Raw genomic sequence first — 288,358 nt, 5'->3', positions numbered from 1 at the left:
TATACCTGAAGGAGCGTCTCCACCTCCATCATTCTGCCCGGACACTGAGGTCCAGCCCTGAGGGCCTTCTGGCAGTTCCCTCACTGCGAGAAGCCAAGTTACAGGGAACCAGGCAGAGGGTCTTCTTGGTAGTGCCTTCTGCCCTGTGGAACGCCCTCCCACCAGATGTCAAAGAGAAAAATAACTACCAAACTGTTAGAAGACATCTGAAGGCAACCCTGTTTAGGGAAGCTGTTTAGGTTATTGGATTTTAGTGTTTTGTTGGAAGCTGCTCAGAGTGGCCGGGGAAACCCAGCCAGATGGGTGGGGTATAAATATGTTGTTGTTGTTGTTGTTGTTGTTACTATTATTATTACAAGACTAATCCCTGCACTGCAGGAATCTCAGCTAAAGCATCCAGGACAGCTGTCCATCCAACCTCTGCTTAAAATCCTCTAAGGAAGGAGACTCCACAACCACCCATTCCGCTTTCAAATAGCTCTTACCTCCAGAAAGTTCTTTCTGATGTTTAGTCGGAATCTCCTTTCTTGTAACTATGAAGGCATTGGTTCGAGTCCTTACTTCCAGAGCAGGAGAAAACAAGTTTGTTCCCTCTTCCATATGACAGCACTTGAGATCTTTGAAGGTGGCTATCATCTCCTCTCAGTCTCCTCTTTTCCAGCTAAATATATCCAACTACCTCAACCATTCTCCATGAGCCTTAGTTTCCAGGCCCTTGATCATCCTAGCTTCCCTCCTCGGCACACATTCCAGCATGTCAATATCCTTCTTAAACTGTGGTGCCCAGAATTGGAATAGAATTAGTTGGCATTGTCTCCACCTGCCATCGGTTCTGGATCTGTGTACTCTTGGGGTCCCTGACATCCACCACACCAGTCCAAATGGGCAGCAGCCACCACTGCCTTAGTATTCCCACTCTTGGCATTCCAACCATATGAACTAACAGCAAGCGTCAGTCCCACTGGCCTCAGATTTATATTAATCAGCTGTCTTTCCTATTGGACATTTTAAGTGTAAGGCACTTGCTGCAGTACATACTGTAGTGGCATTGGACAAGTTTATTTTTACAGCAAGGAGGTCAAAGGAGGAGTGGTCCTGGTGGGATAAATGTTCATCGGAGGAAAAGTGCTTCTGTGAGAGTTCAGTTGAGATGTCAAGGGCTGTCTGGATTCACCCATGTAGTTGCCATTAGAACATTGTGTTAGATAAGAGTCCTTTCAGAATTGGCCTGATTAGGCCCATTGTATTCTAAATTGTTTGCTCTCAAGGATGCTGATAACCACTGTGATCAAGATTTCTCTGCAAACTTGCTAGCTGCGACCTAGTTCTCTCTTGACATTTCTTGTATGAGAAGGCTGCTTCTTATTATTAATTTAGAAAGGTGATGGGGTTTTGCTCCACAGAAAGCTGGGCAGGGTGAGCAGAGAGTTCATATGTTTGCTGCTGTTCAGGAGCCCCCTGCATCTGTCCCTTTGACAGCAGTTTGATCCACAAGTGTAACAACTGGTGATGTTGCTGAACTTTGCTACTCAATGGCCTGAAATTCAAATAATCACTACACATAGGCCAAATCCACATGCATGCATATACCACTTCAACAGTTATTGTGTCATGAGGACTGGCAGGGAAGTGCCAGACCCCCTCAGGTCAAGAAGAGGCTGGAGGCTTGGAATGCAATCAACTTTTTTATTCAAAGAAAGTAACACTGAGAGGTCTCCCCGGTTTGACTCCTTCAGCTCGGAAAGTTGCAGGAATCTAAAAGGTAAAGGTAAAAGGACCCCTGACCATTAGGTCCAGTCGTGGCTGACTCTGGGGTTGCGGTGCTCATCTCACTTTATTGGCCGAGGAAGCCGGTGTACAGCTTCTGGGTCATGTGGCCAGCATGACTAAGCCGCTTCTGGTGAACCAGAGCAGCAGACGGAAACGCCGTTTACCTTCCTGCTGGTGCGGTACCTATTTATCTACTTGCACTTTTACGTGCTTTCAAACTGCTAGGTTGGCAGGATCAGGGACCGAGTAATGGGAACTCACCCCGTCGCGGGGATTCAAACCGCCAACCTTCTGATCAGCAAGTCCTAGGCTCTGTGGCTTAACCCACAGTGCCACCTAAGCTCTCCCCAAAAGATGGAGACTGCAACATGTGTGGGGTGGGCGAGCTCCTACTCTATATCTGTCTGGCTCATTGCTCAGTGATGTGTAGGGCTCTCCTAGCTTGGAGTGTGAGAGGAGAGAGCCAGCAGGTCTAAGACTGCCCTGTTGTGGGATGGCAGATGTAGCCTCTGATTCCTCCCTGTCTCTGTCTGCGCTCACCCTGAGATGCTCAACCTCCAGTCCTGTCCTGGAAGGCCCTTCTTCCTCTGAACACCCTTGATCGTTCCACCCTCCTGCTTCCAGCACCTCACAGCTCAACCCTTCCTCATTGCACCACCACCAGGACCCGGGGTCTAAGTCTTCATCTTCTCTGACTTCCCTGGGGGACTCCTGGATGGGAGGTTCCCACCGCTCCTCCTCATCCAGCCAGTGCAAAAGACAAACTGGGAAACTCTGGAAATTCATTAACTTCTATAGAAAACACACAGGGAAGATAACTGTTTTGCATATATCTGTTGGTGGCTGAGATTTGCGTGTCTGTCATGCACTATGATAAATGTAACAACAACATAACATGTTTTTTCCACACTAGTGGACTATAAAATGGAAGAAAGACTTGTATAGATGCAACAGAGCAGGAAATATCTGACCGACGTGCCAACTAATAGTGGAACAGATGACACATCCCTCTGTATGTAGCCATGTATTCATTGTAGAGTTGTGCATAGGAAATATTCTGCAGCCATATGCCAATGCACAATCATTTCCTAAATATTTATATAGGTACATATGTTGTGCGTATACAAAGCAGGAACGTATAATAACGATCAAGATCTGCACAGAGAAGCAAACCATTGCACGTATATCAATGCAGGAAAATTAAACTATCTGATGAAATCATTGTTATGCTTCCTCTATTTAAAAACCCCAACAGATGACTTCAATATACCATCCACACCTAACAAGATGAATGTTAAAATACTGGTATCGTAATGGATTTTATTAATTTCCTAAGCCTATCTTAAAGACATTGGTGTGTCCTTTTATGCTCAAAATCAATATATCATTATTTTTTTCCTGTGTTTTTTGTTTGTAAAATTCACATCAAAACACAACTTTAACACTGTGTAACAAAATAGATATAGTTTTGCTTGGTTTTCTTCCCAGCACACTGGGTGAGAACATAAGGAGCTGGCATGCATTTGTTTGTTAGTAACAGCCAGATACCCACATGGGAACAAGTGAACAGTCATTTCATAGTCACAAATATGCTTTATGTTTAAAGCTGCACCTGCTTATATCTCAGCCAAATTGTTGTATGTGGGTCACTTTCCATTCTTCGTTTTTTCTTTATGAATTATAAGTAAAATGAATGTGCATTTAAGCCCAGACAGCAGATGGTGCGCAATAGGTACAAACATATTGTAGCATATGTTGCCAAAAACCTTTCAAAAAAAGTTCCAGGCAGTGTTCATAGGGCTTTTCGCCTTCCAGTGAATTCAGCAAATAAGGAATTGGTGATGGAGAGCATTGTAGGATTTGCATGTTCCTGAAGACTTTTTAATTCAGATCTCATTTACATGGCTATTGTGTGGTAGATGTAAGGCACACACACACTCCTTGGGCTAGGGCTGTGTATGGAAGAATCTACAAATTCAAAGAAGCAAGTTAGCAGAAAGGAGTTTCACACATCCTGTTCCCTCTCAGTAGCTCCTCAACCCTCATAAAGCTTCTTCTAAGGGTCAGGGAACTCTCCTGAATGGTGTGCGCTTCATTGGGGGATTACTAAATATCAGAATGAGGCACCTTCTCTGCAGAAGAAAACCCCACCAAACATCAGAGACACGTGACAACATTGTTTTGAAGTTAGTGAATTCTGCAAGATTCCACTTACGGAAAGTGCATCCCACCAATATTCTGCAGTTAGCAGCATCCTTCACACAAGGTGTGACGGGAAAGTTTGGTGAATGGTCCCAGGAATCGGACAGTGATAAATATTCAAACATACAACTGGCATCGGAAACCCACGAAATGCTCACAATTGTGTATGGAGATGAAGCTGTAACTCAAATGACGATGTATGAGTGGTTTAAGTGTTTTCGTGAAGGGCGGCAAACCATCAAGTCTGGCAGACCATCAACGAGCACAACAGCGGCAAATGTCGACAGAGTTCATGAGTTATTGATGCGGGATTGGCGTTTGTCCATCCGAATGATGGCAGAAGAATTGTACATTCCATGTGAAATCGTTACTGAGGTTACTGAGTTGTCCCACCCGCCATATTCTCCTGATCTGGCCCCACCAAATTTCTTTCTTTTTCCAAAACTGAAATCTTCAATGAAACGGCACAGATTTCCCAACATTTCACATGTCCAAGCTGCTGTGATGAGGGAATTGAAAGCAGTATGAAAAGAGGACTTCTCCAGAAGTTTGCAACAGTTTTACAAATGTTGTCAGAAGTGCATTGTATCGGGGGGGGGGGCGACTTTGAAGGCCTGTAAGGTATGCAAGTTCAAATATTTCTCACTGTCCAATTTCTGTGACCATTCACCAAACTTTCTGGTCACACTTTGTATATCAGGAGAGGCTTTTCAGAGAGGATACGGGGGGGGGATGCTTGGGAAGGAGGTGGGCAGGGAAGTAATCTTCCATAGGAACTTACTACAGTTTCTATCCCTCTCCTGAGATTTCCTTCTTTGTCCTTTCATGCTCCTGAGCATAATGTCCAATTGCACATCTCATTACATGGTGCTTTCCCACATGATATGTTCCAGGCCACAGGTAAACAAGAGCAGAAACAGTCCACTTGTTAACGTGCACAGCCGACACTCTGGCGATGTAAACTTTCCAATCACCGTTTTGTTTTGCAAAATGCCTTGGATGTAAATGCCTTTGCACTTTATAGATCTAGTACGGCTTTCCTGTTCAGATTCCTCGGTGTCAGATAAAATCTAATGCACTCAGATGAAATCACTTCCTAAGCAGAAGCTGAAGAAAGGCTGAGCAATTTTCTCCAAACAATTATTATTGACTACCCTGATGGTAGCATGCTGCTGAAAAGAAATTTACAGCTTTGCTTTATGTTCTCGAATTTCCAGTTTACAACTCAACAACATCGCTATATCTGATTTCTATTAAGCTGGGAGATGAAGGAGATTGCAGGTTTTCAGAGTTCATTAAATAGGCGGTTTGGTTTTGTTGTTAATTCAGGCATGACATATTGCAGTATGTATTGGAATGGATTCCAAATTGGTCCGAGTATTGCTCTTTTCAGTAACAGATCATTCTCGGCAATTGCGGAGGTTATAGAGGTTCACACTTATGTTTTTGTTACGATGATCATACATAAAAATGCTGCTGGGTTGGCTTCCAAATGCAATTTCAATGCAATCCTTATGGTAATTTCAAGAGCCATCCATATCTATCACCATTACCAACAGCTGGAACAGCCTCACACTGAAGCTGCTAGCACAGGGAAAGGACAGCTTTCTGGTGTCAGCATTGACAAAGGTGGCGTGTTATTTATTTATTTATTTAGAGCATTTTGCACCCTTCCCTTTAACTGACTCTGCAACAGACCAATTAAAAGAGGCGAAAGGTGACTCTGACCTTTGTACAATAGGATACATTCAAGCTATGCAAAAGGCAGATTTCTAGACAGGGATACAGTAGAGCTGGGCGATTCCAGCTTTTCAACATCACAGTGTTTCACCGGCTAAATATCACAATATAGTGATACACTGCGATGTTGAAAAAGGAAGGGGCATCATTTGGTCCCTGCCCCACAAGGGGTCGTGTGAAACCGCTCCCTCTCCTGCCACCACCAGCACTTGACACAGGGAGGAAGGAGGCAGTCTGAGAAGTAAGGTAATGTGATGGACAGCAGGCAAGCTCCACCTGCTATATACTGCCAGGTGGTATCGATACATCACCCAGGCCTAGCACACCACCCTGTTCATCATCCATTCAGGCAAGCAATGAAACATTATGAAAGTGCAAAGGCAGATTCCAGCCAGGAAAAAACCTGCAAAGGGGGCACAGAGCGTGGTTGATGAGGGGGATGGCCTGGGGAGAAGAAGCATGGGCTGGGAATGGGCCAGTTAGTAGAGGGCCACATTTGGTCCCTGGGTCTGAAATGTCTCATCCTTGCCCTAGAGTGGGGTTAGAAAGCATAAAGAACAAAGGAGGGAGTGCAGAATATCTGGATGAGAAACCAAGATGCTTTGCTGGGGTCCAGAACAATAGACTGGGCGTAGATCAAAAACAAAACAAACAAAAAATCCACTGTGAAGTTTGAATAAGATCCAGGTGCTTGCTTCATTCTGGAACCACATTTTCAGATAAAATAAAATAAAATCTGGGGTATGTCCTAGGGGTGGGAGACCAACCTGTGTCCCTCTGAATATTGTTGGACTCCAACTCCCATTAGGCAGCATGCCCAATGGTCACTGTCAGAGCCACCCGTCTGGTCCCAGCTCACAAGAGACCCAATTCCAATCCGGTTTATTTACAGAAAGTCTTTATTGAAGATCATGGTTGCGTTTACATTCCATCTTTGTGACTCTACGTCTGTACCGTTAGATCGCTGAAGTACCCTCTGAATCTGTCCCGCCTCGGCACCAATTTAAGAGCCTAGTGCTGGACCACCTCTTCCTCTCCTTCCTTTTCCGCAGGGTCTTTCTGCCCCCCTGGGTTCCCCCTCGCCGGGACTCGCCCGAGGCTGAATCCTCTGACGCCTCCGCCCCCCTCCTTCTCGCTTTGGGGCCGGGCTCCTCCCCAGGGCTCTCCTCACTTCCGCGCGCCTCTACATTTGAACTTGGCGCGCGTACGTTGCTTCTGACCTTTCTCTCGACCGCTACACTCCACCCCTTCCGGCTGAGCGTCCTGCTCCGATCTTCTCCCCCTGTCTCCTTCACGCTCTGCTCCCTCTGACACCCTGGTAACTCCACCCCCTTCACTCCGTTCCGGCTGAGAAGCTGGCTCCTGTGTCCTACTCCTACTGAGGCTTCTCCCTTCGCCCCCCTGTTCCTCCCTGCTTCCCCCTTGGCCCCCCTTTGGTCTGACCAGGGGGGCTCCCTTCTGGGAGTCTTCTGACTCACTGGACAAACTCATGGACGACCTTTGGTCATCGTCATCCTCCTCCTCATCTCTCTGGGATTCTTCCCCCTCGCTCTCTGTCTCCTCCCCCATCTGCTCTTCTCTCCCTGAAACCCTGACATCCATCCCCCCCTCGAAGCCCCCCCTTCCCCCCTCCCGCTCGTCGGGTGCAGGTCGTGGAAGCTGCGGCTCTTCGGGGGTAGATTCGGGATACAGGTCGTCTACTTCAATGTCCTCTGCTGGCAGTTCTGTGTATGTGTATTCGAACCCGGGTTCTTCACCCAACGCGGTCTCAGTCTCTTCACCCATTGCTACTTCGTCTGGTGCCGCCCTCCAAGGCCACTTCACCCACCTCTTACGCCAGTCCTCCTTTGGTTGCTCCTCCCACCAATCCGAAGGTAGTGTGTCCACTCCCGAACACGATCCCTTGGGCGGGCTCGATTCGGGCGTTCCCTCCTCGGCGGAAGAAAAGCCCCTGAACATGGTATCTGACAATGTGGGCGTGAAAAGCCAGTCATCAAAGTACTCAGCTGGCATGGGTCTATGTGGGAAAAGTGCATGGAATTCATCTTTCAAAAGGGGTTCATCTAACGCGTAGCCTGGCACCCAACTATTGGCAGTGGCTGGGGTGCCCTCTCTGGCGAGAAAGTATTCAACTCCCTCTTCCCCCCATCTCGAGTCCAGTATCTCTGTGACCTCGTTGAGTGGTTCGGCCCTAGGCGACCCCCCCCCTCTTGGGTGACTCTTTGCGTGGGTCTGGTACTGTTCCTGACTCTTGAAACCTGTGTGGGGCTTTGTAGGGAGTGAGCACCGACCTATGAAAGACCGGGTGCACTCTGGAGCCTTCTGGAAGGGCCAGGCGAAATGCTACAGGATTGATCCTAGCCTCAACCTGGTATGGTCCTAGCTGCCTGTGTTCTAGCTTCTTCTTGGCTAACGATCTGGCTGGCATCGCTTGGGCCGCTAACCATACCCAATCCCCCACCTGGATGTCCTCTCCCTCCCTTCTGTGCTTGTCCGCCTGCACCTTATAGGCCTGTTTGGCCAGCTCCAAATGTCTCCGCAGCTCCTCGTGCACCTCTTGCAACTCTGCTGCGAACTGGTCGGCCTCTTGAGGCACCTCCCCTCCCGGTGCCATAAGCCTCGGAAAGGTTCTGGGATGACGGCCATTGTTCGCGAAGAACGGTGTCACCCCGGTCGATGCGTGCTTCGTGTTGTTGTAGGCAAACTCAGCCATCGGCAGGTAGTCCACCCACGCTGCGGGTCGCTGATTGGCGTAACACCTCAGGTACTGCTGCATGATCGCGTTGACCCTCTCTGCTTGGCCGTTGGTCTGTGGATGTCTCGCCGACGCTAGGTTGATCTTGACATGCAGGATACCCAGAAGCTTCTGCCAGAAGTTGGAAACAAATTGGCGCCCCCTGTCGGACAGGACAGACTGCGGTAGTCCATGCACTCTGAACACGTGGTCGATGAAGAGTTTGGCGGTCTGTTCTGCCGTCGCCACCTTGGCACAAGGAATGAAGTGCGCCATCTTGGTGAACAAGTCCACAACCACCAGTACCGCCGTCTTGCCCCTGGAGCTGGGTAGGTCAGTAACAAAGTCCAGTGCTACCCTCTCCCACGGCTGCTGTGGCGTTTCCAGCGGTTCCAACAATCCCGCCGGCTTCTGGTGTACTGGTTTGGACCTCTGACAGGTGTCACACCTGGCGACGTAATCCGCCACCTCTCCCCGCATCTGGGGCCACCAAAAGTCCCTGGCCACTAATTCCAGTGTCTTCTCCTTGCCGAAGTGGCCCGCACTGGGAGCGTCGTGCAATTGCTGCAGAACCTTTGCGCGCAGTTCGTCGTTAGGCACGTAAAGGGCACCCTTGCGAGTTAAGAGTCCGTCCCGCAACTGGAACTCATCGCCGCTTTGTGATCCGTTGCGTAGCTCCTCCATCTTGGACTGTGCAAATTGATCCGCTTGCAACGCGCGTCGCACTGCGTCCAGGTCGACTGTGATGGCAGCGCACGCCCACGCCTGCGGTGCGAAAATGTGCTTCGCTGCAATTGGTGTCGTCTCCTCCAGGTATTGCGGTTTCCTGGATAGTGCGTCTGCTATAACATTTGAGTCCCCCGGGATGTATTCTATTTTGAAGTCGAAATCCGCAAAGAATTCTGCCCAGCGCATGTGTCTTTGGGTCTGCAGCTTTGCCGTTCGCCAATACTCTAAGTTCTTGTGATCCGTGCGGACCTGCACTGTGTGCTTGGCTCCTATGAGGAAGTGCCGCCACGCTTTGAAAGCTGCATGAATGGCCAACAGCTCCCTGTCCCATATGGTGTAGTTCCGCTCCGTCTTGCTGAGCTTCCGGGAGTAGAAGGCACCCGGTCTCCAATTGCCGTGCGGATCCTCCTGCAGAAGGACGGCTCCCACCGCTCTGTCTGACGCGTCGGTTTCTACCCGCATGGGCCTGCCGGGATTCACGTGTAGTAGCTGCTCCTCGGAGGCGAAGAGGCTTTTAAGCTTCCGAAATGAGCGCTCTGCCTGTTCCGTCCAAGCGAACTTCTTCTTCTTGGAACTGAGGGTGTCCGTGATTGCTGCCGTCTCCTTTGCAAAACCTCTGATGAATTTGCAATAAAAATTGGCAAATCCGATGAATCTCTGGACCTCCTTCCGATTGCGTGGGCTTTTCCAGTCCAACACCGCTTGGACCTTGACTCTGTCCATAGCCAGCCCTTCGTCGGACAGCTTGTAGCCAAGGAAGTCCACCTCCGTCACATCAAACTGGCATTTCTCCAACTTGGCGTACAGCCTGTGCTCCTTCAACCTCTGTAGGACTTCCTTTACATCCTTCTCGTGAGCTTCCGGTGATTCCGAGAAGATCAGGATGTCGTCGAGAAAACATACACACTTCTTGTAGAGGAGTCCCGCCAACACGTGATGCATAAATGCTTGGAAAACGTGGCTGCCATTTTGGAGACCGAACGGCATAACTCTGTATTCATACGTGCCTAGAGGCGTGAACATGGCAGTCTTCCACTCATCGCCCTTCCGGATGCGGATGAGATTGTACGCTCCACGCAAATCCAACTTGGTGAAGATCTTACCCTTCCTAACGGTCGCTAGGAGGTCGTCAATCCTGGGCATGGGGAAGGCCTTGGGCTTAGTCAGCCTGTTGATGAACCGGTAGTCCACAACCAGTCTTTTTTGGGGCGTGTCCTTCTTCTTCACAAAGAAAACAGGACTGCCTCCCACTGCTTTGGATTCCCGGATGAAACCACGCTGCAGATTATGCTCTATGAAGTCCCGGAGCTCTTGCATCTCGTCCTCAGACATGGAATACAGCTTTGCAGTTGGCAGCTGCGCCCCCGGCACCAGGTCAATCGCACAGTCGTAAGGCCTGTGAGGCGGCAACTGGTCAGCTTCTTTCTCGCAGAAAACCTCCAAGAATCCTTCGTACTTGTGAGGCACTGCCTGCACCATGCCCAGTTGCAGCTGCTGCTCGGCCCCCTCCTCCTGATTGGTTTGGATGCAATGCTGAGCACAATACGATGAGCAGAAGGTGATTTGCCGCTGGTACCACGCTACAGCGGGACTATGCCTCTCCAGCCAACTCATGCCCAACACAATGGGCGTGTCTGACAGGTGGGTGACATTGAAGCTAATGACTTCTCGATGATTTCCAATTTGCATCACCATGGGAGGCGTCTGCTGCACAACTTGCCCTCCCAGCAATTTTCTGCCGTCCACTGTGACCACATTCAGAGGCGTCGTTGCAGGCAGGAGTGCTATGCTATGCTGCTTGACAAATTGTATCCCCACAAAATCCGCATTGCTTCCCGAATCGATCGTGATGGGAACCTCCAGGGATTGTCCATTTGGCAGCTGAAGGGTTGCAGTGAGTTGCACTGCTGGCTTGGGTGGTAAAGGGTCTGTGCGTTGCAAGGATGCTGGGGACTGTTCTACATATCCGCCTGGCTGAGCCCCAGTAGCTCCGCTTCCAGCCAGGCACTGTCGTTTCCCTGAGGCTGCTCTCTTTGCACCACTTCCGCTGCCACTGTTGCTAGAGCTGCAGTGTGCTTTTGGAGCCTCTGGGGGCACTCTTTGGCCATATGCTGTGCACTGTCACAGATGTAACATTTCCTGGTCCCTCTAGGAGGCTTCGCCTTCACTGCACCGGAAACAGGGGTTCTGGATGGTGTCTGAGCCCTAGCACCACCAATTTCCATCGGCTCTTCTCCTTGCCTCCCCAAGGGCGAAGGGTGCGTCCGGCTGAAGTCCCTGGGGACAAAAGGGGGGGTTCTCGCTGGTGCACGCGCCTGGGGTCCCTCCCCCTCGTGCCACGGGTGCCCCTCATGTCGTATTCCAATAGCCAAAGCTCGCTGCACTAGGTCTTCTAGGGTTTGGGGTCTATCTCCCCTGGCGATCTCATCCTTGACGGGGGGGCTAAGACCTTCCCAGAAAAGATCTCTGGCGGGTTTACTATCCTTCTCCCAGCCCAATGCAGTCAGTAATGCAAAGAATTTAGAATGATATTGACGTACAGTGGCTTTGCCTTGCCGCAGTCCGTGCATCTGCTTGCGAGCAATATCCACATCCACAGAGGACTGGAAACAAGCATCCATCGCTTTAATAAACTCATCAGAATCGCGGCGGGCAGGGCCATCTTCGCACCACAAATTGCGCAGCCAAGTCCTGGCCTCCCCATGCAGATGCGAAATTATGAACCCCACTCTCTCCTCCTCATCCTTAAAATCATGACGGAGCAAATGCAGTGCATACACGACGTCTGCCCTGAAGTTAGGGTAGTCTTCTAGGTTGCCATTAAAGTGCGTAACTAGGGCGCCCCCCCGCCGTCCAAGTGCAACGCCCTCCAATCTGGACCCCGGAACCCCTGCCCTGCTTGCCTGCTCCCACCTTGTTCGCAGGTCCTGGCAAGTCTTGTCCAGTTCGTCATTCTTCTTCTGCGATGCAATGACTGCAGCTGTGAGTTCGGTAACCTGATTCCTCAGCGTAAGCAGCTGTTCCTCCGCGCTCATGGCTGCTCCCGTTGGTGAGCTTTGCAAAAAAAAAAATTTTGCGTTCTGTGGAGGGTACTTACTGTCAGAGCCACCCGTCTGGTCCCAGCTCACAAGAGACCCAATTCCAATCCGGTTTATTTACAGAAAGTCTTTATTGAAGATCATGGTTGCGTTTACATTCCATCTTTGTGACTCTACGTCTGTACCGTTAGATCGCTGAAGTACCCTCTGAATCTGTCCCGCCTCGGCACCAATTTAAGAGCCTAGTGCTGGACCACCTCTTCCTCTCCTTCCTTTTCCGCAGGGTCTTTCTGCCCCCCTGGGTTCCCCCTCGCCGGGACTCGCCCGAGGCTGAATCCTCTGACGCCTCCGCCCCCCTCCTTCTCGCTTTGGGGCCGGGCTCCTCCCCAGGGCTCTCCTCACTTCCGCGCGCCTCTACATTTGAACTTGGCGCGCGTACGTTGCTTCTGACCTTTCTCTCGACCGCTACACTGCTCCCGGTGCTACTCTCCACCCCTTCCGGCTGAGCGTCCTGCTCCGATCTTCTCCCCCTGTCTCCTTCACGCTCTGCTCCCTCTGACACCCTGGTAACTCCACCCCCTTCACTCCGTTCCGGCTGAGAAGCTGGCTCCTGTGTCCTACTCCTACTGAGGCTTCTCCCTTCGCCCCCCTGTTCCTCCCTGCTTCCCCCTTGGCCCCCATTTGGTCTGACCAGGGGGGCTCCCTTCTGGGAGTCTTCTGACTCACTGGACAAACTCATGGACGACCTTTGGTCATCGTCATCCTCCTCCTCATCTCTCTGGGATTCTTCCCCCTCGCTCTCTGTCTCCTCCCCCATCTGCTCTTCTCTCCCTGAAACCCTGACAGTCACGGACACAGGTTCCCCAGCTATGTGTTAAATGGGTATTGATTTATTATACTTGGATTTAAAACAGGATGTACACATGCACAAAAGATGACTAAGCTATTTTTGCATTTGTTCAGATTACTATTTTTGCAATTCAATAAGAAAGAGATACCTGCACAATTCATCCCTTAATGATTGCTGGGTGGAAGGTGGAGACAGTAAACACTGTTGCATTCCTTTGGTTATATCAATAAGTAAGTTGCATATCTAATCTGTGTCACTTCCCACCATCAAACACATTTGGATTAGAGAAATGTAGCTATGCTGTTTCCTAAGCAAACAGCAGCAAAAATTTCAGCAGAGGTTTGCCTTAAGAAGATTGGAGACTGCCTTATGCAGAGTCAGACCATTGGTTCACCTAACTCAGTACTGCACCGTTCCATGCTTTAAGACTGTGCTTTCTCACAAGAGATGCTGGAGAGACCTTTTTCTGTGCAACTTCCACTGAGCTATGGTCTACATTTGAAGCCTCATTGCTACAGTTTGTGCTGAAATTGTGTCCTTTTTATCAGCAAAGCAACCATTCAGCATCCTTCTTCCCCTCTGAAGTTAAGCAGGAGTTTGCGTTCCTGATTATGCATGCTGCTTGAAATGAGAACTGTGAAGCACATCGAAGACAATCTGTGGCGGTACATAAAGCAACAGAAATAGTTTGGCAGACTTAAGGAGCAATCTTCTATATCCACCAAGATGAGCGGGTTAGAATCCAGAGGATCTCAGGCTGAGCAGAAGATGAGAGAGTTAAGCTAGCATAGCCCGGCTGCACTGGGAACCTCCCAGTTCAGTCAGGGATCTGCTAGAATCAAACCTCACTCATCCCAGCAGATCTTGAGACAGGATTTCTCCCTTACTTTTTGTTGCAGCACAGAACAAAATGGTGTTTGTGTGCAAGAATCCTTTTGTTTGGCAAGTCCTAGATTTAGTGAAGTCGATTTTAAATTCAACTTAGGTGGACTACTTAGGATGAAAGCATTTTCTTAATCCCCCAAAACAGTGTGTGGGAGTTAGGTAGGCCTTATCATAATATAAAGTTCTCTTTTGTGTGTATATGGGTGACAGATCAAGGCTGCACGATGAACAAAGAAGGTGGTTGTGATTCCCACACAACCCTTGGAAAGTGACTGTTTGTTCTTTCAAAACACCTACAACCGCGGAGCTGCTTGAATCATAAAAGTACAACTTAATTGTGATGACGACAAATATAGCCCCACAATTGCCCCTTAAACATGGGGTTGGGAGATGAAAAGCCACTAATTAGACAGAGGAACGGCTATAAATAATGCTACCCTGCAACAAATTGTATTATTAAGCAGCATAATAATAATAGTTGGAATAATACTTAGCATCTGTAAATTACACGGCTTTTCACAAAAGCCCAGCTATAGATATCATTATCGCTTTATTGTGCTCAGCTCTAGTCTATGACATTATTCAATCTATGGGGAAAAGTCAAGCACATCACCGGGGATTTTCATTGGGGCAAAGTATCGCCGTGACCAATTAACTACTGGGCCAAGTTTGAGGTGCTGAACCCGCTGCACAAAGCCATGAACAGCTCGGGACCAGGATATGTAACAGATAAACTCACCCCTGATATATCCAGCTGATCACTGCACTCTTCAGAAGACATCCTACAGATACCATCTGCTCAGCAGGTCAGTTCCATTTGGAGAAGCAATCCGGCCTTTAGAAGCCTGTGCTGTTTCATATTGGACCGGCATCTCCTTTACTATATTCTTGGCTGTATTAAAGACTTTCCTTTTTGAACAAGCCTTTTAAGTACATGGTTGTTTTTTTATTCCATCTCTAAGGGCTCGTCCACAGTTCCTCTTGTGCCATACCAAGAAAGCATGGCTCTGAGCAGTTTTCCACTCGTCCCACGGGTGTGGATATGAGCAATTTTCCATTTGCCCTCCCACTTTCTCCAGGAAAACCCACTCTTTACTGCCAAATCGGAGCAAACGTCAAACTTCAAAGCTAGACAGGGAAAGCAGCATGAGTCAGAAGGCTCCTTGGAGCCCAGGCTCCCTTCCCTGACTACAGGCCATTCAGGAGAAGGAGTGTACTTTATGGACAATTTAAGGTAATTTGGTTAGATCATGGCGCTGATAAGACCACATCAGGAGAGCTATGACGCCAAGACTAGTCAGAAGTGCAAGATGGTAAGAACTTAATCCAGTTGCAGGTGGTTCCAAAGGTGGAACGGGTGATACAGGGGTATACTCTGTGTATGACATCTGTATGTTTGTTGCAGTTACGCTGATGACTGCAACACAGTTCATAAATCGGGGGAGAATGTTGGAGATTCATTCCCCGTGTCTGCAGTCATGGGATTGTTGTCTATCACATGACGGTGTATGTTTTCGTTCCACAGTGTGGGAAGTGACAGAGACAGGATGTTTTGGTATTACTGTGTTTCGTGGAGTGGGACTATTGTCCTTTGTCCTTTCTCTCTTTGCTGTCTGATGAGAAAGAGGAAGGAGCTAAGTCACAATGCTCCGAGTGTATTATATGTAAATAAAGTAGATTAGCCAAAATGCTGTGCTATTGGTTCTGTTACGCAAACAGTGAATACTCTGTGGATCCCTGAGTGTGCTGATGACTCTTGGTGTCAGTCGCTGTGATGTTCAGGCTGAAGAAAGCTTTTGAAGCTCCCAAATGATCGACCAGGAGAGAGAGAACATGCCAGTCGGGCATGTGTCTCTACCAGGGTCCTACATTAGAGTAGGACGCTCCTAACAGTTCGATACTTGTATGGGGCAGCTGCCTCTTCCTGCATTGCAGGGAGTTGGCACAGATGAGCCTCAGAGTCCCTTCCATGAGTCTATGACTATATGTAACTTTTGCCTTATGTCCTGACTTTTGTACCTAACCCCTGCCTAAGATGCAATATATGATTGGAGCAGCTCTGTTCCTTCTTACACTCACTTTAATATAACCTTGAAGCTGGAGAGCATAGCTATGAGGGAAGAGCGAACTGATTCTCAGTGATTTCTGTGGATATCAGTGATTTATATGGGGGAGGAGATTCATATGATTCTGGAGTCATAAAGAGATGGAGCATAAATTTGTTCATTCTGCCATTTGAAGTGTACTGACCTAATTTGCCAGTGCTGGACATATCTGGATCAAAACACAGCTATCGGTTGGATTATGCACTTCTGCTAATGCAGTTTATAATGCAGTTTTGGTTTGTTTGTTTTTATTAAAAAAACAAATCCATGCACACTAACAAATTGGAAAGCATGCGGGGAGAGGGGAAATTGGGGGAAGAATGCATAAAATATGTGCACAATATGTGTACAGTGGTACCTCGGGTTACAGACGCTTCAGGTTACAGATGCTTCAGGTTACAGACTCTGCTAAGCCAGAAATAGTACCTCGGGTTAAGAACTTTGCTTAAGGATGAGAACAGAAATTGCACGGCGGCGGCAGCGGAGGCCCCATTAGCTAAAGTGGTACCTCAGGTTAAGAACAGTTTCAGGTTAAGAACGGACCTCCAGAATGAATTAAGTTCTTAACCCGAGGTACCACTGTATAACTTAAATGCATTTTATTTTATTTTTAAGTTTGAAAGAAACAATCACCACCTGCTTGCCTCCTTACTTATAGTTGATGCAGGTGATGGTAGGAGCTGTCAACCTCCTCCTTAATCTCAATATTGTATTTGTTGAAATCAGCAGGGAGGAGGATGGGGACAAAACCATAAATAGTTTCCATAAATCATTGGCTCTGACTCCATTTGCCCTTGGCTCTGGTTCTACCTACTCTTGGCTTTCTTGTCTTCCACTCCACCAGTCTGAGACTCAAGACACCAATGGTAGACTATGTGGCTATGATTAAAAATGCCGACATGGAATGGGGGAGTGATGCACCATTCTAGTTTTCTCTCTAGAGTTTTGGGCAACAGATGCTCTCTCCTTTCTGTGCAATAAAGTCCGTCTATTTCTTTTACTGTGTGCCACAAGGAGCCTTGCTGACTGCCTTTTATATTTACAGGGAGTCTTTATGAAGACAGGCCCTTTCTCTTCTTAATAGGTTTTTAACTGGATAATGATGTTCTTTGGTGATAAGTGTGGCTGAAACTTCAAGCGCTGCTTTTTCGCAAAGTTGGCTTTGCTGCCCTCTGTCAAGCTGTGCATTCACAGATGTCCCACCTAAGTGCATTTTAATGGGCATGCAATCTCTGGCTGTAAATATCATCTGTCGCTTGCAGTCCTGAATGAAGCACTGTCCTCTTCAGTGTATTGCCAAGCCACTCTTGAATATTGCTTACTCTTCACTTTCCATAGGATACACAGCTGTAACCCTCCACCATGTCTTCCACAAAGGAATGATAGTGGTGGAACTTGATGCTGCCTAGTTTTTGCCTTCTAGTCAAGCCTGTGATGCCCTGAGACCCTTTTCTGTTAGGGAGCCTACCTTTGTTTGGCAAGGCTGCTCCATAACTACATCACCTATACAATCCCCACCAACGTAGAGCCTATTCCCTTGCAATATTTGAGTTTATGCCTCCGGCAAATCTGCAGGGTTCTGCATTATATCCAAGTAGACGTATATAGAATTACACCACTTGTGTATCCATCTTGCATTGCCCTTTATTAGCTTTGCAAATAAGTCCGCAAGAGTTGCAAGCTAACAACAATTTTCCTAGCCTGCTTGCCCGTCACACCCTCCAATATTCCTGAGATGAAAATAGGAACATTCAATTCCATATCAGTAACACTGCTTGAACATTTCCTCCTGATCAAGTACAAAACTTATTAGAGGAAACACACAACACTGCAGAATAATTTAAGCACAGGTTTGTCAGAGAGTCAAAAGCATGTGTAAACAACAACAAAAAACCAGTTATTCTAGGATTATACACATTATTCCTGTAAAATAGGCACTTTGGGCGGCTTCCAGAAAATATAAAAACACAGTAAAACATTAAACCTCAAAAAGATTCACTATGCAGGGACAAATATGGATAGCTCAGTTAGTAGAGCAATAGACTCTCCAAATTGTGGGTTCAAGCCCCACATTGGGTGACAGATTCCTACATTGCAAGGGGTTGGACTCAATGACCCTTGCATTCCTTTCCAACTCTACAGTTCTATTATTCTATGTACATTCGGGGTGAGGTGGGGGTATGCACTGGCCTGTAACCCCATATCTATGTCCCTATTCCCCACTCAGGCACAATGCCTTAACTGTGGTTAAATAAATGAGCACCTCTCCTCTTAAAACACTTCTGTGTCACCATGGCACATCTCATGATGAATCCACTGAGCGGTTTTATCTCACCCCAGTTTTTATTTAGAAGCCGAATCCTACTTGTCTATGCCGACAGTTCCTAAGATGTCAGCGGAAACAAATGCTTACCCACACAAGGCTCTCAGACAATTTCCAATGATTTGCTGATTAATTAGGTCTTTGTTTACTGAGGGACTTGTAGCAGGAGCGTAGCAATTTAGAGAATGGCTGTTCTGATGGAAATATGTTGCCCCTGCTGTGGTGGCTGGTTTTGCTATCACATTCCAAATGGCAAAAAGCAGGAAGGATACGGCCGAGTACGGATAAGTGGTCGGCAGATGGGTAAATGTCGTACATATTGGGCCTGAGGCAATTTGGCAATTAGAAAGCTACAGCCACTTTAAGCGGGGCTACTGAATCAACATTGTCACGGTTTCAGATACATGCTTTCATCTCAATCAAAAAATTATTCCATACATAAATTAGTGACTAAACGAGAACAGAAAAACTCAGAGGATACTCTAATAATGCTTTTGGCTTTGTAATGTTCAGAGATGGGTACACTCCACCAATGTTATAAACGCTACAGGTAATTGATTGGTAAGATCATCTGGCCACCTACAAATTGCAAATTGCAACAGAGGGACAAAGGAAGCAACAAATCCCTAATGAGAATTTTAACTGTAATTACAGGGACAAACTACCATATTTTTCGCTCCATAAGGCACACCTGACCATAAGGCGCACCTAGTTTTTAGAGGTGGAAATTAAGGGAAAAAAATTCCTCACCCCAGCCCAGCCCCAAAGAGCAGCGGACTGGCTGGGAGAGGCTACGCATGGCTACTGGCTGCATCAGTCCCATCTCCCTCCTGGGGAAAAGCCCGCAAGAGCCGTGCAGAGCTTGTGTGTGGCTCTTGGGGGCTTTTCCTGCCTGCCTCCCCCCTGCATTCGCTCCATAAGACGCACACACATTTCCCCTTACTTTTTAGGAGAGAAAAAAGTGTGTCTTATGGAGCGAAAAATATGGTATAAGAACATAGGAAACTGCCTTTTACCAAATCAGACCAAATTAACCCATCACATTCCAAATGGCAAAAAGCAGGAAGGATACGGCCGAGTACGGATAAGTGGTCGGCAGATGGGTAAATGTCGTACATATTGGGCCTGAGGCAATTTGGCAATTAGAAAGCTACAGCCACTTTAAGCGGGGCTACTGAATCAACATTGTCACGGTTTCAGATACATGCTTTCATCTCAATCAAAAAATTATTCCATACATAAATTAGTGACTAAACGAGAACAGAAAAACCATGTGTTACTCAGAGGATACTCTAATAATGCTTTTGGCTTTGTAATGTTCAGAGATGGGTACACTCCACCAATGTTATAAACGCTACAGGTAATTGATTGGTAAGATCATCTGGCCACCTACAAATTGCAAATTGCAACAGAGGGACAAAGGAAGCAACAAATCCCTAATGAGAATTTTAACTGTAATTACAGGGACAAACTACCATATTTTTCGCTCCATAAGGCACACCTGACCATAAGGCGCACCTAGTTTTTAGAGGTGGAAATTAAGGGAAAAAAATTCCTCACCCCAGCCCAGCCCCAAAGAGCAGCGGACTGGCTGGGAGAGGCTACGCATGGCTACTGGCCGCATCAGTCCCATCTCCCTCCTGGGGAAAAGCCCGCAAGAGCCGTGCAGAGCTTGTGTGTGGCTCTTGGGGGCTTTTCCTGCCTGCCTCCCCCCTGCATTCGCTCCATAAGACGCACACACATTTCCCCTTACTTTTTAGGAGAGAAAAAAGTGTGTCTTATGGAGCGAAAAATATGGTATAAGAACATAGGAAACTGCCTTTTACCAAATCAGACCAAATTAACCCATCTAGTTCAGGATTCATTGACTCACAGCGGCTGTCTAGGGTTTCAGACATTGGTCTCTCCCACCTGGAAGTGTTGAGGTTTGAACATGGGACATTCTGCTTGTAAAACAGATGCTCTGCCACTGAACTGTGATCTGATCTGGTATCTGCTGAAAATTATCAACTAATAATTTGAGAACCAGACATCAGTCATGAAATCAAAAGACTCCTTCTTCTTGGGAGTAAAGCAATGATAAACCTAGACAGCATCTTAAAAAGCAGAGACATCACCTTGCCAACAATGATCCATGTAGTTAAGGCTATGGTTTTCCCAGTAGTGATGTATGGAAGTGAGAGCTGGACCATAAAGAAGGCTGATCGCCAAAGAATTGATGCTTTTGAATTATGGTGCTCGAGGAGACTCTTGAGAGTCCCACGCACTGCAAGAAGATCAAACCTCTCCATTCTTAAGTAAATCAGCCCTGAATGCTCACTGGAAGGACAGATCCTGAAGCTGAGGGTCCAATACTTTGGCCACCTCATGAGAAGAGAAGACTCCCTGGAAAAGACCCTGATGTTGGGAAAGATGGAGGGCACAAGGAGAAGGAGATATGACACAGGACGAGAAGGTTGGATAGTGTTTTTGAAGCTACCATCATGAGTTTGACCAAACTGCGGGAGGCAGTGGAAGACAGGAGTGCCTGGCGTGCTCTTGTCAATGGGGTCACGAAGAGTCGGACATGACTAAATGACTAAACAACAAAAAATGTGGGTTTACACTGCACTGTTTTCTCCTTCAGCTTTCACAAGGCCAAGCACAACAAATCTTTCCCCCACCACCCCACCCTCACCTGGCAGGTAACTAACCCAGGTTAAAACAGGGACAAACACTTCACCACCAACTTAAAATTTAACTGGAATCTATCAGATGTTTTATTTGGGACGGTGGCAAAAAATAAAAGTATGCACGGTGCCGCACAGACCAGAATCTGTGCTATTGTTTTTGCCCATTTGATCCTAGCTTGGATCAGGTATGGTTCGCCTGATTTATACCTAAAAAAGGTAATGGTACCCCTGACATTTGTCTTTGTCCATCGAGTTTTCTTGGCAGGGATACTGGAGTGGCTTGCCGGTTCCTGCTCCAGGTGGATCACGTTTGGTCAAAACTCTCCACTATGACCTGTCCATCTTGGGTGGCCCTGCACGGCATAGCTCATAGCTTCTCTGAGTTATTCAAGCCCCTTCGCCACGGCAAGGCAGTGATCCATGATGATATGGTCCACGATGTATGGAAGTGAGAGCTGGACCATAAAGAAGGCTGATCGCCAAAGAATTGATGCTTTTGAATTATGGTGCTGGAGGAGACTGCAAGAAGATCACACCTCTCCATTCTTAAGTAAATCAGCTCTGAGTGCTCACTGGAAGGACAGATTGTGAAGCTGAGGCTCCAATACTTTGGCCACATCATGAGAAGAGAAGACTCCCTGGAAAAGACCCTGATGATGGGAAAGATGGAGGGCACAAGGAGAAGGGGATGACAGAGGATGAGATGGTTGGATAGTGTTCTTGAAGCTACAAACATGAGTCTGACCAAACTGCGGGAGGCAGTGGAAGACAGGAGTGCCTGGCGTGCTCTGGTCCATGGGGTCACAAAGAGTCGGACACGACTAAACGACTAAACAACAACCCCTGACCATTAGGTCCAGTAGTAGATGTCTCTGTGGTTGCGGTGCTCCTCTTGCTTTATTGGCCGAGGGAGCCGGCGTATAACTTCCGGGTCATGTGGCCAGCATGAATAAGCCGCTTCTGGTGAACCAGAACAGCACACAGAAATGTCATTTACGTTCCTGCCAGAGCAGTACCTATTTATCTACTTGCACTTTTATGTGCTTTCGAACTGCTAGGTTAGCAGGAGCTGGGACAGAGCAACAGGAGCTCACCCTGTTGCGGGGATTCAAACCGCCGACCTTCTGATTGGCAAGCCCTAGGCTCTGTGCTTTAACCCACAGCACCACCCACATTCTGTTTTCTGCCTACAAAGGTGCAAATCACATGGAACTCATGGCTGGGCTTCCTGAAACTGGGGGAAGAGGAGGCAACAGAAGAACCATGAAGACAGACCATCAGCTTTGCATGCAGATGATTTCAGGTTCAATGCTTGGCATGCTTAGGTAGGGCTGGGAATGTTGGCAGAGTTTGCTAAATTGCAGCTAGTAACCAAATTGGTTAAGCAAAGTCTCAAAAAGGGGGAAAAAAGAAAAAGAAAAAAGAGCCAAAGTCTACACTCCAACATGGGCTGCCATACAACCAGTTTTCCAGGACATTTAAGTGATTCCCTGCCAGACGCTGTTCACAAAGGCCAAATACGAACTATGTCCCGGAGATTCTGGATGTATGGGAACCCTGCGATGAAAAGCATCAGTTTCTAAATGCTACATAACTGCATTTGAGGAGGAAGGATGCATAATTTTCCAAATGTCAGCTAATCAGCATATTGTGGAACTGCCTGTTGTAAACTAGAATATTTAGTATGCAGAGCATTAGGTATGCATGAAAAAGAATATGGTGAGCACATGTTCACAGTCTATGAGTCCTCTTTTTATGTATGCTGTACGTTGTTCAGACACTAAGCACACCATGTCACACTCCTTACTGGGATGAACAAAAATGTAAATTTTCGTCTGAAATGGAGAAGCCTCACAAAGCGTGTTCTCCCTAACAGAGAGCACGTGTTTCGGTTGGGGGAACAGGCCACTGTGTCATGACTAGGCAAATTTGGTGGAACCCAAGCCTTTAAGGGGTTAATTGGGTTGCTGGGGATTTTTGATTGTTGCCAATTTGGAGGAGGGGTCAGAGGCTATAAATATAGGGGCCAGACGATGGGACGTCCTCTTGGCCGTTTTGCACCGGATCACCCTCCCTCCCTCCCTTTTATAGGGTGGTTTTTTGTTCACTTGTCCTTGCTATGCCTGTCATGGGGTCGTCCGCCTTTGAGCGGGGGCCTGGTAGCAATTTTGCCATTTGGTTGATTGGCTGGTGCCATTTGGTTTTTGCCTACTGCGTAGCAAATCGTCACAACTTGTAAGGTTGGCGGTTAGGCATTGGTTAATTGGTGCTTGGAGGGGTAAGTGCCTATCCCTCCAAATGATGCGGAAAGGGAATTCCGTTAAAGGAATCCAGGGGCTTGCCATTCTTTTCGTCCTTGTCCGTGGAGTCGGACTTGGGCCGTGCAAGCCCCACAGGAACATGAGGGTGAGAAGTGTGGGTCTGATTCCCAGCTTCATTTCTCACCCAATACTTGTTTCCCACGCTGGCTTCCGTTGGTGTCCGGAAGTGCCTGCTCTGTCCTTGGGGGGCAAGGACAGATAGTCATAACCAATGCCTAAGCAACCACTCACATTTTTTGTATTTGAATAAAGTTGTGGCCAAAATTATGCCAAAAACCTTAAACAAAAATTGAAGTGTGAAGTGTGAATTGTGAATTTATTGGGGGGTGGCACTGTGGGACTCAACACGCAACTTGGTGAACTGTATCCCAAACCCTCATTTCAGTTAATCACAGAACAATCCTATGGATGTAAAAAGTGAGTTTTATTGAATTAAATTGGTCCAACGTCCAGGAAAGTGTGAATAAGATAGCAGCCTCTCTCTGTCCCATCAATTTCTGGATACATCTCTTTCTTTCCCAAAACAACAATAACCACAGGTAATAGGTACAACGTTAAATGGTGCCAGAACACCTATACAGAACTAAAAATTCTAAATGGCACCTCAGTTTTGCCAAGCTCAGCTGCGTTTAAAACTTATACCTTAACATATTAAAAAGTGAGCCCTCTGTAAAAACCTATCATTAAGTTCATGCACTTTACAATACATTATTGTGTAGAGGTTTGCTTAATAACTTGAATTTTGCTCCCCTTCAGCTAGTAACTTTGACAAGTTTCATCATATCCAAAATCTGCAAGAGCCACTCTTTGCTGAAAGGATCTTGTGATGATTTATTGTGACTTTCCATAAATAAATCTGGCACTAGATATATTTGGATTATTTCATTCCCATTTAAATAAATGGGTCTAATTTTGTTACAATTGAATACTTCGGTTTTTATAAGCTTGCCAGGCTAGAGACCATACAATGCTAAAATTAAAATCCAGCATCTTTGTGTATAATCTTCTTTCCATTTATTGAGCAAACACTGAATATTTATTGTTCAGCTTCTGAATCGGAATGTCTGAGAAGCCCACAATTCTAAATATGGGAAACAAAGCATCTGCCATGTAAATATTGTATAGCAAAGTGATCCTTGGAAAGCCAGCTATTTTGTTTTCACTTGCAATATACAGCTATTCTCCCACCATACCCACATACATTTCTTCTGTACTGAATATTTATTATTCCGTTTCAGAATCAGAATGTCTAATGTTATTGTACCCTCAAAAAATGTGCATAAGGTATGTTGGTATTCACAGTTCTTTGCAACTTGCAGATCTAATGTGTTTTCAGCTCTTAATATATTCTTACAGATTATTCTTCTAGGCTACCTAGTTTGTTCCTAGGAGTACGCATGATTGAAGACACTACTGGTTTCTAATTTAATGGAAACAGACGATATGACACATAATGTAAATGAATGAATGTACTTATATAATTTGCTTTAACTTTATTTGGGAAGGGTGGGAATGCTCATCACATACACATACAAAAAGACTTCTAGTACATTATAGTACATAATTTTATTTGCTTTACTGCAGCACAGATTTACAAGTCCATTTGATTTAAGAATATATATATTTTTCAGACCTCATTAAATTGTTTGAGATAACCTAGGCAAACTAAATATTGATTATATCAGCACGTCATGCTGTTGTTGTTTTAAACTGGCATTATGATGTTATGAGCAGGCCTCTTGTCAAGGATAAGGAAAATTACAGACCTGTAGAAAATGCCAAGTGTATATTTAGTGATTCTGTCCCATTAAACTTTAATTAGTTTAGTGTAAATGCCCAGTGCACTTCCTTCTTTAAAAGTCTCACCACGGCAGAGGATTTCGCGCAGCAGCTAAGAAGGGCAGGAGAGGCAGCATCTTCCCAAAAAGGAGTCCTGGAGCATGCGGTTTGTAAATCAAAAATAAGGTTTATTTACAAAACACCAAAAAACAATCCTGGCGACGAACCACACATCTCAGCAAAACACACACCCAAAAGGGAGAAGGGGAAGAACAAACAAACAGGGGGACTATTTATACAGACTCATGTTCCTGGAAGCCTAATGACCTCCAGCTGCTCAGTGATTAGAGCGTTTCTGCTACTCTTTTAACCCTTTGATAGCAACACCCCCTCTCGCTCGTAACACTGAGCTGTACCAACCTTAATACAAATTTAAACCTGAACAGAAACATTTATGAGATTGCGGACTCAAAGCTTTTGTAAAACCGTCTGCGAGATTTTCTTGGCTTGGACAATACTTTAGTTCAATTAAACCTTGTTTTACACTTTGGCATACATTTTGATAACGGATATCCAAGTGTTTTGTGTGCGCCTTGAATTGACCTGATTTAGCTAGTTTAATACAAGGTTGATTGTCTTCCCACACTCTGATAGGTAGGGAACATTCTCCAAACAATTCTTGTACCAGTTGCTTATAAAATTCCAGTTCTCTACATATATCTGATAACGCATTGAACTCAGATTCAGTTGAACTTAAAGCTATAAGTGATTGTTTTCTTGATCTCCAACCAATTAGTGCATTTCCAAATTTTATCGCCATTCCTGACACTGATTTTCTATCTGGTCCAGCATCTGCCCAACTGCTGTCGGCCCAACATTCAAGTTGTGTGCTGCCCTCTGCTGATAGTTTTAAGCGAAAGCTTTTGGTAGTTTGGAGATACCTTAAAACTCTTTTTACTCCTTGCCAAGCATGCATTGATGGTTTTTCAGCTTGTCTACACAGCATGTTGACAGCATATGTTATATCGGGCCGAGTCCACTGTGCAATGTGGAGTAGACTGCCTATCGCTGACTGGTAAACCCCGGGATTACAGAACTCTGCCTTTTGCTCAGTTTGAGCATCCTTTGTGTAACTTAACTCCATTGGGGTTTTAACACCAGCACAGTTGTTCATTTTAAACCTTTCCAGCAACTGCTGGATTTTAGCTTCTTGGCTAAGCCAATAGTTACCATTTTCATCTTGCTGAATTTTAACTCCTAGATAAACAGATACATTGCCTAGTGATTTTATCTGAAACCTTTCTCCAAGCTTTGTGGCAAATTGTTGTGCAAGTTTATCATCCTTTCCACTGTATAATAAATCGTCAACAAATATCAAAACTGCTTCTTGTTCACATCCCGAGCCTTTTAGATAAAGACACGCATCTGCTGCGCTCTTTCTGAACCCCATGCTCTCTAGAGCATCATTTAAGCAGGAATTCCAATTACGGGCGGACTGTTTCAACCCATAAATGGATTTGTGTAGGCGCCAGACCTGGTTTGGCTTGTCTCCTTCAAAACCTGGTGGTGGTGTCATATAGACTTCCTCCTGTAAGTCTGCATTTAAATAAGCCACATTGACATCAAAATGAAACAGCTTATTACCCTTCTTAGCTGAAGAGGCTAGAAGCATTCTTAATGACTCCGATCTTGAAGTAGGGGCATAGATTTGAGAATAGTGAACACCTTTGCGCTGCGAAAACCCTTTTGCAACTAGCCGGGCTTTATATTGCAACTCTTCAGTAGTTGTGGGCTTTAAACGATATACCCATCGACAACCTACAGCTTGTTGCCCTTTCGGAAGCTCTGTACTTGTAAACACACCGAGAGACTTCATTGAAGCCATCTCTTTTTCCATTGCTTCCTGCCACTTTACGGCTTCTGAGCTTGGAAGCTGTTGTACTTCCATATAGCTTTCTGGCTCACACTGTGCCATATTTACGTATACACTTGTCACCTTAAACCGCTCTGGCGGCTTGCCCTTCGTTGCACGACTTGACCTGCGCAATTGCTCCTCTTGTGCCCCCTCTGACCGTTGGCTGTCAGAATCTGTCTCAGACTTTATATCTGGACGCGCCCCTAGGGATAAAGACCTCCGTTTAGATACCTCCCTTGGGCTTGGTGTTGCAGGTGACCTGCTTTGCTTTTGCTGTCTGCTAGGCCTACTGACTGGCGAAGTTGGAGCACTCCTAGATTCTGGCTTTTCTACCTTAGGAGAAGAACCTCGTGCCTGATCAGAATCTGCATCTGAACCATGTGCACCATCCCCTTCTGGCTCATCACTCTCTGGACTTTCTTTCTCAGCATGAATGCCTAAATCATCTCTCAAAATGTCAGGGTTAGCGTGTAAGTGAGTCCATCCGGACTGCTCACAAAAATCAGCGCTCCTACTGAGGACCACTCTTGTAGTATCCCCACCTGGGTCCACAAACCTCCAAGATTTGGCATGTGGTTCGTACCCGCAAAAGATGAGTTTCCTAGCCCTTGGACTTCCCTTTTTCCTTAACGCTTTTGGGATAAGTACATAGGCTTGAGATCCAAACACCCGAAAGTAATTAACTTTGGGCTTCTTCCCATATAAAGCAAAATAAGGCGTAGTATCAATTACCGAATTATATACTCGGTTCAGAATATGAGTAGCCGCCTGCCAGGCTTCCGCCCAGTAACTTTGAGGAAGTTTAGCATCAAACAACATAGAGTTTGCCAACTCTTGCAGAACCCTATTTTTACGTTCGGCCACGCCTCCTTCTTGGGGGGAATAAGGTGTAGACAGACGATGCTTAATTCCCTTTTTCTTAAAGAAATTCTGCAACACAGACCCGGTAAATTCTGACCCTCTGTCTGTCTGAAAAGCAAGTACTCTAGTACCGAATTCAAGTTCTACCGCATGAACCCAATTTTTAACTGTTTCTGCAGTATCTGCTTTTGTTTTGAGAGGAAAAAACCATGTAACCTTTGTTTTGTCATCCGAGAGACACAGTGCATACTTCGAACCTCCCATGCTAGCAACAGGCATTGGGCCACATAGGTCCATATGCACAAGTTGGAATACTTTGTCAGATTTCCTATCTGAACTGGGATAGCTGCATCTATGAACCTTCGCACTTTTGCATGCAGTACAATCCAAATACTTAGTACATTTGTTCAATTTGCACCCTTCTGATAATTCAGGTTGCCTTTTAACATACTGAAAATTAATATGCCCTAAACGGCGGTGCCATAAATGAACACAAGAATTATGGGTAGGCGTGTTCACACAACCAGCATGAACCTGTTCAACTTCATCTGGACTTGTCTCAAAATAATATAACCCATTTCTGCATTCCACCTGCAAAAGAGATACGTTATTCTTTGAAATAGTGCAAACCCCATTTTCAAACACAGTTTTAAACCCATTTCTATCAAGTTCTGACACAGACAAAATACACCCCTTCAGTCCCTTTAGCACGTAGGCATCAATTTCTGTTTGCAAACAATTTAAGAACACTGTGCCTACAGTCTCTAAGGAACGTTTAGTTGAATCTGCCATTGTCACAACTTTAGGGGTTAGCAAATGTCTGCAATTCTGCAAACGTACACTAGATGGCGCCACCAGGTGGTGAGATGCACCACTGTCGATCAACCAGCGTAGATTGCTGCCTTGGCCACGCCCTTGCATCAACGCCATTGCTGAAGCCATGTGCTGTGTGCTGTGGGAGTAGCCACGACCTCCTCCTCTTCTTCGACGTCCCCTGGAACTCCTTGTCTGGTAACTAGGGGTAACGGCCTTGTTGCTGTCTTGACCAGGTTCACGTGTGCAATTCCTGATTAGATGGGAAGGGGAACCACAGCGAAAACAGTGTCTAGCTGCAAAAGCATTTACTGTGTGCTGAAACTCAGCATCAACACTCTTAGGCACAGCATAACTCCCCTTTAAAGACAAACCTCTTTCTCTTTGCCTTTTATCCTGTTCATCCGCAAGCCGAGAAGAAATGTATTCAAGGGTTAATTCAGTTGAAGGCATAGCTTCCAAAGTTAGAGCTAGAGTCTCATAGCTTTTATCAAGAGAAGACAACAATATGTATGACTGCTGCTCCATAGAGAAAGGAATGCCCAGCTGCCTTAGTTGATTAAAGGCAGACACCATTTTGGCAATATGTTCTTTCACACACGCTCCCGGTTGGAGACGTAAATCAAACAAACATCTTGTAGCATGGATCTTGGCCCCCGCAGTGTTTCTGGAATTTAACCGCTGCAGAACCGTCCAGACCTCATGCGTGTTCTTTAACTCAGAAACATAAGGCATTTGCTCTGGTCCCACTGCCAAAACTAGTAGACCTTGGGCTTTCCTGTCGCGTTTCTGTGAAGCTGCTGCTGCTGCTTTGGCTTCTGCAGACGCGTCTGCAGCTGCCTGTAAAGGCGGTGCTTCAGTACAGCTCCACAACTCTTTTGCTTGCAACCAAACCCTTACTCTAGCCTTCCAATCTTGCCAATTTTTCCCATTGAGTCGCGTAAACGGGACAGTAAAACTTTCCTGGGACTCTGCCATCCTCCCTGGGGCTTAGGAACGATACTCACACACCTGTAGACCGTCTCCCAGCTGCTGAGGTGGCTCCTTGAGGAATCAGACGTCTTCCAGCGAGTACAAACTGCGCAGTGCCTCTTTAAAACTTTTCTAGGCACGTTGCAGGACTCAAGCTGCTTTGGAGGCTTTCGTTGTCGGCAACCGCTTCTGTCTTCACTCCAGTCCTTGCATAAATCACTCTGAACTGCTCTCCTTATCTCCTTCTTGACGTACAAACGCCATAACCTGTCCCATTAAACTTTAATTAGTTTAGTGTAAATGCCCAGTGCACTTCCTTCTTTAAAAGTCTCACCACGGCAGAGGATTTCGCGCAGCAGCTAAGAAGGGCAGGAGAGGCAGCATCTTCCCAAAAAGGAGTCCTGGAGCATGCGGTTTGTAAATCAAAAATAAGGTTTATTTACAAAACACCAAAAAACAATCCTGGCGACGAACCACACATCTCAGCAAAACACACACCCAAAAGGGAGAAGGGGAAGAACAAACAAACAGGGGGACTATTTATACAGACTCATGTTCCTGGAAGCCTAATGACCTCCAGCTGCTCAGTGATTAGAGCGTTTCTGCTACTCTTTTAACCCTTTGATAGCAACAGATTCAGAACCAGACAAAGAAATTATGCTGTCTGGTAGGAAAGTGAAGCAAGGTCATCTTAAAAAACCGAAAAATATCAATCGGGGCAAGGCAAGGGGCGGAGAGCCTCACATAAAAGAAACCAAATGCTGTTAACCAAAACAATATGCATTCACCCCAACTCACCTAGAGGTGTGTCTTGAGGTTGATGAGCTATTTATAAACAAATAGGTTCTATATGCCCAATTCCCCAGCCCATTGATCCAGGCAAGGTCAAGCAAGCATAGCCTAGCAAGACATTCACAGTAGTGTCAGGCAACTATTCAAAATGAGGATTTTATGGCTAGATTCATTATTTATCTGTTGATTGATTGTTTGATTGATCAATCAATCAATCGATGGATCTCCAGGAGCTAACCAGACCCAGGCTTCCATAGCTTCATGAGTCTTCAGACCAAACCCTCTGATTCAGTCCTGTTAGTATTTCATGCCTCCGATGCTGCAGATGAGATTGGTGTACAGTAAATCACATGCCTGTCTGGGAAGAGTGTGGGAACAGAAGGCAGTCTTAACTCTTCCTCTGTATGTACTTATTGTACTGTACTTTTGCTTTTAGTTCTGCCTGGTTCTTCTCTTGGAGGGGGACAGAGAGGACACCATGACTCCTTTGTCTGTACATAGTGTGTAAATAAATACGTAGATTAGCTCTACGATGTCTCACGCTTCTTGCTGTGTTATGCTAGAAGATTCGTGTGCACATATCATTTGATATATGTCACTGAAGCACACTGGAGAAGAAGGGAAATGCCTTTTCCAGAGCTGTGCATACTGGAGGATGCTCGGAGTTCGGGGGCTGCAGGGGTACCCCAGGGAGTTTTCCTCTCCTATTTTATGAATAGCGCTTTGGTACTATTATGACTATCTGATTTGCTGCACAGCCAGACACTGTGTGATTATAGTTGCACAGCCCCAGAACAGACTACTGTCTATCTACAACACCATCTTACTGCCTGTATCAAACAGATGGGCCTTACTTTAACGCTCGGTACTCATTCGTTTTACATTGTTTCTGATGGTAGCTGATGCTTCCCTAGGAGTGCAATGGTGGTGACAAATGTGAGATGGCTTTGGTTCTTCCAAGAAGCCACATTTCCAACACATTGCAATAAATGGATACACGTTGCATAGTTGTAGGTGGGAATAATCCATCAAAGCTCTGAAAAACCTCTGTACCTACCAAGAACTAATAAACACAGCTATAATACATGGCTCCAAGGTGTCCTAAGTAATCAAAATCAAACTACCCATGGGGCTTGATGGGGCTAAAACAGTGAAGTTTTGAAGCCTCGTGACTCTTTCTGAGTAATGTGTGGTCTATTCGGTGATGAAGGGGTATGTGTGAATTAACCTAAAGGACTTTATATAGTTGGGACTTTGTGAAACAGTTTCCAAGCCAGGAAGGAGTAACCAAGACCGTTTCTGTCTGGACTTAAAAGCTCCAGAAATATTTTTGAATGGCTCAGTCCAAGGAAAACATTCTACAAGATATGTGGGGTATATCCTCATTGATGTTGCTTTTGTTAGATGTGTTTGCAAGACATGTATCTGAGCTGTGCGCAAGCAGGTGAAGACTATCCCTGTGTGTAACCTGCTCCTCCTGCTTCAATCATCTTCTGGTCCTGGGAGCCAGTGGAAAAGGAGAAATGGGAGCAGGAGAAGGATAATGTGTGGAAGTCCATGACTCTCCACCAGCCTGAATTATCTTTCCCTCCTCCTGCACCTGTTATTGTCAGGCTTTGGTGAACAGATCCCTCCCCCGTGGAAGTAATTAAGCAGATCAAATGAAAGGAGCATTCTTACTGGATAAGTTTTTTTAAATAATCACAGCAAGAGACAAAGGAAGGCATATCACGCTAAAAAATGGTGTTGCTCCCAGTAAAGGTTCACGCCCTTTGTCCCCATTCATCTACGTCACTCCTACGTTGGGTAATCTGATCTTATTGCCATTGCTTTCTGTTCCATCACTTTCCAAGCCCATCTAGTCTTAGGGGAAGGGAGGAGCTTCAGGAATGCTGTCCAAGGACACTGATTCAGCCATTGGTCTCTCTCCTAGTATATGCTCTTCTAGCTGCTCCTCACCCAGTATTTCCCAGCTTTTCCCTCTGAACTATGCCCTTCTGCAAACCACTCTTCAAAATCAATACTGTCTTGCACTTGGGAAGGTTCAAAATAAATGGGGGGGGGGCTCCAATGTTGCCTCCTAAATCCAGTCCCTGACAGTTATTCACTCTCCAGTTCTGCAATTTCTCCTACCTCCGACTCCCTGTTACAATTTCCCCCAGTTCACTGATCCTTTCTTCAATGTCAATCTCGAACTCTACATCTCCTGGTGCCCACTCAGCAGAATCCAGCCACCACTCTTCAGTGTCCAGCCAGTCCCTGACAGGTAGCTTTCTGTTATCATAATGGAAAAGGCAAGAAGCCTTCTAGTTATGGTTGAATATTGGGGCTTTTAATATATAGCAGCTTTTAGCAGGGAAGCTGCCTCCCATACTCCACTTATTTACAAATTAATTTTAACATGCATGCACACAGGTTTTCTACACTGACAATCTCAAAACATTAAATGAACACTGTTTGATTTTTGCAAAACAGCTACATTTGCATTTTTATCCCAAAGTGGAAATTGGACTGTACTGTTCTACATATTTAAGGTTTGCTGTCCCTAGAAGATGTCTGAGTGTCATAAGCACTATACACATACCAAACGCAGATGTGAAGCATGATCTGTTTGCAGCAGACCTTGGAATTGTGTCCAGAAATATGAAAGCATGCCAAAGTACAATACTTTTTTTATATCTTAATTTCATTTCATCTTTTAAAATATCACTTGCAGCCAGCAGGTTCATGACACAACTGCAGACACCCTCTAGCCTCACGTTCACTGCTTCAGCTACTATGCAAGACACATTCTTTGCACAAACTTACCAACAATTTGGTGCATGGGAGAGTGTTAATTAACTGTCGCCCTGGAAAGCAGGGCCAGCTGGACCTCAGTAGGATGCAGAGAGCTAAAACTGGTGTCAGAGAAGCACCTTGGCAGAAACAATGGAGGTGTTGGCAGTCAGATTATTAAGAGAAGGGAGATGAGCTTCAAAGCTCTGACTCCCTGTCCTTTGCAGCTGAGGCTACAAGGCTCACAAAGACAGTATTTCACCAGCAATTTGGAGCACAGGACAGTGTTAATTAGCTGCTACTGTGCAGAGAACTGGGAGAGTCTGTCATAGTCTAAGTGTAGAAGGTAGGATTAAGGGCTCGATTTGTTTGAAGAGAACTATATGCATTTGATGAACAATTTTGGAAGATTTCTAGATAGATAGATGGATAGATAGATAGCTAAAGGTAAAGGACCACTGACAGTTAAGTCCAGTTGTGAACAACTTTGGGGTTGCGGCACTCATCTCTTTTTACTGGCCGAGGGAGCCGATGTTTGTCCGCAGACAGTTTTTCCAGGTCATGTGGCCAACATGACTAAGCCGCTTCTGGCAAAACCAGAGCAGCGCACGGAAACGCTGTTTACCTTCCTGCCAGATTGATACCTATTTATCTACTTGCACTTTGACATGCTTTCGAACTGCTAGGTTGGCAGGAGCTGGGACCGAGCAACAGGAGCTCACACTGTCGCAGGGATTCGAACCGCTGACCTTCTGATCAGCAAGCCCTAGGCTCAGTGGTTTAGACCACAGCACCACCCGCATGCCAGATAAAATAGATGATCAATAGATAGATATAGCTAGATGATAGTTGATAGATAGATAGATAGATAGATAGATAGATAGATAGATAGATAGATATAGATAGATGATAGATAGATAGATGATAGATAGATAGATGATAGATAGATAGATAGATAGATAGATAGATAGATAGATGATAGATAGATAGATGATAGATAGATAGATAGATAGATAGATAGATAGATGATAGATGATTGATAGATAGATAGATAGATGATAGATAGATAGATATTGATAGATGATGGATGGGTGGGTGGATGGATGGATGGACGGATGATAGAATTGGTATTATCTACTCAATAAGTTTTGCTTTTGAACTGCTGGGTTGACAATTTGTATCTATAATTATATAAATTATCTAGAATATTGATCCTGGGCCAAGGTGCACACCCATCAGCTGATGGGTGGAAGAGTGCCTTGCTCCAGCAAAGCAACAACCTTTGAAGCCACACTGATGTCAGGTGTGGACCAGGTTAGTATAGTATATCAGGAAAGACCTGGTGGGCAAAATTGGGACCCTTGCAGGGCCAAATTTAGTCTGCAGGAGCATGGTCCCACCACTCAGCTAGGGGAAAGTGAGATGATATGTCAAACTAAAGAACATGTATGACCTTAGAGTGAGAATGAGAAAACCCTGAATGGGAAGACTAAGCATTTGGCCAAAAATAGCTGCACAGATGGGATAAGCTTTGCATCTGTCAAATGCTACACAGCCTGTAAATAGATAGACATCATAAGCTTTTAATTGTGATAGTTATTCTGACCAACAGCCCACTTAACTCAGCATATTGTCTCTCTCATGCTCACCAGGGCTAAATGGACACCGGCCAGTAACTGGCATAAAAATAAAAATAAAAGTTTTCAGAAGAGTATAATTACAGAGTAATCATACGTGTGTGTGTATTCATCTAACACAGAATTAAAATATGCTGCAAATATATAGTGCTGTGAGTTTGAAGAGTTAGTCTGCATGATGCCCAAGACCCTTCTATTCCTGAGGTCCTGGATCTAGCAGAGGTTAACATCTAATGGAGAAGTCCATTGTTGAACTAGTCAGGCAAGTTTCTTTGTGAGATAATGATCACACCTAAGCACCATCATTAGTATAACAAAAGGAAGTTGTTCTGTGCCAGAGGGCAAATGAGTGAGCCTTTGCCCCCTCACCTGGCAGGCAGTAAGAAGACAGAAACCAGGGCAGTTGTACAAGAGCTGAGCTGGAAGCAGGCTGCAAGCAGAAGCCAGAGAGTGAGAGCCAAGCTTGATTTCTGTTTGATTCCAAGGTTATCACAACGGGGGAACTGCACTGCTTGGAACTACAGTGTTACCTTGGGTTATGAACTTAATTCGTTCCGGAGATCCGTTCTTAACCCAAAACCATTCTTAACCTGAGGCACGCTTTCGCTAATGGGGCCTCCCATTGCTGCTGCGCCACCGCCACACGATTTCCGTTCCCATCCTGGGGCAAAGTTCTCAACCCAAGGTATTACTTCCAGGTTAGCGGAGTTTATAACCCAAAGTGTTTGTAACCTGAGGTACCACTGTACACTGACAGTTCACTGGGCATGCCTCTAACATGTGATACAAATTCACGGTAGTATTCAGTGACAAACCTGCAATGATTTTATTATTTAGCTTACCGCATGTAAAAGTTCGTCTTTATCTATCCTTATCTTTACATTGTATTGGTATCTGAAGAAGTGTGCATGCACACGAAAGCTCATACCAATAGCAAACTTAGTTGGTCTCTAAAGTGTTACTGGAAGGAATCTTTTTATTTTGTTTTGTTTACATTGTATTGTTTGCTGCCATTTCTGTCAATGGCAGGAAAGGAACTCTTTTCAGAAGCTGCTATCCCATGTCAAGCTTGAAACCCATGCCATGCCATAGCATCATTGCATAGGCTTGCAGGAAAAAGGAGGGGAGCGATTGTGGCTGGCAGCTGGTGCTCACCAAGAAGAGTTCTGTTGCTGTCAATGCCACCAGATGGTGGCAAAAATGCTATTTAAACCAGTAGAAGTTCTGAGTGTGAGACAATGTTTCCCAACAATAACTCACTTTTACTAATTAAGCCATGCTACAAAATTTGGACAAGGTTCTCAGCAACTCTTTTACTCTTAGCAACTCTTTTCTTACACCCCTTTATGTCTTTTGACCAGTTTTATAACCAGCTAGACACCATTCTTCACTGTTTAAAAAAAGGTAAAGGACCCCTGACAGTTAAGTCCAGTCACACATGCCTCTGGGGTTGAGGTGCTCATCACGCTTTACAGGCCGAGGGAGCTGGCGTTTTTCTGCAGACAGTTTTTCCAGGTCATGTGGCCAGCATGACTATGCCGCTTCTGGCGCAATGGAACACCAAAACCAGAGCAGCGCATGGAAACATTGTTTAACTTCCCTATTTACTTGCACTTTTGGGTGTGCTTTCGAACTGCTAGGTTGGCAAGAGCTGGGACCAAGCAATGGGAGCTCACCCCATCATGGGGATTCGAACCACCGACCTTCTGATCAGCAAGCCCAAGAGTCTCAGTAACCCCAGCGTCCCTATCCTACACTGTTAGGAGCAAATAATTTCCAGAATAGATGGCGACATTCTCTCAAAGGACCAACTCAGTGGCACTGAACAGCGTGTTCTCCATCACGGAGAGCACGTGTTGGGGATTCCAAGACACCTTGCGGTTTCTGGGCAGATGGTTTGGCCAACTCGTAAGCAGGGGTGGGCTGTTACTGGGGAAATTTAGATGCTGCCACTTAGTGATTGACAGCCCTATTTGTTAAATACAAGGCACGCAGCAACGGACGTCCTCTTTCGCTGCGTGCTTCGGATCACCCGCCCTCCCTTCCCTAATGTTAGGCTGTTTGCTTGACCTTGCTATTACCTGTCATGGGGTTGTCTGCTTTGGGGCAGGGGCCCGGTAGGAATTTTGCCATTTGGCTGATTAGTGTGTGCCACTTGGTTTTCGCCTACCGCGTAGCAAATCATCACAACTTGTAAGGTTTGCGGTTAGGCATTGGTCTGGAATTGGTTGCTGGAGGGGTATGGATTCGGCTGTGCCTGCCCCCCAAAATGCTGCTGCTGGTGGAGGGGTATGGATTTGGCTGTGTCTTTTTTTTTATAATATTTTTATTGGTTTTTACACATATTAAAGACAATACAAAACAAAACACAAACATCAAAGACGTACAACAAAAATTTGACTTCCCCATGCCTTCCCTTCGCCACATCCTTATTTTGCCATTTTTTCGAGCAACTCATCAGTCAGTATTTAATCTAATCCCTTTTACATTTTCTTAAAGTTTAAGGTTTACAGCTGTAATTCTTTGTTTCTTACCGCTTGTCATCTTATCAGTCCGTAATTTTACAATAATTTTTTAAATATATTTTAAATTTCCCCCAGTCCTCTTCCACTGTCTCTTTCCTCTGGTCACGGATTCTGCCGGTCATCTCTGCCAGTCCCATATATTCCATCACCTTCGATTGCCATTCTTCCAGAGTAGGTAATTCTTGCATCTTCCAATACTTTGCCAACAAGATTCTTGCTGCTGTGGTTGCATACATAAAAAATGTCTTGTCCTTCTTTGGTACCAATTGGCCGACCATGCCCAAGAGAAAAGCCTCCGGTTTCTTTACAAATGTCCACTTAAGGACTTTCTTAATTTCATTATAGATCATTTCCCAGTAGGCTTTAATCTTTGGGCAAGTCCACCAAAGGTGATAGAAGGTACCTTCAGCCTCATTACATTTCCAGCATTTGTTATTGGGCAGATGGTAGATCTTTGCAAGTTTGACTGGGGTCATGTACCACCTATAGATCATTTTCATTATATTCTCTTTCAGGGCATTACATGCCGTAAATTTAACACCGGTGGTCCATAACTGTTCCCAGTCATCAAACATAATGTCATGACCAATATCCTGTGCCCATTTAATCATAGCTGATTTCACTGTTTCATCCTGTGTGTTCCATTTCAGCAGCAAATTATACATTTTAGATAGATTTTTAGTATTGGATTCTAACAATTCTGTTTCTAACTTTGACCTCTCCTTCTGAAAACCAAGTTTCCTGTCCTGCTTAAACATCTCATTTATCTGACGGTAGTGTAACCAATCTCGAACTTTATGCTTTAGCTTCTCAAAACTTTGTAGCTTCAGTTTCTCGCCATCATATTCTAAAATTTCATAATACTTAGGCCAATTAGAGTCCATGTTAATTTTTTTCACTGCTTTCGCTTCCATTGGTGACAACCACCTAGGGGTTTTACTTTCCAATAAATCCTTATATCTATTCCAAACATTGTACAATGCTTTCCTGACAATATGGTTTTTAAAACTTTTATAAACCTTTACCTTGTCATACCACAGATATGCATGCCAACCAAAACTATTGTCATATCCTTCCAGATCAAGAATGTCTGTGTCTTCAAGAAGTAGCCATTGCTTCAACCAGCAAAAGGCTGCTGATTCATAATAAAGTCTTAAGTCTGGCAGGGCGAAGCCCCCTCTATCTTTTGCATCAGTTAAAATCTTAAATTTAATTCTGGGCTTTTTGCCTTGCCAGACAAATTTAGATATGTCTTTCTGCCACTTCTTGAAACAGTCCATTTTGTCTAGAATCTGCAGCGTCTGAAATAAAAACAACATTCTTGGCAATACATTCATCTTGATAACAGCAATTCGGCCTAACAAGGAAAGTTTCAGCCTGGACCATATGTCTAGATCTTTCTTAACTTCTGTCCAACATTTTTCATAATTATCTTTAAATAGATTTACATTTTTTGATGTCAGATTCACCCCCAGGTATTTGACCTTTTTTTCTATTTCCAACCCAGTTTCACTTTGAAACCCATCTTTCTCCTCTTTTGTTAGATTTTTTTCCAGCACCTTTGTTTTCTGTTTGTTCAATTTAAATCCTGCGACCTGGCCGAATATCTCCATTAATTCTAAAACTCTTTTGGTACTAGCTTCTGGCTGTTGCAAAGTTAGCACTAAATCATCTGCAAATGCCCTTAACTTATATTGTTTAGATCCGACCTGTATTCCTTTTACCAGCTGGTCCCTCCTGATCATATTTAACAAAACCTCCAGGACCGATATAAACAGTAAAGGGGATATAGGGCATCCCTGTCGTGTACCTTTCTCTATTGGTATTTCATCCATTACCACATTGTTCACAATTAGTTTCGCTCTTTGTTCAAAATATATTGCACCTATACCGTTTTCAAACCCTTGACCTACCCCCATCCCATGGAGATTCTTCTTCATAAATTTCCAAGAAATGTTGTCAAAGGCTTTCTCCGCATCCACAAAGATCAGCACTGCCTTCCTATTGATGTCCACCTCTAGCATCTCCAAAATGTCTATAATGTTCCTCACATTCTCTGCCATATGTCTCCCTGGGAGAAAGCCTGTTTGGTTCTTATGAATCTCCTCCATCAAAACTCTCTTAAATCTTTTTGCTAAAACGTCTGCAAAAATTTTGTAATCCACATTCAAGAGTGATATAGGGCGGTAGTTTTTAACTTGATGTTTCTCAGTTTCTGTCTTCGGTATAAGTGAGATGAATGCGTCTTTCCACGATTCGGGAGCCTTTTTCCCCTCTAATATCTGGTTGCATACTTCCTTCAATGGCTGTGTTAGCCATTCTTTGAGATCTTTATAGTATTTTGCAGTCAAACCATCTGGTCCTGGTGATTTCCCCAGTTTTGTGTTCTGAATGGCACCCTCTATTTCTTGTTCTGTAATTTTTTCATTCAAGATCCTTTTATTTTGTTCTGAAATCTTTGGTAATCCATATTTTTTAACAAATTTTTCTATTTCTTGTTCATTTGTAGGCCCTTGTGCATAAAGTTTTTTGAAGAAACTTTGAAAACAATTACTTATTTCATTTGGTTTGTTGATAATTTTCCCATCTATTTCCAGGGATGTCACCGTGTTTAATTTTTGCCTCTTTTTCAGTTGCCATGACAGCAGTTTCCCGCATTTATCTGCCGATTCAAATGTCCTTTGTCTCATTTGCTTTATCTTCCATTCTATTTCCTGATTCATCAACTCCATGTATTGCATTTGATGGTACTTTATTTCTCTTAAGATCTCTTGAGACTTCGGCTTAGATCTCAGTTTCTTTTCTCCTTCCTTTATCTGGTTCAAAATCTTTTCCTTCCTCTCATTTTGTTTCTTCCTTTTTATAGAATTTTGCTGAATTAGGAATCCACGCATCACGGCCTTGCTTGCGTCCCATACTATTCTTTTTTCCACCTCCGTTCTCAAATTTATCTCAAAGTAATCCTTCAATATTTTTTGGGCCTTCTGATAAATTTCTTCGTCTCTAAATAGGGTGTCATTCATTCTCCATCTGAAGGTTCCAGCCGTTGTTAATTTCATTTCCATCTTTACTGCGTTATGGTCGGAGCAGGTTTTTGTGCAGATTTCTGTTTTTTTCACTCTTGGTGCCAGACTGCTAGAAATCCAAATTTGATCAATTCTAGTCCAGGTCATTTTTGCTTCCGAGAAAAAGGTTCCCTCTCTTTCCAGAGGGTTCCTAGTTCTCCAAATGTCAATCAAGTCCATGGTGTCAGTGAGTTCAAAAAAAGTCTTTGGTAGTCTCCCATCCTTGGATATTACTTGCCTTTGTGCCTTGTCCATGTTTGTGGAGACAACTCCGTTGAAATCTCCCATCATTATAATTTTAAGGTCCATAAAGTCCATTAAAGTCTCATGCAACTTCTTGAAGAACTCTGCCTTCCCCTCGTTAGGTGCATAAACTCCAACAATTAAAATCTTTTCTCCTTGAATTTGGATTTCTACTGCCAGGTATCTTCCTTCATCATCTTTAAAGATCATTTTTGGTTCCCATTTTTCCTTGGCATAAATCACCACCCCTCTTTTCTTAACTTTGTCCGAGGAAACAAATTCCAATCCTAATCTCTTATTTATCAGAAGTTTCCTGTGTATCCTGGCAATATGGGTTTCTTGCAAGCAAATTATATCTAACTGTTCTTTCTTTAGTATATGAAAAACTTGATCTCTTTTTCGGGGATGGTTTAGACCATTACAGTTCCAACTCAGAAGTTGCAGAGACATTTTTGTTATTGGGTACTTTTCCCACCCACTGCTCCAAGTTCTTGTTCCTCGTCAGTCGGTGCTTGGTTCAATCCAAACGATAGGTTGGTAATGTCCAGTGTTCCCCCCTCTACAGTTCCTTTCTGAAAGTCCTCAAAGTTTCTCTCCAAAAAGTGTTCTTTATCTTGAATTGTTTTTATTTTAGTTTTCTTCCCTTTGAAGTTGAAGGACAGTCCTTGTGGGAATTCCCACCTGAATTGAATGTTGTTTTGTTTTAATATGTCGACTAGGTCTTTAAATTGTGTTCTCACCTCCAAAAAGTATCTAGGAATATCTTTGAAGATCTGTATTTGGGAATTTTTGATAACCAATGCCCTCTGGAAATGTAGGTTCAATATTTTATCTCTCTCTTCCTTGGATCTAAAAGTTATTAAACAATCCCTTGGCTTCTTGCCTTGCTTTCTTCCAATCCGGAAGGCTGTAGTTATTGTAAAATCCTCTTCCTCTTCTCCCAACTCTTCACTCCAAAATTCTTGGAACTTGTCTGTAAGAAATTCCCCGAGCTTGTCCTCCTCCTCCTCAGGTACCAGTCTCAGTTTCAAGTTCTTGCCTTTCCTCTCGAGTTCCATAAGGGCCAGGGCTTCATCATGCTCATGTACCTTCTTTGCAATAGGAACAAATTTCCCTTTGGTTTCCTCGGCCGTGGTCCTCGCGCTTTCGGCTATTTTCCTCGTCTCTGCGCTTTCCTGAATTAAACGATTTATAGAGTCTGTATTAGTCGATATTATTGTCGTGTTCAAATCCAATCTTGTTGTCAGTTCAGTCAGTTTCTTGGAGTTCTCTGTAGATTGCCTAGTAAGCGATTCTAAAGATTCATTTATCCTGAGTAGAGCCTGTGTCATGGAATCCATTGATACCGTTGTTGTTCTTTCCTGTGTTGCTGTTGCTCCTGTCAAGGAGCCTCTTTTCTTTTGAGCCTGAGCCTGTTTTGCCTTGGATCTTGTTGATATTTCATCCAGTGGGCCGCTCATATCTCAAGGTCGTTCCCACAGGAACAGTTGCAGTTGGAAAATCCCACTGTTTATATCTCAATGCAGCAGTCTCTCTTTTAAGCCTCTAGAGGGAGTACATTGTATCCAATGCAGAGACAAAGAAACAGGGAAAGAAATAGCCATGCAAAGTTCCAAAAGCGAAAGTCCAAATAAAAACCCTACTTTTTTGCAGTTTAAAATGTTACAGTTTTTGTCCGCTAAAGTCCCGTTATTTTGTATCAGACAAATCTTACTTTGTATCCTCAATCAAGTTTGACAGCTCACTTCAGGCACTCACTGCCCCGGCAGCCTGGCCAGAGGTATCGGCAGTGGAAGGTTTCCCATTCAAGTCTCCTTTCTTGAGCAGATAAAATTAAGTCAAATTTCTCCCCCCCCTCTCCTGCTCGTTGGGGGGGGAGGTCCTCTTCCGATGTCAAGTTTAACCAATTTAAAAAGCATAAAAACGTCCCCTTTAAGCACAGCTTACTCTTTTCGTTGCTCAGTCAATCATGTAGTTCCGGGGGGCAGACTTCCTTAATTTTTGCCTCTCCCGTTTTCAGCCAAATCTTCTTAAATTTTAAAGTCCCGTTCCCTTTATTTACTGTTCTTACTCACGGGTGTTGTTTCCAATCGGTAGTTTCAGGAAGGAATCGGCGCTCTCCGTCAATGGCGACGCGGCTTCGCTCCGTGAGCTGGGTTGCGATCCTCAGCACCGCGCTCACACCCGATGCCGCTCCGGAGCCTTTAAAAAGGCTCTTTCGCGATACCGGGGGGCGCAAAGGTGCCCACCGAATCTCCTTGCTCACAGGCTTCGGCGCCTGTGATTTTAGGGGTCCCCCGCTCGCCGTAGCGGGTCAGACCCGAACTCGCGGAGCAGTCCTGCTTCGGAGCTCGAAGCAAGGACCGCCATTAACGCTGGCGCCGACCGGAAGTCTGGATTTGGCTGTGTCTGCCCCTTCAAAATGCTGCTGCTGCTGAAGGGTTTTACCGTTAAAGGAACCCAGGGGCTCCCCCATGCTTTTGTCCGAAACCACCTGGCAAGGGGCTAGGGCCACACAAGCCCCTGGGAGCATGCCGGGGAGAGGTGAGGCATGGTTCCCAGTCCCGTCTCTCTCCCCGGGTGACTTACCCTTCCTGACTTCGCGGGGGGTGCGAATGTCAGAGCTGTCCCCGTGTGGGGGCAGTTAGTGCTACCAATGCCTAAGCAACCACTCACATTGCTGTATTTGAATAAAGTTGTGGCCAAAATTACGCCAAAAAATAAATAAACAAAAATTAAGTGTCAATTGTGTTTTCCTTTGGGGTGTATTGGGGACCTCGACACGCAACCCTTTTACATACTTTTAAGCTTCGAACATTGTGAATCTTTTGCACCAATAATAGTGGCATGGCTCAGTTTTGAGGCGCTTCAGTTGCCTTATCTTTCATTGACTTGCATGCAGATTGGGTTGCACTGTTAAAAGAAAATTGTTTTAAAAAAATACACCCAAGTTGGCAAGAGCATCAACTTCCCTCTTTGGTGTTGCCTTTTCCTTGCAAGGTGGACATACAGCTGCCCTAACATAACTAACAACTGCCCAGAAAACATAGAAAAAGAAGTACGGCCGAAAGAGCAGTGTGATTTTTTTAAGTATATCACTCTCTTGGGGTTGAAAGCACCCATGAGCCAATTAACATCTCTGTTTGTTGACTTTTTTAGTTGACAACAACGGTGGGGAATCATTGGCCCTCCAAATGTTACCAGGCCACAACCGCCTTTAATGTTTGAATTTCTCCTTCGTTTTTGTTTGCTTTCACAGGAAATCAATGAAGTGGTCCATTTGGGAGCAATGTTAACAAGGCTGTCCAACGACCTGCAGCCAGTTGTCAGCCGGAGTGCAAGACAGGCAGAACACAGCGTGGGACGCTTTGTTAAAAAGCAAAAGGGTAAGTGATGACACTTCTTAAATCTGCGTAGCCAAAACAGCGGAGAGGATCACATTACTTCATTTCCAGCAGTTCCAGAAACAGATCCTGAAGATTTTAGCTTCAATATTGTTGTTTCCACTCCACTTCACCCCCACCCCCACCCAAAAATCATACTCCGTGAGTCTTTATATTGTGGAGAAAACCATCACAACATAGGACTCTGCATTTGCTAAATATACAAACAGGCAGAGTAGAGACTCCCACCATGAGAACATTTGAAGTGATTGCTCCACTAGCTCTAGTCTGAGGTCTTTCCTTTTGCCTGCAGTAGTCCAATTCACCTCTCACAATCCTTCAATCGACATCTCCTTTTTCCTTATCATTCTTCACATTCCTGCAACAAACTTTTGATAGCAAATGTGCACCTGAACTAGCTTTTGCAAACGTGGATAACATCATATTGCTTTTGAAATATCATACGCCTTGAGAGTTCTACTATCAGGTGTTAGACAAATATAATAAGCAAGCACATAAATTGTTCTGAGGTCTTGGGCATGGAGGTTGCTAGACAATTTTTAGGGATATTACTGTCTATCAGTCTGTCAGGCATACCTGGTTCCTTCAGCCCAACTTTGTATAAAGACAGGTTTAGGTATCTGTGTTTCTTTAGTTTTTCTGCTGCCATCAGTTACGTCAGAATGCTTACGAAACCTCCTGGTATCTGATATATTAGGTTTAGGTGAACATGGACAGCAACACTGGACAAGATGAATTTTAAACTAAGGTGGTTGTTTAATTAAATGAATACTATATATGTTAGGGAATACAGTGGTACCTCGGGTTATATATGCTTAAGGTTACATAAGCTTCTGATTACAGACTCCACTAACCCAGAAATATTACCTCGGGTTAAGAACTTTGCTTCAGGATGAGAACAGAAATCGTGCAGCGGCAGCGCGGTGGCAGCAGGAGGCCCCATTAGCTAAAGTGGTGCTTCAGGTTAAGAACAGTTTCAGGTTAAGAACAGACCTCCGGAACTAATTAAGTTCTTAACCCGAGGTACCACTGTACAGATGCACATATGTTGTTGTTGTTTAGTTGTTTAGTTGTGTCCGACTCTTTGTGACCACATGGACCAGAGCACGCCAGGCACTGCCTCCCGCAGTTTGGTCAGACTCATGTTTGTAGCTTTGAGATGCACATATACTGGGGTCTTAAAGGAGCTTGGTGACAGTTTATGTTGGCTCAAGAGACAAGTGCTGACAGCAGCCTCCAAAGTCCCAATCCAAGAACATTCTCATTAAACACACACTCACACATTCAAAGAAAACATATTCACAAAGAGACAATAAAGAGAGGGAAATTGAGAAATAATTATCTAATCCACTGGAGCCCTTGAGATGTGGGGAAAGCATCTTAAAACTGTAGGAATGTTAAGGATAGTAGGAAAGGATATATTGATTACCGTATTTTTCGCTCTGTAAGACGCACATTTTCCCCTCTGTGCTTCTTATGGAGTGAATGCTGGCTCCTTGGCTTCAGCGATAGCAACACGAAGCCTCAGAAGCGCAGTGGGAGCGCTCCCGCCATGCTCCGGAGGCTTCGGGTTGCCTTCACTGAAGCCTGGAGAGTGAGAGGGGTCGGTGCAGCATGGCAGCAAGAGAGAGAGAATGGCTTCATGACTCCGCTCTTTTATGGAGTCAGCCAGAGCCATGCCCATCTCCCAGATCACATGCAGGGGGAGGAAGCTCCAGACCAGTGGAGCAGGAAGTTACACTGACTGGATGTCACCCTGCCTGTGCCCACTCTAGGGAAATAAGGAATGTTGCACTTGACTGTTCCAATGGATTACATCCCACAAAAACATGAACATGGGGCTACGCAGAATTTTCTGAATTGGAGGAAGGTTGAAGGTAATCCAGTCAAACAACTTTCTGCCTGGCTCCAGAAGTGCTTCCTCTTCTGGAGCCCAGGGAACATGGAGGTCAGAGCTCAAACACAATCAAAAATTCTGAAGAAATCTCTTTCCTGATCCAGCTTTGCCACCTGACCAGGAGTACACAACACTTCATTTTCTTCCACGCTTAACAAACTTGATTTTAATATGAATCAAAAGATTAGCAACTCTATATACTTTGAAATATCATTATCATTTGGGGAAATTTCATCTGGCTTACAAATGTTTTATTATTCTATTAGGCTCCATTAGGAAGATATTCAGCAACGTCAACCAGCCTTGCTCTTCTGGAAAGACTGCAAGTCTCTCAATATATATTAACCCACCACTGTGTTCAATTGATTATCTAGAACACTGGTCCAAATTTTAAAATCTTTAATGGATTTTAATGCCTACTGAAGCTTTATTTTATTCCAACAGACAATTTAACAACAACAATGGTAATAAAATAAATGTCCTTAATGTATCTGTTTTGAGATGTCTTCCCCTGGTTTGGCAACTGCTATCATCTTAGCTATGCTCCTGGGAAGTTATACTTTTACATAATTTCATTAACAGTTTTTAAATAAATGTCCTGCCAATAAACTGAAAAACGAAACAAAAATACTTCTTCCAAAATTCACTGGTGAACCCAACTGCCCCAGGTGCTGTAAAACCTTTTAGATTTTGAACTTGTTGCCTTTAATTTTTCCACTGTTGTCTTTTCTTATAATAAGGTCATATCCTTGTCAGCAAATCTAGGAATATTAGTACTTGCATGAATTTTTTGCTCCCCTCTCCATCTCTTTCTCCTTCATCTTCTCCCATATCTCTCTCTCCCCCCCCCTCCAAGTTCTGCTTTGATTTTCCAAACAATGCAGCAAGGAAGGTGAATGAAAGGACGATAATACAGATCATATATTTTTGCTCCCCATCACAATATCAGAGTTTGACTGAAATTTGTCTTTTCAGTTATAGGAAGGGTACAGTATTTATTTTTTATTTTTTACAGTGGTTAGATTTTCTGAGACGTGCAAATTCATTTGCTATGACACTGGTCATTATGTTCATTCTTTTTCTTCCTTTGTTTTATTTTTATTTAAGATGTTGTTCTTGTTTCAAACATTGCAAATTGTGGACAAAACAGAGTGTTTCCGGAGGTGGCAGAGAGATATTTCGAAATTTGTCTGGCAGGGCAAAAAGCCCAGAATCAAGTTTAAGATATTAACAGATGCAAAGGAAAGAGGGGGCTTTGCCCTGCCAGACTTAAGGTTGTATTATGAAGCCGCAGCTTTCTGCTGGCTAAAAGATTGGCTACTTCTTGAGGACACCGATGTGCTAGATCTGGAAGGTTATAACAATGCTTTTGGTTGGCATGCATATTTGTGGTATGATAAAGTTAAGATTAATAAGGCCTTTAAGAACCATATTGTCAGAAAAGCAGTGTTTAATGTCTGGACAAAATATAAAGACTTATTGGAAAACAAAACACCAAGGTGGCTTTCACCTTTGGAAGCTAAGGCCCGAAAAGGAACCAATATGGAAGCCTACTGGCCAAAATATTGGGAACTGCTAGAAAAAGACGGAGATAATTGGAAATTGCAGAGTATGGAGAAAATGAAGGATAAAGTGCGAGACTGGTTACATTACGCTCAGATTAAGGAAATCTTTAAAAGTGACAAAAAGTTAGGATTCCAGGTGGAGAAATCGAAGTTGGAAACAGAACTGTTAGAACCTAAGACTAAGGTACTTTCAAGAATGTATAACTTGCTGTTGAAATGGAATACACAAGACGAAATGGTTAAGTCGGCTATGATAAAATGGGCACAGGATATTGGGCATAACATCATGTTTGAGGACTGGGAAAGGTTGTGGACCACTGGGTTGAATTTTACTGCATGCAATGCTTTGAAAGAAAATGTAATGAAAATGATATACAGATGGTACATGACCCCAGTTAAACTTGCCAAAATATACCATTCGTCAGATAACAAATGCTGGAAATGCAAGGAAAATGAAGGAACATTCTACCACCTCTGGTGGACTTGTCCTAAGGTGAAGGCCTTCTGGGAAATGATATATAATGAGTTGAAAAAGGTATTTAAGTATACCTTCACCAAGAAACCAGAGGCCTTTCTTCTGGGCATTGTCAACCAGAAGGTGTTAAAGAAAGATAGAACATTTTTCATGTATGTGACAACAGCAGCAAGGATATTACTTGCTAAGAATTGGAAAACTCAAGATCTACCCACACTGGAAGAATGGCAGATGCAACTGATGGACTATATGCAATTGGCGGAGATGACCGGCAGAATCCGAGACCTGGGAGAAGAAAGGATGGAAGAAGATTGGAAGAAATTCAAGATTTACTTACAAAAATATTGTGACTTAATGGAATGTTAAGAAGGATGCTTGGTTATAAATAAATTGGCCATCACTAAAATAGATTAGGAATTGATGACAAGAGAAATTAAGAGAAACAAATTTGTAGGAGAACCATTTTATTGTAATTAATTAAGCGGTCACAAAATTTGGAAATAAGATGATAATTTGCTTGACAAAAACGTATTAACGATGTAAATGGGAGCGGGAGGCGTGAGGAAGTTCAAGGATGATATGAAACTTTGTTAAAACAAAGCAATATTGTTTATTATTATTGTATTTTTCCTTTTCAAAAAAACCTAATAAATATTTATAAAAAAAAAAAGATTTTCCAAACAATGCAACAAGGAAGGTGAATGAAAGGACAATAATACAGATCATATATTTTTGCTCCCCATCACAATATCAGAGTTTGACTGAAATTTGTCTTTTCAGTTATAGGAAGGGTACAGTATTTATTTTTTATTTTTTACAGTGGTTAGATTTTCTGAGACGTGCAAATTCATTTGCTATGACACTGGTCATTATGTTCATTCTTTTTCTTCCTTTGTTTTATTTTTATTTTTGTTTAAATATGCATTGATACAAAGAAAGAAAATATGAAGAAAATAATGATTGAGGATATCTACAATAAAACAGAAGCAATCAATAAAGAGAACAAGAAAGGGGGGGCACACCAAAACAAAAACCCTTAAATCTTTAACTGCAATACTGTAAAGGCATTGTATGCTATATATGTAATCTGATATTTCTCTCTGGAGGGCAGCCCATTGGATACATGATGATACTGCCACCTATCATCCAAAGAAAGCAAAATCGATGTTGAGGAAGTAGCAAGGCTTGCAAGATATCCTCCAATCCATTTTCCTGCTTCTCATCCAGGTTATTCCCCCCCCCCCCCGAGTTTATTTCTAGCTTCACCATTTTTCTGGGCTTTCTTTTTCTCCTGTTCCTTGTTCCATGCATTTTGGGTCAGTCTTTCTGAGTGACTGAACGTGTTCATTAGTCGTCGTCCCCCCTACTTAGCTTTTTATCCCCCAACTTGTGTTCTTTCTCTGTGGTTGGTTGGCTGTGTGGTGTTTTAATCTTGCACATATTCGCCGTTAAAATCCTGTGGTTTTGTTGCTGTTGTTTTAGTGCCTTAGCTCCATCTTCTCCATCCCTATGCCTTGCTGCCATGGCTTTCTTCCAATGTTTGTTGCCTTTTCCCTGTCGGTTTCTCCCTGATGTCCCTTAGCCTTTCTCCCGGATATTCTTTCTCCTTGTCTTTGGTCCCTTTTCTCATTGAGTTTAAAAAATGTTCTTTTCTATCTGTTGCTTTTCCCACCATTTTTCTCTGTTGCTTTGCAGTCAGGTTTTGGTGTATGGGGGGCAAAATTATTGCCCAATGACTTACTGGGGTTGCTGTCCCTCTATAGGGACTTTTGGGGTGACCATTTCTATATATTTCCTGTCCTCTGTGCCCTGCTACTGCGTTGATTCAAAATGGCTTCTGTCTCTGATGATGGACAACTCCATATGACGATGCACGCTTCCTCTGAGGGAGGTGGCAGATTACAGGAACCTACAAATGGTACCAGACAGGAGTGCCTGGCTTGCTCTGGTCCATGGGGTCACGAAGAGTTGGACACGACTAAACGACTACCAGTGTTTCCCAACCTTGTGCCTCCAGATGTTTTTGGCCTACAACTCCCATCATCCCTAGCTAGCAAGACCAGTGGTCAGGGATGATGGGAATTGTAGTTCAAAAACATCTGGAGGCACAAGGTTGGGAAACACTGGACTAAACAACAACAATAAATGGTACTAGTTGAACAGCAACCTTTGATGTTCAACTACTACACCTCTGCATGGACACTGGAACTGTTCAACTTAATGGTGTAATACAACTTAATCTTGTAATGTTGGAAAATGTCAATCACTTTTCCTACCTGGGCAGTTATCTTTCCACAAAGGCCAATATTGATGCCAAAATCCAGCATCACCTGAGCTCTGCGAGAACAGCTTTCTCCCAGCTGAATCACAAAGAGTTTGAGGACCAGGAAATTTGCTGGGAAACCAAAATACTTGTTTACAAAGCTATCGTACTACCCACTTTACTGTATGCTTGTGAAACATGGACCACTTATAAACACCATTTTCACCTCCACAACAGATTCCTCCAATGGTGTCTCCGAATTTTTTTACACATCACTTGGGAAGACAAGCGAACTAATGTCAGTGTACTAAAAGAAGCAAAGCTCACCGGTGTCAAAGCAATGATTCTTCAACATCAACTTCATTAGACTGGTCATGTTCAGATGCCTGATTATCATCTTCCAAAGCAACTACTCTATTCCCAACTTAAGAATGGAAAGCAAAATACCAGTTTAAAGATGCTCTCAGTGCAAATCTTTAAAAATGTAGTATAAGTGGTGATAACTGGGAAACACTGGCCTGTGAGCACTCCAATTAGAGTACAAGCTTTACAAAAGGTGTCATTGACTTTGAAGAAGCACAAACTCAGGGCAAAAAGGAGAAATGAGCTAAGAGGAAGGCACGTTTGGCAAACCCTAACCATGATCAACTCCCATCTGGAAACCTATGTTCCCACCGTGGAAGGACATGTGGATCCAGAATTGGCCTTCACAGCCATTTACGGTCTCACTGTGAGGACCGTGCTCATGGTAAAGTGGTACCTTGGGTTAAGAACTTAATTCGTTCTGAAGGTCCGTTCTTAACCTGAAACTGTTCTTAACCTGAGATACCACTTTAGCTAATGGGGCCTCCCGCTGCCACTGCGTGATTTCTGTTCTCATCCTGAAGTAAAGTTCTTAACCTGAGGTAGTATTTCTGGGTTAGCGGAGTCTGTAACCTGAAGCGTCTGTAACCTGACATGTCTATTACCCAAGGTACCACTGTAACTGGCTACAAGTGATCCCCAAAGAAGAAGAAAGAAGTGTTCGATTCCCACCTCTCTACTGCAGTTCAGTGCAGCTTGCTAATACAGCATTTGAATCCTCACAAGGAGATGCAGCTGGATTCAAAAGCAGGGTGGTGGGGGTGGATCCCATGTAGTCAATTGTAGGTACGTCAGTGGGAATCTTTAGAGCCAAGATGATGATGACAATCTATATGGGAGGTATTCAGTGCACTTGTTCCAACAGCTCAATAACTTTTAGATGTGCAACATAAATGCTCCTCTTGCTTCTCTCCCTGTAGCCCACCATACCTTCTGAAGTTGTTCTGGGTGTTCTCCCAACCCTCTGAAGCAGATCTGGGGAGGGTGCAAAGGGAGGAAATGGCGGACATTCCATTGTGCAAATGGAAATTTGTGCACTAATGGAACAAGTGCACTGGTTACCACTCTTAGTCCCCACCCTGAAATCTTTCATCCTGTATTTCTCTATTTGCTTGGTCTTCTCCTTCTCCCCCACCTCAACATTCTCAAGAGGCATGTGTGATTATGTGCTTCCCCCTCCTGCAGTCATAGAAAATGCAACCGTGACATAAGGGGAAGATTATCATTTGCTTTAAAATGGGACAATTATTCCATTATCGTTCACCTCAAAGCCTTCCAGTACACTAATTTAAAGCCATCTAGGACAGTCTGCAATCTGCCGAGTTAACAAAAGGTGCAGAGAAAATGGAATTTGTACTTTTCCCCCTCCCTTTGGAAGGTTGATCGAGGCTGAGTCAATACACTGAAATAATTAAATACATACTTTACAAAGAAATAAAAGTTTCTAGTACAAATAGCCTTCTCTACACAATTTCACCAAATCTCAAACAATATGCCCGTGCATTATTTCAAGCTGAATACAAGATAAGTGATGTGTATAAAGATTTTGTGCTCGTTTTACTGACCGAGCAAAGGTAACTGGCTTTTACCTTCTAAGACAAGGCTGTTGCTTGCAAAAAATGGTTCATCTCAAAATTAATCTCTGTTTTTTAATGTAAATTCATTGGTAGAGATACAATAAGAAAGCAAAGACTCCAACGCCTTCATTCAGTAGTCATGCAAGTTCAAATGGTGTACAGATTGCTCTGTCTTCTCCGCATCCTGATGTCCTGTTCGGCGTAAGGGCAGAGGGCCAAACGAGATGCAATGTCAATTGTGCAGATGCAAGAAATGTGGACGTTAATTGCGTTCACACAATTAAGATCAAGTCTAATTTGGTTTTAAGAAAATTGGATAATGGAGCTTGGCAGCCACTGTTTTATCTCATGGAATCCAAATTAGGAATGTATGATGTGAAACCTGTTTTGGTTTGATATATCAAAAATAGACCTTGTGTTTCCAGAGCACTTCTCCTTTGGAGAAGATATACATATATATATAAAACGGAAGTAGGATTTTCCAGATTGTAAATCTGGATCCTGTAATAAGTTTATATAGTTTCTCCTTCGTGTAATTACAGGGTTTGTTTTCCACACATGCTTTGTTCTATGTACATGCCTACTCTTGTTAGTACTAATTTAGATTAGGTCTCATCCACTATGCAGATGTGGAAATTCAGTGACGGACAGTGCCCCCTGCTTTTAGTGCTGTTGCTATGATGTCATGAGGGCATAGACATTGAGAAGTTTAGGGGAGGAGCCAGATTGTTCCTCTCCATCCCCTCCAACCTCCCCTCCAACTCTTTCCCTTCCAACATTTTTCTGATGGAAATAGGGATGTCCTAAGGAAAAGCAAGGCATCCTGGGATCAACTCAGAAACTGGACAGCTTCTGCAAATCCAGGACTGTCCCTGGAAAATAGGGACACTTGGAGGGTCTGTATTCCCCACTCTCAAAAGTCAGAGAACAGTTTATTTCAGGTGGTTTTTCACAATATCTACCCCCGTCTCTTGTTTTTACAATATTCTGCAAATATTGAGGTGCTCCTGGGCCTGGCAATACCTCCATTTTGTGAATGGGTGGTGCCCATTCTCTATGTATAAATCCACACTAAAGAACACAGGTTCCGTATTAATATGTGATATGTGAGAGATTTTTGCCCTCTGATCAAACTTCTGAATAACTATTGCTACTCTCTCTCTCTCTTACGGATCTCCCTTAAGAATTGCTTTCACTTCCCAATCAACATTTATTGATGGATTACTTCTGGCTTATTCTCAGCTGAGCACAAACATTATGATACAGTAAAGGCATTATTGGCAGAAATGTTATGTCTGTAAGCACACTGTGTTAAATACCTTTCGACCATCTGCTTCAGGTTTATAACCAGAATATGATATGGACATGTTTGGCAGCAGCTAAAATGGTTCAGTCAGAAGTGAGGCATAAATAACTAAACATGCATTTACTGCTTTCACACCATGAAGTGAGGGGGGGCATTGTTCCTATCAGGAAGTATTGCTTTCGGGCTGCGGGGGGGGGGAGTTGAAATTCTTTTAGCATTCAGAGAAGGGTTCTGTTAGATCATAGAGGGTTTCAGCCTTGCCCTGCACTGAGGTTTCTACATTGCAGACCAGGATGACTCTGGATAAAACATTTACAGCCCCTAATCTGTGCACTCTACCTGTAAAACATACCAAATAAAAAAAAGGATGCATTGTGCTTTTTGAGTGGTGAAAACACTTCACACGCATTATCTCAGTAATGCTTAGAAAACTCTGTAAAGTAGACCAGTGATAGGATTCCCATGTTGTAAACGGAGAGCGTCTTTCTTAAGGCTGCAGTCCCTCAAATAAGTGTTGGAAATGTAAAGAGAAAGAAGGTTCTTTTTATCATATGTGGTGGTAAGGTTACTGGGAAATGATATATATACTGGTAATGAATTGGAAAAGATGTTTAAAATAACATTTGTATAAAAATAAAAAAACCAGAAGAGGCAAGAATGTTACTTGCCCAAAAATTGAAAGAAGAAGAAGTCCTAGCGAAAGAAGAATGGATACAAAAACTTATGGAATATGCAGAAATGGCATATCACTCACTTAAGAACACTTCTCTAGTCAAAATAGAAATGTTCCCCTGCCACCATTTTTGAAATATGTCCTGTTCCCTGTCTTTGATGTTTAATCTTCTCCCAGAAATATGGAGGTCCCTGGTAGGTCCCTTCTTTTCATCAGCTTTTCCTCTTTCTCGCCTACACCTGCCTCTCCTTACTGCTTTATTTCTTGCTTCTGGACAGCTTTGGGTGGCTGTGGGCCACTCAGCCCAGACTCCTCCAACTACACAGGCACAATTTGGCTCAGGATCTGAGCCTCTGTTGAATCTAGTGCATAGCCCTAATACTCAGACCCTCTCTTCCAGGGATGGTCCCGGATTTACAGATGCCCTCCCGGTTCCTGATTTGATCCCAAAATGTCTCCTTTTCCCTTAAAGGTAAAGGGTAAAGGGACCCCTGACCATTAGGTCCAGTCGTGACGGACTCTGGGGTTGCGGCGCTTATCTCGCTTTATTGTCTGAGGGAGCCGGCGTACAGCTTCCGGGTCATGTGGCCAGCATGACTAAGCCGCTTCTGGCGAAACCAGAGCAGCGCACGGAAATGCCGTTTACCTTCCCCCCGGAGCAGTACCTATTTATCCACTTGCACTTTGATGTGCTTTTGAACTGCTAGGTTGGCAGGAGCTGGGACCGAGCAACGGGAGCTCACCCCATCGCAGGGATTCGAACCGCTGACCTTCTGGTCGGCAAGCCCTAGGCTCTGTGGCTTAGAGCACAGCGCCACCCGCGTCCTCCCAAAGATGGTGTAGAGCAGGGCTAATGAAGGCCAAGGCCTGGAAAGAGTGCCACGGGCCACATTTGGCCCTCAAGGCTGAGGTTCTCTACTCCTGCTGCAAGCCACAGGCTGTTTCCCAAGGTTGTCACGCTCTCCCGCTGCCTGTGCCATTTCTGGCACTCATGGCATAGACGGGCCACCAACAAATTGTGTGATCCCATTCTGCCAACATCCACCTGCCATGTAGAAAGCTTGTACAGTCAATCACTTGAGAAAAGTCAGAGACCTTCTTCATATGCTTCAAAAATCCCCCAATATAGTACTAAGAAAGCTTGGAGAGGAGCTTCGAGACACTCATCAGTGTGCAGCTGACGCAGCAGTTTCTTTTGTATCGCATCTGTTGTTAGGCATTTTTGTCTAAATAATTCACTTTTTTAAAAACAACAACAACAGATGGTACCTAAGTGTTCTTCTCATAGTTCTCTCCAGTAAGTCCCTTGTCCCCATACTATGGCATAATAAATTGGTTTATGTCTGATGCTAATATAAAATACAGTGTGTTGCAGGATCCCTCTGGATTCAAGGCAATGGAAGGGTCAGAGCGTAATAAAGGTATTATATCAGTTCTTATGAGGGTGGTCAGTTTATGAGGCTGGGCTGAGCTTTCAACTTCCAATGGGGATAGACCTCGTTAGACCACTGGGGTTCAACAACACTGTAAGATATTAACAACAAAGGAAGTCCACAGGTTCCTCTGGACAAAGGGGTGAGCAAAGGCCCTGCTATTTCCAAATAATAATTTATTATTTACACCCCGCCCATCTGGCTAGGTTTCCCCAGCCACTGGGCGCCTCCCAACAGAATATTAAAAACACGATAAAACATAAAACATTTTAAACTTCCCTAAACAGGGCTGCCTTCAAATGTCTGCTAAAAGTCAGATAGTTGTTTATTTCCTTGATGGGGAAGGGCGCTACACAGGGTGAGCGCCACTACCAAGAAGGCCTTCTGCTTGGTTCCCTGTAGCCTCACTTCTTGCAGTGAGGGAACTGCCTGAAGGTGCTCAGACCTGGACCTCAGCGGCTGGGCTGAATGATGGCGGTGGAGACGCTTCTTCAGGTATACTGGGCCAAGGCCATTTAGGACTTTAAAGGTTAGAACCAACACTTTGAATTGTACTCAGAAACGTACTGGGAGCCAATGTAGGTCTTTCAGGACCAGTGTTATATGGTCTTGGTGGCCACTCCCAGTCTAGCTGCCGCATTCTACCAGTGACTACCAGTCTAGCTGCTGCATTCTAAATTAGTTGTGGTTTCTGGTAGCCCCATATAGAGCGTATTGCAGTAGTCCAAGCAGGAGATAACTAGAGCATGCACCACTCTGGTGAGACAGTCTGGGGGCAAGTAAGGTCTCAGCCTGCGTACCAGATGGAGCTGGTAGACAGCTGCCCTGGACACAGAATTGACCTGCACCTCCATGGACAGCTGTGAGTCCAAAATGACTCCCAGGCTGCACACCTCGTCCTTCAGGGGCACAGTTACTCCATTCAGGACAAGGGAGTCCTCCACATCTGCCTGCCCCCTGTCCTCTCAAAACAGTACTTCTGTCTTGTCAGGATTCAACTTCAATCTGTTAGCCGCCATCCATCTTCCAACCGCCTCCAGACATTCACACAGTCCTTGAGATACCTGAAACTAAATCTTGGGTCATGTACTCTACCATTGATCTGTCTCCTCTAAAACCCCCAAACTAGTATCATTTTTTAAAACCAGTTTTGCATTGTATTTTTAAAGCCCCCCATGAATGGAATATAAATCAAGTTAGACATGTGGAACATCTATTCTAAATCAAAAGAATACAAGTTATGATGCTACACCCCAGTGGAACGTAACACCTTATAAATTTGTTTAGGGCCTTAGTTGGTAGTTTTATACAACTGGGAATGGAGAGTGAAAAATGTAACACAGTGGATTGACATGGGAGTGGCCACAAGTGACTTTTATAGATAAGGAGGAGCATCATGTGCCTTTCAACATAATGTATGACTTTGGAAACTGGCAAGGTGATAGTGAGGATAATGGGTTTTTTTCCCCCAAGTTATTTTTCAAAGAGAAAGCAACCTTTGAAGATCTCACTAGAACTATATTTATCTTAGGTAAGAAGAATTCAGATATGACATGTGACATTAATAACATTAATTTGCAGACTCAGAACGGAGGGAGTGATAACCTTGGAGTCAGTCCTGTTGGCAAGGTACTGAAACTGAATGAGGTCTTCAGATGTCAGATTCATTGATGTATTTTGCTGCTTTGAGATTTGTTGAATGAAGGCACCAGAGGGGTTCAACCACTGGAACAAGAGATAGGGATATAAATATTTGTAATGTTAATGTTCTAATCAGGTTTACACCATTCTAAACCTACAAGGACAAAATCAATTTATTCTAAATATACAACTTTGAGTGTTAGGACGGGTTTTTAAATTATGGGTGCCAGGAGAAAACAAAAGTTTATTTATAACAAAGCTGCCGTTCTAGAACAATCACATTTTTATTAGATTTTTAACAGCAATTCTGTATCTTGCCTTACAAAGCTTACATGCATCTTTTTAAAAGTCACCTTGTTTTCTAAAGTGAAAAAGTGTCATCTTTGGTACTATTAGTCAGCGTGTTGCGTTAAGCAAGCTGATTTTATGAGCTGCAGAAAACCCATGGCTCATAAACTAGCTGAGGTGAGTGAATTATGACAGTCTTTCAACTACGTTAATGAAATTCCTAAAACATCAGCATGGTACATTAGTCTCCCTAACATTTAGCTTTATTAAACACACAGATCAATGAGAGGCTGTCTTGTATGTCAACTGTTTGACTCCTTTCAAACAGAATTAATGCTTTTATGACAGAAGGTTCGGTAAACATGTGACAATAAGGCCAACGGCATGAGAGGTTGCTGGCATGGGGAAAAGCCAGCATTTGAACCGGGAACCTCTTAACCAGCAGCCAGAAACCTGTGTCCTTCCAAATGTTACTGAATCACAGCTGTCATAATCCTTTACTATTAGCCATGCTGCATAGGAGCAATGGGAGTAGAGAGTCCAACATCTGGAATGCCATTGCAGATTATCTAGTTTTAACACTACAGGAGCCAGAGTCTAGTACAAAAAGAGCTTTAGAATTAATTTATGAGTTTGGTCGGGTGGCGGGATTCAGGCTGAATAAACAAAAAACAAAGGTTTTGGCGAAAAACCTGACTTCTTTAGAAATAGATGGGTTTCAGAAGGAAACGGAGTTAATGGTGGCTAAAAAAGTGAAATACCTGGGGGTTAATTTGTCTGGGAAAAATTTGAATTTATTTAAAGACAATTATGAAAAATGTTGGACTGAAATTAAAAAGGATTTAGAAATTTGGTCAAGATTAAAACTTTCCTTGTTGGGAAGAATTGCAGCTGTAAAGATGAATGTATTGCCAAAGATGTTATTTTTGTTTCAAGCCCTGCAGGTCGTGGACAGACTGGAGTGTTTTGGAAAGTGGCAGAAGGATATCACGAAATTTGTCTGGCAGGGCAAAAGGCCCCGGATAAAACTTAAAATACTAACAGATGCTAAAGAAAGAGGGGGATTTGCCCTGCCGGACTTAAGGTTATATTATGAGGCAGCATCCTTCTGCTGGCTGAAGGATTGGTTTCTACTAGAAAACACTGATGTCCTAGATCTGGAAGGGTTTAACAACGCTTTTGGATGGCATGCATACTTGTGGTACGACAAGGCAAAGGTCCATAAATTGTTTAAGAGCCATATTGTCAGGAAAGCTTTGTTTAATGTCTGGACTAAATATAAGGACTTACTTGAAAATAAGACGCCGAGTGGTTATCACCAACGGAGGCTAAGGCCACCAAATTACTTAATATGGAGAGTGGTTGGGCAAAATATTGTGAGATAATAGAAAAAGTTGGAGACAATTGGAGGCTGCAGAGCTTAGAAAAAATAAAGGACAAGGTGCGAGATTGGTTTCACTATGCCCAAATTCAAGAGATCTTTAAAAAAGATAAAAAGATTGGTTTCCAGGTGGAAAAATCAAAATTAGAGACAGAACTACTTGAACCTAAGACGAAAGTGCTTTCAAGAATGTATAACCTGCTGCTTAAATGGAATACACAAGACGAGTTAGTTAAATCAGCTATGATAAAATGGGCTCAAGACATTGGATACAACATCATGTTTGAAGACTGGGAAAGGTTATGGAACACCGGTATGAAATTCACGGCATGTAATGCCTTGAAAGAAAACATTATGAAAATGATATATAGGTGGTACATGACCCCAGTCAAACTTGCAAAGATTTATCATTTGTCTGATAAAAGGTGTTGGAAATGTAAGGAAGCTGAAGGAACATTCTTTCACCTCTGGTGGACATGCCCGAAGGTGAAGGCATTCTGGGAAATGGTTTATAATGAGCTGAAAAAGGTATTTAAGTATACCTTTCACAAGAAACCAGAGGCCTTCCTCCTGGGCATTGTGGGCCAGAGAGTGATAAAGAAGGATAGAACTTTCTTTTTATATGCAACTACAGCAGCAAGAATTCTCTTAGCTAAATACTGGAAGGCACAGGAGCTACCCACGCTGGAAGAGTGGCATACGCAACTGATGGACTATATGGAACTGGCCGAAATGACTGGCAGAATCCGAGACCTGGGAGAAGAGGCAGTGGAAGAGGACTGGAAAAAATTTAAGGACTATTTACAAAAACATTATAAGTTATATGAATGTTGAGAATTTGTTAAGTTTTTAGACAACAAGCTTCAGATATCAAACTTTGATTTTGCTGGAACTTAAGTTATGATTGTGAAATGACTAAAGTCTAGGGTAAAGTTTTTATTTTTAGGACTGTTGGAAATGTGAACTAATAATATTTACCCTAAATCCAAAATACAATTGATGAAAGTATAAAAACACAGGAAACAAGGTATTAATTTGCTGTTAACTTTTTTTATTGAAAAAGATGCAGGGGAGGGAGGATGTGGGGAAGTCCAGTGGAATATGAAAAATTGTTTATAAAGCATGATTTCTTTCTTGTCTAATAACCTTTCTTTTCTCTTCTGTAAAATCGCTTTTGTTGGATTATTGACGATGTATTTGACCTTGGAAAAAAGCAATAAAAATATTATTAAAAAAAAAACAACAACATCTGGAATGCCAAAAGTTCTCTAAACTCTATGATACTCCAAAGTCAGTGTTACTGAGGAAAGCTCGTATAAATGTTTTCCCCTCCTTTTAACCAAGGGTGTTTCCATACTAGGTGTTTATGTGATGAGGGTGGGAGGATAAATCCACAATATTGAGGACTCACCTGCTCTAAAACAGGTGGGTCATGACCCGAATCGGGTCAATGGTCCACTTCAGAATATGCAGAATTGCTGTACGTTGAAAGAAAATTATATGGAAATGATGTACCGTTGGTATTTAACTTCTAGTAAGTTAGCAAAAGTGTATTAGACGGGTACAAATATCTGTTGGAAATGTGAAGAAAAAGAAAGCACCTTTTACTGTATGTGGTGGACGTGTAAGGTAACAAAAGGATTCTGGGAAATGATTTAAAATGATATAAAAACATAAAACCTCAGAAGGGAAAAGTGAATCCATAAAGTTTTCAAAGTGGCAGCGAGAACATCCATGACTGGATATGTTTTCTGATGTTATGATATCCCATGTCTGCAAAGAATTTGCCTGGGCGGAGGACACAAATTTTGTGAATGCAGCACATTATATAAGTATGAAACTGTTTATATGCTAATATTTATATTCTGCATATATACAGTTTTATACATTTGTTAAATGTGCCATTTTTGTGATGTGGAAGGAAGTGGGTGATATCCAACCAAGAGGAGTTAGTGAATAAAAGTCCCAGGAAATGCAATCAGTGACCATTATCAGTTATCCTGGCAGACAGGATTTCTGCTGTAGATCTGCCTCCTATAATGTATGTATGATGATTTTGGGATGGTCTTTGGCTAAGGGGGTTTGGCAATGTTAAAAGTCTATAAAGTTTCCTGCACACTTTTCTTCAGGGTCTCTCCCTCCTTGGAATGAGGGGAGGTAACTCTGGTGCAACAGAAAAAATAAAATAAATAATAATAATAATAATAATAATAATAATAATAATAATAATATAAATATCTGCCTTGCTTTCCACTGGATCCAGTCTCCAGCCATTTTTCTCTGACCAGTGCTGGACTTAGGGGTGTATGTGCACATTTAAACAACTGCCAATGGATCTCTGTTTTTCCTGGCTTGGAGAAACACACAAAAACACAAATGTCTGCAGTTTTGTGCAAATCAGTTTGGAGAGAAGGAAGGCAAGGTGGGACTCGCTAGCTTGGGGAGGAATTGTCTGGTTCCTCAGCTGGAGTAGGCTAAGGGCAGGTGAAGAAGACGCCTGAGGTAAGTGAAAACTCATCAGAGACAGAGTTGCAAATGGCAGCAAAAGGAGCCGGTTCACTTAGGTGTGTTGCAAGTAGAAAAACTGTATTGAAGTGAGAGATGTAGTTTACTTGCCCGAATTAACAGTTGGCTAAGTGTGCTGGTCCAGGGGGGAGGTTACCGTGGGGTGAGGTCCAGGACCTGAGTTGAGGGTCGGCAGACAGTCCTCCACGGGCGAAGCGGGGTCCACAGCGAGGAGCCGGGCAAGGACAGAAACTCTGGGGGAACATGACTGGATGCTGGCCGAAACAGCTCTTCAATGACGTTGCTCCCGCAACCTGGGACTGGGCTGACTGGTCTTTATCTTCTCTGAGGCCAGGGGCGGTCCCGGCCCCCAGGTGACCCGCCTCTCCTGGCCTTAAGGTGAGCATTCCTCCTGAGAGAACTTAGTTCCCTCCGCCTCTCTGCCCTGAGCCTCTGCAGCTCAGGAGAGGCCGGAGGGTTACTGGACCCAGGGGGAGACTCACTTTCCCCTGACAGGGCTGGGAGAGGCGCACCTGTAGGCAATACATCCTCAATCGCCTCCGGAGCCAGAGTGGAATCACCTGGTGCCTGCTCCTTAGGATCCGGCACAGGTGCAGGCGCTTCAGGATCAAGGCCCTGCCCCAGCTCAGCCGGCCCTGGAGGCGGGGACTCCTGTGCAGGCTGGGATTCTTCCGGTTCAGCCTCTGAATCGGATTCCCAGGCCATCACACTAAGTGTGGCAACCCTGACCAACTGTGGTTTTAATGTAAATTTGAACCACAACAAATGTTCAGTTGCCAAAGATGATGTTTTGTATGGACAAAATTTTGAAAGTGATGGATCAGGCGGCGGCGGGGGTGTGTGCTTTGCTCCAGAATCAGGATTATAGCAGACCTGCCAAAAATGGGTTTGGTGAGAGGAATGGAAATGAAGCTTATAAAGTTGACCTAAATAGTGAAGTAGCCCAGGTGGGGCTTGGTAGCTTGGGAAGCAGGTGTGTGGTAGCTTGGGAAGCAGGTAAAGGTAAAGGGACCCCTGACCATTAGGTCCAGTCGTGGCCGACTCTGGGGTTGCCGTGCTCATCTCGCTTTATTGGCCGAGGGAGCCGGCGTACAGCTTCTGGGTCATGTGGCCAGCATGACAAAGCCGCTTCTGGTGAACCAGAGCAGCGCACGGAAACACTGTTTACCTTCCTGCTGGAGCGGTACCTATTTATCTACTTGCACTTTGATGTGCTTTCGAACTGCTAGGTTGGCAGGAGCAGGGACTGAGCAACGGGAGCTCACCCCATCACGGGGATTCGAACCACCGACCTTCTGATCAGCAAGTCCTAGACTCTGTGGTTTAACCCACAGCGCCACCTGCGTCCCATGAGGGTTAGATGTCAAACATGTCCTGAGCTTCTGTTTTTAGTGTTGCGCTTCTGCTTTTACAGAGATCGTGCTGATTAGGCCATTGAGGTGAGGCTCCCTGGCAGTGCTCTGAAGCCCAGCTGCTCTGACATATGAGAGAGGGGGGGGGGGAGGGAGAGATTCCGAAAGATCATGCTGATTGGGGAGATGGGGAGAAGTGTTTTAGGGGTAGTTTTTCAACAGCTTGGAACGGATTAATCCGCTTTGCATTACTTTCTATGGGGAAGCACGCCTTGGTTTTAGAATGTTTTGGTTTTGAAATGGACTTCCAGAACAGATTAAGTTTGAGAACCAAGGTACCACAGTATGTGAAAGCATCTTTAAAATCAAATATGCGTAGGATTATTTGCATAATAGGTGTAAATGGGTGAATAAACCATATTTCGTAAAATTAAAACAGTCTCTGCCGTGTCTCAATTCTCCGAAGGACCACAGACCCCAGGTGTGTTCCTGGAACCCCTTGGCTTCTTGCTGGGTAGGGGTGGGCACCTAAGTTTTAAACATTATTATTATTATTATTATTATTATTATTATTATTATTATTATTATTGTCACATTTTGGCCATGGCAACTCAAAGTGACTTACAGTATTTTAAGCAAAAAAACAAAAAAACTAACATAAACATAAAACCAGCATAAAAAGCCCTACATTAAAAAATATCACTCACACAAAAGCCCATACATAGTTAAAAGCCAAAGTCCTGCTTAAGAATAGAGTTAAAGTAAGATACAGCTTTTAGAAAAGCATACTTGGCTTCAAGTCTGGATCTACTCCAAAATGCTGACTTCCACAAACAGATGTGATTACAGTCTGCTGGCGACAGCAATTTTGCAGTAGCTTGGCTGAGCACAGCTGGTCCACTGAAAATATGTCCAAATGGATTGTTGATTGGCGTGTATTCCTTCATCTGATCACTGCCCCATGTAATCAACATGCTTGGAACATGACCCCTTTAATGTGCTGAACCCCACAGATTATTCTTTGAAATGTGGCATTCTATAGCTATGGGATTACAATTTCTGAAAATGAAGTACCGGAGAGTATCAGCTGTTGCAGAGTATTTTATTATGGCTTTGAAGGAAAACATGTTTAATTGCAACATCTGTTCTCTTATGAACCCTGCAACTCTATAATAATCATTCCCAGTTAGTGCAGTTCTCTTTTTTCCCCACATCATCGTCTTCTGTCCTATTTACTAAAATCATGTAATAAAGTGAGAATTTGTTTGGACACTAACTCCATTAAGAAAATGGGGCAGAAGTGTGAGAATTCTCAGACAGACAGACAGAGAAAAAAGTAGACATGAGTCATCATTTTCAAATTCCTGTTTGAGCCATTTTCAAATTTCTGTTTGAAATGCTGTTTTCCCTACACACTTGAGGGCATCAAACACCCTCACCCTGCTGCTTCTCATTTATATGTTGCTGGATTCACAAGTCACTTTAAATATTTTATGGATAAATTCTGAACAGTACAATTCACAGATCCATTTGGGCATCACTGATGAAACAGCATTCTAAATAACCTCGAAAAGAATTGCCTGCAAAATAGTGCAGGCTACAGATCTTGACTTGAGCCCTGCAGAGAAAACCTGCAGGTTCACTTACCGCCTTTAAAATGAAATTGTTCTGGAAAATACGGCTTTATCACAATGTCATTCGTGGTTCTGAGCAGCTGGTGCCTCCCTCCCCAAAACAGACGAAGACAATGACTATGTGCCTTTTGGAAGACATCTGAAGACAGTCTTGCTCAGCTTGCTCTTTATGTGTGGAGACCTGACCCCACCCCAAGTTTCAGGAATGGGCAGGGCTCAACCCTGATAATGATGGTGAAAGTTGGATTTAGAGCAGAGTGCCATGTCTCCTTTCTTCAGGGATTAAGAATGGAATGCCTCTTTCATTCATTCCGAAAGCAACTCCTGGAGGAGGGGAGGGAGATAGTATTGAAATTTTGTTTCTGATGTTTTAGATCTGTTTTAGATTTGTTTTATGGTTCTCTGTTGTAGGCTATCTTGGAAATCTAGTTTAATAACATTGTTTTGTTTTTAAAGGAAGAGTTTGGCATCTTGGCTCTGAGCCCAGTTTTGACCCTTGATCAGGAGAAGGGAGAGGGGGGAGGAGGGGAGAAGGGGAGGGGGAGGAGGTCAGCGGTTCAAATCCCCATGACAGGGTGAGCTCCCGTTGTTCAGTCCCTGCTCCTGCCCACCTAGCAGTTCGAAAGCACATCAAAGTGCAAGTAGATAAATAGGTACCACTCTGGCGGGAACGTAAACGGCATTTCTGTGTGCTGCTCTGGTTCGCGAGTAGTGGCTTAGTCATGCTGGCCACATGACCCAGAAGCTGTACACCGGCTCCCTTGGCCAATAAGGCGACATGAGCACTGCAACCCCAGAGTCGTCCACAACAGGACCTAACGGTCAGGGGTACCTTTATCTTTAAGGAGGCTCAAAGCGGCTAACAATCTCCTTTCCCTTCTTCCTTCACAACAAACACTCTTTGAGGTGAGTGAGGCTGAGAGACTTCAGAGAAGTGTGACTAGCCCAAGGTCACCCAACAGCTGCATGTGGAGGAGCAGGGAAGCAAACCCAGTTCACCAGATTATGAGTCTACCACTCTTTACCACTATACCACACTGGCTGTACTTGGAGGAAAATTTCCCTGTGCCCAGCTCCTCTGCAGAACAATAATCTGACTTGCACATGATATGGAGCATGTGTTCATGACTGAAGCTATTATCTCACTCAAAAACAGCCATGTTTCTCGTACCTAAGCCTAAGGGAGAGAACTGTGTCATTTCTCCTTGCAGAATTACGTCTCCCTCTACAGAGAGCTGAGCTGCTCTGCCAATGAGGCAGAGGGGAAGTTTTAACATTACCTAGGAAAGCCCCCTGCCCACATATTTAATGGGTTTGTTCTGGGAAACACTGGCCTGCGAGCGCTCCAGTTGGAGAACAGCCTTTACCAAAGGTGTCATGGGTTTTGAAGATGCTCCAACTTGGGACAAAAGGGAGAAACGTGCTAAGAGGAAGGCATGCTTGGCAAACCCTCACCATGATCAACTCCAACCCAGAAACCTATGACCCCACTGTGGAAGGATGTGTGGATCCAGAACTGGCCTCCACAGTCACATACGGACTCACTGTTAAAACCGCTTTTATGGAAGACAATCTTACTCAGCCACGAGGAAGAAGAAGAAGAAGAAGAAGAAGAAGAAGAAGAAGAAGAAGAAGAAGAAGAAGAAGAAGAAGAAGAAGAAGCAGCTGTTTAGCAGTAAAGAGAAAACCCTCCTTATGTTTTGACTCTGGCAAAGGCCATTACTGGAGTCTAATTTTTTGTGTGGTCAATGGCAACCAGAACCAATAGCCAATGATAGCTTCCTTCTACCAACCAAATCTTGGTAAGGCGGGGGGAGGACCCATGAATGATTAAGTCTAGTCAAAGGCGACCATGGGGTGTGGCGCTCATCTCGCTTTCAGGCTGAGGGAGCCGGCGTTTGTCCACGGGTCATGTGGCCAGCTTGACTAAACCACCTCAGATGCAATGGGATGCCATAACAGAAGCCAGAGCACACAGAATCGCTGACCGAGAGGGCAAATATACCTAGTGATCATACAAATATGCAAGGCAGTCTTCAGTAAAGCCAAACTGGGGGTGGGGGGAGAGAGATATTTGTCTTTCATTTGGTTTAGAGCAAAACCACTTTGTTCTTCACTTAAATTGACAAATTGCCTCTTAAAGGGTAAATGTTTAGGAGAGTAAATACACCAAGTGTATGGATATTCCGTGCGAATGCGAAAGCAATAAATCACAAGCGGCTTTCAGAAGTACTGCACTAGCTCCTTGACTTGCTGAGTAACTCCCAATGTATATTTTCTATCCAAATGGCTGTGTCTTATCAAAGAAGTAATAAATCAAGCGGGTGGCTGTAGAATTTTTAGAACACAATTCCTTGTTTTGCAGTTACTGTATATAGCTCAGAAGCTTCCCGAGGTATTAGATTATTGCTGAATTATCCATTTTAAGCAACTTTTATGAAAGCTCATAAGACTGTGGACACCTGACCTTTAGCCCCTTATATTTCTTACTGTTAAATACCTGTCCAAAAACCGCTACACCATGGAGATAAATAGTCTGTGGAGGACCTTCATTTGACTTCAAAAACTATTGCTTGAATAAGAGTTGTGAAGCTGAAAAGTGCTCAAGAACGGCTGAAATGACTTTCCTTACGAAATTAGACAGACATGGGCTAAGACAGGCTTCCTCAACCTCGGCCCTCCAGATGTTTTGAGACTACAATTCCCATCATCCCTGACCACTGGTCCTGCTAGCTAGGGATCATGGGAGTTGTAGGCCAAAAAACATCTGGAGGGCCGAATCTTCACATGCAAGCTTCACAGGGAGGTGTACAGTATAAAAACACAAAAATACATACCATAGTAGCAAATGGAAACAATATCCCCCACCCTGAGTTTAAAAGGCCATAATTTGTTTAATCAGCCAAAGGCCTGGGAGAAGGTGAATTTTTTTGCCTGAAGATATGTTACAAAGGTGTCTGACGAGCCTCGCTGGTGAGAACATTCTACACATGTGGAGCCGCTGCAGAAAAAGCCTGTTCTCATGTTGCCACCTCCGGAACTCTTGTGGAAGAGCAAACAAAGGAGGGTCTCAGATGATGCTCAGAGGTTCTGGGTCAGTTCATAGAATCAGAGAATTGTGGAATTGGACAGGACCCTGAACACCATCTAGTTCAACCACCTGCAATGCAGGAATATGCAGCTGTCCCGTAAGGGCATCGAACCTGCAACCTTGGCATTATCAACACCATGCTGTAACCATCATAGAATCATAGAGTTGGAAGAGACCACAAGGGCCATCGAGTCCAACCCCCTGCCAAGCAGGAAACACCATCAGAGCACTCCTGACATATGGTTGTCAAGCCTCTGCTTAAAGACCTCCAAAGAAGGAGACTCCACCACACTCCTTGGCAGCAAATTCCACTGTTGAACAGCTCTTACTGTCAGGAAGTTCTTCCTAATGTTTAGGTGGAATCTTCTTTCTTGTAGTTTGAGCTATCCAGTTCATATGGGGTGGGGTGGACCCTAGAATTTCCTTTTGTAAAAAATTACTGGTAGCTGGTTAAGAAAATCTATTAAAGCTATCTGTTTGGTCAGAGCTACCTAGGAAAGGCTGGTAATTGGGAAAGGAAAGGAAGGAAATGACATCTCAGTAGCAATCTCTTCCATCTTTCTTTTCCAATCAACATGTGCACATAACAGTTATTTATTTGACTTTTCCTTTATGAATAAAAGTGTTTCTATGCTCCCAAATCGTATCACAGAGGTTTGCTATGTTGAAACACAACAACACCATTAAATAAGATACAAATACAGAACAGGCGATAGTAAAGAGGACCTGCTAATCAAGATTGAAATGAAACAGCTAAGAAGAAGAAGAAGACATGTTTTATTGTGTAAGTGCTTAATCTGCAATCCTGTTCAAAGTTTCTACGGCATGATTTGTTTCCTTCTCTATCCCCTGATATCTCCATTTTTTTTTCCTTATCTGTGACATAGCTTGCTCACTCCTTTCTGATCACGTCAAACATGACTTTGTTTTCTTTCCACCTAGCCATTTCTCTTCAAGACAACTTAACTAAATGATTTAACTACTTCGGCCTCTTCAGGGCTACCTCTCTCATATTAGGATATGCATTTTATATTGTGTATGTACCCCAGAATCCAATAAATAATAACAAAAGCAACATTAATATTATTGTTATTATCATCAGTGCTTTGAGGGCGGAAATCTTTAAATCAAAACTTTTAAAAACATTTCAATGTGTCAAAAAGAAGAAGAAGAAGATCAGAGAGGTCATAAGTCTTTCCCATGCATTTCAAAATGATCCAATTTACACAGCATTCTGCAAGGGAAACTTCAAAGCAATGCACACAAAACAAATTTTACAAAGAAGCTTCTGTTAGCAGTGTTTGTGTCTTCTGAAAGGTGCCCAGTATATGCTTATGTCATTATTTTGTACTGTAAAATCTTACTTGCTTAACTCCTACAAATTAGCCACTGGAGGGAGCTCTAACCCTACAAAAGAATAAATCATTTTCTTTTTAAACAGAAAACATTCATGTGAACTGCCTAAATGTGATGCTGTTCCATAGTCTGTAACAATTATGCCACCTTTTGCTAGCCAAGTGTCTCTCAAGTGTTGCTTGAAACACTCTGATGTTTCAATTCCATTAATGTACACAAAAAATTACATTACATTACATTACATTACATCATTACATTACATTACATTACAAAATAGTGGTTACATCCAGCTAAACCATAGTCAGAGGAATAATAATAACAATTTATTATTTATATGCCACCCATCTGACTGGGTTTCCCCAGCCACTCTGGGCAACTTCCAACAAATTAAAAACATTAATTGTAGCAAAACACCAAACATTAAAAGCTTCCCTATACAGGGCTGCCTTCAGATGTCTTCTAAAAGTCCCTTTGTTGTTGATCTCTTTAAAATCTGACGGGAGGTCTATCCACAGGGTTGGCGTCACTACCAAGAAGGCCCTGTGCCTGGCTCCCTGTAACCTCACTTCTTGCAGGGAACCGCCAAAAGGACCTTTGAGCTGGAACTCAGTGTGCAGGCTGAATGAAAGGAATGGAGTATACCTTCAAGTATACAGGGCCAAACCGCTTTAAAGGTCAGCACCAACCCTTTGAATTGTGCTTGGAAATGTGCTGGAAGCCAGTGTTATATGGTCCCGGCAGCCGCGCCCAGTCACCAGTCTGGCAGCCACATTCCAGAATAGTTGCAGTTTCTAAGTCACCTTTAAAGGTAGCCCCATGCAGAGTGCAATGCAGTAGTCTAAGCAGGAAATAACCAGACAACGTTTAAGATCTGCAAGAGAGGCATATAATCCAACTAGTATAGTTTTTTTCTTATAGTGGAAATGCCACAAGAGGGAAGCTTTGCCTGTTAGATTTGTTTTCCATGCAGCCCTTAAAGCCACAAAAAGCTTGTGAGAAAAACAAGCAACTTGCCAGGACACAGCACGTCTTGTTGCAAACAGGTCTGTTTATTATCTTTTTATCTTGTTTTTCTTCTAAGAAGCTTAAGGCAGTGCATAAGGTCAGTCTTGAGAAAGAGAGACTGGATCAAGGTCACCCAGACAGCTTCAAGATTAAGCCTGGAGTCCTAACCCCAATTACCTGGAGGGTAAGTACCCCCACACGGAATTCAATCGGCTTTCATTCCGAGTAGCCATGGTTAGGATTGTGCTGTAACATTTAACCCTGGCATTTTTCACCTCTTAAGTACAACAAGGCTTCTTGGAAAGAAGATAAAGAAGGAAGGGGAGATCCTTTGTGCCAACCTTCCTTCTTGCATTTTGATTGCATGCTGCAGATCAGCTTGTCAGCAACAGCTGCAACTCGCTGTGAACCAATGCAAGGAAACAGTCATTGCAATACAGTCATACCTTGGTTCTTGAATGCCTTGGTATGCGTACGTTTTGGCTCCCAAATGTCGCAAACCCGGAAGTAAGTGTTCCAGTTTGCAAACGTTCTTTGGAAGCCAAAGGTCCGACATGGCTATTTTAAACATTTTTTTTTCATTTCATTGTATATCATCTCCCCAAAGTTTTTTATTACCTTGCATGACCACCACATATGGTAAAAGGTGCCTTCTTTTTCTTTACATTTCCATGAGGTATTTGTACTTGTTCTATACATTTGCATGTGAAGACCCCCAAAACCACCCCCAAATGAAGACACAATAGACTCAGATTTTAGTTTAAGGTTTTTGGCATTAAATTTTTAGCCACAACTTTATTGATTACAGCATGTGAGTGATTGCTTAGGCATTGGTTCCAGACTACCTGAACTTGCACGGTGGCAGGAACAGGACTGACACTGGGCTCCACCATATGTCAGTAAGGGAAAGCAGAAGAAGAAGAGAAGAAGAGTTTGGATTTGATATCCCGCCTTTCACTCCCTTTTTAAGGAGTCTCAAAGCAGCTAACATTCTCCTTTCCCTTCCTCCCCCACAACAAACACTCTGTGAGGTGAGTGGGGCTGAGAGACTTCAGAGAAGTGTGACCGGCCCAAGGTCACCCAGCATCTGCATGTGGAAGAGCGGAGACGCGAACCCGGTTCCCCAGATTACGAGACTACCGCTCTTAACCACTACACCACACTGGCATCCTGGGGGAGCAAGAATTCCTTTGATCTTACAGCTCACCCCAGATGCTCCAGGGGCTCTGGCATGGCCCTAGTCCCTTGACAGGGTTCGGACAAAAGCAATATGAGCCCCTGGATTCCTTTAACAGAATTCCCTAACAGCAGCAATGGAGGGGCAGGCACAGCCAACCACATCCCCTCCCCAAAACATTGAACCAAATGCCTAACTGCCCATCTTACAAAGTTGTGACGATTTGCTACACGGTAGGCAAAAACCAAGTGGCACCAGCCAATGAGCCAAATGGCAGAATTCCTACCGGGCCCCTGCTCCAAAACAGATGACCCCAAAACAGGCATTGCAAGGCCATAAGAACCACCCTAAATATAGGGTGGGAGGGCGGGTGATCCGCTGCACGTTGCAAGAAAGTGAAACTCTCCAGCGACATGCAGCAGCCTAAGTAGCCCCTCAGCAGCCAATAGCCAACCCAACTGACCAAATTTCTGCCCCAGCAACAGAGGGGCGACCAATGGGGTGCTGTGGCCACCCAAACGGTCCCGCCCCACAACAGGGAAGCAGTTTCTGGTGATCTCACTGCAACACATGCCCTCCATGATGGAGGACCTGACTTTTGCTAACATACTAGGAGTCAAATGCCACCAGTACATCATTTTCATATATTTTCTTTTAATGTACTTGCCATAAATTTCAAATCTATTTCCCATAACCTTTTCCAATCTGCCATCTGTATATTATGCCCCAGACATGTTGTTGTTGTTCCCAAGGTGAAGGGCACAGCACTCCCTGATCAGCAGACCTGTAAAGTATAATGATCCTATTTTCCTATTGCAGGTGTGTGTAATGTGAGAGTGGCTTACTAAAGACCACCTGGCAAGTCCGTGGCAGATGAATTTGATCCAGGGATTTCCTGATCTGTCACTTGCAACACAAATCCTACATTTATCTTCTCAGAAATTTATCACATTGATTTTGAGAAGACTTCCTCCCATGTGTTTATACGGCCGCAGCCTTAATCTATTCATTACCATGTTGCACTATCTCAGTAACAACACTGGGACTTTTTGCTGGGTTTGGATGGTACGTCCAATGCATTTTGATCACCAGAAGCTGCAGCAATTGTGAAAGTTGATGATTCCTGTCTAGGAGCAAAGGAACCTATTACGTCCTTATATTCACTTTGGATTCATTGTTTTTCTGTAGCATGTTGTCCACATTTGTGAACATCCTCTGTATTTCCAGTTTGGTGCTAAAATAATAAAACACAAGCAGGTCAACTTTCCTGTGCAGAATAAAGAAAGCCATTCTGTCTGGATACTGTGAAATCGACCAGCAGAAGGCAACAAAGAAATGTGTGCAATTTTTCTACCACCGAATTCTGCATCCTTTAAATTTGACTTTCGTCTTTGAAAAAAGGATATGTTTCTAGTCCCTAAGGATTCATTGATAAACTCGACTATGGGCAGGGAACTACAGAGAGACTGCAAAAAAATGTATCTGTGTGATTGAGACCACAGGACCATGATTTATTGTTAATTTTCCATAAATTCACTATCCGCCATATGTGTCTACATAGAACTGATTTCAATAGCAGTTGAATGTGCACAAATGTTTGTCAGATTATGGCTTTAGGGAATAATCCAGTGTAGGAATTTAATAATGACAAGGATTTAATAGAAGTTAAGTCAGCTTAACATATTCAAGGTTATAGGACTAGGATCCAAATAAGGTTTTCCGGATGCTGTTCTTACTGATGAAACTAGTTCTGGCCTATGGTTTGAAAGAAATAAGATGAATTGAACTGAACAAAGAAGCTGCTGTTTTAAAACTGAGCAATAGTTTGCCTTTCAGCAGTGCAAAGTGCTAAAGGAGAAGGCAGGGAAGGGAAGGGAATAGCAGCAGCAAATGAAATCCTAGCTAAGCACAGTTATTCTCTGCCCTGGCATAATTCTGGGAATATGAAAATAAATTCCCCGTCCGGAATATTGGGTCCAGCAAGCTTCCCAGTTCATTCCCAGTTCAGCTCCGTATCCCTGGAAGCTCTGAGCTGGCCCAGCAGAGTAATGCAGCAGCAGTCCTGAGTCCATGTGAGAAAGGGATAAATCAAGTCCAAAGACAGATCGTTTCTTATCTCTAGAAGCGTTTATTTACAAGTCAATCAGTCTTTTTCCCGTCAGAAGACTCCGCCATTCTGGCATTCTTTCCGTGCTTCCAAAAGCACACAGACAGCCTGTCTGTTTAGCTGCGTCTCTCAGCGTCTCTCGGTGAGAACTGAAAGTAACTCACAGACAAAGCCTGTGACGCCTGGCCCTGCTTCCGGCCCCTCCCAGATGCAGGGCACCACGGAGTTTTAACCCTGTTTGTTCCAAACTCCACAATAATTTGCCTGTGCCTTTCTTAAATTATGGGAAGAATATTAGAAACACTTTTACTTGCTCATATACTTTGGATGGCTTTCAAATAAATTGGTCCTCCATCAATAGATGGTTTAAGTGTAATGCCTCTCCTACAGGAAGGATCACCTCTGAATGTATACATGGGATAAAAATTACATTGGAGCAATCTCCATCTTGGTTTTTCAGGAAATGTTTCCTTCACATTGGCAATAACTAACCTAACCCCAGTTACCTGTGAGGAGGCTCCACAGAATTCATTAGAACTTCTCAGTAGACATCGGAAGGAATGTAACACAGTGGGGGGGGTGATTTCTGGGTCTGCCCCTTCTGTTGATTCATCAACAACAACATGATCTCCATGCATGTTGAACTTCTGAGGGGAAAAGCTTCTCTTCTAGGGATTTTGGAGAATTCTGACAAAATAGAAACAGGAGTGCAAATTGCCAATATTTGCTTGTTCACTCATGTCCAGAACAAAATTCAAATAATTGTTATTTTCAGTCTGCAAACAACACAAAACTGATTACATCTCACCAGTGCTTTTTTCCTAAAAAAATGTTTAGGGGTACTCTCATTTTCCTACGCATACTGAAATACTGCCCCTCAACGAGGCCAAACTTAGATTCACAAAATGTTTAGTGGTATGTGTACCCCTGCACCAGAAAAAGCACTGCATTTCATCTTTATTTGTATGGTGTTTTCTTTGCACTTAAATGAATGCCCTTACACAATTTTAATTACATAAAATTCTGCCAAAGTGAACAAGCCAAATTATACCATTTTTCTCTCAAAGCTGAACTGCAGTGGAACAGAAGCAGTGCTGTGTGTGACAGCCATGGGTTGGAACATAAATCAATGCCTTTTTATATCCCTGCTCTGTACTCATGTAGGCACCTGGTACAAGTCAGAAGCCTGGAATATCAGTTTCTAAGTTGCATGGGAAGCCTACATGAGTTGAGAAAGTTCCTCTCTATAGAGATTCGACCACTGATGCATAGAGGGCAATGAAAACAGAAATGCTGAATAGCTTTAGAAAGCTTTAGTTGTATCTGGGTGGATTTGTGATTTTGCAGCTCACATGGTTTAATTTTCTTGTTTGGCTTGACTGATTTATCCTGTAAACTTTCCATGACAAGAAGATCTCATGAACATCAGAGCATGGAGTAAAAGGTTTCATGTACAACCCTGCCATACTGAGTTCAATGGGAGAGGTAGGCATGCTGACATGTCTCTTGCACGGAACTCTATGGACTTAAAAGAGTTTTGCCTTGGCTGGGTTGTAACCTCAACCCCCTCCCACCCACGCACCCCCCAAAAAATCTTCCCAATCAGCATTGTTTCCTTGCATAGACTCTCTTGTTGCCTTAGATTTTTTAAAAGTTAGCATTCCATTTCCTGACTATTTTATTTCAAAGCAGGCAGCTCCACTCCAACAGAGCTTTGCAAATTTCCTACTCATTAAAGCTGTCAGTGATTCAGCTTCCTTGGCTTGGAGCAATAATGATGGGAGACCAAGCTCCCCTCTGAGCACGAAGCATGACACAGAAATCTAAGCAAAGTGTATGGCTGGACCGATCTGATGACATATCTCCTTTTGCGCTGTGGAAAGTCGCCCCTTTGCACAGGCTTTTGTCCCTTTCAGTGTTTTGAAAAAGAAAATCACCTGGAGTTAATACCCAGCTCTTCGCTTACCTTTGCTTTCCAGGCCAGCTTTGTTTAAGAGAGGCTTCGGAGCTCTCATGTTTCTGCCGTGGATGTTTAACATGGCTTCTTGATTTAAATAATCTCTCAGTACAGATGTGGCTTTGTTTGGAGGTCACAAAAGACACACTGATGGCTGCTGACATGAGTAAGTTGATGAGCTGCATGGCCATTTATATCTTTTCCAGTATTTGATCTCATTGATCAGAGAGCTCTTTGACTAGGCTGAGTTTATATGTGGGGTTCTCCAGAGCAGCAGTATTGAATTCTTGTTACTATTATCCCTGTGAAATTTTACCTCCAGCTTCATATGCGGAAAGTCTGCTTTCCCTCAGTACAGGAGATTTCTATTTTTAGACAATTGTCATTTGTGGTGAGAATGGTCTTCCCACAAAGCACAGAATCGCGGAGCAGCTGGAGAAGTTTCATAAATGGCTTCATGTAGCGGGGGAAGTTGTGCAAATGTGGAGTGCTATCCTGTGCACAGTTAACAAGAAGCAAATACCATTTTGCGTGTCGAGGTCCCCAGGTCCACCCCAATAACTCACACATCACACAGAATTTTTGTTTAAGGTTTTTGGCATAATTTTGGCCACAACTTTATTAAAATACAAATTTGTGAGTGGTTGCTTAGGCATTGGTTGTGACTATCTGCCCCCACCATGGGGGACAGACTGACATTCCGCACGATGCGAAAGTCAGAATGGGGGAATACACTTGGGGGTTACGCGGAGCAGGGAACCTGCCCTCACCCCAAATGCAACCAGGAGCTCATTGCTATGGCCCGAGCCCCCTTGACAGAGTGGACAAGCAATAGTTAGCCCCCAATTCCTTTAACGGAATCCCTTGCAGCAGCAGCATTAGAGGGGCAGGCACAGCCAATCCATGCCCCTCAACCAACCAAACCATAAACCAATGCCTAACCGCAACCTTACAAGTTGTGACGATTTGCTACGCAGTAGGCAAAAACCAAATGGCCCCAGCCAGTCAGCCAGATGGACAAAATTCCTACCAGGCCCCCGCTCCAAAGCAGACGACCCCATGACAGGCATAGCAAGGTCAAAGTGAACAACCCTATTCTAGGGAGGGAGGGACGGGCAATCCGCTGCATGGGCGAAAAGAGGAAGCCCTAGCCTCATGCAAGGAGTTTTAGCATTTCTGGCTGTCAATCAATAAATGGCAACATTAATTTCTTCCCAACGACAAGGGAAGCCCCAATCGCATCAGTGGCCAACGATCAGTTAGCCCGCCCCCAACTTTGGAGTGTCCTGGCGGCCCCCACCGCAACATGTGCTCTCCATGAAGGAGAACATGCTTTACCAAAAAGATTGTCTCATCCTTTAAATTCCCAACTAATCCCTGTGTTTGGCTATTTCAGGTATCATCTCATTTGAAAGTCTCTTTGGTACAATATAGTCGTACCTTGGAAGTTGAACAGAATCTGTTCCGGAAGTCCGTTCGACTTCCAAAACATTCAGAAACCAAAGTGCAGCTTCTGAGTGGCTGCAGGAAGCTGCTACAGCCAATCAGAAGCCGCAGAAGCCCTGTCAGACTTTTGGGTTCAAAAGAACGTTTGCAAACCTGAACACTCACTTCCGGGTTTGTGACATTCGGGAGGCAAAACATCTGAGTACCAAGGCGTTCGGGATCCAAGGTACAATTGTATAGGAATCATGCCTTAAGCACTGTGGCACCTTGGAACTGCTGCAGATATTAATATTGTGCAGTTTGAAGCAGCTGAATGCATAAAAGCTGGATCCATTTGGAAATGAAGCATTATCCAGACCCATAAAAATATTATTTAAAATTTACTAGCAGAACTCAAAGTGGCTCGCCAAAGTTTCAGACATAGATTGTTTCCATACTTGCTCCTTTGAGAGAGAGCAGCAATTGAGTCTGCTATCTTGTGCATTGAGCGTTGGGTCCTACCTGGAAAGGAAATGCTATTTTTTCAGGGTTTAAAAAGCTGAAATTCGCCTATTTATTGTAGTGGCATGGGAAGTGATAAAACAACAACAACAAAACAAAAAAACAACAACCACAAAACACCAGCCCCAAAAGCCAAGCTTAGCTGCAGATGCTGTTATAATCTGATATGATCAAACACCACATTTTAGGAAGTGAATGTGAAAGATGGCCATAGAAAAGAGGATTATCAGCAGTACCATAGCCTATGGTAAAAAGGTAAAGGTAAAGGACCCCTGGATGGTAAAGTCCAGTCAAAGGCGATTATGAGGTTGCAGCACTCATCTCACTTTCAGGCCAAGGGAGCCGGTGTTTGTCCACAGACAGCTTTCCAAGTCATGTGGCTAGCATGACTAAAATGCTTCTGGTGCAATGGAACACTGTGACGAAGTCAGAGCACACGAAAAAGCTGTTTACCTTCCCGTCGCAGTGGTATCTATTTATCTACTTGCACTAGTATGCTTTCCATGTTTTAATGTATTTTTAATCTTTGCTGGAAGCCGCCCAGAGTGGCTGGGGAAACCCAGCCAGATGGGTGGGGTACAAATAATAATAAATTATTATTATTATTATTATTATTATTATTATTATTATTATTATTATTCCAACTGCTAGGAGCTGGGGCAGAGCAACAGGAGGTCACCCCATCATGAGGATTCGAACTGCCGACCTTCTGATCGGCAAGTCCAAGAGACTCAGTGGTTTAGACCACAGTGCCACCGATAGCCCATGATGTGGGGCTAGAGCAGGAGCAAAGAACTTTAGGTCAGACATGCAGCCCAGACCATGCCCTGACCTGCATGGACTGTGCCCTTTAATTGTGACACTGTGTCTTGATGATGGACTGAGAGTTGTGTGTGTGAGGGTAAGTATAGCAACCTATGGCTTTTGTGTGGCCTGCTGTACAAAGAGTCACACCTCTGTTCCACCCTTTTTTGCTTCTGGCCCAACCCAAAACTGGCATGTGGACCCTGGAACGCTGCCTATGAGATAACGTTCAAATGTTCTCAACCCTTGGACTGCTGTTTGTTGTTGTTTAGTTGTTTAGTCGTGTCTGACTCTTCGTGACCCCATGGACCAGAGCACGCCAGGCACACCTGTCTTCCACTGCCTCCCGCAGTTTGGTCAAACTCATGCTGGTAGCTTAGAGAACACTGTCCAACCATCTTGTCCTCTGTTGTCCCCTTCTCCTTGTGCCCTCCATCTTTCCCAACATCAGAGTCTTTTCCAAGGAGTCTTCTTTTCTCATGAGGTGGCCAAAGTATTGGAGTATCAGCTTCAGGATCTGTCCTTCCAGTGAGCACTCAGGGCTGATTTCCTTAAGAATGGAGAGATTTGATCTTCTTGCAGTCCATGGGACTCTCAAGCGTCTCCTGCAGCACCATAATCTTCGGCAATCAGCCTTCCTTATGGTCCAGCTCTCACTTCCATGCATCACTACTGGGAAAACCATGCTGTTAAATGGTGATTACTTGTGATTGTAGGATAAAAGCCTACACCAGTGAATGAAGTCACTGGGAAACAGTTGTGAGAAAAAGTTGTTGTATTCATATCCTGCTGTTAGGCTTTTCCAGTGGTGTAGCATGGGTTGTCAGCACCCGGGGCAAGGCAAGTAATTTGCACCCCCTAACCCATGGATTTTCGCCCCCTAACCCTAACCCCCAGATGTTGCACCCGGTGTGGCTGGCCCCCCTTGCACCCCCCCACGCTACGCCACTGGTCTTTTCAGAGGTACCTGGTTGGCCTAGCAGGATGCTGGCCTAGCAAAGCCTTTGCTCTAACCCAGCAGGGCTCATTTTAGGTGATCTCTGAAGGTCATCCATGCTCATGTTCAGCACTGAAAGAAATGTCACGAAAGACACCGGCACAAACTTTGATGAAGTCTCATTCGCCTCAGTTGCACTTATAGTACAGAACAAGGCATTGGCTTATTGCAAAGAACCATATGCTGTACCAGTACATGATTTACAGTTCCTGTCAGTCTGGGACTATGATGGGAAAACACCGAAAGGCAAATCTTTCTAGCAGTCAGGTCCATTTACCACATACCATTGGATCAGTTATCAGGGCTTGGAAATCACAATAAGACATCTAAAGGAACACCTTGGTTTAACATCTGGTTTTCTATATTCTATCAAAGCACACTCATTAAAAACAACAACATTTTTTTCAAGAAAGTTATTGGTCCAACTTATCACAAAAAGAATGAAGGAATCAACCACAAATAAGAAATTTAGTACTCTGCAAAGAGGGCTAGGATATGCACTCTTTTAAAGTGAACTACTTTATTCCCGGGATGTGGGTGGTGTTGTGGTCTAAACCACAGAGCCTAGGACTCGCCTATCAGAAGGTCAGCAGTTCGAATCCCCACGACAGGGTGAGCTCCCATTGCTCTGTCCCAGCTCCTGCCAAATTAGCAGTTCGAAAGCATGTCAAAGAGCAAGTAGATAAATAGGTACTGCTCTGGCAGGAAGGTAAACGGCGTTTCCGTGCACTGCTCTGGTTTTGCCAGAAGTGACTCAGTCATGCTGGCCACATGACCCAGAAAATGTCTGCGGACAAATGTTGGCTCCCTCGGCAGGTAAAGCAAGATGAGTGCCACAACCCCAGAGCAACCACTGATTTCAACAGGAACCAAGCACAGCTAGCTTACCCTAAAACGTGAAGTGTGGCAAATTCATTCTGATTATGTAAATCATTATTTGCTGTGGAGTGAGATTCTCCTGGACTGCCTGTACACTGGAGCGATTGATCTGTGTCACTCCTAGGTGAAAGGCAAGGACGAAACCAGCCTTCTCCTCAATCAACAAGGAACTCAAACTGTCAGCCATGGCAGATGCACCTGCTAGTGCAGAAGAAATATTTGGTTTCACAATGATAAATAGCAAAACACAGAGCTTCCAGGAACGCTCGTTTCTTTTTCTTTCCTTCACATTTTCTTGCAGGGGCATTCCTATGATAAGGTCTGCTGGGATGTGTGCCCACGCTGGTGCTTTGAAGTGCACCAGATTTCTAATGATAGGTGATGTTTTTAAGCAAAGGTTGTATAGCCATCTATCCTGGATGCTTTAGTTGAGATTCCCGCATTTCAGGGGTTGGACTGACTGATTCCTTCGATCCCTTCCAAATCTACAGTTCTATGATTCTATGAAGTTTCCAAATACTTACTGTATTTTTCGCTCTATAGGACACACTTTTTCCCCTCCAAAAATTAAGGCAAAATGTGTGTGCGTCCTATGGAGCGATAGCAGGCTCCTTGGCTTCAGCGATAGCGACGCGAAGCCTCTGAAGCGCAGAGGGAGCACTCCCTCCACGCTCCTTTGCTTTGCGTTGCTTTCACTGAAGCCTGGAGAGTGAGAGGGGTCGGTGTGCACTGACCCCTCTCACTCTCCAGGCTTCAGGGATAGCCGCCTGAAGCCTCCGGAGCGCTCCGGAGGCTTCGGGTTCCTTTTGCTGAAGCCAGGAGAGCAAGACTCTCCTGGCTTCAGCAGAGAGGGAGAGCTGCGCAGAGCCCCTTCAGCGAAGCGAGAGGAGAAATGGAAGGGGCTCTGTTTCTCCTGCCGCATCACTGAAGGGGCGCTGAGCAGAGAGGGGGAGATTTTTTTTCTTGTTCTCCCCCTCTAAAACAAGTTGCGTCTTATGGTCGGGTGCGTCCTATAGAGCAAAAAAATACGGTAAAAATACGGTATATACACCAATGAATAACTTTTATATAGAAGATTTAAATATATGAAAACATTCCAATGAAGGTACAGGTGCTCTCAATTCTTAGAGCTACACTAAGGCACATAATTATGTCACTACCATGTGATGAAGAAATGTTCATTAGTTTCCTTTCAGCTATAATAATTGCCCCATGAGATCACTAGCATTTCTATTGGAAGTTTCAGTTTAATTGTTAGTTACCATTTACAATTCTCTGTAATAATGCTAATTAGTTTCTTAGAGACTTCTTAACTGTATCAGAGCTGTCATCTTAAGGGTTTTGGGGTTTTTTAATAAAAAAAAATCTATGATCTGAGATGCTTCTGTTTAGCAGCAAGCAATATGTCATGGAAGTTTGTTAAATGTCAAGTGAGAAAACTATCTAGATAGACCGATATATTCTGATGTATTATTGCAACAAAGAACAGTGGGATTTTGTTTCTCAAAAGGCATAGTCCTCATTGCTGATTTTCCTTGTAGGACACAGATGCCAAGGCAATGCATTCAATACCCTCCCCCTGCATTATGATCCAGAGGCTATGCAAATGAGATATAACTTATGAACCACAACAGTGTGTCAGGCAAAGGAAGTGAGACCTGAATAGAAGCATAGCCTGAAATGACATAGTCCTAGATGCCCGTATATAAATAGCATCTTACTAAAGAATCAGTTTGGGCACTGGAGGAGAAATAAAGAACAGAAGAGTAATCTGTATCCATCCCAAAGTTTTCTGATGACCCATAGGAGTGGATGGTGTGAGAATATCTTTGTTGTAGACCTATACATGTAGAGCAGGCATAGACAAACTCTGGCCCTTCAGATGTTTGGGACTACAACTCCCATCATCCCTAGCTAACAGGAGCAGTGGCCAGGGATGGTGGGAATTTTAGTCCCACACATCTAGAGGGCCAGGGTTTGCCTATGCCTGATGTAGAGTATATGAAGGACCAGAAAGCAGACCCCAGACCCATCTACTCTAGACTTGCCATAACTCAAGATGGATGGATACAGACACAAACATAACCCAAAGCCTGAGGATAGGACAGAAGATATAGAAATAACGGGTTCAGGGACCAACCCAAAGAAGAATTTCTGAAACAACACTTGTGCTTCAAGAACCAATGAGTCCTCAGCTCTCCCTGAGGTGGTAGCCCCAACCCCTCTTCTAATTTTGAGGGCTCATCTCCAGAATTATTTCCAATGTGTCCCAGTCACTATCAATTGCCATGTCCAGGGGCAACAAGCACCCCAGGTCCCGTGGAGCCAGTCTGTGGATTTGATCACAGATCCCCCAAGTCCAAGCAGCTTTCTTCTGAGGAGACAAAGCATGAGGATCTTACTGAAGATCCAGCCTGACTTTCTCCAACCTGACTTTTAAGCTGTCAGTAATTGTGGCCACTGACAATCTAGCTTTTGCCGTGCTTGGAAAGCACACTTATCTATTCATTACATTCTGCCTGATACTGAATCTTCCTCTAGAAGTGGCCAGTCACATATTGTCTTATATTATTAACAGACAATTAATCTGTATCCTCCAGTAGAAAAGCTAGGTAATCTGTGAGGCATCTTAGAAAGGAAAGGCTAATGAAATGTTCTTCATCGTGTTATGGTCTGATTTTATATTACTTTACACGTAAAATTGGGTTAGATGGGACTTTCATCTGATCCATCAAGGCATGTTCTTGTGCTTGTATCATTGCAAAATGAACCCAAATTATAGCTTGGATGAACTTTCAAGCCACTGGACAGAATTAGAGGTTGGGGATGAAGCTGGGACCAGCAGCCTTCCACCTTTCATATTTTACATAAGGTCTCCTTCAGGTACTGAAATACACCAGAGCATCAACAGACTGGCAGCTCCAATTTTAGATGTTCCCAAATATGCCATTATGAAGGGGGGAATGGTGATGCAACTTTTAAAAATAAATATATACAGGAGTGGCTACCACTAGGAGATACTGGGTTTTTTTGTTTTTGTTTTTCCGAAACTGACATTTTGAATGGGGAATCCAAAATGGTGGCCAGAAGACTGATGGAGTTTCAAGGATTCTGCCACATTTTACCAAATACATTCCAAAAATTTACTAAATATCAAAAATGGTCCCTTCCTCCCCCTTAACACGATATATAATCATCCTCCAGGCCAAGACTTTCCTGTGGTCCCAGATCCCTGAGACACAGAAAAGAAGGTCCAGACATATCCTGGTCAACTTTTTAGTACACTAAGAATTACCGTATTTTTTGCTCTATAAGACTCACTTTTTCCCTTCTAAAAAGTAAGGGGAAATGTGTGTGTGTCTTATGGAGTGAATGCAGGCTGCGCAGATATCCCAGAAGCCAGAACAGCAAGAGGGATTGCTGCTTTCATTGCGCAGTGATCCCTCTTGCTGTTCTGGCTTCTGAGATTCAGAATATTTTTTTTCTTGTTTTCCTCCTCCAAAAACTAGGTGCGTCTTGTGGACTGGTGCGTCTTATAGAGTGAAAAATACAGTACTCTTATATGGAGGAAAAGAGAAATATTTATGTACTGCTTATACATTTTTGGGTGATACTGGCTATGATACTGCAAGATAGGAGGCCCAGGTAATGTTACATTCATTATAGTAGGAGTATTACAAAAAGCCTCTTCTCTCTTTTAGCTTTTCCAGTGACACACCTTTTGAGAATTAGCTTTCAGCTAAGCAAATCCATTTCCCTTTCTCGACTCTTTCCAGCTGGGGCTTTAGGCGGGATTTCCTTGTTGCCACGCATGTCTTATATGCTTATTAAGTTGAATGGAGAAACTCTGAGTTGTGACCTGACCACTCAGTGACACAGAACGTGATTGCCAAAAGATTAACAATGGGAAAAGCAGCTGAGAAAACTATCCTAGCCGGCAGGTACTGACAAAACACATTTCCACTCTGTTGGTCCAGCAGTCATCAAATTGGATCTTCACAGATGTTCCTGGCCCATGGTAAAATATTAAAACACTCCTTTAATTCTCTCCTAGGGGTTTCCAAATGAAGGAAACAGCTTCACCTGATTGCACTTTTTTCCTGCAGACAGAAATAGTCCAAACTCACACAAACACACACACACACAGGCTATGCTGTCTGCCTGGCTCCTTGCCAGTACACGCTAGCAAGTCACTTTCTCTTATTGTAATGCAGATGACAGAGTGCAAGGCCTGCACGGCAACTGAATTAATTGAAAGAAACGAGCCACAGACGCCCAAGCAGGATTGCAACTTTAAAACAAACCTTGGCACAATGATCTGAATCTCAGGCCTCGGAGAGAATGGAGTGATTAATTAAACTGCAGCAAACAGGGCACAACAGATCCCATCAATCTGCTTAGAGATTTTATAATGGTCAAGGTTGTGTAAATAAGTGCATGCAGGAAACTCTCAAGCATCGCTGTCCGTCAGTTCAGGATAGGGCGCAGTTTCCAAGGGCATTTCTAGGTGAAACGGGGTTAAGAAATACTAGGCTACGATTCATTTAAAATTAGCATTTTAAATAATTATAATAATTAATATATATATTCATCATTGATCAAGGAGATAGGACTTGACGTTAAAGCCAAGCGGAAAAGCACAGCGTAGTGTGTAAAATAAAAGCCTGATGGAATTAAAATTAAAATAAGCAATGGGGAGGGGGACCAGTAAGGGGAGAGGGGAAACCATTCATTCATGAGGCAAAGGGTTCACACGTCTAAAAGGGAATTGAGAAGGCCTGTTCCACTGTCCTGAGAGCTATGTGCCATTTTGAGATGTATGAAAATAACCATGTTACGTGTAAATTATATTTGTTTTTGTTACTTCATCTAAGACACATCATTCTACTATAGAAAAACAAATAAAGAATCCAAACCCCGAGGGGATTCCAGTTTAGATTTCCACACTGCAGGAGATAGCAGAAACAGGAGAGAAAAGGAGAAGACAAATGTAACAGGCTATATAATAAATTTCCCCCATAAATAATCCATTTTGTACTAAAATAAAACACACGGGGAAACTTCTGTGGAAAGTGGTGGTTTTTTGTGGGGGGTTTTTGTGGGGAAAGATGCACATGAACACACACACAGAGTAGTATGACACAATTCATGCCATCCTACCATCTAATTTACCTCAATAAAGTCAGCGTAGTCCAGCCTTTGTCCATGGCGTTTTCTTGGCAGGGACACTGGAGTGGCTTGCCGGTTCCTGAGGCTCCAATATTTTGGCCACCTCATGAGAAGAGAAGACTCCCTGGAAAAGACCCTGATGTTGGGAAAGTTTGAGGGCACAAGGAGAAGGGGACGACAGAGGACGAGATGGTTGGACAGTGTTCACTAACATGAGTTTGACCAAACTGCGAGAGGCAGTGGAAGACAGGAGTGCCTGGCGTGCTCTGGTCCATGGGGTCACAAAGACATGACTAAACGATTAAATGACAACAAGGCCAGCCTTTTACTGAGCAACAACTATTCAGCAGAACCTAGCAGGTAGAAGCCTCTAGCAATGTGTAATAAGGGGAGCGGTGAGTGCGATAATAATGTGCATCTTTGTTTCCTTCAATGAAATATTTGAGTTTTCAGTTTTAAATACCCCTCTTCCTGCATTGGGGACGCGGGTGACGCTGTGGGTAAAACCTCAGTGCCTAGGACTTGCCGATCGTACGGTCGGCGGTTCGAATCCCCACGGCGGGGTGAGCTCCCGTCATTCGGTCCCAGCTCCTGCCCACCTAGCAGTTCGGAAGCACCCCTAAGTGCAAGTAGATAAATAGGTACCGCTTTATAGCGGGAAGGTAAACGGCGTTTCTGTGCGCTGTGCTGGTGCTGGCTCGACAGAGCAGCTTCGTCACGCTGGCCACGTGACCCGGAAGTGTCTTCGGACAGCGCTGGCTCCCGGCCTCTGGCACGCAACGCCAGAGTCGGTCACGACTGGCCCGTACGGGCAGGGGTACCTTTACCTTTACTTCCTGCACTGTTTGAAAGTAGTGCTAAAGTTTCTCCTCCATTGCCTCTCACTCGCTCACTTCCTGACATTTGCAGTGGTACCTCTAGTTAAGAACTTAATTCGTTCTGGAGGTTCGTTCTTAACCTGAAACCATACTGAATCTGAGGTACCACTATAGCTATTGGGGCCTCCCGCTGCTGCCGCTTCGCCGGTGCACGATTTCTGTTCTCATCCTGAGGTAAAGTTCTTACCTGAGGTACTACTTCTGGGTTAGTGGAGTCTGTAACCTGAAGTGTTTGTAACCCAAGGTGTTTGTAACCCGAGGTGCCACTGCATAGGAACCTCTGGGACCCATGCTTCAGTTGCAACTAAGGACTGGTTTATACGATGGAGAATCAAATGCTGAAGATTTCTAAACAGTGCCAATTCAAATTAAATTGAAAATGAAGTTGTTCTAAAACGCTTCTGATATACAGCTCACATTTTTTCCTTTACTTTTAATGTTTGGAAAGTATTCCCCAAGTTTACCAGAAGATGTCAGCCAGTATTCAGTAATGTGCATTTATAGTTTTGAAATGAGAGGGGAACCCTTTGATTCTTTCTCATAGAGCCGGAGTGAGATCAAATTTAATGCTGCAACACAAACCTTATATGTAAAGCCCAGATATAATCATGTGATTGAAATTCCCTGCATATTTTCTCAGAAGCGAGCCTGATCCTATTCAGTGTGGCTTACTCATAAGCAAGAATGCAGCCTTGTGGGGCTAATGCATCTGCCACTTGTGGGACTTTTTAAGGGGAAATTTAGAACTCCCCACATTACAACATACCTGTACATTTCCCTCACGTATGCATGCATGCTGTCTTGCTTGTAGCAAAATACTGTTAGACGAGTGGGGGGGGGAATCTGGGGATCTGACAGTGCTAATGCAAGAAGAGTACAATAACCAAGCTTCACTCAAGAGGGACCATGAACTCTGTCAGAGCTTTATTATTATTATTATTATTATTATTATTATTATTATTATTATTATTTCTACCCCGCAGAAGGTGATGTAAAGAACAGAATACTCGTGTTGGAACTGCTCTCAACAGCACTGAATGCAGACAATCATTGTCCAATGAGTTGGTTGCGGTATGAGACCCAGATCATTAACTCAGGTGTACACAAGGGATAATGTCCAATTGGAGGTGATGAGAGTGGGCACTCTCCTCAAATAATTCCCATTCACTTCAATTAAAATAAGCTAACGAGTGTGCATTTTCTCTTGTAGACAGTGTCATGCTACGATTTTCTTGATACCATTAATCTCAGGTTGGCACATCAGACAAAAGACAGGTCAAAATTGTCGGTTGACACTAGTTAATTAACCTTCCTCCTATTTGACCCCCACAAATATTGTCAGATATTCCATGAAGTCATGATGTACTGCATAGCTGTCAAGTGTCCCTTATTTGAAGGGACAGTCCCTTATTCCAGTGCCATGTCCCACTGCTGCCCCTTATTGATGGATGTCCCTTAAATGATGTCCCTTAAATTTCAAAGGAAGCAGCTCCTCTCCCTCCCTCCCTGCCGGCCAGGGAGGAGGGAGGCTCCAACTGTGTTGCTTGGCTGTGTTGCTCACCCAATAAGAAGTCTAAGAATGACTGGGGGGTGGAGCTTGCATGCCTTGTGCGTGACTAGTTAATGCAAGCTGAGGGGGTTTTTGAATGCTGGATGCCATTTTGTTGCAAGTGCTGCTGCAAACTTTGCAGTGCAAAGCCAGGCCAGGGAGCCATCTTAAGTTGAGGCTGCATAAGCCTTGTGGTGCATGTGATTCAGATTCTATTCAGTTGAACCTCTGGTTACAAAGTTGGTTGGACAGTGTTCTCGAAGCTGCCAGCATGAGTTTGACCAGACTGCAGGAGGACAGGAAGACTGGAGTGCCTGGAACAGGCGAGGCTGCAGGTCCCTTATTTTGGCTGCTGGTCCCTTATTTTCAAGGCTGCTGGTCCCTTATTTTCAAATCTGTAAGTTGACAGCTATGGTACTGTAGCTGGTGCATGATGAATTGCTGGGCTGCCTTGAGTAAACTCATGGGGAGGAAAACATTTAGAGCTCCCCATTACTACACAACAGATTCGAAACTTCATGAAAAGCAGCTTAATTAACTACCATTCCACCCCACCCTCAAAAAATCCTGACTTCATTTGCTATAGAACGTTTCAAAGAACTACAGTTCCCAAGGTACCTTGGGCAGAGAATGACAACAGCTAAACCTACTGTGACGTAGACAGGCCCAGGTGACTCAATAGGAAATGATGACACATCTCTCAGAAAACCCCAGAAGTCCTAAGTTGTTAATAATTGCATGCCTGGTAAATAATGTCCTCCCTCTGGTAGCTCACCAAAGTTCAAAACAGGTCATTTTCTAAATATGATGCACAATTCTCTCTCGCACACAATCTGCCATGATCATAGGAGAGCCAGGAACTGGCCGAAATTTAATTAAGAATACTAAATAAGTATCAAATCATAACAGATTTGCTAATTGTGCTATTTTAATTGTTCATTTTATAGTTGACTTCCTTTCGGGTGCTTTTTGGAAATGTTTAAGGGTTTTTTTGTTAACTTTGCTGCGTTAATGCTGTAGTTGACCACCTTCATAATGTTTTGTTTTGAAATCTTTAAGACAATGCTTTAGTTTCCTGTTAACTACAGTGGTACCTCAGGTTACAAAAATCTCGGGTTACAAACACTTCAGGTTATAAACTCCACTAACCTGGAACTAGTACCTCAGGTTAAGAAATTTACCTCAGGATGAGAACAGAAATCGCATGGCAGCAGCACAGCAGCAGTGGGAGGCCCCTTTAGCTAAAGTGGTACCTCAGGTTAAGAATGGTTTCAGGTTAAGAACAGACCTTTGGAACGAATTAAGTTTGTAGCCCGAGGTACCACTGTACATTGCTTTGAATGTATACTTTCTTCAATAATGTTTTATTCTGGGTTGTTTTATTTGATGTTTAAATGTGTTGTAAACGGCTTTGAGGTTTTTTTCTTGAAAACGTAAAGCAGTATAGAAATGAAATAAATAATATTAATAATTACAGGTGGCGGCCATTGCAGTTTATAAGGGACATGGAACTCTACGTTTGAGTTTCATCCAGATAATTATGGAAAAACTAGAGAATTAGGGAGGACAATTCTATACAGATATAGAATCATTTTTAGCTAGCTGCATAATATTGGTCTTAGAGAGAGTCACAGGATTCCCTTTTTTTACATAATTGCAGGGTACGGAGGCAGGCGTAAGTGCTCCTCTTATGACTTGGATAACTACAGACCGCACTGAACAGCAGAAGTGTTTCAGCTAATGAAATGTGTGTCAAGGTGGTGGATTCCCTGTTCTCTCCTGAGCTTGCGTCAAAGAAGGTACAATCTGCATTATCATGATGCACTAAGGGGAAATAGTGCTTATTTTGGGGTACATTTCCTATCAAGTGCATGGACCACTGCAGTGGAAATGAGTCACTCGCATGGTTCAAGAACTCATTGATCATTGCTACGTGCCCCTGAGGAAGAACTACCTTGCCCTCGGCGGTGGTGAATGGTCGGTATGGCAAAGTACAGTACAAGGAGAGACTTTGCCTGTGCGGGCAACCCCGAGTAGAGGACCTGTACCACTATTTATTGCAATGCCCGCTATATATAGAACCAAGAGACCGATTTATAAAAAAAACTCTGCTTACAAACGGAACGCACTCGAACAGGGCAAAAAGGGTGAAATGGCTGCTGAGTGATACTAATGACTTCGCAACTTACAAGTAGCACTATATGCGTTGGCAGCTAAGAAGATCCGGAGAAAAGAACTAGATAAAATAGCGGCTAATTGCAAAGGTGATTCGGACATTTAAGCTGGCACATTCTATCTGAGAACCCCCTGCTATTCTATCGTACATAACAAATAATTTCTAGGAGACGTGACCGTGGTTTAGTGTATTTGCAGTGCCTCGTGTTTTTATGGTTATTGTTGTTTTTCTTTTTGTTTCCTTTGTGAATGATGCCATGGCGTTTGGCTAGTGCAATAAAGTTTATGATGATGACAGTGGTATCTTGGCTCTTGAACTTAATCCGTTCCGGGAGTCTATTCGACTCCTGAAACTATTTGAAAACCAAGGCGCACCTTCCAATTGGCTGCAGGAGCTTCCTGCACTCAAGCGGAAACCACGTCGGACGTTTGGCTTCCAAAAAAAGCTTGCAAACCGGAACACTTACTTCCAGGTTTGCTGCATTCGGGAGGCGATTTGTTTGGCAACTAAACCATTCAGGAACCAAGGTTTGACCGTACTCTGAAATGTGTCAGGCCTGAATGAAATCTTTCCTCAAGCAGCTAGCATCTTTTCCTGTTAGTGCTGTCTCCTTGGTTTTCTGGTAGCTTGGGACCATAGTTTCCATCATCCCTGTCTGTTGGCCACGCTGGCTGGGACTGATGCTAGTTGTAAGCTGGCAACATCTGGAGGAGACCCCCATCTCCATGGTAAATCTTTGAACTTTAATTGTGTTTGAAATTAACTGTAAGACCCCCTCTCTCAGGGAGAAGCACAAACAGCCAAAGAGGGAGATTTGTAGCTTAGAAGCTGTTTCGATGGACCTAGTGAAGGCAGACATCCTGGGGAATTACAGGTTTATTGTACTTCTGGCTGCATTGGCCGCCAAAAGCCAGTTTGGATATACCAAATGTTGCATTTGGCTTCCATGGCAACATAAACTTTAGGAGTCCAAACTGCTTGGCTGACATATTTACTGTGATGTTTTTCTTTACTTCTGTTCCCTGCCTTACAAGGTGTCTGTGAGTCCTGATTACTGCCAGAGACAGGTTCAGATGACTGCTCTATTCTATTCTATTCTATTCTATTCTATTCTATTCTATTCTATTCTAATGTACTATATTATATTATATTAACCATTGTTTCTATTGCCCATCATGGCTGTATATGGCCTGAATTTTGCATGAGACTGAAATTGGGAGATATAATTAAAGTGTTCATACCACCTTATCATGGAGGGAGAACTCAACTTTGGTTGCATTTGAATGAGAAAGTGCCTAATATGTACTTCTCACCAAAGTGCAAGCTCCAAAGCAGCTATACTTCATAATTTGCTCGTCTTCAGGTTTTTCAGTGCAGTTTTCCAAGTAAAATGTGCCTAGTGTTGTATTGGTTAGTGAAAATAGCATACAAAAGTATTTGGGGAAATTGCTTCAGATGTTTTCTAAAAGTCAGACAGTTGTTTATTTCCTTGACATCTGATGGGAGGGCGTTCCACAGGGTGGGTGCCACTACCGAGAAGGCCCTCTGTCTGGTTCCCTGTAACCAGGGAACCCTTCTTGCTGTGAGGAAACTGCCAAAAGGCCCTCGGAGCTGGACCTCAGTGGGTGGGGATGGAGCTGAACGATGGGGGTAGAGACACTCCTTCAGGTATACTGGGCTGTTCATGGGGCAGTGCTGGATTAAACCCTGTGGAGGCCCCTTGGCAGCCAAAATCTGGGCAGGGGGGCAGGCCTCGTGCGCACACTGGAATAACCTTGAATTAAGAAAGCTTGATTGTTGTTTTCTTTCAAGATCAAATCAATCTTATTTTGATCCATTGTCATGGGACCCCTAAAAAGTGTGGGGTCCATAGGCCAGTGCCTACTCTGACTATTTGGTAATCCAGCCTGGCCCCTTTGGCTGCAGGAGAGAGAAGAAACGGAAGTTGAGGGACACCTCCTGAAGCACTGCAGCTGTTCCCCAAATTGAAATGGAAGGCTCAACATTTGTTAGGCACTTTCAGATGCTCAGCAGCCTTGTGTGGTTACAACAACCCTGTAAAGTAGGCAAGTGCCATGCGCTCCCCAAATTGCAGCTGAATCCCTCGCAGATTGGCATCCAGCCTCTGCTTAAAAGCCTCCAAGGAAGGAGAGTCCACCACCGTCCCAGATAGTCTTACCGTCAGAAAGTTCTTGCTAATATTTAGTCCGAATGTCCTCTCCTGCCCTCCCCTCTAGAGCAGCAGAAAACAAGCTTGCTCCCTCTTGCAGCCCTCAGATATTGGAAGATGGCTTTCCTCTCTCCTCTTCTCCAGGCTAAACATACCCAGCTGCCTTAACTGTTCCTCATCAGGCTTGGTTTCCAGACCCTTCACCATCCTGGTCGCCCTCCTCTGCTCACCTTCCAGCTGCTCAAAATCCTTCTTCAACTAGCCTGCGCTGACTGGCAGCAGCTATCCAGGGTTTCGAATGGGGGGGACGACATTGCCAGGACAGAAGGCCTGCATGCAAAGCAGATGGTCTAGTGCTGCGCTATGGAGACCCCTAGCCTGCCTTGAAGGATGTGGGGGTGGTCTCCCTTTGGAAATGGGGCTGCAGCAAGAAGGACGTGAAATGCTGATGAGAATCTGTGAATCTGTGGATAGAAGATACAGCCCAGCTGCAGGCGCAACAGAAGGTGCCTCCAAGTTCTGACAGAGAAGCATCACCTCTCAGGAGGGGCCAGGTCCAAGTGGAGGGGTTGCCATGGTGACAAGGACCTGCCCTCCTTTGTGACATCTCTTGCTCTTCCCTTAAAAGCCTCTGACTTGCAGGCGGCCATTGTGGGTTAGTGAGGAGAGTCAGGAGAGAGAGGTAGTGGTGGTGGTGGTGGTAGTTGTAGAAGAGGAGAGGTTTGCTTGCTATTTTTCTTTTTCTTTTATTTATTACTTTTATTTGATTCATTTTATTTTATTTATTTTTATTTTATTTTTTATTTTAACTTTTTTATTTTAACACTTTTATTTTACTTTTCACTTTTCACTTTTTATTTATTTTTTATTTTTTATTTTTTATTTTTTTATTTTTTATTTTTTATTTTTTATTTTTTATTTTTTATTTTTTTATTTGTTTTTATTTGTTTTTTATTTTATTTGTTTTTTATTTTTTGCATATTTGTGCACATTTGTGCGTATTTGCGTGCATTTGTGCGTTTTTGCGCATATTTGTGCGTATTTGTGCGTATTTGCGCATATCTGCGCGCATTTGCACGTATTTGCGTGCATTTGTGCGTATTTGCACATACTTGCACACATTTGCGCACATTTGCGTGCATTTGCACGTATTTGCGTGCATTTGTGCACATTTGCACATATTTGTGCGTATTTGCGTGCATTTGCACGTATTTGTGCACATTTTTTAATATATTTCTTTTGTTTACAGAAGAATAGTTAGGGGTAAGTGTAGGCTTAGGGTGGGGGTTAGGTTTAGTGTTAGGGCTGGGTTTGGGATCAGAGTTTGGGATCAGGCTTGGGTGGGAATTTTAGATAGGTAGTTAGCTTAGATAGGGGGTGGGATTTTTCATCAAGAAGATGTGCCGGCTGTAAGTACCATTCCTTTGCTTTCTCTTGGTCTCCTGGGGGCGGGGTGTGAGTCCTGGGGTCCCCTCCACAGGTTTAGCTCTCTGGTCCACCAGGGACCAGAGTCTCCTCCCTCACCAGGAAGGGCAGGGATTGGATTGGATTGATCTTTATTACGGCCATTGGCCCGTCACACGACAGTTTCCCAACGGGCAAAGGACAGGGCTGTCCTGTTAAAGGAAAAATCTGGGGCTCCCTTGGACAAAAACAAAGACACCAACCAATAATACAGAAATATTATCAAAACTGCACAGATTACTACTGGACTGAAAAAATGGGAAAACAATGGGGGAAAGCTTAAAATTCACCTTGTGCTATCTGATAAAAAGGTAAACAAATACCATTCCACAAACAATGTTTGTTTGTGCTTCGATTAATTTCATAGAAATCATGGAAAAACTGATTTAATAAATGAAAACAGATTATTTGTAACTTAAAAGGTGTCAAAGCCATAAAGAAATAGAGGAAAGTCAACTAATATAGCAGGGATTCAGACTTGTTTCGCAGAACAGAAAGAAAGTGACTGTTTGGCTGAAAGGGAAGAAAGACGAAAAGAAATACAAATGCAATGACTTTTCTGAGAATCTTGGGTACAGAATATTTAAATTACTGTTTGTATCCCCCCCAGTTTTTTTGTTTGTTTGTTTTTGTGGGAGAAAAGAAGGGACAAACACTTTGTTAGAGGTTCCCATATCCTGTTAAAAGGGAAAATCATTTTCATGTGAGAAGTCTGTCAGGAAATGCCGTTCCTAAAATGCACACAAACAAAACCTGTTATAAAATTTAAATCCCATGGGGGGGGGAACTACTCAAGAGAGGAACTCACAGTGGGAGTGCTTTGATATTTACCTGCGAAAAAGATTTGGCATGTTAAGATTTGAAACTTGGCAACCTCTTGACTTTTGGTGGTCCAGTACTTAACCCTTTTGTCTTACGTAGCCCCTGGAGCAAAGGAGACATTAAGGGTGATTTCCCTCAATGGTTCCAAGTTTACATAAGGAAATTTGGATAAGTTTCTCCCTGCAGCCCACACTCTCCAAACCTCCTTTCCCCTCCTTTTTTTGTTTTTGTTTTTTAAGCTGATCTAGCCTCTGTGCATGTGCAGAGTTCATATTTCAGCAAACCTTTTATACCATTGAAAGTGTTGCATCTTTTGGCTAAATTAGAATAAAGGAAGGGAAGGTTAACTCAGTTCTAAGGGATCATGTTTCCTGCAGCCCAAGCAAAGGGAGTGCTTTCTTTATGTACAGGAAAGGGCTATCATTATTTTGTGCTGCCCCTCTGGTCATTCATGGAAGAATCAACCGTTCTCTTATTTATGAGTAAAAATGGCCAGAGAGACAGAATTCATAGGATCTTTAACATTCTCAGTCATTTCAGCCTTACCATTTGCAGACAAAATTTTCTGCCCTTTATTTACAGGATGGTCAAGGCTCATTCTACTTGATTATGAATTTGTATGTGGTTAAACTTTGAATAGACTTTTAAGTCTGATTTTTGTAAATAATAGACAAAATGATAAACACTGTAATCACTCAAATGCTTGATATTACCAGTTCTGCTTCAAAACATCACGGCTTTCACCTCTCACCTTTTAAAAAACGAAGAGCAAAGCTGGGCTGAATTTCAACTCATCACCACATCAGAATTTAGGAATTACCCTCCAATGCTTGCAGACACATGACCTTCCACACAGCCACAAATTGGGAGAGGTGAAAGGGACCCTGGGGTCATCTAGTCCAACCCTCCAAAATATAGGGCTCACAGCAAGATTTCACAGCAAGATTTGTACTACCAAAAAGACACACATTTAAGTATAGGTGCGCAACTGGGAAAGAAAACACAGCAAGCACACACATGTACTAAGGAAGAGGAAAATAAAAGTACCCAACTTTATACAGAACCAGGGACGCGGACTTATAAAAAATATTGGGGGGGGGGCCGGGAAAGCTCATGAATAATAAATAAGCTCATGAATATGCAAATAAAGTGGCGCCGCCTCCTCGTGAGCGAATAGGGGAGAGCGTGCTGCGCCTATTAATCAGCTCCAAAGGAAATTGGGTGGAGCTTTTGCTCGGGAGGGAGGGCAGGAGGCATGCAGCCCGCCCCTCCCTGTGCATTTTGGGCTGGGGGAGGGGCGGCGATGGCGCTCTGCTGGAGGGGCGCCGGAGATTATTGGGGGGGCAGAGCCCCCCCAAACGAATTTTTGAGGGGGCTCGGGCCCCCTCAAGCCCCATGGAGTCGGCGCCTATGTACAGAACCCTTTTAGCAGATCTTGAAGCTAATTTGAGTGAGAGTTTACTTCCTTAGACTAAAGAGTGCAAGTTCCTAGAAAAATGATCTTTAATGAAAGAACAGTTTTCCTAAGATAAGATAGGAAGAGAATCAGGGAGAGAATATTTTATAACCATAGGGTTAATTCAATTGATATAAAGGTAAAGGTAAAGGTATCCCTGCCCATACGGGCCAGTCTTGACAGACTCTAGGGTTGTGCGTCCATCTCACTCAAGAGGCCGGGGGCCAGCGCTGTCTGGAGACACTTCCGGGTCACGTGGCCAGTGTGACAAAGCTGCTCTGATAAGCCAGCGCAGCACACAGAAATGCCGTTTACCTTCCCGCTAGTAAGTGGTCCCTATTTATCTACTTGCACCCGGGGGTGCTTTCGAACTGCTAGGTTGGCAGGCGCTGGGACCGAGCAACGGGAACTCACCCCGCCGCGGGGATTCGAACCGCCGACCTTTCGATCGGCAAGCCCTAGGCGCTGAGGCTTTTACCCACAGCGCCACTCACAAATAATAAAACAGCCATAGATTTGATTTAAAAGGAATACAAAAGTGAACAATTTTTCTGAACTTGCATAGGAATAGTAAGCCTAATAAGGATTTTAAAATTACCGCACATAGGAAATTGAGATGCAGGGTACCTTTAGCAAAGATTGCCCCCCTCCCCACAGTTTCCTTTTAAATGAAGCTTACTCGGGAGTAAATTTACCTGGCACAGAAGTAAGAAGGGGGGGAAAACTGAAAAAGAGAGGCCAGGAAGTCTTATAGAGACTGATATCAGGACTCAGATAGACAATCGCTGACTATGGGAGCTTCTACCTTTTAATAACAAATTTTCTTAGAAGAAACACATTTTAAAAAAATTTTTTTTAGGCATATGCTTAATGAAATACAGACACTGCATTTTAGCTTGAGAGAGCAGTTGTGCTCAACTAGGCTTTTGCAGCAGAAACATTAGTTTCTTCACAGCACATTCCAAAATACTGGAACAAAAAAACTGGAACACGGATGTAGACTCACAAACTCAAAAGTTGCAACAAAACATCATTTACCGTCAACTTAAAATCATCCTCCTCACTTAAGCTATAGAGGGAAGAGGTGGGGTAATTCTCCTTTCAGAACACAAGTAAGCACATGTACAGGATTTTTTTCTTTTTACCACTCGGAGGAAGACTCTCTTTGGAGCCTCTTTCAAATACCAAACATTTGCACACTTCATTCTCATTTTTGTCCTGTTTAAGATTGATAAGGCCCACCATGGCTTCCATAGATTTAAAATTTTTGAAGCAAGCTTGCAATTTAAAAACTCTGTGCACTTAAGAACAGTCTGTGGATGCCGAAGCCAATGTAAACACAAACCCTTTAAATATTTCTAAACCTCTGAGTACATCTCTTATTCATTTTTAGAGAAACTAAGATCTCTAATGCGTGGGCTCTCAGGCTGGGTTATTATTATATCTACTGCCTTCTGAGCACCATTAAGTTTACGGTTTCATGTCCTAGCTTTAGGTTATAGTTTAACAACACAAATTTGATGTGCTCAGTTCTCCTTAAGGGTTCACACCCTGATTTTGTTGAAGGATCCCTGAGGTGGCCGCTGTGCCCTGGGTTCCAGGTGGTGGGCCTAAGCCACCCACTAAAAGTTCCAACGGTCTCGCAATTTGTACTTGGAAAGACCATTTTGTCCCTTTATTTTATTTTATTTGCCCAGTTGGAGATGACAAACTGGAGGGGCGTATCAGAATCCTCTCTGGGGCAAAAAGGCTTCACGGAAGCTTTGTTGCCAGGAGGAGTCCAGCTAGGGTGTTTAGAAGAGTGAGCTCCCATTTCCCTAATACCGGGGGGGGGGGGGTTGCTCGATAACAAGCTACACAAGGAGATACATAAACAGAGATACAAGAGAGGGACAAAGAGGGAGGGGAAGAGAAAAGAATATCCTATCAGTATTATTCAGTCTAACACTCAAGCGCCCCTCTCGGCCCTTTCTGGGCAAAACTCCAACGGATCAGACCAGAGAAGGCTAGTAGAAATCCAAAGGCAATCCCTGCCTACAGCTAAAACCACAGGCAACTAGCCTGGAAACCACGGGTCTCTTAACCCAGAAAAACCATGGATCCGGAATTCACTCAGCGCTGCTCACAAAACTAATCCTAGTGCGGGGCCCCGTCTTCTTCCTGAACCTCCCACTCTACCATCCACGACAGCCTCCTGCCTGACCTTAGAACTATGTCCGAATTCCCTACTGGACGCTTGCACTCCGAGAGAAGGCGTCAAGGAGAGAAAAAAGAGATTTTCCACGATCCCTTTGGCCACACTCCGAAGAAGGGAATCAGGAGAGGGAGAGAGAAGGACTTCCAGGACGCTTCCGGCCATGCTCCAAGAGAAGATGTCAAGGAGAGAAAAAAAGAAAAGTTCAGCTGCCGTGGAGACATTATTCTTCCACCCCCCTCCCAATGTACTAACTTCAAACCATACTCACGTCCTTGAATGTCCCTCGTGGATCCCGGGATCCTTTTCTTTGGCCAGCTTGACCTTGCCTTTACAGCTTTCTGGTGACGATTGATTACCGCCCGCAAAGAGGAGGCAGGGAGAGGAAAAAGGATCCCTGGGCTAAGGTTGCCCAGTGGCGCCCGTTCCCCTCTATCTCCCCCCTCACCTTCACAGGAGAACCAAGAGTCCCTGAGCATGGTCGCCAAACTGTTAACGGAAAAATCTGAGGGCTCCCTTGGACAAAAACAAAGACACCAACCAGGATAACTTGGAGCAAAACAGCAGCCTGTAGGCTTGGCTTTATTGATCTGTTGCAACAGGGTGCTCCCCTCGCCTTCGGGAGAGAGGAGGGACCCAGAAAAATGGTGTGCAAGGTCTTATAAAGACTTTTGGAATTGCCACCCTGTAGATCAAGATCACCCCCAGAAACATCATGCATACATCACAGAAGGGGTGTAACCTAAGACCACCCCTCAGATACATCACACCTACATCACAGAAAGGAGGGATTGAGGGAGGAGTTGTGGTGGTAACCTGAGTGTCCTGTCACCTGGCTGGTTCCCCCTTTCCCCCTCCCCATGAGTACTTTCCAGGTAGCAGAGGGGAGTTTGCAGTTTCCTGCCCCCAGAGGGAAGAGCTGATCATTGTCCTTTGTTCCAGTCCATGTTGAATCCACTCCCATATGCAGGTTCTTTGTGATCTTGATGGTCTTCTGTCTAGGACCATCAGGGATGGCATAGCAACTGAGCAGAGCTCCTGTGTATGTGCTGGTATGCTTGAGGGATTATGACTGCCCTGTATCAAACCTTCCCCATTTTGTAGTCCTTCCTTCATGGAGTAAAATAAAAGTGGAACAGTGCAAATCTGATGTATGGTTGATTTTTGATGGATTTATAACAGAAGCGTAGTGTATGTAGTATGTAGTATGTGAGTGTGAAGTTTATACAAACTGAATGATTGGGGGGGGGGTTCCTGCGACAGTCCTAAGAAGACGAGGCAGAGCAGCCCTTTAACAGCTGGCAATGCTTGTCTTTCCTTTGGGTTGGAGCTCTTGAACTGCACAGAACTGCAGAGAGATGGCAGGAATTGGGCCAGACGCCCCTCCTCTCTCTCTCACACACACAAATTGGGGCTGCCAGCTTCTGAGTTGCTCTCTCTGCTCATCTCTTCTAGGTTCAGGCGCTTAAGGCGGCTGATCAGCTGCAAGAAGGTGGCCCCCTTGGAAGTCCTGGAGCAGCCCGCGGTGTCGGGTGAGCAAGTGGCCCTCCTTTTGGGGATGCAGGAGGGCAGGAATGGGCTAGGGGGGCATCTAGTAAAAAGATGCACAGAGCCAGACGGCTGGATCCAACCCGCCTATCTGCGACAGCATCTGGAAACCCAACCGCCGCCCCCCAGCAACCACCCCATTTTGTGTAGTCTGTTGGAGGAAGCAGGGGGGTGGGCTGTGGGGCAAGGCAGGGGGACAGTTGTCAGTGGGAGGGGCATCTTCCCTGGGGAGCCATGTCCTGGGGGCAGGAGGTCATGATTGTCCCCCAAGGCCTGGGCTATCCTTCTCCTGTAGTAGGACTTGGAATCCAGGAGAAAACTCTTGGAAAAGCCTTGCAAGGGGCTCAGGGAGGAACTCATGTCCTTCTCTTTGCAGATGTGCTGGGAATCCACATCCCTTCCGTTGCGGTGAGTATTGGATAAAACGAGAACAGGGAGGGGATCTCTCAGACCTGCCCCCCTCTTGCACTGCACTCTCAGATGTGGAGGAGCCCTCCCCCCACAAGGAACTGACAGCCTGACTTTTGCCTTTCAGCTGCTGGACAAAGATCAGCTCCAGCTTCTGGGCATCATCCAGGACTGCCAGGCAGCTCGGCTCAGGGGGCTCCGAATCCTGAAGTACTCCAAGGAGGAGACTGCCAAAGCCATTCTGGTGAGTGATGGGTGGTGTGAGGGACCCCATGGGGAGGGAGGGGCAGAGAGGGGCTGGCATTTGGGGTTGGAACCATCCTCTGGAGACTCCTGGAAGGAGCTGACTTTCCTCCTCTGCTCTCTTCTAGAACATCCTCGGGCACTTGGAGTACTTCAGGGATCGCCCCCTGAGCCTGGCCCTGGCCTTCGAGGCCCTCCAGCAGTTGAGGTGAGTGGGATCTTTGGGGAGGGCAGGGTTGCAGGGGGACAGAACTCCAGGGGGAGCTTTGGGTGGGCAAGTCAGGCAGGAGGGAGAAGGGGACAAGGGAGACTTGGAGGAGGCAGTGTCTAACCCCTTCCCTCTCTCTCTCCAGTTTTATGAGACCCCACTTCAGTCCGGCTATGGTGAGTGCAATCCTCCATAAAACAATAGAGGCAGTTCTGGGGAGCGCAGAGGAGGACAAAGAGGTATGTCCTCGGCTTTAACTTCTCTTTGCACAGCTCTTTCTTCTTTTTACACTCTTACAAAATTTAACCCAGCAGCACTCAACCTCTCTTCTCTCTTTTCCCACAGGAACTGAAGAGGCCATTCCAAAGCCTGCTGGGGGGTCTCCTCCTAGAAGCCCCCAATACTAGCACCCTTCTCCAGTTGCTTACCGTAAGTATCCTGACAGCATCAGGAGTGGTTTTAGGGTTGCCCCCCTGTCCCTTAACCAACTGACTGTCCCATTTCTTTCGTCCCCCAGGACCTCCGATATTATGCCCTTTTGGGGAGTGAAGACCAAAGGAAATTAGGGGCCAGCAGTATATCCCTGCTGCTGGCCCTTTCACAAAGATTCCCGAACCTAAGAGTAAGTATTTTGCTTTCCTGTATTCAGTTCTTTGGTTGTTTCCATCCTTCCTGGGTGGGGCTGCTTCTCTTACACCCATCCAGGGTGGGGTTCATAGTGTCAACTGACTCATATTTGTCTTTCCTCTGCAGAACACAGTAATTCGGCCGGAGCTGGCGTGCTTCAGGAATAATCTGAAAAAAGGTAAGCCCCACACCTTGGGGACAGTGAACTCCCTGCCCCTTGTTTGCCCAAGACACACCTCCCAGGTCTTCTTGCTGGGAGTCCTGCAGGACCTGCTCCCTGCCTGGCAGGCCTTCCCCACCTGGCCTGGGAGGACATCACCCAGACTGACTCCAGCTACAAGCAGCCTGAGAGGACTGAACAGATTTTCTCTCTTTTTCATTCTTTTCTATCCAGATGATATCATCATTGAGGAGCTGTGATTTTCCTCCTTGAAGAAATTGAGACTCCATTTGGACGTCTCAACTGGCCAAAGACTGGCAGAAGAAGAGGCACTCACTGAGAATCAGGAGGGGGACAGATGATTTAAGCAGCCATGAAATATGGACTGAGATTGGACAGAGAAAGAAAGAAAGAAAGAAAGAAAGAAAGAAAGAAAGAAAGAAAGAAAGAAAGAAAGAAAGAAAGAAAGAAAATGGCTCTCTCTGGTGTCACTGGATCAAGCTGATCAGTTTTTTTGCATTATTTAAACTAAATAGTTCTTAATGGATTGGGAATAAACATGCAATAAATTGTCACTGTTTTGAATTTCATTGTGTTATTGTCTTCCATTGATCTGGGCAATTTTCTGTTGTTAAGGGGGCTGGAACTGTAGTTCTTTGAATGGTAAACTGCAGTTCCAAAAATCCTTGGGGAGAAGCAATGCGCAGAACAGGCACCTTTGGTTGTGGAAACCTCAGGATCCAACTGGAGCTCCAGAACGGATCCCGTCCGCAACCAGAAGTACCTCTGTAGTTCCTGGATCACGGGGATGTATTTGATACTTCATATATAGCTGAGTTGGAGGAGAAAGCCAGTGTGAGCCCAGATGCCGTGGACCAAGGACTCCCATTTAAATTTGCACGTCTCTGACTCATACATCACAGTTGAAATTTGCACTGAAAGGTTCATGAATTTTCATGTGGACTTCATTTTTTTAAAAAAATGCAAAAATGCTGTGGAAATGCAGAAAATGGATAATTGGGGGCAGTGCTTTTTTCTGGGGGGTACGCAGGGGTACACATACCCCTAAATATTTTCTTAATCTAAGTTTGGCCTCATTGAGGGGCAGTATTTCAGTATGAGTAGGAAAATTAAAGGTAAAGGTACCCCTGCCCGTACGGGCCAGTCTTGACAGACTCTAGGGTTGTGCGCTCATCTCACTCTATAGGCCGGGAGCCAGCGCTGTCCGCAGACACTTCCGGGTCACGTGGCCAGCGTGACAAGCTGCATCTGGCGAGCCAGCGCAGCACACGGAACGCCGTTTACCTTTCCGCTGGTAAGCGGTCCCTATTTATCTACTTGCGCCTGGGGGTGCTTTCGAACTGCTAGGTTGGCAGGCTCTGGAAAATTAGAGTACCCCTAAATATTTTATTTATTTTTAGGAAAAAAGCACTGATTGTGGGTGGGTAAATGGATAGAGAAACTGGAATTCACAGATTTGCCCATACCTAACTTTAAGTAGGCTGATCGCCGAAGAATTGATGCTTTTGAATTATGGTGCTGGAGGAGACTCTTGAGAGTCCCATGGACTGCAAGAAGATCAAACTTATCCATTCTTAAGGAAATCAGCCCTGAGTGCTCACTGGAAGGACAGATCGTGAAGCTGAGGCTCCAATACTTTTGGCCACCTGATGAGAAGAGAAGGCTCCCTGGAAAAGACCCTGATGTTGGGAAAGATGGAGGGCACAAGGAGAAGAGGACGACAGAGGACGAGATGGTTGGATAGTGTTCTCACAGCTACCAGCATGAGTTTGACCAAACTGCAGGAGGCAGTGAAAGACAGAAGTGCCTGGCGTGCTCTGGTCCATGGGGTCACGAAGAGTCGGACACGACTAAATGACTAAACCACAACAACTTTAAGTAAAATTTGGTTGATATATATAAAGAAATGGTGGTCCTGAACACCAGATGCTAAGATCAATGTGTCCTGCTTGCGCGCATCCCAGCAATTTCTAGCTAGACACTGTGGGATACTGGGCTTTATGCAGCATTGATCCATACAGATGGACTCTTATGTACCTACTAAATATTATCTAAACTTAGATAAATCTGTTCCTGTTTTGAGTTTACCTGAAGTGCAGCTTTTAATTTTATTTTAAAGGTGAACATTGTTTGAATACATAGTCATAAATGACTACTTTTATTAATCAAACTAATCTTTGCACATGAACAAACTTTACATAAATAAGACACAAAATACCAAATTTTTGCTCCTCCCTCTTATCTCTCACCCGATCTCCCTTTATTAAGGAGAGAAATAAATTGGAGTGGGTTGTCAAGATAATTAAGCACACGCAGATGATTTCATAGAGGCTTGGTGCGCAAATCAGCATATCGCGCAATTAAATTAAAACACAAAACCGCTTCTCCTTTTTGAGACCTTGGGGTGTGCCTGGCCACACCCAGCACACCTGGAATGCATGTCTATTCCTAACCCCTGCCCACCTGCTGATTCAGAGCAGTTGACTGAGGGCCTTGCACAACAGTTCCACACAGGCTAATGGTACTGAGAAGCCTGGCTTTGGGCTACGACCTCATGCTTTCACCTGAGTTACCAGAAAAGATGTGAAAGGGAGGGGAAGGATAGCACCCACAAACAATATATAGCATAAGGAAGCAAATTGCTGCAAATTGTGTCTGGCTTGGTGGCTGGTCAAGAGGAGGCATGGCTTGTTGGAAATACTGGGATCTTAAAAAGATCAAAAGATGACCCAGGAGGATGTGTGGTTGAGGGCAGGAGCTGCAAAGAGGGGGGGAGGCAGGAAGAGAGACTGTTTGTAATATTGTAATTCAAATACAGAAAATATTAGGCTTTAAAGACATCTATTTATGTTACTGGTGCTATCTGTAAATTTATACAATTATATATATTTTTAAGTGTACAACAACTGTTTCTGCGGGTACTGGAAGCATTGATATTCCCCACCTGGCCTTGAGGAGATCTCAGTAGTAATAATAATAATAATAATAATAATAATAATAATAATAATAATAAATGAGTAGGATTTCATTTACGGGTGGGGGCAGAGGGAGAGGCTGAGAGAGTGGCATTATGCGCCACATATAGTGGTACCTTGGGTGACAGACACTTCAGGTTACAGACTCCACTAACCCAGAAATAGTACCTCGGGTTAAGAACTTTGCTTCAGGATGAGAACAGAAATCGTGCAGCGGTGGCACAACGGCAGTGGGAGGCCTCATTAGCTAAAGTGGTACCTCAGGTTCTAGGTTAAGAACGGACCTCCAGAACGAATTAAGTTCTTAACCCGAGGTGACACTGTACTGTGTGGCTGATAATTCTCAGTAAAGTTAGGCTGATGTAGAAGCTCTTTAGTGCCTTTAGTTTCTGGCTGACAAAGGAGCAAGGTTGTAGAGCAGGCATCCCCAAATTTGGCCCTCCAGCTGTTTTGGGACTACAACTTCCATCATCCCTAGCTAACAGGACCAGTGGTCAGGGATGATGGGAATTGTAGTCCCAAAACAGCTGGAGGGACTGTTGTAGAGCAACGGTGCATCCAAAGACCTTGCTTGCGCCTCGGAGAACTAGCCTTAAAAGGCCTGGACTTATTTGGCGAGGACTGTTATTGGTCTCTCTTAAAACCTGAACAATTCTGAATAGGCTAAATCATTAACCTCTTTAACACAGTCTTCAGCCTCTAACTCTGGACCAACAGGAGCAAGATTGTGGTGCATTGAGGCATTCAAAGTCCTTGACCATGCCTCAAGAGGTTTGAGTTGGGCATCGAGGAGCTTGCATATGTCTTTTAGCAGGTGTGCAACATAACAAGAAGCAGTGTCAAGAGGCAGGATGATTTAAGGAACACCTTCCAGTTTCTGGAAAACCATTTGAGCCTCTTTTTGTGGAAACACATTCCCACCCACTTTAATATTTTTTTAAAAAAAGAGGGAAAGAGGAGGCGAAGAGCCCCAGTTATTTGAGCATGGTAGCCCTGTATCAGTTTCCTAAAGCAGTGTGGTCTTACCCAGCAGGCCTGAGGCCCAGATGAAAAAAAATGGTGGCATATTGTTGTGTTGTGAGGCCTGAATTTTTCAGAAATATGATCATAGCTGCCAACTTTTCCCTTGTGAGGAATAAGGGAATTTCCCTTTAAAAATGGAAACATTGACAGCTATGAATATGATAAACAGTAAATGATGGCAAAAATGTTGGATCTTGATATACCCCTTCTCCACTCAAAAAAACAACAACCTAATATTAAAAATGTAGTGCAGTTGAATTATTTTCTTGCCTATAAAGAGCATGAGGTAAACCAAATTATGAAACTAAATTGCAAGAGTAAATGTGCATGATTTGCTGGAACTAACTAGAGGGTTTCTGTACCATAAAACCAAGTTGCTTTTTGTACTTCAAATGTACGGTAGTTTTTAAATGCCTTGACTGTTGTTGGACTTCTGTTGAAACCAGGGTGATATTAAATGAACTAAATCTAATTTGGCTGAATTAAAAATGTATGAGCTTAATGAGTCCTATGAACTACTTTTGGGACACTGTGAACAATGTTATGAACTTTTTGAAGTGATTGAAACTTTTCATTTTATTGCAATTATAAGGCACTGGAAGCTAACTTGAGAAAATATTTTAGATGTTTAGGGAAAAAAATAGATATATGACAGCTAAGTTGTTGAGTTAACAGTTATTAGATGACTAAAGTAAACTGAAACTTGAACTGGTTAAACAAGGATAACAATAAATATATATTGTTTTGAGTATAATGAATTGCTAAGCCATATTGAACATATGTGAAAAGGCATACACAAGCATTTAAATATCTGCTAGAGTTTCTAAGAACCTTGCTAAACTTTTGTAGTATGGCTTTATTAGTAAAAGTGATTTATTGTTAGGAAATATTGTCTCACACTCAGAACTTCTCCAGCCAATATTTTGAAGTGTTCTTCTTCATGTCATTTAGGAACAATTTTATTAAGGTGGCTACCACACTGTCATCAACACTGGTAGTTGATCTTGTAACTCCCGGTGGGATTTTAACGATTCTCATATGTTATTTTGAAGGCATCTGTGCAAGATTAGAAAATAAGTTAGATTGCAAATGAAATAAACAATTGCTTGCTGTGTGCACCCAATGTCACTGCTTCCTAAAATAGCCAATATGAGGGGTTTTTAAAAAAATAAAACAAAACAAAAGTGACCCCCTGGGACAGTGACATATACTCCAAAACCACAATGTGCTAGAATATTAAATCAAAGTGATTTTGAGACACGATTCAGCCAGACTATTTGAAGTGTCCTGCTGATATGGCTGCCCATCTTTCCTTCTGGTAAGACCTCACCTTTCTTAACAATCCATTTCCCTTCTTAGACCACTGTAACCTTAACTTAGGCCTTCCCCCTCACCAAGTACTTTGCTGTGATAGTGATTGCCTATGTTTTACATAAAGTATGGAGTTTTTGAAAAAGAAAAAAAACTCGGTGTGGCCCACTTTTTAAGGTTACCAGATTTTTTTTTCCAGTGAACCCAAGGACACTTTTCAACTTCCTACTAAATAGATGGATTTTGTCAGGGGACTGATTTGTAAATCCGGGGACTGTCCCTGGGAAACAGGGACATCTGGTAACCTTACACTATGTTAAGAGAAAACATCATTTGGGATGAAAAGTTTGAAAACAGTTGTACCTCACAGAAATTCTGCAGGTAACTGCAAGCTGCTTTCAGGACAAGTGGAGCTAAAGGGGGGGGACCCCCTTCACTTAAAAATAATAATAATAGCAAAATGCTTCTCTCATCCCGCCATCCAATTTTGCTGCCTACAAATAGGGGAATGAATTTTGGGAGGCCATTTTGGGTCAGACCAGTTAAAGTCTCCCCTCTGTTATTTATACAGAGTGGTCATTCAGCTGTTTTCATCCCTGACCTGAGGGAAAATGAGCATCACCACCCTCTCCTATCATCTTCCACAAGACAAGAGATAACGTCACATGTTTTTAGAACCCTGATCTTCCGGGGCTTATAAATCCCATCATGATATTGCAGAAGTAAATAAAGTGCCCCGTTACAAACATTTTCCTCTGACTTGTGAAGAGTGACAAGTAATGTAATTGGAGGATGGGGTGGGCAGGATTGCTCTCCCCCAACTGATTTTCTGTAGGGGGTTAGAAAACCTGAAAAGAACTTGATTATATCTGAAGAAGATCATTTCTGGTTATAGGCATGGCAGGATGCGCTGTCTTCTATCATTCATAATAAAGACCTTTGTGCCTTTGTGATTTAATGTCTACATGGGTTGATTAATGTTGCGTTCATATTGGAAGGCACTGGGTACATTACAAAGCTCTGTCTATGCAAGGGCTTCCAATCACTTCCAATATATAGCGTTAGATCGATTTGTGAAGTAAGAACTCCTTTCTACCAGAAAAAAAATCTACCTCTGCTTCATTGACTACGCCTTTGACTGTGTTGACCACAACAAACTATGGCAAGTTCTTAAAGAAATTGGAGTGCCTGATCACCTCATCTGTCTCCTGAGAAATCTCTATGTGGGACAAAAAGCTACAGTTAGAACTGGATGTGGAACAACTAATTGGTTCAAAATTGGGAAAAGGAATAAGACAAGGCTGTATATTGTCCCCCTGCTTATTGAACTTATATGCAGATTCGTCATGCGAAAGGCTGGACTGCATGAATCCCAAGCCAGAATTAAGATAGCCAGAGGATACATCAACATTCTTAGATATGCAGATGACACAACCTTGATGGCAGCAAGTGAGGAGGAATTAAAGAACCTTTTAATGAGGGTGAAAGAGGAGAGCGCAAAATATGCTCTGAAGCTCAACATCAAAAAAACTAAGATCATGGCCACTGGTCCCATCACTTCCTGGCAAATAGAAGGGGAAGAAATGGAGGCAGTGAGAGATTTTACTTTCTTGGATTCCATGATCACTGCAGATGGTGACAGCAGTCACGAAATTAATAGGCACCTGCTTCTTGGGAGAAAAGCAATGACAAACCTAGACAAAATCTTAAAAAGCAGAGACATCACCTTGCTGCCAAAGGTCCGTATAGTTAAAGGCATGGTTTTCCCAGTAGTGATATTTGGAAGTGAGAGCTGGACCATAAAGAAGGCTGATCACCGAAGAATTGATGCTTTTGAATTATGGTGCTGGAGGAGACTCTTGAGAGTCCCATGGACTGCAAGAAGATCAAACGTATCCATTCTTAAGGAAATTAGCCCTGAGTGCTCACTGGAAGGACAGATGCTGAAGCTGAGGCTCCAATACTTTGGCCACCTGATGAGAAGAGAAGACTCCCTGGAAAAGACCCTGATGCTGGGAAAGATTGAGGGCACAAGGAGAAGGGGGTGACAGAGGATGAGATGGTTGGACAGTGTTCTCGAAGCTACTAACATGAGTTTGACCAAACTGCAGGAGGCAGTAGAAGACAGGAGTGCCTGGCATGCTCTGGTCCATGGGGTCACAAAGAGTTGGACGTGACTATACGACTAAACAACAACATCTCTTTTTTGCTGAATTCAGCTCTATGAGATTGGTGCTTAGCCATCCCTGTTGCCATTTTCATGCACTTTTCCTGCTCGAACGCTAGTCTGCTGCTGAGGATAGTGGGGTGATAGATTGGAAATGAAATTAAGCAGGCTGCTAATATTGCTGACTGACAAGGGTGATGACTAATCTTGTTTCAAGCTGCCATGGCTTCTTCGGCTACTTGCAACAACTCTTGCAAGTCTTTTCGCACACCTGTCTTAACATGTAAGGGTCAAGCTGTGAGCTATGTACAATAATATGCAGCTCTGTCTGAGGTTTTAATGTGAAGTGTGTGGGGTCCTTGACTGCAATGGTTAAATCATTTCATTTCCTGTCACAGCTTTGAGCAACCTCTCCCCTTGCCCCATTCTTCACAGAACAATTAGTTTGTGAAGAAACTAAAACCACTACTGACTGAGAAATGGACACAATTCTCTCTTCATGCTGAGCTGATGTGCACATTCTTGAGGTGTGCATATTTGGTTACACACGTTAGCCATCAGTTACATGAACATAAACAACTCACTGAACTGCTCTAAAGTGATTTCAAAATCTCTCCCATCCTATATTCCTTTCAGACATACCACATCTGACCAAGATGGCTGTTTGGCTGATATTTGTTTATCTACGGCAGGCATTTCTGGATGAAACAGAAATACTGGTGGTTGTTCCATGTGTAATGATTGTACACATGAATAACCTGCTCAGCAGGATGAAACAGAAATATTGGTGGTTGTTTCATATATAATGATTGTTCACATGAATAACCTGCTCAGCATTGCTTCTGAACAGCAGGGCAGGAAAACGAATAGGCCATTGTCTTGAAACTACTACCTGAAATGCTTATCCGTCCTGTCTCTTTGCAGATGATAACTGGTAGCCATTAATTAAACCACGGATTCCCACCATGAAAAGAATTGAATTTCAGAATTCTTAGTTGCCATGAACAATTGCCTTTTGTTTCCTGACGCAGTTAGCCTCTGGATTTCTTTGCAATCATTTCCCCCCTCCCCCCCCCCTTCACTCTATCTCAGTTTAAATTGCAGTAACTATTGCTTATTCTTTAAAAATAGAAAGATCTCTCTAGGAGCCTTTGATGAGGTAACATTAATAATGCATGTCAAGGGTGTTTTTTTTTAAACACACACACACTGCAGTGCAAAAGCATGTTGAAGTTAATTGAATGAAAAACACACACACAATAAGATATGAAATATCACTAGAGGAAAGAGGATTCCAAGCCAGGGTTATGAGAATGCTAAGGGAAGGGGAAATATAGGAGAATGAGTGAGCCAATTCTTGCGAAAACAAAATATTGAAGAAAAATTAAGCACAGTATGAAACTGCCTTTGGCTTTTCCCCCCTTTTTTTAAAGGCCTATCCACAGTTGTTACATTGTAGAAAAATGTTCCCCATTTCCATAAAGCGATTCTCCTTTTGCACTAGGCATGGAGGCACCAGTTGTTTTCTGCTTATTGTTACATCCGAAAAAATGCATTTAAATATGTAATTAAATATACAGAGTAGAACTCACTGAGTGCAATATCGAAATCAACAGAACCAGTGTTAGTCATCCCTCTGACTGTGGCTTAATGAGGGACCCCATCCATGAGGCCTTTGGCGGGTTTGGAGGGTGGTAGCTGCATTGAGGCTTGTGAGATGCAAGTTCTGCTCCTTGCAAGAATCCCACAAACCAAAATATCAGAGAGGCCTTGGTTGATAAGGGGCACCCAGGAAAAAAAAATATTTCTGAAACCCTGGAGAGCTGCTGTCAGTCACAGCAAGCAATGCAAAACTCATTGGGCCAATATATAAAGCACCTCATGTCATGTTTCTCCAGCATGTAGATGGAATCTGCTTCCCCTGAAATCTCCTGCCCTCAGAGAGCAAAGTCTGATCCCTCTCCAAACACGAGCGAGAGGGCAGCAAATTGAGGCCAGCTTTCACACGTGCCCTTCTGCATCCTTACAGACAGAAAGGGATTTACAGTCAAACCTCGGTTCCCTAATGCCTCCGTTTTGGAACGTTTCGGCTCCCAAATGCCAAAACCCCAGAAGTAAATGCTCCGGTTTTTGAAAGTTTTTCGGAAGCTGAATGTCTGACGTCTTGAGTGCAGGAAGGCCCTGCAACCAATCAGAAGCCACGCCTCAATTGTCGAACATTTCGGAAGCCCAACAGATTGCATTCAATAACCGAGTTTTGACTGTGTCTACATTAATCGGATCCTCCCTTAAAGAGGGTGTGTGTTGTGGTGAAACCTGGCAACCAAACGCAGTGTTGTGGGTGGGTATGATTAGATAGCCACAGCACCCATTTGGTGGGTCCCTTGATGCAGGGTTTAATCAGGCCAATAGGACGTAGGCTAAACGGACCAAGGGACCTATACAGTGGTACCTCGGGTTAAGAACTTAATTTGTTCTGGAGATCCGTTCTTAACCTGAAACTGTTCTTAACCTGAAGCACCACTTTAGCTAATGGGGACTCCTGCTGCTGCCACGCTGCCGGAGCACAATTTCTGTTCTCATCCTGAAGCAAAGTTCTTAACCCGAGGTACTATTTCTGGGTTAGTGGAGTCTGTAACCTGAAGCATATGTAACCTGAAGCATATGTAACCCGAGGTACCACTGTATATACCTATGCACATGACCCAGAGCTTCCTCTTTCGGTGCCTGCATCGGAATACCCACCCACCCACCTTTCTCTATATTTAGGGCTATGCGCCCTTGCTATGCCGTCGTGTGTCATCTGTCATTGGGACAGGGGCATGGAAGGAATTTTCCCCACTTGGCTGATTGGCTGGTGCCATTTGGGTTTCGCCTGCCGCGTGGCAAATCATCACAACTTGTAAGGTTGCAGATAGGCTGTGGTTCAGGTGATAGGGATGGGAGAACGCTCTCACCATCCCTATGTGAAGGGTATTCCATTAAAGGAATCCAGGGACTCAATGGTTTGGTCAACCCTATGAGGGGGTTGTGCCCATGCCTGAGTCCAGGGGGACATCTGGGTGGTGGACATAGCCTGTTCCTGGCTTTCCGCCTATCCGGATGTTCACCCTAGGCTGACCTATGCTGGTGCCCTGGGTCAGCGCTACCAGCGATGGTGCAGGGAGCTAGTCGAACTAGAGCCTATGCAACCACTCACTTGCTGTAATCAATAAAGTTATGGCCTAAATTCTGCCAAAAACCAGAGCAAAATTTGAGTCTTGTCTGAATTTATTTAAGGGGGAGGTTTAAAGGTCTGAACACGCAGAAAGGTTCCCCTCCTGCAAGGAGCATTTCCGATTCCTCCAGCAGGTAGGAATGTTGTCTCAATTTTTTAAAATACCTCTTTAAAAGCCCTAATCTATATCTTAGGGTGGGAGGAAGAACTGAAAGCTTTCCACAAGCATCACAATGTTTCTTTTGAAAGGAAAATCTTCGGTTACATGTTTTAAACAAGAATGGAGACACTTCTGAGTCTGGAGCGTCATCCCAAGCAAATGGACACAGAATGGGTAACAGATCTTTAGTAAATGTTTTCCGTTGACATTTATAGTCTGTAGGTTAAGTGGGTACAATCTATATTATAGCATGCTTGAGAGAACGCTTCTGGCAGTGTAGGCATCAGGATTACCTTTGAAAGCTGCTTGAAAATGAATCTAAACACACGTTTTGCAAGTCTACCACACACTAATGTTTAATGCATTTGTTGTAGAGCTGGCTTTTGAGTCTTCTGGATTAGTTTAATAGGTTAATCAAACCTCTCGGCCTGCTTTGCATTTAATTTTTTTTAAAAAGCATTCCATTTCCTCAAGGAAAATCAGCAAATATTTATTCTGCTTCAATAATTGTGGAAATTCATGTGTAATTAGTTATATATTTAAAACAATCTTAGGAGTCCTGCGTGCTGAATGCTTTTAGCTCAGTGCTTTGTTTCTTCTGGATAATACAGAAAAGGTCTGCAGGGTTCAGCTGATTCAATTTATTTAAGTACCTTTCATGTAGCTCCTTGAGAATGCTTTTCATATACAGTAAATTAAAAACCATCAGGCAGCTGTGATCTGTTGCAATGTCATAGAATATTCACAAACAGTCTGAGTGCTCAGGGAGTATGAATGTGTGCCAAAGTTATAGATGTAGAAGAAAAGTGGGGATCTGAACTTTTGGATGTCAACAATGGCCTTGTTTTGCGTGGCAAGTTTCCTCCCCCAGATGAAATGAAGACACGGACACATTGCTTTAAGGTTAATGGGCGTGAAAGGCCACAACTTTATTGATTACGGAATTGAAGGTATTGGCCTTAGGCATTGGCTTCTATCGACTACCCGGCATGGTGACCGGGAGGGGTTGAACACAAACCGCAGGAGTCCTGTTGAAGTACGCCAACTAGGATCCCACGGGTGTCACCGCTCGGGGGCGTGCCGGAGGCCCTACCTCTCCAGGCTTCGGACAAGGCCACGCCCCCCCTGGGAGTCCTTTACCAGACTACCCCTTCTCATTGGGGGGAAGGTGATGGTGCTCCCTTCCCCCCTCCTTTTTCCTATAATTTGCCCCATGCCAATGCCTAACCGCCAATACCGAGAAAGTTGTGACGATTGCTACGAGGTAGGCGAAAAAACCAAAAGGCAGGAAGTGCACCAACTTGGAAAAATTCCTACCAGGCCCCTTGCGGCGACCAACCAAAGTCCATAGCAAGGCCAATTCTAGCTAAGCCTAAGGGTGGGTGGGATGGGAAAACCGCTCAGCTGCTGGGGCGAGGGGAAAAGAGGGCGGTCCCTGGGCGTGCCTGGCCTTAAGTAGCCCAGGCCGCGCCTCCCCTCGCCCGCCGATTGGCGAGCGGGGTTGCAGGCACGCCCAGGGATTCCCCAATTCTCACGGGGGCAAGGGAAGCCCCCGCGAGTGTGGGAGGGTCCTGCCCACAACACCCTCTCCACTCCAGCCTCGGAAAGGGCTTTGTTGCATTATTCCCAATGCTCTCTTCTTCGAAGCTAGCTCTTCATCATCCCAAGTTTAATTGGGGGTTTTTTTGTCACTACAGCTTCCTCAAAATGAATTAGTGTGGATGCTGAAGAATTTCAATATTAATAAAAAAAATTATAAAAGATTTCAATGAAATTGATGCTGTTTTCACCAAAGGTCTGGTGCAAAAGTCAATTCAGCAAATATGATCAGTATTTGCTCATGACATTGTTGGGTTTGTTCCTTTTTTGAAGCCCCCATGCAATACTTAATTAATGACTTTTTAACATGGATATTTCCTTCACATTGAAATTAATCGTGTGGAAATAATGACATCATTGATTGTGTCAAAGTTACCATTCAGATAAATTATGTAAATAATTACATAAATTGTGTTGAATAGCAGACAGCGAGATGAATAACCTAGTATTTGGCAGAAACCAAACTGCAGCAGAATGGAAACAACTCAATATTTAGCTTACCCACACAGTCAACAACATAGTAACATAAATGCCAACTGAGTCCTATTCCACAATGAAACAATTTCTGTGATTTTGGCCCTCTACTTAATAATTACTGGGATGTGGTGGGAAACAGGGCCGGATAAGCAGAGATTTACACCTATTCCAAACCCTTTTCAGTTCTGTCACATGACCTAGCAACCCAACAGAACTTAACTGGCAAGAAGAATGCTGTATGTCACAGTCTTCCTGAGGGGCATAGGAGTAACTTATGTCAACTTTTAATAGTTGCTTAGTAAGTTATGGGGTTCTTCCCCTTCCAGTAGGTTATTCAGCTGCGGGGGAGCCATTCGTCGTGCAACCACATCCACCTTCTCTCTTTGTGAAAAAAGAAAAAAAAGAACAGGTTATCCTTGCTTTCTTCCTTGCACTAATTATTTTGTCCTACAAAATCCCAGGTTTAATGATCTGTAGAAATCTGATGGGAAACATAATTGCTAACCACTCTCAAGTATTTCTCATGCTCTCAAGCAAGAAGTACAAGAAAAGGCATGGCCATCCCTCTGCTTATTCCTTGAGGTGCAGTATTCAAGAAGTCATAAACCAGGCAATTATATTGAAATTAGTATAAGAGGTGATGAAGAAGCGGATATGGAATTCTTATGAAGAATGTTCCTCGTAAGGTTACCAAGACTTTTAGTCATGTCTGATGCGGGGGGGGGGCCTTTGTGAGGGACCTTTTCCAGCATTTCTTCCTGGGACACATCCTGGGGACCACGTGCAGTTGCTGTGTGGGGTCAGAGGCAAAAGTGGGATGGAAGAATGAAAGCACCTTTCTACAATGGGCTAGTTTCTACACACCCACCCACACCCCTTGATCCTCTATTCAAGCAAGCAAAAGGCATTATCAGAGCTTAAGGATTTATTTCAGACACTTAAAGAAGGCGCAGAGCAAGGCCAGTGAGGCACGTGGTCTGGGGAAAGTAGGGTGGCTCAGGGTGGCCATCTTGGTGGGGCCAAGGATCCCCAAAAAAATTCAAGGAGGATGGTGGCCCCCTTGGTGAGCCAGTGTGGTGTAGTGGTTAAGAGTGGTAGTCTCGTAATCTGGGGAACCAGGTTCGAGTCTCCGCTCCTCCACATGCAACTGCTGGGTGACCTTGGGCCAGTCACACTTCTCTGAAGTCTCTCAGCCCCACTCACCTCACAGAGTGTTTGTTGTGGGGGAGGAAGGGAAAGGAGATTTTTAGCCGCTCTGAGACCCCTTAAAAGGAGTGAAAGGCGGGATATCAAATCCAAACTCCTCCTCCTCTTCTTCTTCTTCTTCTCCTCAATATTCCAAAGTCTATGGTTAGGCCTTCCTGTGGCTGTAGTGGGCCCTGCTGGACCTACGTGCAGAAGTGGCTGGCCCCGCCAGACCTTCCCACAGCTAAAGGAAGGCTGCACCAGCCTGTGGGGTGTTGGAAGATGCTGTGGGGACTGGCGTGCCTTGCACAAGATTGCATTGGCCTGTGCGGTGTCTCCCAACACTGCAGGGACTGACATGGCCTGGTGGAAGGCTGCACCAGCCTGCATAATGTCAGGAGATGTGCATGACATTACACGTCACATATGTGGGCCAGACACCTTCAATCTGAGGGGCAACTCAGTGTCTGTGGGCTGGTTTGTTGTGGGAAGAATCCCGAGGCAACATACTAGCCAGGATGGAAGAAAACTCACCCAAGGCACTTTTGCTAGTTCAGTGAGATTTCCCTCTCCCAACTCATTGAACAGCCGATTCCTGTGTTATATGTGTTTCTTTTGAACTCCTTTGTCTCAATAACAGCTTGCCACATGTCACGAGGGCCTGACAAATCAACAGAGTATGTTTAAATATTGGATAGCCTTGGTAATTATTCTAGGTGAACCTCAACCTCAGATCTTATCACTGCGCCCCTCTGCCATTCTTATTTGCTTGGACCAGAGCATACAATGCATTTGTCCTTCAGCGGTGTTGGTTTCTCTGTGGGCAGCCGACATCCTATCCTGCAGTGAGATGGATCCTTTGTTATCAAACATGCGGGATAAGAAAACAAGGCTCCTGTTTAGCTTTGCTCAGCTTTCTTTGAAGGGAACACCATCAGACACGATTAAAGGACCTAGCGGCTAAGCCGCCATATGGAGTTCTGTGACAAACGTCAGCAAGGCTTTCTGCATTTTGGCCACCTTACAATTGTATCATAGATAAAGGCTGAGTGATGGGCCATTACATTTGCAAAGAACAAAGCACTGATGAAACAGAGGTGTCTTGCATTGTGCATATGGCGAAAAGGGCAAGACAAAACAGCAAATATGAGCCAAGTATATACAACTTCATATTGTCCCCTTGCACCAATTTTATTGAGAAATTAATGGCTCATCAATACCATTGATATTTCTGGTAGGTGGGTGGGAACTAACAGTGCTAAGAAGTATTTTTCTTTCCACATAGCTTAAGAAGTACATTACAAGCATGAGCAACTACAGTAAATGCTTTGGGCTTCAAAAAAAAAGAGTAATGTTTCAGTGTTGCAATTATCCTGTTTTGAAAACCGACTGAGCACGAAGTTACAGTCACTGTCAAAATAGATAATTATAAATACGAGGCGGGGAGCCAGGAAATCTGGTTCGTATTGCCACTTCTACTGATTGGTCACATGAGAAGAAAATTGTCATCCCATCTTGGATCGTGCTTGGACATAGCAATAGAGACTCCAAGTTAAGCAATTGAGAATGAAAGGGATAAAACCCGAGTGATGCTTGTTTTTAGGAGAGATTTTGAAGTCTATTCATTTGCTTATAGGAGTGGTGAGGACCTTGTGGCCTTCCATCAGCATCAGCCCCAACTAGCATGGTCAATGGACAGGGATGATCTGAGCTGTAGTTCAGCCACATCTGGAAGGCTATAAGTTCTCCATCCCTCATCTAGAGTATTTTATTGTGAACTGCCCTGGGAGCTATTTAGCTGAAGGGAGTTTTTTACACACACACATACACACACACACACACACCACACTTATTTACTTATTTATTGCAGTTGTAGTCCATCCTTCTTCCAAGGAGCTCAGGAAAGCAAACATGCTCCCTCTACCATTATGTCCATACATCAACCACCTGGGATGTAGGTTAGACTGAGAGAGTGAATTACTGGCCTACAGTCATCCATGTGTGTTTCATGGCTGGATGGGGACAGTGTTAGCATTTACTGTATTTTTTGCTCTATAAGACTCACTTTTTCCCTCCTAAAAATTAAGGGGGAATGTGTGTGTGTTTTATGGAGCGAATGCAGGCTGCACAGCTATCCCAGAAGCCAGAACAGCAAGAGGGATTGCTGCTTTCACTGCTTTCCCTCTTGCTGTTCTGGCTTCTGAGATTCAGAATATTTTTTTTCTTGTTTTCCTTCTCCAAAAACTAGGTGCATCTTGTGGTCTGGTGTGTCTTATAGAGCGAAAAATATGGCAGTTATTTGCTGCATATAAAGATCTATTACCTCTATGTCAGAAAAATTATTTCGCCCAAAGTATTTTCAAATGAATTTATGAGTAAGAGAGACATATTATCCTATCGCCAGAAAGTTCTGTAATCTTACTGTAATTCTTTGGGCTGTTCTCCCAAAATTGTTTTGTGGGTTTTTTTCTCCCCCCTGACAAGGAAGCTCCTAATTTGCCTTAAGTTTTGCTCTGGATAAAACCTGACGACAGCACGGGGATGTGTGTATGAAACCCCCTGAGTAATTTATCGAGACTCCTTGTTAATTCTTTTATCTTTCCTTGAAAAGTCTTTGTGTTGAAATTTGCTTTAGGAAAGGTGTCTGTGAGATTTCTGCTGATATGGCCTAGATCCCAATTCTGTGTCTGCTTGTGGGACATCCTGTGAATGGAGTTTATGTTTATGTTACACTCTCACTGATGGAAGGGGGACACACAACTTTCACCTTTTCTCCTAATAAGGCTGCTCCACTTCCAGGTTGGGCGGTGTTGCGGTCAGGCCACTTGGCCTCCGCACACAGCTGGGGCGGGGCTAAGCCCCCATGTCATCAGGGAGTCCCTGGCCACGTCATGGCCCTGACCAGCCAATCCAGTTGGCCGGGGGCATGGCTTACCCTTTTTAAACAGCTGCATGGCTGGGGGGGGGGATCTCTTTTATTGTTCCGGCTTCCATGGATCTCCCGCCCTCTTTTTCATGCATTTGCCATATTGCCCATGCTATGGACCTCACCGTTGTGGGGCCTGGTAGGAATTTTTCCACTTGGCAAACTGGCACTGGCCATTTGGTTTTCACCAACCTCGTTGCTATCGTCACAACTTTTGTAAGGTTTGGTGGTTAGGCACTGGTAAAACCTGGTTTCAGCGAGGGGAGGTGTGGCCATCACCTGCCTCTCCATGTTAAAGGCTATTCTGTTAAAGGAATCCGGGGGTCGTGGTTCCTGTCCGAAGCCCAGGTGGTGGCTAGGGCCATGGCACGACCTTCCGGTGACCCTGGAGGAGGTCCGACTTGATGTACATCAGCAGGGCTCCCCCTAAAGGTGATTAACCCTTGTGAGACTTCCTGCAGGCAAGCAGGAGTCAGATATAGTCGGTTCAATTCCAATGCCTAAGCCAATACCGCTCACATTCTGTAACCAATAAAGTTGTGACCTAAATTTTGCCCATTAACCTAATATTTGGTGTCCACATGTGATTATTCAGCATAAGGGGGAGGCCTCGGGGTCTTGACATGCAAGAAAGCTTATGCCGTGCATCTTAAAAATGGGATGGAAAAGAACTTACGCATAACTTGTCGTCATCTACTTATTGGTTATTGCATCTTTCTTTATTAAACAAAACAAAGCAAAAATAAACCTGACTGGTGAAAAATGCTTTATTAGTTGGAACTTATCTGCAGTTTATTTTGAGATGTTCGTTTTGTGAGATATATTCACAATCCTCATTCTCTGAGGAATGACAGCTTTGTGAATGCCAGAAATTCCTTGCCAAAAAAGAAGAAGTATTGATTGCTTTATTTTTAGACAGAGGACAAAAGTGAGTTTAAGCAGAGTTTCAGAGACCATATTATAGTCACAGAGTTGTTTCACATGAATGCTGGTTTTGCAAACTCCCCTTCAGGTGTGTGTGTAGGTTATGTGTCACAAAACATGCTTGTTCTCATGCTACATCAAGGCAAAGTTGCTGTCTGGAATACCTCTGTCAATAGTCCACTCATTTAGGGGTGGTGAAGCTGTGGTCCTCTAGGTACTACTCATCATGTTGTCTGGGGCTGATGGGAGTCCAACACCATCAGGAGGACCAGTGCCACCTGGCGCTGAAACCTACTTTAGTTTATTTAGTCCCCAGTAGGCTGCCGTACTGAACCAGGTTTAACTTAGTGGGCTACAAGTTGTGCTGGCTTGCACATTACAAAATAGAGGACAATTCATCAAAAGTCACAACCAGTTCCCATTAAAAGCTATGGTGACTAACATAGGCACCATGCAAATCTATAAACCAGCCTTCCAAAAACTGGTGCCTTCCTGGATGACAGTCCCAGACATCATGGGCATGTTGCAGATATTAATATTGCACAGTTTGAAGAGGAAGAGGAGGAGGAGTAGGAGTTTGGATTTGATATAGCGTGTTCTCACTAGCAGAGAGCACGTGTTGCGGTTGGGGAACAGACCACCATCATGACTAGGCAAATTTGTTGGGAACCCAAGCCTGTAAAGGGTTAAATGGGTTGCTGGGGATTTTTGAGTGTTGCCAATTCGGAGGAGGGGTCAGAGTCTATAAGTAGAGGAGATAGACGAAAGGACATCCTCTTGGCCGTTTTGCATCGGATCACATGGAGCACTGGGACAATCTTCTCATTGTCTGGTTACATTTCTTTATTTCTTATTTCCCCCTTTCTTTTTAATCCTCTCTAGTCCCTTAAATAATTTAATTCCCCCTTTTTCCTGTCCGATTTCCCACCCCATCCCTTACCCTGCCCTGTGGGAAGATTCTCCCTGTATCCGTGGCTTGCCTTTCCCAATAGGGAGAGAACCCCCGTTAGGGGCTTTCTTTTGCAAAAGGTTTCCCCCATTTCTCTCGTTGAAATTGTGGGGCTAGTCAGGGCTGTTCCCAGCTTAGCTGGAATCACTTTCGTTTATAGTATCCCCGTAGGTTGGCTTTAATTTGAGTGTGTGCAGCGCTGTTGGCCAAATTTTAAGCTAGCCTTGGGTGGGAGCACTAATTTGGTTTCCTTTAATATTGCTATGAGACTAAGATTCTCAAGAGCAGATACAGGGAGGCCTATTCGGCCTGCACATTAACTTCTAAGCCTAAGTGCTACAGGTAGCAGTTAATTGTTAAGTCTCTGTCACGTGACTCATTCTTGCTATAGGAATGTATCTGCTTGCAGGCCCAGTTGCTCCTAATGTATATCTGAGGCAGACAGAGGGCCCCAGAGGCTCTCTGTGCCTCCAAGGACTATGAGTACTCTGCATATGCTCTTGAACTATGCCATTTCTGAACAAGTTTATTTTCTTTAAGTTTGTTTTGCCCTGATAGTGGCAACTGCCATTTTAGAGACGAGCCATTGTGGCTTAGTGGCAAAAGTGTAAGACTAGGACCTGGGAGACAGGGTTCATATCCCCCTCTTAGCCATTGTTATAACAAAACAAAACTAACTGCTCCTTTTAGGTTATTCTGTTGCTGGGTAGTTCTGCCCATTTGTGATAAAAGAACTTTGGGTTTCTTGAAGGGGTGCTTCCCTGTAAAAGGGCAAGCAGGGGTACCTGGACAAGCGGTGGGCTACCTCAACTCTCCTATTTCACTGGAAACATTTATGCCTGGCCTAGCAGGTGTTCCTAGGGCTTTGCCCCAGAATTCGATGGCCTGGAAGCATCTCCAGCCTGAATAGTGTCCCCATGTGGTCTATAAGCAATGGTTTCCCTGGGTCAGTCATAGTGCCGGTAATGCCTAGGTTGCAGGATTGGTCCCTGTATGGGACAGCTGCATGCTCCCATACTGGTCTACCTGGACACTTAGGTCCTTTCGGTGGTTACCTCACTGCCAGGGATGTAATGGGCGCCACACTTGCAATATGCAAGTGGGAGAAAGCCCCTTTGCGTGCCCGCATTGCAGTTTGCTCTGTGCGTTGCAGGACACGGTGCTGCACGGGCTGCAATTGCATTGCATTGCATGAGAGATTTGCAGTTGCATTGCACAAAGGGTGTGTTTGCATTTGCACGGAGTGTATTGTTGCATTGCACGGAATGTGTTGTTGCATTGCACGGAGTGTGTTGTTGCATTGTACAGAAGGTGGGGTTGCATTGCACGGAGTGTGTGCGCGTGTGTGCATTGCACGGAGTGTGTAGTTGCATTGCACGGAATGTGTGTGCTTTGCATGGAGGGTATAGTTGCATTGCACAGAGTCTGTTTTTGCATTGCAAGGAGTGTGTGTGCATTGCACAGAGTGTGTAGTTTCATTGCATGGAGTGTAGTTTCATTGAACGGAGTGCGTAGTTGCATTGCACGGAGGGTTTGTGTGTGCATTGCACGGAGTGTGCATTTGCATTGCACAGAGCGTGTTTTTTGCATTGCACAGAGTGTGTAGTTGCATTGAACGGAGTCTGTAGTTGCATTGCACGGAGGGTTTGGGTGTGCATTGCACAGAGTGTATAGTTGCATTGCACAGAGCGTGTTTTTTGCATTGCACAGAGTGTGTAGTTGCATTGCACAGAGTGCGTGTTGGAAAAGGAAGCTGGCTCGGCAGTAACTTTGTCAGGACTTCTTTAGGGGTTCTGGCCAGCGTCGGCCCTGTAAATTTACATATCATGATGGCAGCACTAGATGCCCCTGCCCAAGTGGGGGGCTGGAAGCTGGCAAGCAATAGCTCAATACCTTTTGCCCATATTCCCATTTTATTTAGGGATCCAGTGGGATATCGTTGCTAAAACAAACCACTTGCCTATGGAGAAGCTGTCTGCCTTGAAGGAAGTTATTTTGTAATACTTCCTCTGTAGCAAGTGATGGTTCATCAGATCCGTTCTTGCTGGGTCACTTAATTAATCTTCCCACTAGGCCACGCTGCCTGCGGCCTGAGGTCCCCTTACCTTTGTGTATGCCTACCAAGTGTGGTGAAGGCAGATATCAGGCGATGGTAGCAATTCCTGAATGTATGAAATAGTAGTTCGCCATGGCAGGATACCTTGAACCCGCACAAGGATTTTCAGGTTTATGCTGGTGCTGCTGGATCTTTGCCCTTTGGTTTTATTTCAAGGGCTGCTGGTGTGCAAAGCTATGGCCTCAAGCCCGGTGTGATGAGGCAATCATGTGACATAACTTTTCTTGAGTTTTTCCCCATTGTAGTAGCAATTCACATGTGGCCCAAGGAGTTCAGTGGCCATCGGATCTGCTTTTGGTCTGATAACCAGGTAGTGGTGAGCGTTTTGGCAAAACAGTCCTCATGCTCCAGCAGATTCTCCGCCCCTCCGCTCACGCTTTCGAGCTGCGCCGCTTAAGGTTTAATATTGTGCTTTCTACTCTCCAAATTACGGGATCCTCTAATGGTGTTGCTGGCACTCTATCCCATTTTCAGAGGAAGCGCTTCAGATCCTGGGCTCCAGACTCAGCTGTTGCCAGACTTTTCCAGACCACCTGTGGCATTGTGACAACAATTAGCATTTATAGAGAGCAGCAGCTTCCATTTCCTCTTCTGCTTTTAGCTCTTATGGGATGGCCTGGATGGATTTCTTAGCCTTAAGCTGGCAGTCCTTGGCCATTCAGATGAATTGGCCCCCATCCTCTGAGCAGATCCTGCAGTATTTGGTCCACCTGCTGCAGATTGGGCGTGCTGTTATAACTATCAGAATTCAGTCCGCTGCAATGTCTGTTACACTGAAGCTTTAATTTTCAGAGACCCTTATAAAATTTGTAGTGCGTAGGGCCTTGGAAGGTTGGAATAGGCTCCAACCTCATAGGACAGCGGGCAGGAAGTTGGTCAATTTCACCTATGCAGTATCTGCAACAAGTTAAAACTTGTCTGCTGGTTAAAGATCAAGGCGAGATTCCTTTCAGTAGTCCATTGCATTTTCGCACTGAGGGTTGGAGAAATGGTTGTTGGTGCCAGCACGGGGATGAGAGTCTGGAGGCTTATTGCTTCAGGACTTTTCCTTATCCTTTGGAGCTTGTCATTAGAGTCGGGAACTCAAAAACAGACTTAGTGGGCAGGAGTGCCACAATCAGGGTTCCCGCCACAGGTGAGGAAGGCCCTTGCCCGGTTATGGATAACAGAATATTTGGCTTTCATTCCCTGGGGGCTGGCCCGCTCCTAGTGCATGAAAATGGGTTCCCATTAGCCAGGCATCAATGTGCTTACGTCGTGCACCAGTTATTACGGCCTGCGGCTTGCTTACCGCTGAACACACCTCATTCCTTCCGAATAGGACTGCTGCAAAGGCTGCACACTGGGGGCCTTGTCAGTAGACAGGATTGTGAATACGGGTCTTTGGAAGTCTGACGCTGACAAGGGTTATATCAGGAAGTGTCACAATGATGTCTGTGCTGATGCTTGTCTGTTATCTCCTTTTTTTTTTTTTTCTTTTCCTTCATAGGAGCAGCTGTGCACATTTGGGTCACAGCATCGTACACTAGGCTGGCAAGCATGTTGACGAGTTTGGACTGGGGCGCCATCTCAGTCTTCCTGCCCATGTGAACATTTACTGGATGTCCTGATGGAGAATGCTTTGGCAGGAGATCCTTCCTTTGGTGTGGTCGAGTGTGACCTGTGCAGGTCCTTCCGCAGTGCTGGTGGTACAGCTGGGCGAGAATGTTTGCTGTCTTCCTCCAGCATAAGTTTGCATTCCTGCATGCAAGAGGACTTGGATTGAGTTGATGGCAGCTCTCCCTGGACTCAAAATAATTTAAGGCATTGGTTCAAGGTGGTCTGGAGGGGGGGGTTGGAGCACCTGTCCCCTCCAATGCGCAAAGATATTCCATTAAGGGAATCCAAGGATTCACTATGTTTTTGTCAACCCCTTTCGAGGGGTAGGGCTACGCAAGAGTCCCTGGGAGCATTTGGGGGTGAGCTTGAGTCTGATCCTGTTTCATTGCTCCCCCACGCTGTTTATTTGTACTGGCGACATGGTGGGGCCCAGTCCTCAGTGCTGCCCTGTTAAGGTCAGGTGCAGCTAGTCGGGAACCAATGCTTAGACAAACTACCACTGAGCAGGCCAGGAAGCATGTTAATAAGGCGATGGACAATAGAATAAAATAAATAAAGTAAATAAAATATCAAATAAATAAAATAGGTCCTTGCTTTAGGTGGTTCTGTAATATTGCACCCTGCTATTTTTCTTCAAGACTGTTCCCCTCTTTAGGGCAGATGGGGTGCATCTTTCCCCTAAGGGGAACGACACCTGGCGGGATGCAATTGCCTTGGGATTCTTTGCTCCCCCACAATGTTGCTGGTACTGTCGATATGGTGGGGCCCAGTCGTCAGTGCTGCTCTGCTGAGGTCAGGTGCAGCTAGTCGTGAACCAATGCCTAGATAAACTACCACCGAGAAGGCCGGAAAGTGTGTTACTAAGGCAGTGGATATAAAATACAGGTTGTTGGAAATCGAATGCATTCAAAGGTTATGTTCATTAACATTATTGGTGTCTTACAATTTTGCTTGTTTTATCTTATCCCTGCTACGGGGGAAGCAGGCCCTTGCCCTGTAAAAGATCTTAATAAATACCTGGCGGTATGCGCCCCAGGGGATGGGCCTCTGCTATGGCATAAGAATGGTTTGCCCCTGTCAAGACACCAGTTTGCAAAGGTGATGCGTAAGGCGATTCTGGCTTGTGGCGGCACAGCCCAAGATTTCGCCCCCCATTCTTTTAGGATAGGGGCTGCCACGACAGCAGCCCACTGGGGCTTGTCAGCTGCCAGAATAAAGGATTTGGGTCGCTGGAAATCAAATGCGTTCAAAGGTTATGTTCGCTGACAATTGGTGTCTTACACTGCTTTTATTTTATACTTTTATTAGGTTTAGCGGTTGTCCGCATTTGGATGGTGGGACACAGTATCGTCCATTGGGTTGGCGTCGCAGCACGGCAATCTGGATGGGGTCCAGATCTCGGCCTTCCTCCACACATTCGGCTGTCTTGGCTGTCCAGACGAGGAATGCGCTGGTCAGAGTTCCTGCCAAGTATCCAGAGGCAGTTGCTCCTGGAGGGGCCGCCAGCTGCTATGGTGGTGCAGCTGAGCGAGAATGACCTGGTGACCATGGACTGTTTGTCACTACGTGCTGCAATTCTGGGTGACCTGGAGACGCTGCGGGCAATGGTGCCAACAGCGAGAATCTTTTGGTCAAAGCTTTTGCAACGCTGCGTTTGGAGGGGCAGTCGTTGCTCGGCCGCCACTGAAAGGGCCAGAAGATGCGTCAATGCTGCAGTGGTCAAAAAGGCTTTGGAGCTGGGTGGTGATGTGATTTCCCACCCCGAGATTTCTTTTCAGAGGCCATCCTTTTCAGAGCTGATGGCGTGCACCTTTCTGCTTCAGGGAATGAGGCTTGGATTGGTGCGGTGGTGACCAAGCTGAGGTCTTGGTTGGGGCTGTGAGTGGTTTGGCGGTGAGCTGAGGCTCCATGGCGGTTAGGCATTGGTTAAATTGGTGCTTGGAGGGGTAAGGTGCCTATCCCTCCAAATGATGCGAAAGGGAATTCCGTTAAAGGAATCCAGGGGCTTGCCATTCTTTCGTCCTTGTCCGTGGTGCCGGGCTTGGGCCGTGCAAGCCCCACCGGAACATGAGGGTGAGAGGTGATGGTCTGTGTCCCAGCCTCATTTTCTCACCCAATACTTGTTTCCCACGCTGGCTTCCGAGGTGCCCGGAAGGGACCAGCTCTGTCCTCTGGCTTCCGGTGGTGTCCGGAAGGGACCAGCTCTGCCCTTGGGGGCAAGGACAGATAGTCATAACCAATGCCTAAGCAACCACTCACATTTTCTGTATTTTAATAAAGTTGTGGCCAAAAAATATGCCAAAAACCTTAAACAAAAATTAACGTGTGATGTGTGAATTTTTGGGGGGTGGTACTGTGGAACTCAACACGCAAAGCGTGTTCTCACTAGCAGAGAGCACGTGTTGCGGTTGGGGAACAGACCACCATCATGACTAGGCAAATTTGTTGGGAACCCAAGCCTGTAAAGGGTTAAATGGGTTGCTGGGGATTTTTGAGTGTTGCCAATTCGGAGGAGGGGTCAGAGTCTATAAGTAGAGGAGATAGACGAAAGGACATCCTCTTGGCCGTTTTGCATCGGATCACCCGCCCCCCCTCCCTTCTATAGGGTGGTTCTTGGGTTCAATTGACCTTGCTATGCCTGTCATGGGGTCGTTCGCCTTTGAGCGGGGGCCTGGTAGGAATTTTGCCATTTGGCTGATTGGCTGTTGCCATTTGGTTTTTGCCTACTGCGTAGCAAATCGTCACAACTTGTAAGGTTGGCGGTTAGGCATTGGTTAAATTGGTGCTTGGAGGGGTAAGGTGCCTATCCCTCCAAATGATGCGAAAGGGAATTCCGTTAAAGGAATCCAGGGGCTTGCCATTCTTTCGTCCTTGTCCGTGGTGCCGGGCTTGGGCCGTGCAAGCCCCACCGGAACATGAGGGTGAGAGGTGATGGTCTGTGTCCCAGCCTCATTTTCTCACCCAATACTTGTTTCCCACGCTGGCTTCCGAGGTGCCCGGAAGGGACCAGCTCTGTCCTCTGGCTTCCGGTGGTGTCCGGAAGGGACCAGCTCTGCCCTTGGGGGCAAGGACAGATAGTCATAACCAATGCCTAAGCAACCACTCACATTTTCTGTATTTTAATAAAGTTGTGGCCAAAAAATATGCCAAAAACCTTAAACAAAAATTAACGTGTGATGTGTGAATTTTTGGGGGGTGGTACTGTGGAACTCAACACGCAAAGCGTGTTCTCACTAGCAGAGAGCACGTGTTGCGGTTGGGGAACAGACCACCATCATGACTAGGCAAATTTGTTGGGAACCCAAGCCTGTAAAGGGTTAAATGGGTTGCTGGGGATTTTTGAGTGTTGCCAATTCGGAGGAGGGGTCAGAGTCTATAAGTAGAGGAGATAGACGAAAGGACATCCTCTTGGCCGTTTTGCATCGGATCACCCGCCCCCCCTCCCTTCTATAGGGTGGTTCTTGGGTTCAATTGACCTTGCTATGCCTGTCATGGGGTCGTTCGCCTTTGAGCGGGGGCCTGGTAGGAATTTTGCCATTTGGCTGATTGGCTGTTGCCATTTGGTTTTTGCCTACTGCGTAGCAAATCGTCACAACTTGTAAGGTTGGCGGTTAGGCATTGGTTAAATTGGTGCTTGGAGGGGTAAGGTGCCTATCCCTCCAAATGATGCGAAAGGGAATTCCGTTAAAGGAATCCAGGGGCTTGCCATTCTTTCGTCCTTGTCCGTGGTGCCGGGCTTGGGCCGTGCAAGCCCCACCGGAACATGAGGGTGAGAGGTGATGGTCTGTGTCCCAGCCTCATTTTCTCACCCAATACTTGTTTCCCACGCTGGCTTCCGAGGTGCCCGGAAGGGACCAGCTCTGTCCTCTGGCTTCCGGTGGTGTCCGGAAGGGACCAGCTCTGCCCTTGGGGGCAAGGACAGATAGTCATAACCAATGCCTAAGCAACCACTCACATTTTCTGTATTTTAATAAAGTTGTGGCCAAAAAATATGCCAAAAACCTTAAACAAAAATTAACGTGTGATGTGTGAATTTTTGGGGGGTGGTACTGTGGAACTCAACACGCAACCTGCTTTATCACTATCTGAAGGAGTTTTAAAGCAGCTAGACTCTCTCTCTGTTGTATCTACAACAGATATAAATCTTCTGGAGCTGAAACTCTCCCCCCAGAGTACTTGCAGGCCAAAATTGCTTACAAACAGGCACAGAAGTCAGCCAAGCACGAGTGGCAGCTAAGACGTTGGCAAGCGCTGATTGCTGCCTCTAAGCCTCGCAGCTCTCGCGGTTTTTGGAATTTAATCAACAAAAGATCGAGGAAATACCCATTGACTAACAGCTAACATTCTCCTTTCCCTTCCTCCCCCACAACACTCTGTGAGGTGAGTGGAGTTGAGAAACTTCAAAGAAGTGTGACTAGCCCAAGGTTGCATGTGGAGGAGCGGAGACGCGAACCCGGTTCCCCAGATTACGAGTCTACCGCTCTTAACCACTACACCACACTGGCTCTCTTGAAGTGTCAGGAAGCATAGGAACTGACTGCTTTTGGAAGAAATCATTGTCCAGGCCCATTAAAATATTATTCAAACTATTACTGGCAGAACTCTTTAAAATGAAACAGAAGCATTAAAGATACACCCAAAATATCCATACAAGGTCTTGTGCTGTCCAGCACAGGCTCAGCTTCTTAGAAAATATGAAAGAATCCAAACAGACCTAGAAGCAAAGGTCTGTCTCTCCCCATAGCCTGCTTTCCAGCCTCCATTGGCATTAGGCTGTTGACTCTCCCTTCAGGAGAGCTTCATTTACATCATCACTCCATAGATAGAATTTGGGAGACAAAAGGCTAAAGGCAACTCCCTTTCAAAATGGAGATTTGCAACTCAATACCTTCACCACATGATCAAAGGTTCACTCTCAGCACAGAGAAGAAAACAATCAACAGTTAGAACCCATTAAGGAGATTAGAGTCATTTAGAAAACAACATTGGAAAAACCCCAACAACATTGGAAAACCCCCAATTTAGCTATTTTTCCATTTTTAACCTTCATTAATATACAGGCATTTTCATTTCAGAGTTAATTAGATCAATTATATGTTAAAGGATGATGGGGACTGTAGTCCAAAATGCCAAACAGGCAATAGTTTGGGTGATGTTGTTATGCACACTTACTTGGGAGTATGTCCCTGAACTCAATGGGACTTGCGTAGCCTAACATAAGATGCTGTTGTTGAATCCCTTTCATTTCAATGAGACCTAGTTGTGAGCAGGATTTTTTTTTTCTGGACTGTAATTATTGCAATCTCACAAACTTTTGAAGACTCTTAATCTTTAAAGCAGAATGTTTCTTTCTATTTCTGTACACCAAAGAGTTTCACTAGATGGCAGTCTGGCTTAAATATCCTACCATACGATCTCCTGTATTTTACTAAGTCTCCTTAATTTTGGCCATTCCTTTTAATATTGCCAGTTCACTGCGTCTGTTGCCATAAAGTGAGGTGCAGAAATGGCATACGCTTTATTATTTTTACCACTTTTACATACACTGTGTATATGTACCCATAATTGTCTCCAATGATGAGAAGATTAAATAGAGAATCCCAGAAGCTGTCATCCTAACATGATTGTTGCTGCTACTTAATGGGCCATGCAAATGCATCTAATTTGTCATTGCTCACATTTTGCTCTAATTGTCCTATAATATTTCTGCTTTAGTGGCTCATTGAGAGATAATTCATAAAGTCCATAAAATGCTGTTCTTAAAAATAAAAAAGTGATGGAATTATTGATTTACCCAAAGAGTGCGTAAAAGGTGATCTGATGTGCTATAAAAACGTTGTGGCACTCAAATTCAAATTAAATTTCTGACGTAAGCTCCGGCATATAAAAACAAGCAAAGTTGTTCAGCGTTTGGCAGGCAGAATTCAGTGGGAAACTTCTAGAGTCTCTCAGAAAGGGAGGTAGGAAAGGGATTCCGGTAAAGTTGTTTGAATGACAAGTGAATTACATTGGTATCTCCCATGTCTCTATTCAGAAGTACTGTATTATTCAAAAATAAGTCTCATTTTGAGGTTGTTCAGAAGTAGGTTCCATATTTAGTCTGTGGACACGAACACCAGCCTTCTCCAACCTGAATACCTTCACATATTTTGGACGACAGGTTCTATCATACATTTGTTCCCCATTTTTTAAAACGGGAAAAACTCATATCACTCTTCAACAATATTCCCCTTTGTTGCTCTGCACTCTATCATTAAGTCACAATGATTTCCAACTGCTGTCCAGTTTTTAAACGGGAGAGAGAGATTGCAAGAGAGGCGCTAGATCACGGAATCACAAAACATGCCTAAACACCAGAGGAATCACAGATTGAACAACAGCTGCTTATTTCCAAAGTGTAATTATGTGCAATTTGCTCTCCCTAACCACAAAACCCACGATGTGGGTTAGAGGCTGCTTTCGTGCAGACTGGTGGCAGAGTTCCCAAACGTCTTGGCGATGATATAAGGGAACAAATAATCTCAAGAGTTATCTGTACTGACAGGGCTTTTTCATAGGCTTTTGAGCTACGAAGGTCTTTAATGTGGAATTAAATACTGCAATGTACAGAACGGAAAATCCACCAGATTCGGCACAGAGTACACACAGAAAGAGAAAAGGCGAGGCATGATAGCAGATGTTTAATTATATGTATTAAAATGAACTATAGTATGTCATGGTTCAAACGTGCCACCAATCTGCTTTGCTAATACCTGCAGTTCCAGTGCTTATCCTCACACAAACCCATCTGAACTCTGCAATCATCATCTGAGGCCCCTTATCAATGTACCCGCTTTTATCTATTTTTAGGCGAATATTTTCCTCTTTGGCCAGGGTTTTGGGCCTGAAGTTGCAGGATTTCCGGCCTCTTTTGATGGCACGGGATCTGTAAGAGCCAACTTTGTATCTGTATAGATGTGGTTTTCGACTTTTATCGGTTGCGCTTATTTTAAATTGGCTGTAATGTAAGTTGCTTTGGGTCTCTTTTGCGAGGAAAACAGCTAACAAATCAAACTAATCGTCACCACCATCTGGGGTCCAGATGAAGCCTATTAGACTCTGGTGCGCAATGATGACATCATAGCTCAGGGGCGTAACCTAGAGTTCTAAATCTCTGCTGTGGTCTTCTCCACTTTGAGGGTGGAGTAGGTAATAAAGAAATGAGGCACAGAAATATGCACGGGTTAAATCTAACTGGACTGTCTTGGGCGAGCCTCTCTGCTGGGAGTCTTAGCCTGAGCCACACCTTGAAGGTGAATAGAGAGGTTTCCCTGTCAATGCCCTCACTGCTATGTCATATAGTTCTAGGTTGGTGAAACCAGAGTGCCTTAAATACATTTCATATCCAGCCAGCCAGCAAAATAGCAGAGCCCTAGTTACTGGCTTCTAGACATGCCCATTACCCTCCAAAGAGACCTATGGATCTCACTGAATCAACACTCCTCGATTCCATCCTTGCAGCTATCTGACACAGGAGAATGAACTTCTGTTTATTCTTCCCCCTACCTGCTGAGAATAAAACCCCACAGCCCCTCTGCATATTTGTCAGAAAAAATAACATTAAATGAAAGAGCTTATGATGATATATGCATTACTCTCTGGTTCATACTCCGAATATGTTGCCATGTGTTTTGGACAAATCCCTGTTCGCCACTGGTTGACTCCATATGCAGGATTAATAACTATTCCATATTAGCTTCATTACTTTCACCCTCCTCACTTTTTTTTCCATCCTGACAGGCTGTAGAGAGTATTTTTTGTCAATCTTCCTTGGCAGCGAGCGGTTAGAATGACAGGTGTAACTTTAATGGGCAAGACTCCTCTAGCAAACCATGTCGTTTTGACAAAAATAGAAATCCACTTGAACATTTTGAGTATAATTACCTACAGCAAGAAGCAGAAACACCTTGGTTAGTCAAGCTTGCATTAAAAAAAGTGCACTTTAATAAATTTGAGGACCTGGCTTAGGATACTAGTACATGCGGGACCTGCAAAAAAGAAAAATGTTGTGGTATGGAATGTTCCTTTACATGATTCCTTTTCCAGCCTGCCAACATTTCATACACACAGCCTAGCAACCAGAAGAGCAGGTTCATTCCTTGGTGAACTGTTTTTTTGGGGGGTCCCACCCTCCAATATATGCCTGTTGTCTTTCTCCATGGAGTTTTCTTGGCAGGGATACTGGAGTGGCTTGCCGGTTCCTGCTCCAGGTGGATCACGTTTACTTAAAACTCTCCAATATGATCTGTCCATTTGGGTGGCCCTGCATGGCATAGCTCATAGCTTCTCTCAGTTGTTCAAGCCCCATCACCATGACAAGGCAGTGATCCATGAAGGATCTCAAAAAAACTAAGATCATGGCCATTGGTCCCATCACCTCCTGGCAAATAGAAGGGGGAGAAATGGAGGCAGTGAGAGATTTGCCGATGGTGACAGCAGTCACGAAACTAAAAGACACCTGCTTCTTGGGGGGAAAGCAATGACAAACCTAGACAGCTTCTTAAAAAGCAGAGACATCACCTTGCCAACAAAGGTCAGTATAGTTAAAGCTATGGTTTTCCCAGTAGTGATGTGTGGAAGTGAGAGCTGGACCATAAAGAAGGCTGATCGCCAAAGAATTGATTCTTTTGAATTATGGTGCTGGAGAAGACACCTGAGGGTCCCATGGACTGCAAGAAGACCAAACCTATCCGTTCTTAAGGAAATCAGCCCTGAGTGCTCACTGGAAGGACAGATCCTGAAGCTGAGGCTCCAATACTTTGGCCACCTCATGAGAAGAGAAGAGAAGACTCCCTGGAAAAGACCCTGATGCTGGGAAAGATTGAGGGCACAAGGAGAAGGGGACGACAGAGGACGAGATGGTTGGACAGTGTTCTCGAAGCTACCAGCATGAGTTTGACCAAACTGCGGGAGGCAGTTGAAGATAGGAGTGCCTGGCGTGCTCTGGTCCATGGGGTCACGAAGAGTTGGACATGAATAAACAACTAAACAACAGCAACCCCCCAATATGAACATTTGTAGTTTTGCAAATCTTGGGTAGAAATATACATATGTGTCCTATCTGAAAAAATAGTATGGAAAGCAATATGTGATGGCGAATTGAGCCTGGATTTCAAGTGAGCAGCTAATGGTGGTTATTTTATCAATGCAGGACAATAAATAAAGTGCCTTAGGCTGGGATCCCTATACACCGGGGCTGGGGGACCTCCAGGGCTGAGGAACAACAACTCCCATCAGCCATTACAAGCATAACTAATGGTCAGGGATGATGAGAGTGCCCTACATCTTGCCTGGATGCAAGTCCCATTGAAGTCAATGGATAATACTTAAGTCAGGCATGACCAAACATGGCCCTCCAGCTGTTTTGGGACTACAGTTCTCATTATCCCTGACCACTGGTCCTGTTAACTAGGGATGATAGGAATTGTAGTCCCACAACAGCTAGAGGGCCAAGTTTGGCCTTGGCTGACTTAAGTGAAAACATCTATAGGACTGCACTGTTATATAACACTCTGAGGACCAGAATGAAGGACGTAAATTGGGGAGGGATGTGTGTTTTGTTGTGCTGATTGTTTGATATGTTTGTTTGTGTATTAAATTTTAAAGTCATTTTAACATTTTTATTGCAAGTTTAGGTCTCTTATCACAGAAAAAGTGATATACAACATTCAATATTTCTAATAATAGATTTAAAAAAAAATAGAGCCAGAATTGTTCTGAGGTTAATTAAAGTCCAAAGACTGTGTTTAGATATTACCTATTTAACTGTTATCTACCATCTTAAACTTCAAAATACTTTAATTTGTGTAACTCCAAAGGAAACTAGCTTTATTTTAGTGGAGTCCCAGGATCTCATTAAAGTTATTGGAGAGTGCAGTAATTCAAATATATGTCACAGAACTTGAATGTTATTACTATGCATAAAAAGTGATGTCCGTTATGCGATGGAAAAGAGTTCTATCTGATTTTTTAAACTAGTCTAGTAATCACTTTGCTTTCATTTGAATACATATGCTTCGTTACATTCATTACATTTTTTTGCGGGGGGGGGGGGGGAGGGCCGAATTTCTGCCTATCAAAACAAAATGTAAACACTAAAAAGAGGAACACATTTAAAGAATGTCAAACATGCTTATCTCAGATACACAGAACAAATTAATAATGATGAAATGATGTTATTGGATATGAAAGCTGACACTCTAATATGGATGAGCTAATGTAGCTGCTGCATAATTTAAAAAAGAGATTAGACCTTTTAAAGACTCATTTTGTTGGCTGGTTAATGCAAACATGTTCATCACTTCCCAAGCTGAACTGGTAAGAGTTTCTCATTGCTTCCATTTCTTCAGGGTATTTGTACTTTCTTTGATCGTATATGTTATTTTATGCTCTTGCATCTTTTGTATTCTATATATTTTCAAGTAGCAAGATTTATATACTGTTTCATTTCTTAAAAAAAAAAAAACCACTAAGTAGTTTACATAAACAAGTATACAATAAAATTCGAGGAAACAACCCTGGCTAAGAGCTAGGTCCCCCGGGATCTCTCACCAGTAAGAAATTGTGGTGGTTTGCAATATGGATAAAATCAACAGTTTCTGGAGCAAAATTAGGATAACACTTAACTCTCTATTCTTTTACATTTATAAGTAGGCGTTGGACTTTTAAAAAAATTAGTGGATTCAATTGCATGTTTGTGTAGGTTTGTCAAAGCCAAAATAAAATAAAAAAGGAGGTGTCACAGTGTTTTTTGTTTTTGTTTTTTGTTTTAATCAAGTGTTATACAATTATCTTACAGTAGTGTCTCTGGCCCCTGAAATTTCTTCCCAGACCATGCCTCTTCTCCCAGTGTGCATGGGTCACTGGTCCTGCACCCCACGTTCCTCAAGGGTTTTTTGCTCTGCTGGGGTATGTCAGGTAATAATTCTCTTTACCTGTCCTGATGGAAGAGACCCCTGACCATTAAGTCCAATCATGACCAACTCTGGGGTTGCGGCGCTCATCTTGCTTTATTGGCCGAGGGAGCTGGCGTACAGCTTCCGGGTCATATGGCCAGCATGACTAAGCCGCTTCTGGCAAACCAGAGCAGCACACGGAAATGCTGTTTACTTTCCCGCTGGAGCAGTACCTATTTATCTACTTGCACTTTGATGTGCTTTCAAACTGCTAGGTGGGCAGGAGCAGGGACCGAGCAACGGGAGCTCACCCCGTTGCAGGGATTCGAACCGCTGACCTTCTGATCAGCAAGTCCTAGGCTCTGTGGTTTAACCCACAGCGCCACCCGCGTCCCTATGATGGAAGAAATACATATGCACATAAAAATCTCTGACCTTTTGTGTGGCTAGAATGTAGTCTATTGTATGAAGGTAAGAGTCGCCTCTCAGCACTCTGCACTCACCAATTCTCCCCTGATGTCAGGGACTGGGCAGAGGAAGAATGGTGGAGACCACCTCCCCAGCCTGACCCTTCCAGAGAAGAAGACAGTTCAGAATTACAACAGGGATTTGAGGGAGGTCACAGCTCATAGGAAGATGAGGGGGAAAGTTGGGAAATAATGGGAGAGGAGGAGCAGGCAGAGCCAGAGCAGTTGGCTGACATGTTATTACTAGAAAGCATTCCAGACCCACCATCTCCCAGAACCTGGCAAGCCTTAAAAGCAGGAGAGCAAAGGACTCAGAGACAGATGGTCCTAAGCAGCAACCGTAAGGTGGGTGGTGCTGTTGAAGAATAAGGAAGAGGGAGAAAAGGGGGGTGGAGATTTACTCGGAGCAATGCCATTATTCCAAGAAGCTGCATATCTAAACCTTCCTCTGTGAATATTAAATGGTAATTATTTTTATTTTTATTTTATTTTACCCCACCCATCTGGCTGGGTTTCCCCAGCTACTCTGGGCGACTCCCGAAAGAATATTAAAAACACGATAAAACATCAAACATGAAAAGCTTCCATAAACATAAATAACTGTTGGTAATAACTTTCCTTGTCTTATCCATTCCTGGCAACTACCGTGGGGTTTGGATCCTTTGATGCCTGACACCTACAAATGCTCCTTCTGTTCCTTTATTTACGCTGTTAGTAAGGTTGCTGGTGCTGGTTAGTTATGGTGCTGGAGGAGACTCTTGAGAGTCCCATGGACTGCAAGAAGATCAAACCTATCCATTCTGAAGTAAATCAGCCCTGAGTGCTTACTGGAAGGACAGATCCTGAAGCTGAGGCTCAAATACTTTGGCCGCCTCTTGAGAAGAGAAGACTCCCTGGAAAAGACCCTGATGTTGGGAAAGATGGAGGGCACAAGGAGAAGGGGACGACAGAGGACGAGATGGTTGGACAGTGTTCTCGAAGCTACCAGCATGAGTTTGACCAAATTGCGGGAGGCAGTGGAAGACAGAAGTGCCTGGTGTGCTCTGGTTCATGGGGTCACAAAGAGTCGGACACAGCTAAATGACTAAACAACACAGTAAGGTTGGACATAAGAAGAGCCCTGCTGGATAAACCCAAAGACCCATTTAGTTCAGCATCTTGTTCTCACACTGACCAGTCAGATGCCTATGGGGAGACGAGCAGGATTTGAGTGCAACCAGCACTACCTCCATTTGTGATTCCCAATAGCTAGAATTCCTCTGAACAGTGGAAGTAGAAACCAGCCATCGTGACTACACTGGTGGGAATTACTACACCTTGTGGAAGTGAATTCCATAGTTTAGGTATGAGCTGTGCAAAGAATTACTTTCTTTTGTCTGTTGTTGAGTTTCAGAACACATATTTTTCAAAGTAATACATAGTTCCACCTTCGCTGAGAATAGCTTTTGGCAATATTCATCCAGAATAATTTATCCTAATGGAAAAATACCATTCCAGGAAGGAAAGAAGGAAGGAAGGAAGGAATGAAGGAATGAAGGAAGGAAGGAAGGAAGGAAGGAGAAAGAAAGAAAGAAAGAAAGAAAGAAAGAAAGAAAGAAAGAAAGAAAGAAAGAAAGAAAGAAAGAAAGAAAGAACAGTTGCCAGAAAAAGTAGCTGGTAAGTATAAATACCATATTTCACTATCTAAGAATTTTTCTGCAGAGGCTTCCTGTAAGTGGGCTATCATAAGTTAGGGTTAAGCATCGTGCAGTGCAATTAAACTGTCGGAACTCATAAAAATGAATATCCATTTGTTAAAGTTAAGTATGGCGAGTTTTGTAATCAGTTTTCATCAAAGCGATAAATTTAGACCTGATAAGGAAGGGATTTGGGGAGACCTACTGCCTTAAACCTTTAATCCTGTAATCCTCACTCCTAAATAAAAAGGTCAGGAGCTACCTATGCTATAACACAATGAAATTGTTTTGTTTTGTCTTTTCTTTTATCAGCAGGCTTACGGTAAGCTCTTTGTGCTTATTACTGAAACCAGCATTTGACCTCAGAAGCACCAAGCTTAACTACCCAAATGGCATCAATATAGCCTCATTGACAGACACTTATTTGAAGAACACAATGGAATACTTAGATCCCCTTCCAAAATGGCAGGCTTTGGTTGGGTACAGTGAATCCTTATCCAACCTGAGTTTATCCAACCTTGGTTCATTGTGTTGGTGGGAAGAGAAGGTAGGTAAAGGTAAACGACCCCTGGACTGCTGAGTCCAATCAAATTCGACTATTGGGTACGGCGCTCATTTCCTCTTTCAGGCCAAGGGAGCCAGTGTTTGTCTGCAGACAGCTTTCCAGGTCATGTGGCCAGCATGACTAAACCACATCTGGCACAACGGAACACCATGACGGAAGCCAGAGCACACAAAAATGCCGTTTACTTTACCACTACAGCGGTACCTATTTATCTACTCGCGCTGGTATACTTTCAAACTGCTAGGTAGGCAGCAGCTGGGACAGAGCAATGGGAGCTCACCCCGTCATGGGGATTTGAACTGCTGACAATCAGCAAGCCCAAGAGGCTCAGTGGTTTAGACCACAGTGCCACCCACGTCCTGGGGAGAAGGACAACCTGTTTCTCTGGATCCTAATATTTTATTTGAATTATCATATTTTTTCAGTCTATAAGACCCCCCATGTATTAGATGCTGCCTATTTTTGCAGCAAAACCAATTGCCAGTCCACGCTCGGCACTATCCATGTATAAGACGCCCCCTAATTTTTTACATTATTTTTTCGGGGAAAAAACCCTAGTCTTATACATAGAAAAATACGGTAATTGTTTTAAAAATACTGGCCTGAGTGAGAGTGAACCTAGGGGTTCAAAATGGATTCTATCCCCAGCAGAATTATGCGGTGGCAGCTATAATAGTGGAAACTTGATTTGTTCACATGCCTGCTGAATAATCAACTGTTTAGTATTGAAAACCATAAACCCTAAAGCAATTTCAGGCCCTGCCTCTTTTTCCTTAATTGAGACCACATCCCAACCTTTATTCCTGATTGGCTCTCTGACACAAAGGTCGGAACCGAAGGCAAAACGTGTTCTCCTTCATGGAGAACACGTGTTGTGGTGGGGGCTGCCAGGACACTCCAAAGTTGTGGGGCAGGTTAATTGATCATTGGCCACTGATGCGATTGGGGCTTCCCTTGTAGTTCGGAAGAAGTTAATGTTGCCATTTGTTGATTGACAGCCAGAAATGCTAAAACTCCTTGCACGATGCTAGGGCTTCCTCTTTTCGCCCGTGCATCGGATTGCCCGTCCCCCCTTCCCTAGAATTAGGGTTGTTCGCTTTGACCTTGCTATGCCTGTCATGGGGTCATCTGCTCTTGGGGCAGGGGCCCGGTAGGAATTTTGTCCATCTGGCTGATTGGCTGGGGCCATTTGGTTTTTGCCTACTGCGTAGCAAATCATCACAACTTGTAAGGTTGAAGTTAGGCATTGGTTTGGTTGGTTGAGGGGCATGGATTGGCTGTGCCTGCCCCTCTAATGCTGCTGCTGCAAGGGATTCCGTTAAAGGAATCGGGGACTAACTATTGCTTGTCCACTCTGTCAAGGGGGCTCGGGCCATAGCAATGAGCTCCTGGTTGCATTTGGGGAGGGCTGAGGGCACGCTCCCTGCTCCGTCACTCCCCCCAAGTGTATTCCCCTTTTCTGACTTTCGCATCGTGCGGAATGTCAGTCTGTCCCCCATGTTGGGGGCAGATAGTCGCAACCAATGACTAAGCAACCACTCACATTTTTGTATTTTAATAAATTTGTGGCCAAAATTATGCCAAAAACCTTAAACAAAAAATTCTGTGTGATGTGTGAGTTATTGGGGTGGCCCTGGGGACCTCGACACACAATTCTACACTGAGCGTGCATTCAAACATGGGGATTGTTGCATTAGTTTTCCTAGTTATAATGCTAGAACTTCTGTCCTGGTTTCTAATCTTCATTTTACTTTGCATTATGGAACAGTGGCTTTTTGATCAGCATACCACCATATCATGTTTAATTTCATTCACACCAGTGGGCATGACATGACACAGCAGCGAACTCAATTGGACATGTCGCCACTCATGTGTGCTTCTTTTCCCCCAAGAAAACAGTGGGAAAGAACTGTATGCTGGAATGCCACCCCAAATTTCATCACATGGTGTCTTCCATGAAAACTACAGGGAAATTAACTGCACAAAACTGCTGCAATTTTTGGAATTAAATGTGTTGCAACCAGATATTCTTCTGGAAGCAATGAGCACTGAGCTTCTGCTAGATTCTGCTAAATCTCCAGAAGTAGCTTTCACATAGTGTGAAAGATTGCATAAAATGTGTAAAGAAATGTCCATAAAACAAAACAAAGTGTTGTCGGAACATAGCAATTGTGAGCTACTTTGAATGCATTGTTGTACATAGCTCCATTTCTCCTCCATGGGTCAATATTTCCTGTTCAGGCATAACACCTGAAAGTTTTAAGAAACTTCAGGCAAGTAAAAATTACCTGAAGAAACACCTCCTTCCTTCTGTTCCTTTCCTTCCTGCATCCAAGGAACCGCTGCTCAAACCATTTCTATGATTTGAAGTCCCCACCTCTTCCATTCCACCTGCATTTTGGGGAGCTGTGTAGAAACAGCTCGTTTCTGAAGGTTTTTGCTTTCAAAATGTTACATATTTGCTCCTCGTGTCTGTCAGTTATGACTAGTTTATACACGTCATTTTGAAATGTTTGCTTGTGATTTTATTGCATTTAAGCCGTGTCATTATTAAACCCCTTGGCAGCATTTTGCTGAGAGACATTTATAACCTTCAGAAATAAATGAATGCTCTCATTTCTTTGAATTTGGATTTTTAATACATTATTAAGCCTCAGAGACATAGTTCACACACACGCAGCACAAAGAAAGAGAATCCATTTTTCCTCAAGTGAACTGACTCCCTCCCATACCCCCCCAATCCATTGAAAACTGTAGTTCAAGGCCTTTTTCTTATTATTCTGCTTTTAATCAGGCAAACCTCTTGTTCTTTTCGGTAGAAGCTTTGATGGATTAAGAGCTTCATGATGAAGGACATCCTGATTTTTCCTCGTTTTGTTGTTTTGTTGTTACTTATATTGGTCAAACTCTATCAAAGTGAGCAATGTTGCTATACAGTGGTATTTTTTTTCTTTCTAGACCACCACTAATGAATTTGAACTAAGCCTAGTGTGTGAAGGACTGGTTGGAATGCAAGTATACTCCTAATTATTAGTTCTAGCCAACTGGAAATGGTTAACAATGAAGTCATATGTTTGGCTTTTACACATATGTGTACAGTCAAACAGATAATTTATTAACTATTGCAGCCATAGTCCGTAATGGCATTAGAATCATAACACTTAAATATTCCAAAGTCATAATAATAATAGCACGATACTTACTTGGCAGTTTGCTGCGTTAATCTCTTTACAATTGTGTTTGACTTCATTTTCCATTAAAGCAAACATGACTGCTTTAAAGAATAACAACACTCTCCCTGTAACAGTTATTCCCATACTGGCATGCCAACCAATGGGAAATATTTGCTTATGCAAAAGTCACATCACCACATTTCAAGTATAAAGTGGATTCAGTGGCCAAGACTTTCCATTGTGACTACTCCAAGCATATAGATTCTGATTTCTAAATCTATTTCCCAAAGAAGACTGTATTCCTCCTTTTTTTGTTTGTGTACAGCTGCTCATCCTCAGAATCCTCTATCTGCACTGAAGCAGAAATTGCCTCTTCAGAACATCTATATTCTGATGTAGTACCACCTAAAGCACCTGAGATCTTTTGCCCCTCTGGCATTAACCTCCAGCAGACAACAATCCACTCTATTGTCTCCAAATACACACTCTCCAGTTAAGCCTTTCTGGGAAATGGCTTGACAGGTCTGAACCACCCAGGCCTTTTGCTATGTAAGTTCAGAGTCATTAGTGAGGTGAAACTAGCTTCTTGTTCATTTTCTGTTTGAACAGAATGACCACTGACATCAGAGTTGGAGTAGATTAATTGATTTGGCAAAACAACAATCCATTTTAGTAAGAGGGCTGGCTGTTACTGGTCTCGGATGCACGTAATACATGACGCTTTGCCCTCAGGTTTTGATTTCTTGGGAACATATAATTAGGATTGATAAGATTCTCTCTCTCTGAAAGGAACTCTGCACATGCTCCGAAAACCAAGACTTTGCTGAAGCAGGTAAAATGCAACTAGCTAAGTTGGGCTGACTTTATTGATTTTATCTGCATGTGTGCAATTGTTAACTTCCCTGTTCTTTCATTTTCCCAAATAAAATCCTTTATATTTTTACACTTGGCTTCATGGTTTAAAAGGCAAGTCTCTTGAATTTCCCCACATGCAAGACCACATGGTTGTTAAATTCTATTCCTTGTATTGGAAGCATGTCACACAAGGTGTTGTTAAGTTCTTCACCCACTGGACTTTGTAAATTTTATTCCAAAGTTCCTCTATTTTTTCCTCTTGCTAGGCTAATGGGAAGATTACTGGGCAACAAGGCAAAGAAACTCAGAGTAGCTGGACAGATCTGGGTGTGGCAAGAGGCAGTAGCGGCTGGTGGTGATGGATCTAGCTTCACAGTGGCAGGGCTGCTGCCATATTCCATGACAGTAATGGGACAGCCGTGGTGGCAAGGCCAATTCAGCACTCACATTGTGGTGTCCCAACCTCTCTGGCAGGAGCAAGCCAGCAGTAAATCACACTGTGCAAGTTGGAGTTAACTCTTTATTAGCAAAAACATGACCTGCACAAGAGTGTCAGACCTAATGAGCACAGCAACTCATCTCCGGTAGGTCTCATCCCCATGAAGCATTCTCTACCTCTTGGCCTCTCTCCTCCCACCCTCCTGCTCCAGCTTCTGCCTGTGATTCTAGATTTCTCTCTGCCGCAGGCTGCCTAAGCCCTGTTACCTCCTAAGCTTCTGACACCTCCTTTTCCCAGTCTTCTCCCTCTGACCACTCATTGTTGTCCCACCACCACTTGCCAGGCCCTGAGCCTTCTTCCCTTGGTGGTTCACCAGCTGGTTCCTCCCACCATTTCCTCTGTGTCCAACCAGTCCATGACACTGGCCTCACTACTGCCCTGCCTCTCTCCCTTACCATTCCAGGATCCTGCAGGCACACCAAAGCAGGGGGATCAGTTCCACAGCACTATTTCTTCCCATCAGTCACTCCTGGCAAGAGGTTCATCCTAACTAGTGGCATCCTATTGTGTTGTTGTTGTTGTTGTTGTTGTTGTTGTTGTTGTTGTTAGAACCCTTCTACAAAAAGCTCTCTGCAATCCACCACATGTATTGTCAGGCTGCTACCAGAGACTCCTGGCTGGTTGCCCAGGAGCATACAAAACCAAGGAAATGTTTTTTACCATACATTTCTTATTCAGTGCAGTGGTACCTCAGGTTGCATATGCTTCAGGTTACATACGCTTCAGGTTACAGACTCCGCTAACCCAGAAATAGTACCTCGGGTTAAGAACTTTGCTTCAGGATGAGAACAGAAATTGTGCAGTGGCGGTGTGGCAGCAGCGGGAGGCCCCATTAGCTAAAGTGGTGCTTCAGGTTAAGAACAGTTTCAGGTTAAGAACGGACCTCTGGAACGAATTAAGTTCTTTACCTGATGTAATGGTTATATGGGGGTTGCTCGTGCATAAGTTGCCGCCACTCCTGGCTAGGTAGCCTGGTTAAACCTTTCCTGGCTGGACAGCCCTTCACTTCGTGGCTGTTCAGTCACTAGCAGAATCCATCAGTGGGCGTTTCTTGAACTTCTTCCAGCAAAGAAGTTCTTTGACGCCAAGTCTCCGCCTACTTTCCCTGCACGGAAGTCTTCTGCGCAGGGTGGGTGTGGGTAGCTGAGGACCTGTGCTCTCCCCGCTGGTCTCCAGCGAAGAGTCCTGGAGCCCTCTCTCCGATTCCCCCATCCGCCCCCCTTTATCCCTGGTGTTACGCTGATTTCCTTCCCCAGCTGCTGAGTCCCCCCTCTCCCTGCTTGGCCCTTCTCCGGCATCGCTTGGGAGCCCTGCCTCCACTTCTGGCTCCGATGTCAGTTCCCTGACACCTGAGGTACCACTGTATTTACAGAGAGGGGCTATAAAACCCAGCCTCTTGGATAATGGCGTTGTCCCGAGTGAATCTCCACCCCTCTTCTCTCCCACTTCCTCATTTGCCACCATCATCAATTCCTCTAACGGTGCCGCTAAGTACCCTCTGTCTTTGAGCTCTTTGCTCTCCTACTTTCAAGGCTCGCCGGGTTCTGGGAGATGGTGGGTTTGGAATGCTTTCTAAAGAGGCTGTGTCCATCAGCTGTCACCCCTCTGGTTCTTCCTCTTCCTCCTCCTCCTCTCCCATTATTTCCCAACTTTTCCCCCCATTTGCCTCTGAGCTGTGACCTCCTTCAAACGCCTGTTGTAAATCTAAACTGTCTTCCTCTTACACCATTCCCCCTCTGCCCGGTCCCTGACAGGTATGTGATAGGAGGGCCATGTCATCAGCAAAGCAAGGCTGAGAGTGACATTTCAGTCCATTGGACTAGGATATATAAGATACATGCCAAGCTGTGGCAAATTTCTTTTCATGACTGAAAAATGTGAATGCAGAGTTCCCAGACTTAGAAAATGTAGCAGAAGGATCAAAGCAACTACCTATTGTCAGTGTACTCTATACAGAAGTATAATATCCAGATCAAGGGAAGTAATCGTTCCACTCTATTCTGCCTTGGTCAGACCATATCTGAAATACTGCGTTGAATTCTGGGCACCACAATTTACGAAGGATGTTGACAAGCTTGAATGTGTGCAGAGGAGAGCAACTAAGATAATCAAGGGTCTAGAAGCCAAACATTATGAGGAGCTGGGTATGTTTAGCCTGGAAAAGAGGAGACTGAGAGGAGATATGACAGCCACCTTCAACTATCTCAAGGACTGTCACATGAAAGATGGAGTAAGCTTGTTTTCTCCTGCTCTGGAGGGTAGGACTCGAACAATGGCTTCAAGTTACAAGAAAGGAGATTCTGACTAAACATGAGAGTCTGACAGTAAGAACTGTTCAACAGTGGAATGGTCTCCCTCATGAGGCTGTGGACTCTTCTTCCTTGGAGGTTTTTAAACAGAGGTTGGATGGCCATCTGTCATGGATGCTATAGCTGAGTTTTCTGCATTGCAGGGGGTCGGACTAGATGACCCTTGGGGTACCTTCCAACTCTACAGTTCCATAATTCTATAATCATTCAAACCCCAGGAATAAGTGGCGGTATTCCTTAATCTTGGGTAGGACTTACCACTTCACCTAAAAAGTATCAGTTCTAAATCCTAAAAAGCTATCTGTCAGAAGCTGCTGGCACCTATCAAATCTTATGCAGGCCCTTTGGAGAGCTTCAGGTCAAAGAGGTGTATAAATCAAATTTCCTAGGCGTAACAGGTTCTATCGGGAACTATATTTCCTGTTTAATATGGATTGCTCTTCCAAAGCTATTCCAAAAAGTCAGAGTATCTGTGCCAACTGCAAGGAAGGCTAGAGTGGCCCACTAATTATTTACAATGGCTCTCCTACACAAACTATGATTTGCACTAATTTCAACTCATTTAAGTACCGTATATTTATAGTTAAATGCCTAGGCTCCAATCTAAAGTAGGAATAGAATTTGGTTGGGGGCAGACTCAACATATACTATCATACTATTATATTGTGTGTAAATAGGAATGATGAAATCATTATTTTAACCATCACCACTGCTGTCTATTTTAACCTGAAGCATAACAGAAGATCAATATTTTCCTTGAGAGTATGCAGCAGTCAAGCCTAATGATGTATAAGTGAAATCAAATTTATTCAGCATTGGTATTTGAAAAAGGAAGCTTCTGAAGGCAGATGAGAAAAATGACTAAACATTGGATCGAAGATTTAAACACAGTCAGCAGTTCCGGAACTACATTGCCTGTGAATTTACAGTACAATCTTATATATGTTTAACAATGAATCTTAAGCATGCTTAGGATTTGAGCCTAAAGCTGCAATTCTTTCCAGGGGCTAATCCCATGGAGTTTGGCAGGTTTTGCTTCTGAGGAGATGACATATCCAACAAACTTCCTAGCTCAGTAAATAACACCTCAAAAATCCAGTACAGCCGTACATCGAAAGTCAGACGGAATCCATTCTGGAAGTCTGCTCGCCTTCCAAAACCAAGGTGCGGCTTCCGATTGGCTGCAGGAAGCTTCTGCAGCCAATCGGAAGCCGTGGAAGCCATGTCAGATGTTCAGGTTCCAAAGAACGTTTGCAAACCAGAACACTCACTTCTGGGTTTGCGGCATTTGGGAGCCAAAGCATTCAAGTCGCAATGTGTTCGACTTCCGAGGTACGACTTGTATACCTGAGATGTAATTTGCTTTTTCTGTTTGCAGTGGCTCAGCTTTGTCTATATTGAACACACCCCTTTAAACATGGCCATATTCCATTGGAATCTGGGATTGAATGCCCGAGCGTCCATCTGTTCTAAACCCAAGAGTGGTGCAAATAGTTTTTTCTGCTAGCAAATGTGGTGGTGTCTGCTATATGTACCTTGACAGAGTGGCTGATAGGGACATGACTGCACAATTTTAACCCTGCCTGCTTTTTCAAATATGACAGCCATTTTGCCACACTACACTGCAACCACTGTATGCTGCGCCATGCTCCCTGTGGCAGCCATTTTGTGATTAGCACCCATGGCATTTCCTAAAATTTCCAGATGTTGCCCATTGGGTTCAAAATGCTTGCAACTTTTGCTTTGCTGTAATTAAAATTACCCGGATCAAAGAATTTTGAACGCCTGCAGGGCTTCAGCATACACAGTGAATAATGTTATAAACACATTGAATAATGTTTGAATAATGTGCCATGCCTGTGGTCCCATGAGCAGAACATTCCTTGAAATAGAGGGGGAGGGGAACCCTTTTTTAAACAGATCTCCTTATGAGCACCAGAGCATTTTACAGACCCCAAATCTATGAGATTAGGGTTAGAATTGCCACCTAGAGTGATATTCAAAACTAATTTTGGAATTCTTCCCCAGGTAAAACATTTGGGTAATTTTAAAAGAAACCAAAAAGAGTGCAAGGAATCTAACAGTATTTCATAGGAAGGTTCCACAAATGCACCCCAAATTTCTCCAAGTTATTTGTGGGCAGTAAAACGGAGGCAGTGTTTTTTGTTTTCCTATACCAACATTTTGGGGGGATGGAGTGGATTAAATTCTCCAATAGTTTTTGCTCAAAAATAAACCCTCAGTGGCTAAATTTGTTACTTTCTTCAAGGCTTCAACAGCTAGACATGAAAAGGGATTTGCAAGTGTGAAATAAATTTGGAAGTTTGAACCTCACATTACCTGAGACACTGGTGGATCCGAAGACTTTCCATTTCCCTCTTGCTGCTGGCTGCAGCCAATGGTAGGGACCATAACTGGGAGACAGGCCATACGATGTTGTTACACAAGGTACTAAATGTTATGGGGTGGGGGAAGGAAGATGGCGAGACACACATTTGCCATTTCCAGAGGCTGCCCTATGACACAAGGAGCCATCTATGTCTTATTTTGCCATGTTGAAGCCACTGTGAGGCACAAAATTCCATCGAACTGAAAGCCACAAGGCCTAAGTCAGCTCAAGCGGTTTAGAGATCAGATTAGGGGTCAGGAAATTGTCCTGAAAGAACGTGATATGCTCAAGGAAAAGAGAGGCATGTCTATTGTTTTCTTACCCCCGCAGACGCATGTGGGAAGCACATTTTCCCACACACTATTTCTTTCCCCTGTCTCTCATGTGAAGTGCAGGCTTGATTTGGGCAGCAAAGCTCTATCGGTCTGACAGCTCGTAAATTTCGCCATTTCACGTGGCAACGTGATGGAGCACAGTGCTGTCTACAGGCTTATAAACAGTGACATCCTATTACATTCTCCTCTCCTCAACAGGCTTTGTTCCTAGGGCTTTAGCGCATCCTGCAACATTGGCTACTTTGTAAAAAAATCAGAAGAAGAGCAACATCTACTTTTGTGCAGCTATTATTACACTTCAGCCCTGCAATGCATGCTGATTACTATTTTGAGGCGGAGGAGAGACGATTGGCTTTTGTTCCGAAGAGCCTCCTTGACAAACTAATGGAGAGGCTGTTGGTGATTTGGGGCTGCGCTCTTCAATTATTTGCCTTCTAAGCTGCTCGCATGAACCTAAAATTCGGCTAGAGTTGGAAGCCAAGGTAAATGAAACATGTTAAAAATGAGGTTAGCTGATGGGCTGTAATGGCGGGCCCCACAAAGAGTAACAAAAGCTTTTAGTGCTTAATCTGACAAGCTTCAGAGATACTGTATTCTCAAGTACTTATTATGCAGATAACTGTAATTTGTGTGAAATTTAGTTTAAGGAAATTGAAAACCAATGGCATTTAGTTTATTTATTTCCCCCCGCCCATGAGCATTTTACAGTTTTTCAAATCCTCTTCCACATTACAATAAAATAACCTTTTTTCCCATATATGTTTTTTTTTTTAAAGAAAAGAATTAGTCAGAAAACTGAATAAAACACAGGAATTGTGTGCAATCCTGAGTGGTTTTTAATACTTATTTCCAGGAATTGCCATATCGAAATTAAGAAATGAAAATGTTCTGAGGTTCAGTACTGTTACACACCTCCACAACCTGTACAAAATTGCAGGGGTTCTAGGCACTTACCTGTGGTTGTGTTTCTGTTGGGGGGATCAAAGCACAGTGGAGGCCAGAGTCTTTAAGAAATATGGTTTACAGTGGTACCTTGGTTCTCAAACTTAATCCGTTCTGGAAGTCTGTTCCATAACCAAAGCATTCCAAAACCAAGGCTTGCTTTCCTATAGAAAGTAATGCAAAACGGATTAATCTGTTCCAGACAATTAAAAACAATCCCTAAAACAGCAATTTAGCATGAATTTTACTACCTAATGAGACCATCCATCCATCAAATGAAAGCAATAATCAATGTACTGTACTATAAAATAAATAAGACAGTATTGTAGATGATAATTTTTTTAAAAAAAATTAAAAAATTCTTACCTCCACTGATGATAGACATTGTTTGGATGAGGGGAAGGGCCTTTATCCATTTCTGCAGTCACACAATCAATAGCTGAACCCAGTAGCTGAACTGGGTTCCACACAGTCACAAAAACAAATTAACCGAAAAAGCCTCAAAAACAAAAATGCAAAATAAATGGCAAAAACAAAAGTGCCAAACTTAATCCATTCTGGAAGTCCGTTTGACTTCTGAAATGTTCGAAAACCAAGGCGCAGCTTCTGATTGGTGCAGGTGTCCCAGAAACAATAGCCGACAGCCACATCGGAAGTTTGGCTTCCGAAAAACATTCAGAAACAGTTACTTCCGGGTTTCTGGCATTTAGGAACCAAGGCCTTTGGGAACCAAGGTACCAATGTATTTTCTTTCCTATATCTAGGATTGAACTTCGGCATACAAAAAAAGCAATGTCAGGTCAGCCAATGTGGCAACACAAAAGGAGTGAGATAGATGAAGACCGGTATTGATGCTCAGAGGGATAACAAGAGCTTTTGCGATGTTGACCCCATTGTGTGTGTGAATGCAGGTTCATGCACTCACACTTAGAGTGGGTATTATCTGGGTTCAGATTCAGGCAGCAAAATTGATTCTTTGCTTCCTGATGTCAAGGCGGAGCTTCAATGAGGCATTGCATAAATTACCGTATTTTTTGCTCTATAAGACTCACTTTTTCCCTCCTAAAAAGTAAGGGGAAATGTGTGTGTGTCTTATGGAGCGAATGCAGGCTGCACAGCTATCACAGAAGCCAGAACAGCAAGAGGGATTGCTGCTTTCACTGCACAGCGATTCCTCTTGCTGTTCTGGCTTCTGAGATTCAGAATATATTTTTTCTTGTTTTCCTCCTCCAAAAACTATGTGCGTCTTGTGGTCTGGTGCGTCTTATAGAGCGAAAAATACGGTAAGCCTTGTCTTTCATACCAATTCCAGTTTCATAGAATGTCCAAAACATTTCCTTAGATTATCAACAATGATATTCTTGTGGTTGTGATTGTCGTAATGACCACTGATTCTAGCTCTTCTGTTCACTTTGTTCAGCTGAAAGTTACAGATTTAGCTGTTAACCATTTTACAAGTTGGATCCTTGGCTTCAACAGGCCAATGGCTAAAATGAAAAATAAAACTGAACTGAGCTGAAATATCTCCAGCAGTAGCTAGAGTTACAGATCTCTGAAGTTTATACTCTTAAAAGATATATGCAGTCGGTGGGAAAAACAACACCACTGGTGCCATTCCTATACGACTTGCAGCATTTAATCATCCATATTGTGTATATGGTTGTGGCCAGGCCCATGATACCAAGGGATGGGAAGAAATAGTCTAGACTAGAGGCAAACTCACAGAGATGTCACATTTCAATGCAGTGTAAAAGGAAACTTTTACAAGCTCTGAGCATGCAATTTATGAAATGACGTAAATCCCACTACAGTTCCTAGCCGAACATGGCTTTGCAAAACTGGCCAGGCACTTTACAGTCTTTCAAGCTTACTGTTAAGTTTTGATTAAGAGGACAATAAATGTAGTTTCTCCGTGATGTTGACAGTCACAATCAATAGCTCAAGCTATCCTAAGAATGCCCTCAAAGTACTGTTTTTCACCAAGTTGGTAACTATACAACGAGAAAGAGAACAATCAGCACTGTATGAGAATGCTATAGAAACCATTGTGCGCTGTTATCTGTCTCCTTCAAATTAGACTCTCATGTACAAAAATGGCTTTGTGTGTGTTTTTCTCCTGTTGCACAGCCTTACCTTTGGGGCTGTTTTGTTGTTTTTTGGTAAACCAACCAAAAACTTTTTGTGCCCCCTCACTACAGTAGAATATAGACCTTTAAAAAAATTATAAGGAAGAAATCTGAGTCATATCATATTTTATTCTTTCAAAAAGCAAGTGGGTAGCAAGGTTTGGGTCAACCAATGTGGTGTTTTATATATATATATATATATATATATATATATATATATATATATATATATTCAGAAGAATGTTCTGAAACTCACAAAGCAGCTCACTGTGCGCTGATCTAGGAATCCAAAAAAAGAAACCAGCTGCTTTGAAAATTGGCACAGCCTGGAGAGATAAGCTATTCTCTCCCTTTTGCTATAAATCCTATATTTCTCTCCATTGTATCATATTCAGCTAACATCGTTCAACTCTGTGGATAACCCCTTTTTTTAGGTCTGTCATTGAAGTTATTGAACTATAAGATGGGCACATTTTGGTTGATGTTACACAAAAAGGAACCACATCAGCTTTGGAAACGTTCAAGTGGGGAAAAATAAATAAATAGCAAAAACTCAAAAGAAAGATGTGATCCCACCCAGAGGTTCTTTGGATGCATGGGAGCACCGATGAAGGATTGAAGGATCACAGCTCACTGGGAGAGCATTGGATTTTCATGCAAAGGTCCCAGGTTCAATCTGAAATCCTGGAGAGCCATTGCCAGTCTGCATAGTCTAGAAGTCGCCATCCTTTTTTCTTTTCTTTTTTGAACCAGTGGGCAAAAATGTGACATGGGTGCCAGTCACAAATGGTGGGGAGAAATGGCATGAAACAAAATGGCTGCCACATCTAAAAGAGCAGAAAAAGACATTGTGGCAAAATGGTGCAGGGCTTTTCCCCATCCCATCTGCCCCCAGCAATGAAAAGAAAGGTGCCCATATCAGCTGCCACCAAAGAGAAGTTCTTTGCACCTCTACTCTGTTCACAATGGGAGGATGTGTCCAATCCTGGCCATGTTTTCAGGGACTTTTCCAAAGTAGGGGAGGCCGAGCAATAATGTTTTATAAGCACAATTCAAAGCGTTGGTGCTGACCTTTAAAAGCCCTAAATGGCCTCGGCCCAGTACCCCTGAAGGAGCGTCTCCACACCCATCATTCAGCCCAGACATCGAGGTCCAGCTCCGAGGGCCTTTGGCGGTTTCCTCTCTGCGAGAAGCGAAGTTACACGGAACCATGCAGAGGGTCTTCTTGGTAGTGGCACCCACCCTACCGGATGTCAAATAAATAAACAACTATATAACATTTAGCAGACATCTGAAGGCAGCCCTGGGAAGCTTTTACTGACTGATGTTTTAATGTATTTTTAATCTTTTTGGAAGCTGGGGAAACCCAGCCAGATGGGTGGGATAGAAATAAGAAATTATATTATTATTATTATTATTATTATTATTATTATTATTATTATTATTATTATGGCACCCACCCTGTGGAACGCCCTCCCATCAGATGTCCAATAAATAAAAAAACTACTGTATATAACATTTAGAAGACATCTGAAGGCAGCCCTGTTTAGGGAAGTTTTTAATGTTTGACGTTTTATCATGTTTTTAATATTCTGTTGGGAGCCGCCCAGAGTAGCTAGGGAAACCCAGCCAGATGGGCAGGATACAAATAATAAATTAGAATAATTATTATTATGGTCACCATGCTGGTGACCTCTGAGGTAGAGGGACAATGAGAGAAGGGATATGCTGAAGTATATAGGTAAGAAAGTAACAACAGCTGATAGGAAAGTTAGGATTTTAAGAGCTGTAGATTTATTGCTTATCTGCACTGGTCAGTCTGCTGCTTAATTAAATAAATATGTGTGCTTCAAAACCTGATTTCTGATCTGGGTAAATTCATATCTATATCTATGTCCACATCTATATGGCACAAAGGTTACATGAGTGCAGGAGAGTTCTGCACTCTCCAGGTCAGGTGGTGGCAGCAGCAAATACCTTAAAGCAGGGGTCGGCAACGTTTTTGTGGCTTGGGCCTGTTCACAGTCCTGCAGACACCGCGTTGGGCCGGAGTGTGTGTGCTCACACACGCATGCACAAACACTATTTCTGGCACTCCTTCTGGTGTGGAGGCGGCATGCACAGCTTCCCATTGGCTGCAGGAGTTTCCTGCAGCCAATGGGAAGCCAGCCAGCGTCGTGGAAGGTGGTCCCCACTCTCCTCGGCGCCGGTTTAAAGAGAAGTCAGGCTTTGGTGGAGTATCTATACATTTTAGGTAGTTCTGTCCCTATAATTCTCAAAAGAAAAGCTTCTGTTTTTTTTTTTTTTTACAAAGGTTATTTTAAACTTCCTTTTCATTTCATTACATATCATTTTCCAGTAAGCGTTTTTTTTTAAAAAAAATATTGATTTTGATTCATTGTACCACATCATACATTAAAACAAACAAAAGAAACATACAGAACACAGACACACAAAAAAGAAATACATAAAAAAGGAAATAATAATAAAGAAAACAAAAAAGGCATCACCTGACATAAGACATCAACAAATTAATTTACATTAACTAAATAACTAAACCACACAACACTAATTGACTTCCCTTCATCTCGGTTTTGGAATGTGTTATAAAATTTTTCTATCTGCAGTTTCTTTTCCTCAGAAAACTCTTTACGTCACAAGCGTTTTATTGCGCCTACTGTGATTTTGTGATTTTTTACCTCTGTTTCCATGTATGCCATAAATTTATTCCATTCGTTATTAAACTTTATGCCTTTTTGGTTTCTTATTTTCTGTGTCATTTTTGCCAATTCTAAATAATCAAATAGTTTGGATTGCCACTCGTTTATAGTTGGGATTTTTGATGTCTTCCAATTCTGCGCTATTAGAGTTCTGGCAGCCACTGTTGCATACTGAAAAAGTGTTTGATCTTCCTTTTTGATTTCCTCTCCAATTATCCCCAGCAGAAAGCCTCGGCTTTTCTGCTACACATATAATTACTACACATATGATAAAAAATAACCTTCTTTTTATAAAACTTATTTATGCGTGTTACTACAGTGGCAAGAATATTTGCCCCAAAATGGAAAGAAGCAGAAGTCCCAGCAAAGGAAGAATGGATATAAAAACTTATGGAATATACAGAAATGGCGAAACTTACCGGAAGAATAAGAAATCAAGATAACACACACACACACACACACGAATGGAAATGGTTTATCGAATATTTACAGATAAATTATAAACAGATAAAAGCATTGGCAGGATTATTGTAACAACCTGCAGTTTCATAAGAGTATATATTTAAAGAAGATGAATAAATGAGCAAATGAAGTCAATTTAGATAGGCAGAAAATATTAAAAACAAATTTAATTTGCAAACTCTGATCTCCTGGAGACCTAGATATGTAATGTTAGACTGCTTTGCCTCTTTCATTTGACAAATGTTTTGTGTCACTGGGAAGGCAGGAATTCTGTATTGATTTGCTATGGATGATTGTATGTGATGCCAATAAAAGATTTGATGATGATGATGATGATGACAAGACCTTATGAAGGATACATGGAACATCAAAGTTTCTTAGCAGTAATGTTGGGATACAAATGTGTGGTATTGATGACAGGAAGGTCTTGCATCACCAAGAGGTCTGATGATCAAAGTGTAAAGGCATAGCCATGAGTATGAAAAGAATGTGTAGGGAATAGAGGAAGTTCCCATTTTGGATGTCTGTTACAAGAAGATTTTCACTTTTTAAAGATGTCCTTGTTGATTTTCTCTTCAATAATTATACATGCTGGCATCAGTTTGGATGTTGTGGATACAATTTGTTTGAGCCTCTCTGATAGTTCCAATCAACCTCACTGAAGGGATCCATCCGTCCTTAGTTGTAACCTTCAAACTCTCTCTGTAAAAAAATAAATAAATGTTTATCTTCTTTCACTTTTGACAACTTTCTCCTTTTGAAATTAAGCACAACCGTGCTGGACATCCTAGGTCCTTTTTTGTTTTCACCCGCTTGCTACTAAAATAGTATGTGATTGCCAATCTTGCATGACCTTTGGTTTAAGCTATCATTAAGATTTACCGTTTGCATCCATCATGCCCTAAGATGTCCAGTAGACATGCCTCCAGTATTTATATTTAAATGGATTTGCATGTGCCATGGATTTTCATGTGCCAAGCATAAACAGATCTTAAAAACACTTGTGCTGGTGAATCCTACGGCGATATCTTTTAAATAGGGTACGCTGAGATAATGTCAATACACAACACAAAGACTTAAAATATTAGCCTTTTACATTGTCAAGCCATCTCTTGTTGCCCGAAGATGCAGAGTCACTCAACTGATTTTCTGTTCTGCCTCTTTGTTGGGTCACAAATCAAGGAATACTGAAATGTATGTTTGTATTCATGCTTCAGTCAAACTAAAGGCACATATACTTAAAGGTGGGTAGGGATTCTGGGCCCCTCCCGCAAGACTCCCAAGTAACGTCTCCTCCCTGGCTGCAACTCCTTCTCTCCTGTCCACATTCCTTCCTACCTTTGCTTTGCATCCTCCTTGAACTTATTTTGCCTGGCTGGAATGTGATCCTTGAATTTGGATCGTGCTTCTCGCTTGCCTTAATAGGGGATAGAGAGGGTGTGTGAGAGAGTGTGTGTTTGGACACTAGCCTACTATACATTAATTGATCCACACATTTTTGCTCTGGCGCTGCCCGCCAGTACTGTGTGGCCCCCAGATGGTTGCTGGAAAGCAAATGTGGACCTCGGACTGGAGAAAGCTCACTGCCACTGGCTTAGAACAACAAAACTGTTATTTCATGTTACAAGTCATTATATCATGAGGAGGAGGAGGGTGCCAAGGAAAGAGTTGGGCCAAAGCAAGTGTTTATTTCTTATGAACCTTATGCCCCCCTTCACAAATATTTATTCCACGGCCATTTAGAATACAAATTGGAAGAAGAAGAAGAAGAAGAAGAAGAAGAAGAAGAAGAAGAAGAAGAAGAAGAAGAAGAAGAAGAAGAAGAAGAAGAAGAGAGCAATTTGATGGAATTAACACCCTCCCTCCTACATAAGGAAGATTCTGAAATTTGCCCCATCCTTGGGATTGGGTCACTCCAGCTGTATGGAATCCATTCCCAGAGAAGCAACAGTCAAATGTCTGGGACAAACTTTGAAGGGCATCAGAATTTCATGGGTGTCTGTGTATGGTCATTCTTTCTTTTTTAAGCTAGATTCCTTATTTACCACCCCCTATTGCTTCATAATCCTCTCCTACACTTAATAGCAATATGCAAAAACCGAGAAGTTTCACTCATCTAATTGAAGTGCTCCCCACCTAAGTTTCTCAAAAAGTTCAGCTATTAAGATGCATCCAGGTTCATTACACATTTCATGGTACATTAAATACTGAGGACAAAACCTTCTTGTGGTGGTGCCCTGACCGTGAAACACTGTGTTGTTTACTTTGGTGGGGCAGTTGTTGACACACCTTCTTCGTCCAGATTATTATTGGTGCTGGGATTAGTTTGGCCCACTGCAGAATAATGGATCATGTCTACTCTGTAAATATGTTTTGTATTTTTTGTATTGTATTGTATTTTTAGTTTAACAGATGGTTAAGCTGCTTGCTTTGTTGGTAGTTATGTTTTTATAGATGCCATATTTTTGATGTCTTATTTTAACGTTGCCTGAATTGATGAAGGGTTGGGTGCAAATAGAAAGAGTAAATAAAAAATAACAATTGTATCTTTCCCTTGTTTTGAGCATTTGACTGGGGAAAACAGCTGGTTATCTGGGTTTATGGGTGCCACAGACCTCCTATCTCTCTTTCAATATGCACTGGAAATGCCATGAGCCTCATGGATACTTAAATAACTAAGATGAATAAGCTCCTTGAGTTTTGCAACCAAGTGTTGGTGCTTTGCTGTACCAAGAACTGTCTTCCTTCAGCAAGATAAGACCCCCATATTCAGTACTTCACAAACGCATTAAACAATGCTTCTCAAAAAAGGCAGTTCTGCAGCATAGACAAAACAGATAAACATGAAGCGACTAACTCACACCAGGCAAACAAAGGAGACTGAAGAATTGTTCCAGATAAGGGAGAGGGGTTTAGAAGACCCTCTAATTTGGAACCAAGCCAATGCACCAGGTGGTATAAATATCTGGGGATCTCATTGCAAGACAGTAATGATTTATTACATTCTCTCTCTTTCTCTTTCCTCTCTTGCTGTCCAAAAAGAAGAGAAAGCAAAAGGTCTCCTTTGGAATTAATTGATAATACATTTTTATCTGTTTCCAGTCCCTGACAGAAGAGTCAACAGACAAACAGTCAATAGACAATTCACCCAACCCAAAGTGACTGACATTTCCTGAGAGGTATATTAGAAGCAAGTGGTGCATCTGTTAGTATCTTACCCAACGGGACTGCATCTTCAGAGTGTGGGGAACATCACATGGTTACTCCTGTAAGTGTAGCCGGGGAAGACCACAGCTGGTGATCACAAACATGGTCCAGACATTGATACACATCCTTATTATGGGGCTTCGGTGCCAACATTTTTAATTCAAAGCCGTGGACCTGATGAAAGGAGATCATAGCTTTAACCTTTCAAAGATCACATCCACACCATATGTTTAAAGTGCTATTATATCACTATAACCACTGCCCCTAAAGAATCCTTGCAGTTCATTATGGGTGCTGAGAGTTGTTAGAAGGCCCCAGTTTACACCACAGAGCTACAGTTCCTGAGTGATTTAACAATCAATCCTTCTTCCCAGGGAACTCTGGGAATTGTAGCTTTGTGTGGGGGACAGAGGGCTCCAAACAACTCCCAGCTCCCTTAACCAACTACATTTTCCCAGCCTGACTGTTGAAGTGGCATAAGAGGGCTTTAAATGCTTTGGCTGTGGCAAATGTGGCAGATCGGTTCATCACACAAGGAAAAGTAAATATATGGAAGCCTTGACATATCTGCACTGAAAACTTAGACACTGAATGCCGCGGTGAGACTACTTACAGGGTCTTCGCCACGGGACCACATCCAACCAGTGCTATATCAGCTGTACTGGCTCCCAGTGGAGTACAGGGTCAGGTTTAATGTGCTGGTTCTAACTTTTTAAAGCCTTATATGACCTGGGACCCTCGTACCTATGGGACCACCTCTCCTGGTATGCCCTGCGGAGGATCCTACAGTCCACAAACAATAACATCTTGGAGGTTCCGGGCCTCAAGGAGGTTAGATTAGCCTTGACCAGAGCCAGGGCCTTTTCAGCCCTGGCCCCAGCCTGGTGGAATGCCCTGCTTCAAGAGACCAGGGCCCTGCAGGACTTGGCATCTTTCTGCAGGGCCTGCAAGACAGAGCTGTTCCACCAGGCCTTTGGGCGGGGCCCAGTCTGACCCCTCTCCTCCTACAAGACCCTATATATAAGAGGCCTCTCTAACTCCTCTCATTGGCTCATATAAATAGCTGAGCCTGGTGAGTACCTAAGGTTCCCAACCCCTATAATCATAATTTGCCAGTTGCCTTCTGATCTTACTTGATTTTAAACCGATTTTAAGCTGTATTTCAGTCGATTGCTGAATTTTATGTTTTAATGTATTTATATTTTGATGTTAGCCACCCTGAGCCCGGTTATGGCTGGGGTGGGTGGGATATAAATACTACTACTACTACTAATAATAATAATAATTTAGATAGCAGGAGTTGGAGAGGTATATTTAGCTTATAAATCCACTTAACCTTCACAACAATAGGATTAAAATGCTCTGAACGGAATAAACAGCTTTATACTTTATGAATACTAATGGCTCATGCTATTTACACACACCCTTTAAAAGCTGCACTCTAACCTTGTGCATCAGTATGGATAAGTAGAGCTTCTCTTCAGTTCTGTAAATCAGAAAATACCTACTATGGTGAGCAGGATGTGTTTGAGGGGAGTCCTATACATCACAAGGATTTCTAGCGTGTCCAATGTGCCCCTGTACACTCTGCACATTTTTTTCACCATCCTGTGAGATCTCTCTCAGGAACTGCTAGGCCAACCTGTGATGGGGGAGGGGAGTTTTATCCACATTTCAGTGGTTCTCCTGAGTGCAGCATTTGATTTTATCTCTAGGAATGAATGGCAGTATTCGCATGTATTGAAGAAACAGAGGAATAGACTCAAGGACAGAATGAGCAGGACATCTGCCCTTGCTCCCTATCCCTGGACCTATCTATATAGTGCCAATCCTTTTTCTGCACCATTCAGTACTGAATTGTGTCTTGGCCATTGCACAACAGAAATGGGAAACCTCAGGCCAGAGGGTGGACTGCAGCCTCCAGGACTCCCTGTTGAGTTTTTGAGACTTACCCGAGGCACTCACACACCACACTCAAGCACTTCCGTGTGGATCCACATCCTACTCATGTGTTTTTTCCTGGTTGGATGTGTCCTTGAACTGTGATAATGCCTCTTGCTTCATCAGACGTAGAATGCAGAGATATATGTGTGTAGAAACATCTGGCTTTGGTGTGGCTGAAGTATATCCTATCAAACAAAGGTAAGACTTGCATCTACTTTCTGTAGGATATTAGTGCAGTCAAATCAACAAGTCAGGTTTTGCTAGATAGGCACAGAGCTTTCCTATAAAATTTGCTAGAGGGAACTTTGTGAGGTCACTTCCTTTGTCTGCCTTGGGAGGAAGCTGTAATGCTATGCACTTACTGCCTGGGCAGTCTCCTCTTCCTTCATCATGCTTCCAAGCTGACCACAAGTGTGTGTGCAGCTCAGACCCCATTTTTGAACTTACATTTTGCACTTTCGTAACTTAGTTATAAACCTACCTTCATTTTGTTGCTGTAACTGCTATTTCAAGACCTAGATTATGTGAGTGAATACCACTTTTATTTCTTCAGAAAGCAATGTACGTGTGATTGTTGTTTTTAAGTGAGAGAAAGGAGGTGTGCCTTAAAGCATCTTGGATTATTCTTTCTAGAACAGGCACCCCCAACCTTCGGCCCTCCAGATGTTTTGGATTACAATTCCTATAATCCCTGACCACTGGCCCTGTTAGCTAGGGATCATGGGAGTTGTAGGCCAAAACATCTGAAGAGCCGCAGGTTGGTGATGCCTGTTCTAGAAGGTTAAATCAACCTTGTCTTAGCTTCCAAGTTTAAGCTGCAAAGGATGATACTCTACTAATATCACGTGAGCAAGGAAGAATAACAACTAAATAATATTTCATCGCCTAGTGTCTAAATCCACTTCTATACTACCTTGCCCACTTTTGCATTTATCCCTATGGAGACTGACATGCACATCTCAGCAGGTTACTCATAAGGGAATGCAGCCCTCGGGCTGAAAAAGTTTTCCCACAGTACATCATCAAGCCAGTTCCTGAAGCTATGTGAAGCCTGCAAGACTTGCCAGTGTGTATAAGGCTTCTGTTGGCTTTAGCGACCTGCTGAGACATCATCTTACTATAACCGAATGCCATTGGAGCAGAATGCTCCAGTCTGCAAGGTTGCTGTCCATGGTCCTGGTCCTGTCTGCCCTCTGCTTTGACCTGCCTTTGCCAGCTTCCTCTGCAAGCCTCAAGCTCTCACAGTACTGGACTTAACGGGGCTTTCAGTTTTTCTCTACTAAAATCTATTCTCTGCCCTGCAAATTGTGACATAGCATTGCTGGTTCTAGGTCTTCACACGCAGGAGAAAAGCAAAATTAGACAGAGTAACAAACAGAATTATGAACATTGGGAAGAATGATATATATATAAAGAGGTGATAAGGATATTGTAGAGAAAGTTTTTAAAGCAAAAGTCATGTGGTCAGCATGACTAAGCCGCTTCTGGCGAACCAGAGCAGCCCATGGAAACACCGCTTACCTTCCCGCTGGAGCGGTACCTACTTGCACTTTGACATGCTTTCGAACTGCTAGGTTGGCAGGAGCAGGGACCAAGCAACGGGAGCTCACCCTGTTACGGGGATTCGAACCGACAACCTTCTGATCGGCAAACCCTTAGATTGGTGGTTTAACCCACAGCGCCACCCACGTCCCATTTCCCTGTGAATGAGGCACAAAAAGTGTGGGGGGGTATTTGTTTGGCCTGAGATGTTCCATTGTATAGATTACCAGTTTGCTAGTCTTCAAGGTGACTAACAAGCTTTAGATGAAACAATGAAGTCAATGATGATACAGGGAAAACAGCTGTGTAGTGTTTTTGTGGTGATTCTAAAGTGAGTTAAAAAAGCACACACCCAAAAGACTGTACAGTATACCAAAATGTATATACATGGCTTTTGACATTTTGGAAGACTTCTTTCGAAAACCAACATTCATAATTCAGTGACATATGATGGAGGACTGCACAAACAGATGTGAGGAAAATATGACTCAGTCTGATGGAACTGCCCAGCCAGAATATACTCATTTCCTGAAAGCCAACACAGTAAGGAAAACATCTAAACACACTGGAGAATCCTGGGAAAAAGAGGAAATAAAAATGCCTCATCTTCAGGATATGAGAGATCAAAAATCTGCATATGGCTATACTACAAGAGACAGAAGTGTTTACTGTGAAGATGGACCAGAAGTGAGTTGACGACTTGACCTATTCCTGTGCCTTTGAAAGAAGCTGACATGCAGGAACTGACAGATTTTCAGAGGGTAAAGACAAGTATTGTCCCATGCTATTGTCTGCAGATCGACCCAGTATTAGGAGCGCAGGATCAGCGGGAGTAAGAATGTTGGCAAATCTACTCACTATTTTGATTTTTTAAAACTATAAGAATTGCTCCCATGTCTCCATAATAAAGTTGCACCGTGAATGGTGCTTATTCATCAGTAGTAATTGCTTAGGTAATACTACACTAGGGAAAATAATAAAAGCTATATGATCTGCATGAGAGACATGGGTACAGAGCTAGCACATCACCTACTCTGTTCCACTGAACTTGTGTCCCGTTATCACATGCCCCTATGGCTTCATACAGTGGTACCTCGGGTGACAGAAGCTTCAGGTTACAGACGCTTCAGGTTACAGACTCCGCTAACCCAGAAATAGTACTTCGGGTTAAGAACTTTGCTTCAGGATGAGAACAGATATCGCACAGCGGTGGCATGGCAGCAGTGGGAGGCCCCGTTAGCTAAAGTGGTACCTCAGGTTAAGAACAGTTTCAGTTTAAGAACGGACCTCCGGAACGGATCAAGTTTTTAACCTGAGGTACCACTGTACTCTCAATGCCTAACTATTCAGGTGGAGTCTGTAAAGGGCCGCCTTCCTAGATTCAGGTGAAAGTGACTAGGGCTGCCAATTTCTGTTGTGTTGTATTGCATGGGCATAACTGGGATTTTTGTTAGGGGGCAGGCCTTTTGTTGGGGGAGCAGAAGCTCAGTTAACTATTTGTTTTTATTGATTTTTATTTATTTATGATGGCAGCTGCCCCTTCCTGCCCCACCCCCCTTGGCTACACCCCTGTTGTGTTGCGTTTTCAGCCTGGATGTGGCGCTAAACTTGTATATCCAGGGAAATGCACATTAAAATACAGAAAAATTTCCGTAAGGGTGCAAACTTGATTTGGAAATGTGGCGATCTGGATTTGAAATGGGAAAAACGAGAAGTTAAAATGGACAGATTATCCCATCCTGAGCGGCACACATCGCTGGGAATTTCCATGCAGTTTCCTTGCTTTTATTTTCTACATCTGCTCTGGCAAGCTGCTGTTCAGGTTTAGAAGCAGGTAGCTGTGTCACAGTGAGAGATGCAGTGCTGAAAGCTACAAAGAGAATCCAGCTATGCATGTAAAGAGCTGCCCTGGATTGCAGAATTTCCCATTGAGGCTGTAGAACTACAGTAATAAATGCTATCTTCTGTACATTTATGGGAAGGGGGTGGGAGATTTCATCTCCCAGATCCTTATGAATGTTGCCCTGATATGGAGACGCTCCTGTGTTGCAGGGCTTTGCATATGTATTTGTCAAACATGATTGAAAAACACACACACAATTCCCCCAATTTTCAAGTACCCTTTGTGCCCTTTTTGCTATGAGGATAAAGCATGTTCTCCCTAAAATGAGAGCACGGGTTGCGGTGTGGGCCGCCAGGCCAGCCCTCTGTTGCCAGGCAGGATAATGGCTATTGCCTGGTGCAACGATTGGCTGACCGGGTTGCTGGGGCAAATTGCATGTAGCAAATTGGTGGGTGGGGACCATAGTCTTTAAATATTGGGGCACTCTGCCTTTTGGTTTCTCTTTAGCAGAGTGCATCGGATCACCCGCCCACCCGCCCTGTGTTCCGGTTGACCTTGCTTTGCAAATATTGGGGTCGTCTGCCCTGGGGCAGGGGCCTAGTAGGAATTTTGCCATTTGGCTGATTGGCTGGTGCCACTTGGTTTTTGCCTACTACTTAGCAATTCGTCACAACTTGTAAGGTTGTGGTTAGGCATTAGTTATAAAAAGCTGGTGGTGGAGGGGTCAGGATAGGCTGTGCCTGCCCCTCCAATGGTGCTGGAAGGGAATTCTGTTAAAGGAATCCTGGGGCTTGCCACGATTTTGTCCAATCCCTGAAATGGGACCAGGGACGGTAAGCCTTGGGGAGCTGGTTGGGTGAGCGGTGAGGGAGTGACACTCAGCTCAACTGATCCCCAACATTGTCTTTCCCTTCACTGGCTTCCGATGGAGTTTGGAATGTCAGTTCTGTCCCAGGTGGGGGGACAGATAGTTATAACCAATGTCTAAGCAACCACTCAAGGTGGCGCTGTGGGTTAAAGCCTCAGCACCTAGGGCTTGCCGATCGAAAGGCCGGCGGTTCGAATCCCTGCGGCGGGGTGCGCTCCCGCTGCTCGGTCCCAGCGCCTGCCAACCTAGCAGTTCGAAAGCACCTCCGGGTGCAAGTAGATAAATAGGGACCGCTTACCAGCGGGAAGGTAAACGGCGTTTCCGTGTGCGGCTCTGGCTCGCCAGAGCAGCGATGTCACGCTGGCCACGTGACCCGGAAGTGTCTCCGGACAGCGCTGGCCCCTGGCCTCTTAAGTGAGATGGGCGCACAACCCCAGAGTCTGTCAAGACTGGCCCGTACGGGCAGGGGTACCTTTACCTTTACCTTTAAGCAACCACTCACAGATTTTGTATTTTAATAAAGTTGTGGCCAAAATAGTGCCCAAAAACCTTAAACTTAAATTACGTGTGATGTGTGAATTATTTTGAGGGGTGGCTTGGGGACCTACACACACAAAGACTCTGGATCGTGCAACATCAGTGCTCCCCGTGGCGTGCATGTACTATGCATACATATCCCAGGGTGTGCTGACGTCTCTTGTGCATTCTGCAAATATGTCATGCAGACACCTGTGGTTTGCTTGTGTTGCGCAAGCACACCCAGTATGCCAATCCACCTCATAATTAGCACATAGGCAAAGCTTTAAAATATTCATGTTCCCCCAGGTACTTGATGGCTAAAATATATTGTTTGTGGCAAACTTGAGATTATTTAGCTGTGAGGATAACATTTCCCAAAGTAGCCTGCCAATGTTTGATTTGTTATAACTTACCACTCTAATCATGCCCATCTATTATCTCTGAGTAGTGAATTTGCAGCCCAGACATCCCCTTCAAAGGCAACTTTCTCTGTAATTCTATGTAAATACAGTGCTTAACTATATATTCCCTGCTTTGAATTTATTCCTACTACTGGGAAAAGAAGGTGTTGCCAACTTCATAACTTACATTATTGACAATTCATGAATTGACTTTTGTTTCCTATCTTCCTATTTATGCTTTATTAGGTTCTATTTATAACCTTCTTCATTGATGCTGCGCAGAACAGACCATCCCTACTGACTATTTTATTTCCCTGCAGGTTTTCTGCTTGAAGACATGGATTTTTAAAAGGATAGAGAGAGAGAGAAAATACCATTAGTTTGAGGTTTTCTTTTGTCTGATGCTCATAAATTTTAATATGTTTACTTCCTAAATAATGAGTCTACAGGTATGCTTCTAAATCTGAGCTCTCCCCAAAGTAAGGTTGCTCATTCCAAGTTTACATTTTGAGCACATTTTCCCCTCATTACTGAGTGAACTATTTCATTTTAATTGACTCGTGTCCAATAAGCTCCTCCCTGGTATATTTTCCATAATTAATGTAACAAGGTACAGTGGTACCTCGGGTTACCACTTCAGGTTACAGATTCCGCTTCAGGTTACAGATTCCGCTAACCCAGAAATAGTACCTCGGGTTAAGAACTTTGCTTCAGTATGAGAACAGAAATCATGCGGTGGCGGCGCCAGCGGGAGGCTCCATTAGCTAAAGTGGTACCTCAGGTTAAGAACAGTTTCAGGTTAAGAATGAACCTCCAGTATGAATTAAGTTCTTAACCCAAAATACCACTGCATCAGATTTTGTATAACATCTTATCAATCATGTGCACCTATACATGATAATGTATAAAACATTGGGGGAATTTTTCTTTATACCAGTAGGAATAGCTGTGAGCAAAGTGTACGAAAAAAGGCTAAATAAAAAATAAATTAGATACACCATCTCACAAACATAAACTGCAGAGTTTGAAAGTACTATGGAAGCTGTAATTGTAATACCTACATTTTGAAGACTTAACACAGAGCTATATAAATGGCTGAGAGTTAGTATAACAAATAGCACAAACACATACCCAAAATGCAGAACCTTGCAGGAGAAGAATATGCCATGCTCTTTCCATGTCTCCTTATGATACTTGGCTTCACACCTAGGAAGAAACTGGTCTCTTGCTACTGTTTATTTCATCTGGAGTCAGATCAGACACTATTTTCCATCGGTATAGAAAGTGACATTCAGACTTAGATAATGCTAGGCTGAGTTTCATGAATGCAAGCCGAGTTGAAGCACCAGTCTCAGCAAAAGAACCAACCAACTCAATGAATGGTCCATTCATTGAGTTGGTTGGTTCTTTCATTGAGACTAGTGTTTCAACTCGGCTTGCATCCATGAAATGCTTATATATATTGGACCACATATATATGGTCCAATATATATATGAAATATTTGGCACCACTAGATCTTCAACAAGAGGGTTAGTCAAGTCAACAGGGGCCTCAGTAATCCATCAGCCTAAAAGGACCAACCATCCTAATCAGGCACGAAGGCATGATGCTGCTAGGTAAAGGTAAAGGGACCCCTGACCATTAGGTACTGACTCTGGGGTTGCGGCGCTCAGCTCGCTCTATTGGCCGAAAGAGTCGGCATACAGCTTCTGGGTCATGTGGCCAACATGACTAAGCCATTTCTGGCGAACCAGAGCAGCGCACGGAAACACCGTTCACCTTCCCGCTGAAGCGGTACCTATTTATCTATTTGCACTTTGACGTGCTTTCGAATTGCTAGGTGGGCAGGAGCAGGGACCGAGCAACAGGAGCTCACCCCGTCACGGGGATTCAAACCGCCGACCTTCTGATCGGCAAGTCCTAGGCTCTGTGGTTTAACCCACAGTGCCACCCGCATCCATGATGCTGCTACTATGACCTTAATCCTTACCAGTAAATGGTGCAACAATGACAAAGGAATTAGCATTTCCAGATCACCACCATCCCATTTGGACAAAAACCAGATGAAGAACTGGTCTGTTGATCTGATAAAAAGGTAGGATAGATATGGTAGTCATGAAATCCTGAGCAACAGCAGACAAGGAAGCTTGGGCGTGAAGTTATACACACAGAAATTTCTAATTTCTTCTCCTTATATAGATATTCTGCCAAGGCTGAATGGTAAAATGCTTCACTTCTACAAGGGAATGATTGATTTTCCACCTCAATCCTCTGGCTTTGTATATACATCCATATACATCCATATTGCATGACACTTCTGAGGTGTTTTGCTTCTGGATCTGCTTTGCACTAAACATATTATGTCAAAATCCATCTCTCTTTTCGGTGAAGAAAGGAGTGGTGTTAACTCTCTTGCTTCCTTGTTGTCTTTGTTTCTCTTTTCAAAACACAAGGTTCGTAAAACTCTTTCTCCAAATCAGTAGAACTTAAACGTACTGCTTAGCTCTAGAGCGCACCACCAGAAACACACAATCTATTCCCCTCCCCCCTTATGTGTTCCCTCCACACCATGCCAACAATGTTTTGGAAATGCTTTGCGGATGTTACACAGGTGGATAAAAGGTATCATATCAAAAGCACAGTACATAAAATTCTGTATGGCTGTCATATACAATGTAGTGAAATGGGGGGAGGAGCAAATTCATTGGGGTTACAGAATTCAAAAGCAGTGGTTGCGGAGAATAGTACAGTCTCAGAACTCAGGGGAATACAACAGAGAGGAAAAGAAGAGAACAATGTTAGTTCAGATCATGGGTAGGCAAACTAAGGCCTGGGGGCCAGATCCGGCCCAATCGCCTTCTAAATCCGGCCCACAGACGGTCCAGGAATCAGCGTGTTTTTACATGAGTTGAATGTAGCCTTTTATTTAAAATGCACCTCTGGATTATTTGTAGGGCATATGAATTCGTTCTCACCCCCCCCTTCAAAATATAGTCCACAAGGTCTGAGGGACAGCAGACCAGCCCCCTGCTGAAAAAGTTTGCTGACCCCTGGTTCAGATGGGAAGCAGATGGTGATTAATCTTAACAAGTGGTAGCCTAGTGAGGTTCGGGACGAGAAACAAGAAGACTAAAGTTATGTGGGAAAACTCCGTGACCCAGTGATTAGCTGATAAATGGGATCTGCTTCCTCCTTTAAAAAATGGGGAACCTGTTTTTGGTGATGATTAGATGGCTTTCTGAAGATTGTAGTAAGTTCTTTGGAACTAGGGATTTCTATAGTAGTAAGACCCAAAGAAAATATCTAAGGGCTTAGCAAGGGACAACAGGAAAGAAAGGACCATAGCTCAGTTACAGACTCTCTGCTTTGCATCCAGAAGGCTTAGGAGGGGTGCATCCCATTTTGCCGCTGCCACACCCTGCCACTTCCCTTACCTACTATAGGTTGTATAGTGGCAAGGACAGCAGCAGGCTTTGGTGAGATCTCACTAGAAATTTGTGCTTCTGCTACCCAAGACACTCCCTAAGAAGGCCCTGGGTTCAATACTTGACATTTGTGGGTACAGTTTGGTACCTGAAACCCTGGAAAGCCATTGCCAGTCAGCATAGATGATTGTGAGCTGGATAGAGCAATGGTTTGTGTCGACATTAGGCAGCTTTCTATGTTCTTAATACCTTTTTGAGGGTTTGCTGCAGCTGCTTAAGTGAAATACTACTTAAGCTACAATGAAAATGGGAGGTAGGTTGAGCAGAAACAATCCTTTGCTTGCTTCTGCCAATGAGCAGGTGGAGGTGAAAGGCCTGTTAGTAGCATCCCTGTCAAATCACATACAAGGGCACAGTTCGACAGTATATTACAACCACAAAAGTGCTACAAGGCACACAGATGCAACAACAATATATCAATAAGGAGAAATTTACAATAAAGAGAAGTTAAAATATCATTGCAATTACAAAGTATAAATCTCAACATTATTATTTTTTACAAGGAACTATATGGCACAACAGTAACCAACCAACCAACTGAGCTAGTAATAATGATAATATTGAAGACTGCTGTAAGCAACTGAAAACAGGCAGGCTTCCAGAAAAAGGTCCTGTTTCAAAGGTCTTCCTCAGATCAAAACTGCAATAAATATTCCCCAAGAGGAACTGACAAACGTTCATACTACCAATGCAATCAGTAGCTAAGGGAGTCATCAACATGCTGACAGAAATCTCACCAGCTCAATTTCCCCCCCAAGGCCTGATAGCAGTTTTCACAACTGGGAGTGAAGGGGGAAGGATTGTGTTTCTTTTCAGTCAGTCTGAAACGGGCCCCAAAATCCGCATTTTTCCTTCTTCAAGAGAGCATTTCTAAAATGCATTAACTTGAGCTCTTGAGCCAATGTATAAACAGAAACCCTGCTGTATAAACAAGTGCTCAAAGCCCTCTCCTTTATCAGTTCGTGACGGCAATGGATGGCCTTGCCAGTTCCGAGTGGAGCAGGGCTGGCACATCTGGGTCTTATCTTACACACTGACGCACAGACCTTGTCAAGTCTGACAAGAGACCCGGGAACAGTGCCAGGAGTATTTCTAGAGTTGGTGACTTTCCTGCCCCAAGATAACAGTATAGGAACAGGAACAGGAACAACCTTTTATGGTCAAGAGTACCGGAACAGGAATATCTGTTTATGGTCATGGATGTCAACATACGTGTATATACTGACGTGGTTGGATTCCGGGGGGGGGGGAGAGGGTGCCTGGAGGATCTATATACTGCATGAAATTTCTCATTTCTTTGGACTTGCTATGAACTGACCACGCAAGTGCCTTCTGCTATCCGGAGAGCAGAATAAACTCTTTCTCTGAACCAACCTCGGTGTCATTTGACTTCCTTCCTCCCATCCAGGAGCAATGCAGACCCCACCAATCGGTAAAGTCTAATAAGGCTACAGGAGGATTTTATGAATGTCCATCTTTCTAAAGAATAAATTACTGAACATGAAACAAATGAAACTATAGGCCAGGGCTCAGTCAGCTCAGAATCTGCTGGATCCCAAGCTGTTCTCAAAGCTGGCACCAGCCAGCATCAGGTCTGATCTGGGCTAAATCGCTTTGGTAGTCTGAATCTGGTACAAGGATCAGACCTGATCTGCCTGCTCACTCTTCTGATGCTGTCAGTATCTGGTCTCTGGTTATGGTAGCAGCTCTTCCACTTTGCAGAGTCTCAGCAAGCAATTTGAATTGCTCTCTTCTTTTCTTTCTACTGACTTGTACCACTGAGAAATAATGCAACAGAAATAATGATGATTTAAGTGCAATAAGAAGGTGTTCCCAACAGCCAAATATTTTACAGGAGGGCCCTTCACTTAATGTGAGTTGTTGCCATAAACTATATTCGCCTAATGTGAAAGTGACAAAAAAGGCAGTAGTCCTTTGTTAATGTCTGTTAAATGATTGCCTTCACCTGGAATAATTCATCTGCTCATAACCCCTTGCTCTAGATGCACATACTTTAGCAGGATCCAGTTTTATGGTAACACCACAGGCTGACTAGCAGTTATTTTAATTTATACAAGCCCTATCACACCCATTTATACAGCTGCAGGCATGTGCAGCCTTTATACTCCAAAAATCTCTGTGTCATACAGAAAAACCAGATATTTACATTCAGTGAAGCCTGTCAGCCGAGTTAGGATTTTATATTTACTTATTGATCAAACACAAGAATAGCCCATACGAAACTGATTTGTAATGATAATAAAAAGTGTATGGTCTGTGTTTTGTATTAACAAAAATGGAACTGAATTTTGTATCAAATGCATAACATTTTGAACATTTTAAAATAGTACAGTACTTGGATTTCTAACTATAAATTTCTAAAGCTCGGGTAATATCACCATATAACTAATTTAACATGCCCAGAATTCATTGTAAACATGCCCATGCAGCATGTTGTTGTGGTTTAGTCATGTCCGACTCTTCCTGACCCCATGGACCAGAGCACGCCAGGCACTCCTGTCTTCCACTGCCTCCCGCAGTTTGGTCAAACTCATACTGGTAGCTTCGAGAACACTGTCCAACCACCTCGTCCTCTGTTGTGCCCTCCTCCTTGTGCCCTCCATATTTCCCAACATCAGGGTCTTTTCCACGGAGTCTTCTCTTCTCATGAGATGGCCAAAGTATTGGAGCCTCAGCTTCACGATCTGTCCTTCCTGATCTGTCCTCAGGGCTGATTTCCTTAAGAATGGATAGGTTTGTTCTTCTTGCAGTCCATGGGACTCTCAAGAGTCTCCTCCAGCACCATAATTCAAAAGCATCAATTCTTCGGCGATCAGCCTTCTTTATGGTCCAGCTCTCACTTTTATACATCACTACTGGGAAACCCATAGCTTTTACTATATAGACCTTTGTTGGCAAGGTAGTATGCAGTATAGTGTATACTCTTCGAGAAGCAGGAACCATGCTAATAATCGGCTGTTTGGTGGAAAGTGGAGAGCAAGGAGAACTGAATCCAGCCTCTCCTTCTCCCTTTTAAACAGCCAGTTACTGCTGTTTGAAGAAGGTCCATCTCCAAAGGCTGGAAGTTGGATCAGAGAGAGGAATGGCACACAGAGAATTTTTAATCCACTTCAGACTGTGAATGTTTGACTCTTGCAAATGTATGACTCCTGGCTGGCTCAGAGAGATAGATTTTGGAACGCCCTCAAAACTCATAATCCCAATCGGAAATCCTATAATCGTGGTCCCAGATAATTCCTTCCAACAATAAACTCAAGTGGCTGAGTGCCTGTCAGTTGGAAGTAAATGGAGCCACTCAAAAATAAAATAGCATCTTCTACTCAGGCATTGCCCTAGGTAGAAACAAGTATGCACATTTGTCATTTCAGTGTTTCAGGGTACTGAAGTTCAGTGATTTATATAGCTTATCCTTGTTTTAAATTTGCTTTACTTGCAGGTAGCTGTTTTCTGTTAGATTATTAGAAAGTGAACCTTGTGTGCCTGCCGGCCAAAATATGATGTATAAATAGAAAAATAAGCACATCGTTTAAACATGGAAGCTCAACATTTAACTTTTATCTGCCGTACATCAGGTTCACCTTAATGGTGGAAATATAAATGTGCTGTTAATATGAATGGCAATTTCAGAAAACACGGTAATGAAGGACATGATAATTATGTCAAATATATAATTTTGCCTTGAAGACAAGGCACTGACCAAGCTATAATTGGGCATAATAAGCTGTTCCACATGACTACTGGCTCAGAACTGTGGATTGGAGTGCATGTTCCCATTTGCATTGCAACAAATTCTGCATTATGAATGGGTACCACGTTCATCACATTACATTGCAATGCACATTCTAAAGTGAAGCTTCTAGGACTGGTATCGCTTTTAAGTGAAAGTGAAAATACTATGTCTGTACGCTTACATATTACTGATTAAGTACACAAGTAGATAGGATAGGGGGAAATGCAGAGAACAGGATCTCCTGTGTGTTGTTATTGTTTTAATTGAATAGCAGTCATGGGAAGGGGCCCAAATTAAAGTAAGATAGAGTTCGGGTGGGGAGTGTTGAGCACTTTCCCCTTGTGTCATTTTTTCCTGTTCCCCAAAGCACATAGGTACCATACAGACGTCTATACTGAGTACTAAGTCCTGGGAGCTCCTAGGAGCATAAAAAGTGCAGCTCCTAATGTTTCTCAGCTCTGTTCATTGAGTTTGGAAGCAACTGATTGACACAACTGACATTCCTGAAATTTCTTGCAGATAAGAAAACAGCTCCTAGTTGGATCACACACTTCTCTGGATTTTGCAGTGCACTTCTTGTGCTCCAAAGTGTGTGCCAAAATTTGTATTTTACAAAAAGGTGCTTACATTCCTGGAAAATGTATTGAAAAGCACAGAAAAGTGTGTGTTTTGCACACATTTATTAAAAATGCACACAAAATGCACGCAATGCAATGAAGAAGGGTACAAACAAATAGAACAGACCTATGACTGAATCTAGACATATATAAAAAGTGCTGTGAAAATGCTTTTTAAAAAATAGTTATATATATAATTTCCCATTAGCTCACCATGCCATCTACTGTCATATTTGTACAGTGCACTTAAAACCCACATGAAATGTTATATTTGCAGCTGTATAGCTGAGTCCAAAGATTGAGTGCCAGTGAGTTTGAAACAGGATAGAATATAAAATTTGCAGCCATTTAAATCAATGAGAGCTGTGAAAAATATGTACTGCTTTCAAAATTCTCATCCATTAAATGTAGAGAAAACTCCTTAAAAAAAGGATATAAAATTTACAGCATGTTATTATCTAAGAGAAAATGATATGAAAATGATATATCGATGGTACCTAACATTGAGTAAATTGGTAAAAATGTATAAATCCAAATCAAATAAGTGTTGGGAATGTAAAGAGAAAGAATGATATTTTTATCACATGTGGTGGTCTTGTAGTAAGGTTAAAGCTTTCTGGGAAATGATATATAATGAACTGAAAAAGATGTTTAAAACAATGTTTGTAAAAAAACACCACACAACTCAGCAGCTTTCCTTTTGGGAATTATAGAGACAGAACTACACAAATTGTATAGAAATTTATTCATGTGTGTGACTACAGAGGCCAAAAAAATGGAAATACGAAGAAGTCCCAGAGAAAGAAGAATGGATACAAAAACTTGTGGAATATGCAGAAATGATGAAACTTACAGGAAAAATAAGAAACCAAGATAACAAACTTTTTAATAAAAGAATGGAAATGGTTTATTGAATATTTACAAACAAATTGTAAAAAGATAAGAACACTGGCAGGCTTATTGTAATAGCCTGCTGTTTTATAAGAGTATATATTTAAAGTAGATGAACAAATGAGCAAATTAAGTTAATTTGTATATGCAGAAACTATTAAAAATAAATTTAAGGAACCATAGAAAAAGGGGGAAAGAAGTCAAGTTTTGAAATGTTAAAATGATTGTAAAATTATTGAAATGCATAAAACTGAAAATCATAAATAATTTATGCACACACACACACACCTACAGTGGTACCTCAGGTTACATACGTTTCAGGTTACAGATGCTTCAGGTTACAGTCTCCGCTAACTCAGAAATAGTGATTCAGGTTAAGAACTTTGCTTCAGGATGAGAAAAGAAATCGTGCTCCGGCGGCGCGGCCGCAGCAGGAGGTCCAAATAGCTAAAGTGGTGCTTCAGGTTAAGAACAGTTTCAGTTTAAGTACGGACCTCCGGAACGAATTAAGTACTTAACCCGAGGTACCACTGTATATATATATATATATATATGTTTTCGTAGATTTTCACGGGTACAGGAATGCAGGTTTTGGTGTCCTCGGGTGTCTTCCCGTGTAAAAGTTGGGGTGTCTAGGCGACGTTTCGACGAGGTCTCACTCGTCATCTTCAGGCTGGTGCTTTCGGCTTCTTGTTACTGGAACAGAGCAGGATCTCAGTGTTTGAGTTCCTATAAATACTGTTGAGGGGGTGTGGTGTATAGCCTCCAATAGCCTCTGCCCAGAACATTGGAGGCTATACACCACACCCCCTCAACAGTATTTATAGGAACTCAAACACTGAGATCCTGCTCTGTTCCAGTAACAAGAAGCCGAAAGCACCAGCCTGAAGATGACGAGTGAGACCTCGTCGAAACGTCGCCTAGACACCCCAACTTTTACACGGGAAGACACCCGAGGACACCAAAACCTGCATATATATATATATATATATATATATATATATATATATATATATATGTGTGTGTGTGTGTGTGTGTGTGTGTGTATATACTGCTCAGCCCACCCCTGCTCAGAAAAACACATCACAACTTGTTAAGCATTCTAACCTGGTGTGCAGGCTAACTTGATGTATGTGGCTTTGAGAAGAACACACTGCACATATTAGGAATGTGATAACCAGGAGGTCCATTGTTGTCATTAGCCACAGCCATGTGTAGATGGAGGCTGCTCCCCACCTTTCAAGTTTACAATGACTTATGAGAGCATTCTTTCCCCTCTTGCAACTCCTCTGTTTTGCTGCAACTCACCACATTTTCATCTCCTCCAGCCTTAATTGTATTGAATGTAGAGGTGTCACTAAAAGACGAAGCGTATCCTCTGTGAATGTCAATAGCCACATCTCACTTCATGAATTTAATCCATGCTTTAATTCTATTAACCTTGGCGTGTTTCACTGTCCCAGGGATGCTATACAAATAATTATTTCTCGTCTCCTTTTATCCCATCCATTTGGATATGTATCTGGAAATAACAGGAGGACACCACTCCTGTTAAACACAATCAGTTAAATGGGGTAGCACTCTGTATCCATGGAAATTGTAGCATGACCAATGTTTTTTTTCTTTTTAAAAAAATGTTTAGGGGTACTCTCATTTTGACTCAAGGAAATCACCATTTTATAGTTCAAATCGGGAAAAATAAATGCAGTAAATGGACAAACAAAGGTCTGTATAGTTAAAGCTATGGTTTTCCCAGTAGTGATGTATGGAAGTGAGAGCTGGACCATAAAGAAGGCTGATCGCTGAAGAATTGATGCTTTTGAATTATGGTGCTGGAGGAGACTCCTGAGAGTCCCATGGACTGCAAGAAGATCAAACCTCTCCATTCTGAAGGAAATCAGCCCTGAGTGCTCACTGGAAGGACAGATCCTGAAGCTGAGACTCCAATACTTTGGCCACCTCATGAGAAGACTCCCTGGAAAAGACCCTGATGTTGGGGAAAATGGAGGGCACAAGGAGAAGGGGACGACAGACGACGAGATGGTTGGATAGTGTTCTTGAAGCTACCAGCATGAGTTTGACCAAACTGGCAGTGGAAGACAGAAGTGCCTGGCGTGCTTTGGTCCATGGGGTCACGAAGAGTCGGACACGACTAAACGACTAAACAACAACAACAACAACAAATGGACAAAAGCACAAAAGCACAAAGATTCACAAAATGTTTAGGTGTATGAGTATCCCCAGAAAAAAGCACTGAGCATGACATCCAGGTCCCTAGGTCATTTCTTTGCTATGTCAAGCACCCTTAAAAACAAGTATTGGTTTCTTCCTTCCCTTCCCTCACACAGCACAGGCTACAGCCTGTTTTGTCACCCTTCCAATCCATCCATTTCCTCTGTTTAGGATTTATCCCATCTGGCATTTGGTCTTCAGTGCTGCCCTCCAATGTTTTTTGTTCATTTGTTAAACAAAACCAAAAGGACACCACCTCTGCCATATTTAAGTTTTATCCTTTCACCTAGCATGGTGGTCTAATCAGGAACAAAACAGATTCTTCATAATTAGTGGCAGTAGGAGACACAGTTGGCAGAGACAAACTGCATGATTGAGGAAACATAAGTACCATTCAATCATTCATGACAAATGTACTTCCTGTATTTTATTTCCACTAAGGAAACATGAATTTAAGAGTTTAAGTTTAAGAGTACAACTAGAGAAGAAGGCGGATCATTGATCAGATGCCACACGGGATTTTTGTAAAATTCAATTCTTTTGTAAAATTCAAAATTTTGTAAAATTCAATTCTTCACAGGCAAGAGGTTTCCTAGGGATGGACTGATCGGTCTTATTTTTGGTGCGTGCCGATTTCACATGCGTTCAGAGATCTTTTCAAAAGTTGCCTGCCCGGTGGTGCAGAATTGCAATGCTAGTTTCTCAGCAGGTTGAGACACACACAGAGATGATCTGTTCTGTCTCTTTCCATATTAATCTGTGGTGTCCAGGTTTTAAAAACTGAACTGCACATATTTGGGGCAGAAGCAAGTATACAGCAATTGTGCCCTGAGGTGAAATCCTGTTTTCATGATGTGGAGTCCAGCGTATCAAATGTATCAAAGGTTCTGTCATGCTGGTCTTGTTGCAGTATGCCAAACCTTGTAATAGACTAGCAGTTTGAAATCCCTTAGTCCCTCCATTAGGGTGTGAAGCATCTCAAAAGCCTTTCTGCATATTTGCCAAGGGCAAGGATAACTCTATCTCCCTCCCTCCCCTGTTTCTTATGGATGGGGTGCAGGATAGTGTCTTTTATCACTGACATCCAAACTTTTAAACTTGCTTTGTTTTTCCCCTCTAATTCAGAGGTTTGATACTCAAATCAATCTGCTGGTATGCGACACGGAATGCCATAGTGGGCAAGAAGAAAATAGATACGATTTTCTCTTCTAGGTGGACTAAATTTGTCTTTATTGTGGGACCTGGATTAATAGACTCACCAACAAGAAAACATGATGTTTACATAAATTCCTAGGCAGCTGTGTTTGAGCATTAGAAACAATCTCAAGGCCACAATATGTCCATTTCATTTTTATTATGTTTTTATATATGCTGGAAGTCGCCCAGAGTAGCTGCGGCAACCCAGTCAGATAGGCAGGGTACAAATAAATTGTTGTTTTGTTGTTGTTGTTGTTGTTGTTGTTGTTGTTGTTGTTGTTGTTGTTGTTCTTCTTCTTCTTCTTCTTCTTCTTCTTCTTCTTCTTCTTCTTCTTCTTCTTCTCCTCCTCCTCCTCCTCCTCCTCCTCCTTCTCCCCTTCCTTCCTTCCTTCCTTCCTTCCTTCCTTCCTTCCTTCCTTCCTTCCTTCCTTCCTTCCTTCCTTCCTTCCCAGTACCACAGCCTTGTCCAAAACTGGATCCTTTTTCAGCTGCTTTAAACTTCGAAACAATCTGATTAAGAATCTCCTACACCTCAAAGCCTTTGACCCCAAGTAACACATTTATGGTTTCCTATTCATTCTGTGGCAGAAACAGGATTTGAACCAGAAGTTTAAGTGTGTTCAGGACTTGACTAGCTGCAAATTTGCCCACAAGGCCAATCACCAGAGGCAGACGGCATGCCTTAATTGCATCTTTAAATATATATTTCATATACTGTATCACTGATAATACATTGCAAGAGAGAGGGTAGTTTGGGAAAGGAATTGCTGCAATCTCCTTGAAAGGATTATAATGACTGTACACTTAACTTGCAGTTCTTGAAAACAATGGAGCAGCTTAGCCATCTCCTTGAGCACTGTAAGCAAGGGCTGGTTTCAAAGACATCCATTGTTGAAGAAGCTAAAATTTCTTTCTGTAAAACAATTTGATTCCCCAATCCCTATTCATTTGATAAATAATACTTCTTTATGCTCAGTCCTTTAGAACAACCTATGCAGTGTACACACCCACACCCACTGAAAGCGAGAGGGAGAGAGGGAATCTGAATACCAACCTTCTCCAGGTAAAGAGGGAGCAGGTTTTCCATTTTTCCCCTTCTGATTCTAGCCGAACAATTGAAACCCTCTGACTGGGCTGAGGAGGGGAGTGAGCTGGACTAGCTGGAGGTATTGCTCTGCCCAGTTTTCCCAGCTAAGGCAATCTACCACTGGCCACCACAGATGGAGTCTGGATTTTCACTTTTTGAAATATGGCAACCCTACCCAAACAACGTGTTCCAGATATGAAGAGAGCCTGAACCTTCCTGAGATCCACTGAATGCTGAGCAGAAACATGGCAACATCTTTTGTAGACATTGAGATTGAGAGATTGCCCATAAATGTGAGGAAAATAATGTAAGGACACATAGCTCATAGATGGAGTACAATTATTTTGAGGAGATGCTCCCATATTCAGTTCCTGGCATCTCTAACTAAAAGTATCTCAGGTAGACGGGCCAAGAACTGAACTTGTACCTAAGATCTTGGAAAACCACTACTGGATAGAGTGAAAAGGTAATGGGCCCCTGGATGGATAAGTCCAGTCAAAGGTGACTATGGGGTTGTGGTGCTCATCTTGCTTTCAGGCCAAGGGAGCCGGCATTTGTCCACAGACAGCTTTCCGGGTCATGTAGCCAGCATGACTAAACTCCTTCTGGCACAACAGAACACTGTGGCGGAAACCGGAGAGCACAGAAACACTGTTTACCTTCCCGTCACTGCACTACCTATTTATCTACTTGCACTCGTGTGCTTTTGAATTGCTAGGTTGGCAGGAGCTGGGGCAGAGCAACGGGAGCTCACTCTGTTGCGGGGATTCAAACCACCGACCTTCTGATCAGCAAGCCCAAGAGGCTCCGTGGTTTAGAACACTGTGCCACCGGCATGATAGAGTAGAGCATACTGGTTTGGATGAACCAATGACCTGATTCATTAAAGAGCCACTTCATGCATCCAAATAGTTATCTGTTATCACTAAAACCTTTGCATGTGCGTAATACTCAGGTTCGTTCCTGCTGTTATCATGAATATCTGTTTGGCTCTATGAAATGTCACGAGTACTAGGTGCTTTTATTCTTCTGCGGCATTTGGTGCTGCAAATAACATACATTATTTCCTGTAGTTCGCTGAGAACAATTCCAGCAACAATTGGACCTTTCAGAAATAATTTTGTAATCAGCTCCCATTGTTACCCTGCAGCTGGAGGAGGCACAACTCTTTCACCCTCACGCACGTACTAGAAAGAACAAGAGCAACACAGATGATGTCCTTTCTTGTTTTGTAAAAAAGCAAAATCTTCCCATCTCTCCGTGTACCTTTCAGCTTTTAGAAATCTTTGGAGAATAGATGGAGAATGTTAAAAAGACAAGAGAGAGTCCACATTTGCCTAACTTCAGTAATCCTTCTAGCTTTGCTTAGCGGAAATAAGAAGGCAAATGGAGATCATGGTTGATTTTCTTATCAGTTACTGGGGAGCACTTTGCAACTTAAAAACAAAAAAAAGTATCTCACCATGTGACCACTGTCACTTACAGGGCTTAGGGGGAGGCGGGTGGTGCTGTAGTCTAAACCACCGAGCCTCTTGTTTTTTTTTAATAATATTTTATTAAGTTTTCAGATATATAATAAACAATGTACATAGAAAATCCCTTCATCCAAAACAGATCTACATAAAAAGAAGGAAATAACAAGTAGAAAGAAAAAGAAAGAGAAAAGAAGAGAAAGACCAATCCTTCAAAACAATTTTTTTTTTTACCATAACTAACTGGACTTCCTCACATCTCCTTTACCCTGCATTATTTATAATAAAAATATCAGCAAATTATTACCTTGTTTCATACCTTATTTATACTTTCCCGATATTATATTTTTAAATTTAAAATAATTATTTTCCAATTACTCATACCTTAAATTTCAACATAATGTTGCCTTAAATTTCGGCCTTTTCTCTTATAACTTATTTCTCTATTTTGCAATATCTAATTTGCTGGGGCTGTTACTTTCTAAATTGTGCAAATATTTAGCATTCATACAACTTATATTGTTTTTGTAAATAGTCCCTAAACTTCTTCCAGTCCTCTTCCATTGTTTCTTCTCCCAATTCTCGGATTCTGCCGGTCATTTCAGCCAATTCCATATAGTCCATCAATTGCGTCTGCCACTCTTCCAGTGTGGGCAAGTCTTGTGTCTTCCAATGCTTTGCAATAAGTATTCTTGCTGCTGTTGTCGCATACATAAAGAAACTTCTGTCTTTCTTTAGCACTTTCTGGTCGACAAACCACTGAGCCTCTTGGACTCGCCAATCAAAAGGTTGGTGGTTCAAATTCCCACAACGGGGTGAGCTCCCACTGCTCTGTCCCAGCTCCTGCCAACCTAGAAGTTTGAAAGCACGCTAGTGCAAGTAGATAAATAGGTATTGCTGTGACGGGAAGGTAAACGGCGTTTCCATGCACTCTGGTTTCTGTCATGGTGTCCCATTGCGCCAGAAGCAGTTTAGTCATGCTGGCCACATGACCCAGAAAGCTGTCTGTGGCCTAAAAGTGAGATGAGCGCCGCAACCCCATAGTCGCCTTTGACTGGACTTAACCATCCAGGGGACATTTACCTTTACAGGGCAATCAATGCAGCAGGGAAGTCAACACACTGTGGGTGCATCAGTAGACGATCCAGATTTGTTCTGCCATTGCGTCCACCCCACCCCCTACTGTTTTCTCCCATCCTCTCTCAATAAGTGGTAGTACCTCCATTATCGGGACACTAGTGTTGCTGCTGCACTCCACAAGGTGAGCCACTTCTGCACTGGCTGTAGGGCAGCCTTCCCTAAGCTGGTGCTATTCAGATGTTTTTGCACTGCAACACGCATCAGCCCCAGGTAATATGGTTGATGCTCGGGGACAACAGGAGTTGTAGTCTAAAATGTTTGGGCAGCATCAGGTTGGGAAAGGAACTTATGCAGACATTCCTGTGAGAACTGAGCTCTGATAGGCTCCTGGTCTTTGCTACCATGCAAGAGCCTATGCCACGCATAGGCAAACTCGGCCCTCCAGATATATTGGGACTACAACTCCCATCATCCCTAGCTAACAGGACCAGTGGTCAGGGATTATGCAAGCTGTAGTCCCAAAACATCTGGAGGGCCGAGTTTGCCCAAGGATGGGGAACCTGTGGCCTTCCAGATGTTGTGATATTACATTGTCTGCCATCCTTTATCATTGGCAATGCTTAGCTGGGGCTGACGGAAGTTGGAATCCCACAACATCTGGAGTGCCACAAGCTCTCCATTCCTTGTCTAAGCCCTTTTCAGTGACTATTTTTTTAGTGTTATGAGTTGCAGTTGCTGAGTTTATGAAAATGAGAGTTGTTTTTTTAAAGCGATGGCCATGTAATGCCAAAGCTAGGCATTCTTATACATGTATGCAGATTAGGCCATAATATTATAGTTATTTCAGTTGTGTCATCATAAATTATGTTCCTGCACACCGGATCATTCATTAATAAATCACTCAGTGTCTGCAGAAATTGGGCTGGAGTGTCCATAAAAAACATACTTTAGGTGGCATATGTCAGAATGCATTGACATTCAAGTTATCAAAGGAACCAGAGTGGAATTTCTTCATCTAAGAGAAGCAGCTATGGCCAGCTCAGTCAGCAAAGGATTCTAAATTGCTGATTCAGAGCTATTGCTGCACAAAATTGATCCTGTTCAGGTCTTGTCTGACACAGTTAAAAGCCCCCATATGTGGGATATGACTTTGGCAAGAGTGGAGTAGTAGTGGAGCACATGCATTGTATACAGAAATTTCCACTTTCCATTCCTAGCATCTTCAGGTTGAGCTTGGAAAGACCTTCTCCTTAGACAGCTGCTGTCAGACAGTGTGAATACAAATGGACCAACTCTCAGCAAGGCAATTCATAAAATCCTGAAGATCATCTAGTCCAAGTCCTTGCAATATGCAGCTCTCCCAAACGAGGATCGAAACTGCAACCTTGGCATCATCAGCACCATGCTCTAACCAACTGAGCTATCTCATAGCCTTTGCTGCAGCAGACCTTATAGATCATGAGAACAGAAGTCTAGCATATGCAGCAATGGAACATGACACTTAACACTAAATGAGTTACCAGTTCTGTAACTTTTTTGTTTGGGGTAACCAGAGCTACTTTTAACTACAACCCCTTGTGGAAGACTTTTGTTTCCTAACGTGTATCACAATCATCACAGTTCTTAGTACAAATGGGTCAATCTGTCAATTCTGGTCTCTCCCGGGTTCCATTTTTATGCACATTTCGCTCTGGTATATGCAAATTTCATGCACATATTCCTTGTCTGAGGGATGCGGGTGGTGCTGTGGGTTAAGCCACAGAGCCTAGGACTTGCCGGTCAGAAGGTCGGTGGTTCGAATCCCCATGATGGGGTGAGCTCCCGTTGTTCAGTCCCTGCTCCTGTGAATCTAGCAGTTCAAAACACCTCAGAGTGCAAGTAGATAAATAGGTACTGCTCCGGTGGGAAGGTAAACGGCGTTTCTGTGTGCTGCTCTGGTTCGCCAGAAGCGGCTTAGTCATGCTGGCCACATGACCCGGAAGCTGTACACCAGCTCCCTCGGCCAATAAAGTGAGACGAGCACAGCAACCCCAGAGTTGGTCATGACTGGACCTAATGGTCAGGGGTCCCTTTACCTTTACTATTCCTTGGCTGGAGAATTTAGCATTGCAAAATTCAGAGAAGTGGGAATTTCGAAGGATGGGTGCATTTTGGTCCACACCTTGTTTCAGAAAGTGCAATTTTGATAGGTTCACCTGTAAAGGCAAACTTAACTGAATTTCACCACATCCCAAGTTCTTATGAACAGTGCAGGAAGATGAAAACCCTTAGATATAGATTGCATTTTGCACTTTCTATTTCTCTTCTTTTTAATTGCTAGTTGCTAAGAACAGACTCATGCACTTATTTCTTTTACTTTAATAGACTTCTGAGAAGTTTGCAATAAGCATCAAAAATGTTAAAATTACTATGAGCATGTACAAAATTGCATTGCAGTACATCATAAAAATCTATTAATACAAGCCACAAGAGCAGTTACTAAAACAAGAGCAAACAGACAATTAATTTGTGTACGCTTTCTGCTGGTGGTGGCACAGTAAAGCAGAAGAAACACATTTCCGAAACATCTGTTGGTTGCAAATGTAAATTAACAGGAAATAATGCAAATGAACTTAAATGGGGGGGGAGAGATAATAAGCACAATCTTTGAAAGAATGCAAGAGTTTGGGATGGGGCAGATTAATCAGAACTAGCATTGTTTTGTAAAATTACATTCAGAAAAAAAATGATCTGCCTACATTGCAATTATTGTTTTGCAAACAAACTTGGACAAATAATACTCCTTCTTCACTATCTTCTTACACAGCCTATTCCAAATGTCCCCCCAAAGAGAGAGAGAGGAGTAAATTAGGGTTTGTATTCAGGAAATGGGACTTCCACAAGAATGTGGAGCGAGAAAGGGCACTTCCAGATAACCTGTTTATTAAGTACCAGCTGAAAGGACTCAGCAATTCTAAAAATCTCACAAATATTGTGATATCCTCAGAGGTATTCACACTGGCACAAGTTGGACCTGTGCTGCTAAATTTGGTGATGTCCCACCAAACTGGTTGACAATATATTCAGAGGTGTCCAAATTGCTGAAGTCACATTTTGGTATGCCATCTAGATACAAAATGGCACCCGACTGAGACTGAAAGACTTGAGGGACCAAAGAAAAAGGGATGGCCTGTCTGGTCTGATTTTACTTCTTTTGTAAGGAAGGAGGAACATGGCTCACTCTACAAATGAATATGGCTGATGCAAAGGCTAAGAGCATGTGAATACTTTAATTACTTTCCCTTTGAATAATTGGTTTATGTTTTGTAACTCTCTGTTGTTTAACCATTGTGTCTGTGCCATTATGTCTACTAGCTCTAAACATTACTTTCCATGCATTCCTATACCTGTGGTTTATTTACTTTAGTTTTATTTTATGTGTGCCTTTTTCAACCGTGATCTATAATTGTATGTGGACTATATTGCCACCAGATCTCGTTTGATAACCCTGTACTGTATCTTGCAAAACCTTGTATAACCTTATTTTTGAAAAATAATTTTAAAACATAAAAAATATGCAAACAGTGTTGCTGCATTTTGCAAATACATGCATGCATATTTTTGAGACGCAATTGCATTTTGAACTTTGAGACTTTGAAGACAGGGCTTTCGATTCAGCTGTGTATTAACCTTATTTGCATTCTTCAGTTGCGATTACAGAGTTCTATTTTTTGTCTTTTGCACAGTCGGGACAGAGTGAAGGGTGTTGGAGAGTTTGTTTTACATATTTCTCGGAGGGGGAATCTGTGGAGAGAATTACAGGTGAGAAATGTAAATGGAATTACTAAGAATTAAAAATGAACTGAGATTGCATCTGTTTCCACGGGAAATAGCTGTGTGTGTTTGTGTGAGATTTAAGGCTGAGTGAGTGAGACTGGCCCCTTACACTTTTCTATCTGGCCACAACCACTATTAGAATGTGAAAAATCCCAGAAAAATCCCCCATCATGGGTTAAACTGACTTAGTGAAAGCCATACCATTTTAGGTTGCCTATGGATTACAGAACGAGTTCATCTAGTTTCAGATGTATTAGTTGGTACAAATTCCCTGCAGTTTCAAACATGGTTATACATTAATTCTTTTTGTAGAATATATATATCTGAAATGGGAACACCATTCCTCTGGGTCCATAGTAAAGGTCTTCAACTCATCTCATATACGTTTCTTTCTTCTTTCTTCCTACTCTGGATGACCTATCAGCCATTAAAATTCCATGGTGTTTCTTCCCCATTACTTTTTAATGGCACTTTAAACTCTGGTATAATAAGTGTTCTCAAGTTGGTGCATAAATTGCATCAAGAGAATATTTCATCAAAGAAGAGAATTCTTATAACACTGCTTAAGGTACCTGTATGAGATACCAAACTCAATTTTTTTTTTAATGATGGGGAAACCGTATCGGTTGTAATTATGGTGAAGCAGGGACTTTGCCTTTCCAGAGCTGGAGATGACACATTTATCATGGGCATAATCACCATTTCCTGAACATTAGGAAATATTCAGAAGACGATGGCTAAAGGGAACGAAGGGGAAAGAGATGAGGAGGATCTGGAGTTATAGTGGAAAGACTAATAACGATCGAGTACCCCACAGGAAATAGCTATTTAAATTAGAAAGATGTTCATTAACTTTCAGGTTGGGGAAGAGTAACCCGTGCATTTCCCCAAACACCAGTCTTAAGCCTCTTTTTCCTAGTGACCTTGCAGATGAACGGAAGAGCATTTCAATTAAACCTGCTGATGATGACAAATTAAGAAGTCTGATACATCGCTAAACTCATGCATTTACCAGAGTTCCCAGCATTCCAAAATGCACCACACATACATACACCAAGGCTGTGTACTGGCATCAGCTGATGCTCAAATCCCAAGTCCAATTGGACCTATTTGGTGAGGAACTGATTTATGGCCTGGAGGCCACAGTAAGACTGCAGTCTTCTAAATCCCAGCACAGAGTAATGGGACCATTATCATTGCACCAAGCACCAGAAGCTTCCAGAGAAAGAATTAGTGGCCAATATGCCCATTTCAGACTGCAGCAGACCCTGATTGTGGCGAAGTCCAATCTGAAATTGAATGAATCCATAAACTACAGACTCTCTAAATCTGTCCATTTAATAACAACAACAACAACAACAACAACAACAACAACAACAATAATAATAATAATAATAATATATTATTTATACCCCACCCATCTGGCTGGGTTTCCCCAGCCACTCTGAGTGGCTTCCAACAGAATATTAAAATACAATAGTCTGTTAAACATTAAAAGCTTCCCTAAACAGGGCTGTCTTCAGATGACTTCTAAAAGTCAGATAGTTTTTTCCTTGACATCGCAGTGAGGGAACCACCAGAAAGTCCTCAGAGCTGGATCTCAGTGTCCAGGCAGAACGATGGGGGTGGAGATGCTCCTTCAGGTATACTGGGCCAAGGCCGTTTAGGACTTTAAAGGTCAGCACCAACACTTTGAATTGTGCTCAGAAACGTACTGGAAGCCAATGTAGGTCTTTCAAGACTGGTATTATGTGGTCTCACTCCCAGTCACCAGTCTAGCTGCTGCATTCTGGATTAGTTGTAGTTTCTGGGTCACCTTCAAAGGTAGCCCCACATAGAGTGCATTGCAGTAGTCCAAGTGAGAGATAACTAGAGCATGCACCACTCTGGCGAGACAGTCTGGGGGCAGGTAGGGTCTCAGCCTGTGTACCAGATGGCACTGATAAACAGCTGCCATGGACAGCATGGAGTTGACCTGTGCCTCCATGGACAGCTGTGAGTCCAAAATGACTCCCAGGCTGTACACCTGGTTCTTCAGGGGCACAGTTACCCCATTCAGCACCAGGGAGTCCTCCACACCTGCCTGCTTCCTGTCCCCCCAAAACTGTACTTAAGTCTTGTCAGGATTCAACCTTATTATGTTTTTATGTGTTGGAAGACACCCAGAGTGGCTGGGGAATAGTAGTAGTAGTAGTAGTAGTAGTAGTAGTAGTAGTAGTTATTATTGTTATTCTGGTCCTAGGGCCAACTATGAACTTGGGCTCAAAGGACTTTGGGGTTAGGGTTAGGATCCATCTCTATTCTAAGGGAAAACACAGAACTTCGTTGGTAGCAAACAGGAATCAAGAGAAAGATGGCAGTCCTTATGTTACCAAAGTTGGAAATTAATTTTAGGGGTTATACAGACTGTTATGGATTTTTAATTTTTCTGATGGACCAATGCATCTCACTTACCTTTTTAAACAAGGCAAATTACTTCAAATCAATAGATAATGCACCCTGTTCCAATGCAACAGCCCCCCCTCCCCATTTCAGTCTGCCTATTCTGTATCTCTGGAGTTTAGTATCAACATTCTTGATGGGCATTGCAACCAGCTATCCCAGCAACATCAACAACAGAAAACCACTTGTGCTAAAACTACACTGGAATGCTCCAACAAAAGCCATATGAGGTTCATCTACTTTGTAGGACTAGCAAAGTCCTTTACTATGGTGTTCTTGCTATGCACTTGTCAGGTTAAATTTTGCAAGCCATCACCAGGTTTTTCCTCTCTTTTTAACAGAAGCCAAGAAACACTCCACAATGCAACTAGTCCTTCTCTAAATTCAGAATATCATGCTGAGGCAACATATGGTCCATTCTGGTGACCTAATACATTCATACCATGAGAGTGGCAACACCTTGGCATGATAATATATCCACAGAAGATCTGTTTACTTCCATACTGCTTTGCTCAAGAAACAGAACTTTCTTTTCAGTCATTTGAGACAATATTTAACATTATCATTTATTGATGCATATACTGCTAATATGCCAACATGGCTTCTCAGTGGTATTGAGTAGACTATTGGATTGCCCTTTCAGTGGATATGTGTAAAATTCATTACGGTATTCTGCTTAATTCTATATCAAAGGACACATAAATGTTATCTTAGTTATCAGTTATTTCAAGATGGAGTCATATTTATAGGCAATAGATTATCTATATAACTGCCCTAGAATAAAATATGATGAAGGAGTGTATAACATTAGAAAGAAAGAAAGAAAGAAAGAAAGAAAGAAAGAAAGAAAGAAAGAAAGAAAGAAAGAAAGAAAGAAAGAAAGAAAGAAGAGGTCATAAACCTTTCTGGGACAGTGGACACATTTGGAGTTCTGAGGAAGTGCAATGGGTACCAGTCACAAAATGGCTGTCACAGGAATGTGGTACAGGCACCTCCCCACATGCGAACAAGCAGCATGTGTGCGACCACTGACACATGTGCCATTTCAGGTGCTGAAAAGGTGTGGAACAGAATTGCCCACTGTAATGGTTATAGGGGTTGCTCGTGCGTAAGTTGCCGCCACTCCTGGCTAGGTTACCTGGTTAAACCTTTTCTCTCTGGACAGCCCTTCACTTCGTGGCTGTTTCAGTCGCTGGCAGAATCCGTCAGTGGGCGTTTCTTGAACTTCTTCCAACAAAGAAGTTCTTTGACGCCAAGTCTCCGCCTACTCTCCCTGCACGGAAGTCTTCTGCGCAGGGTGGGTGTGGGCAGCGGAGGACCCGTGCTCTCCCCGCTGGTCTCCGGTGAGGAGTCCTGGAGCCCCCTCGCCGCTTCCCCCATCTGCCCCCCTTCTCCACTGGTGTTACGCTGATTTCCTTCCCCAGCCGATGAGCTGCCTCTCTCCCTGCTGGGCCCCTCTCCAGCATCGTTCTGGAGCCTTGCCTCCACCTCTAGCTCCCATGGCAGTTCACTGACACCCACATAAGCAGGGATCTGCCTGTAGCACAAAAAGGCTACCATATCTAAAACAACAGAAAAAACAAGACCAAATGGTGCAGGTATTTTCCAATCTGGGATGCAGGCTAGGATCCGGCCTCTGAAAGGTGGCCTATTCAGCCTCTTTAGATGGAGCTCCAATGATGCTACCACCTCGTTGGGTTCTTGGAGGAGCCTCTGCCATCCCGCAATGCTGCCACAGCTAAAAGAGTGAGCAGACTTCTTTAACTGTGTTTCATCAGTCAGACCCAGTCTACATCTTACTGTATATCCACATCCAATGGAGGCCAATGGCATCCGGTTACTGGTTCTTCATTATGTGGGATGTTTGCACACTGGTGAGGCCATACTGGAAAGAGGCCACTTGACAAGGAACAACAAAGTGCTTTGGACCAAGTGCATGCAACATTGTGGCTGTCAAAGTTCTTAAACCAATTGCTTCTAACCTTTGCGGTCCTGTGCATTTATAAGCCTATGATAATTCCGGGGACAGTTTAAGCCTGCCTAAAGTTATGCCAACTTCAGCAGTGCAGCTATTGCTGGCTGAGCTAGGCTAAGCCTAGCAGAGGGGGCAGGGAGCCTTTCAAAGAATGTCTAATTTACACCACTCTTTGTGCTGGCTTAATTTATACTAGATTGCCAGTCACATGGCTGAGCTAAATGGACCAAGAACCAGCATAAGTTGCTCCTCTCTGATCTTTGCCATGTCCCCAGAATGCTCGTTTTTCAGGGTTTGCCCTGCCTTAAGATCCATCACACTTAGCTCAGCCAGCTTGGTCCCTGCTGAGCAAGGATGTGGGATATATGGCTGTGTATCTCTGGGTGATGGGACACGGGTGGAGCTGTGGGTTAAACCACTGAGCCTAGGACTTGCCGATCAGAAGGTTGGCGGTTCGAATCCCCGTTGCTAGGTCCCTGCTCCTGCCAACCTAGCAGTTCGAAAGCACACCCAAAAGTGCAAGCAGATAAATAGGGACCACTCCAGCAGGAAGGTAAACGGTGTTTCCGTGTGCTGCTCTGGTTTGCCAGAAGCGGCTTAGTCATGCTGGCCACATGACCCGGAAGCTGTATGCCAGCTCCCTCGGCCAATAAAGTGAGATGAGCGCTGCAACCCCAGAGTCGGCCACGACTGGACCTAATGGTCAGGGGTCCCTTTACCTTTTACCTCTGGGTGAGCTGAGGATGAGGGAGTTAAGCTGGCATAGCTCAGTGCACCAGGGACCTCCCACTGCAGTCACCTCACTGATACCAGTGGTTCAGGCTGCAGGATTACTTCTTAAACGTCCTGCACCAGAAAAGACAATTAGTAAAATGGGTTTCTTAAATGGCAACTGCAAATCACACGGTAGCCTGGTCATTTGAAGTTTCAATCACTTTACTTTCTCAGTGCTTGCCTACTCTCGTATCCATTTTTCTGCACTCTGTCAACTGGAAAGTTTGAGTGCAATTCAAATCCCCAAAACTACTAAGGAACCCTACTGCTGGCTATGGTACATTTAGTTGCTTCCTGAGTCATAGCTAGCAGCATCCCTTCCGCTTGTGAACTTCTCTTGCTGGGATATGCCTCCAATCTCTTGTACTTCTCATAGGATAAATTCTTAAGTTTCAGTTCACTACATCCCGCCTAAAGCCGAACACACATTTCATAGGATTGAGTGGACACATATATCCTTCCAACGTCAAGTATTATGTAAGAGATCTTTAAAACATTGCCTAGCATCTCTCCAGTAATCTATTGATTTGTCTCCTAAAAATACAAGCTTTGTTTTGTGCTGTACTGTGGGCATAGTATAAAACTAGGCAGGTCACTTTCAAGCCTGAGAGCTCTATATACTCTCAGGAAAAAACAACAACTTTGTACAATGAGGTAGGGCCTGCCTACTCCTGAGGCAAGGTGAGGAGACCACCTGAGGTAGCAGAATCAACAGATCTTTCTCCCTCCCACCCCTTTCCTGATGTAAGATCTTCACTCACTCCTTCTTCCCTGGTGGGTTGTGTGTGCTGTTTTGTGGTTCACCTCAGGCATCAAAATGTATTGGAGGAAAATATATAATTTACCTTTTCAAAAATGTTGTAAACAATTAAAAATATGAGTAGGATTCAAATGGTACTTGGACTATGGTTGTAATGGAGATTTAATAGAATTGGATTAATAGAGAGCCAGTGTGGTGTAGTGGTTAAGAGCGGTAGACTCGTAATCTGGTGAACCAGGTTCGCGTCTCTGCTCCTCCACATGCAGCTGCTGGGTGACCTTGGGCTAGTCACACTTCTGTGAAGTCTCTCAGCCCCACTCAGCTCACAGAGTGTTTGTTGTGGGGGAGGAAGGGAAAAGAGATTGTTAGCCACTTTGAGACTCCTTCGGGTAGTGCTAAAGAGGGATATCAAATCCAAACTCTTCTTCTTCTAGTGAAGATGCAGGAGGGGAAAAAGTTAACATAAGGACCCACAAAGGGGAGGAGGGAAGTCCAGGGGGATTTATGGAATTCCCTTTTGGTTTGACGATTGTGTATAAATTTCAAAATCTGAAAATTAAGTAAATATATAGACGGAGCAGTAAAAAAATAAAATAAAATGTATTGGGCTGTCCCTGCAATGAGGATAGTGCAAAAATAGTGTCGGGGGGAGGGTGGTTTTTTTATAAAAAATGCCAAAATGTCCAGAGGTTTGGGAGCGCAAAAAGCTGTGCCCTGGAAGTCGAAGCAAGCAGGATTGGTTCCGGGGATTGTGTAAAAAACACATAATTATCTCTTTCCTATTCTAGGGCTCCCATTGCTTTTTTTGCCGTTTTTGTTAAAAAAAACAAAACCAACCATTTTGGTGGTTTCGTAAAACAGAACAAAAAAGCTCAAAAAAAAAAGGAAAATTCCCCTTTGAGCTGATGGCAAGTCTGAGTTTTTTTATCATTATCATTTACTGACACTTACCAGGAAGCATCACGAGGTAGTTAAGAGGGGATCACTTACGATGCTTCAAATTTTCCCATTATGCACCATCTTTGTAGGACTATGGGCCCAGTTCAGTGTGAACATGCATGTATGAAAGTACACACTGTAAAAACATTGGCGCTTCACTCCTCCCCTGGTCACTCTGCTGCCAAACCACCCAAAGCTAAGCTCTGGTTTGGCTTGATATTACCATCTACTGTATCCTCCAAATGAACTACAAGCAGAGAGCTAAGCCTCAGCTCCTGATTTGTCTGGAGTGAGACATTCCACAGGCCCAGGTTTAGATGTAATGCTAAATACATGAATATCTTTTATGACACATAGGCTCCCCTTTGTGCAACAAGATGTTCTATTTTTTTGGGGGTGGGGTGGGAAATCACTTGAGAAACACCTTCTGCCACAAGTATCCACCTGGAAGAGGAACCTCCTTGCCTGAGAACTGACATAGATTTTGCAATATTTCCAAAAAGAGCCACTTTAAGTACAACGGCTGTTTTACATACTTTCACAGCTTTCCTTCTGCTCAACTTTCATTTTTTATGGATCCCCCCCTTTTTTGCTTCAACTTGTACACTGTTGAATTGAAAATGCTCGGGTAGCATTTGTGTCAGCAGGATCCTCCTGTTCCCTCCTGAGAGATGCTGAATGCTGGCTTATTTATCCTCAACTCACTGAAGAGCAGGGAAGAATTAGATGCTCAGGCTCATATCCCACGCGATCCAAACTGGCTTTCTTTTCAAATTTAGGCAAATGAGTGCTCCCAGAAGGATTAGGATCAGAATATTGCTTTCGCCTTAAAGATAAATTAAGAAAACAGAGCTTTTGTGTCAGAAAGAATACATTTGCCATGCTCTGCAATCACAACACCTTAATGGTCCAGTATTTGTCCTCCCCAGGGAAATAATTAAAGTTGGTTTAAAACCCACACACACAAAAGAGATTACTGTGAAACTGCAGCCTTTCAATGTAGAATTTCCTTTGTTCATGCCACATTCCACATGTCCTACCCATTTCCTTCAGATATGTAGGCTTGTTTTCATAATGATTACAAACCTGCCACAACATGCAGTGGATGTCTAAGCAAGGCGACTAACTTCTGTATTCTGAGGGGTCACTATCTCTCCCAGACAGAGAAGCAGGGCTGGAAACATTTTTGATATAGCTGTCTTCTTCCTGCTCCTCTCACACTCAACCGCATCTTATTTTCTTGGCTGGGATGCAATAGGGGATGCACACACATGTATGTTTCAACACAGAGCATCATTTGTGTAGCTTGGTTGCTTGAGGCAATTCTTTTGCTCCACACAACACCCTTTTTAGACATGGACAATGGGGCTCTTGTTTTCCCAGGGCTGGGAAATTTCAGGTCCAGGATTCAAAATCAGCTCTCCAAGTTGCTCTTGTCTAGGCCCAGAGACTCTCTGCAGGCCACACTCCCATCCCAGGCAAAAGCCTTAAGCAACACACTCCACTACTAAGGAAAGTGAAAGAAACATTGCATGGCGAGTTCCCTCCCCCCTTCCCCCGGTGGAAATAATGACACTTGACACAATTATTAAGGTTAATGGGCTAAAAAAGGCCACAACTTTATTGGTTATAGGTGAAGAGTGGTATTGGCTTAGGCATTGGTCCTAACTGACTATATCCGACTCCAGCCCATCTGCTTGAAGTCTGGGAAGGGTTTACCAACAGTAGGGGTCCTGCTGATGGACATCAACTAGGAACTCCCCCGGGGTCACCGCTAGGGGGCGTGCCTTGGGCCCTAACCTCCTTAGGCTTCAGACAGGGCCATGCCCCCCAGAATCCATTAACAGACTTCCCTTCAATATGTGGGGCAGGTGATGGCGCTACCTCCCCTCTTCCATCTACAGAACAATACCAATGCCTAACTGCCAATACCGAGAAAGTTGTGACGATTTGCTATGAGGTAGGCAAAAACCAAGTGGCTGGTGCCAATTTGCCAAGTGGAAAAATTCCTACGAGGCCCCTCAACAGCGACAAACCAAGGTCCATAGCAAGGTCAAGAAACGGAAACCTAGTAGGGCAGGAGGGTGGGAAAAAACAGGAACAGCTGGTGGGTGGCAAAGACGGATATCTCCAGCCATGTCCTGCCTTAAATAGGTCAGGCCACACACCCCGAGCCAGCCGATTGGCCAGCCAGGTGATGACACGGTCAGGAATCCCCCCAATCACACGGGGCTGGCTCTGCCCCCCACGAATGTGGAGGGGCTGTGAAGCTCACAACCCCACCTCCTCCTTAGGTGGAAGTGGCCCTGTGGAAATCGAGCAGTAAAGAGAAGCCGGCAGACTGCCATTTGCCCACAGGTTGTCTTTAGGACTAGTTTCGATATGCGTTCTTACTATTCAAAGGGGAATCTCCCCACAATATGATTTTATATTCTGTAATGTAGGAAATCAGAGGGTGGGGGAGGGGAATATGACAAATGCACAGCAGAATAAATCTTTTTTAAAAAAACAAAACAAAACAAAACAAAAACCCCACAACCTTAAAAGTGAAATTGTATAAGTAAAAGTCAGAGGCCCAAGGTCAAGTCATTGGAAAAATATAAGTGCCCATTAGATGAGATCTCTGGCGCAACCATGAAAAATACTATGACACTTACTGAGGCAAAATGCAAAACTAGGACACTGCAAATTGAGCCAAAAGCTGCTCTTGCAATAAAATGTTAGTAGAATAGCTGTTTTTCCATTTGTTGTCCTACAGTTCTATTCCTCTTCACTCCTTTGCCATGTCACTCAGTTAAATACAATTTTTTTGTTTTGTTTTGTGTGCCCCACTCCTCTATCGCTCATCTTTGCAATAATAATAATAATTGCCCATTTGGACACTTGACCACCAAATCAATTCGCAAATGTTGAGGTTACATCCATAGGTTAGAAAGTGGGTGGGGGTGCTTTTAAGTTATGCAGGGAGCAAAATGGAAATTCTATAATTTCTGAGTGAGCACCGGTATTGTAAACACTGTATAACACTGATTGTTTACAATACAGCTGCTTCACTTATATGTCTCAAACCTCCATTGTTTTCTTGGAGAACTGAACCACAAAATTCGGAGAAGTGTGAATTTCAACGGACAGCTGTGTCTTTCATTCCATATATTGGTTCAAGAAGTGAAAATTAGGTATCATTAAAATACAAGCAAAGCTGAATGTCTCCCTTGGCCCTGTTGTATGATCTAACTAATGTTGTTGTGAGTAGAGCATAGGAAGCAGTAGAACAGGGAGAACAGTAGAACTCTATATAAACTTATAATATTTGTGTGCTGTATGGAATCGTCATTTGTATGTACTTCACCTTGTTAGCATTTTATGTTACTGCTTATTGGGAAACAATAAAAATCAGCTACAGCGTACCGTATTTTTTGCTCTATAAGAAACACTTTTTCCCTCCTAAAAAGTAAGGGGAAATGTGGGTGTGCGTCTTATGGAGCAGATATAGGCTGCACAGCTATCCCAGAAGCCAGAACAGCAAGAGGGATCGCTGCGCAGCAGTCCCTCTTGCTGCTCTAGCTTCTGGCTTAGCCCCTCAGTCCCTTCCCCCACCTCCCAGAAAAGCCCCCAAGAGCCGCGTTCCCTTTAAAGAGTCACGCGGAGTGTGTGTGCAGCTCTTGGGGGCTTTTCCCTGAGGAGGGAGGCTGCCCTTCTTCCTCCTCGGGGAAAAGCCTGCAGGTGCCGCACACAAGCTCCACGCAGCTCGTGAAAGGAAGCGCTGAGCAGAGCCTGGGATGCATACAGGCTCTGCTCAGCTCTCCCTTTAAAGAATATATTTTTCTTGCATTCCCCCTCTAAAAACTAGGTGCGTCTTAGGGTCAGGGGCATCTTATGGAGCGAAAAATACAGTAGGTTTTATTTTTTTCCAAGGAAGACTTGCAGTCAATATTATAGCATTATTTTCTTTTTATAAAACTTAACAGTAAAGCAGGGCTGGGGGACCTATGGTCCTCCAGATGTTGTTGAACGTCAGGCAAGGCCTCCTTCCACCTGCCTTGCTCTACCCTCTAGTCTCTGCTTTTCAATGTGTAGTGTATTATTTTATGTCATAGCTGTCAACTTTTCCCTTTTCTTGCGAGGAATCCTATTCGGAATAAGGGAATTTCCCTTTAAAAAAAGGGAAACATTGACAGCTATGTTTTATGTACTGTGGCTTGTCGTTGTTTTATTGATTATAGCTTAGATATTATTTATTGTAACTGTTGAGTGGGTTTCTGTTTCACTTTTATATGTTATTATTATTTTATACTATTCTAATGATTGTTGAATGTTACTTTTTTGATGTAGCTTGCCTATTTTAAAGTTATGTTTTATTATCACATTTTTGTATTGCATTAGATTGGTATAAGATGTACATTTTTTGTTTCTTCCGCTTGTAAAACACCTTGAGTATTGTAAGATAGAAAGACTGTATACAATATTTTTAAAAATGATGATGATACTTCATCCTTGACCATTGTATGAGCCTGGTGGTGATGATGCATCTATGAAAGCCATATTAAAAGGAAATCCATTGGGTTTGTTGGATTTCTTTCCTCTCCTTCACTATAAGATTCCAGGCAGGTTGCAACCTTATAAACAAACCAGGTTAAAATTGATTAAAACCATTTATAATCAGAAGAACTGATATTTCTAAATCATGAGAGGTCTAAATATTGAGAACCCCACATTTTCAGGGTTTCTGATCTCGAGAAGGCTTCTAATAACATTCAACTCAACACAGTTCAAGGGGCTGATATAAATGACTTGCTTTTGTTTAACTATTTACTCATAGTTGGAATCTTTTTTCAGGTTCCAAATGTCTCATCAAAATTAACTGTATTGCCATTGTGTGTGTGTGAGGGACCATGCTGAGGAGGGCAGCACTGAGGAGGAATGGTGGGAGCCTCCCACTCCCCCTGCTCTGGATCTGAATCTTCCCAGGAGCAGGAGGACAGTATAGATTTGGAACATCGGTTTGCAGAGGGACATAGTTCAGAAGACAACAGCTGGGAAATACTGGATGGGAACAGCTAGGAGAAGAAACACTGGGAGAGTGAGGATTAACAGATCCACAATCTCTGGACAGCATTCACTCCCCTTCTCCAAAGTCATGGAGAGCTCAGAAAGTGGTGGAACAGGAAGCACAGAGGGTACAAGCTCTGATTACAAGATGTAGAAGTGACGTAGATTAGTAGGGATGAAAGTGGATGGTATCCTTAATTGGGAGCACCACCATTTCTAGGAGACATGTTCTTCGTTCTCTTACTGTGATTATTAAAGTTTTTAAATAGTAAGAAGACTCCGTTTCCTTTGTTCTGCTTATCTACTGCTATGGGGGAGGAAACCGATTCCCTGAAGCCTGACTGTAAGTGTGTGTGTGATTCATTGTGATCATGCAACTGAATCTCAAATTGATACAGGTCATTTCCAGACTGAGCATTCATCCTGATTTATCTGTGGGGAGATTCTACAATATCAGCTATATATTAGCATACAGTGGTACCTCAGGTTGCATACGCTTCAGATTACATATGCCTCAGGTTACAGACTCCGCTAACCCAGAAATAGTGCTTCAGGTTAAGAACTTTGCTTCAGGATGAGAACAGAAATCATGCTCTGGCGGCGCGGCGGCAGCAGGAGGCCCCATTAGCTAAAGTGGTGCTTCAGGTTAAGAACAGTTTCAGGTTAAGAATGGACCTCTGGAACGAATTAAGTACTTAACCTGAGGTACCACTGTACATGCAGTTTTTTGCAAAGAGGTTATATGATGTGATCCTACAGCTTCCACTGCATTTCCCCTTAACTTTTCTTATTGCCAAAAAGTTCATTGGGGGTGGGGTGGGGCTGGGGGTTGGGCAAGCGCTCCAGATCAATTTTAGCCACACAACCTGAACTTGCCAGGATGTGATTACATCCCATAAGGAATGACAATCTGAAAACGGCAAGAATTAAAATCCCTCTATGTTTTCCACTGAAACACTGATCATTAATATGTACTGCAATTTTAAGCTGAAACACCTTTTTAGTGGCATCCACTATGTCCCTTTTAAATAGACCAATACGCTGGAATAAATGTGTTTTCTAAGTTGTAAAAAAAAAAAAAACTTTCAAAGTCAACATTAGAACTATAATCTTGTTCGCATTTTGAAGTCTGCCAAATTGGAGGTCATGCCTGCTATTCCATGTCGGCAGAAGCAAAGGGCATAGTTTCTCATCTCGGTGAAAGCTCCTAAATTTGCTTCTTGCTTCGCACACAGGAAAGCCCAATGATTTCTAATTTTACATGGGATATATATTCAGTTGAATTATGTACTAAGAATGAGTATTTATGTCTTCTGCCTCCCAAAGATATTGTGACAAATACGCTGGCTTTGAAGAGATGGAGAACCCATAAGTGTCTGCGTTTGCTTTCTTTATAGCAGGGCAATGCTGGCTCCTCATTTAAGACAACGTTTAACAAATGTTGTTTGCTTTTGAAAAAGTTGGCTTATTGCTCCAGAATCTGAAATAATGAAAGGCCATCCTTGAAGCCAATGCATTCTTATCTGTAGTGTTCTTTCATGCCCTTTATGGCTGTGTAGGAAAGAATATTTTTTTCCATGCTGTTCTCCAAAGTTATAATAATGTGTACAAAAATATTAGCGCAAATTGTTTGCAGAAATTATATCTCTTTTGGCTATTTGTACCCTGCCATACATCATATGAACAAGCTAGAATGTTGACCAGATTCCAGTGATTTCAATCAATCAATCAATCAATCAATCAATCAATCACAAACTGATGCAGAAATATGGAGAACTGAACTTAAGACCCAGAAAAGGTGAAGCTCAGAGAAAGTGAAATTGACAGACTTGTACAGTGGTACCTCAGGTTACATATGCTTCAGGTTACATACGCTTCAGGTTACAGACTCCGCTAACCCAGAAACAGTACCTCGGGTTAAGAACTTTGCTTCAGGATGAGAACAGAAATCGTGCTCTGATGGCGTGGCAGCAGCAGGAGGCCCCATTAGCTAAAGAGGTACTTCAGGTTAAGAACAGTTTCAGGTTAAGAATGGACCTCCGGAATGAATTAAGTACTTAACCTGAGGTACCACTGTATATGGTTACTTCCAGCCAGGCATTGACCAAAAACAGAGCTGCTTGGCTTCAGCACCATTGCTAATTCAGATCTTGCATTGCATTTAGAACTGAATCAATGAATTTTGTTCTTGTGCTTCTGGCTGATGCAATCAATGTTATTTATTTATTACTTAATCAATATTACAATGCCTCTCTAAAAATTCAGAATCTGTCTCGGATATTCACCGTATGAGCAGGTTCCTTTTCTTTTCTTCTTAAAATCTGTTTTCTTCTTATCGCTTAATTCCAATCAGTCGTCTTTTCTCCCAGGTGTGCCTTTATGTAATCTTCTTATAAGCATTATGCATTTTAATGAATTTCATTTCCCTATGAATGTGATTGCGGTAACAATAATGTCGAATGAGCAGAATGGCAGAGGCATTTCTTTGTCATGGCATGTACAAATTGTTTGATGGGACTAAATTGAACACTTTATCAAATTGTTTCCTTCCTGGAACTGCACTGTGGTGACTTATGAAATCCCACCTTTGTAGTATTTTATTAAGAAGATGCGCTTAACCATGGATGTCTTCAGCTACAGTGGAAAATTGGAGATCACCTTCTTCCACCCCAGGAGGCAAACATATTTCCCTTCATTACAGAAAGGGTGACAAGGAGGACCAGCCAGCTGTTTAGCTGGGGAGAGGTTGGCTCTGTAACACAGCTTGGACCCAACTGGAGAGATTGAGTTGGACAGAACTACCCAAACTGTATAGGAATTTATTCATGTATGCAGCTACAGTGGCAAGAATGTTACTTGCCCAAAAATAGAAAGAGGAAAAAGTCCCAGAAAAAGAAGACGGGATACAAAAACTTATGGAATATGCAGAAATGGCGAAACGTACCAGAACAATAAGAAATCAAGATAACAATTTTTATATATATAAAAGAATGGAAATGGTTTATGGAATATTTACAAATTAACTGTAAACAGATAAGAACATTGGCAGGATTATTGTAAGAACCTGCAGTTTTATAAGAGTATATAGTTAAAGTAGATTAATAAATGAATAAGTTAAGTTAATTTGGAATATGCAGGTGCTGGAAAAAAATCTAACAAAAAAGGAGAAAGATAGGTTTCAAAGTGAAACTGGGTTGGAAATAGCAAAAAAGGTTAAGTACCTGGGGGTAAATTTAACATCTAAAAACGTGAACCTATTTAAAGATAACTATGAAAAAAGTTGGGCAGAAGTTAAAAAGGATCTAGATATATGGTCCAGGCTGAAACTTTCCTTGTTAGGCCGAATTGCTGTTATCAAGATGAATGTTTTGCCAAGAATGTTGTTCTTATTCCAGACGTTGCAGATTCTAGACAAAATGGACTGCTTCAAGAAGTGGCAGAAAGATATATCTAAATTTGTCTGGCAGGGCAAAAAACCCAGAATAAAATTTAAGATTTTAACTGATGAAAAAGATAGAGGGGGCTTCGCCCTGCCGGACTTAAGACTTTACTATGAATCAGCAGCATTTTGCTGGTTGAAGCAATGGCTACTTCTTGAAGACACAGACATTCTTGATCTGGAAGGATATGATAATAGTTTTGGTTGGCATGCATATTTGTGGTATGACAAGGTAAAGGTCTATAAAAGCTTTAAAAACCATATTGTCAGGAAAGCACTGTACAATGTTTGGAATAGATATAAGGACTTACTGGAAAGTAAAACCCCTAGGTGGTTGTCACCAATGGAAGCGAAAGCAGTGAAAAAAATTAATATGGACTCTAATTGGCCTAAGTATTGTGAAATTTTAGAATATGATGGTGAAAAACTGAGGCTACAAAGTTTTGAGAAGCTAAAGCACAAAGTTCGAGATTGGTTACACTACCGTCAGATAAATGAGATGTTTAAGCAGGACAGGAAACTTGGTTTTCAGAAGGAGAGGTCAAAGTTAGAAACAGAACTGTTAGAATCCAATACTAAGAATCTATCTAAAATGTATAATTTGCTGCTGAAATGGAATACACAGGATGAAACGGTGAAATCAGCTATGATTAAATGGGCACAGGATAAATTTACGGCATGTAATGCCCTGAAAGAGAATATAATGAAAATGATCTATAGGTGGTACATGACCCCAGTCAAACTTGCAAAGATCTATCATTTGCCCAATAACAAGTGCTGGAAATGTAACGAGGCTGAAGGTACTTTTTATCATCTTTGGTGGACCTGCCCAAAGATTAAGGCCCACTGGGAAATGATCTATAATGAAATTAAGAAAGTCCTTAAATGGACATTTGTAAAGAAACCGGAGGCTTTTCTCTTGGGGATGGTCGGCCAATTGGTACCAAAGAAGGATAGGACATTTTTCATGTATGCAACCACAGCAGCAAGAATCCTGTTGGCAAAGTATTGGAAGATGCAAGAATTACCTACTCTGGAAGAATGGCAGTCGAAGGTGACGGAATATATGGGATTGGCAGAGATGACCAGCAGAATCCGTGACCAGAGGAAAGAGACAGTGGAAGAGGACTGGAGGAAATTTAAAATATATCTTAAAAATCATTGTAAAATTGTGGACTGATAAGATGTCAAGGGGCAGGAAACAAAGAATTACAGTTGTAAATCTTAAACTTTAAGTAAACTTAAAAGGGACTTGATTAAAAATGGACTGATGAGTTGCTCGAAAAAATGGCAAAATAAGGATGTAGCGAAGGGAAGGTATGGGGAAGTCAAATTAATGTTGTATGTCTTTTTTGTTTGTGTTTTGTTTTGTATTGTATTGTTTTTGATATGTGTAAAAACCAATAAAAATATTTAAAAATAATAATAATAATAATTTGGAATATGCAGAAAATATTTAAAAACAATATTAAGGAACCGCAGAAAGAGGGGGAAGGAAATCAAGTTTCAAAATGTGAAAATGATTGTAAAATTATTGAAATGTATAAAATTGAAAATCATAAATATTATTATTAATAAGATTTCCCTTTATTAAGGCAAGGGGGACAGGGAGGATCAGCCAGCATGTTAGTCAGGGACAGGTTGGCTCTGTAAAACTGCTTGGACCCAACTGGAGAGATTGAGTTGATCAGGCTATAGAGCAGAAATATGGTCATGTGATTTATAGGGTGCAATGTATCATGTCATTGATTCACTGGGTCACCCGACATACTTACAGGCTCAGCAGACCTGAGACAGTTTCCCCTTCTATCACCCAGAGCAAAGACAGTTTAGGGTGGTGTGATAAGTTTCGCCACACTGGTCACCAGGCCTAGGGAGATGCCACAATTGTGATGCAGTGAGTTGAGCAGAACGGAAAGTGGACACAGGTGCTGAATTTTGGCCTCACACAGGGTGCTGCTGAAATTTGAAAGACCAAGGCCCATCCCTGCCCAGAGATGATGTAACCATTGAGCAATTAGAGATGATGTGAAATGCCCCCCTCATCTTCAACACCCTTTTAGCATGCTGCATAGTTGGTGAGGCCGTATTTCAGTAACTTGGGGGAGGGACAGCAAAAGGGGCAGGCCCAACTAGTGGTTTCCTCAAATGTGAGAGCAATAATGTGCTCCAGGGGCGGTTGCCCTGGGTGCAAAATTGTTAGGGGTGAAAATTTCAACACCAAGTGCTGCCTCAGTTTAGCTGCACACTTCTGTTGATGGGCTGTGTTGAAACGGCTTCTCCGTGCAACCCTGGGAGTTACCTCTCCAGACAAAAGAATGACTCTTCTTATCTCTGTGCCATTGATCTCCTGAGTGACATGGATGCCATTAGGCAGTTGAATACGCATGCATAGTCTCCATTTCCCTCCCTCCCATCCCTCCACACAGTCCTGGGCACTGGCAACCCACGTTATGCCACCGCCTCATGGTGCTATTGTTTGATTACACATTGCCATGCCAGGATTCAAAGTGAGGGTTTTGAGATTCTTTTGCCCATCCTGCTCTTCCCGTAGGAAACTCTACTTTGAGGGGAAGGGTGCAGTAGAGAAGAAAGGTAGGACATAAAGGTAAAGGTAAAGGTACCCCTGCCCGTACAGGCCAGTCTTGCCAGACTCTAGGGTTGTGCGCTCATATCACTCTATAGGCCGGGAACAGACACTTCCGGGTCATGTGGCCAGCGTGACAAGCTGCATCTGGCAAGCCAGCGCAGCACACGGAATGCCGTTTACCTTCCTGCTGGTAAGCGGTCCCTATTTATCTACTTGCACCCGGGGGTGCTTTCGAACTGCTAGGTTGGCAGGCGCTGGGACCGAAAGACGGGAGCGCACCCCGCCGCGGGGATTCAAACTGCCGACCATGCGATCGGCAAGTCCTAGGCGCTGAGGTTTTACCCACTGCGCTTACATAGAGTAAGTAAAACAACTCGTCAATCCCCGTGCTTGCAGTGAAAGAGTCTGAACTCAAAACTCTGTACAAATGTCTGAGAGCACAGAGTTCATGTAATCGCACACACCACACGTATACCTTTGTTAAGATGGAAAACATGTCCAGGCCTCCAATCACACAGAAGCTCTGGTTGGAGATAGGCGGACCTTCTTAGTGCAATGGGAAAGCTTTCAACACACTTTGTCTGCCCTGAAACAAATGCCTCCAAATACAGAAGGCCTCATTTTTGAGATCGCTTGTTGTGCCACACTTAAAAGACATGCCTGCTTTTGCCCTCAGTTCACATTAAATGTTATGTGAATGATGGAGGCCCTCACGCCAGCCTTCTACCATGCAGTCTGAGCACTGGCCTTCAGGAATGGAGGAACTGGCGCTATCACCCACAGCTCTGAATTGTACGGGCGTGACCTCTAAGCTGACAGCTAGCACCCTAACACTTCTCTAGCTAGGCCTTTGTATTTTCTCATAACCCCTGTCCCAAAGAAATCCCAAATAATTGCTGCTTGATCCTGTGAACCTGAGTGCCAACATCCCTTCTCCTAGTTTGCGCGGGCTTGTGCATTGCACACTTCTGTCCAAGCACATTGACCCAAGTACCACCCAAGGCTAATTCAGCTTGACAGGTAGAGCCTGAGACATCAAGTGACAAAGTAAAAATGACAAGCAATGGCAGCATCTTCCTAACAGTTGAAAGGGCAGAGAATGGAAACAGCTGTTATCACAGTCACCTCTCTTGGGAGAAAAGGCTTCATATGGTGAAGGACAGCCAATGGCAAAAGCCCTTGTTGTTTGCTTAGAACTTAGCTGATGTTCATATTGTTTTTAACCATCAGCAAGAAGCTGAGATGCAGCCTTCCTTTAAATAAGGGTGCCAAATTCTGATAGGAAGAGACCTGACCTGCACCTCCCAAACTAGTGTGCCACAATTCAAAGTAGCTACTTGGTGGATTTCACACTTCCTGAATTTTCTAATGCAATTTTCAGGTGTTAAAAAAAGTAAGTAACAACATACACTTTCTCTTGAGAGGAAAATGTGTTTAGATTGGTGTATTTTGGAAGGAAGTAAATTTGGAAATGGGTTTGGGGAGAAAATGCCTATTTGAATGCAAGTTTATGTGCAGATTGATTTATTTTTAAAAATCACAAATGAATGCGGACAAAGGACAATGGACTTACAGACAACTATGAGAGCAATATTTTAGCAAGAGGCACTGGGATGCTCAGGATTAGTATCCATCCAGTCTCCAGCAGAGCCAGGAGGTTCAGCATCCTGGCTCGGTTGAGACACAGAAAGCTTAGCTGAATCCATTGAATTTTAAGCCAGTGAAGAGTGGCATTCTGGGGGAAGGACCAGAGAGGGGAGACTTAGGCTGGAACCTAGGCTTGTTCAGTTTGGCCACATGACCTGGCAACCTGGTATAAATTAAGCCAACAAAAAGGGTGGTGTAACAAAAACACTCTTTAAAGGCTTGTTTTCCCTCTGCTAGCCTTAGAATAGCTCAGCCAGCACCTGCCCCACTCCTGAGCAGAGCTGGATCTGGTGTACAGTGGCACCACAGTTTACGAACTTAATCTGTTCCTGAAGTCCATTATTGAACTGAATCCATCCTTAAAACCTAATGAGGCCTACCACTGCCGGTGCCCTTCTACTGTTCAGTTTCCATTTGTAGACCGAGGTAAAGTTCACAAACCAGAACACTACTTCCAGGGTATTGCATAGCTCGTAAACTGAATCGTTCATAAACAGGACTGTTCTTAAACCCAGGTACCACTGTACTTTACACTCACATATCTTATGCTGGGCTTGCTTTATGCCAGATTCTTGTGTATAGGATTGTCCCCTACGTGTACGAGTGAAGTGGACCAATGCAGACTGATTTGCCCATCTGTGCTGTAAAAGCAGCTTGGAATGCACCAGATAACAGATTGCAGAAAGGGCCTGTTCAGAAAAATCAACCGTGGGTTGCAGTTAAAACTGGCAGATATCATTCGACTGCCCAGCACAGTGAAGAGAATGTTTGTGACAAAAGCCAAGTATCATATAGGTGCAATTTTATACTGATAGTTCAGGGAGGCAGGTCAGTTTTGGTTTTTTTAAGTTGCCACCAAAAATTTTTGTAAAGCAAAATTTGAGTTGAATTTGGAGATTTGAATTCAAATGGAACATCCATTGGATTTTAAGGAAAGTATCATGAGTTTAGGATGAAACTAGAACAAAATTTTAGGGCTGTACCTGCATGTGCTTGTTCTTGTCTCAAAATACTACTGTGTTCTCTCTCTCTCTCTCTCTCTCTCTCTCTCTCTCTCTCTCTCTCTCTCTCTCTCTCTCTCTGTGTGTGTGTGTGTGTGTGTGTGTATTTGTTTTCTGTTTTCCCATGGGTGTCAGATTTACCATATTTTTTGCTCTGTAAGACTCACTTTTTCCCTCCTAAAAAGTAAGGGGAAATGTGTGTGCGTCTTATGGAGTGAGTACAGGCTGCACAGCTATCCCAGAAGCCAGAACAGCAAAAGGGATCGCTGTGCAGCGAAAGCAACGATCCCTATTGTTGTTCTGGCTTCTGAGATCCAGAATATTTTTTCCTTGTTTTCCTCCTCCAAAAACTAGGTGCGTCTTATGGTCTGGTGTGTCTTATGGAGCAAAAAACACGGGACTTATGATTCTGGAGTCTATCTTAGGAAACATGATTAAAAATCATGGTAGATGATTGCTAGATCATTTGAAGAGGATAATTTTTGGTGGGCTGTGTGTGAATTATTTTTATTTCTTCTTTATAAAAAAAGATGTACAGACCATTAGTTATTTGAGTTATGCACTCCATCCAACCTATTGATTTCCTGAGGAACTACACCCATGCATTTCCCTCATGAGGGAAATGTGTGACAGGGAAGCCAATGTTTCCCTCAGAAAAAAATGCATTTCTATTCTAAGTGTAATAATACACATAAAATGTGAAGCTCTTGGACCACTGAAAGCTCCTGTAATGCTAAGTGCTCTGTAGCAATTATCAGAAGCGGCTGTGTGTTGCCTCTGTGAATTTCTAGGCTGATTGGCTCCATCTCCTTAATGAACTTTTCATTGGCAACCTGAAAAAAAAGAGAGCATGATGCCATGTTTTTAAAAAGCCTTGTTGACAAGAGCATAAATAAAATCTTGGCAGTTTATTTTGGCAGAAGATCACAAAGTGAACCGATATATTCTTGTGCTCTCCGACTTCAAAAGAAAAGACCTCGAATTTCTAATACTGTAGCCTGAAACACATAATGCTAATGCTTGCGTGTCAGGTTAAGTCTTAGTACAATGTGGAAATTTCTTCAGGACTTGAATCGACTCTGTAGCATTTTGCAGGTATTGTTAGAAAGCTCCCAGCCAGAATAAGAATGACTACCCCCCCCCATTAAAAATATTCAGAGAGACCGGGAAGGGGGTGTAGTTTAGTGGTAGAACATCGACTTCGCATTCAGAGGAAGGTCCTAGATTCAATTTCTGTGCTAGGCATTTTCACTCAAAATATGCCTTTCTAAATGGATTTCCTCTTAGAATATTTATTTCAGATGGATTTTGAGGCTTATTTTCCAATGTTGCAACATTCAGAGAAATATGGACTTCAATGGATAGTTATGTTTGTAAATGGCTCTGTGGCTTCTCTTCACAGCAAAGTGGCATATATATTTTTATGAAATAAATAAATTTACCCCATTTGCCCTGTAGATTCATATCACTTGTTTTAGGAGACCAGAAATAAGAAGGCAAGATACAAGGTATTGGGTGTAAATAGGGGACATTTATTAAATAACAATATTAAGAACCTCTAAACTAGGGTTGGGTGATATCTGGTTTTCAACATCATGATATATCACCAGCTAAACATTGTGATATACTGATATATCATGATGACTGAAATAAGGATGGAACTATGTAGCGCACACATGCACACACAGACACACATCATGATTCACAATATATAGCCAGGCCAAAAATTATGAAACCGATATCATGATATGGACTTCTAAGCAGTTTGGGATTATATATCAATATATCACCCAGCTCAATTACATGGTGGGGCTACTATCTGTGGGAAATATTCAGTACTCTGCTGGCCATGATCAGGTGAGCCTACTCTGCAGAGGTGAAAAGGTGGTGTTAAACTCTACCACTTCCCCCCGCCTCACCCTTACAGGTGAGAAGGATGGTTTTCCAGATTTACACCTCCTCTGGGCCACACAATTCCCAGTATTTCACACAGGTAAAATTCAACAGTGATCCACAACCGGCCCTATGGATTGCAGAGTCCTTTGCGCACGTCTCTGGAATTACTAATCATCGGGCAGCATCTGCCTCAAAGAAAATCGGTACAAGGAGCAAGACATACTGACATCTTCCCAATATTTTCTAGAAAGCGATTAAGGAAGTACCATACTGGCAAATTGCAGAGCATTGGACATTAGAGTGACTATGAGTGACAAGTGGCATACTCACCAATTGTTCAGCCCTTTCCCCTTTCCCCCCACCCACACCTGCCACAGAAGAGGAACAAGTCTCAACTAAGGAGTTGTGTGGTGCCTGCAAATGTCCTCTCCCCAGACCTCTTTTAAGGCTGAGCCTGGGAGCAGCAGTCAGTTCAGAATGGAATTATGAAGGTTAAATTCCGCCAGCACCTCAAAATTCAGTTCCTTTTCCTTAGTAATAATAATAATAATAATAATAATAATAATAATAATAATAATAATAATTATTATTTGTACCCTGCCCATCTGGCTGGGCTTCCCCAGCCACTCTGGACGGCTTCCAACAAAGATGAAAGATACACTAAAATATCACATATTAAAAACTTCCCTGAACAGGGCTGCCTTCAGATGTCTTCTGAATGTCAGGTAGATGTTTATCGCTTTGACCTCTGATGGGAGGGCGTTCCACAGGGCGGGCGCCACTACCGAGAAGGCCCTCTGCCTGGTTCCCTGTAACTTGGCCTCTCGCAGTGAGGGAACCGCCAGAAGGCCCTCGGAGCTGGACCTCAGAGTCCGGGCAGAACGATGGGGGAGGAGACGCTCCTTCAGATATACTGGACCGAGGCCGTTTAGGGCTTTAAAGGTCAGCACCAATACTTTGAATTGTGCTCGGAAACGTACTGGGAGCCAATGTAGGTCTTTCAAGACCGGTGTGGTATGGTCTCGGCGGCCGCTCCCAGTCACCAGTCTAGCTGCCGCATTCTGGACTAGTTGTAGTTTCCGGGTCACCTTCAAAGGTAGCCCCACGTAGAGCGCATTACAGTAGTCCAAGCGGGAGATAACCAGATCATGTACCACTCTGGTGAGACAGTCTGCAGGCAGATAGGGTCTCAGCCTACGTACCAGATGGAGCTGGTACACAGCTGCCATGGATACAGATTTGACCTGTGCCTCCATGGACAGCTGTGAGTCCAAAATGACTCCCAGGCTGCACACCTGGTCCTTCAGGGGCACAGTTACCCCATTCAGGACCAGGGAATCCTCCACACCTGCCCGCTATATCAGGGCTTTTTTTCCAGTCAGAACTCACTGGAACCTAGTTCCGGCACCTCTCAGATAGGCACCATTGCCATTCTAAGAAAACAAAGGAGTTATGGCACCTCTTTTTCAACAAAAAATAGCACTGAGCTATATTGTTTAAGTCAGCTGAGGTTTAGGTTATATTGTGTCACAGAACCCCTGTCACAGGAGAATCTGCTTCTTTCTGATATAGGATATTGCTAAAATACAGCTTCATTGAAAATGCATCTTGCTTTCTTGAACCAGCACATCTTACTTCAATCATATGAAACATTCCCCTCCCTTTCTCTCCCTTTTGAAACAGGTTCTTCCAAACACACTTGCAAGAAATAATGTGACTGAGTCAAACACATTAAAGCTTTTGCTAAGCGTGTTCATGATTTTTAAAGAGCTTGAGCTCCAGGGTCAAGCCATTGGAGAAAACGCATGCGGAAAAACTTGCATTGTGTCATGTAATATATTCAGCTGGGACATAATTCATCCATGCAGTGGAACTGGGAGGTTTTAAAACTTGGCTTTTATTTTTAGTTATCTATTATGCAACAAACTTGGCTTCATGCACCAGTAAATTCTATTATCTAGCAGCAGCACTATTTTGCTCTAAATCCAGTTTATAAATACAGAAATATTGTTGCAATGAAAAATGGCATTAATATTCACCAAGCAAAAATGCCTCCAAGGTCTTGGTCATTCTCGAGCTGGGTATATTGATGTGAGCTGATAAATAAGTTGGATTGCCCTCATTTGTGCTTCCAGTGCAGCACAGAAATGAGAGTACTTTCAAAACTGGCTACTGCAAGAAAGCTCTGATGATCTGAAATGGGACGGTATCTGCCACCAAGAGAATCATTATATCCCCGATATTGACAAGAAAAGGATTAAGGAAGTGCCACACTGGCAAAGTGCAGAGCATCAGACAATACAGCCATTATGGGTGAGCAAGAAATTTTCAGGGTGAAGTGTTAGGAGCAGCAGGGTCCAACACATGCTGTTGCTAGTCCAATGGGCCAAAAGCAGGAGATTTGGTAGGGGGTGGATTGGAGGTCAGATATCCAATTGTATATCAGTTATCCTCCCCTGTTACAGCCACCCAACTGGCTCCACTAGAAGTAGCGCTGTTAGTATCTGAAGTCCCATGCTGTGGAACAATCTTCCAGCAGAGATTAAACAGGCATCAAAAGTGATCTTCAGGAATCTCTTGAAGACTTCGTTATGCTGGAAGGCCAAGGCAGTGGTTTAATTCTTTCTTGATTAGCCAGTCATTTTAATGAATGTTCTTTAAGGAGGTGTGTTTTGTTTTGTTTTGACAGTTCTGTACAGCACCCTGATGTTTTGAGAAAACATAAATGTGTATATATACATATAAATTAGCATACAGTGATGTTATATTTTGTGTCATGGACCTTTACCCTGAGTCTTTTAAGTCTGCTTACCTTTCCTGGTGGGCGGTGTTGTGGTTGGTATTTGGGAATCTACAGTGATCTGGTGTGGGGGGATGGAAAGTAGACGCCCCCATCGGGGTGCCCCTATTTGATGCAAGTCATAGGGATCCCCCTATTGGTGGTTTACCCTTATATGGACTCCCTGAAGACGGGTGGGAGTCGAGATATAGCCTGGCTTCACCCAATGCTAAGCCAAACCACTCACATCTGTAACCAATAAAGTTGTGGCCTATTTGAACCCATAAACCAAATTACTCTTTGTGGCATTTGCCCTCCTAGGTGTGTGACATCATACTGGGTTCATAAAGAAAGGATTAACTAATTGTAAAATGACTAACCAATGGGAACCCAAGGGGCAGAGTTAGGGACCATAAATTGTCTAATGGAGCTCAAGCAACTGGCATTTTGTTATGTGGGTTAGCAGCTAAAATGAAGTGGGGACGTCCAGAAGAGGGGAAAATAACAGATGAGGAAAATGAAAAGAAAAAAAACCTCAACAAAACTTTGTTACTTCAAAAGTGAACATAGAGTTTATTCTTGTGGAATGTATATGACAGCACAAGTACTTCCAGGTTTGTATTATTCACCAAGTGAAGGTGATCAAACTCGTCTTTTTGGGGGGTTCTGGCAATGTCACACAGAATTGCACTCCAAGAGGGATGCAGAGGAAACTCTTTGACACTCTGATGCCTGAGGGCTGCTTTTCATTGCTGTGCCATCTCATGGGGAAAAAAACATTTCTAATGAAAGATTTAACAGACATTCAAGTGACTCCGCAAAAAATATGCGAACCACAAGTAGGAAATGGTGGATTTTGACAGTTTTACTTTTTCTCCATTTCTCTTTCTTTTTTCTCCGTACTTAAGTTCGGGTCTCCATTTTAGTTTGCTTATTTATTCATTTTTGCATCATCATGGTGAAAAAAATTCATTACAATTCAGTGAAAATTTCTCCTAATATACCCATTTTTGTATGCAGTTTTGCCTAATGTACACATTTTTTTTTGCCAAACAATGTCTCCAAATATAATGCACTTCATATTATGTTCCACTACTATATCCATACTTTAACCTAATATGTGCAGATTTGTACACATTTTTTTGGCTAAAGAACTGCATTGCAAAATGCATTTCGAAGGATACTTGCATTTTGGTGCACAGATTGCTTCAGAAAGTGCAAATTATGTAGGTTCACTTTCAAATGTGAACGGAATCAACATTCTCCCCATCCCTAGCCGTCAACCAAGTGCTCAACATTTGCTTGCAGCATAAATTTCTATCCTCATCTGTATGCAGGTGAATTACTTATGGGAAGGTTCCCATCTTTTCAAATAATGCTAATATAACCATTCTTAGGCACCATTCTTAATATGTGCAATACATTCTTGTTAAAAGATGGTCTAGAAATATGAAAAAAATTGGTATTCATTTGCATGTATTTGAAAGAATATATTTTGTTCATTTTAAGGGGTAATTAAGTGATATCATATGAGAATTATTTTGGATGCTAAGATATATATTCTGTGCACTATACTTTAAGGAGACAAGATGCAGATAGAAATTAAGATAGGCTGGCATAAAAAGAGCTGTACCAGATGTGTCCCATCAGCCCCATAGAGAGCTGGTTAAGTTTTCAGTCTCCCTGTCTCTAACTAGGACTTTTTAAAAAAGGACAAGTAACTTGTGAAGCACCTGACAGGACAGACTGCGATACACACATCAGTTTTCCTATTATTATTATTATTATTAGGCAGAGAAACTAGTGCATCAGCAACAGAGAGCCTAGCCTGACATTGATTTCTGTGTTCTTAATGTCTATGGGTTTATTGCCAATGAGAATAACAACTGGACAGCTACTAAATTTTTGAAAACACAAAGGCTTATGACAGCTTCAGTTATAATTATGGCTTTAACACCTAAGTTTGAGGAAACAAACACCTCCTTTGGCAGAGTTATCAGCGACTGTCAATCAGAATTTAAAGCGTTCTACAAACAGAGATGGAGTTTTATTTTAGGGTCAGGTCACCAGATCATTCTCTAAAGCCCTGCAGCCTTACGAGAGTTTAAGGTCAGGTCAACGAAAATAGTAGCAGGAAGGATCAACATAGCAAAGTGAGGAATGCATGTGTAGTTAACCCAGTTCCAATAATGACCAAGTTGAAGAATAGCTGTACATTTGTGGCTAATTTTGGACTGCGCACTTTGGTAATCAAGAGTAATTTGTGAATTAAGGAGGTGCATGTCAGAGGCTAAAATGCATCAGGCTCTTTCTTGTTTGCTGTTAATTTATCCCTATGTTTCCATGCTTTAGAAGCATTCTGGGATGGAAACTCCACTCCCAGCCACATTGGCATGAAAGTAAAAAAACAACAACAGCCTCACTGGAGTAGCTAAAATCAGCAACTGACACTAAGCCAATAGGCAGTGAAAGTAATAATCTGTTGGGGAAATATTAGTTATTCAATTAAATATACAAAGGGGCAAGGCAAATAACTTATGTCCTCACAAATCACTTGTCTTTCCTAAATTCTGACTGGCCAGACTAGGGACTTGCCCACATTTCTGTTTGTCCAAGCTGTTTTCCACTTGTCTTGTACTTGCTGAGTGGTTTTCTGTTTACCCCACCACTTTCCCTGGGAAAACCTGCTCTTCAGTGCTGAATCGGAGCAAATGTCAATCTGTGGTAAACCTGATTAATGTTTGCTCCAATTCAGCACTAAAGAGCAGGTTTTCTGCAGGTGAAAGCAGAAGTCTGGATGAGCCCCTTGGATGAGCTCATCCTATAGTGGGCAGATTTCTTCAAATACTGACCATTCTCTATGAATTGCCTTTCCATCATTATTTATGTTCCAGGTTCCAAAAGAGTTGGACTGAACCAATATTTCTCACTAGTCTAACTTCCACCACACCAAACTTTTTCCAGCTACTTCTCAAATTATTATTATTATTATTATTATTATTATTATTATTATTATTATGCATATTTCACAGCTCAGTGATATCAACACATGGTTCATCACTAAGAAAATGTCATGCCATGTGTGATGTTGTATCTGATTGGCTGTGCTGGTCCACGTGATTTTATTTACTCCATCTTAGACATGGTGTAACATCACATGCTACTGAACAACACCATCCCATTGCCTTTGTTATTGCTTGTTTATTGATTGACACATTGCCTTTTCATCCAGTATGCACACAAGACAGCTTACAATAATAAGATAACATTATGATCCAGAACATCCCTATGCAGTGGATGCTCGGATTGTGAACGTGATCCATGCGGGAGACATGTTTGCAACACACAACATTCGCAACCCGCAGCACCACATCTGCGCATACAAGGGTCACAATTCAGTGCTTATGCGCAAAGCACAATTTAGTGTTTCTGTGCATGCTCGAGTGCCGAAACCTGGAAGTAACCCATTCTGGTACTTCCGGGTTTCGGCGCATCCGTAACCTGAAAACGCGTAACCCGAAGCGTCTGTAACCTGAGGTATGACTGTACATTAAAGACATCAAACCCCAAATAAACTGAAACAAGCACAAGAGACAGTATTATGACAGAGGCAAGGAAAGAAGAACTGGCCATACCTTTCACTCGCCCCAGTGGCTTTCAGTATAACCAGTGCTTTTTCCCCCTCTAAAAAATGTTTAGTGGTACAGTGATACCTCGGGTTAAGTACTTAATTCATTGCGGAGGTCCGTTCTTAACCTGAAACTGTACTTAACCTGAAGCACCACTTTAGCTAATGGGCCTCATGCTGCTGCGACACCACTGGAGCACAATTTCTGTTCTCATCCTGAAGCAAAGTTCTTAACCTGAGGTACTATTTCTGGGTTAGCGGAGTCTGTAACCTGAAGCTTATGTAACCTGAAGCGTATGTAACGCAAGGTACCACTGTACTTTCGTTTTCCTACTCATATTGAAATACTGACTCTCAATGAAGCCAAACTTAGATACACAAAACGTTTAGGGGTATGCGTACCTTGCATCTCCCCAGAAAAACAAACTGAGAATAACATAATAGGAAAGGCTTTAAGAGAGCCTCCCCCCCCCCTATTTCCACACTCCTTAGAGATTTATTGGGTCCGCCATCACAGTGGTTCTCTCCAACAGCCAAGACAGGAGCTGGGCAGATGCCAACCAACTCAGAGAAGTAGACAGTTATCTGGTCAGTAGCAGACACTGTGCTGGGTGTTGATGCTCGCTTGACCTCCAGTCACTCAAATTGCAGCTGCTTACTGGGAGGCAGAGGGAGATGGAGAGGGAGAGAAGGCTGGCTGGCTGGCTAGTTGGGGCAAATGCACCAGTGGAAGCACCAGATTGGTAATGTCAATGTGATGGTGCACCCAGCAAAACCCTAAGGATCTTATTTTTGTCTGAGCTGGGTTAGTACCTTTCCCTCTCTGGGACCAGCTGTGCATTGGATTCATTCCCTCAACTTCCCTTTGGCTGCTGCCTCACCTCTTTACTCTCTGTCCCCAACCTGGAAGGGAAAAGGCACTTAAAGTATTGGTGGGCAAGAGGTTCCATGCCCTTTTCCTGTCCTCCATTACATACCCTCCAATATGCTTCCAGTGAAAATGGAGGTGTCCTATTCAACAACAACAACAGCTATTATTTTTATTTATACTCCGCCCATCCGACTAGGTTGCCCCAGCCATTCTGGGCGGCTTTAAACATGCATAAGAACACAACAAAACATTAAACATTTAAAAACTTTCCTATACAGGGCTGCCTTCAGAGGTATTCTGAAGGTTGTATAATTACTTTTCTCCTCGGCTCAGGGAGTCACATAATTCCATACCCTCCACCATATCTCTGATGAAAATAGGGACATCCTAAGGAAAAGTGAGGGACGCGGGTGGCGCTGTGGGTTAAAACTCCTGTATTGGGAAGCTTTTTCCTTCTTTTTGTGGTCCACTAAGACCCCTAGAAGAGGGACGAGGGTGGTGCTGTGGGTTAAACCACAGAGCCTAGGGCTTGCCGATCAGAAGGTCAGCGGTTCAAATCCCCATGACGGGGGTGAGCTCCCATTGCTCAGTCCCTGCTCCTGCCAACCTAGCAGTTCGAAAGCATGTCAAAGTGTAAGTAGATAAATAGGTACCGCTCCGGCGGGAAGGTAAACAGCGTTTCCATGCACTGCTCTGGTTCACCAGAAGCGGCTTAATCATGCTAGTCACATGACCCGGAAGCTGTATGCAGGCTCCCCGGCCAATAAAGCAAGATGAGCGCTGCAACCCCAGAGTCAGCCACGACTGGACCTAGTGGTCAGGGGTCCCTTTACCTTTAAGGAAAAGTGGGCTATTCCAGGATCAAATGAGAAACCGGAATGACTTCTGTAAATCCAGCACCGTCCCTGTAAAATAGGGACTGGTTTCCATCAGCAGTGGTGCGCTTAAGCAGTAGCACCCAGAATGCAACCTGTTGTCCACAGCTGGTGACGGTCATATGTTCTGGGGCTAGGGTCTGGCATAGGAGATGACTTGTGGCTGGTTGCACCCTTCTCTTGAATTTTCACTTGGAAATAAAAAACCGCTGTAGTATAGCTCCCCCCTCCTTAAAAGCAAATAATCTCTTCTCACCTTTTGCTCCCTTTTTATCTTCTTCCATCTCATTCCCTACTTACTTAGAGGAAAATAGGAGGCTGCATTTTCAATAACTTCAAACAGCCCCGTGGCTGTACAGGAACAGGAACACCATTTAATTGCTAGGAGACTCTTTTCTTCCTGAGAGTTTTGTGCCTTCCGAGGGGATGATATAGCTGTCTCTTAAAATGCCAAGTTTTTTCTTCTTCTGGGTCTATTTGTAATCGTATCTCCTTTATTGGCATTATTGTAGTTGTCATTATTTATATACTGTACTGTAAAATTATATACCACTATTCATAAAGGAAGATCAGAGTGGTTTACAACAATCACGCATAAAACTGTACAGTAAAATAAAATAGAAATGAAATTATTATGGATAACGCAAATTCTAGCTAGGAACAAAAGCCAGGAGAAAAAATGTGAAAAGATATTCTGGCCAGCGATCTGATGATGCCAGCTTACTTATATAACATACATCTTTATAACAGAAGTCAGAGCTTCAGTTATACCCTGATGGTTTCCAGATCTTGTCACCGATTGGCAATTGTCTGCAGCAGACCATAAAATAATTAATTTTAGAACCAATTTAAGAAGCTGGCATTTTCTGGAATGAGGTTGGTCTCTTCCAGAGTTCCATTTCCCCACCACATCTCCCTGAATGAGCTTTTAAACCTGTTGAAAAACTGGCCCTTAGGTTGGGGGGTGAGCAGAAATGATCTCTCTCTCTCTCTCTCTTTATCACTCAGAGTTCATGATCCTTCCACCATTTTCATTTTTAGCTTTTAGAACCTTTAGACCCCCCTTTTTTTTAACAAGCCACAGAGAGGAAGAATTGACACTGAGGCTTTGAGACAAGGGGCTCTGTTCATTGAACATTTCAGGTGGCATGAAGTCACAATTCATTAGTTTCATAATGACATGGCCTCCGTGACCTGATGCCGGCTATAATGCAATTCCTTTTTTAGGTGATGTGCTTTTGTAAAAATAAAATAAAAAAATCAAACCATTTTCAAGTCCAAATGGCTACAAGTCCCCAAAAATTGTACAGGTGAACTTCTTGCCCCAAGGAATCCCTAACTGCACTTGTGTAGAAGATGCACATAAGTCTGGGCACTGGGAATATTCCACTGTTCATGGGCTTCCTAAAAGAAGAAGAAGAAGAAGAAGAAGAAGAAGAAGAAGAAGAAGAAGAAGAAGAAGAAGAAGAGTAGTAGTAGTAGTAGTAGTAGTAGTAGTAGTAGTTTGGATTTGATATCCCACTTTATCACTACCCTAAGGAGTCTCAAAGCAGCTAACATTCTCCTTTCCCTTCCTCCCCCACAGTAAACACTCTGTAAGGTGAGTGAGGCTGAGAGACTTCAGAGAAGTGTGACTAGCCCAAGGTCACCCAGCAGCTGCATGTGGAGGAGGGGAGACGCGAACCTGGTTCACCAGATTACGAGTCCACTGCTCTTAACCACTACACCACACTGGCTCGCTAATAGGAATATCTGCCATTTTGCTAGTCTAAGGTAAGCATTCTTATTCTTATTCTTATTATTACTTTTATTATTAAAAACCCTATTAGCTTACCTGGTGCTTGAATTTTGGAAGGAAGTGCATGGAACAGTGGAGGGAATACATTGTACTCAGTCTTCTTCTCTGGTGATCACTCGTAGCCGAGTAAGATTGCCTTCCATGAACATGATTTTAACAGTGAGTGACTGTGGAGGCCAATTCTGGATCCACACTTCCTTTCACAGTGGGGACATTGGTTTCCAGGTGGGAGTTGATCACAGTGAGAGTTTGCCAAGCGTGCCTTCCTCTTAGGACGTTTCTCCCTGAGTTTGAGCGTCTTCAAACCCTGTGACACCTTTGGTAAAGGCTGTTCTCCAATTGGAGCACTCGGGCGTCAGCATAGCTGAGCAACTGCCAGGGTCTATGTATCATCATTGGGACCAATGCCAAACATGGACACCCATCGCCGTGCTCCTACACCCCTTTGTGAGGTAAATGCCATAAATGTAAAGGACATGACTTTACCCTAAGAATCATGGGAAATGTAGTCTGTTAAGGGAGTTGGAACTGTAGCTTTTTGAATGGTAAACTGCCGTTCCAAGAATCCTCAGGGAGAAGCAATGTGTTTTAAATGTATGCTGCCTAAGTTTCGCTGCCATCTTTTAAGTGGGGGGACCAGCGACAGGATTTGCTTCCAACTTCATCTCCATCAAGCCCTGCATGTAATTTGGGTCCAGGGGAAGAGGACAAGCACATAGTGGTGAGACGAACAGAGGCATTCAGGGAGGGATCACTTTCCTTCCTCCTCTTCCTGCTGCAAACGCAGCAGCAGTGACAGCAGCATCTCCCTCAGTCACTCTGAGGCAGCTGCCCAGGCAGGAGTGGCGTGGCATGGCATACCTCACCTTGGGGGGGGGATTTATTTTAAAAACACATATATTTGCCATTTTGTCACTCCCCTCAGTACTGACACCTGGGGCAAACGGCCCCAACTACACACTCCTTCCTATGCCTCTGCCTTCAGATGTCTTCTAAAAGTCAGGTAGCTGTTTATTTCCTTGACATCTGATGGGAAGGCGTTCCACAGGGTGGGCACCACTACCGAGAAGGCCCTCTGCCTGGTTTCCTGTAACCTCACTTCTCGCAGTGAGGAAATCACCAGAAGGGTGGACCTCAGTGGGTGGGGGTGGAGCTGAACGATGGTGGTGGAGATGCTCCTTCAGGTATACTGAGCCGTTCATGGGGCAGTGCTGGATTAAACCCTGTAGAGGCTCCTTGGCAGTCAAAATCTGGGCAGGGAACAGGCCTCCTGTGCATGCTGGAATAACATTGAACTAAGATACAGTGGTATCTTGGGTTAAGTACTTAATTTGTGCAGGAGGTCCGTTCTTAACCTGAAACTGTTCTTAACTTGAAGCACCACTTTAGCTAATGGGGCCTCCTGCTGCCACCGTGCTGCCAGAGCACAATTTCTATTCTCATCCTGAAGCAAAGTTCTTAACCCGAGGTACTATTTCTGGGTTAGCAGAGTCTGTAACCTGAAGCGTCTCTAACCTGAAGCGTATGTAACCCGAGGTACCACTGTAGCTTGATTGTTGCGGTGAGTATTGGATAAAACAAGAGCAGGGAGGGGATCCCTCGGACCTGCCCCTCTCTTGCACTCTACTCTGCACTTTCAGATATGGAGGAGCCCTCCCCCCACAAGGAACTGACAGCCTGACTTTTGCCTTTCAGCTGCTGGACAAAGATCAGCTCCAGCTTCTGGGCATCATCCAGGACTGCCAGGCAGCTCGGCTCAGGGGGCTCCGAACCCTGAAGTACTCCAAGCAGGAGACGGCCAAAGCCATTCTGGTGAGTGATGGGTGGTGTGAGGGACCCCCATGGGGAGGGAGAGGCAGAGAGGGGATGGTGTTTGGGGTTGGAGCCATCCTCTGGAGACTCCCGGAAGGAGCTGACTTTCCTCCTCTGCTCTCTTCTAGAACATCCTCGGCCACTTGGAGTACTTCAGGGATCACCCCCTGAGCCTGGCCCTGGCCTTCGAGGCCCTCCAGCAGTTGAGGTGAGTGGGATCTTTGAGGTGAGTGGGGTCTTTGGACTGGGCGGGGCTGCAGGGGGCAGAACTCCAGGGGGAGCTTTGGGTGGGCAAGTCAGACAGGAGGGAGAAGGGGACAAGGGAGACTTGGAAGAGGCAGTGTCTAACCCCTTCCCTTTCTCTCTCCAGTTTTATGAGACCCCACTTCAGTCCCTCTATGGTCAGTGCTATCGTCCATAGAACAACAGAGGCAGTTCTGGGGAGCGCAGAGGAGGACAAAGAGGTATGTCCTCTGCTTTAACTTCTCTTTGCACAGCTCTTTCTTCTTCCCACACTCTTACAAAATTTAACCCAGCAGCACTCAACCTCTCTTCTCTCTTTTCCCACAGGAACTGAAGAGGCCATTCCAGAGCCTGCTGGGGGGGTCTCCTCCTAGAAGCCCCCAATACTAGCACCCTTCTCCAGTTGCTTACCGTAAGTATCCTGATAGCATCAGGAGTGGTTTTAGGGTTGCCCCCCTGTCCCTTACCCAACTGACTGTCCCATTTCTTTCATCCCCCAGGACCTCCGATATTACGCCCTTTTGGGGAGTGAAGACCAAAGGAAATTAGCGGCCAGCAGGATATCCCTGCTGCTGGCCCTTTCACGAAGATTCCCAAACCTAACAGTAAATATTTTGCCTTCCTGTATTCAGTTCTTTGGTTGCTTCCGTCCTTCCTGGGTGGGGCTGCTTCTCTTACACCCATCCAGGGTGGGGTTCATAGTGTCAACTGACTCATATTTGTCTTTCCTCTGCAGAACACAGTAATTTGGCTGGAGCTGGCTTGTTTCAGGAAAAATCTGAAAGAAGGTAAGCCCCACACCTTGGGGACAGTGAACTCCCTGTCCCTTGTTTGCCCAAGACACACCTCCCAGGTCTTCTTGCTGGGAGTCCTGCAGGACCTGCTTCCTGCCTGGCAGACCTTTCCCACCTGGCCTGGGAGGGCACCACCCAGACTGACTCCAGCTACAAGCAGCCTGAGAGGACTGAACAGGTTTTCTCTCTTTTTCATTCTTTTCCATCCAGATGACATCATCATTGAGGAGTTGTGATTTTCATCCTTGAAGGAATTGCTGCTCTATTTTGTCATCTCAACTGGCCAAAGACTGGCAGAAGAAGAGGCACTGAGAATCAGGAGGGGGACAGGTGATTTAACCAGCCATGAAATATGGACTGAGATGGGGCAGAACTAGAAGGAAGGAAGGAAGGAAGGAAGGAAGGAAGGAAGGAAGGAAGGAAGGAAGGAAGGAAAGAAAGATGGCATCCAGAACAGATAGTCATCTAATCCCTACTTTAAAACGTGCAAGGAAGGAGAGTCCATCACCTTCCAGGGGAGTCCATTCCTCTGTTGAACAATGTTCAGTCGGAATCTCCTTTGTTGTATCCTGAAGCCATTGGTTCAAGTCCTACCGTCCAGAGCAGGAGAAAAAACGCTTGTTGCATCTTCCATGTGAAAATGGCTCTCTCTGGTGTCACTGGATCAAGCTGATCAATTTTCTTGCATTTCTTAAACTAAATACTTTTTAATGGATTTTGAATAAACATGCAATAAATTGTTACTGTTTTGAATTTCATTGTATTATTGTCTTCTTTTCTGTTGTTGAAATAGCATGAGCATTTTTTTTTATGCTGCATCACTCCTTGGATTGACTCATGTTAAGCTTGTGGTCCACTAAGACCCCTAGAACCTTTTCCCTTGTACTACTAGCAAACCAGGTATCCTTCGTCTTATATTGGTGCAGCTGGTTCTTCCTGCCAAAGTGCAGAACCTTAGATTAGTCCCTATTGGATTTCTTTTTGTTTTTGGTCATTTATGATTAAGTTATTAGGGGGGAAATGGAATTAGGAGTCATTTTCATCAAAGGAATTAAGGCAATTTATACAGATCAAACTACAAACCTGATTGTAAATAATGCAATTACAGGAAAAAATGTAAGGTGCAGAAGGGGGCAAGGCAAGAATGCCCCCTATCACTGCTTCAATCTATATCAGCCCTACAGGTGTTCGCACAGAGGATAAGAAATAATTCTGAATTAAAGGGGATAAGGATGGGCCAATGGAATTATAAGATAAAAGCCTTTGCGGGTGATGTGGTGTTTTCTGTAGAAGAACCATTGACAAGTGTACCTAAGTTATTACCATTTTCAGAGTTGGTTACATTATTGGCAACTACATGAAATATACAAAGAAGATAACAAGAAAGGGTTTAGCTATACGACATGCAGATTCCAAAAGGAAATTGTAGAAGGGAAGGTGAAGCTGCTGAAAGGTGGATGTAGTAGTCTGTTAGAATGGGAAACAAAAGATGAAGAGGTGAAATCAGTTACAGATAGGTAGCCGTGTTGGTCTGCCATAGTCAAAACAAAAAAAATTCCTTCCAGTAGCACCTTAAAGACCAACTAAGTCAGTTCTTGGTATGAGCTTTCGTGTGCATGCACACTTCTTCAGATACCTGAAGAAGTATCTGAAGAAAGAAAGAGGGGGTTTTGCCCTGCCGGACTTGAGGTTATATTATGAATCTGCAGCCTTTTGCTGGTTGAAGGATTGGTTTCTGTTGGAGAACACTGATGTCCTGGATCTGGAAGGGTTCGATAATGCTTTTGGCTGGCATGCATATTTGTGGTACGACAAGGTTAAAGTTCACAAACTGTTTAAAAACCATATTGTCAGAAGAGCAATATTTATGGTCTGGACAAAATACAAAGATTTATTAGAGAGTAAGACCCCGAGGTGGCTATCACTGGTGGAGGCCAAGGCTCGAAAAAGACTCAACATGGAGGCCTACTGGCCGAAATATTGGGAAATAATTGAAAAAATTGGAGACAATTGGAGGTTGCAGAGCTTGGAAAAATTAAGAAATAAGGTGCAAGATTGGTTACACTATGCTCAAATTCAAGAGGTTTTTAAAATAGATAAAAAGGTTGGGTTCCAGGTGGAAAAATCGAAACTAGAGACGGAATTGTTAGAACCAAAAACTAAGACACTTTCGAGAATGTATAATCTGCTGCTTAAATGGAACACACAGGACGAGATAGTTAAATTGGCCATGATAAAATGGGCACAGGATATTGGGCATAACATTATGTTTGAGGACTGGGAAAGGTTATGGAACACCGGAATGAAATTCATGGCATGTAATGCCTTGAAGGAAAACATTATGAAAATGATATACCGGTGGTACATGACTCCAGTCAAGCTTGCTAAGATATATCACCTGTCTGACAATAAATGTTGGAAATGTAAGGAGGCCAAAGGGACATTCTTTCACCTCTGGTGGACCTGCCCAAAAGTGAAGGCCTTCTGGGAAGTGATTTACAATGAGTTAAAAAAGGTATTTAGGTATACCTTTCCCAAGAAACCAGAGGCCCTCCTTCTGGGCATGGTGGACCAGAAAGTGTTAAAAAAGGACAGAACCTTTTTTATGTATGCTACTACAGCAGCAAGAATTCTCATTGCAAAGTACTGGAAGTCACAAGATTTACCCATGCTGGAGGAATGGCAGACGCAGTTGATGGACTATATGGAACTGGCCGAAATGACTGGCAGAATCCGAGACTTGGGAGAGGAAACAATGGAAGAGGACTGGAAAAAATTCAAGGACTATTTGCAAAAACATTATAAGCTGTATGAATGTTAAGAAAAATGCACGATTAGGAAACTTTAGCTTCAGTAACTTGATGATGTGAACTGAGAATTAAGGTATAAGAAAGAAGAGGCGGAATCATGAAACAATTTTATTATGTTTATTTTAAGTATATAAGAATTGGGATACAAAACGTGAACTTAGAAACATGATAAATTGAAAGTTACAGTAAGTTATGAAACAAGGTAACAAATTGCTGACGGTTTTATTACAAAGAACGCAGGGTTTGGAGGATGTGGGGAAGTCTAGTTGGATTACTAAAAAACATTATGGAAAGTTGGATTTTTTATATATTTCTTTCTCTCTTTGTTCTTTTTCTTTTTTCTTTAATCTATATATTTCTGACTGTAAGAAAAGAAACTCAATAAAATATTATATATATATATAGAAAAGAAGTATCTGAAGATACCCGAAGAAGTATTCTTCAGTATCTGAAGAAGTGTGCATGCACACGAAAGCTCATACCAAGAACTGACTTAGTTGGTCTTTAAGGTGCTACTGGAAGGATTTTTTTTTTTTGTTTTGACTAGGTGAAATCAGTAATGATTAAATGGGCACAGGATATAGGTCACAATATAATCTTTGAAGACTGGGAAAGATTATGGAAAACTGATTTAAAATTTACAGATTGCTCTCTGTTGAAAGAAAATTATATGAAAATGATGTATAGATGATATACAACACCAATACATATAGGAAGAATTTATAAAACCAGTTCAAACATGTGTTGGAAATGTAAGGGAAAAGAAGGGACTTTTTACCATATGTGGTAGGATTGCAGTAAGTTTAGAAAATTTTGGGAAATGATACATAATGAGTTGAAGAAAATGTTCCAATTAACATTTGTCAAAAAACCTGAAGCATTTTTGTTAGGGATTTTCGGGAAAGACCTGCCAAGGAAATTTAAGAATATCTTTATGTACGTGACAACGGCGGCAAGAGTCTTAATAGCACAAGGATGGAAGAATGAAAAAACCCCGACTAAAGAACTATGGCAAGAGAAACTGATGGACTATGCGGAATTGGTGAAATTGACATACAAACTACGTGATAACGACAACTGTGACTTTAAAGAAGAATGGGAACCTTTTACACAGTATTTAAAGAAACAGCAAAATGAACTGGACTCCTTGGCAGGTTTTGAATAAACATTCACAAATTTATTATTAATAACATATAGACAAATAGGTTAAGGATTTTTACAATTTTATAACATGCAGAAAATTGTAAGTATGGAAAAACCAGAGAGAGGAACTGAGGGAAGTCTGCCAACTGCGCTAACAGGCTGGCTCTGGGCTGCTGAGGCTGCCGCTGTCACATTTCCTGGGGACAGAATTGCAAATCCGGGGACACTCTGGGGATGGAATTTGTCCGGGGACAGAATTGCAAATCCGGGGACTGTCCCCGGGAACCGGGAATGTCTGGTAACCCTAAGGTAGTGAATCTAGGAGAAGGAAAACTCTGATCCTCAACCTCTGCTGCCTTGCAGGAAGATGTTATCACTGAGCAAACAAGTGTTGTAACAACTTGGAAGCATCCTAGACTCATGTATGTGAATCATCTAAACGAGTATAAGAGTCCTGCTGGATCTGACCAGTGGCTCACTTGGTCCAGCATACTTTTTGCATGGTGACCAGTCAACCAGATGTCTATGGGAAACTCATAAGCAGGACCTGAATGCATATCAGAACCACAATCAGATCACAACACTAATCTCCATAGATTCCCCCGAAACAGAAAGTATTTCAATAAAACATGGATAACCTCCAAGCGTCATGTGGTCTCAGATACTTGGATAACCATGCGGTATTTCTGAAGCAGTGTAACGAAAACAACAGCATCTTAAACAGCCCCAGATGGAAGTGTTATGAAGAGATTTTCATTAAGAAGAATACAATTTGTAGTTGCGTGAGCCAGAGTAATGACACCATCATCTGTAAAAGACACAGTGCAACTTCACCTTTAATTAACTTAAAAGATGAAGTACAAATCCACTTTTAATTAACTTAACTTTGCCAGAGGTATTTAGCCTACTGACAGGGTTTTTGTGATTAAGTGCTATAACTGGAACAGTCACCCTCACCCCCATCTTCCTCATGTGCCCCATTTTTCCTAGTACTGAACGTGGCAATTTGCAAAGCACACTAGTGAACTTTTCTGTCTGTGGCACTTTTTCTCTTTTACTAGTTGCGTGTCGAGGTCCCCAAGACACCTTCCCAGTAACTCACACATCACACAGAATTTTTGTTTAAGGTTTTGGGCATAATTTTGGCCACAATTTTATTAACATACATGGATGTGAATGAGTGCTTAGGCATTGGCTATGACTATCTGTCCCCCCGCCTGGGGACAGATAGTCATAGCCGGATTCCAGGGAAAGTCAGTGAGGGGAAACAATATTGGGTAGAAAGTGGAGCTGAGCCACAGGCCCTCACCTTCCCCCCTCATGCTCCCAGGGGCTTGCGTGGCCCAAATCCGATTCCAGGGATAAGGACGAAAGCATGGCAAGCTCCTGAATTCATTTAATGGAATTCCCTTGCAGCAGCACCATTGGAGGGGCAGGCCCAGCCTTACCCCTCCTCCAACCAATTATTTAACCAATGCCTAACTGCAACCTTACAAGTTGTGACGATTTGCTACGCAGTAGGCAAAAACCAAATGGCACCAGCCAATCAGCCAAATGGACAAAATTCCTACCACGCCCCTGCCCCAACGGCAGGCGACCCCATGACACGCATAGCAAGGTCAACACACCATAACAAAATAAGGGAGAGTGGGCGGGTGATCCGTTGCATGCAGCAAAAGTGAAAGCTCTCACGCTGCGTGCAATTCTTTAAAAACCTCTGTTCCTTCCCCCTAAATGGCAAAATCAATTTTACCCCAGCAACACCCTCGACCAATCCCTGCTAGAGGCCATCTATACTAACCCTCCCGGCAACAGAGGGCTGGCTTGGCTGGCCCCAACCGCAACACGTGCTCTCTTTTAATGAGAACACGCTTTATTAAAAACACATGGTCTTCGGTGTGTACCCGGGAAACTATTTATTCTTAGATTGTAAGATGCAGCTGTTCAACTCCACTCTTCAAATAATTAGATGCTTGCCAACTTATGGATGTATAAAGATGGGACCTATAGAAAGCAATCACACTCCACCACCCTACGCAAACTGCAAGCATGGGTATAAGATCTAGATTAGGCCAACATTGCTTGTGATTCATCAAGCTAACTAGATCCCATCTCCTAAACAGGCAATATGAATCCATTTTATTGATAGCCTGCTTGTAAATATGGGAAATACATAATGGGGAAAAGAATGGAGAAATAGAAGTATTTGGAACATACGTAAGAAACTTAGTATGCCTGACATTAGAAACACTTAACTTAGATTGTGTGTGTGTGTGTGTGTGTGTGTGAGAGAGAGAGAGAGAGAGAGAGAGAGAGAGAGAGAGAGAGAGAGAGAGAGAGAGAGAGAGATTAGCCCTACACACTAACTAATAGGCCACCAATCATTTGGGGCCAGTGGGAACATTTGAAATGTTGAGGAATTGCTGTGGTTGCCAGTCACAAAATGCCTGTTGTGAAGACAAAATGGCTGCTGTGGGGTGTGGCCTAAGACAAAAAGAGTGTCAAATCCAAAGGAACAGAAAAGGAGACAGGGGCTTCTCTATTCAAAATGGATGAGAGAATAGCATGGATGTCCAAACATGGCACTCAATGAAATTTGAGCATGTTAGCAGATGCGTTCACTGCAGAGAAAGTTGAAACAGTGCAAAAAGGAAGAGCAAATTTTTGCGGAGATATCTACTGACATCTTTCTTGGGCACCATGGGAGGTAGTGATGGGCATATTGTGATGGATTTGCACTGACAAGTCTTGTATCTGATTGTTACAACTATCCAATCACTGAACGTCACTTTCGATCCTTCATTTGCATAACTATCTACAGTATCCCCTGCAGGCCCAGGGTGAGAACTTCAGTACATAACAGAAACAGCTCCTATCAACCCAGCTACTATTAAGTCCGGGGCCACCTAGTGGTTGAACCAGTGATGGAGAGCCTCCTTATATGCCATTAGCCCAAGCCAGCATGGCCAATGCTTAGTGATGATGGGATCTGTAGTACAACAGCATGAGAGTGTCACAGGTTCCACGATAATGGAGTAAACCATATAAAGGCATTATTTACACTGGGGTAGCCAATGTGGTCCTCTCAAGATGTTGCTGGACTACAGTTCGCATCATCCATCATCATTGGCCATGCTGCCTTAGGCTGATGGGACTTGGAGTCCAACAACATTTGAAAAGCACCATGCTGGCATTTTTTTAAAAAAAAAGAGGAAGGAGAAGCATTTAGCTTGGTGGGTGACAGGCTTTGCAGGACTGATCTGGATTATTATTTTTTGCCATACTGATATCATACTTGACATTAAAGGCATGTGAACTTCATGACTTGGATGATCTCAATCTGACTTGAAGCTGGAGGAAAAACCTGTCAGCTAGAAAAGGCTTTCTCTGCTAAGAGCTGGAAACTGAGTTGGACTTTACTTGAGGTAAACAAGTCAGCTGTTGACCGAGAAGGATTTATCTGAGTGATTAAATTGAACCCTTCCGATGCTCTCTGTGTATATAAACATTATTCCTGAGCTCTGCTCTGAAATGGAAAAGTTTGCCGGAATGCTGGTAAAAACTTGCTAGTGAGATGCTTTTTTCTGAACCCAGAATTATGCTCTCAACCGATGAAAGGGTTTAATGGTTTGTTTGTTTCTTTAAAAAAAAAGTTAATAGTTTTCAATATTTCAGTGTATATAGAAACCAGACTGATGTAAACATGTTTCTTATCTGTGTTTAAATAATGTTATCCCAACTCCTTTAATTTAGAAAACACCCAAGTTACATTTAAGGATTTAGCAAGAAAACTATGGAGCCTATGCTTGGCAACTATACAATGTTGAAGGATGTTATGAAGAACTCTGCTCTTTTATATTGTCTCTCAAAATGTTGTGGTCTCAATGAAACCCTGATATTTTGCAGGTGCCATTCACAGTTTTTCTTTTGTCTCCAGAACAGTAACTGCAAAGTTGGTGTCTCTTACGTTGCAATAAGTAAATGGAGATAATAGAACATACTGGTAAATTGCCATATTTCATACCTGAAGCAGAGGTCAAATTTCAAAGTTTTTTTATTTGCAAACCCACAGCTTATACATCTGTTGCACTACTCTGTAGCTCTATCTTGGCTACAGGTGGGGATAAATTTGGTTTGGTTTATGTTTAAATATGAAATTCACTAATCTTACTTCCTGAAACAATACACAAACTGGAAAAAAAATCTAGATTCAGGTAGGTAACTGTGTTGGTCTGATGCAGTCGAAATAAAAGCTTAAAAAGTAGTCCAGTAGCACCTTAGAGACCAGCTTAGTTTGTTCTGGGTATAAGCTTTTGTGTGCTATCTGAAGAAGTGTGCATGCACACAAAAGCTTATACACAGAACAAACTTAGTTGGTCTCTAAGGTGCTACTGGACAATTTTTATTTTTATTTTTTTATATATCTCCCTCCAGGTATTGTTAGACTCTTACTCCCAGCATCCCATGCCATTAGCCATGCTGGCTGAGGCTGATGGAAGTGGAGTCTAGCAGCAGTTGAAAGGCCACAGATTCGCTGCCCTGGTGTAATATCCCAGGCTCAATCGATGCCATCTGCAGGTGGGTCTGGAAAAGATTCATGTCTGAACCTCTGTTGAATCACTGCTTTTCGGTCTAGACAAATTACAGTCATACCTCGTGTTGCAACATGTTCATGTTGCATCTTTTCGGGTTGCAAATGTGGCAAACCCGGAAGTAGAAGCAGAAGAAGAGTTTGGATTTGATACCCCGCTTTACACTACCCCAAGGAGTCTCAAAGCGGCTAACATTCTCCTTTCCCTTCCTCCCCCACAACAAACACTCTGTGAGGTGAGTGGGGCTGAGAGACTTCAGAGAAGTGTGACTAGCCCAAGGTCACCCAGCAGCTGCATGTGGAGGAGCGGAGACGCGAACACAGTTCCCCAGACTACGAGTCTACCGCTCTTAACCACTACACCACACTGGCTCTCTGGAAGTGTATATTTCCAGGTTTTGTCATGTGCGCATGCGCAAAAGAGTTCTGCGCGCTTCGCGCTTGCACAGAAGCGCCACTCTATTTACAGACTTTTCAGGGTGTGAACTGCACCCTGGAACGGATCAAGTCCATAACTAGAGGTACCACTGAAGATGGATCAATGGCCTGCCAGGATGTAAGGCAGATATCTCTCTCTCTCTCTCTCTCTCTCTCTCTCTCTCTCTCTCTCTCTCTCTCTCTCTCTCTCTCTCTCTCTCTCTCTCTCTCTCTCCCTTCCCTCCCTCCCTCCCTCCCTCCCTCCCTCCTTCCTTCCTCTCTGACATTTCCTAGCAAGCAGTATGATGTATCACTAAAACTAAAAACACCATGTTACTACCACTCTGCCACTGAGCTGCAGTTTTGTTCTAGAAATTGTTGAAAGAACGTTAAGGAATGGCAGACCTGCCCATGGAACTGAGTTGAAGTATATCATTTCCTTTTACATTAATATTTATAGCCATGGCTCATAGGAAGAAATCACAAATGTTCCTGTGTTGAGCTTCAGTTTGCTTAGGTCAGAAAACTGCATCACCACCTTAGAGTGGGAACATATTGTAGTTTTATGAATGCTCTGTTAGAGAATCCATATTCATCTAACCTTGAGCAACTATGGGTTTTGATTTAGCAACTGCTTAAAAGCATGCCGTCAGTCTTGGGTAGCAGAGCTGCCCATGAAGAAGCTCACTTGATTTATATAATATAATTTCATATTAATATTCATACCCATCTGTCAGCATGGCATCCTATTCCTTTCTCAAGATCCACAGCCAAAATTTATAGGACATGGGTGGCAAGCCAAAGACAAGAATGGACAAGCAATTTTGGAATACTTAGCAAGCTTTGTTGACTTCCAAAGGTTTTGGAAATGTGGGCAGCCACGACCAACTTGGCTAACAGGTCAGAGTGCAACAGAAGGTGAATATGGGTGGGATACAATTCTGGTATCACCAGAGAATTCCACAGAACTGCTGCAAAAGTTCTTCAGTGTACTCATCTTTATACACTGTGGTCAACTTACCATAATCCTGTCAGTCATGGACCTGTGGTGTACAATCTCTTTCTATTTAACTAGTTGAATTTCATGGAACAAGTGCATAGATTTCATGCTTCCATGCGCATTTCATAACTTGTTTTCTTCTTTAAAGTTACGTATAAGGGGGAAAGCCACCAGTTCATCCTAACCAGTGTTTCCCCCCTAAAAAAGTCAGAATTCCAATTTTCTTTAGAATAATTCAGTTTATTTGTGCGTCATTAACATGGGGCACTATTTATCCAGCACCTAATGGATATAATTTGGTCAGCAAGTCTTTGTATTACATAATTTATTGCTAAGGGACACGTGTCTGATAAAAAAAAATAAGCATACTGTCTTTCTGATCAATCTTTTTCACTTTTTCTGTTTCTCATAGTTTTTCATTTCCCCCCCTAGTCTAAAATCCACATTTTGACATCAGTTTGCATTCTTTCTTTCTTTCTTTTTTTAAAAAAAGGTCTCATGAAATCCGCAAGCAATTTTCTGTGAAATTATCCTAATATACACATTTTTGTATGGAGTTCTGCCTAATATGCACATTTTTGCACATCAATTTCACCGAATACAATGCATTTCCTTATATTATTGTCAATAATTATACCATTTTGTACAGATTACTTGACTAGAGAACCTAATTCGATGGTGTGATTTAGGTTGCTTCACCTTTAAGTGCAAAATGAATCTAATTTCTTCCCCTTCCCCTGCTCGCAAAGTCAGGCCTGTGATGTTGTCAATGCAGCCTGATTCTGAAGGAAGAAATGGAAGCACACATAGATTTCACTTTTTCACCCCATACTTCCATTGCAATATTCAACAAAAGAGCTTGTGATATTCAATGTACAACCCTGTTTCTGGCGCTTGCTCATTATGCTCCACATTTGTTGTCGTCTTTCATTATGCCAGAAGTGTCACTCCCTCACATTTACTTCTTCAAAACATTGAAAGGAACCCCCTTATCTCCTCCACGGGATGAATCTCTTTAATTTTGTCAAAGGCGGAGCAAAACCATTCACTCTGAATATCATTTCTTCTCACTATGTTGCAAAAGGAATTCATTATTTGAACACATGTAAGAAAAATAAAGAATTGTGTTTTAACAAGCAAAAAGAAGAAGACCAGAAAATACCCAGAAGCAGCTAAATGAGATCTGCATTAGGAGGCAGGAGACATGCGCAATGCAACACAACTTATGCCAACACTGTTTAAGCAACTAGGATGGAATTTACTATCAAAGTTATATTTGTTTGGAATGTACTCTCAGCAGCAGTGGGAAAAGATGAGAAAGAAAGTTGTCATTAGCAATTGCTCAAAGTATACTGTCCTGCCATTAGAACAAGGGCTAGTTAAAATATGACATCCTGCAGAAGTGTCCAAAATAATTAAATGCCTTGCGCCGAGGGAGGAAACATTTGGGAATGTTTCTCAATATATGGCTTCCTTTTACAGGCTTTATGAAAAATAGACATCATTTTCTTTCCTTTTCCTTTTTTCTTTCCCATAATGGCTTATGTTTTATGCCATGTAGTTTGATATTTTTTGTAGTTTTTTTAGCTTTTTTCATTATTATGATGATGGAATTTTCTTTTGTAATTTTGGTTGTCTATATTTATTTGTATTTGTTTAAAGCAAAATAAAAGTATTTTTTTTAAAAAATAGACATAATTTAGATATTGATTGTTTTTACCATTTAATATCTGCATCTGAGATGAAATGGCAATGGATATGGGGTTTTAGTATTGTATATTTTAAAGCATATCTATTATTATTATTATTAACATCTATTTATCTGTTATCTACCTATCTATCTATCTATCTATCTATCTATCTATCTATCATCTATCATCATCATCTATCATCTTTGTTTAATCTATTTAAACTGCATTCTGAACGCATCTTCCTTGGAGTAATCCCTACTTAATGTAGTGCATGCATAGGATTGCACTGTTATATGCCTAATTTCTCATGAGATTCCCCTGTTCCCTGATTCACCAAGGAGTGCCATTTATGGCACAGGGCAGCAGTGGCGAGACACCTCATGTGGCTGGAAAGAAACTGAACACAATTTGTGGCCATGTGAGAGGATGAGACCAGGTGGGATCTCATGCATGCTGGACTCCCTAAGGTGGGCCATGCTGACTCAGGCTTTATCCAGCCTGACTCTTTGGTCACCAGACTCTGGCTGACACAGGCCCGATGGATGAAGGGCAATGTGCCTTTACAAATCTGCACATCACCAAGAGAGGCACTGTATCCATCCCCTTGTGGTATATCTGCAATATCTGTATGCACAGTCCATTATGTTGTTGTTGTTCTTTAGTCATTTAGTTGTGTCCGACTCTTCGTGACCCCATGGACCAGAGCATGCCAGGCACTCCTGTCTTCCACTGCCTCCCCCAGTTTGGTCAAACTCATGCTGGTAGCTTCGAGAACACTATCCAACCATCTCGTCCTCTGTCGTCCCCTTCTCCTTGTGCCCTCAATCTTTCCCAACATCAGGGTCTTTTCCAGGGAGTCTTCTCTTCTCATGAGGTGGCCAAAGTATTGGAGCCTCAGCTTCACGATCTGTTGTTCCAGTGAGCACTCAGGGCTGATTTCCTTAAGAATGGAGAGGTTTGATCTTCTTGCAGTCCATGGGACTCTCAAGAGTCTCCTCCAGCACCAGAATTCAAAAGCATCAGTCCATTATAATGGAAGGCAATTTCTTGCAAGGGAGAGCGAGCAGAGCATACATGCTTTTTCATTCAAAAGAAAACAACTGAAACAACAACAGTGGTTTGTTGTGTTTATGACCATCTTCCAAAAGCAGACATTAAACCTAATCTGATGGTGTACTCTAAATTTCATGCGCCTGCACAATCAGTTATGGCAACGATGTTAATTGCTTTCTGCTGTCATTTCCCCTAGGTTCAAGATATGTATACCTAGAATGCTGCCATTGTCTCTTCACACCAAACCGTTGAATCCTCTTCAAACACTGTGTGTGCACGTGCACACACCCCCACACACAATATTTAAACTTCTCCACCTTTTTGACTCTCCGCTTTTCAAATCAAGAGGTCTTACAAATGAATTCAACTCCCGTGTGCTGCCTGTTCTTTATATTGAGTTCATTTTCACTTCAGAGAGATTTGGATGCTGGAGACAAATGTTTTGTAAGCCGCCAAAATAATGTTTCTAGGCCAAAACTGCCATCCGAGTTAAGCAAGCTGAGGAAAAGTATATTCTCCAGTGAGACATGTAATATCAAAATATGAGGGGAAAAATTACCATCCCATCTCAACTAAGCAGAATATATATTGTCTTGTGTGGAAAATGAGATGTGCATGTTCTGCTCTTAATCACAATGGGCACCTTTTGAGAGATTTGGGATCTGAAAGTTAGTTTGAGGCTTGTTTATTATGGCCCCTAGCCACAGATGGCAAACAGATCTTGGCTCTGAGATGCATTCCCAAACTGATAGAAATTAACTTCTATCTGCTTTCCCCAGAGTGGGGGGAAATGGCTTTGATTAGGCAGTATTTAGAACTCCCTTGGGGATACACTCCTGCAAAAAATGGCAAAAGTTCAAAATTCAATGTGCATGCTGATTTAATTAGCCAAGCATAATGTTTAGGGAAACGATGCTGGTTTTGTTGTTGCCTGGCTCTCTCAAATAGCAGCTATTTCTACTATTACCATTTTCCTGCTGGCTTCAAGGAGAGAAAGAATATGTCTCTGATCTTACATGGAAATCCTCAGCAGATCATGGAACTAATGTTTGAATTAAGGAACAAATTGACAGCTGAAGAGCAGGTTTGCCCTCTAGATCTTGCTTGATCCTGATTTTAAGAAAGAAAGAATGAAAGAAAGAAAGAAAGAGCAGCTACAGTGGTACCTCGTTAATTCGTTCCAGAGGTCCGTTCTTAACCTGAAACTGTTCTTAACCTGAGATACCACTTTAGCTAATGGGGCCTCCCGCTGCTGCTGCACCACCACTGCACAATTTCTGTTCTCATCCTGAAGCAAAGTTCTTAACCTGAGGTACTATTTCTGGGTTAGCGGAGTCTGTAACCTGAAGCGTATGTAACCTGAAGCGTCTGTAACCCAAGGTACCGCTGTACTAAATGAGCTAGCTGACAGGCAAAGCCACCCTCCCTGAGGGATGTTCTTGGACTCCAATGCCCCAGCCAGCATGACCAATGGTCAAGGATGATGGGAATTATAGTGCAACAAGACCTGGAAAGCCACAAGTTCTCCAATAATGACTTAGAAAGCATGTTTACAATTGCAACCTTAATATTTCACCCAGAAGGAGGTTTCAGAAAGGCAAGGGGGCAATCTGCCTTAAAAATCTTTTAGATCCCATGATTATCATTTTTCTGAGTCATATGGAACTTGGAGGCAACACATCTTTTCAACGCTTTTGGCCCCACGTTAGAGAAAATATCTTCAACAAATTACGGAATATAATGAAGTTTTGGATTTAAGGACTGTTTACATGCCATGACTTCATTGTGTTTCTATTCTCAGCATGACTTAATGCTTCTTTTTAATTAAAATATGACAGTTACCAACTGCATCCAATTATAGATTCATGGGAATACAAATACTTAAAAAAATAATCCTTAAGTTAACAGAACACAAGAAATATTAAGTACATCAGCAGACATCTACTGTTTCCCACAGCTGCAGGTCCGAAGATTCGGTTTTCTGTTTTTGTCAAACCCAGATCCAGGACAAAGTGAAACTGAGTTCTTGTCTAAGGGCACATTCCTATGGCAAGATCCACCAGGGCAGGGAACTTAGGGCACAACAGATCTCCAGCATTACCAACTGATTCCTACCTCATCTCATCTTATCCCAATGCCAGCTGGGCCCAATGTATGCCTGCATAACTACTGCATCTTGCCTCAGCCAGCTGAGCTAATGCCGGTGTAATTCCCCCAAAAGCAATGTTCTGGGGGGGGGGGTTGACCACAGAGGAGAGACTTAGGTTGGATCCTTACCCCTTCAGTTTACTCACATGGTCTGGAAACCCAGCCCAAAGCACTTTTCAAAGGCTTGTTTCCCCTTTGCCAGGCTTAGGCAGAGAAGCCCCACTGCTGAATGGGGTTTGGATCTGGTGTAACTTTACACTTGCTTAACTCACACCAGCTTGCTTCATGCCAAGTTCCTGTGCATCAAATGGTTCCCGAAGGTATTCCTGCAGATTATATAAACTGAAGGCTGACCCTTAACTGCACACAGCTGGTGGCCCTGGACAGGGATAAAGATCTCTATGTGCACCTCAAGGCAATGCTACATAGTTCACTGTTCATGCAGGTATGTATTCAGATATGAGTTCACAACCACATTGTTTTGGGTATGAAAGTGGGACTTTCCCCAAACTTGACAGGTCTGGGTAATGGTCTCCGTGAGCCATTTGAAAATAGTGGAGGTGGATATCTGCTCCCCCAAATCAGCTTTTGGGAATTTATGCAGTCTAATTTCCAATAATTTTAAAGACATGTAGATTCGTCACATTTCCATGGTTTGTGTAGGTATTTTAGCCAAATGGGACGTGGGTGCGCTGTGGTGTAAACCACTGAGCCTCTTGGGCTTGCCAATCAAGAAGGTTGGTGGTTTGAATTTATGCAATGGGGTGAGCTCCCGTAGCTCTGCCCCAGCTTCTGCCAATCTAGCAGTTTGAAAGCATGCCATTGTGAGTAGATAAATAGGTACTGTTGTGGCAGAAAGGTAAACAGTGTTTCCATGCACTCTTTCTTCTGTCATGATGTTATGTTGCACGAGAAGCAGTTTAGTCATACTGGCCACATGACCCAGAAAGCTGTCTGTGGACAAACGCTGGCTCTCTCGGTCTGGAAGCGCTGCACCCCATAGTCACCTTTGACTGGACTTAACCGTCCAGGGGTCCTTTACCTTTTACCTTTACATTCTAGCCAAGGAATATTTATTATTCCCCACATGTGTCTCAAGACCCATATGGGTTTCCTCACATCATCCCCATTGCAGTAATCCAATTCCATTGTGGATGCTTTAAATGGGATACACATTCACATTTGCATTCCATTTATGGCAACATAGTGTTGAAAGGAAGCATCTATGCTCAGATGCAAATCCAAGTGCATTTTTGAGTGTGACATTGTTAATCTGCACCTTCTCTGATGACACCTATCTTTTGAAGTGCATTCAAGTGTGAGTTCCTTTGAAGGCAATGGTTATGCGTCTCTCACACAAATTCACATTCTGAATTCAACATATGTACTGAGTCACGTGCAACATTCTCCATGGAGGCAGAGATACAGATGGATCAGTGTATTTCTGGTACATGACAGTTTGCATGTGTTTTTTCATAAATCCATTTCTGCACATCATCTGTGGCATACATGCTTTGATCCTTTCCTGTGTTATTCTCACAACAACCTTGTGAGCACTGCTACTTTTCTAGAAAAAGAGGTGCTAGAACTCACCATGAACACCTCCCTCATTCTTTTAGAATGGCAATGGCGCCCACCTGAGAGGTGGCAGCACTGCGTTCCGGTGAGTTCCGGCTGGCAAAAAGCCCTGCTTGTGAGGTAGGTTAAGTTGAGAGACAGTGACTGACCCAAAGTCACCTAGTTGGGACTTGAGCCCTGGGTCGAGACTTCAACTGTCATCTCCCAGATCCAGTTCAGTATTTTATCCACTGTGCGATACTGAAAGTGTGAAAAAAGAAGCATGAATTCAGTCAAGCTACTTAAAAACACAATTTACCTCAGTGAACCCTACAGTGCAAGGACTAGAACCACCACAAAGCAGTGCTACCCAGTGCTTTTTTTTCAGAGTGGTATACATTAAGTATCCATAAGGATACTTAATGTGACTTTTTTTCATTGTTAAAAAGTGTGGCGCTTACTGTAACAACCTAATGGTGAGTAGTGGTACATAATTTTCTAGAAAAAAACCACTGGTGTTATCTAACACCCTAACACAGACAGCTGCTCCAGAAGGACACCATGGTTGAGGGTATCAAAAGCCACTGAGATGTCAAGGAGAATTAACGAGAACATATTTTCCCTATCTCTCTCTTGGCAAAGGTTATCATGCAAGGTAAAAGGTAAAGGACCCCTGGACGGTTAAGTCCAGTCAAAGACTATGGGGTTGTGGTGCTAATCTCACTTTCAGGCCGAGGGAGCTGGCGTTTGTCCACAGACAGCTTTCCAGGTCTTGTGGCCAGCATGTCTAAACCGCTTCTGGCACAACAGAACTCCGTGATGAGTGTCAGAGCACACTGAAACGCTATTTACCTTCCTGCCACAGTGATACCTATTTATCTACTCGCACTGGCATGCTTTCAAACTGATAAGTTGGCAGGAGCTGGGGCAGAGCAATGGGAGCTCACTTCGTCTTGGGGATTCGAACTGCTGACCTTCAAATCGGCAAGCCCAAGTGGCTCAGTGGTTTAGATTACAGCACCACTCATGTCCCTCGGTCATCATGCAGTGCTGAGTCAGAGATCTGCTGTATCCTGGGATGCTCAACCTCTCAGATCTTGTCGTAGGATTGCTGCCTAGAAGTTACCCTTTTGGGTAGAAAATAAGGAATTAAAATTCACATATTTTTAAATACTGCTGAAATACTAGTAACAGCTGTGGGGCAGGGGGAGGCAGCATTTCAGCACATCTCGTCAGGCTACTTATAAAGCAAATCCAGGTCAGCCATTAAAGTATTTAACACAGAAAAGAATGGAATGTGTAACGTGTAATAAAAGCTGTCAGTTTGCCTCCTTTGAAGTACGTGACCCAGAGTTAACATAAAGGAAATTTAAATGTCCTTTGGGAGTAAATTGGTATTTGGGGTACTTTTGAACCAAATTTAGAATGGTTGAAAACAGGTGATTATATGCTTTGCAGTTGAATGTAAACCATGTGTACAACTGTCGATCTTAATATATAGGAATGCATTCAAACGGTCTACCGTGCGCAGCTTGGGAGAAAATGTGTGCTTTGCCACCTATAAATTAGACTGTTAAGGTTTAATTCTGCCCTCCCCCCTGCATATACTGCACAAATTTCAAACAGGTGTATTTTCCCCATTACTGGCTAAGCCATAATATCCCATTTGAAAGATACCAGGATTTATTTTTGTTAAATGTAACACAATGCCAGACTTCTGGGCTTCGTTGACAGAGCTGCCTGGTTGTTGTTCACTAACCATAAAAAGGCTAGCAAATTGATCCATATTTAATTTAGCACCTAAATCTTTCATTTCATCATTTTGTGAGGAATAATTATAGCCCACCCTTCATCTCATTGGATCCAGATCCAAATGCGGGGAACAAACATAAAATATATAAAATCAGATAAAATTCAATTATAAATTCTAACCCATTTAATCAGTGGAAATAAGTGGTGTGGGTGTGTGCACGTGGTACAGTGTGGAATATTCCCACTTTCATTCTGAAAAATGAAATAATAATAATAATTCCAGATTTATCAAGTGGTATTTCCCTGCCAAGATTTTAAAAAACCTAAAAATAAAATCCATACTGAATGAAAAGAAAAAGGTGGGCAATATCTCCAGACCATAAGCATTTCTAGCCCTCATCTGGCAACTGATGTCCACACAAATACAAAATTCAGCATTCATTTGCACATTCATCAAGCTGTGCTATGAATATTGTTTCCTTTACCATTGTAGATTATCTTGTTTACAGAGTGAAAGTACTGGGACCTTCTCTATATAGTAGGCAAATTGGATAAAGCCCGGGACTAAGGTCACAGCAGCACTGTTCATTTAAAGCACTATGATACCACATTAACAGTCATGGTTTCCTGCAAAGAATCCTGGGAAATGTAGTTTGTTAAGGGTGTTATGAGTTAAGGGTACTCACTGAGCTACAAACCCCAGGGTAGTTTAACAATCAATGCCTCTTCCCAGAAAACTCTAAGCATTGTAGTTCTGTGTCCACACATTCATGCCAAGAAATACCTCAATTGCTCCACAATCTCTACAAGACAATCTTCATTACTGTAAACGTTCAGCGTGCTACAATGCCTTGTAAAAAAACTCGGAATAATGGCGATTTGGTCCTGTTCTTTCAGAGTTTCAGACCAAACAAACAACAAAGGAAGAGCCAGTTCGACAGGTGACAGTTTTGTTGGGCAAAATAGGCCATGCTATTTGATTGATCATGGTTCTTTAGCCGTGCGTTGCAATCTGTGTAGACCTCTGTCACCGTAAACACTGGTGAGCCCCAAACTCAACTATGTAGGAAACCTGAGGGCCTCATGCATGGGTAGACAGGAGTAGCTGCCAAAATGGGTAGAGAAACAAATGTAAAATTTATATTTGCCCAGAAGGCTACTCCCTGCACACACTCAAAGCCCACTCTGTTGTCTTCCATCGGAACCATTATTCAATATCAAGGACACATTCCAGCTAGGCAGAAATGAGAAGTGTGGCCTGGGGAGGACCTTCAAGGACTAGAAAGAGTAGCCAGGAAGTCCTCATTCAGTCCCTGAACCTGAGGTCCTGCACCTATGATGCAGTAGAGAAGATCAAGGCAGACTTAAGAAATACTCTATGGTAGGAATTTAGAATGGATTAAAGTGTTTTACCCAGCATTTTTGAGGTGGCTGAATTTCCATGAAAAAAGAAGTGGGCGTTCTTAATTTGGAGATTGGAAGGAAGCAATTTGTTCCAGGAAGAAGAACAAACACCCATCATTATTACTTGCTCATTTCTTTCACTTTATTTTTTTTAAAAAAAAAATGATGAGACGTTCTTGAAAATTAGCGAGAGGGGGAAAAATTAGCGAGAGAAACAACACCCTTGATGTTGAATTTCTACAGTAAATTCCAGCCCAAAGCCAATTTTTATTGCCACGATATAAATCCTTGAAACAAGGAGTTTCTAATGGAAGTGCTGACATAGCCTAGGGTGTTCCCGTAATTGCATTTGAGGTTCATTTTTACTAAGAACGATCTGTTTCAATAGCAACGCAGGGAAATATTTGATGCTATGAAGTAGCTCGAGCCTATTCTATGTCATGTCTTAATGATTCCAGGGAGAAAACAACCTTAATATTAAAAAATATGGTCAGGAGGGAAATGCGTCAATATGACTCGGTGATTTTGTCTCATTTGTGTTGGCAAGGGTGATGATATATCCTGCTGTAGTTTAAATATACTATAGAGGCTAAACTTGTGGTTGTCTGGACTGGCGGCGGAGCGGGGGATGGCTGAGGAAGAATGGGAATGGGAATATTTTTGAGGAGGTAACAGAATGCAGCAAAAGACATACCTACATATGTTGGAGATGGGGAACATGTGGCCCTCCACATGTCGCTATACTGAAACTGCGACCATCATGGACCACTGGTGATAATGGCTGAAGCTAATGGGGGGTTGGAGTCCAGCACTTTCTGGAGGGCCAGAATGAGATCTCTTAGGACAGACTGTTCACACAGGGGGTGGAGGGAATCCTTGGAAAGCCTCCCTAAACAGTTAGGGAAGCAAACATGATAGCTGTAAAGCTAGATTACCTTTGGGTTCCCTTCCAGGTCTACAATTCTAAGATTCTATGGACGTTTAGTGAATGATGATCTCCCTTGCTCTGATTAGGTTTTGGCTGTGCTATAGGGTTCATATGACACAACCTTGATGGCAGAAAGTGAGGCGGAATTAAAGAACCTTTTAATGAGGGTGAAAGAGGAAAGTGCAAAATATAGTCTGAAGCTCAACATCAAAAAACCTAAGATCATGGCCACTGGTCCCATCACCTCCTGGCAAATAGAAGGGGAAGAAATGGAGGCAGTGAGATATTTTACTTTCTTGGGCTCCATGATCACTGCAGATGGTGACAGCAGTCACGACATTAAAAGACGCCTGCTTCTTGGGAGAAAAGCAATGACAAACCTAGACAGCATTTGAAAAAGCAGAGACATCACCTTGCCGACAAAGGTCCATATAGTTAAAGCTATGGTTTTCCCAGTAGTGATGTATGGAAGTGAGAGCTGGACCATAAAGAAGGCTGATCGCCGAAGAATGATGCTTTTGAATCATGGCGCTGGAGGTGACTCTTGAGAGTCCAATGGACTGCAAGAAGATCAAACCTTTATAAATCCCAAATCAGGAACTTGAAACTTTGATTCTTGAGTTTTGCATGTGATGTACAGACAGGTATAGGACACCAATAAACTAATTCTAAGGCTGTATATTTGTTTGCTCTAACTCCTTTCCAGGGTGGAATGTTACAAGACAATTATTTTCTTTTTACAAGTCCACAGGAAATTCTAGTGAGATATTTCTATTCTTGCTGTTTGGTGGCGTATTGTCAATGACTCGTAACGACACCCAATGTCTTGTAAATGTATTTACCTTAAAGCTGATGCTAGACCACTAAGGATGCAATAATGTGACCTGACATGGAAATATTGGCGGTTGGGCAGCTGGGGGGAGGGGAGATCTAACCGCAAAGTTACCTCTACATATATTTCTGCTGTGGAGCTCTTACAGTTCTAGCCTCAACCTCATATCATCCTTTATTGGGTAGAACGTTGAGACTTCTGCATAAATTTCCAGTGCAGGCTTAGAGAAGGATGGCAGTACATCACACTTAAAAAATGATTTCTCCTTTGGCTATATGCATTGCAAGATGCTCTTCTTGGATATAGAACCCAGACAAAGTTGACTTGATCTGCAGTCTTTTATTGTGGATTGGAGAAACCTTGAATGAACTCGCACAATGGCATTTGAGGGTTTATGTTCTTTACATCGTCAAGTTGCCCACAAGTCTTTAAAACAAATACCCTTCTGCAAAAATATACCTATTAGTATGCTTCAAAGCCTTAGGGGATTTTAATTTTTATCCATTCTGACTATCCTTAGCATGTATGTATGACATCAGAAAATATTTCTTCTTAATAAGATGAACAAATCTTATAACTGTTTTTAAGTGCAAAATTTTATTACACAGAAAAAATACAAACTATATGGATTCAAATAAGGAAAATATAAGGTCAGGGTAAATAAAAAACAAAATTTAATTGAATATATGAGTATATACAAATCTACATAATTATTTGCATTTGTCCCCAAACAAATTTACATTCAGATGGTATAAGAGACCAGAAAGGTTGATTATTCATGTGTAACATAAAAACATGTCAAACTGCAAAGGGCTTTTAAAAAGGGAATTTTAACAGGGGGTAGGGTTAAACTCAAAACTGCATTTTTAAAATGCAGAGTGCAGAAGGATATTTTAAATCTTCATTTAAAATAATTTAACACACATTTATTTAAATAACCAAATCAAGTCTGTTCCTGTAATCATCAGATGACTGAAGATCTCATTCACTTTATACTTGAGTGTGAGGAGGATAATGGTTTTCATATTAAATAATATATTTGTTGCTAACTCCCAAAATGGTATTTATCTTCCCAAGACAAAATGCCGGTCCTACTGAAAAAACATTGATAAGTATGTTACGTTTAGAAGTGCAAAATGTCTTTGTCAAGCACTTCTAGTGTGGACTAAGATTAATCAAAATGTCATCAGTTAAAATAGAGATCTTGGTTTTTCTTCTGGTGACATTATTTGGTGCTTTAAACACATCACAATTTCTGAAATCTATTCATGTATAGGAATTGTTTCTTTGATATATGCCCAGATATGTATAATGTCAAGTGGCTATAGGACAGTGAGGTCTTCATCAGATAAGGCTATGGTCATGTCACCATGTATTTCTGGGCACACTTCATAAAAAGAGTGATGCCACCCAGCTAACTCTGCCACAACCTTCTGATACTAACAGAGCAATCCTAAGAAAAGATTCACCATGATGAGCAGCTTCGGATGTAGCACAGGGGTCAGCAAACTTTTTCAGCAGGGGGCCGGTCCACTGTGCCTCAGACCTTGTGGGGGGCCGGATTATATTTTGAAAAATAAATAAAAATGAACAAATTCCTATGCCCCACAAATAACCCAGAGATCCAGTATGTTTCTGGGCACAATTCAAAGTGTTGCTGCTGACCTTTAAAGCCCTAAACGGCCTCAGTCCAGTATACCTGAAGGAGCATCTCCACCCCCATCGTTCAGCCTGGACACTGAGGTCCAGCTCCGAGGGCCTTCTGGCAGTTCCCTCACTGCGAGAAGCCAAGTTACAGGGAACCAGGCAGAGGGCCTTCTCGGTAGTGGCACCCTCCCTGTGGAATGTCCTCCCATCAGATGTCAAAGAGAAAAAGAACTGCCAGACTTTTAGAAGACATCTGAAGGCAGCCCTGTTTAGTCAAGCTTTTAATGTTTAACAGACCACTGTATTTTAATATTTTGTTGGAAGCTGCCCAGAGTGGCTGGGGAAACCCAACCAGATGGGTGGGGTATAAATAATAAATTATTCTTATTCTTATTCTTTTATATAAAAGGACACATTCTACTCAAGTAAAAACACACTGATTCCTGGACCGTCCGTGGGCCAGATTTAGAAGGCGATTGGGTCGGATCTGGCCCCCGAGCCTTAGTTTGCCTACCCATGATGTAGCAGATCTCCAGTTCAGCTGGGTGATTCATCCCTCCATCAAACTCAGCAGGCATTAAATCTCCAATCTTGGCTCAGCTGAATATTATTCTGGTGTGATTTGCTCATCCCAACTGAGCCAAAGCTGGCTCTGCTTTTGTAAGTCCCCCAAAAGGGGTGTTCTGGGTGTGTGGCATGCCCAGAATATGGGGATTTAGGCTGAATCCTAAACCAAATCAGCTCAGTCATGTGACCTGGCAACCTGGAATAAAAGCCTGTTTTAAAGACTTGTTTTCCTCTGACAGGCATAGGCTGAGCACCAATCCCAATACTTAACAGGGTTTGGATCTGGTGTAACGACTGGCTTAACGCACACCAGCTTCTATTTTGTCAACTTCTTGTGGATAGGATTGCTCCTTCTGTACTCTTGATCCATCACTGATTATTCCTCTGACTGCCATTTCCAATTATATCAGTGTTATATCTGCAAATGAAGTAATTCATTGAATTCAATTCAACCATAACACACTAATTAAAAACTCTCTTTGCTGTCACATCTACATGCTTTAAAAAGTCTGAGAGAAAACATGAAGCATAATTTAGCTTTTTCTTTTTTAAATATCAGGTTGCAACTTTGGTTCTGCAGCTACATGGTCAGGTTCAGTTCCGAATTATTTCTCCCCCTAGGTAGTTAAGAGAGGAACTCCTATTTACTCTTTCTTTCTGAAAGTAGATTTCGTGAGATGTAAATATGAATTAGCTGTTGAAAACCATCCAGAAAGCAAAATGGTTTTCATTTCCTTCTGTGTATCTGAATTCGTGCAGACATAAATTCACACATGGAAGCAGTTTTTTCTTATGTGCAAATAGCACATTTTTCAGGGCCTTAATGCTTGCAGCGCTTTTCTGGAGGCTAAAGGGAGCTTACTGCCAGCTTTCAGAATCTGCTCTTTTTACTCTTTATTGGATTTAGGTGCTCTAGCTTTCGCAACTCTCTTTCTTTGTGGTATAGTTGTGGAATGCAAGCAAACTTTCTTCTAAATGCTTCTCAAGCCAATGAGACAAAGTTTGCTAAAGCTTCCTTAACCAACATAATCTTAAAGAACCTCTGTAGCCAAAAGTGCACAGGTTTGGAGGAGGGCAATGTCTTCATTACGAACAGGTCATCTCTTCAAGCTATCACAGATTGGCTAAGACTGGCTCCACAAGGTACATAAGGAAGAAGATTTATGGACTCTTTCATCTTCTTCTCTGGCTGTCTTCAGGTCTTCAGTGTTTACAGGAGATGAAAATTAGGAGATAAAGAGTGAAGGCACACTGTCAAGACCTCCTCCCTCCAGCTTGTGGCCAGCCCTCCCCGATGGGAGGGTCAGCTCCAACTCTTGTACCTGTGGAGACTCCATTTGCAATTTTGAACCCTCCCTGCATAACCGGGGTTCAAATCCTGCATGGCAGCTTCTTGAGTAGAGGAGACTCCCTACTTCAGAAGGTCAGCTTCCAACTTGGAAAAGATTGATGAAAATAAGGTGATGCAGTGAAAGAGCGGAAATTGGACGTGTGCCCCAACTTTCCCTGAAGTGCATTATGCGACATGCCACAGTATGCTTGAAATTATGGGGATGCTACGCAGCCTTGGAATAAGAATTTGCTGCTCAAAGACAAGTCAAGAATTGGATTAGTTACTTTTGCCCTTTGGGCTAGCCTAAAGTAGCTTTTTGGATCATGCTCATTACTTGACTGAACTTCCTAGACTCCTTTTTTTTTATGTTGCAAAGTACATATGTTCCCAAGATAGCGGGAGATAACTGTGCAGCTTTTTAGCACTTCCACCTCTCGATTCTATCCCACTGCAGTTTTTGATTGTTAGACAGATGTGGAGACCTCAATCCTTTCCCATGGTTCCTCTTCATGTTAGGAAATAGATAATCTATCAAGGCAGAGAGAACATCAAACAGCCCAGTTCAACAAGAGCTGGAGGAAATAGAAAACAGAGAAGAATGGCTCCCCAGCTATTTGGCAAAACAGGAGTGACATTTTTGTTAAATAGTGCGGCAAGGCAGACTTAGATTTTAAGTCCCTGGCGATTCTTCTGAAAACATTAATTTTGAGTACTATTTCTTCTTACCTCCTGTTATGTTCAAAAAGCTAATATTTCAAAACTTGACATCGGGCATTGGTAAATGTTTCCAAGTTGTTGTTTTTTATGCGATTGTCAAAGGGCTTATTGAGATTAATATTTTTGCTTATGTTAGCTAAAAGGCAATCTGCTGTAGGGATCAGCCATCTGAGGTCCAAAGCGAAACCAGTTGACTCCCAAGAGGCAAAAGGAGTGCAAGGAGGAGGTGGATGATAAATTATTTGCACCCTGCCCATCTGACTGCGATCAGTGGCATCGCAAGGTGGGGGCAGGAGGGGGCGGTTCGCCCCGGGGTTCCATGTCTAGGAGGGTGACAAAGAAGGTGCTTGCCCTGCCATCTTGGCCCGGCCTGGCCCAGCCTGGGCGCGGTAGCATGAGCAGCCATCACACCGCCGCAGCTGCATGTGGAAGATCTTCCATTCGCCGTTGCAGCCATGAGAAGAGGATCCTGCCACTGTCTGTACGGCGTTCGAGCAGCGTCAGCGGTAAACCGCTGTGTACAATGCATGTGCGGTGTTGCATGCATGTGCTGTGCGTAGCTGCACATGCACTGTACATAGTGGTTTGCTGCCGGTGCTGCCTGAGCACTGCACGGACAGCAGTGGGTTGCCTCCATTGCTGCTACAGCTGCAAGCAGAGGATCCCTCCACCACTGCTGCAGCTGTGAGCAGAGGATCCCACCACTGTCCGTATGGCACTCCAGCGGTGCTGGTGGCACGCCACTACGTACAACACATAACCGGTGTTGAATGCATGCGCTGTGCATAGTGACACCGCACATGCGCTGTACATAGCAGTTTGCCATCAGCACCGCTGGAGCGCCGTACGGACAATGGTGGGATCCTTCCACCACCGGCAGGAGCCGCTTACGGCTGTGAAACTGTGCCAACAAAAAAGGAATGGCAAGACAAACTTGTTAGAGTATATTGAACTGGCTAGATTAACAGAGGCAATTAGAGATCATACCAGACAAGCTTTTCAAAAAGCATGGGGAAAATGCAGAGAATACTTCACAAAACAGTGCCCTAAAATATACCTAGACTTCTTTCGATTAATGTCTGCAGGAGACTTTGTGGATATTTAAGTTATAATTAGAAAAATCTTAATAATTATTCCTAAAGGAAACAGTTTATAAGAAGTAAATGAGGCCAGATACAGGATAAAGAAAGTCTTTTATTTGGTTGTTTGTATATTGTATGTTATGCTCACTGTATGTTCATGTTTAATGAGGGTGGATTTGTGCATGGGGTGGGTGGGGGGTTTATGTTATGTTGTAAATAAAATTTCAATAAAAAATTAAAATTATATAAAAAATGGAAATTTAGTCAGATCTTTTTAAAAAAGACAAGAGGACAAATGGAAACACAGAGTGGTGGTGTAAAAAGGAGGGACGCAATTCAGTTGAAGTCTATCTTATTGCAGCTACTTAGAAACAGGCTCCTGCCCTCCTCAAATGTTGCAGAGTTGATGCTCAGCTGAGGTAGGTTGAGGATCAAATGACTGTGTGGCAACACGTCACCTTTCAGAATGTTGGCCTTGATTGGTTGGACAATGGCAGATGTCAATCACAAGGCTGACACATAGCCAGAGGCTAGGGACTGAACCAATCAAAGTGGAAATGGGTTGGAAATGGTCGACCCAAGTAGAAATAGGCAGCAGATAGGCCATCAAGGTGGAGAATAGCTGCCTTCCCTGAGCTCTTTGGTGTGATTCCTCCATTTTCAGATGATGGAGAGTGAGGCAAGGAGAGACTAAGCAAGATTAAGGAGACAGCTTGGGGAGATCAGAACTGCACCACAACCTTCATTTTCTATTTTGTGTTATATTCCATGCTTTTTAATGTTGAGCGCTGTGTCACAATAAATCATTCAATTCATTTCAGTTATGGTACTGATTCCGTGATCCCTCCGGTTACATTATGTGCACTGATGTGTATATAACACCCAGATTAACGGCCTGTAGAAGAAGGGGGAAAACACCCATCCTTTTCATTGTATGCATGGAATATCACAAAATAATATAAAATTTAAAACTATGGCTCACAGTCAATTAAAGAAATGTTACAGAGCAATTCCATGCATGTCTATGCAAAAGTAAGTCAATGGGACTTATCACAATGTTATTAGGTATGGGATTGCAGATTTAGTTGATTAGTTTTACGAATCAGGTCCAATCCAAAGTTAGGGAGTAATCTAACTCACTGGTGGGGCTTTGTAGAGTGGCAGCAGTATTTATGGTAGCCACAGTGAAAGGTGAAAAGGACATTCATCCCATTCAGCTTTGTCACATGACCTGTCAACCCAGTGCAAACTAAGCCAGCAAAAGGGATGATGTTGCAATTAAAACACTATTTTAAAGGCTTGCTTTCCCTCTTCCAGGCTTACATACCTTCCAACATTTTGTGGGATGTGAAACACATAGCAGTCAAGTACAACATTCCTAGAGTGGACATGCTAGGGGATGCTGTGTACCAGCTAGGAGAAAACTTCCTGTTTCCTCCTGAGCTGGGACAAGCTTCCTCTGCATGTGACTAGAGGTGGGTGTGGTCTAATCTGGCCCTCTCTCTGCCCCAGAAACAAGAGCAAGGCAGGGAGCACACCTCTCTCTCTTTCTGATCTTCTCCATTTTGTTTTTCTGTGTGTGAGAAGTGACTGCTTGTTCACAGTCACTTAGGATCTAACTCCCTTACGAAATAGTTCAACATGTGTATATACTTTTGTAACATAAGTCTGCCTTCAGGGATCCAACTGTGAACTGAATGAATGTGAGTAAACTACTTTTATATTGACTTTAATAAGATTGTCGTATTTATTCTTTTTAAGAGGGACAAGAAGGGATCTTACCAGGAATCCTATATTTAGAGGCTAAAACTACCATGCAACAAGCAAACCGCTGTGTGTTTAAAGGGGAATGTTTAAACTCTGCTTAGAGATAGAATTTGCTAATGCAAGTTAGGAAGGATATCATTAAACAATACATTCTCTCCTGCCTCTCTGAATATTCCCACACATTTATGAATGGGAATGAAAATAGGGATGTCCTATTCAACAACAACATTTTTTTTATTATTTATACCCAGACCATCTTACTGGGTTGCTTGCAACATATATAAAAACATAATAAAACATTAAACTTTTTTTTAAAAAAGCTTCCCCATACAGTGCTGCCTTTGGATGTCTTCTAAAGGTTGTATAATTATTTCTCTCCTTGGTTTGGGGTTGGTCACATAACTCCATACCCTCCAGCATTTCTCCAGTGGAAATAGGGATGTCCTAAAGAAAAGCAGGAGATTTCGGGAGCAAATGAGAAACTGGAGCAGCTTCTGAAAATCTGGGACAGCCCCTGGAAAATAAAGATACTTAGAGGGTCTGGGCTTAGACCAGCTCAGACCTCATCCACATGTCTGCTTGTTCCATCCCTAGAATGCACATTCCAAGTGGTGTGGCCTTTGCTCTGTTGCTTTCCCCTGGAAAACCCAATCTTTAGCGCAAAAGCAGAACAAATGGAAATCCGTGGTAAAACCCGACCGTTCCAATTCAGCCTTGCTACTGAATAAAGTCTGGGTCTAGTGTAACTTTACACCGGCTTCACCGGAAATCATTACTGCCTCTGTCCTTTTTTATTTGATTTTTACAGCACCTGGCAGTTTTAGGATCTTTTAAAATAAATTAGGGGGGGGGGATGGTTTGTATCCAAATTCCAGGTTAGGTTAAGTTAGTTTAATTTAGTTCTAATTGAAATCAGTGGTACAAATTAGCATGAGTCTCATTGATATCACTGGGAAATAAGTTTAATAGACAGTCTAGCTCCAACACTGTGAAATTCACTATTTGTTTGATTGCTTTCATATGCTTTGTTCTGAAACTGCCAGTAAAAGTTTGTTTCTCTTGGTACTGAATAGCTCATCTTCTCCTGACCTTATGATTGATATCACAATGAAAATGTTTCATCTACATCAATTCACACTTCATTACTATTCCAACTGTCATATGTCATCATAACAACTTCACAGGACAGTTGATTTATCATTAGGGGAGAGGGAATACCAGCTGCATTCCTCAGATGTGTACCACATTTCTGAAGGGAAATTTTCAGGGAAAATAATGGACATACATCAGCACTTGTTTATCTTTTTTGCTAAAAGTTTCACATCCCAAAATGCTTTTTAAATTTAGCAGACTTTAAAAGTCATTCGCCCCTCTGTCGCTTATCGCAATTGTGCCCTATAATCCTGAATATTTGTCAGTGACAAATTGGAGAGAGATCTGCTGTTTTTATTTTCTTCTCCATCTTTCACTTGTATTCAATGAGTTTGGGGAGATTTGGAAACTAGATGAGACAGGGTTCTCAGCTAGACTGGTAAAGAAAAAGTGATTTATATGAGTTGTATGTGTGATATAACATTGTGCTACTAGAGGGTGATGTGGAGTCCTGTTTTTCTCTAGCTGTTTTCCCTGTTTAAATTTACAATGCTTTCACCTGAGATGCTTCTTTGATGTGTCTAGATTCAACCAGGATTTTACTAATAGGGAAAATTAGTGTTTGTGGGGGGGGGGGGAGACAACACAGGACAAGAGAATGTGGGATAGGATTAATCATCTTAACCACATGTGATTTCCCCCTCCAAAATATATATTTTTAGTCAGCTTGGCCTTTTTTTGTTCTTTAAATTCTATGATTACAGTGGTACCTCAGGTTACATATGCTTCAGGTTACATACGCTTCAGGTTACAGATATTTCTAACCCAGAAATATTACCTCAGGTTAAGAACTTTGCTTCAGGATGAGAACAGAAATTGTGCTTCAGCGGCGCGGCAGCAGCAGGAGGCCCCCATTAGCTAAAGTGGTGCTTCAGGTTAAGAACAGTTTCAGGTTAAGAACAGACCTCTGGAACAAATTAAGTACTTAACCCAAGGTACCACTGTACTTATATTAACTATAAACTGTGAACTGGCACTAATGCAGATGACAGATAATGCTTCCATATACCATAAACTGGTGTAAATTAAACCAGCTCAAAGTTACACCAGATCCAAACTCTGCTCAGCATCAGGGCTACTGCTGCTTGAGCCATCCTAAGTCTGGTAGAGGGAAAGCAGCCATTTTTGCTAGCTTCACTTAAACTGGTTACCAGGTCATGGGGCCAAGCTGAATGGGCTTAGGATCCAGCTTTATTCCCCACCCCATCTTGCCCTCACCACTCCCCTATTTCCCTGGCTTAAGATCTGCCACACTCGGCCAGTTGGGTCTCAGCTGAGCCAGGATGGGGAAAATGCAATGATGCACCTTCAGCTGAGCAAAAGATGAGAAGCATAGCTCAGTTAAGGTGGAAATCTCCCTGCTCAGCAAGAGAACAAATGAATTCGATCTTATTCATCTTTCTTTGGAACTTCCTCCCTATTGGCATTCAGCAGGCAACTTCACTATTTTCTTTGAGTGGCTGCTTAATTTTTTATTTCTTTAGACAAGCCTATGCAAACAACATAGAAGACACGGGCAGGATTTAATCTCTTTACTACTTTCATTAAAAAAAATGTTTTTAATTACTTGATTTTAACATTACTGAAAAACATTAGAGGTTTTTCTCCAATGAAGTGGTATATAAATTTCACTGAATAAATAAAATATCAAATAAATTATATTGTGCGCCTGATAAGAACATAATTAATTATTTCTGGAGTGAGGCTATTGTAAGTGAGCCCTTGGGATAGAGCTCTCTCAATGTTGAAATAAATATGTGCAAAAATATTTTAAACACTTCTTCCCTTTATTGTCTCCATTTTCTTCTTAAATTATATTTTAATGTGCCAGGTCATTTTGCTAAATGTGCCTGAAGGATGAGAGAGTTTGGATACCCGGTGGATCTTGAGATTTCCCAGCTGAGCTGTGGCTATACTGGCATAAATCCCTCACCGGGATCAGTAAGGGGAACTTAAACTGGTGTAATTTATGCTGACGTAAGTCCCCCAAAATGGACATGCCAGGGGAATGGCAGATGCAGAATAGGGCAAGGAAAGTCATCTATCACAAATCCTGGTCCTGTGACCTAGGGTCCAATCCTCAAAACACAGGTCCATGTTCACCTGCTGGCTAAGCGGCCAGTGGCCCCTCCCAGAAGATATTGAATGGGGTTCAGAATAGGAATAACCTATGCTTGTAAGCGACACTGACTTCCTGTAGTTAGGATTGCTCTGTAAAGATTTCATTCTATGGGCCCTGGGAGGCATAGTCAGCATGTTTCTGCATAGCATTTGCTCGGGAGCACCAATGAGAGGTGTCTGTTACCTTCATGTCCTCCTGATGAATTTATCTGGCATTTCTGTTTTGCCTCGGAAGGAAGCAAGGAGTTGGAGTAGGTGGGTTTTTATCTGATCCAGTAGAGACAGCCAAACAAATATCTGGGAAAAAAAATGCAGTTCATTGGAAAGGAAGATCTGAAATTAGTGGTAGCTGCTGTATTATTATTTTTTTAAAAGAAAATAAAAGAAAGTAAGACTTTGAATAGAGCTTGGATTTTTTTTAATATGTTCATTTGCTTGGGAAAAATAGTCAACCTAAATATGTCATATCTCTTCTGCTTTTCTCATCTTGCTTCTTATTAACAAATACATTTTTATGAAAACAGAAATCATTGTTTCATAAGAGTTCATCTGCTTCTTCTGTTTATTTCCCCAATTGGCCATACTCCTCAACTGCTGACATCACATGTTTTAAGAGTCAAGTCAACTTGTTGGTCAAAGAGGACCTTTCAGGATGGGGAGAAAGAGAAGGAACAGATACTTTCTCCATGGAAAGCACAAAGAGAAGCAACTGATACATATTTCTAACCCTAATTTTCTTTTCACGTCCCTGCTTTGGGGGGGGGGATTGATGGAGACGGATCCGAGAATAAGTACACCATAGAGCGGTGAAGATGTTTATTTAATTGCAAGCTGCTCCATGGGAGGCAAGCATATTTAACTGATTTACCACTGAACTTCCATTCTGAAATTCTACTAAATTGGGGAGAAGGAATGAAAGGTTTGCTCACATACGCTATAAAAGGGGACAGTTGAGAAATTTGATTTCTGTAAATTCCAGTGTTAATGAGTGTGCTATTCAGATTATAGTTATCTTCTGGATTCAACTTTTTCTGAAATTTGCAACAGACTTCTCAGCTAAAAAGAAAGAAAACGTGTATTTTAGAAGAAAATACATTTATAACACATGCTTACACTATCAACACATACTGTTGCGATAAAAGGTGTTTTTAAAGTGTAATTAAGTTCACATTTTTGCTGATTTTTAGAACAGTAATAAGCACAGATTAATATGGAAATCACATGGAACAGACTTATGTGAAATTGAAATGGCCAATTGGTGGTCTATGGTTGCTATGTGAGCCACAACAGTGTTTATCTTTCTCTCTCTCTTCCCTTTTCCGCTTTCCTGGGCCCTACTAAAAATCTTTTCAACTTAATGGACCTAAAGTTCAATGGTTGAGATCCGACATTGCAACAGAAGATGCAACAGCATTCCCCTTCTCCTCCTTTACTCTGACAAATTTGCACCCTCACTTTTTGCTCATCCCTCTAGAGTAGATTTTTTTTTGGGGGTGGGGGTAGGGGGAGACCTCCAGCATGCAAGCAGACTGAAGGAGTTAACGAGGAAGGGTAATTCCCATTTGTGCAATGGAAGTCCATTGCGTAAGAGAGGCACCACAATTGGGATGGGATGCTATGAGTCTTGCACATGACTGTGGCCTGATGGGAAGTCTTGCTCCTAAGCTTCGCTTCTTCATATGATGCTGCACAAACCGTTCTAAGCTGAAACATTCCTAGAATGTTCAGTTCACATTGAGTTCGTACTCTGACCTGTTCTTAATGCATAGTTGACCACATCTACGGATGAATGCTATATCAATCACTAGTAAAAGTTTAATAAGGAGGTCTTCATGCCTGTCTAGTTCTGTGCTCCCTTTCCCAGCCTTTAATCTATTGGTGATTAATGCAACCTTTGCTTTGTACTTATGTTAACCAATCAGCAATAAGCACATACGTGGCAATGCTGTAATATTCAATAAAAGAGGCTCCTTGAGACTTGCTCAGGAGATGCCTCCCAGATGACACTCGCTACCTGTCTGTCGTTATTTCAACCCAACAGATGCCACCCACTATTAACTTTCTTTTTTCCCCTGTTTGTAAATGGAGATATGGTCCTATTTGTATGCCATGCTATGTGTTATAACTGTGAAGATCTAACTGCAAAATGGAAGCAGATTGCTACTTGGAGATGACAGTAGCTCCCTATCCTAAGAAACATGGCCAGAATGATTCCAGAGAATCAGAAATGATTCTTATGTCTGCTCTTTACAGCTTATATTTTACAGGCAGAAAATGACCACGATTTATCAAACCAATAATAGTGGTACTCTTTGCAAATTGTCCCCTCAGGGGTTTATAGTTCTGACTTTGTGCAAATTGCATCTGTTTTGTAGATTTGGCACGATTCCTTCCTATCATTATTTCAACAGAGACCTGGAGGAATCTGGTAGATCAGGGAACAAAACAGGGCAGTCTGGACAGTGTATAGGTAGAAACTGGTGAAAACCAACAAGTCGTGTTGGGTGAAGTGTGAAAAGTTATGCAATGAACTGGGTTTTCTGGTTACCTGAGGGAATGCAGCTTTAAGGGTTGGACAGGTAAAATGCAGCTTTAAGGGTTGGACAGTTCTATGGCAAATCTGTTGGGATCAGCACCTTGAGATGCAACAGATCTCCAGCTCAGACAGCCAATTAGCAGTTCAGGTGGGCTCAGTTGGTTCTGAGTCCCCAACCCTGGCTCAGCTCAAGAAGTCTGTATCCAATCCGAAGTGTTTTACTTTGGACAGATCATGGACAGAATGATATATGAGGCATGCAGTCACCGACTGTCTGAATGGAATGAGGTTATCACTGCTTGAGATACTGCATAGAACTGAAATATCAGGCGATGGAAGCCTAAGGTGAGCAAGAAGTCCAGTGCAGGCAGCTGATGTTCTATCCAGACACCCACTGTACAAATGAATTTAGCATATCCTTTTGGAGATATGCCATATCTCATTCATAAGAAAGCCTGGGGTCAATTTATATGATGAAGCTTGAGAATAAATCTTCTACATTTGAGAGTGCGGTACAAACATTGTCCCTGCGAGGCTTGCATATGCTGATCAACTGGCTTCAAATCAATGTGAATGAGCAACGGCTAATAATATCTTTGCCTCTAGGAAATAGGTGCAGAGAGTACAGCTGCCCTTCCTTTTCCAATGTTTCCCTTCCAAATGTTATGGTCTTAGCAGCAGCAGAGGCTATTAAAGTTGCAAACACAGTTCCAAAATAACCCTCTTATTTTCATTACTCAGTTTCTGAAAGGGTAAGATCAATTTTCCTTTGGGGATGACATTTTTACAACCTTAAAGGAATCCAAACGTACGTCGAGGATATATTTTAGGCAAGCTCGTTCAACTGTTTCCGCACTAGAAACGGAGGGGGTGGGTAGTTTTAATTAGCTGAAATCACTCAAAGCTACCAGCAACTGCTAACTGAAGCCTTTCAGAAATGTTTCTGGCTCTTTATTGCAGCTGCTTACTATTTGACACATTTATTAAGAGCAACAGTTTCCTAGATGCAATACTGAGAAATAGAAGAGGAGGAGGAGGAGGGGGAGGAGGAGAGGAAGAGGAAGAGGAAGAGGAAGAAGAAGAAGAAGAAGAAGAAGAAGAAGAAGAAGAAGAGGAGAAGAAAGTGTTTGGGAGATTTGAACAAATCTGAGGATACAGGACATACAAGGACTGAATATGAGAAATGGGGAAAGAATGGCAGAGAGATGGAGGAAGAGACTTGACTACAAGAGAAGATGGATGAAAAATGAACATTTGCATGGTGGTGTACATGATAGATTTGCTCCATGCTGATTTGCCACACCATTTGCATACAGTGAATAGGGTATCATTTAGTAGGCACCTGAGATGCCTCTTAATGGATGACGTTTCTGCAAATATAGGCTTCTCCGCTCCCTGCAATGACAAGGGCTGTTTGCAGGGACAGTTCTAGAAGGACAATGGTGAATGTAGGTGAAGACATGTCCTCAACACTGCAGCGAATGGAAAGCCCTTTAAGCATTCTAGATCAATATGTTCATCTTGAAGCTCCAGCACGTAATGTATGCTTACCCAGTTAAAGGATGGGCAGCTGTTGCGACCCACTATGGCTGCTTCACCACCCTCTGGAGCCGTGCCATGCTCCTTTTGGCCGTTGGATGTTTCCCTGGCCACCGCAGAACATCATGGGTTCTCGCCACACTGATTTTGAATCCTAGCCAATCAGCAGCCACCTGGGGGGGGGGGTGCAGGCCTTAGCGAACAGACCTGAGGGTAGCAGTCTTCACTCAGGACATAAATTCTGGCCGACGCTGCACCTCGCAGCTCAGTGGGCTGCATAGACCTGTGTCTTGCAATGGATTCATCTCCTCCCAATTCGACCCTGTCATGCCTCAGACCTCCAGCAGGGTGGTGAGATGGATACACACCCAATGCCTATGCCAAGACTTACCTATATCTGAAATCAATAAAGCTGTGGCCATTTAATCCCAGAATGGTATCACGTAGAGTTCTTCTACCCTTTGTAGTCCTGCTCCCAGGGGTGGTGGCTTTGCAGCTGGGTACACAAAAGGTATCTCTGTAATCTCTGGGGTAATCGATCCCGTTATTAATTAGAGGTGACAATTTTCAGAAATATTTATTTTTGCGTTTCCCATAAAACATTGTGTCCTAGGCTTTCACTGCCAACCTCTATTACTATGTCAGTGTCAAGGTTCGATTTCCTTTGCCATGTGTCATCCCCAATATATAGAAGAAAGTCTCTTTGGATTTGCTTACATTGAGCATTTTTAACACCTCAGTCTGATTGCTGGTAATTGCTTTCAAAAGAATTCTCTTCTGTCTGACTAGGATTCAAATGTCTGAAGGATGGAACAACCAGAGGTTCTAAGGTGGCCCTTTGAATATTTTAGCTGGATCAAAAACCTAGGGTGAAATCCAACGTGAACCGTACTCTGAGGAGACCCACCGAAATCAATGGATTTAGATAATTTAAGTCCATTCATGAATAACTAACACTCAACAGCACCCTGTAGATTGAATCTAACATCAGTGGAATGATTTCTACTTGTGCAGTGGAATTTCCTCTATGCCTCCTGTCCTCAGGTTTCCCTCACCAAATCTGCTTGGTGGAACCCATGGAGCAGAGCCAGGTGGGGGAACGTGTGTGTGTGTGTGTGTGTGTGTGAAGAAGACCAAGTCCCAGTCAGCAAGTGGATGTCGTTCTGCTTGCACAACTTTATTGGATGCAACCAGGGGCATAGCATGGGTGTGTGTGCCAGAGGGGCCGTGGTCCTGGACGCACAATTTTTGAGGGTTGCGAACCAGGTACCACAATGCAGGAGCCTCCAGCCCGGCATTCCTCTCTGCCCAAGGGCCACATTGGCAGGCTGGGCTCCCCACCACATGGTCTGGCAGGTGGCTCAGCACCACCCCGCTTTGCTCTGGTGGGGGTGGGGTCACTCTGGCGGCAGCAGCAAGAGCTGGACTGGCATCCATCCCACCTGGCACATGCCCACCCGCCCCAGGTAGCAGCTACTGGTGTTATTCCCATGGATGCAACACCTTGTGCTTAAATTGTTGGTTTAAAGTGTGGTTTAAAGCCCTAAATGGCCTCAGTCTAGTATACCTGAAGGAGCGTCTCCACTCCCATCGTTATGCCCGGATGCTGAGGTCCAGCGCCAAGGGCCTTCTGGCGGTTCCCTCATTGCGAGAAGCAAAGCTACAGGGAACCAGGCAGAGAGCCTTCTCGGTAGTGGCGCCCGCCCTGTGGAATGCCCTTCCAGCAGATGTCAAAGCGATAAACAACTACCTGACATTCAGAAGAGATCTTAAGGCAGCCCTGTTCAGGGAAGTTTTTAACATGTGATATTTTACTGTATTTTTGGTTTCTATGGAAGCCGTCCAGAGTGGCTGGGGAGGCCCAGCCAGATGGGCAGGGTATAAATAATAAATTATTATTATTGTATTATTTCAGACATGGCAAGCAAGAAAATTGTGAGAAAAAGGAATTGTGAGAAAAAGGAAAATACACTCATTATATATGTTAATGTGTAATGAAAATGCAATGCAATGTTACATTTAAAATCATCCCATTCCTGGAAGTTGCTCACATAATGGTTTTAGTATTTTTAGACTCTGTATTTTGTCGATTTTATCTTTTCTTTCTTTCTAAAAAAGTTTTTATATATGGTATTTTGACCCATTTTGTCTTGTTGGGCACTGCTTTGGTAGCTTCTGGCTGTGAGGCAGTTTAACAATGATAAAAATAAAGGTGTTTTTTGTGTGAAGCTTGGTCAGTAACTTACCTTCACCCCCATGTTATGGATCTTTCAAGTGGCCCCAGAGCATCTGACCATGAACTAACTAAGGATTTACTATGTATCAAGCATGCTCTGTTAAGCAGACATTTCTCTAGTTATTCATCAAACAAGTTAAGAGGTAATATGAAGGTAAAAGAAATAATCATTTCCATTTCTGGAAAATATTATGGCACAAATTATCATACTTTGGAAAATAATGACAATTTTATATCCTAGCATTGGGTCCTATCCAGGCTCAATCACTCTGCCAGCTATGGGCTCAGACTGCAATCTTACAAGCAAACCCTTGTGAGTAAATCTCACTGAATTCCTTGGGACTTTTATCTGATGAGATATGCATAGGTTTTCTCTGTAAAACACTTGTCATTGCTGCTGAAACTATGAATAAAAAGAACCCCAGTCTTTAAAGTAGGTTTAAAGACATTTCAGGAAGCTATAATGTGCTATAAAGAAATGTAATGTACATTGTAGTTATTCGCTCATTACAAGCTATTTTGCAAAAAAGAATAAACCATTAATGTAATATCCTTAACATTCTTGGCATACAGCTTGTAAAATGGCATTTTGCTTATTCCCACCACCTACCAGGTGCCACAAACACGACCACCCTCTTCCAAGCAGGGCTGTATACTAAACTAGTGGGCTGTGTTCAGAATCTTGCATTGCAAATTGCTCAAGCACAAAGCAACCATGAGCATTAAACAAGTGAACGATGTGCTACGGTAGCATTGCCGTCAAATTTCAGTTCAAGTGAAGTTTAGATGAATTTGAAGAAGAAGAAGAAGAAGAAGAAGAAGAAGAAGAAGAAGAAGAAGAGGAAGAAGAAGAAGAGGAGGAGGAGGAGGAGTAGTAGTAGTAGTAGTAGTAGTAGTTTGGATTTGATATCCCGCCTTTCACTCCCTTTAAGGAGTCTCAAAGTGGCTAACATTCTCCTTTCCCTTCCTCCCCCACAACAAACACTCTGTGAGGTGAGTGGGGCTGAGAGACTTCAAAGAAGTGTGACTGGCCCAAGGTCACGCAGCAGCTGTATGTGGAGGAGCGGAGACTCGAACCCGGTTCCCCAGATTACATGACTCTTAACCACTACACCACACTGGCTCTTAAGAGATTTGCACTGTGGCAACTTTGAGGCAAGTCTAGAGTAGGTTTTATAAGATTAACTTTTTTTCCCCAGTGCAGTTACTCACACTTCTGTACACTGGAGGGAAAACCCCCGAGACCCAAAGCTTTTTTTAAAAAAAGCGTTCCAGCCAAATGGCAGCATTTCAAATTTATTTATTATTTGCTAAATTTCTATCTGGCATATCTACCAAATATTGCTTAAGGTGACTGTGACAGTCCTCCCTAGTCATGTTGCTGAGTTTCAGAATTGATAGGACCATTTGGGTAAGGTCCATAGCTTTGTAGTGGAGCCATTCTTGATGTACAGCCTCAGGTTCAGTTCCTGACATCACTAGTTAAAAAAGGGTCAGGCAACAGGTGTGGGAAGTCCATTCACCTTCTCTGGTGGGCGCCATTATGGGCTGTCATTCCCACGCCAGGATCTGACATGGGAAGTCCCAGGGACTGTTTCCCAGGCAAGAGAGGAAGCCTCTGGGCCAAGCTGAGACACTGGAGAACCTCTGCAAGCCAACGGGAACTTAGGAAGCCGCCTTTTATCAGAATTAGTAGTTAGAGTTAAATATGGTCTCCTGTTATTATGGGTTGGAGGGAAGGCTCCACTCTTTAGCTTGCTCTTTTATTTTCCTATGGAGTTGTGTCAATCAATCAATAATCAATCAATCAATCAATCAATCAATCAATCAATGATTCTTCCAGTTTTTCTAGTCACAATTTCATCAAATTCATTCTTGGGATGGGAGCGGGGGAATCTTTTGCCTTTATTATAAACTTGCATAAGTTATTCTCATTGATGTACAGGTTCCAATTTATCCATTTCAATCTTTTTATAATGGTATTCTTCAAAAGATGAGGGAAATCCATTTGAAATGGAACTTAAGCCTGCTGTCTGGCATATAATAATGTCTGGAAAAGGTTTGCCGATGAGCTGTAATTGCATATAGTTACAGTAACATTAAACTCTCTCTCTCTCTCTCTCTCTCTCTCTCTCTCTCTCTCTCTCTATATATATATATATATATATATATATATATGAGAATCATAGAATTGCTGAGTTGGAAGGGATCCCAAGGGTCATCTAGTCCAATCCCCTGCAGTGCGGGAATCTCAACTAGATCCCAAAGGACAGATGGCCACCCAACCTTGGCTTAAAAACCTCCAAGGAGGGTCCATCACCTTCTGAGGGAGTCTGTTCCACTGTCAAACAGCTCTTACTGTCAGAAAGTTCTTCCTGATGCTTAGTTGGAATCTCCTTTCTTGTAACCTGAATCAATTGGTTGTAGTCCTAGCCTCTGGAGCAGGGGGGAAACAATTTTGCTCCATCCTTCAAACAACAGCCCTTTAGATATTTGAAGATGGCTATCCTATCTCCTCTAAGTCTCCTCTTTACTATGCTAAACATGCCCAGTTCCCTCAACTGTCCTTCATAAAGCTTGGTTTCCAGACCCTTAATCATTCTGGTTGTCCTCCTCTACACACATCAATATCCTTCTTAAATGGTGGTGCCCAGAACTGGACACAGCACAATGGTACTTCAGGTTAAGAACTTAATTCATTCTGGAGGTCCGTTCTTAACCTGATACTGTTCTTAACCTGAGTTACCACTTTAGCTAATGGGGCCTCCTGCTGCCGCCGCACAATTTCTGTTCTCATCCTGAAGCAAAGTTCTTAACCCAAGGTACTATTTCTGGGTTAGCGGAGTCTGTAACCTGAAGCGTATGTAACCTGAAGCGTCTGTAACCCGAGGTACCACTGTATTCTAGATGTGGTCTCACCAAGGCAGAATAGAGGGAGACTATTACTGCTCTTGTTCAGGACACTTGACTTCTGTTGATGCAGCCTAGGACAGCGTTAGCTTTTTTCTTTTTCTTTCTTTTGCTGCTGCTGCATCCCACTGCCCACTCATAGAATCGTTGAATTGCAGAGTTGGAAGGGACACTGAGGATCATCTAGTCCAACGCCCTGCAGAGTACACGTCTTAGTCAACCTAGCTAGGAGAAGGCTGCTGGAAAGCTATCACTCTCAGGCCCAGTAGCGTGCAAAGTTTTACATGGAAGGAATTTGCAAAGCTGACCCTGAATCCGAAAAAAGGTTAAGCATCAAGGATTTATTTACTGAAGGGATGTTTGGGACAAAACAGGGAGACTGTGGCAGCTGTTTCATATACACTGTCGGGAACAGATGTTTCAGTGGCATTTAACTAAAGAGGAAATACTATGGCTGTTCAACTTTGAATGTGACTATCTCAAAGTACTGTGAGTAGCACGGGCACAGGCTAGGGTCTATTTTAGGACATACTGAAGTTGCAAGTCTTTCTGAGGGTACTTTATGGGCCTCCTACAATGAGTAAACAGAGAAAATGTTGGGTGAGTGCTCAAGCTAGCACAGAGCCTACAGCCATGACCCAAAGCTAGTTATTTCTACCCAGCTAGGCAGACTGTCTCACTCCTGAAGTCACTTTGAAGTTTTGCCCACAGCAGCTCCTACTCACCAAAAGCCAGGTTGTCTCTAGGCTAAAAGTAAGCTGAGTTTTTTGGGAGTAGAAGCTGCTACAGGGCAACCTTCAAAGCAAGCTCTTTGGCACCAATGGCATGGGCAACATCACCCACCTATGACGTCTTTGGACAGTGGCCTATGCATTTAATTTGATTGCATCCTTATTTAATTAACTAAGCTGTAATAGGAGCTCTGTTTGTTCCCAGTGTTCTTTGAATTTTAATGGTCTGTTAATCAATATGAGGGGTTTCGAACTTTAATGAACTACCAGTGCATGGACATTAGCCATCCATTATGCATGCTATATATTTTTCTTAAATAGTGCAGAGTGCATACTTCCAAAACATTTAAATGGGGCTTGGAGATGAGGACCTCCTGATGGATTGTGTCCTTCGTTTTCACATTAGGAACTTAAATCAGCAGTGTGTTTCTATTTGTCCTTACGTTCTTGGTCCAGTTTTCCAATGAAATGATTGATAAGTTGACTTCTGGTAGCTGAAACCCCATGGAATAAATTTTAAAGGCTGTTGTGCTGGGTTTTCCTAGATAAATGGAGCACAGTCAAAATGAAACAAAGAACATTAGGCAACTTTAGTTCTGCCACTTTAACAATGCAATCTTATACATGTATACTCAAAAGTATTGTTGAAAAGAGCCTAAAGTTAATAATTGTTAATGTCACTTCTTATGTAGACTAACAAGTCTGAGATTTGCCACTTTCCCCTGGGTCTAGATGAAGATCCCAATCTTTACTTTGAAAACTAAAATACATAGAGTAGTGGCACATTTGAAGGATAACAAATAGTTTCCAAAACTTTCTCCAGGAGATACTTTTTGTTCCCTTTTCAGTACTAAACCACTATTTTTTTTTTCTCGTTCAGAAAGCTCTGTCCATGTACTGTAATCAATTTTTGTACTATCCATGAGGAGAGAGGGGGCGAGTGGGACCTTTTTTTGGTAAGCAGAACCTGTTCAAAATATATGCTAATAATTTGGGATGAATGAGGATGGGTACACTACCAACCAACCCTGCTTGCATTTGTTGTATACAGACTGGTTGGTGTGTAGACATCTCAACAAGAGGGTCTTAAGTGTGGAGGCACCTACATACTGGAATTTCCTCCCATTACATGTCAGACTCTGTTGTCATTTGGGAATCTACTGAAGATCTTCATCTTTAATGAAGCCTTTGAAATCTTTATTGCAGGCTGCATCTGTACTGGAACTGTGTGTGTGTGTGTGTGTCTGTTGGTATGTGGGACATGGGAAGCGCTGTGGGTTAAACCACAGAGCCTGGGGTTGCCGATCAGAAGGGCTAACATTAGATGCAGCCCATTATCTACTTTTGAATTTTAAAATCGTAGTCTCAGGGGACTGGGGCATTTTGGATCAGGACTGTAATGTGCAGGGAGCTAACCTTCGTTCCTCACAATGTGGTCCATATGAAAAATTATTCCACCAACTGCAAGACTGATTTTGTTCTGTATGAGGGAAGCTCTCATTGATGTTAACAGGAACCTTCTTTCCAAAGTCAACAAAGTTTGGGATGGGTTTATTTTCATCGGCAAATGGGGCAATGAGTTTGATCCCACAAACCGAGATTTCGATTCTGACCACCACCCGCTCCAAACAGCTTCTATTTTTTACATTTATAAATGTCAATATGCTGGATGCAAAAGCAATCATACAATCAACTCTATGTCTAATTTGTCCTGACAAACTGCAGAAGGACCCTGGCAGCATATTGGGGTTTCTTTTTGCTAGATTGTTTTGTGGATTGATGCTATCTTGACATGCGGCCAATGGTATCTGCGTCAGGATTGTGATTCACTGCCCTCCTTACCCGCTTAAGATTGTGTGCCATTCCTTAACAGCACTTCAGATCTCCCAGTCCTACTGGTGCTAAGTCACAGAAGTGACAAAAAAGGCCGTGTACATATATTTGATTCAGAAGTCCAAAACAGAAGCCTGCTAAGGCACGTCCATTTCTTCCATTTCTATATTTCAATTACAATAACCTGCCACATTCAATCCCATGGGGTAACTATCAGAATTCATTTTTTCTTGCAGAAATCTTTGCTCCTTGAAAGCAGTTGCTCCTTTCCTGGCAAAGGATGTGCAAGGAGACAAGCTTTCGTGCACCGCTAGAGTTGACTCTATGTATCACTTCCCTCTGCCACCAAAAAAACAAAACAAAACACAACACAACAACTTAACAGCTGACTGGACTGTTTTGTGGTTACACTTTCTTGTGTGAAAGCATGCAAAGCATGCTGCTACTTCACATGAGCAGGACAAATGCATCTCCAAATTTATGTCTACCATAATTCGGTTTAGAGCAAAATGCCTGACTATCATTCATCAAACCTTTTTTGCAAGTTCTTCCATTCTGTCTTCGGAATTACATTCTTCATGCTAAATGTCCCCAGTAGAACTCATAAGCTGACATTCTAAAGAGATTAGCTGTTTAATTTAATTTAATAATGAGCTCCTGAAGTCTCATAAAATACATGGCCCACTTATATATATATTTATTTATTTTAAATATATATCTGCAGCGGGGATGTTGGAGCTTTCCATAATATATGGGAATGGCAACTACCTCAGTTCATGTGCTTGTCCTTTCTAAGCAATCTGTTTAAAGTTACACTTTTAAGTTTCACCAATTCACCGGAAGAAAATCATCCATGTGTTTTTCTTTTACACTTCATATGTGTGGGTGGGTGGGTGAGAGTGGAATTTGCTGCCAAGGAGTATGGTGGAGTCTCCTTCTTTGGAGGTCTTTAAGCAGAGGCTTGACAACCATATGTCAGGAGTGCTCTGATGGTGTTTCCTGCTTGGCAGGGGGTTGGACGCGATGACCCTTGTGGTCTCTTCCAACTCTATGATTCTATGACTAACCCAGGACTCCCTGGTCCATGTTAAGCATTTTATCCATTCTATCAGCCACAGCAGGTGGTGCTGTGGGTTAAACCACAGAGCCTAGGACTTGCCAATCAGAAGGTCAGTGGTTCGAATCACCGTGACGGGGTGAGCTCCCGTTGCTCGGTCCCAGCTCCTGCCCACCTAGCAGTTCGAAAGCACGTCCAAGTGCAAGTAGATGAATAGGTACCTCTCCGGCGGGAAGGTAAACGGCATTTCCGTACACTGCTCTGGTTCGCCAGAAGCGGCTTAGTCATGCTGGCCACATGACCCGGAAGCTGTACACCAGCTCCCTCGGCCAATAAAGTGAGATGAGCGCCGCAACCCCGGAGTTGGTCACGACTGGACCTAATGGTCAGGGGTCCCTTTACATTTATCAGCCATTGGCAGTCATTTGTAATCCAGATGTTTTGGATTCAAATCAGCCCCATCCAGCACAGCCAGCAATCAGAAATTATGGGAATTGTAGTCAAAACATCTGGAGAATACCAGATTGGCAATGGCTGTGCTGTACCATATGGACTGACTGTAGAAAATGTTGTGGACTAGCAACTGAGAAAGCAAGCTACAAATCAGAAAATTATCTCATTTGGCCTTTGGCACTAGGTGATTTTAGGAAAACCAATATCTCTTATCCTCATCAATCTGTCTGTAATATGGGACCAAGCCTGTTGACTAATAGAGTTGTTGTCATAATCAAAAGAAAATCTGTTTGAATTGTTTTCAGTTCAGGCATTGACTGTTTTATGCACATCTGAGATGCACGAGTGCATCACGCTGAACCCGGAAGTGACCCAAAAACATCAGAAAAAAGAGTGTAACACGATGGGGTGGGGTGTAACCCCTGTGCAAACTGGTTGCTGTCTGTATGTGAAAATGTGATAAAATTGCTAAGTTTTCTTTTTATACTGTTACTCAGTGTAAAATATTCTGTATTTAAGCAAATCTAATGTGCCATCAAATCTAATGCGCACCTCAACCTTGAAGCCAGAAAAGTATTTGCTGATTCCATCAAATCTAATGTGCATCCTAATTTTCTCAATGTAATTTGGCCCCCAAAATGTGTGCATTACATTTGAGTAAATACAGTAATAGAGGAACATGGTTGGCGCTGTGGTGTAAACCCCTGAGCCTAGGGCTTGCCGATTGGAAAGTCGGCGGTTCGAATCTCTGCGATGGGGTGAGCTCCTGTTGTTCGGAAAAGCACGTCAGAGTGCAAGTAGATAAATAGGTACCACTCCAGCAGGAAGGTAAACAGCTTTTCTGTGCGCTACTCTGGTTTCGCCAGAAGCAGCTTAGTTATGTTGGCCACATGACCCGGAAAAACTGCGGACAAACAGCTCCCTCGGCCAGTGAAGCGAGATGAGCGCCGCAACCCCAGAGTCGTTCATGACTGGACTTAACTGTCAGGGGTCCTTTACCTTTAAATACGGTAATATTATTCTGATCAGGTTCTCATCTAAACCTGCTCAGGTGTCTATTGCTGTCACATTCCTGGGGTTGAATCTTTCTCTAAGTGGTTTATGAATGAAGGAACCTTATCTTGCAGCTCACTCCTGATGTTGTGACTTTCACAACTCCCCATTTCTGATCTTTAAGGTATACACAAAAGCGGGAACTATGTCTCAGTCGTGTTTCTTCTGTGCATATCATCAGCATCCAAAGTGATTTCCTAGTATGCCCTGGCTTTTATTGCCTACATCCAGCATTCTTTCATCCTCATTTCATATTTTTGGCATCAGCTGTGCTAGTCCTGCCCTGTCTCTTTGACCATCTGCTGTCTCAGGTGTGATTTTTCTTTTTCTATCAAGCGGTCTACTAGGAGGTGTCATTTTGTCGTATAGGAAGGATTCTTCGATCGTAAACTTTCACTCCCAGTCTCCCTCTGGATTTGAGTGGTGGAACGAACTAAGGAAGGCAACATCAGCTAACAGGATGTTTTGAGCTTTTGAAGACTGGTAATAGTTTTGCAGAGTTATTTGATTCAAAAGCAAAACAATTTAGCTGCATAAACATTCAGCTTAAGCCTTCTGATAGAAATATGATGGTCTTATGCAGCTGTGCACTCCTCTTTCTCAGAGAGTTATTATGTATTTAGTTGTCTATACTACAAATATGAATTTATGGCAAATTTATGAGTATAGAATAAGAATAAATCATTTTTTTCTTTGTTTGATTTTGGAGGCATAAGGGAAAAAAGGTGGATTAAATAGATTCCTTGAGAAGGAGAATACTGTACTTCAAATGTGAGCCAGTAGAAAGGCCAACACATTAATGGGAAATGAGTTCCTGTTAAGATGAAATCCAGTTCCATGCTGTATTAATTTGATCTGCAACATGATGAATGGAGACTAAAATAACTGAAGTTATGTCCTATTGAAATCAGTGTTAGTCATGTCCTAACTTGGCTTCACTAATTTCATGGAAGCCAAGTTCAATAGGACTAGACCAATGTTCTGTAGTCTTCTGAAGCAGTTAGTGAACTGACCACAGAATTTTCCTTACTTTTTTGCATTTAATGAAATTCTATCACTCCCTGCTAGGATCTCTGTGTCAACAGAAGCAGAGTCAGAATGAGGCCACCATGAAACAAGAGGAAGGTATAGGCATGCTTGGAGAACCCCCAAAATGTGCAGATAAGTCTCATTTTTTAAGCGAAACAAAACAGATAACCTCCTGTCCTAAACAGAAAACAAAACCCAAGCAGCCTAGTGAGGTCTGAGCAGGCCAGGGATCAGTAGGAGGGAACTATGGAATATTCTTTGACCTCTGAAAATGGGTGTGTGTGAAGGGAGAGTGAATTGGTTTCCTTACGTTCTTACAGTAACCAGGAGTATAGAGCTGGTTGACTGGAGACCTGAATAGCAGCATATATCTGTTGCACATTTTGTTATCTATCCCACTTAAAGAATTTGTCCCTTACGCTAAAGATGGACAATGTGCAGTGTATTTAACAGGCATGTTTTTGAGTTTGAAACTTAACAGGCATGTTTGTTAGGAACAATTCACAGACTGTTTTTGGAATAAGTTTTTTTTTTTTAGGGGGGTACAGCACCTTTGCAACTTAATGTCCAGCCTACTGCACTTGCTATTAACATGACCTGGAAATTATGTGTCTTGTAAGATTTCATGGATGTGATAAATAAGCTGGGCTTTCCTTGGAGAAGGAGAAGAAAAGATGAAACTGTCTTTTACAAACCATTCAAGCAATAAACCTGTGATTCTGTATGATATCTTCAAATGCCTAAAACATTATATAAACAAGTACTATTATATGACAATCCTTGTATCCTGTAGACAATAATCAGAACAACATTTGTTTTTGAGAGAGAGAGACACCAGTTTCCTTTGTAAACTGAGTGGCTTTAAGAGCTTATAAAAACATGGCAAGTCTTGGCAACGAAATATAACACATCCATTTTTGTACATAGGGCAGATAAATGCAGCACGCTAGTCTGTGTTATAAAACTAAAGGCGTTCTTTAAAGCATATAATTAAAAATAATATCACTACTCAAATGATACGTTTCTTTGTAATTTGGCTTAATTAAATGAAGGCAGGTTTTAGAACATGGAGGGTTTACAAGGAAGAAAGAGAAGATGGAGAAGAGGAAAGACAATAAAATATATTGCTGTCTGAACAGCTGGACTTGAATCTTGGTTGCCTTCCAAACGTGTGGGTTGTTCTGAAATAACATAACTTTTTATAGTTTCAAAGAAGTACAACTCCTATGTACACTTTGGCCTCCCCACTGCAGAACCGATCAATAAGCCAAAATTCAATGTGACCTTTAATAAATGCTTTAGAAGCAGAATGCTTGCTTCCTGTTTGGTTTTGTTACCTAATATTCTGAATATGACCTGGCAAATGGAGTATAATGAATTGTGAAATTTCTTCCCAATGGAAAACAAAAGTCCCATTCTTAGAACTGACTGAAGTGATATGTTCTTAACAGCCAGATTTAGAGGGCAACTTTATACCATCAGCAGAATTAAGGGGTTATGGTGTTCTAGGACTGTACCACTCCAGGTTCAAGTACAGTGAAGCTAAATTTATAGTAAATAGAATAAGGATTGGTTGATATGCCGTCTAAAGATTGTCAATCAGCCTCATGCTCACCCCCAACAGTATTTGCATTCAGTGTGATGCTTGGTGGCAGGACTAACCCTCTGGAGCTCTTCATAGTCTGCTACCCAATTCACATTTCCCAAGCTGATGTGTTGTTGCTTTGTTGTTATTCTTGGTGGAAGGAAGACATGACAGGAACAGAACTGAGATGTTCAGAACTGCTTGAGGTGGCCTGCCTTACTACAATTCTAACAGGAATGTGGTTCAGGCTTCTTGAAATACTCATCTCTCCCCTAAATCCATCTTACAATGACTCACAAATGAAAAGTATATAGGGTTTTTCTTCTTCTTCATGTTAGACAATATGGTAACCACCATGCAAATGGAAGCATGAAGCTGCAGTGTGTAAATGATTTGTGCTTGAATCCTGTTGTGTATTCAGTGATCTGTGCTTGCCCGAGCTTGAGTCTGGACTAAGGATTCTTAGCCCCTGTGTTCTGATTCGATACATGATATCCAATCACAGAACATTTCAAGGTTTGGGCCTCTGCCACTCGCCCTTAAACTCTGAGTTATGATTCGCAGCTTGGAAGTTTAGACAGGCAATCAAGTTGGGAGTGGCCCAGGCCTTCAGAAATGTATATTAGCGGTTGCTTTGCCCCTGTTGTCCAGTTCTGTTTGTTCAATAAAGGTTCTTGCTGTTATCACTGTGTCTTGCCTTGTGGGAACCCACTTACACTTCAGATCCCAAGATGTTTTTCTCCCAGAGCTATTGGAAGAGTTTAGTGTGAGATAATAACACAGGCCAGTGGATCATCCAATTCAGTATCCTGTTTTCACAGTGGCCAACCAGATGCCTGTGGGAATGCCTCCAGCAGACCTGAGTGAAGAAACACTCTGCCTTCCTGTGGTTTCCAGCAATCAGTATTCTGAAGCACACTGTCTCTGACGGAGGAGGTAGAACAAACCAACAGGATTAATAGCGATTGATAGCATCATCCTCCATGAATTTACCATTTCCCTTTCAAAGCCATTCAAGCTGGGGGTGTGGCTGTTGCTAGGGCTGTTGGTAACTTTCATCATCTGACATATTATTCCAGGGGATGTGAGGCTCAAAAATCTGTGCTGACATCTTGTTACTCTCTGACACTTAGCCAAGAACATGGTGTCTAATGGATTCTGAAAAAGTGTCAAAACTAGATCATATCTTCCAGCTCTCAGTTTCCTTAGAATTAACCCTTTTATAATAGTCACCTGTCATCCACAGCGGTGTTAATAGTTTTACTTGTGCATTTATTTTTGTAAGTTACATCCAGTTACTAACACAGGTATGGCTACAGCTCTATACGTGTAGACATACATACAATATACAGTATAAATAATATAACTTGGTTCAGTTGCAACATGAATAACATAAATAAATATACAGCATCTCCACAATTAAATGTGCTTTATGGAAAGACTCAAAGAGTTTCTGGGTTGAAGGGGAAAAAGGCGGGGGGGGGGGAGTCTCACATTGGAGTCACATTCTCATATGACATCAGTTTATTCAGTGACAAAGAGAGTGAGGAGATTTATTTGTATGAATTAAAATATATCTGAGCCTGGCAAAAATTAGGATTGCCAGCTTTCCACCTTTAAATGTGTGCAGAGTAAAGTGAAGACATTCCTTTCGCTGGAAAAAGAAATCTGCTGAATCTTTGTTGATCTTGCAGTTGCTAATTGCAAAAGAGCCTGTCAATGGAAGGGTGTGTGTGTGCTAACCCTTAATTTTGTTTGGCTGTGTGATAATGATACTTATGTCATAGCTGTGCTTACAAAATGCTAATAATCACTTTGCTAGTAGGGTAACGTAAGGAACCCCACTGGAAATGTCGTCATGTCTCTGTATTCTGTAATCAAATGGCAGCAGCTGCTGCTTTTCCTCTGTGAAATATGGATTTCAGCTTACCCTGTGATCTTTTGCATCTCATGCCCTGCATTGCAATAGTAAGCAAAAGTGTTTTATGATCCAGAAGAGGAATGCTAGTATACTAAAGTCTTTAGTACGGAAAGATATTTAGCTATCAATACATCTACACCTTCTGCTTAGCCTGTTAACACAGCTAAGTGTTATTCTTGGGCATGGGACAGTTGGTATTCTCCACTCACTAACGCCTTCCTGTTCAGATGGTTATATCACACTTTCCCTCTTTTCAAGTGGAACATTCAACTGGACCAGTTGTCAGGGGGGAAATACATATGCTGTGAAAAATTAAGCGAAACCGCTTTACGTCAATGCTGTCCTGACCATCTGGTCAGAAAACGACTGCATCCTGAAATCTCACTGAAGGCCACCTCTCTGGCATGTGCCCTCTGAGTTTCTCCTCTAACCTGGAACGAAACTGTAGACACATTCAAACTCTCTCTGCCCTTGCAACCCATAGAAAAAGGCAGCATGTTTATTTCATCAAATGAAACAGGAGCTTTTTGAAGGTGCTTGTCTTCTGAATGTGTTTCTTAAGAAAGGGAATAAAATGTAAAACTGCTGTTGATGTAAAACAGAAGTCAGGTCTCCAAAAAGGTAGCACTCTAACATTTCTTCCTTTTAACAGTAATTGCTGTTGTCGCTGTTTTCTTTTCTTTCTTTCTTTTTTTAAAAAATGCATGCATGAGGGCTCTCAAGATCAGCTTGGAATAGCTTAGATGTGAAATGACTTGGAGTCGCTTAGAAGGGCATGTCTCTGATTGCACAAACAATGCTTTCAAGCAGCTAATTGAATTTTAGCACTGTACAAATGTACGCTTTTATATAAAAGCCTGAACACATTTTTATCTTACAGCTCCATGTGCTTTTGTACATGTCTGAATGGTAATCATACCCTTCTAGGGGGGGAAATGTATTTGCATTAATACACAAAGAGCAGAATATTGTATTCTGCTGATATAAACAATAGTATATCAGTGTATAGCATATTATTAACCGGCTCACAATTCAATGAAAATTAACCACTTTTTTAGGTCCTTTGTTTTCATTGAGAGAGATTTAAACATGTGCCTGTCTGGACTTGCACACTGAAGTGCTTAAATGTGCTTGCAATATACCCTACAGCTGCAATCCTAGAAACTTAGGAAGTTAGCTGCCTTAAGGGGAAATCCCATGGCAAGATCTGTGAGCAGCTTACTGGATCTCTAGCTTAGCCAGGCTCAGCCAGCATTGAGTCTCCTCCATGGGCTCAGCTAAACACACACTGAATCAACTTGTTCTTCCTGGTTCATCTGTGCCTCAGCCAACTAAGGCAAATCTGGCTAAGCTGAGGCTGTTATAAGCATACACACTCTAAAAAGGGCATAGCGTGTATGTGGGGGTGTGCAGGACCAGAGAACGGGTACTTGGTTTTCCTGCTATCATTGAGATAGGTCAATGGTAAGGAAATGCATTCTGTGTTTGGGCCCTGAAAATGGTCTCTATACTTCAGCTGGTGGAGAGGACAGTGCTCCAAAATTGAGAGCACTGCACTGGTTGTCACTGAGCTACCAGGTCCAAGCATTTAACTTGAAAAACAATGAAGAAAATAACATAAAAACATATTTTTTTAACATTACATTACTATAGCACACCCCATTCTTATTCTCTGTGTGATTTATGTTCCTGACCTCAGGAGAACATGCAAATTGTAGCAATCTCCACTGCCATTTACAACTGACTTCATTGACATCCCTACTCATTGTGAGGTTTTCAATGCTCTCCCAGTGCCTGCAAAGGTTTTTGTTTACCCATAGTGAGACTCTAACAGCCCATGAGTAAACCTAAAAAAGTAAAGGGACCCCTGACCATTAGGTCCAGTCGTGACCGACTCTGGGGTTGCGGTGCTCATCTCGCTTTATTGGCCAAGGGAGCCGGTGTACAGCTTCTGGGTCATGTGGCCAGCATGACTAAGCCGCTTCTGGCGAACCAGAGCAGCACACCGAAACGCCGTTTACCTTCCTGCTGCAGCGGTACCTATTTATCTACTTGCACTTTGATGCGCTTTTGAACTGCTAGGTTGGCAGGAGCAGGAACAGAGCAATGGGAGCTCACCCCGTTGCGGGGATTCGAACCGCCGACCTTCTGATCAGCAAGTCCTAGGCTCTGTGGTTTAACCCACAGTGCCACCTGCATCCCCATGAGAAAACCTACATTGTTATTATTTCAGTTTCCCAGCTAAATGGAAATGCTGATTTGTGTTTTTAAAAACACGCCTGCTCCTTTGATATGCTCATGTCCATTGCTCTTTAATTTTCCAAAACTTCCCACTTGAGTCACTGAAAACCACCCTAACCTTGCTTTGATCACTTTTGTGCTAAAGAACATTCTTTATTTATTCATTTATTTCCAAAATCAGATTGCAATCTCCCCAACAGAAGTTGCTCCAATGAAAGGCCTCATACCCGTACCCTAGTATGACACAGGTGGGAAACAGAAGGTGCTACCTGTAAAGTGGATGGAAATATCAGACGTTGCACAGAAGGCAGAAGTTAATAATCAAGTTTTTATACCAGCTTGAAATGTTTGTGCTAGATGAAAAAACGGGATAATATTTTCGGAAGGAGAAGAAAAAGGGGATTTCCATTGTGAATCAATTGATAAAACATGGGTGTATTATTTCTGTAAGCTCATTTCAACCGGTACAGGACAACCTAACCATAGAATCATAGAATCATAGAGTTGGAAGAGACCACAAGGGCCATCGAGTCCAACCCCCTGCCAAGCAGGAAACACCATCAGAGCACTCCTGACATATGGTTGTCAATGCCTCTGCTTAAAGACCTCCAAAGAAGGAGACTCCACCACACTCCTTGGCAGCAAATTCCACTGTCGAACAGCTCTTACTGTCAGGATGTTCTTCCTAATGTTTAGGTGGAATCTTCTTTCTTGTAGTTTGGATCCATTGCTCCGTGTCCGCTTCTCTGGAGCAGCAGAAAACAACCTTTCTCCCTCCTCTATGTGACATCCTTTTATATATTTGAACATGGCTATCATATCACCCCTTAACCTCCTCTTCTCCAGGCTAAACATGCCCAGCTCCCTTAGCCGTTTGTCATAAGGCATCGTTTCCAGGCCTTTGACCATTTTGGTTGCCCTCCTCTGGACACGTTCCAGTTTGTCAGTGTCCTTCTTGAACTGTGGTGCCTAGAACTGGACACAGTACTCCAGGTGAGGTCTGACCAGAGCAGAATACAGTGGCACTATTACTTCCCTTGATCTAGATGCTATACTCCTATTGAGTATAACCATAAAGGGTTAAATAAGCAGCCATGAAAAATGTCTGCAAACAGATAAGAATTGCTAATGCTAGTTTCAGAGGTGGTGACTCAGGCTTTCCTTGTTAAAGTTGAGGATGGTTTTAAACAGCTGACATCTGTTTCCTTCAATATTTATGATGAAAGGGAAGCTACTCAGATACGTTGACAGTGGCACATAATCTCTCAGAAGATGTAGGATACCAGCATTGTGCCAGCTTGAGGTAGCAGGAAAGCATTGTTTCTTAATGAAACAAATGGTAAACAGAAGGCAAAGCGGCCTTTTTCGAAGGAGACAGCACCTGTTATTTCCAGATAAGAGGGACGCCCCTGTTGTTTTTCCCCATCACAGGTAGTTAAAAATGCATTTGGAAGCGCAGTAACAGGTGTGATCAGGATGCAATTGCAAAATCATATTGTGCCCCACAGGCAAAGTAAGCCTGGATTATTACCAAAGATTTTGCTTATTTATATATTTTTTAATAAAAAAAAAAATTGCAAGGGGGCAGGCGGAGGAAAGAATCATAAATGTGTTGTGGACAAGAGTAGAAGTGCACAAACGCAGAAAAGATATGTCGGCTGTAGCTGCATTACACAACAGTTTATAAGAGAGCCAATGTTTTTAGCTCCTGTAGCTATCACAGTCTGCTCTAATCCTCATGCATGATCCCTTCTGTCAGAGAGCCACAAAGACAAACATGTAGTCTAGGTCAACAGTGGATTGTGGGGTGGGGTGCCACCGCTCACCATGTCTCTGGTTGGTTGTGTCGTTGCATCTCCCCCCCCCAAAAAAAAAATCTCTGACATAGGCTACCATTTCAGCAATTTCCACCTGGGCACTGTTTACAAGGACCATATACCGACATATGACTAACCCTAGTCTAGTTACAATTTCAGCATGTTCTTTTAAATATGTTTAACCCATTTTCAGGATGAAAAGATTACTGCAGCAAGCCTGCATAAATTGTACTCAATGAACCGAACTCCATCAATCACACTTGTATTGATTTGTTGGTTTATGTGGCACTTGTGAAAATCCAAGTGTTGTCGCTTTGTATGACGTTTGACAGTCTTTTTGCCGGGAGTCAGCAAATACAGGATATTTATGAAGCTGCTAGCAGCCTGCCACCAGGAGTGCGGGGTGAAAAAACTTTGCGATAGGTGTCAAATTGTGAATATACTCCTTGGGCCATTCTTACAAAGTGGCTTTCCATTTCACAAGACAACTCGCATATGATTTCTTTATGTGTGTATGAATTTCTTTATACAAACCGTGCCATCAGTGTGCAGAGTTGAAGACAACTGGTCCCTGCTTGACGGAGCTTACAACCTAAAATGCAGTATAGAGGAAACAAAAAAATAAATAAATCAGTTTTGAATTAAGTTCAGAAACACAGTGGAAGCTCATGGGGTTGTTTCAATACAGACAGAAGGTGATATCTTCATCTGAATCCTGTTAGCAACTTAACTGCAGTGTTGTAGACTAGCTGCAAGTGGAGCTGTGGGTTAAACCACAGAGCCTAGGACTTGCCGATCAGAAGGTCAGCAGTTTGAATCCCCGCGATGGGGTGAGCTCTCGTTGCTTGGTCCCAGTTCCTGCCAACCTAGCAGTTCAAAAGCACATCAAAGTGCAAGTAGATAAATAGGTACCGCTCCAGTGGAAAGGTAAACAGTGTTTCTGTGTGCTGCTCTGGTTTGCCAGAAGCGGCTTAGTCATGCTGGCCACATGACCCGGAAGCTGTACGCTGGCTCCGTCGGCCATTAAAGCGAGATGAGCGCCGCAAACCCAGAGATGTCCATAACTGGACCTAACAGTCAGGGGTCCCTTTACCTTTAGACTAGCTTTATTATTCCGAACAGCATTCTAAAGCGGCCCCACATAAAGCACCAACCTCAAAGTTGTCAGGACATCATGGATAACTGAGGCTTGGCTATCTCTGTCTACCAGCTCTATCTCATACGCCAGCTGAGATCCTACCTACCTGCACACTGTGTCGCCAGAGTGGTACACGTCCTGGTTATCTCCGACTTGGACTACAGCAATGTGCTCCATGTGGGGCTACCTTTGAAGGTGACTCAGAAACTACAACTAATCCAAAATGTGGCAGCTAGACTGATGACTGGTAGTGGCCATTGGAACCACATAACACTGGTCTTAAAGGATCTACACTGACTCCCAGTATGTTTCTGAACACAATTCAAAGTGTTAATGCTGACTTTTAAGCCCTAAATGGCCTCAGCCCTGTATGCCTGAAGGAGCATCTCCACCCACATTGTCAAGCCCAATGAGATCCAGCACTGAAGGCCTTCTGGCAGTTCCTACTCTATGAGAAGTGAAGCTACAGGGAACCAGGCAGAGGGTCTTCTTGGAAGTGGTGTCCGCCCTGTAGAATGCTTTCCCGTCATATGTCAAGGAGATAAACAACTACACAACACCTGAAGGCAGCCCTGTATCAGGAAGGTTTTTTTTTAATGGTTGATGCTTTTATATGTGTTGGAAGCTTTCCGGAGTGGCTGGGGCAACCAAGCCTGATGGATGGGGTATAAATAATAATAAAAAATATTATTATTATTATCATCTCAGTTTCAGATGGGCCATAATCAGTTTCTCAACCTCCAGTGATAGAAGGCTGCATACTTGAGCTGCAAGAGATATAGCATTTCAAATGGCACACCTTATCCTTTAGGGAAATTACAATTGTGTGACCAAGCGGCAACAGCCCCAGCCCCCAGGAATCATAAGGAAGGAATAAAGACTCTGACGATGTATATGGAATTAAAATTAGGCCACAACTTTATTAAACTTCCGAATGTAGGAAGACCTTGGCTTAGGCCTTGGGCATGTATCCCACCCAGCCCCCCAGCCGGGGGGAACTGGGGCTCATCAGGGTAAATGGGATATGGGGATGCTCTGCGAGATGTAAGTGTAGCAGGCAGCCCAGCCCATATCCCCGCATGCAGGGTAGTTTACTGACGACCTTTTAGTGTATGGCCAACCACACCCATTATATATAACCCCTTTAAGAGGGGGATCCTGGAAGATGGGGGTGAGTCACCACTTCACACACACCCATATAGGGAAGAAAAGACTAAAGGATTCCACTCAAGGCTATATCCGCCAAAGTTGTGACGAATTGCTGCGGGGAAGACAAACCCTGCTAATGCAGGGAAAAAAATTCCAGGTCCTTCAACAGCAACCAGTCAAAGACCGTAGCAGCACCCGCTAAACAGGAAGAAAAAGTTAACCTGCAAACAAGAAACATTAAACAAAGGGAAGGTAGAGGTAAAGGTAAAGGTACCCCTGCCTGTACGGTCCAGTCTTGCCAGACTCTGGGGTTGTGCGCCCATCTCACTCAAGAGGCCAGGGGCCAGCGCTGTCCGGAGACACTTCCGGGTCACGTGGCCAGCGTGACATCGCTGCTCTGGCGAGCCAGAGCCGCACACGGAAACGCCATTTACCTTCCCGCTGGTAAGCGGTCCCTATTTATCTACTTGCACCCGGAGGTGCTTTCGAACTGCTAGGTTGGCAGGCGCTGGGACCGAGCAGCCGGAGCGCACCCTGCCGCGGGGATTCGAACCGCCAACCTTTCGATCGGCAAGCCCTAGGCGCTGAGGCTTTAACCCACAGCGCCACCCGCGTCCCCTAAAGGGAAGGTAGGGAGGGTGAATCTCCAGAGGCGACTGCCTGGCTATTGTCAGCTCCAACTCCTATTTATAAATGGGGCTGGCCCCACCTCCCAGCAAGAAACTTGATTACTGAGGCAGGGCGTGAACCTCCAAAATTAACACTGAGAGGCAAGCCAGCCCCTGATTGCCAGTAAGCTCCCTGGGAACTGTAGCACCACACACGATCCTGCAAAGGGCACCCACAATGTAAAGTGTGAGTGCTCATTTCCTCCAAAGGCAGTAGGACATCACATCCTTGTGCAAACAAACTGCCTACTGATAGCACCTCCATCTTATCAGGATTCAGTTTAAATTTATTGAACATCATGCAGTCTATTATTGCTTCCAAGCACCACTTCTGACTCAGCTGGGAAAGGCAGATGGACCTGGATGTCATCAGCATATTGGTTACACCCAACATCAGCATCAGATGGTCTCATTCAGTGGCTACAAATAAAGCTGAACAACATGGGGGACAGAATTGATTCTTGAGGGAACTCTGAAAACAAAAGGCCACAGGGCAAAAGCAGTGTTGTCCAATAGCATCTTCTGAAATCAGCTCTCCAGATATGAGCAAAAACACCGAAAAACAGTGTGTCCAACCCCCACCCAGAGAATATCTTTAGGAGCTAAGCAACATCAAACATTTCCAAGGAATGAAATATAATCAACAGTTACCCAACAGAGCTGATGTGTGATGTGGAGAAGCCCAAAAGCTATTTTTCAGTGCTCCTTTGAACTAAACAGGGCACTAGTAACTACAAATCAGTGAACTGAAACCTCATCTCATGGTAAAGGAGGATTGAGAGAAATGAAACCATAAATTGTATTGCAGAAGCTGTGCACCAAGCAGGGGTTAGAAGTCAAGAGAGAGGTGGAATATTTAGTTTTCAATGCAAATACATCATTTTTGTTTAGGAAAGGTATTGGATAGGCGAAGGGCTTTTTCCCCCCAGATGGAATTTTCCGGAACTCAGTTCCAGCACCTCTCAAGTGGACACCATTGTCACAGTGTTCACCTCTTTTTCTAGAAAAATAACACTGCATACAAATACAAAAGTGTAATCACTACCTGTGGACAATGAGGCAAAACTTGATTCTCTAACTGCGTAAAATGATATGCAAAGCGCATATTTATGCAATTTATAACCAAGTCTTGGAAAATAAACATCTTCCATCAAATGCTCTCCAAATATAATTTCCATATTAATTATGTTTTCTTTTTCACATAATGGATTCAGATATGCTGAATATTTAAACAGGCTGAAAATTAGTCAATTTTGCTAAAACATCAATAATGCACTTCAGGTTGTGTGTTACATTTTCATATATTAATTGCACCTACTGATTGCCAAGTACAGTCCAGCTGGTTGGCAGAGTTGGGAGGTTGTAAAATAGGTCTGCGCTATCGCTTTGTCCTCTGTTGATACTCAGAGTCTTTGACCACATGGCGAACAGAAACAATTAGCTAGCAGGACAAGATATAAAAATGATGGGAGGAAAAAACGATAGGATATGCTTTCTAAACAATAAGCACACTTGAAATGGTTGAAAGCATATAAGAGAAAGTGATGTTAGTGAATGTTATTTCAAGATAACAGTCTGGAAGATAATCCCTTTTGCCACTGAATAATTTCCAGTTCGCTCCATCCTTGCGTGGGGAAATAATAAGTTTTGAATTACAGCACCAGACGGTGAACTGGGACTTGTTCTCTGGGTTACAGTTGAGTAAGCTCAAGCGTTATATCAAATGCTCAGGATCAAAACAGAGCTTAATTCATCAAGTGGTACATTACTGCAGTCCATCGCCATCCACCTGTACTATGGGTCCACATTTAGGCATGGTCTTCCCAGTGGTCTGGTGCTCCTCTACCACCATCACCCACTAGTTGACGCAGACCCTCCTAGTGTCACTATTTCCCAGGGACAGTCCCGGATTTACAGAAGCCATCCTGGTTTCTGATTTGATCCTACGGTGTCCCACTTTTCCTTAGGATGCCACTATTTGCATTGGATAAATGTTGGAGGGTATGGTAGGGCATCCCTGTTTTCACCAGAGAGACGTTGGAGGGTACAGAGTTATACGACCCCCGAGCCAAGGAGAGAAGTAACTATACAACTTTTGGAATACATCTGAAAGCAGCCCTATATAGGGAAGATTTTTGATGTTTACTGTTATATGTTGGAAGCCACCCAGAGTGGCTGGGGTAACCCAGTCAGGTGGATTGAGTATTATTATTATTATTGGAAAAAGACATCCCTATTTTCATTGGAGAAATGTTGGAGGGTACGTTTCATGTTTGATGTTGTATTGTGTTTTTAATATTCTGTTGGGAGCCGCCCAGAATGGCTGTGGAGGCCCAGCCAGATGGGCAGGGTATTATTATTATTATTATTATTATTGCTGATGTGCAGGGCAAGCTGTAGCACTTAGCACTTATATAACACAAATGGAGTCCAGAGAGAAAAGAAGTCCTGAAAACACTTTACAAAGCAAACGGGGGTTGTGTGTGTGTGTATAATTTAAGGAGAAAGGAACAGAAAGATTTGGTCTTTCTTAGTTCAGGCCTTGCTCTGTTACTTCAGGCCTTAGAGTTAGAAAAGGTTCAGAAAAGGACAACCATTTTGACCAAGGAGGCGGAGCAGCTGCAACCATCATGCAAAGTATAAAAGGGCAGCAGAGCTGAGGTGCTCAATTATCCACCTTGATGGACCTCAGCTTGGATGTTCCTGGATCTCTACAGGACTGTGCTTCATTTTTGATTTTGGACACATGGATTGACATGCTGACTTGCCACCAGGTAGACTAGGGGTTCAAGACACATTGCCATATTACTGCTATTGGCTTTGCCTCATAGATGCATATGTTCATACATAACTATCTGCCCATAGATAATTCTACCATAGCCCTGAATGCAAAAAACCAAACTAGGTGTTATGCTAAATGAATATCTGCTGAGGCAAATGGCCACACATTGAGTTTCCCTCCCACTGCAGAGCATCTGGAAAAATGTACCTCTGCCCAGACATTATGATGTGTCCTTTGTTCCCACCCCTTTGGTGATTGTTATTGCCAGGGGCAGAAAATGGAGAAATATTGCAAAACCAGGAGATGGGTAAATTGTTGTTGATTTAGTTGGTGGAGGGAAAACTAGGCACACAACTACAATTTTCAGCACAGACCACATATTTAGCATGGTGTCTAGTTGTGCAGATTGAAATGAGTCACAGCCTGAGCCTAAACATGTTTACATGGGCTAATTCCCAATGAGTTCAATGTCAACTTGCTTTGTTAAATGTGCATACATTTACATGAATTTGACACCCACGAACTCTTCATACTTGATTGATTAATAGTTTTTCATTATGGACCTCATAGGTCCATATTTATTTAGGTAAATAAGGGTGGATGCCTGAAATGATAAATTTTGTTCATTAGCATTCATTAGATAGCCAGTCCGGAAACAGGTAAATATACCAAATGTTGGTTTAAATGAGAGACCCTTTATGCTGTGCTATACCAACAGCTGTCAACCTTGAGCTATCTACAGTGGCGTAGCGTGGGTTGTCAGCACCCGGGGCAAGGCAAGTAATTTGCACCCCCTAACCCGTGGATTTGCGCCCCCTAACCCTAACCCCCAGATGTTGCGCCCGGTGCGGCCAGCCCCCCCTGCACCCCCCATGCTACACCACTGGCTATCTAACATGCTAGTATAATAATAATAATAATAATAATAATAATAATAATAATAATAATAATAATAAAATATTATTTGTACCCCGCCCATCTGGCTGGGTTTCCCCAGCCACTCTGGGTGGCTTCCAACAAAGACCAAAATACACTAAAATGTCACACATTAAAAACTTCCCTGAACAGTACCATCTTTGCATCTTACAACTGCTTTTCCAGTTAATACTATGCTTTAACAAATGATTTCCAGAAAGACTCATTTCAAATATTTGAAGAAAAGGACCTGCCATTTACCTAGAATTACACTGACGTGGGCCAACACAGAGGAGAGGGAATGGGTTGAATTTGAATTGCAAACCGTATGACGGAGCTGAAGCTTAGATAATTGGCTTCTTTCTCGGGAAAGTTCAGCACACAAATACAAAGGCCTAATCAACCACATATTGTAATATATATCTTAGTATCTGTAAAAGATGCTGTCCCATGTTTACTGTTGCCCGTAAGTATTGAAAGGAAGCCAGTATAACTTTCAGTAAGAAGACTTCAATTAGGAGCTGTGTTTAGCAGATGGCTAAATGACACTAAACTGCAAATTGGTCACATTATTCAGAATGCAATGGTTTCTATAGAGCACAAATTGAATTTTTTCCAGGAGGAGAGAGGCTGCTGCCACGGCGAAAAAGGAATCAACATGTAATAACAGAGTCCTATACATTGAGTGGACAGCTACAGTACACCATGAGAACCAAGTCACCATGGTTTTGTTTTCTATCTGTTATTGTTCTCAACAAAAATATACAAGTAATTAATACAGTATGCTAGACTATCTGCTACATATTTTGGAAAGTGATTTGTTTGTCTGTTTGTCCATTGTCCTTTTTCTGAATGTTAGGAGACACAACTTGTGATATCATCACTAAACTTAGCAGGAGTATTCCTGAGGTGGAGGTGGTGCTCGTGGTCAATGTTTCAATGCTAGCCACCATTTTGAATCAAGATGGAAGACCAAACCATGACTTTGGTGAGACCTGACTTGTTTTTTGCATAGGTTCAGGTCCCTCTCATGATACTGTTGCCAAACTCAGCCACTGTGAGAATAGGATTTTGAACTACAGTGGTGCCTCGCGAGACGAAATTAATTCGTTCTGCGAGTTTTTTCATCTAGTGAATTTTTCGTCTTACGAGGCATTCGTCTTGCGGGGCACCACTGTAGCTGGGACATGGGCCTGATCCAGCGGGCTCTTCTTATGTTCATGTCTGGCACAGCATACATGACAGACTATTTTTCTCTCCTCAGTTGTTGGTTCTTACCACAACAGAATGCCTCTAAGCCTCTGTCTGTGAAGATCACAGTGTCCCAACCTATCAACTCATTAGGTTTTGCTTGATGCAAACTCCTCCTTAGGCCACTTTTCTCTTTCTATAAACCTGGGGCGTAGGCTTGTAAATGTGAGGGAAATGCAGGCATTTCCTTTTCAGACATTACAGAAAAGGGGTAAAAGGAGGAAGGGCAACTTCCCTGCCCTTCCAGTTTTAGTATTAGTTTATAACATCCTCAGGAATTATATGAAGTTGTACCACTTTTGTATCACTGAATGAATCTTCGGCAAGAACTCAATTTAGGTAAAAGCTGTCTAGCTAATGTGATTTGTAGTTCTAGTTTAAAAAAACCATTCACCATAGCATTAAAAAAAATATCTTATCACCTTCATGGTGTTTCAAAGGGAATATCATTTTGGAGAAATAAGTTTGCTTTTCACTGGTCAGCTATGGAAAATAAATTGGGCTCTTCAGATCTGGAGATCAATCAGTTCAGCTGTTCACAAGCCAGATCACTCCTAGAGAACCAAATGCACATTGAAACCTGTGTGTGATAAGTTTGAAGATGTGTGTGATAAGTGAATATTCGGTTTGAATCTGAGGCCTATTTAATCTCATTTGTAAGGTTTAAGAACATAAACAGGTTGAAATAGTGAGCCAATAGTTGGTCTGTTTTGGGGTGGGGAAATGTAGGACTCCATAATTGGATTGAGACACTAGGTAATGACATAAATGACATAAATGTCTACACTTCTGATTTGCCTCATATATAAAATGATAGTCCATATTTATATCCATAGAAATCCAACCTATTTAGTACTTGAGACAGTGTGAATCATCTCATTAGCAGAACCTTCTTAGAGACTTTCCATTCATCTGTACTGATAACGGAACATGGTTTTTATAGAAAGTAGTCCTATGTCATGTGTGACCTCTAACCAGTCAAAAAAGCATGTAATAATTTCGAATGTGGGGACACTGGAGGTGAACACAGAAGTGGCATTGTTGCGTTAGCTTTCCCAATTAATGCTAGCACTTTTATCCCAGATTCTAACATTCCTTTTACACAGGTTACCTGTTGCGTTATGGAACCATGGTTTTTTGTGCCACCACATCCCACTAAATTTGAGATGATGGAAAAAACTGTATGCTGGAATACAACCCCAAATATCATCACACAAAATTACAATGCATAACTCTAGTGGGTTTTTCTAGTTTAATGGAGTTCTGCAACAGATTTTATGTGAAAGATTGCATAAACCATGGGAATTTTCAGGTAGAAAAACACTGGAAAAATTGAATAAACATTTGTCTGAATTCATCCTCAGTCAGACTATTCATCCATCTAGCACAGTCATTTCTGCTCTGACTACCAGTGGCTCTCGAGGATTCCAGGCTGAGTACATTCACAGCCTGTCCTCAAAATGGAGGGTGATCTAGTCCAACCTCCTGTAATGCAGGAATCTCAATGTACAGTCTCCCATCCAATTTGAAACCAGACCAGACCCTGCTTAGCTTTGCAAATGTGCTAGCAGTTTTACCGCTTCATCACTATTGTAAAAAAAGTACCTGACCTCAGGAATCCTAGATCCAAACCCATCCTTCTGGTTTAAGGGAAATCCAGTTTGCTACTGTGTGCTGCACTGCATCGACCCATCAGCAGATGCCTGGCTTCAATGCACACTTGATGTCCTTTTAAATCTGACTGTTTAAGCTCTTAAAAGTTCCAGCTAATGAGGCACTAAACATTTAGGCACTGAAGCAATGAATGTGTAACTCTGTTAGCCCATTAACAACTGCAGACGGCTTCTCCCCTTGGGAATGTGATTTGCACAGTTTGAAACAGACCCTCAGTCTCCCATGGAACATAGTATTCTCCCTAGGGTCCTAAGTGGAGGGTTCACTTACTGGATTAAAAAATGGTATCAGGGCGCATGCATACATTTCCATTCGTGTGTGTTGCAAAGAATCTCATTTCCAGTAGTGGTTTGATATGCTTTCTGCCTGTCTGTAAGGAAGGATAAAACTGATAGGAATGGTATTCCCATCCCTCACTTGTAGTCTGAAGTGGTACAATCCAGCAGTTTTGCTCTGTTTAATTCTGCTGATAGTATAGAAGTAATTCTGTCATGGCTACATAAGTCCATCCTGTTTCAGTTTATTTTATCCCCCGACATTCAGTCATAATTCTGTCCTGCCCAGCTTTGTGCAAATTTTTTTTTTGAAAGAACATACATTTAAATTGTACATATTATTATATGCATTCTTTCAAATTCATTTCCCCCTTGTAAGATATGTATTTTGCATACATTTTTACGATGAAATAGTATTTTTGTATATGCTTTTTGTGCACCAAGGCTGTTTTGCAAAATCTGCAGAAGTGTGTTGTTGTTTTCCAATCCACAAGAAAATTTAGGATTGTCCAATTGGGTTGCTCCATCCCTAGGATCGTGTTGCTGACATTTCCTTCAATGTGCTCTGTCTAAGAGTTTTTATACTTTTTAATTATCTTATTCATTTTATGTAGATACTGATTTAAATGATCTCATAAGCTCCCTTGGAGCACATCTGATCAGAACGAGGGGTAGATGCCTTTTAAATACATAAACAAATAACCTTCATCTCCAGAAGAATACAAAGTCAGCAGCATTATAGAGTACAAGTCATAAATGCCTGCTTATAACCCAGTAACCCAGACAGAAAACGTAGTCCCATTTTTTTATATAAGTACAGAAGAACAGTTTCTTTTATCACCATGAAACAAAATATAGATGGCAAGTATATAACCTCCAACAAGATATTTAAAAGTATGCAACTGCTAAGAAATATCATTCATGTATATATATATATATATATATATGCTTTCGTAGATTTTCACGGGTACAGGAATGCAGGTTTTGGTGTCCTCGGGTGTCTTCCCGTGTAAAAGTTGGGGTGTCTAGGCGACGTTTCGACGAGGTCTCACTCGTCATCTTCAGGCTGGTGCTTTCGGCTTCTTGTTACTGGAACAGAGCAGGATCTCAGTGTTTGAGTTCCTATAAATACTGTTGAGGGGGTGTGGTGTATAGCCTCCAATGTTCTGGGCAGAGAGGAAGTTCCCAGGCTACACTAGAAAAGGCACACTAGCCTGGGAACTTCCTCTCTGCCCAGAACATTGGAGGCTATACACCACACCCCCTCAACAGTATTTATAGGAACTCAAACACTGAGATCCTGCTCTGTTCCAGTAACAAGAAGCCGAAAGCACCAGCCTGAAGATGACGAGTGAGACCTCGTCGAAACGTCGCCTAGACACCCCAACTTTTACACGGGAAGACACCCGAGGACACCAAAACCTGCATATATATATATATATATATATATATATATATATATATATATATATATATCCTATCATTGAGCAAGATAATCATTCATGGGTCACCGGACAGAGGAACTGTTCTAAATGCTGCCTTATGTAAATTGCTTTTCAAACACCTTTGGAGAAATTCATTTTTAAAGTGCAGGATATTGAGTTATTTGAAAATATCAGCTCACTTGGTTGTGAACTTTTTTCTTCCCCCATTTGTGCACAAAGGCATAGATGTCTACTTCAAATATTTAAAATGCCTTGGTTCTGTCCAGTGATTCTTTCATGTGAAGGAAACACAGAACAAGCACATTACGGAACTGGTTGATCGTCTTTCTCTTGGGATGAATGACTGTCCATATTTTAGCTATGTTTGTACTAGCTTCTACGCCTACTTATGCTTCTAAGTGATTTTCAGCTTTTTCTAATCTGAGGCTGTCAGAAAAATTTTACCCAGTCTGCTTTGGAAAGGTCACAGGTTCAATCTAGACACTTCATAGTTGACTTAATATTTTGATCATTTCAAAAACCAAGAGGTTGTCAAGTTCAGGCCCATCACCAAGAGAACCAGAGAAACTATATTTTCATTTTTGTGTCATCTTCTCTCTACCTTCAAAAAGAAATAAGATTTCTTCCAAGTATTCTTTCTCAGCTTTTGTTAGGGCTTATGAATGTGGTCATCTTTACACTGACCATGAAATGAGAAATTCTTATTACACATTCTTTCAAATGTGCAATGTTGTGCTCATCTAGAGATGCTGTTTATTTATGCAAAAAGATTTACTCACAGAAATAGGTGGCATTTAGTTACTCATTTTTAACTGGAAAAAAAAATCACATCCTTGTATATCTGGGTGTTTCCAAACACAGGTTTAATATTTTAAATGAATTGTTGAGATACTGGAAATGGGTCACAAGCAACAGTTTTTGTTTTTTGTTTTGTGCTTCTTAAATTTTCTCTAGAAGGAATAAATCTGGATTAAATGGGGTGGAAGTATGAGCTGCCATTTTGATGATAGTTATGACGTGTGGATACTACAAAAAGCTTGCATGCATATGGAAGACATTCTACAATAAACACTTAGCCTGAAAGCACACTTTGGCCCTTCTGCAGTGTACATTTAAAACAGTATCATACCACTTCAAACAACCATGTTTCCCCAAAGAATCCTGGGAAACATAAATTGTTAAGGGTTCTGAAAGCTTTTAGGTAAAGGTAAAGTGACCCCTGACCATTAGGTCCGGTCGTGGCCGACTCTGGGGTTGCGGCGCTCATCTCGCTTTGTTGGCCGAGGGAGCCAGCGTACAGCTCCCGGGTCATGTGGCCAGTATGTCTAAGCCGCTTCTGGCGAACCAAAGCAGCGCACAGAAACACAGTTTACCTTCCCGCCAGAGCAGTACCTATTTATCTACTTGTACTTTGACATGCTTTCGAACTGCTAGGTTGGCAGGAGCAGGGACCGAGCAACAGGAGCTCACCCCGTCGCAGGGATTCGAATCGCCGACCTTCTGATCGGCAAGTCCTAGACTCTGTGGTTTAACCCACAACGCCACCCGCTGTTAGGAGAGCCCAATTCTCACCGTAGTAGTAGAGTTCCCAAGGGAGTTCAACAATCTCTCTTTTTCGTGAACAGGGAATAGGGGACGCTTCACAACTCTTAGTACAGGCAATCCTCCATTTGTGCTCCTTCAATATGTGCGTGATTGTGTATACGTGCATCATGCTGAACCTGGAAGTGACTCAGTAATGTCATAAAGATGACACTGAAATTTCACTAAAAGGGTGGAACGGGGTGGGCAAAATGGGATGTTTGCAGGCTTTTTCAATGGGTTTCAATTCTGCGCAATTTCACTAATGTGTGCAGTGCCTTGGGACATAACCCCTGCATAAATTGGGGGGGGGCTGCCAGTACCCTTTGCGAACTGCGGTTCTCAGAAATCTTTGGGGAAAGCCAGAACAATTTAAAGTGCTGCTTTAAATATACAGCGCAGATTGTATCTTTGTTTCACCCACATAGCTCCGTTGCTTCCTCAACTTGACTATTTAATGTGATCTCGCACTATCAACTCCAGAGCAAAACTATCAGCCAGAATCTTCTCAAAGCAACAACATCATGAAATAGTACTTGACTGGTAAATCGGCACATGCCGCAACGAGCTCATTTGCAACCCCCCAGTATTTTCAGATCTTGCAAAATATAAGAGAGGTGTACGTACACTCCTGCCTCGGTGCCAAGACAAATTTTATGATGGATGATGGAGGGGTGGTTGGGATGGTCAGCACTCTCATCCTTCAGTTGTTTACTGTTAAAATAATCTTGAAGAGGTCTTGAAATTGAGGAAAGAAGGGGCTACCTTTGAAGGTGACTCGGAAACTACAACTAAACCAGAATGCGGCAGCTAGACTGGTGACTGGGAGCAGCCGCCGAGACCATATAACACCGGTCTTGAAAGACCTACATTGGCTCCCAGTACGTTTCCGAGCATAATTCAAAGTGTTGGTGCTGACCTTTAAAGCCCTAAACAGCCTCGGTCCAGTATAGCTGAAGGAGCATCTCCACCCCCATCATTCTGCCCGGACGCTGCGGTCCAGCGCCAAGGGCCTTCTGGCGGTTCCCTCATTGCGAGAAGCAAAGCTACAGGGAACAAGGCAGAGGGCCTTCTCGGTAGTGGCGCCCGCCCTGTGGAACACCCTTCCAGCAGATGTCAAAGCGATAAACAACTACCTGACATTCAGAAGACATCTTAAGGCAGCCCTGTTCAGGGAAGTTTTTAACGTGTGATATTTTACTGTATTTTTGGTTTCTATGGAAGCTGCCCAGAGTGGCAGCTTGATTATTGTCTTATTATCTAGGATTTCCCAATGGGTATGGCTGAAGCTAGTGAAAGGGACACACACACATGCACAAACAGCTGTTCTGCTTCAAGTAATACGTCCTGCTGTGGGGCAAGGGGTTGGGAGGTCTACCCTAGGTAGAACGTATCTGGGCTCAGGTTCAAGGGGAGTGAAATGCAGACCAAACCCACATCCAGGGTCCTATGGTCAAGGTCTGATCTCAAAAGTGAGGTCAGCAAACAGGAGTCGGGTTCTCATACTTGTAGTCAGGTGCAGCAAAAAGTCAAATTCTAGGATGGCTGTCAAGAGAGATGTTCCTGTAATGTAGTCAGACAAAGTACAGATCAGGTCTCAGATAATCCTTTCACTGGTGATGGCAAATAACCCAGGACCTTAATACATGCAAAACAGTGACCTCTCATCCTTCCCTGAATATTACCTTTTGTGGGACAACGGCTCATGCTCGCTAATGAGCACATATAATATCCTGTGGCACTAATGTATGCTCCATTAAATTGCTTAAACAATGAAGAGTTTAGTGAAGATGTTTCAAGGCATCCTTTTTATCTCATGCTCTGAAGCATTCTTTTCATCTTGGGCAATTTGGGATTTGCTGTTAGGTTTTCAAGCTTGTTTAGAAGAGGAGCCTTGCAAATAAGACAGTCAAAGTGAATTGCCCTTGAAAACAATTTTCCAGTAAATGCGTACATAAATTAAGGCGTGATTTATGTTTTTGGTTCCAGGAAGAAAAAAACAGTGGTTGCACGCATAACAATCGAAATGGCCACAGATTATGAAACACAAAAAGCCAAGTAAGGTATTTGTCATGATGGTGCTTTGTATGAAAAAAATCAAGCAGGCAACAGTAGCATATATTATAAAGATGTCACATAGCGGAACTATTTGTATTGAGAACAGCATATTTAATTCACTATGCCAGCTGAGAAGAGAATTTAGTCTTATGCCAGAGACATTATTTTGGGGAGTACCAATCTGAGGTGCTTGAAGCATGTATTGAAAAATATTACCTGGATACGCATCCCATAAACCTGCACATTAGGTATTTCCCTGTTGTGGTAACTGTTGGGTATGTATGTTGCCAGACACAGGTGGCACTATGGTCTAAACCACTGAGCCTCTTGGGCTTGACGACCAGAAGGTCAGCGGTTCGAATACCAGCGATAGAGTGAGCTCCCGTTGCTCTGTCCCAGCTCCTGCCAACCTAGCAGTTCAAAAGCACACCAGTGCAAGTAGATAAATAGGCACCACTGTAGCAGGAAGATAAACAGTGTTTCTGTG

At 43.0% G+C, this 288,358-nt stretch overlaps 1 protein-coding gene across 2 annotated transcripts; it reads left to right on the top strand.

Moving 5' to 3' along the window:
• The first annotated feature begins 92,819 nt into the window (after window positions 1–92,819).
• Window positions 92,820–219,035, top strand: LOC309368336 (uncharacterized protein). Of its 2 annotated transcripts, none has more exons than XM_081908310.1 (10): window positions 92,820–93,195; window positions 99,178–99,254; window positions 99,647–99,678; window positions 99,806–99,922; window positions 100,050–100,129; window positions 100,275–100,368; window positions 100,475–100,558; window positions 100,647–100,751; window positions 100,883–100,934; window positions 101,151–101,464. In XM_081908310.1, exons 1-10 carry the CDS (start codon window positions 93,185–93,187, stop codon window positions 101,174–101,176), a joined length of 678 nt encoding a protein of 225 aa, XP_081764436.1. In that variant the 5' UTR covers window positions 92,820–93,184; the 3' UTR covers window positions 101,177–101,464. The 2 variants fall into 2 exon arrangements, with proteins under 2 accessions (XP_081764436.1, XP_081764435.1); XM_081908309.1 differs by lacking the exon at window positions 101,151–101,464 and adding an exon at window positions 218,493–219,035 and having other exon boundaries at window positions 92,821–93,195.
• Window positions 219,036–288,358: the final 69,323 nt, after the last annotated feature.

The sequence above is a fragment of the Podarcis melisellensis genome (assembly GCF_964234715.1).
Source record: "Podarcis melisellensis genome assembly, chromosome: 4".
In the NCBI taxonomy this organism is placed as follows: domain Eukaryota; kingdom Metazoa; phylum Chordata; class Lepidosauria; order Squamata; family Lacertidae; genus Podarcis; species Podarcis melisellensis.
The sequence above is the reverse complement of the archived record's forward strand: the minus strand, read 5'-3'. Positions and strand labels throughout refer to the sequence as shown.

Bases quoted from the DNA above. Each gene is read 5' to 3' on its own strand.
- LOC309368336 (XM_081908309.1), top strand. The intron at 99,255-99,646 runs GTGAGCAAGTGG...TTCTCTTTGCAG, and splicing joins GGAGCAGCCCGCGGTGTCGG to ATGTGCTGGGAATCCACATC. The intron at 100,752-100,882 runs GTAAGTATTTTG...TTTCCTCTGCAG, and splicing joins AAAGATTCCCGAACCTAAGA to AACACAGTAATTCGGCCGGA.